The 283,315-nt window shown below is 48.1% G+C and overlaps 9 protein-coding genes and 1 long non-coding RNA gene across 21 annotated transcripts; 3 read left to right on the forward strand and 7 right to left on the reverse strand.

Moving 5' to 3' along the window:
• Positions 1–13,609: 13,609 nt before the first annotated feature.
• HORMAD2 (HORMA domain containing 2) lies at positions 13,610–37,088 on the reverse strand. The gene is made up of 13 exons (XM_008501508.2): positions 36,983–37,088; positions 35,519–35,609; positions 34,665–34,809; positions 33,297–33,360; positions 32,310–32,346; positions 31,038–31,058; positions 30,298–30,324; positions 28,776–28,843; positions 25,650–25,801; positions 24,819–25,072; positions 23,895–24,003; positions 22,705–22,769; positions 13,610–13,714 (listed from the first exon to the last, which is right to left on the reverse strand). The coding sequence occupies exons 2-13, from the start codon at positions 35,567–35,569 to the stop codon at positions 13,610–13,612; spliced, it is 1,098 nt and encodes a 365-aa protein (XP_008499730.1). The 5' UTR covers positions 35,570–35,609; positions 36,983–37,088.
• Positions 37,089–38,492: 1,404 nt separating this feature from the next.
• On the forward strand, positions 38,493–52,706 carry LOC103535457 (acyl-CoA dehydrogenase family member 11-like). Its single transcript, XM_030460709.1, is given in 11 exon segments — positions 38,493–38,727; positions 38,730–38,770; positions 42,442–42,629; positions 43,218–43,317; positions 44,184–44,272; positions 44,274–44,287; positions 45,602–45,735; positions 45,853–46,006; positions 49,509–49,532; positions 51,618–51,887; positions 52,621–52,706. Coding segments are annotated over 11 exon segments (1,335 nt in total).
• Positions 52,707–58,877: 6,171 nt separating this feature from the next.
• Positions 58,878–135,566, reverse strand: MTMR3 (myotubularin related protein 3). 6 transcript variants are annotated; one of them, XM_030460786.1, is made up of 22 exons: positions 135,430–135,566; positions 134,740–134,783; positions 104,595–104,666; positions 100,171–100,248; positions 99,678–99,767; positions 98,320–98,436; positions 92,919–93,001; positions 90,405–90,571; positions 85,890–85,986; positions 84,352–84,465; positions 77,295–77,500; positions 76,927–77,058; positions 75,394–75,505; positions 74,134–74,329; positions 72,509–72,694; positions 70,986–71,156; positions 68,282–68,427; positions 66,166–67,579; positions 63,806–63,916; positions 63,220–63,308; positions 61,746–61,772; positions 58,878–59,520 (listed from the first exon to the last, which is right to left on the reverse strand). In XM_030460786.1, exons 4-22 carry the CDS (start codon positions 100,171–100,173, stop codon positions 59,349–59,351), a joined length of 3,633 nt encoding a protein of 1,210 aa, XP_030316646.1. In that variant the 5' UTR covers positions 100,174–100,248; positions 104,595–104,666; positions 134,740–134,783; positions 135,430–135,566; the 3' UTR covers positions 58,878–59,348. The 6 variants fall into 6 exon arrangements, with proteins under 6 accessions (XP_030316646.1, XP_030316650.1, XP_030316649.1 ...); XM_030460790.1 differs by lacking the exon at positions 63,806–63,916; XM_030460789.1 differs by lacking the exon at positions 61,746–61,772.
• Positions 135,567–135,768: 202 nt separating this feature from the next.
• ASCC2 (activating signal cointegrator 1 complex subunit 2) lies at positions 135,769–169,445 on the forward strand. Of its 7 annotated transcripts, XM_030460611.1 has the most exons (20): positions 135,769–136,283; positions 139,279–139,375; positions 145,349–145,448; positions 146,494–146,652; positions 147,004–147,174; positions 148,845–148,974; positions 150,853–150,920; positions 152,587–152,697; positions 153,607–153,719; positions 155,565–155,639; positions 156,172–156,279; positions 157,821–157,889; positions 158,601–158,675; positions 158,944–159,130; positions 159,680–159,891; positions 161,557–161,676; positions 165,216–165,422; positions 167,064–167,172; positions 167,692–167,768; positions 168,219–169,445. In XM_030460611.1, the coding sequence occupies exons 1-20, from the start codon at positions 136,073–136,075 to the stop codon at positions 168,385–168,387; spliced, it is 2,568 nt and encodes an 855-aa protein (XP_030316471.1). In that variant the 5' UTR covers positions 135,769–136,072; the 3' UTR covers positions 168,388–169,445. The 7 variants fall into 7 exon arrangements, with proteins under 7 accessions (XP_030316471.1, XP_030316474.1, XP_030316472.1 ...); XM_030460614.1 differs by lacking the exons at positions 135,769–136,283; positions 139,279–139,375 and adding an exon at positions 142,511–142,583; XM_030460612.1 differs by lacking the exons at positions 135,769–136,283; positions 139,279–139,375 and adding an exon at positions 142,511–142,633 and having other exon boundaries at positions 168,219–169,444.
• Positions 169,446–170,975: 1,530 nt separating this feature from the next.
• On the reverse strand, positions 170,976–173,087 carry LOC103535450 (cytochrome b-c1 complex subunit 9). The gene is made up of 2 exons (XM_008501504.2): positions 172,908–173,087; positions 170,976–171,227 (listed from the first exon to the last, which is right to left on the reverse strand). The coding sequence occupies exons 1-2, from the start codon at positions 173,043–173,045 to the stop codon at positions 171,183–171,185; spliced, it is 183 nt and encodes a 60-aa protein (XP_008499726.1). The 5' UTR covers positions 173,046–173,087; the 3' UTR covers positions 170,976–171,182.
• A 95-nt stretch (positions 173,088–173,182) lies between these two features.
• ZMAT5 (zinc finger matrin-type 5) lies at positions 173,183–189,486 on the forward strand. Its single transcript, XM_008501503.2, is given in 7 exon segments — positions 173,183–173,269; positions 177,266–177,492; positions 179,083–179,145; positions 179,341–179,421; positions 185,320–185,399; positions 185,401–185,432; positions 189,242–189,486. Coding segments are annotated over 6 exon segments (513 nt in total). The 5' UTR covers positions 173,183–173,269; positions 177,266–177,365; the 3' UTR covers positions 189,372–189,486.
• Positions 189,487–195,416: 5,930 nt separating this feature from the next.
• CABP7 (calcium binding protein 7) lies at positions 195,417–203,295 on the reverse strand. Its single transcript, XM_030460608.1, has 5 exons — positions 203,037–203,295; positions 199,428–199,571; positions 197,829–197,941; positions 197,020–197,173; positions 195,417–195,544 (listed from the first exon to the last, which is right to left on the reverse strand). Exons 1-5 carry the CDS (start codon positions 203,143–203,145, stop codon positions 195,417–195,419), a joined length of 648 nt encoding a protein of 215 aa, XP_030316468.1. The 5' UTR covers positions 203,146–203,295.
• Positions 203,296–209,005: 5,710 nt separating this feature from the next.
• NF2 (neurofibromin 2) lies at positions 209,006–257,640 on the reverse strand. Its single transcript, XM_030460441.1, is given in 17 exon segments — positions 209,006–210,223; positions 219,614–219,773; positions 221,451–221,581; positions 227,188–227,290; positions 228,589–228,806; positions 229,166–229,288; positions 231,545–231,658; positions 233,028–233,102; positions 235,314–235,436; positions 235,438–235,449; positions 235,714–235,789; positions 236,395–236,477; positions 237,270–237,338; positions 242,066–242,149; positions 244,278–244,400; positions 245,957–246,082; positions 257,459–257,640. Coding segments are annotated over 17 exon segments (1,785 nt in total). The 5' UTR covers positions 257,573–257,640; the 3' UTR covers positions 209,006–210,172.
• A 4,051-nt stretch (positions 257,641–261,691) lies between these two features.
• LOC115599231 lies at positions 261,692–266,186 on the reverse strand. The gene is made up of 11 exons (XM_030460710.1): positions 265,988–266,186; positions 265,311–265,460; positions 264,846–265,000; positions 264,623–264,764; positions 264,264–264,503; positions 263,972–264,148; positions 263,518–263,676; positions 263,236–263,337; positions 262,728–262,830; positions 262,110–262,160; positions 261,692–261,879 (listed from the first exon to the last, which is right to left on the reverse strand). Exons 1-11 carry the CDS (start codon positions 266,147–266,149, stop codon positions 261,752–261,754), a joined length of 1,569 nt encoding a protein of 522 aa, XP_030316570.1. The 5' UTR covers positions 266,150–266,186; the 3' UTR covers positions 261,692–261,751.
• Positions 266,187–270,948: 4,762 nt separating this feature from the next.
• On the reverse strand, positions 270,949–272,193 carry LOC115599235. Its single transcript, XR_003988231.1, has 3 exons — positions 272,172–272,193; positions 271,554–271,604; positions 270,949–271,322 (listed from the first exon to the last, which is right to left on the reverse strand). It is a non-coding gene; the product is annotated as an uncharacterized LOC115599235 (long non-coding RNA).
• Between the last annotated feature and the right edge of the window lie 11,122 nt (positions 272,194–283,315).

Genomic DNA, 283,315 nt, shown 5'->3' on the forward strand with positions numbered 1-283,315 from the left:
CCCAGTTGGGGCTGATGGGGAGAGCAGCACAGCCCGACCCCAAGCACAACATCGCACATTCAACTCACAGCCAAGCCCAGGAGGAAACGAACCTCAGCTGAGCCTCTTCACAGCTCCTACCACCGGGCTCTTCCCCAAAAAGGTCTCGGATGAGCAGCAGGAGGGACCTCTCCCATCACCCCGCAGCTGGGGAAGAATGAGTGGAGCTGCACAGCACCACGGGCTCCTGGCTCCCCACCCTGTGCTGGTGGCATCGCTGTCCCAGCGACATCCCTGGGTTCTGTCCCACGTCCCTGGGTCCTGTCCCACATCCCTGGGTCCTGTCCCACATTCCGGGGCCCCGTTTCACACCCGGGTGTGTTTATGTCTCCGCATGTCAGCCCAGCACCTGTGTTTATGTGTGTGTTTCCGTGTGTGTGCGTGTGGCTCTGTGTGTGTGGCGGGGTTTCTGGGTGTGCACGGGTGTCTCTGTGCACCGGGCTCTCAGCTAACCTCTTAGAAAATGAAAACAAGCCTGGAAGCCTGGCAGCTGTTCCCCGAACCCGGCTCCAGAACCGCTTCCAGACAGACAGTAACCACAGGGCTGATGACCGAGCACACACGCTTCCCTTCAGGCCTCCTTAATTGCGCCGTCAGAAATTTGGGAACAAAGGAAATTAAAGACTAATCTGATAGCAATAAATATGTCACGGGAGCAATAAGAGGCAGGCAGCTCCCCGGGTGCCTGGGAACCATCCTCTCCTGACGGTGGTGGGAGAAGGGGTTGGTGGAGCTGCCAGAGCCACGGGCACAGGACCAGGCTTGGCCAGGACTCTGCCAAAAGTTGGGTGGGCATTGGCAGCACCGCTGACCCCGGGAGCGGCCTGGGAGGGCTCCAACACGGATGCAGGCCAGTGATGGCCACGTTGGATTTCTCATGGAAACTTGTGTAGGAACTTGCCAGGTCCCAGGATTTTTTTTTTTTAGGGTTTGGGTTTTTTGTTTTGTTTTGGTTTTTTTTCGCTTGCCTTTGCCCAGATTTTCTCTAACCAGCTCCTCTGATTCCCTCCAGCTGCCTGCACGCGAGTGCTGAGCAAGGAAACGCCTGGAGTGAGCTGGGAGGAGAAGAACTGCTGCTGCTGCTGCTGCTGCTGCTGCTGCTGCTGCTGCCCTGGTGGGCACATGGCCAGGGGCATCCAGCGGCAGGTCACCACTGGGAGCACGTTTGCTTACTGGTAAAGCTAGGGGTACAACAAGGTGTTGGCACAGTGGTGGGAAGCAGGGTTGGTGGCAGCAGGTTTTGAAGGAGGATGAGCAGGATCTCTCTTCTTTTCTGAAGACTTTCAAAAACCCACCTGGATGTGTTCCTGTGTGGCCTGCCTGAGGTAATCCTGCTTTGACACAGGGGTTGGACCTCTAGAGGTCCCTTCCAACCTCTGACATTCTATGATTCCAGGATTTTATGATCTGACAGTGATGGCAGCAGTAGCCAGGAAGCCCTCCTGCCCAGCCACCAGCTCGCAGGATGATTTGAACACTTGGGTCACAGTCCTGACCCACCTGAGATAGGAATACACCTGCCAGAAAGAATGGAAAAGCTGAGCCTGGAACAGGAGTGATGTTAGCCATCAATGGAGGGTGGGATGAGAAACCCTGAGCTTCATCCACAGCACAAGACCTTCAGGGGAGTTCTCCCCATGCCCGTGCTGGGTTTGCTGCCTGCTGAAGGCAGGACAGGGATGTGCAGCATCTCTGAGCTATAGTCCTCAATTCCAGGGACTTTTCTCCCAACTTTTACCTCCTGTCTGTGACGTGCAAGTGGTTTGGTTAAGAGCCACTCTGAGATGTCCAGGGTGAGGGGTTGAATTCAGGCAGCAGAATGGATTTGCTGGTCTAAATTCCTTCTGGTGCCAGAAAGTTTCCTTGGCTTCTTTACAGTGGTGTCCAGGCTATTGTGGGAAAGCACTGAGCACCGATCACCACTTTGCTTCTGCTAAAGGCAGTGTCACAAGGCTTGGAGAGAGAGCCTGGGGAACCAAGTAATTTTTGGCTGAAAAAGCATCTTTTGATAACCACAGGGGAGGAGGGAGCCAGCTGGGCAGAAAACACAGGCAGGGCTGATCCCTTGAAATAGCCAAACTGCAAAAAAAAAAAAACTAAATCAAAAAACCTAACAAAAAACCCTGGGGTAATAACTCCCCCCAGCCAGCACACCCCAGGCCCCACACTCACCGGGATCCATCCCACTCTTATCCCCAAATCCCCTCACTCTCCCGACCCTGCCAGTCGCTTCTTCTGGGGCAATTTCTGCCAAGTTCCTTCAGGGCTGATCGGGGTTAGGGCAGCCAAAGCCTTTTTGCTGATGGGCACGTTGCCGGGGCAGCGCCCGGAGGGCAAAGGCGCTGCTGGAGTTTCCCTTCCCGGGAGGCGGAGGGGAAGGAAATGCGGTCGCCCCTGGGCTGGCGGTGGCCGAACCGCTGCAAGGGGGGGTTGGACTGCAGGCAGCTGCTTCTGCTGCTGGGGAGGCTGCACCTCCAGTCCTGGGGTCATTTCAGGGCTCCTCAGGAGCAGAAGGACATTGAGGGGTTGGAGTGTGTCCAGAGAAGGGAATGGAGCTGGGGAAGGGGCTGGAGCACAAGGAGAAGGTCTGGAGAGCAAGGAGGAGGGGATGGAGAACATGGAGAAGGGGCTGGAGAAGTTGTGAGGAGCAGCTGAGGGAGCTGGGGTGTTGATCCTGGAGCAGAGGAGGCTGAGGGGAGACCTTCTGGCTCTCTGCAACCCCCTGAGAGGAGGCTGCAGCCAGGGGGGTTCGGCTCTGCTCCCAAGGAACAAGGGATGGGACAAGAGAAAACAGCCTCAAGTTGTCCCAGGGGAGGTTTAGGTTGGAGCTTGGGAATGATTTCTCCCTGGAAAGGGTTGTCAGGGCCTGGCTGCCTAGGGCAGGGGTGGAGTCCCCATTCCTGGAGGGGTTTCAAAGCTGTGCACATGCGGTGCTGAGGGACACGGGTTAGTGGTGGCCTTGGCAGTGCTGAGTTAACAGTTGGACTGGATGTTCTTAAAGCTCTTTTTCAACCCAAACGATTCAATGAATTCATGATGGATCCCTCTCTGCTCAAAATGACAAACAGTGTGACCTACCCGAGCTCTGCTCCACAGCAGGATGAATAAGCCTGCCAGCTGCAAGCACAGCCCCACGGGGTCAGCTGCTATGTGCTGGGTGACACCCAGGCCTGCTCACCAGCTGGACCTGGCACAGTTCAATTCCAGACCTTGATGCCTGGTCCAGCACCCAGGATTTTGGTTGAAGCACATCAGAGTCGAGCAGGCAGAGCAACCCTGAGGAGCAGGACAGGAGGGAGACAAGGCGGGAAACCCTGCCCTTGTCTGGAGCTCCAGCACCTTTCTCAGCCCTGAAAAGTTGCTTTTGGGAAAAGCAAAGGATTCTGCCCACCCTTGACATGGGGGCACAACCAAGAGCCCAGATCCATGAAGGTGGCTTCCTCCTGACAGCACTGTCATGGAAGGAAGATAGGAAGATCAAGGCAGCTTCTCCTTTTTTTCCAGATGGGAGAATGCTGAGGAGCTGAGCAGCTTGGGCACCCAGGCTAGGGGAAATCCAAGGTTCACCTCCCACTATGCAAAGCTGTTTGTACATTTATGTCCCCGAGGGAAATGTCTGGCCCAAAAACCCAAGGGCGCAGAGCCACCTCGCTTCCAAAATACCAAGGAAGCCATTCCACCAGCCACAGGGCTGCTCCTGCTCTGCCCCATCACTGGAGCAGGCTGTGGCCCCACAGTCCCACGCAGGCAGTGATTTCCATATTCCCCTTCTTCCCCAGGTGGGGCTCCGAGAAGGAAGTTTCCACCAAGAACAGACTTGCCTTGCTCCCAGCAAAGGGGAATCTGCACCCTGACTTTGCTTAAGAATCTTACTCAGAAGGCATCAAGGCTTCTTTGTAACCTCCTGCCTACCCCTCCTGCAGAGGGGCAGCTGTTGTGGCTGGCCTCCTTCTTCCTCCCAGCCCACGCAGAGGGGTTCAGTTACTTCCAAAGAGCTGCCTGTTCATGTGTTTCCTTAGCAGAGGTATGTTCCTTGGCTGCAGGAACAGCCAAGAGCAGGTGGGCCCCAAGAATGAAGGATGTTTTTCCCTCTTTCTTCAACCTAAGTAGGTCAGAGCAGCCCTCCCAGCATCCTGGAAACAGAAGGCTGGACCTGGGGGAACATGATCCGTCACCTGCCCTCTTCTTTAGGAAATGCTGGTAGATAGGGCACAGAAATCTGTCCCTCAAGTGCAGCACAGCTCTCAAAGCACCTCACTGGAGTGTCACCCCCACGAATTCTCCATGAGTCCATTTTTTCTGCAGAAAACTGACTTTCTGAGGAGTGGGAAAGAAGAAGACCCAAGGTTCCCATGTTTTCACTCCATCTTTTCTTTGCTGTCCTATGCCAAATCATCTTCTTGCCCAGCCTCACGTCCAGCCTGATGATCCTGTCCAAACCATCTGTACTCAGGTGGGGCCGGCCCGTACACACCTCCTGGGAATGCTGTATACACCACAGGATTTAGAGGGATCAACTCTAACCTCCAGGATCACCAAATGCAAAGAAAGTGACTCTTTGCTTCACAAAAGGCTGCAGAAATACTGAAGACAGCAAAATTCTCATCTCATGGCACCAACAGTGATGGCTTAAGCCATTTTTTTTTTTAGATCAAAGGAAGGTGGGAATGGCCAGATCAGACTTAAAGCCCCTGCAGCCAATCTCAGTCTCTGGCAGTAACTCACACCACATGCTCCAGAGGAAGGTGGAAAACCTCCTCAGTGCATGGATGCAAACTAAACCACCACTGCTTGACCTCTCCTCACCCCCCACGAGGACACAGGAGCAAGGCTTTGCTAGGCAAGCCCACCATGGGATGGATGGATGGATGGATGGATGGATGGATGGATGGATGGATGGATGTTCACACCTGCTCATACCAAGACTGATGTTAGTGGGGAAAGGTCCCTTTACCAATAACAGAAAGAGAGATCAAAGACTTCCTTTGGAATGATTCAGAAGAAGAGTCCATCTCTGCTCTGAATCATCCTGGGGAAGAGCTGATCTCTTTTCATTGACCAAATATGGAGTTCAGGGCTGTTGGCCTTCAGTTGGATCCCTCAAACACCTCAAGTTAGGGGGAATACACAACCCAAAAGGGTTTCTGCTTCACTGAAACATCCCTTTACAGGGACCTCCATTAAGATACCTCCCTCAAACACAAAATGGCACCAGAACACACAACCGAGGTGCACACCACACGACAGTGAAATGACATCCACCCAAGAGCTGAGTTCAGCAAAAGCTTCATTTCCCAAAGCCCCGTTTCATGAGGCTCTCCAGTAATATTCCAGATTAACAAAGGAAATCCTGAACAGAAGTCTATGCAGCATCAGAAACTCCAGATAAGCATCTGATGACAGCACCCCTGAAGAGCTCACACACATCACTCTTACGGCAGAGCTGTGTGGCCTCAGGAAAGTCACTTTCTGTTTAAATTAAAGCTTCTCCCTCTTTATAGAGGGAATAAAGATCACAGGATGCCAGGTTGGAATGGACCTCAAGGATCACCTAGTCCAACCCTTCTAATATTATTATTGATGTGAGATGTCCCAGCACCCCATCGAGCTGAGACTTAAAACTTTCCAGAGTGGGGGAATCCACCGCTTCCCCTGGGATGTTCAGCCTCCTTTGAAAAGAACTTTGTGATGAAATAAGTACTGATGGATTAATGGATTTACTGTCAGAAAGCAAAGGAAATACCAATTGCAAGAGTCTGAAAAATCCAAGTCTGCCCACGAGCAGCATTTCCTGCCAGGGTGATGCACACGGGGGTGACTATGACACAAGCACAGCTCTTGTGACGTAACAAGGAGCCCTGGGCACGCTCTGGTGAGCTCACAGCAGGTCTGAACCCCAGCCACAAGGCTTCAGCCTGGCACGGCTTCCCTCAGCTACAAAATACCCGAGTGTCCAGAGGCTGGTGGAGTGATTTCAGAGGCACCCTTGACATCAGCACAGCCACCCCACGCGTTCCCACCGGCCCAGCCGGTGCAGGTCCCTGGAGTTTCACCCACTGTGCTCCAGGAGCAATTATCAAAGCACTTGAGTCATGAGAAGCCTCATTGACCATTGCTGAGTACTTCCTTTGTCCAAGGTGGAAGGATGCCCAGGCAGAAATTTCTGCCTCTCCTATCTAACTCTCTTTCCTTACACAGCAAGCTCTTGTTGCTGGGCTATAGGGAATTTTTGCCCTGGGTTTCTTGACGTGATCTTTTTCAGACAAAAATCCTGACTCATGGAGCTGTGACGTTGACTATACTGCTGTGTAAGGCCTGATACAATGAGATACTTGGCACTGGGCTACTCCTAACCCAGCCAAGGAGAATATATGCATTTTTCAGAACTGAATATTTCTATTTTCTACTTTTAAAGACAGAGGAGGGAAGCCTTAGCAATGCCTTAGTGATGAGGGTCACCCAAACACAGTCGATGGCTCCCACTGGATAGTTAAATAAGTGAAATGGAAAAATAATGGTTTTCCCTTTTCCTTTGCAATCGGTGGCCAAATACGCTGATTCTCTTCCGGCATGAGCAGCTGCCAATTTCAGAGAAGAAAATCTCTTGTAGCCAAGAAGCTCAGCTCTTACATTCTCTCAAACAGCCTGGGAAAAGGAAAGCCAGCCAGCCAATTGGCTACATTATTTTTTCTGAAAATAAGGAGGTAATGGCCCTCTGAAACACCATCGACAAACTTACTCACAAACTGATGTCTCTTTTAAAGCAGAAAGTTGACACATCCACGTCAAATCCTTGCTGGCACTTGGAACTCCTTCACAGAATCACTGTGTGATTTCATAGAACAGAATCATCAAATCGTTTTGGTTGGAAAAGACATTTCAGGTCATGGAGGTCAATTGTTAACTCAGCATTACCAAGGCCACCACCACCCCCTGTCCCTCAGCACCACATCTCCAGGGCTTTGAAACCCCTCCAGGGATGATGGGGACTCCAGCCCTGCCCTGGGCAGCCTGGGCCAGGCCCTGACAACCCTTTCCAGAGAGAAATCATTCCCAAGCTCCAACCTAAACCTCTCCTGGTGCAACTTGAGGCCATTCCCTCTTGTTCGATCACTTGTGACACTTTTCAAGTCACCCAAAGCGTTTAAGCACACAAAGCTTTCCCAAACTTTAAGCAAGCAGCATCCTTGGATGAGCCTATCTGGCCTTACCCAAAATGCATAAAGATACTGAGACCATTTGGCTTTGGTTTTTTTTTTTAATAAATTCCTGCCCGTAGCCTCGGGTTAAGCTCTCTCTGTGCAGAACTTTGAAAATAGAAAGCAAATGTTGTCAGGCAACAGACCTAATTCTTTTTTTTTAACTTTAGTGTCATTCCACTGCATGGGCTGGGAAGCCAGGTAACAGCCAAGCAACCACAAGCCAAAGGAAATATTTGGGTGCGTACAGGCAACTACGCGTTGTCTCCGGGTTGTGCTTACCAAGATCTTCCATATGTCTGAAGTCTGCACTGATTCAGAACCTCTTTCCCATGGAATAATACCAAGATCTTTTGAGGGGAGTTTTGCTATGTGCTGTGCTACAGTCTCCTGTCCCACTTGAAGTTGGGCAGTGCTGAAACCTTCTCCCCTGCCCCCCAGCACCCCAGCTTGGTTTCACCATTCCCACCACCATTCCCCTTGCATCATTAACCAACTCCTGGCCACGGGCTGAGCCAGACCAGGCAAAGATTCTAGCTGGAAACTAAGTCAACAATGAGTGAGTGACTTAAGCTTTTAGGAGAACAGTCAAGGATTGCAGCAGTCATAAGCTACCTGTGCTATCCCTTCCCATCCCTCTGGTTAGAGGATGTGGCTCTGACAACCAAAGCCCTGCTGATGCCTGATCTTGTGGACTATTAGAAGTGATACATGGCAAGTAATTACTTCCAGTGAACATGATGAAGCCTTCAGTAAACGGGGGGATGCTGGGACTGGAGAGCTGTAGCAGAGAACAGTTGGATATGTGTGAGCAGAGCTCAGGTGCTCAAAGGTGGAACAGCAGAGAGAGAAAAAAATAACCTTTTCCTTTTGATGTAAGTAGAGCTCCTTCACCCTGGAAACACTGGTTGTGAATGAAACTGCATCCCACTATGCTGTTTTATTTATTCTGTGGAAGCATCTTGAAGTGTCTGACAAGATCAAAGCCCTGTAATGGCAGCTCCTCAAAGGCTCCTGAGATGTGGTTCCTGCCTCCAAAGGCCAGGACACTCCAGAGGGGGGGAAAACCACTGAATGCCTCCACAGGGGCATGCAGGAGATCTCCCACATCCCAGTGCTGAGCTTCACCCAAAGGGACACGCAGCTTCAGTTTACTGGGTCGGCTGAACTTTCATGAAAAAGCATTCAGGGACAAAAAGCAACTGTCCCTCTGGCTCTCCTGATGACTCCCTGACCCATGGCTGCATCTCTACCACCTGCTCAAGCTGACATTCACGGGTCTGAGGCTGGCAAAGGCTTGGCTAGATTCTAGCCAACTCAAAATGCCACTCTGTTTTCTACAAACACCATTTTCCTGTGTTTTAGACAGTCTTACCCTCTGTTACTGAAAAAAGGTCTGTGTGTGATTCAAGGTCAATTTACTGCACAAAGGACTTGGTTTCCTGTTATCAAGCCCAGACTTTCATCAGAATAAACATCCCCTCTTTGCATGTCCTATAAAGAAATACAAGCAAGATGAACAGAATATATCATGACATACTTGTAAAAGAAGCCAGCACCTGATACTGCCTACCACATCCCTTCCTCCTGCTGGTAGGTGCTTTCTCAGAGCCCTCCAGGGCAGATCTTGGGTACTTTCTTTTGAACAGCATCAATAGGCTGTGAGTCTTCCTGATTTATGCTTAGGGCAATATCTTCTCCATAACAAAGATCTCCTCTTTACTAAGGTGTAAAATGGAGAGCGAAACCAACATCTGGTCAGAGAAGAAAACACCCACACCAAGCTCCTCTAAGTAAATGGGGACAGTTGTATTATTTCTGTTACAACTAGGATCATGTAATCCCTGTGTTCAACCCATGAATATTTTACAGCCAGAGTAACTTGATTCCTATTTTTCTAGCACAGAAATGTCAAACTCTACAGCAAGGTATTTAGAAGACATATTGATTCTGCATTCGAACAGTAGGTCATTGATGTTCCAGGGAAATGCCATACAGGAATGTCTGGCACACAGATTCCCAGGGCGGTGTTTCCTATGGAAAACTCCTGTGAGGCTTTGGAATCTCAGCCTCTGCTGAAGGGAAAGATGTACGTGCCAACCTGACTGAAATGAGCCTTGGAAACTGCTGCTGGAAAATGTGCCAGCTCAGACGCGAATCCCTCTTACTCACCTCGTGATGACAACAAAAACCTGATGAAATTTTACTCACCCATTAACAAAAAACAAAAAAGAAAAGACTTTGCCCAGTGACACACGTGGGTGGGATTCCAGCAGGGTGACATGATGCTTTTGGCACAAGGCTCTTGGCCCCCAGGAATGACAGCCCTGTGGCATGGCTGGCTCCACTGCAGCAGGCCACAACCACAGAGTTCACACCTTCTGACTCAAGAACGCAGAACCTACAAAAATGAGAGTTCTAGCCCAAATCCTGAGGTGGTAATCTCAGCTGATCAGGAAAAGATTTATGGTTAAGAATTATCCTCCTGAAAAATACTAATCACATTTCTAATCACATTTCTAGCAAGGTATATCTGAGGTGTTTCACTGGTATCACTTCAGAAATCCCCTGGAGGTAAGAAGTTATGGGTTGGCTCATTGGGACAGTGCTTCAACATGATTTGTTTATCACCACCATGGACAGAGGTCCCTCCACGCTCCACTGAAATCAGGGGCAAAACTTTTAACTCTCCTCTTCTAAGAATCTCTATTCCTCTTGCTCCTGTCATGTTTCATTTCTGCTCTCCTGCCCAAACCGAAAGCAGCAGCAATCAGATCAGATGGTTTCCTGGATCACACACAGCAGTGGAAATCCCTGAAGAACCCTGGTTTCAGGTGAAAAATGAATGTTGACACCTGTCCATAAGATCACTGTGCAGTAACTGGGGTCCTTTTCTTGTTGAGGACAGAGTATTTAAGGATGTGGTTGAGACGATGTGTTTTCCGTTTGACTTCAGTTTGGTTTTCAGTTTGAAGCAGAGGTACCACTCTTCTTGTTAAACACCAACCCAGAAACCAGGAAGGATTTTTAGCAGCACCACCAACCTGCTTGTGGCTCAGCAGGTTGAGGATATCCACCTTGCATCTCATAAAAACCCTGTGGTCATGAAAAATGAGGAAGGGTTCCCTTTCTTCACTGATTTTCAAAAAAAAAAAAAAAAAAAATTAAAAAAAAGCCCTGTGAAGCATTCACTTTCCCCTTACAGAATGTTCCAAATATCCAGGGTTTTAAAGCAGCTTGTAATCTTAATTACTGTTGGTATCTTTGGGAGATCAAAGGGAGGATGTCTGTGATTCTTTGTATTACTCACTGCTACACTAACACAAAGATCACATATTCATTTATTTTGGTTTAAGAGGTAACAGTCTCCTTTCACTACATGCACATAATTACTGTAAGCATGCAGGGGACTTGCCAAATGATGCATGGGGGAGGAGGAGGATCTTTGAAGAAAATTGTTCAAACGTAATTTAGTTCACTAATTGGCAAGGGACCGTTACTAACGAAATGCTTCTGTTTTATGTCAGTAGTGAATCAGGTTGGTGATGTGTAACACACATGAAGTCAGTTAATGAGTATTACCTAGAAATGCGACCAAAACACAAGAAAAAGGGTTTTTTTTACCTTTAGCTAGCCAAGCAGAATTGCTAATAAATAAAAAGTTACGTGTAAGTGGCATTTGTGATTCCAATCTGCAGTGCAAAGACTTTTCTTAGAATCTGATGGTAACCACAAGTTTGTGGGAAAGAAAAATCAGACGCTTACTGTGGCAGTTCAGCACAAGTTATTTCATTTCTAACCAAGCCTGAAATGAAAATGATTAAAAGCCATTACTGTAAAATAGCTGATTAGAAGCCAGTGTGAACTGAGATAGTGAGTCTCTGGCCATGGCTACAAGACCAAGACACTGGGAAGTCAACTAAACCGTGGATTTACTCAGTGGTGCCTGTGTCTCTTACTCCATGGTAACTCAAGGTAGCTCACTGCACTTTCATCCTGGAACAAGGCACTTCACATCTTCCAGCATCCACCATGCAAGCTGGCATGGCCCTAGGCCTTGTATCCTGCATGCAGGAAAAAGACAAACTTGCTTGAGCAACAAGAATCACAGCTACACTTGACTTTCTCCTACACATGCAACACAACAATATGAGAAAGCTTTGGGTGCTTTGGGAGTGAGTGGGCTGAGGGCAGGTGGAAGCCACATGGTCTAGCAGTGCCAGGGCAGAGCTTTCAGGCCAAGGCAGGTCCTGAGCTGTAGCTGCCCTGTGAAGAAGGCAGACCTGCTGTGGATGTGGAAGCTTGAGAGCAAGAATCATCACAAAACCTGGGCAGAAGGAAGATTTCTGCTTTGCTCTGGCATGTGACCAACTGGCTTAGGAGGCCATGGGTGCAAAAAAGAAAACACGGGGCATAAAGTGAGGAGAAAATGGAGAACGCTCACGTTCTGCAAGTTTTGTGAAATAGGCATCAAGGCACAAAACCTGCAGGGTGAGGGACAGGCAGTGGTCTGTCTGCCTTGGGCCAAGGAAGGACAGCTGTGGTATTAGCACTAGGGCTGCAATGCCTCACCCAGCTACCTGGAGAAGGAGTTGACTGAATATCTCAGGGTGCCGAGCCTCAACGTTATCTCTGCTTCATCAGCCAGTTCTAGACTGGCTTTCAGCTCTTCCAGATGGCCAATCAGAGTAAGAGCACAAGAGAGATGCATCAATGCCCACCTTTTATCCAGCCAAGATCAGTGTTTCAGCAGTAAGGAAGATGTCCAGCCCCAAGCACTGCCACAGCAGAAGACATGACCATAGTAATGGTGATAAGGAACCTGGCATGCCAAGGGCTGGTGGACAAGGTCCTTCAGGCAGACACCACAGACATGACCATCACCCTAGATATGTCCTCACTGCTCTCTGCAGAGCTGCCTGATAAACACCACAGAAGAAACACCTCACATCCCAAACCACGGCTGCTCTGCAAGGCCTGTCCTGAAATACCTTTGCTGCTTATCTGAAATATCAGGGATCATAGAATCATGGAATCATCAGAGTTGGAAGGGACCTTGAGAGATCATTCAGTCCAACTCTCCCACTAAAGCAGGATCACCCAGAGCACATCACCCAGGACTGCATCCAGGGGGGTTTCTAATATCCCCAGAGAAGGGGACTCCACACCCTCCCTGGGCAGCCTGTGCCAGTGCTTTGTCACCCTCAGAGTAACAACTTTTTTTTCTTATGTTTAAATGGAACTCCCTGAGTTCCACCCTGTGCCCATTGCCCCTCGTCCTGTCACAGGGATGCTGTTACACTTCTGGGTGCACCACTCTGTTGACCTCTAGTGATTTTCCCCATCCCTGTAAGATGAGAACACTTCAGATAATCAACATTACATTTGGAAGAGAGTGCACCACATTCCCTTCTTCACTGTTGCACATTTCAGCATTTCTTTTGTACTGTGCACAAGGTATTTGATTTACAAAGGCACTTCCCTGAACATCTTTTTAAAAAGAAAACAATTTTTGTTGCTCCAGTAACAGCCATTAGGTCTTGACAGAGCCCCTGCAAGGCAACCTTCTTGACACAAAGCACCTGTGCTCCAAAGGACAGGGGATTACTTTCTTTTGCTGTTCTCCTTACCTGTATTTGCAACCACGAGGTACCTTTAATAAGGTCAAGTTTTAAACGTGGTGTTTGTCAACACAATTTATATCACCCAACTACCTAATCCCCTTGGCACATGGTGGGTTGCTGGTTCAAGAACAATCTGATAATACAGTCATAGCAACATGACTTGTAACAGCACCAGCAGAAACTGTGTATAGGTTATTTTATCTCTGTATTCAATATAGCTAAAAACCCTTCTTTGGAAAAAAAAAAATCTATGCTCCAGAAGTAGTTGATAGGATAAAGTTAAACACAATTTAGTGAATCATGAGACTTGTCGCTCGCTGGCAGTGAGACCTCATAGAGTTTATCTTGAAATTATTTTAAATTTATATTAAATATTGGTGACATAGTGGCAAAGGATGATCCAGTCACTGAGGAGGAAATTTAGCCCAGGGCTGGGGGGAGGTGAGAGAAAGAGACGGAGACAAAGAAGGACACAGAGACCACACAGATGGAATCACAAATCCTCAACTTTAGAACATCAGACAAGTGGTGTTGGTTGATAATGCCATGACAGTCATGGTGCCTGCTTGCTCGTCATAATCCAAGCTTTGCACTAGACCAATAAACATGGAGAAATATATCCCTGGTATGTGGAAGAGTTAAATACTGTAGATAGTTAAATACTACTAAAGACAGTAAAGCTCTTCACTAGTCAGATGCCAATGCAAACTCACACCTTCCAAAATGTATTGTGTGTCAGAATGAACATCATTTCCTGCCTTCCAGAAGTGGCTTCTCTGGTTCACTGACCTTCCTTTTCTTCTTAGGTCCTGTTACCTCTTCCTGGCTAAAGGCAAGGTTCAGGCAGCTTATCTGTAAGAAACATCAGAACCTGTGATCATTCTCACGGTACAGGCTCCTGCCAGATGAGTCAAGAAATACAAATTCTAAAACTACAATGGGTTTTCCTGGATCCTCCTGGGTTTGTTCAGTGTGATCCTGTTCTCCAGAATAAGCACTTAGGCAAGGAATCAAAACTGGAATACTGGATGGAATTGGGACTGTAAGATTTGTGAAAAGAACAGGTTGAGCTTCAGGGACAGAGAATGATTTTGGTGGCACAAGGAACACAACCCAGCTCCCCAGCACCGACAGAAAACACCAGGAGCAAGGAGACCTTTGAGAAGTGTAATAGCTTATAGGGCACAGACTTTTGCAACAACTTCAGATAATCACAGAAGCATGCAAAAGAAGTGAGGCACATGTCAAATTTGTGGCCACTGGAAAACCCTTTCAGGAGAAGATGTACAATACCTCAGTTTGTACCTCAGGGAAATGCAGCACAAGTTGGTCCATCTCAGACTTCCAAGACTACCTGTGAGCCTGTGAAAAATAACTCAGCAAAGCAAGCTTTTTTCCAAGAGGCTTAACAAAAGACACAAACCTCCCTCAAAAATATTCAGGGGCCTACAAACTGAAAGGCTCAAAACCACAGATAAGTGTCTGTTGGAATATAAATGGGTCAATGGGACAGGCCATTCAGACAGTCCACAGGGAGAAGGACAGCAGCAGCAACAGCTGAAGTGGTGGCTGTGCCAAGTGACAAACTCACTTCTTCTTGTTATCACATGACATATTTGCATTTTTACAATAATAATATGGAGCTGCTGAGAGTAACGTGTGTTGTTGCCCACCCAGAAGGGACAGAGCACACAGTCTGGCAATGTGAACTCTCTTGCTCTCACAGGAACTGAGCTGAAGGGACACACCACAGCACACTGCTCCAACTTGCCCTCCAAAAGAAAGTTCATTGGGGTGAAAATGAGGTGAATGAAGAGGGGAAAGAGGTCTTGCTCCAAAATAGGGGTATCTTCACTCCAGTTTCACCATAAAACATGATAAATACCACAACTGAAGCAGGATAAAAACAAGGAGTTAATAAAGAGCTATTCCAGAAGGCATCCTAGGGAGAAGCACAAGGTCTCCAGATTACAAGATGTGGTCATTATAGAATTCCCCACCCACGTCATCAAGGCTTTCTTTCTATCTGACCTTGGTATGAGGCTTTGGTAATCTCTGCATAGCAATGGTCTTTCTAATGTGTGAAAATAACTCTGCTTATGGATTAACAGCATAATAGTTTGAAACAACCTCACTTTGCCTTTCTATCATCCTTCAAATTGTTTTTCTTCCCCTCTTCCCTCCTCTTCATTATAAGCAACACAATATTGCTTCGTGCAGAAAGTACAATTTCCTTCCCATAAAAACAGAAAGCAAGGACCTGCCAAAGTGGGACAGGCAGGTTCTCCTTCATCCTCCACATAGCTTCCAACACTACTCAAGGTGTATTTGTTTGAGGAAAGAATGATGAGTGGATCTCTGTTACAGCTCCTGCCCTGATATCCAGCTGCTCAAACTGGCACTTCAGGTAGTTATTTACTTTCCTCTCCTTGGCATCATTTTAACCTGTCTGCTTCCTTCTTTTTGAACTGAAGGGCCCAGAGGAGGGAATCACAGCAACCAAAAAACTCTCCAGCTGCAGGGTTTGCACCCTGAGTAAGGCAGCTCTCCTTCCATACTAGCCCAAACCACCAGAGGAGAAATAAACCACTTTTATTTCTCCATTGACGAATGGATCTTCTGCCACACAGGCAACTACTCAGCAAAGTTTTTACCCCTCTGCTACTGCTCCTAAATTCTCTGCATGGCCAGGATGCTTTTGAGGTGGGACAAACAGCCACAACGAGCAGCTGGTCACGAAGAAGCCACTCTCTGATGGGTTTCCTCCCCTTCCCCACAGGCAGCATGCCCACCTAACAGGAATCTGAGATGACAAGAGCAATAACATGTATGCAAGCCATCAAGTGTTCCAGACAAGCACCACCGAGTGAGTAAGATGTCAACTGTGTGAGGTATTTCACCAAAGCCAACATGTCCTGTCCTGCCCCTGCCCTGCTACAAATACATGTAGGAACTCACCCCAAGCCCTACTTCCAGGTCCCATCCTTAACCAAACACTTCTTCTCCAGAAATATTGCTCTGAATCAGATTAAGTCAGAACCTACAGATGTTTATTTGACCTTAACCAGAAAGTAAACCTCTTAACCGGTGTGGTTAAAAGCAGGAAATCCTTCCCTTTGACTAAACATCCAATCAAAGCCCCAGTTGATGAATTCTGATTTTTCCCATGTATGCTTGGCTTGGAATGACTGATGGGAGAGCTTGCACTTGGGTGAATGTTGAGTTCTTGTCTTGCACAACCACTGCAGGCCCTCAGCTTCCTAGTGCCATAAAAGCACCCAGGCCTTTGCATGCTCACCCTGACAGCAGGACAGGTGGGGCAAGCCCCAGCTCAAGTAGCAGAGACAGGACCAGACCTGTGACCTCCTGACTCCGAGTCCAAGGGTAGTTGTGGCTCTAAGTCATGAGCACACAGGGAGTTTGAGTCTCCTGCTTTACACCACTGTACTGTGTGTAAAAAAAAAAAAAATTAAAAAAAAATAAATTTTGCCACAGGATTTTTCTGTCAAAAAATACAGGCAACTTGTGAATCATACAAGTGTTACTAATTTCTGGCATAAAACTAGCAGGACAGCTGCACATTGTCTGGAGAAGATATCAGGCTAAAAATAGATTAGACTTAGATTAAAGCCTTCCCAAGGCAGACTGGTGGAAGAAACAGAACGAGCAGACCACAGCTACGCTGCTATTCTTAGATAGACAAAATCAGGACTTAGTTTTCTGCTCTGCAATTTCCAATCCCCAGCGTCCCCACGTATTCTGGCCAAAAAATCCCAACATAAATTGAAGCAAATTTACAGCTCTTCTGACATGTGTTTTGCTTCCCAAGGCATCCTATGTAGAACAGCTAAAATTGCACAAGAGCACTCGGCTGTGGCCCTCTTTGTCCCTGGCCTGCCCCATGCTGAGGTTTGGCATTTGGCAAGTTTTATGCCCTCAGAAGAGTTCCTTTTGTCAGGGACACAGAGTGTTTAGTTTGGTACCTTGTAGCTATTCTTACAAACTCAGAAGCACATGAATGTTAAAAGAAGTCCAGTTCCATCAAGGGAGCCAGAAGAATATGGACTGAGATACAAGACTTGAGTGCTGAAATAAGACAAAATGATCCTCAGGTGCTGGGGCAATACCCAGAATCTGCAGGGGACTTCTGTTGTCATCAGGAAACTTTAATCAGAGAGAGATGCTGCCTGATGCACCCTGTGATTTCAGCTGCAGGGAACACTGAGGTGACAGCACAGCAACCACTTGCCACTTTCAAAAATTAAGACTCTCTAAACTGATCCCCTAAGACCTGAGGCATCCCTGGTGAATATCTTGGGCTGAAGGAAATAATTCCCACCTACTCACTGACAGTTGCCTGCTCCATGCTCCCCAAGCACAGCAAAAGGTTCACAAGACACGTCATGGTGTCCAGTGAAAGGACAAGAGGAAATGGGACACAAACTGAAGCACAGGAAATTCCATTTAAGGTCAATCTTTTTTTTTTTTTTTAACTAAGAGTGCAAACACTGGCACAAGTGGAGGTTGTGGAATCTCCAGCCTTGGAGATATTCAACACCTGACTGGACAAAGTCCTGAGAAAGATGCTTGGAGGCAGGTAGGTTGGACATGACCAATCTCCACTTGTCCCTGCTGACCTCAGTGATTCTGAGAGGGCAGAGCACTCAACACAGGGCTCAGCACTGGTCTGATATCAGTTTCCAGCAAAGCAATCACACTGACATCAGTGATTTTCATCTGAACAAGTGGAGGAGAATCATGCTGGTTAGCATGAAAGCCAACTTATGCAGGTGGAAGAATGAAAGACACTCACTGTGGTGCTTTGGTGGAAACTTGCCATATTTTTGTCCCCAGGAAGCCATGCCAACACATCACTATCACTAGCCCTCTTCCTTTTCCATAGCTCACTGTTAAAATCTGACATTTAAAGCTTTTTTTTTTTTGCAAACTGGAGATTGCACAGGCCTCCTCTGTCTCTCATGTATCTGGTGGCGTTTAAAGGAGTATTGAAGACATTTGTTCCAGAGTGTTAAAAAAAATCCCCAAAAAGTGGTTTCAAAAATACCTGGTGAAAGAAAAAAATTATCAACCCCTCTCCATCTAAGCTCTTCCAGGGCCCTCAGTCACCCTGCATGTTGCTGTGCTGGCCATTCTGACTGCAGGATCACAATCCCATCCCACCTCCCCAAACTGGAAACCTTCCTCCTGTAAGATGACAGCACTGTCACTGAGGAGGTGAAAAGCAATGGACACTCCTTCTGCCCACTAGGCTGCTCCCCAGCTCAGTCCCTGGGGGGATATTAGATCTGTCCAACCTTGATTTATGCAGCTTTCCCTCAAGAGTCTGGTTGCTCACATGGATGTTATGAACACAAGCAAAGGCAGCCAGCACGGAAGCTCCACGTCTTCCCATCGATGTCCCTGGGGAATGTGAGGGCGCAGGAATTAAATCTCCTGAGATCTGTAGGGTGATGGGCCTCACCTCTGAATGAAGAGAGATCACTAGGAAACTGTTTCCTACACACTAGACGGGGATAACTCATGCAAGGGATGAATGGCCCCAAGATACAGCTAAGGATCTGACGTGAATTGAGAGCAGCCAGGAATTTCCTGACCTCCCTGTCTCACTCCTCCCAGCATGGCCTGAGCTCACAGGAAGGAGAGGCAAGCTCATCTCTCAATCTTTCTGTATTGTTTGGGTCTGCATAGCCTCAGCTGGCTTGGAGGAGAAAATGTTCTGGGAACTTCTCATCAGATACAGCTCTCTTGATAGACAGTTAAGAGATAAACCTTTCTTTTTGTTTTTTTGGTTGTGGTTTTGTGTTTTGTTTTTTTCCTTTTCTGCAAAAGTTCAAGATAATGACATTGCCACAGAAAAATGTTCTCCTATCACTCTGCAAATGGCCAGCTTCACCCTTCAACTGCTTTTTGTCATGGCAGTTTGAAAAGGGGCTTGCCTGGGAAAAATCAGACAACAAAGGTCTTGATCTCCAAGCTGTTCCTCTGCAATCGAATCCACTTGCATTGACCTTCACCTCCAGACAGAAGCTGCCTACAACAGGGATGTTCAGCAAGAGCACAGGAATCTCCATCAGGATGACCATGACCCTGGCACCAACAGGACACTGCTGGCTGGCAAACACAGCAGATCTACCTCACAGTGTGTTATCCAGTCAAGACTGTGCTCACGCTGCTTTCCATCACTGACAGAGTCCCTTGGAGAAGGAAGTCTGGGCCAGGTAGCCAAGTCTTCTGCATGGGAGCAGCAGCTGGAGGCCAGACAGGCTCTCCTCTGAGGTCCAAAGCAGCACTGATTTACAACATTTGGGTCTGAATCCCTCCCTAGACATCTAACCTTCAGACAGCACCAGTTAAGAGAGAGCTGATCCGCATGGCAGGAGGATGCTCAGAGCAGGCAACGCGGTGACCCCTGAGCCAAACTGATCGTGTCCACACAACACCAAGTGTCAACACCCTTCCTCCTGTCCAACAACAGTCTTCCTAGCACAAGCATGGCCAGTCCAGCAGCTTAAGCAGTGTCTGGTGCTAGCTAACAAAGCCAGAAACTTGGGAGGCAGAGGGACTTGTGCTGTGCTGATAGGACCACACCATTTCCAGCTCTGGCACAGGCTCGGTCAGAGGTGATTCAGGGCTCTCTGCAGTGAGACTGCTGTAAGGACCACCCCAGAACTTCAGCCCACAGCTTCCTGATGGGAGATAAAAGCCTGCAGAGGCGTCCACATGGTCAGATTTTACTCAGCATTGAGTTCTGTTTCATTCCAAAGTCATTCTGCCACAACATATTTGCTTCCATGAAGGCGAAGCTTACCAAAATCAACAGGCAGGATGAGAATGTTAAAACGTTGACAAAAGGATAAAGGAGGATGCTCAAGAATTCAAGAAGTTCTCCTAAGTTCAATGCAGGATGCCATTCTCATCAGCAGCTTTCTATAAGCTACATCAATGGGCAACAATTCCCTATTGTACCCAACTCTTCCCAAAAACCTAGAGTGCCAGTGGGAAGTAGCAAGAGGCAGAGAGACAGCAGATGGGGCCAAATCCTTGGCTGATGCAATCAGCAGAAGGCTCCTGCAGCCAGCAGAGGTGAGCTCATTTACATGCTGGTGTCTAACTCTGGATGATTAAGTACAGAGATGCTTTGCTGGGCAAGAGCAATCTCTCATTTCATCCTAAGTATCATCAATCATGAGATTGCAGATAACGAGCCAGGTAAGCACATATAAATTCTCCTCCAAGCTGCAAAGCTCTGTCAGAGATTCTCCATGGCCATTTCCAAAGGGCAGTCACAGCCCTGGCTGGACAGGGAGAGCTGCTTCTCTTCTGGTAGATCTGCATCCTTTGCCTCTCCCATCTTGATGGGATAAAAATAAGCCTTTCATGCTTTCATTCCCAGTCTTCCTGAAGAACTAAAGATCAGGAAGATAATAATTAATAAACTCAGCTCCAGCAGCACCATTTTGATTTTTGATAACCAAGGAACCAGGCAGAACACAGCAGTTCCCTTCAGATGAAGGGCAGTAATGGGCTCGTCCACATTTCCACAAGCAACTTGTGATTGGGGGTCCCACATTTTTCAACTCAGCACTTCTTGAATATCAAATCCTTGTACAGATACCAAATTCTGGGACACTCCAAATTGCTTTAGGTAGTTGTGAAAATCCTGTCCTGAATGCTTAACAGAGAGCACCTTTAAACTCCACTCCTGGAGGTGCTGCTCCATGGACAGCTGAACAGACAACACTGCACTGCCAGCAGAAGGGCAGATCTCCCCCCAGACCTTTTTTGCCTTTTCCTCACCATTCTGCTCCTTTACAGTAGTGCTGGCATGTCAGTGGTCATCCAGTGAGTTTGTCCAAGGAGAGCTGCTTCTGATGGAAACCTAACACTCAAAGTCAAGCACTAGCACTGCAGGCCTAAGGGCTCATGTGTGTCCCCCCCAAAAAGCAGAGCTCCACGTCCCAGGCTAGGCTGTTCCCCAAGGTCTCTTACACACCAAGCTGAATAACCTCCAAAATCCAGAAGACAAGTCACTTTGGAGACCTTCCAGCTCCTTAAAGCAGAGAGCTTCCCCTGAACACACCTGACAGATGGAAAACTTGACTGTCCTGTAATCTAGATAGCAACAAGGTGTTAGCATTCACACTCCAACAGAACTGCTTCTCCCCATCTTACCTACACTTGACCCCGTTAGATAACACCTAACTCAGACTTCCCATCCACCCAAACTTGTCCTCATTCTTTAAGACAAATTTCACTCACCAATTTGGCTTCCTGATACAAGTGGAATACACAATGGTCATTTGTTTTAACCACTTCCCTCAGAAAAGCAGGGAAAGTCCCTCTCATATGGAAAATAGTGTCAAATTTTTATTAGCACTGGATTTACAATGATGATCTGCAGTGTTTAACTTGTGACTTGACTTAGCTTTTCCCTAAACTGACTGAAATATTATCCATCTCCTAAGCTAGGATGGTTTAAAAAAAAGTATCAAAGAATATGAAAAAACCCCCTCTGACGTGTAGAATCTACCAGGCAGTGGGCTTGGGATTATTCCTTTTGAAGTCTCTGGATGCATCTGATGGATAAAGTGACTCTTCCATCTTTCAGCAGCAGTTTCCACCACCTTCAGACACTCTCACTATTGCTGCTGTAGTCTAATGGAATTCAGATGCTGCAGGAGAGAGGTGTCTGCTACTCTGCTTCCAATCCTGACAGACCCAAAAGAATGTCAGAGCATGACTCAGCGTGACAGCCAGGAGTTACAAACAGAAAAGGCTCCTGTTTTCACACAGACAACAGAATAAACAATGAGCAGAAGGAAACTGGAGGATGTGACACCAAATAAAAAATGTGGTTAAAGTTTGAAAAATACCAGCCTAGGCACAAAAGTTCATTTCCTAGATCCAGAGTCAAGGCAAATACTTCACAGATGCCTTTTGAATGACAAGTTAAGTTGTAGTCTCCAGTTGCTGTCTGGGTTAGACACCCCAGGATTCTTTTCAACAGAGGCAGGGAAAATTTTAGTAGCAATTTCCTACTCTCATTTACTTACCCTGCAGAGATTCAGTTGCTGAACACTCAAGCTCACACACAATTTTCACCTGATTTGAATGGGAGAAGGATCAAGTGGCAAGGATGGTGCTAGTCAGAGATTTGCCCTGCCACTGGAAAAACCTCTACACAAGCCTGAGAATTGAAGCTCTAACTCAGGGTTAGCCTGGACAGCCTTCAGGATAGAATTAATTTCATATAAATTTATGTATCTAAAATTACAAGTCTGGTCTCCACATTAGTTCTTTGGGTTGCCCCAACAACTACTGAAAAAGAGATCAGCACCCCCAGGGGATAATTCTTCCTATCCTAGGGAGGTAGCCAAACAAGGGAGAGGATCCAGTAAATACCTGTGACTCACATGTGAGCAGTCAAGAGGAGAGAAAGGAGAGGTGAAGACCATGTTAGGCCACAGACAAACCTACCACAAGGGAAGGCATTTCAGCACCTGAATCCAAAACCACACAAGGTTACTCCAGCCTGGTGGGGACACTGATCCCTTTAGTCTGCATGTGGAATCCACAGGTGCCAAAGCCAGAGAACAGGACCAAATCCTTGTACTGGATGTACATGAAATAAGATGACCACAGAAAGTTTCTTCCTTCGTCTGCTTCCCTGTGCCCCAATACCTTGCAGCCTCTGTGTAGTTTGATACCACACAATAAATCACCAATTTTAGTTAAATCTTGTAGCATCCCAGATGACAAAGTTCTGTGGCAATGAATCCCACCTTGCCTGGTGTCTCTTACAGCCACTAAAATTTGCTCACCTGCTGAGATGCTCTTGAGCAAGGCACCCCACCCATCTCCTTTATTCCTGTTATCTTCTTCCCACCTGCAATCCAAACATCATATTAAAATTAGCTCTGAAGTTAAAACCCTACATTTAGTTTAAAAAAAAAAAATAATCCAGAAGCCTGACTGAACCACTGTAGGAAAATCCCATGCCTGATCTGAAATTGTGTAACCTGTGGCAGTGCCAAAGGCAATTTTTTCCTGGAAACAGATTTCAGAATTGAGTGTCAGTTGAGTGTGCAACACATCAACTTGCAGCAGCTCCTATCATTGAAACTTAAACTATATTTTAACCTGGTTTCCTAAGAAAACAAAACTTATGTCTGCATGTGCTCTACCTGAGAGTGGAGGGGGGATGGTGAAGGAGGGGAGCTCTCCCCTGACTAAGAACCATTGACCTGACTCCAGTAAGATTTGATGGAGGGTCCCCAGGCACTTCAATTTCATGATCACTGGGAACTGCCTAGAGAAGGGAGATCCCATTAGTATCCCCACAGTGGGAAAGGTGAGTTCACCCCTGGTTAATCATCAGAGAATCTGCAGGAGAAAAATCTGAGAAGGTGACTTCCTAGGCAGCCAAACCTCTTCATTCCTCTGCTTGGGGAGCTCAGGAATGCTATTTACCATTTTGTCACTAGATGGTATTGTTTCACAGGCTATATCTGAGAGCCTCAAAGGTCAAACACAGAGGAAGCAGGAGCCAGGTTGACTGAAGTGGTAGAAAAGGCTTTTTTTTCGTTTGTTTTTCTCCCCATGTCTTTTCATGTGTGTTTTCTGATATGGAAGACATGGGCAAAATCAAACTGTAACAGCTAAAGGAAAACTTGGTGAAAAAGCTTTTCACTTTTTTGAAAAAGCTTGGAAAAGCTTTGGTGAAAATGTAGATCAGGTAGGCTGGTACTGATGAGCTGTGCATTTCCTCTGTATTTGAAAAAAACCTGCTGAAATAAAGAGGGGGAAAGATATCAATAAAAATGGAATGTTTCTGTTAACAAACCAAACGTATACAGTAAGCCCCTTATAATAGTTCAGGCTGATCTGACATAAACTGCAAACAGACTGACAAACTCTGTTCACCCATCTGTCAGCAAGTATAAAACCTAAATATTATGCTAGGATACAGTCACAAGCACAAGCTCCTTCAGTTTTGAAACTGGGCACTTACCTGAATCTTGAAGGGAACAAGAAGATTCTTCCATTTTCCAGTCTGGATGGATGTCACTTTTGTCCTGTCCACACTCACTTGAATCTGCTCTGACAGGGAGAGGGTGATTCTGTAAAGCAAAGGATGCTTTGTCTTAAGAGTATAACCCCAAAATTACACCCAGGTTGTAAATCCATGAACCCAGCAATAATAGGGATGAGATTTTCACAGGTCCCCAGTGTCCAGGCCTTCCTTCTCCCAAGGCTCTTTCAAGAGAGAAAATTTCTAAGAAAAGACAGAATTCCAACCTAAATGGCTTCTTCAGGAATTAGTTATGTTGGGGTTTATTCCCTGGCACTCACCACCTAAAATTAAATTGTAAAGTCTGAGCAACCAGTCCGGGCTGTCCCTTTTGGCATTTTAGAGAGGAAATACCAGAGGATGGTTCATTCTGGCCTACCTTGGTGTCTAAGGAAATCATCTGAATTACCTGCTAAGGATGCCTCCTCCTCGTCCTCCACGAGGCACCCAGGGCAGCCTAGAGAATTTAGGCACAACATTCACCTTTTAGGTGGAAAGAATCCCAACCAAAGACCGTGGAGCATGGTTTAGTCCTGAGAAATGCCAAATGGAACAGCAAAACTCTGCATTTTTCTCCATTTTTTTCATGCCTGTGTGTAAGTGTGCATGTGTGTTTGCATGCAGACACATGTGCTGGGTCTCTGCCCACTTCTGGACTCAGGGAGGCAGTGAATATGCTGGAATGAAATTCACTTTACATCTCTGGACTTCCAGTGTCAGCCTTCAACCTGCTGTAGCACTGCTGCCCTACACAAGCTGAAAACCTTCTTCAGCTCAGGTGCTGAGAATATGTTGCTTTTAATGAGAGTTTTGCTAGATACATTCCATTCCTTCAGCAAGAACAGAACAGAGCTGCTTCTATACCTTTGTGCTCCTTTCCTCTTCCTCTTCCTCACAGTCTAACCCTTGATGGCAGATCTCAGTAGGGCCACTCTCCTGGATCAGGTTGCTTTTGACTGCCCTGATTCTTTTCTTTTCAGTGGTCACTCTGACTCTCATGAGGTGGAACCCAGTGGAGACTGACCCTACTCTCAGGTTGACAGGGTCACCATTGAAAAACAGATCACCAGGGCTGCCATCTTCCTTAAAGCCTGGGGGCTGGTAATCTTCAGGAGTTACTACACAGGAAGAAAGAAACCAGTGATGTCTGAGAAATCAAGTTCCATCTATCCTTAATCTACTTTATAAAGAACAAGTGCATATCAGCCTCAAGTAACAACAATTGCTAAAGATATTCCCAGTTTTTTTGTTTGTTTTGGTTTTTGGTTTTGGGGTTTGGGTTTTGGTTTTTTTTTTTCAGGAAGAAGGGAGAGAAACCAAAGGAAAAAATGAGCTGAGCTAATGTTATCAAGGAGCTCCAAGAAAGAATGAATGCTGAGAAAGGATGCTGAGATACTACTAATGTGCTCAGCTTTCTGGAGCAGAACCTGATAATCTCAGGATGCCTGTTCCTAAAAAACAAAACAAAACAAAAAACCAACCAAACCCAAACAAGCAAAACTGTGATGAGAAGGATGCCTCCTTTTCTCACTGCATGGCTGTACTTTTTGCATGGGTATTTGATCCTTTCTTAAACAGCACCTGCCTTCACTGAGTCTCAGAAGGCTTCGCTGTGTTTTACACCACTGTTCACTCTTACCTGTTAACAGCTTCTACCACTTCACCCACTTTACTTTTAGCCTGTGCTCCACCTACCATCACTGTAGTAGAGGAGTTTCATGGTCAGGGAAACGTCATTGGGAAGTGGCCCAAGGTTTTGGAGCAGCAGGTAGAGCCTCCGGACCAGGAGCCTGCTTGCCTGTTTCACATCCTCACCACACACCCCCTTCACTGAGTTCATCTGGTTGCTACAATCAGAAGAAGAATAACAGGTTTGTTTTCCTCAGTCATGAATATTCATGATCTAATTACAAAGACAGCACATCCACTGACTTGAAACCACCACTGACAAAGCTGCAATGCCTTTATGTAATGTCCAGAGAAACGGGGAAGTGAAAGAGACTCCAGGGATGAGGTGGCATCAGCAAAAACTACAGCTCTAAACTCAGAGGAACGGCATTTACATTTGAACAGACTTTGGAGCTGGGGCAATGGACCCCATTATACAAATGTCATGACTCACTTGTTTGAAAATGATTAAATTGGATCAAAGGACCATAAAAAACAAGTGCCTTTCACCTAAACAATTTCAGGAATGAGAGGAATGAGGTGAGAATCCCATAGAAAGCTGATTCGTCACCGGGGCTATTTTCAAGTCCATTTTGCAGTTTGAAGAGAAGTGAATAGCATGTTCTCACTTCAATTTTGTGTAAGAAGAAACGAGCTCAGAATCATATGTTTCAAAAGTGACTAAGGGGCATTCCTCTCACCTTCTTCACCCACCCAAATGTCAGCTGGCTGGCCTGAGCAAGCAGTCTAGACTGAGATAACAAGAGTGGGACAAATCACCCTCTGGAGTTTGTTTCTTTTGACCACTGAGGTAAATGAGTTGGGCAGCTTAGCTCAGCCAGATAACTTTAAATGGTTGAAGATGGACTAGCTGAATCACCACATGATTAAGGAACCTTAACTTACTAAGCTTTCAATGAGAAGGGGTCATAGAAAACTTGTAGCTCCTGCATGGGAACTTTGGGAGCTCACTGGCAGGTGGAGGACACAATATTCAGACTGGATGGTCCCTAACATAATCATCCCAACTTAATTAGCAGGAAATAACCCAAGAGAGCAGAGAGGATCCCAGGGTTCAGTTTGACTGAATAGAAGGAACAGCTTTGGTAAGACTGATTTCCTCTGAACCTTGAAGCTTCTCAGCTCATGAAAACTGCTTGAATTTGTAAGCTATAGTTTGGTAGGGTTCAAACTGCTGGCAGCAAACCTCTGTGCTGAGCACACTGCTGGCAGATCCAATCCTGTGTGGTCATAAATGTATATAAAGGGAGAGGAAAAAAGCTGGGGGAGTAAAGTGAAGGTAGGCATTCTCTTACACATCACCTTTACAAGTGGAAATACTAGGATGTTAGGAAATATTAGGATCTTAGAAAAAAATTCTTTACTGAAAGAGTATTCAAGCACTGGAACAGGCTGCCCAGGGCAATGGTGGAGTCACCATCCCTGGTGGTGTTCAAAAAAACACACAGACATGGCACTTCAGGACAAGGTTAACTGGGCATGGTGGTTGGACTTGATTTCAGAGGTCTTCTCCAACTTGGATGATTCCATCATACTAAGTTTTAGGATTAGGGGAATAGAAAGAGTAAGGGTGAAGAGTACAAGCAAAAAAAGAGATGAGACTTCCATAGGAATGAACAGGTCAAGTTCAATATGGGAGTAATATTGTGGGATTGGATGCAGGAATGTGTCAAAAGGTAGAAGCTGAGGAAATGAACCTCTCTGAAGCACTGGCATCAGTGGTGAGAAATTACTCCTAAAATAAGGCAGAGACCATCCAGGAGAAAGTTTCCCTCAGGATGATGCAGACCCACAGATTCCTCTCTCATGGAATAATGAGCTCAGAATTGGCATACCAATAAAACTTTCAGGTGTCTAGAAGTGGTTTTATCAGGGAGCTGATAGTAAAGCTGACAGAATGACCAATGCCAGGACATCACTTGGGTAAAGAATGCAGGGACAGGCACCATCCTGCAACAGCAGCAGTGTCATGGAGGGAAGAGAGCAGCACCCAGGAATCCCATACCACTGACTCTGAAGCCTCAGAGCAGCAATGAAATTTCAAGAGAGCAGGTACAAACACAGGCAGATTGCTGAGCCCCTCCTTGGACAGCCCGATGGACAGCAAGGGATGCAGAGCTGTATAAGGGGACTGTGGCTAATTCTAGGAATTAATGAGTAAAGGTGGTTTAAAAAAAGCAAAGAGTTATCTATTATATTCGGGATCCCAAAGCTCTCCTGTTTCCCCCAGTGTAGTGAGGACAACCAAGAGCAGCTTCACAGCAGAACCAGAGGATACAGTCACCAGGAGCCAGTATCAGATTTTCCCAATGGAAAATCACTTTGCCACCTCCTACAAATTACATGGATGTGTTCAGAGAAAGAGTGGCTAAAGGCACACTGCAGGAGGAGCAAAAGAGACAGCAGAGCTCTCTTGTTATCCACCTCTCATTAATGGCAGAAGCATTTCTGAAGCAAACTGAAGACCAATTAATTGTTTTTCTTTGATTATAGCCAGCAGCCTTTGATAGTATTCATTTTAAACCACACAGGATTATGGCCTGCTAAACAGTTTTAAAACATCTTACAGAGTAAAGAAAAAAAAAAAAAGCAAAAAGCTGCTGCTTCCTGCCACACATTTTGCATCATCAACTCAGGCATTGTAACTGAAAGTTCTCTCAGGTCACCCACACAAGACTGCTGAAGCAGAACACACACACATGCAAATGCCCAAAGAAAAAAAAAAATCCTGTGTGCAAGATCATGGCAAAAGGGAACAAACCTGAAAAAGCTTCAGCACTTGAAAGCACAAGGGGAAAGTGGAGGAACACTCATTATTAGTTGAGACAGCAGCAAGCTCAACAATGATGCTTGGTTTCTGCATGGCTGGCCTGATTAGACACCCTTCTGTAAATCACCCTTAAATCACCCTTAATGCACTTCTGGTGCACTTGAAGTGCCTGACTGCTTTGTAACAGCCCTGCTCCTCATCAGCTTGGCAGCTCACATCCTGCAGGGTGAATCTCCTCAGCTCCCAGGGTGTTTACAGCTGCTGAGAGACTGGGCCACACTCAACTGATAAGTGCAGTTTCTTTGTGCTTCAAGCAGCCAGTTTGCACAGTGTCATTCTGAGAAGTAACACCAAGCCAGTACCTGCTGATGTCCATCTGGGCCACCTCCTTCTTGTACTTGAATTTGAAGCGATACAGCTCAGTCACTGCCTGGAGATTTAAAAGGAGAGGGGAAAAGAAGAGGCTGGGCTGAGTCAGTGACATGAGCAAAGATGTGTCCTGATCTTAGCAGTGTCCTGATCTTAGCAGTGTCCTGATCTTAGCAGTGTCCCTTCACAACGTGATGTGAAAGCTCAGCATTAATTTGATGACATGATAACAGCTATTACTGCTTCAAGAGGCTTGGGCAATTTTTTTTAACAACCAAACAAGCATTAAATAAAAAAAAAAAATAATCAATAAAAAAAATGTTTACAACTTCCTCCTTCCTCTGGGGGCCTGACTCCCCAGCCTAAATTGCTCATGAGGTAAGGGGGCCAGCCACCCATCACACCTCACCTACCTCCTCCCTTTCTGGAAGGAAAAATTTGAGGCTTCACGGGTGACACAGTGTCACAAGGAAGCCTGGCCCAGAGTTCTGCATGGAGACAAGGGCCTGAAGGGCTCTTCCAACTGGGAAACGTAAACCAGGCTGCATGGGTAAAAAGCCTCTGGATTTCACTGGCCTCAGAGTTTTGTGATAGAAATAAATAAATAATAACAAAAAACGACTAGTGGCTTTTGCACTTAAAAGGAATAAGGATTTGTAAGGATTTGTTCTTATTTTAGAGAAGAAAATAATCAGGAAGAATTTCACCACAAGAGAAGGGCTCTATTGTGGTCCAATTCCATGCCTATAATTCACTTTTCTCAGAGGCAATGAGGTCGATTAGGAGCTGAGCTGAGCCCTTAACTCTGAACCTTCCTTAGCCCAGCCTTGGTACAGCCTAAACTCCTGCCCTCTGCTCAGAAGCTGAGGTGCAATGCAGCAGCACTGTCCTTAGGTGAGCAAAGAGGCTGCAGCTGCACCTTGCTTCTGTGTCCCTCCACACTGCCTGTCCCCACAGCAACACCACAGAGAACAGCAAAAGGGCAAGTGCAACACCTTCATCCCAGGTCCAAAGAGATTCACAACTTCTGTCCTAAACTTCTTCACATTAAAAAAAAAAAAAAAAGAAAAAAAGGAAAAAAAAAAAGGAAAAAAAAAAAAAGGAAGAAAAAAAAAAAAGGAAGGAAAAAAAAAAAGGAAGGAAAAAAAAAAAAAAAGGAAGGAAAAAACCCCCAAACCACCCCACCAGCTTTCTTTTCAATGCTGCTGTTACAAAGATTGTCCAAAAAGATAATTATATTGAACTTCCCATTTCTTCTCTTCAGGAAGGAATAACAAAATTGCCACCATGCCCATTAGCTGCCCTGGATGGGCCCACAGCCTTGTGCCTGGTGGGAGTGTTTGATCACCATCCAGCTCACTGAGCTGTCACTCTTGAGTGAAGGCACAAGAAGAGAAACAGGGTCACCCAGCAGCTATGTCAGGGTAGAATTTAAATCTGCAAGTCCACTCTGAATACAAATCTGCTCACCCATGCCTTCAGCTGCCTCAAAGATTAATTAAGACTCTTCCTTACCTCCGGTTCCTTGGGATTGGTGTAAATCTGTTGTAAGAAAGCACAGTGAGGGCATTCTCCTCTGAGATAACATGAGCCACTGAAAAGTGACTAAACAATGATATTTTCATTTTACAGCAGAAATTGTTGTGTCTTTAGTGTGGGATCAGACAAAGGAATGGTTGAGAAACAGCCTTCCCCTATCAGCAGGCAGCACTTACCACTTCAAAGACAGGTAGAATATAGTCATTTGTTTAACTGTGGAGGAATGAGGTTAATTTCCATTCCAGTCCTCACAGGCAACTATTGATGTCTGAGATTTAACCACTGGGATGATAAACAGAGCAGAGGCACAACACAGCTCCTGGTCTTGCCATGTAACCACCAGTGGGGGGGGTTCTTCAAGGAGCAGGTTCATGAGGAGAACTCTTTTCCAGGGGAAAATGGAGAAGCCACAGCAGCTTCCAAAGGTGGAAGCAAGAGGAAGCAATGATATGAAGCACACAAAAGTGCTTCTAGGTGTTTAAGGATGGCTGTAAGGCTTCAAGAAGTCTGGGATATCAAGGAAAACATTCCCTCACAGGCGAGGAGGTTTGTATTGGCCATATTTAAGAAAGAGTTTTTAACACTGTTAAAAACAGCATTGGTTTTGATTTCCCTTTTTCAGAAAGGCACAAATGGGTTTGACACAACCTTCACTCTGCCTCTTTGAAGCAGGGGGAAGAAAAACACCTTTATTCATTTTGCATTCATTTACTTACTGCGAGGACAGCAACGTGTAACTAAGGAGGGAAAAAACGAAACACAACACAGAATCAAAATCTAACCTTGGAGAGCAAGGAAAAGGAAGACCTTGAAATCAAATTCAGGAAAGGGATCGATACTTTCGACTAGCTGCGAGTTACAGTCCTGGGCATTGCTCACGGCACAGCATCAGCAACACCTAGTGGCCAGTGTGCAGTGTCCCAAAACAACAACAGATGCTCAGCACACTCAGACAGAGCTCCTGGGGACTCTTCCTAAACTATTCCCCAAAGGCTCTGACGATTTAAAATGCTTTTACAAGAGCAGCCATCCCCGCTGAAGACTAATATTTGCCCTCTGCTCTGAAACACCCTTAAGGTATTTAATTTCTCCTATGGCAGGGACTACCGTGGAAAACAACCTTAGAAGATGCCTTACATATCTGTTTCTTCCTTAATCCTTGTCAAATCACAACCGGCTTATGCCTTGCAAAAACAGCAGAGGACTAAACATCTCCTAGAACTGTCAGCAATCAACAAACTGAGTTCACAACACCCTGAATTATCTCGGGCATGCTGACAGTTGCACTGATGTGTCAGAACCCATCTGATATCAGCATGGCAACAAACACCCCCTCAACTGATCTAGATGAGAGCTGGTTTGATGCCCAGAGCTGACAGAAATGACAAGAAGGCTTCTTCCTCTGCAGAGCAGTTTTTCTGTGACAATCAGCCAGGAATATGATGACTTATGAGGTGATTTTGTTCTGGAACCAGTTATATACCTGTCTCAGTTAATTACCTTCCAAAACACCCAAACAGGACTAAGTGCTGAACCCAAGAGGAAAAGCTAAGAGGGTTAGGGAAGATGAGAAGAAGAAAAAGAAATGAAAGAAAGCAGAAGCACAGAAGAACCTCTCTAAAGAAAACAGGCATGGAGATCAAGATCTCAGTTGTGACAGGCAGTGTCTCTATCCAGACTTTAGAGAAGGCAAATGTGGAACACAGAACTCAGGGAAATCCATTCCAGGCTGCAAATCAGTTCACACACTATGAACAGGCAAGCCTGGAGAGGAGCAGCAGGAAATATATGGCCTCAAGGAATAAAGTTCCAAATCTCCCTCCAGGTCAGCCTCCTGCCTCTCAGCTGTGAACGTGTGTTTTGTGCATGCACTAAAGAAAAGTCCAAAGCAGGGAGGAAAAGATAGATTTTCCTTCATTTTATGGAGAAATAGAGAGTCCACTAAAAAAACAAAACAAAACAAAACAAACAAACATGAAAAAACTTACATACTGCCTGTCCAAAGCATGAAAACAACCTTGAATCCTGCCAGGGAAAAAACATGTTAATACTAAGCAGCAATATTTATCTCATGATCTGTAAACACATGCTCATTAGATCCAGTTTAAAGTGCATTTTCTCTGGAATTAGGACAACACAGCTAGCAACATTTTGGGCTTGTAAAGTCCTTTTCAGGTCAACCATCATAGAGGCACTGTCCTCCTTTCTGCATTTGAGCATTGTTTATACTTCTAGGGCCACATCCTGTCAGCCTGGGCCCACTTAAATCCTGACAAAGACAAGGACTGGAGGCCCAGGGCTGGTTCCAAGGGGCTCTCTGCTCTGTTCTGCCTCCCTGGCTGGACCTCTGATGGCTCTTTTCCCAGCAGCCTTGAAACTTCCATCTGAACTTGGTCTGACATGTCTGGTCTTGTAAAAGTTTGTTATCTGATGCCTGGCTTACAGCTACAGACCTTCTCAAAGTAGTAAATACTATTTGAGGTAGCAATGGTTGGATATTTACTCTTTGAGTCAAAGGATGTGCAGCTAGGTATCTCCTTAGCACATCAAAGCCTGACTCTGCCAGCTGGGAACAGGCCAACTCTGAAATACAACCTAAATATCACACAAGGAAGCTGTAAGCTACTTGGACACAAAATATCCATGCAGATAACATACTGTAGGTACTAAAAAAGCAAGCTAAAAACCCCTACAAAAGGGGGAAAGAGCAAACAACAACATCAGTCTTATGCTTTTCTTTCCCCTCTCTCCAGACCATGACCATGACCATGACCTCACCCAACTCTTCAGCAGACCTTGAACTCATGATGCTGGTCAGCGTGGGGCAGCACCCAGGCTGCATGGGCAGGAGCTGCCCTGGCACAGCCCAGAGCACAACTGGGCACAATCTTCTCAAATTCAGGAAGAAGAAGGCAAGGGGTAGAGGTCCTGCTACTCAGCACAATCTTGTCTGAGTTTCACTGTTACTCACTTACCACTTGACTATCTGCAGTGATCCCAGACAGCTTTTATCTTCTCGGAGAATTTTGAGACAGAGGTCTGCAAAACCAGATTTAGCACATAGTTACAATCCTTATCACAGCTGTTGGGCAAACACTGAAACTAAGGCAGTCACCCTCCCTTTTTTGGATAAAATGTTTCATCCGGTGGTCCTTCCTGAGAGGAAATGTTGGGTTTCCACCAGGTGGCCTGACACAAGCTTATTGCTGCCTTTTCAAATGTCAAGACCTTCTTCAGATGCTCTGGGCTCTTCCAGAAGTGCCAGAGTTATGGCTGCATTCTGGAACACCAGCAGCTCCCCTCCTCTTCTCCACTCGTGTCTGTTCCACACTTCCCTAACAACACCTTCACTGCTGCATTCAGACTTCACCAACAGCCCCATGAGGTAAACATCTGTGCTCAAAATCAACTACTACTGTTAAGCTTTTCCACACAGCTTCCTCTAACTGTTTTCAGGCATCCAGAATGGCTGGAGGGAACCTTTCCTGCAAGTGAAGAGGTGAATGAGTAACAGCTTAGGATTCAAGGAGCCCTCAGAGGCAGGAACAGGCCAGATGTTAACATTCCCCACCAACAAGGCAACTGAAAGACCTGACATCAGATTACACAGTGGTTTTTCAGGGTTAGGTGATCAAGAGCCAAGTTGGGATTTCCTGTGCTCTCAACCAAGTCCACCAAGTGCCTGTGACCATGCTTCAGGACAAGTCCCTCAATAAAAATGCAGAAGCAGATCAAAATGTAAGGAGACATTTCACACATCCTGTATGCACATCAAGATACTGATGGCATCACTAATCCTTGTGATCCTATAGACTGTAGAGCCTACAGTTATCAAAGCTATTTTTCTGTCCATGAAGTTCTGATTCCCGAAGCATCTGTGGTTATGTGAAATATTTTTCACTGAAATTCAACAGCAATAAAACAAACCAACAAAATCTACTTTCAGGCTCAAAAGGAGAGCTGAAAATGTGAACCTCATGAACTCAACAATCAAAAATAAAACACATGAATCAGAGTTAATTTTTTGAAAACTCACTGATTTTTAGTCATTCTCCTGACTCTGAGACTTGACTGATGGGGCTGGGAACAACAAGAAATTATTATAAACCCCAAAAAACTTGAACAGAGAAACCACAAGTTGTCAGTAGCTCTAGGCTGCTTTCTGTGCTTTCAGTTTTATCTGCTCCAGAAGCACCATCCAGGCTTGTGAGGACCCATTAGCTCTTTTCCTAATCAACTGAACTCACAGATGATGTGAGCAGCTGGGAGCTCCCCTGTAAAGCAGATTATAGCTGAAACATAGCAAGCAGGAATAAGAATTCAGCACAAATTGGAAGTGTTACCATCTAAATAGCGAGTTCCATAAGAGCTCTCAGGGAACAGCCCCCTCATGTAGGTGATGCAGGACACTGAGATGGCCAGGAGTCTTTTCACCAGCACCACAGACTGGAGCTCCGTGGCAATGTCACTGGGGAACAACACTAATTCCTGAAAAAGAAGGGAAAAAGAAGAAAAAAAAAAAAAAAAAAGCACAGTTTTAGTGTAACATAGGGATTCTATTTAGAAATTACTCTCAGCAGGTGGAAGGTTAGGGTGGTATTAAATGCTTTAAGGATAATTATCAATAGATCTAGCAGGTTTACTCAGCAGCAGACTGTACTGGTTTTTCTTTTTATCACAGCTGCACCAATCACAGTTCCCACCCCCTCCACTGCACCAATGCTGCCACTTACCAGACAACCACCCCTAAAAAAAAAAAAAAAAGTGTAGAGTTTTCTGCCAGTTTAGCTCTACACAGGGTTTTTTTGAGCTCTGACAGCCAGCTGAACCTGTCATGGCTGTAGGCAGCCCTGGTTTTCAGAGTGATTTGAAGGTTGTAAACAGCACAGATCTAGGATTGGAGCTAACATGAGTACTGAACACTGTGTGATTATAAATGAACAGTCTCAGTGGAAAGAACACTAAATTTAGTTCCTCTGTTAGTTTTCTTCCTGCTTGTAAAGCTCTGGGCACACTCCCTGAGTCAAACACATGTCAAAGTCTCATGCTGCACCTTCCTGGACTCACTAAATTGGAAACAATCCAACCAAAAACAGCACAGCCAACAGAAGGTGTTCCTACCTCACCAGGTACAGATATGCCAGGTCCAAAACCAAGAGCTCAGACTGTCAGTACCATCACATTTCAAGTTTTTTACCTTAGTGGGCTTTTTCTTTTGCCTAGTCTGTAAAAGCTGCTGAGTAGCCATCCTCTAATTCACAGCCCTGCCTTCCACTTGTAATTGAAACCTGAAAAAAAAAAAAAAGAAGGTAAGAAACACCTGGAAAATACACAGTCATTGCTGTTTCTCATTGTCCTTCAGCTATGGATGAGATCTGTCAGTTTACTCAGGTCTGAGAGTTCACTGCCAGCCAGGACAGCTAAAACAAGGCAAACCAAGAATGCTTCATGGCACCATCTGAGAGTCTGCAGAACAAGAAAACTCTCTTCAGCAGTACAACGATCAATAGTAGTTGAAATTCAAGGCCACAGCTGTACCTATCCTTCAAAATGCATTTCTCATATTCCAAACCACAAATGTTAATTCATACAGCCATTAAAAAGTGTGAAGGAATGTGAGAGAACTGGAAGTCTGCCAACAGCAGCCAATATTTAAGCAAGGGTAAGGAGGAAGTGCACCAACATCAATCTCAGCCAGAATAAGGGAATGATCCTGCTGAGATACCTTGAAAGAAGGAAAAAAGAAACCAAAACAGAGAGAAGTCCACAGAGTTTCAATGAAGACAGTCTCTGTTAGACAAGCCTGGATTAAAGAGGAGAAATACTCTTTTTCCAAAAGTGGGAAGCTGATTGATAAAGGCAATAATGTGGACACTACACATCTTGCACTCTGGTGTGGTGCTTGATCTTGTGCCTCCTGACATTTTGACTAAAAACTTCCATTAGATGGAATTAACGAGGCAACATTAACTGCTCTGAAAAATGGGAGAGCTCAACATGTAGTTGCTAACAGGGAGACATTAATGAAAGGAAACACCAAGAGGTCCCCAGAGGACCATTGCCTTGTCCACAGCCAGTCAATATTTCTATGAACAATTAAAATCATAGCATAAACACAGTGGATTGAGTTAAATCATGACCTAATGCAGTGTGCAGGCAACTGTTATCACAACAGTCAATCTAATCTTGTTCTGCATTTGAACCTTTACAGCCTTTTTTTCCATGAAAGCCTCATTTCCATTTGTTGGCAGTCACTAAGACATGTTGATTGGAACATGTTGACAGCTTTTATGCTAAATTTAGCACTTTGTTTAGTAATGAGGAGAGATTACAGCTATAAAAGTATATTTGAACAAATATACACCTGCAAAATTTTTAATATGTTGAATATTTTAGGAAAGTATAATTTTTTTTTCCACACTCATGCTTGGTGAAGCACTGTGAACAGGACTGGAATGCAATTAAAGCAAAGGCATTATTCCAACATGAGCCTATTAGCCAAATAAAGCTGTTTTAAGTGAGCCAGAGAAATAAGGAAGCATGTTTTCTACAACATGCTACACCTAGAATCGATGTAGTGTACAAAAGAAACACCACTTAGACTGAGCTGACGTCCCCCGATGTGCTTCTTCCACCCCAGCCCTCCAGCATCATCTCTCACCTTGGCCAAGCTTCTGCTGGCTCCGGGACTGCCAGAGGAAAGAGGGAGGCCTGGCTCTCCTGCTCTGAAGAAACTCTAAATAAAAACAACTAGTAGAAAATTAGTATTTACCGGGAGAAACCAACCTGCTCACCACCAGCCCTGCAGCCCCCTCCCCGGGACCTCACCCACTCACCGCCTCTTACCAGAGCGACACGAGGCCGCTGCAGGCCCTAAAATAGTGGACGCGGCCTCCAAGTGGAGTTCTGAAAGTCTCAAAAGTATGGGGGGGCAGGGGGGTTCTTTCTCCTATTTCTTTTTTTGTTTGTTTGTTTGTTTTTCCTTAGAGTCGTTGTGGCCGCGTCCTTCCCCTCACCCAGCGGTACCCGCCAGAACCTCAGGAGCGATGGGACTGGGGGGGTCCCGGAGGCGCCAGAGCCCTCTGAGACCCCTAAAGGGGCAGAGAGAGGGTCCCTGAGGGACGTGGGGAGGGTCGCTGAGGGACAGAGGAAGGGGCCCTGAGGGGCGAGGAAGATCCTTGAGGGGCGGGGAGAATCCTCGAGTGGCGGGGGGGGTGGTCCCTGAGGGACAGAGGGAGGATCCTTGAGGGGCAGGGGGAGGATCCTTGAGGGGCAGGGGGATTCCTGAGGAGCAGGGGGATTCCTGAGGGGTGGAGGGGATCCCTGAGGAGCAGGGGATTCCTGAGGGTCAGGGGGATTCCTGAGGGTCAGGGAGATCCTCTCAAGGCGCCAGAGCCGCCCGAGCTGCGGGAGCCCATGAAGTGCCGGAGGTCCCTAAGGCGCGGGGGTGTCCCCTGAGGTGCAGCCGCCGCCTCCTCCTCTCCTCCGGGTCCGGGCTCTTCCCGCACCCCCAGCCCCGGCTCCTCCGGGTCAGCACCCCCCCCTTCCCGGTTCAGCATCCCCCTTCCCGGGCCAGCACCCCCCCCTGTCCCGGCCTGCGCCATGGCCGGGCCGGCGGAGAAGGAAAAGGCCGCAAATGAGGCTGAAAACCCTGGGTGTGCCTCAGGGCTGGTGTGAGGGCTGGAGGCAGAGCTGTCCTTGTCTCACCTGTTTAAAATCGCTTTTAAGCAAAACACCGTTAGCAACACACCACCCTGGTGAGGCACAGGTTTCAAAGCCAGGAGGTGCGTTCTTACAAGATTTCTTTTCCTCTCCCACCTCTATCCTGTTACCATTCCAAGCAGTTCAGGGGGTGCTGATGAGAACACACACACACACCCTGTCACCCCAGCTCTAGAAATGTCCATCTGTCTGGTCGGGAAGAACACGGTGTTTTCTGAATCCTTATGTTTTTCTAGGCTATTTCCTGATCTCTTTCCAAAGACCTTTCCCCTAGCTCAGTTGACAACAGCTGCGGCAAAGCTCCTCCTCGAGGGAGGAGAGAAGCCACCATTGATGCTAAAGAATAACTTCACCACATTAAACCAAAAGAGGATGGGTGCTGCTGTCAACCCAGGAAGGCTCTGAGGGTGAGAGTTGTTGGTGGGATACACTCCAGGCTTTGCAGGGTCATGTTTGCCTGTCAGCTGCCTTGGTGGGCTTCCAGCGCTACCTGCAAGCTGTGGAAGTCAGGGCGCTTTCTGCCTCGTGTCTGGGAGATGTGCCAAGCACAGAGTCCTAAAGGAATGGACAGGATGGCAGGACAAGGGCAACAGATCAGCATGCAGGAGAAACAACCATTAGAAGATCTGGAAATACCCCTTGTAAGGAGAGAAACCAGGACCCTCTACCAAGAGCAGCCTTGTTTGTTTTGCTTCGGAGTTACTTGGGAACTCATCTTCCTCCCAAGGTCTGGCATGCATGTTTGTGTCTCTGTGTGTGCAAACTCTAATTCTGGCTAGGTCACTGCTGTGAATTAAATGTTTCTCTAAACCCTTTTGTGCCTTCAGTTGGGGCAATTTATTGACATTTTTTAAAACTTGCTGTCTTTGAATCAGTACAGGGGTCAAAAATACTGCCAAGACATAAACAGAAATAGAAAGGAGCTTGGTGGGCTCTGGTGACCGGCCTGGGTGTTGCAACAGGAGTGTTGTTTGGGGATTGTCAGAGCATTTGTTGTCTGGTCATTCAGAGTAAGAAATTTGAGAGAAGTAGAAAAAAATTGAGGTGCTTCCAAACTCTGCTGCGTGAGTCCACTTCCCTCCCCTGGGTAATGGGAGCTTTTGAGGAAATTCCTTTCTGAGGGAATGGGGTTGTGCTCAGCTGAGGGATGCAAGGGCCTGTTGGGGTTTGCTTGTTCTCAGCACAGGTCATTGGCTTTTCTGGGTAGATTTTCAGCCAGCAAAGGCTCTGAACAGATACAGGGATGCAGAGAGGTGGGATAAGACCCTGAGGTGTTGGTCTCTGTTCCTTGATGTCCAGTCCAGCAGGAACCCCTGGGAAGAGCTGGCTCACCTCACTGTTTGTCCTCCTGTTTGTCCTCTTGTCCTCCTGTTTGCTGTCACCCCAAGGACTGCAGCTGTTTCCCACTTTCAAGGACCAGGTCTGACAGAGCACAGTGGGATCTCTTCCAGTGATTTCTTGCAGCAGAAGCAATGCAATAACCTGTGCAAGACACAGGGTGAGAAGAAGGGCAGAACCTGCCTTTCAGTGACTCTCCTCCTGCCACTGCTTGGTCTCCAGGTCTGTGAGGCCCTGCAGACATAGGGTAGAAAGAGTGTGGTGGCAGTGTTGGGACTTTGCTTGTGTCACAGCCATCCTGAGGACAGAAATGAGGCCTTCTTGCCAGAAGAGAAGATGAGGGAAAGAGGAATGGCTCTTGGCAGCCATGGAGATCCTAATCTGCACCTTTGGAATAAACATGATCTCCCAGAAAATAAAAGCATCAATGGTGTCTTTCACCAAGGCTGAGAATTCCTCTCGACTCCTTCTCCAAAGGGACAAAGTGGCTGCAGAATCTAGCAGAGAATCGGCAGCAGCCCCCTTGACGTTCCTGTGCTCGGTCCCAGCGGGGCAGTGTTGCCTCACAGCTGAAAGGGAGAGCCCAGCCTGCTGCCTGCTTGTCTGCAGCCTCACAGCTGGCTCACAGCTGGCTCTCCTTGCCAGCACCTTCCTCTCCAGGAGAGCTGCATCCCATGAAGCATGGTGTGTCCCACTGATTCCCATTGTCCTCTTCACCTGTGTGCAGTGGTGAACACAGAACTTTTCCTGGAACGGGGAAAAAGATTTCTGGGAGGGTGAGAAGACAGAAGAGAGCACCTGCTTTTTCTGGGCATCAGTGGGGAGAAGTATCTGTTTGATTCACTCTGAAAATATCTCCTTTTATATGAAGGATTGCCTGTCTTCTGCACCCTTAATGTGAAATATTTTGTGCATCTCCAATATATTCATCCCTGGGATGTCAAAGGAGAGATGAGGGGGAAGGAGACCACTCAGCAGATGCTGCTAGGTGGTGGCTTCAGCCCTTACCCTGGTGCTTTCCAGGTGCCCTCTCCACATCCTGGTGGAAATCTGTTGGAGCACCCAGGCTGCTGTGCATTACATTCAGCAGCCTCAAACCCAGGAGCTCTGATTTTGTTCTTTTGCCTTGGAAATAAAACCATTCCCTTCAGCAACAGGGTGGTTTGTAAGGCTCCATGTGGTCAGGGCACAAGCTGACAGCTAGGGTTTGTTTTTAGAACGTGTGGAGGAGTTGGAGGGACTGCTGTGGTTTGAGTTCCCTGCAGTGTGCAGACCAAGAGACCAGGTTTGGGAGACTCACCCTCCTCTGCCCACAAGAAACTGCCAGGTAAACAAGGAGTTCAAACGTTTTTCTGCTTCAGGGATCAGCAAAGTCTGTGAACATTGGATTCTTCACTTCTGTCTCTAAAACAATCTTCAAACTGTTGTCAAGATATGATAAGTGCTGGAGGCATCCACTCATCCCAGCTGAGCTCCATGGGCAGCAAGCAGGAGTGCAGCATGAACCACAGCAGCTGACCAGGCACCATGTATGGCTTTGGTTTGGTGATTTTAACAATTATTTCACCATTCACCAGCAGCATCTTAATGAATTTTTTGTGGACAGGCTGGAGAGGGTCCAGAGAAGAGCCATGAGGATAATCAGAGGACTGCCATACGAGGGGAGGCTGAAAAAATTGGGAATGTTCAGCCCTGAGAAGGCTCAGGGGAGACCTTATTACCATGTTCCAGTGCTTAAAAGGGAGGCTAGAAAGATGGAGACTCCAATTTTCCAAAGGAGTCCCACGGACAAGAGAAGGGGCAATGGGCACAAGTGGCTTCTGGGGAGATTCTGATTGAACACCAGAGGACAATTTTCCCCCTGTGGACAGTCAGACATTGGAATGGTCTCCCATGGGAAGTGGTGGATTCCCCCACTCTGGAAAGTTTGAAGTCTCAGCTCAGTGAGTGCTGGGACATCTCACATCAGCAATTATATCAGAAGGGTTGGAGCAGGTGATCCTTGAGGCCCCTTCCAACCTGCCATTCTAGGATTCTGTGATTTTATAATTGCACCATTTGGGGTACAGCAGCTGTGGCATTCATCACCACAATTGTTATATTGAGGAGGAAATGATCATCACTTAATGGAGGAGAGAACAGCAAAAGAGATTCCTCTGATGAAAGACCAGGTGCTTCAGTGACCCTCATTACAGCCTTGGATATTTTTATACTAATGAGGGTCCAACAGTGCTCGAGGTTGAGCCCCCCTGGCCTAATTTAAATCATCTATAAATCAGGTTTTTTTTAAGTCTAAGCATCTTCACCAGGCTTTGGCCACAGGCAGTGAAGAACACTTGCAGAAAGCAATTTCTGTCACTTTAAAAGAGGTTTCCTTAGGGTTGGAATGAATCACTCCTCCATGGGTGCTGGTTTCCCCCATTAACTCTGGACAGACTTTTCCATCCAAGCCAGCCAAGCTGAAACAAGGGCACATGAATCCTTATCCAGGGCTGTTCAGGAAGCTGGATGCAGGATGGAAATTGGAATCCAGACTGCCTGTGTGCCAGGCTGAAGCTCAAATGATTGCTCTGTCCCTCCTTTTCTAATCTGATAGGCAGGTTAACTGCTGAGCCCAGGGGAAGTTTTCCTGTGCAGCTGAAGGCCTTCTGTTTCTGGCAGCTCTTCCCCTGGCATTCTTCTCCAGCAGTAAATCATGGAGTGGCAGAGGCTGGAAGGACCTCTGGAGAGCATCTCATCCAACCCCCCCCTGCTTCTGTGTCATTCTCAGCCCTGATACAAAAGCTCTTCTGTCTTTTGTGAAATCCGGAGATGCTGCCAAACCCAACTTGGAAAAATATTATTTTGGGGGGGAAAAAAAGTGACAGCTGAGTCCAGCTGTGCCAGCAGAGGCTCAGAGACAAGCTGTCCTGCTGCATGACAGGATGCATAGAAGGGCCAAGTGATGGAAGAGCAGTAGCCCAGCAGGACAATCTCATCAGTTCTCTGCCTTTCCAGCTGGGACCTGGGCTCCTTGCCTTCCAGGGAAGGGGCTGAAGGGCTCTTCTGGTTGTTTTACAGATCCTGGAGGAGGTGAATCAGGATCTGGAGAGATTTGGGAGCTGTCTGCTAACTGAGAGCAAACCTCTGGGCTGGGAGTGTGAGTTGAACCCCCCTGTGGATGCCTGGGGGCAGCAGGTGGATCAGCCTGGAGGAGGATCAGAGATCTCAGCAGAAGAAGGGCTGACTGCTGAGGCCTCCAACTGGAGGTAACTGGGGGAGAATGGGAGTGCCTTGGTGCCTTCCTGGTTGTCCTCAGCAAGGTGCAGGACTGAAATGTGTTGTGTAATGGGTAACAGATGATGCCCAGACAGAAGCACACCTACTGCTGTACTGAACAGCAGTGTCTGTCCACTGTAATGTTCCACATCACCAGTGATCAGCTGTAACTAATGGCCTGCAGTTGATCATAATATTCTTTGGTGTCACCTTCTTGGTTCTGGAGCCTGGCAGTTCCCCTGCTCTGCTCCAGGTTTGCATGCATTCGTTGTAACACAGCCAAAGGGTTGGGATTTTACTTGCAGTTTCATTGGATGTTTCTTATTTTTTCTCAAGTTTCTTAGTTTTAAAAACTGCTCTTCAGGTGCACCAGCTGGCAAGCAATTCCTTGCAGTGGCAGTCTGAGAAACCCCATTGCTCTTCTTCTCTCCTCCTGGCTGAAGCAGTTTTTGCCCTGTCAGAAATGAGCAGTCTGATTCTCACCTCTATTTTGTTCTGCTCTTCCTATTCAAAGTATTTTATCCTCCTGCTGTTGAGCTGCTGCACAACCTGTCTGTCTTCACTCATGTTTTCCTCAGCTGTCTGCATCAGGCTGTCAAACTCTATGGATTTTCAAGCTCCTCTGGAGGTTTCAGCTGTTCACTGGCCATGACTGATGGGGCAGCCAAAGTCACTGAGGTATGAGCTCAGTTGGTCTCCCAGGGCACAGCCCACATCCTGGAAGCACTGGTTAGAGACAGGAGCACTGGCCAAGGATGGAGGAGAGCTGATCTGGCTCTGAGCACGGCCTTCCCTTGCTCTGTGCCTCAGCTGCATCTCCAACTGCCTTTCTCCTTTAATGACAAAGTCTTTGTGCCCAGGATAGCTTTTATATTTACCTACAGTACTCTGTACCTTTGCTGCACATGAGACCCACAGGACTCCAGGTAGCTGGAACAGTGTCCCATGTGGTTTTAGTAGGAGTTATTTTGTTTTCCTCTCCCCTGTGTGGAGTGGCAGTTAAATGTCTTGGTCTTGATCCATCCCTGATGTAAATTAAGCAAAGTAACAGACCTGCCCAATCTGAAGATTTTGTCTCTGCCTCTCAGCAATACCTTTTGCACTATGTAGCTTGCCCTGTAAGGTTCAGAGAAAATCTATCCCTTAAGTAGCTAGCCCTGGGTATTTTAATTCAATAAAAAGAAAGAGAATAAGGCAGTTACCTCTTTCCTGCAGCTCTTTGGGTGCTGGTGACATCCAGCAAACACAAACACGTCCCAGTCCCCTGGCACATGTGCTCCTTTGCAGACTCTCTGTCCAGATGCCAGTGGTGCAGAAGCCCAAGGGGGCAGGGATGCTCAGCACCCCCCTTTGTGACACAGATCTGTGTCACTTCTGTCTGCAGCAGCCAGGCAGGAGCTGGGCACTTTGAGGGACTCTCAGCAGCAGTGCAGATGCACTGTGGTGCAGGAGTGGTTCTCCTGAGCCTAGGGCACCCTGGTGTTAGTTATGTGGTTCATTATGTGTTGTGATCTTCTGAGTTTCTTTTCCCACCCCCAAAATAGTCACTGGGTGTCCCTGGATCTCTGAAAAATGCTTTTGAGCATCTGACAACTCGTGACCCCAAGAAGTTCTGGACCTCTGGGCAGTGGATGAGGCTCTGATGTCAGTGGGTGCTCTGAGGTGGGCAGCAGCCAGAGCTGCAGCTCATGGTGTTAGTGACAACTGAGAAAATGAAGGGTGTGGGGAACTGATAAAGCCAGGTCCTGGTTTAGGAAACTTCAGCAAAAGCCATCCAAATCCTCTGCACATAGCTCTGCTTTTTAACCATCCCAAACATCTCTCCACTGATGCATGCAGTGCACACAGGCAGGTACAGAGCTGTGCTCCTTGCTGAGTTAACAGACTGATATCCAGCACTAAATCTAAACCTTGAGCAAGACAGCCAGACCCATCCCAGCTGGGACTGAGGAAACATTCCTGGCCATCAACTTTTATTCCTTGGCTAGTGTTAGGAACAGTGTGATGGGCCAGGAAACCTTGGAACTTGGCTGCAGAGACAGAAAAGTGGAAGGGGACTCACCTGCATCTGATGAAGCTGCAGCTGGTTTCATGGTGGAAGCAGTGAAAGGGTCAGCAGGATTCCCAGTTCTGTTGCACCTTTGTTTTTCTTGGCTCTGGAATATACCCCATGGTGCAATCTGCTCACAAAGCACTGCCACCTCCAGCTGTCCATCTGCATCCATTGCTTGGGTCACTGGCAGCTAAACAGAGCCCAGGTCACAGAATGACAGAATTGTCACACATGGAAAAGACCTCTAAGATCACCAAGTCCATCCATCGAGCCAGGGAAACTCCCCATGTCCACTGGAGCATGTCCTGAAGTGCCACATCTATGTGATTCTTGAATATCTCCAGGGATGGTGGCTCCACCACCTCCCTGGGCAGCACATTCCAGCACCTGACTACTCTCTCAGTAAGGAAATTCTTCCTGATGTCTGGGTTAAACCTCCCCTGGGGCAGCTTCAGGCCATTTCCTCTGGTCCTACAATTATTTCCAGGAGAGAAGAGAGCAGCACCCACCTCCCTGCAACCTCCTTTCAGGGAGCTGGAGAAAGCAATAAGGTCTCCCTTCAGCCTCCTCTTCTCCAAACTAAAGAATCCCAGTTCCCTCAGGAATCCCCACAGGACTCGTTCTCCAGACCCTCCACCACCTTTGTTGCTCTTCCCTGGACATGATCCATCAGCTCCGGGTCCTTCTGGTTGTGAGGGGCCCAGAGCTGAGCACAGCACTGGAAGTGTTCCCAGCTCCTTCCTAGTGCTTAACTCTGGCAGCATTGCTTATCCAGGGTCACTGAGAGATGAGCAGCTAATCCATACTCCTAGACAGCACGAGGTAACTTCAAAAGAGCTGCTGCTTAAACCAAAATTGATTGATAGAGAAAAAATAATGCCAAAATTATCTTCTCCTCCTTCCCTGCAGCCAACGGAACTGAGACAGTGGCCAGGAAGCAGCCAGATGGCACATATCTTCTCTACGGTTTTAAATCAGCTGCTGATTCTGATGTGGCATTAACCCTGGCCAGGGTAGCAGATGCTGAAGGATGTGTGAAACAGGTCTGTCTGAGGGTGGAACCCAGGAAGGAGCAGGGGAAGGAGCAGGGCCGTTGTTTAGGGTTTTTTTTTTTTTACATCCTTGGCTCTTTGCAATGAAATCCTCTCCCGATGCCCCAGGGTTCTGGTGGGCTGTCCCTGTTCTTCCTGAAGGTTCAAGATGAGGAGGGAAAGCTGAACAACATCCAAATCCAAAGGCTGAAGGACAAGTTGGGCACACAGCAGATGGCCACAGCAGAGCTATGGCTTGAGGGAGCTCCAGCAGAGCTTGTAAGTAAGGTTTCACCTTCCTTGTGGGACCAGGCAGGCTCATGGGGGGGGGCTTGGCAGTGATACTAGCTGGAAAAGTCCCTTTCTTCCACTTCTGTGGCTGGCTGTTCACTCCACAGAACACTGCACCAGCAGGATTGTGAGGGGGACAGAGCTGAAAAGAACTGAGGAAAAGATGGATAAAAACAAACAGAAAATATTTTAGTATTTTAAACTGCTCATTTTCTTAATCCAGGTACATTGACCCTGCTGAGGGACAGCCCCATGTAGTAAGCAGGAACAGGCACTTGCAGCCCAGAAACCAACCAGGTCCCTGGCTGCATCAAAAGAGGCACAGACAGAGGGCAAGGGAGGGGATTCTCCCCCTCTGCTCTGCTCTGCTCTGCTCTGCTCTGCTCTGCTCTGCTCTGCTCTGCTCTGCTCTGTTCTGCTGAGACCCTACCTGGAGTTCTGTGTCCAGTTCTGGAGTCTCCAACACCAGAAGGACACAGAGCTCCTGGAACATGTCCAGAGCAGAGCCACTGAAATGCTCAAATGCCTGTGAAGCCAGGCTGAGGGATTGGGGTTGTTCAGCCTGGAGAAGAGGAGGCTCCCAGGTGAGCTCAGAGCAACCTTCCAATACCTGAAGGGGCTACAAGAAAGCTGGAGGAGGGCTTCTGGTATGGGGGTGTGGTGAGAGGACAAGAGGAAATAATTTAAAACTTGAATAGGGGGGATTTAGGTGAGACATTAGGAAGAAATTCTTCCCTATGAGGGTGGTGAGATGCCGGAACAGGTTGCCCAAGGAAGTTGTGGCTGCCCCCTCCCTCCCTGGAAGTGTTCAAGGCCAGGATGGATGGGGTTTGGAGCAACCTGGTCTGTTGAGAGGTGCCCCTGCTCATGGCAGGAGGTTGGAACTGGTTGAGCTTTCAGGTGATGGCTGTGTTCCTCTCCTCAGTGCAGGTGAGCCCACCTCAGCAGGGTGTTACTTGTTTTTTCTGCTCCTAGCTGGGACAGCCAAAGAATGTGCCCAAACTGAAAGCTTCAGATAAGTATTCTGAGGGCATCTTACAATCCTGCTCTTTAAAAGGCACTTTACAAAAGCAGAAGGGAAAGAGAGCTCATTTGGGGATACTTAGGCACTGCAAGAGAAATGCAGATGATTTCATCTCAGCAGTGGAGAGTTTTGCATCATCAGAGTTCCTCACGACACCATCACCAGCAGTGTATTTTTTATGTGAGAGAGCCACCTTCCTGAATCCACAATAACTGTGAGTTTTGTTTCTTCACTGGAAAAGCACCACAAGGCTGCTGAATACTAAACCTGCACTAGGGCATTACTGCATTAGGACTTCCTATTTTTATTCCCACTGAAAAAAATGGAAAGAGCCAAAGGAAATCTCTTGCTGTCTCTTCAGATTTGCTGTTCTCTGGCTTTACCTACAGGCTGCTCTTTTAAGGGTGCTCAGGTGGTCACAGAGAGTTCACAGCAGCTCAGAATTTCATGAAGGTGATGCTGTTATGTCCTGTAAAGGGAGACAGGAACCAGCCTGACATGCCTGATCCACACATCAGGGGGCATTCTCCCTGGGATTAGATTATTAATCCAGATACAGCAATCCAGATTACATCAGACCAGGTACACTGAGGGAACCCTGGGCCTTTGCTTTCTCCTCCAGACCCTCCAAGAAGGGAAAGTTCTGGGCCCCTGCATTGCCCACAGCACAGACAACTGGACAGGTCCTTCAGAAACATACCAGCCAGAGTCTGCTCCAGCTGGCAAATTCTGTTACACTCCAACCCCTCCCAGCTCAGCTGTATTCTGTACCCAGCACCTCTCTGCCCTCCAGAGATGTGTATCCTCTCAGACAGCTTTTGATAAAGGGAAAAACAAAGATTTGGCTACCAAACAAGAAACCCAAATCTGCTCATGGGCAGGACTGAGCACACCTCCTCTCCTCCAGCTGCTGAACATCTGGGTCCTCAGAGGAGCACTAAAGACCAGGAGTCAGAGCAGGTACCTGCACAGTGTCAGGATTCATTATTAACCAAGCTCATCATTGCTCTGGCACTCCCACAAACCACACTGTGTATGAGACTGGAGGGTGAACACGTGGGCACTGACTTAAAGGGTCTCCAAATTTCAGTAGGTGCCACTTGCATTTGCTGCTGGTGTCACACTGAGGTTGGCTCCTGGAACAGCTGAGCTGGGGGAGCAGCGTTGATGCACTCAGGTTGGATCTATAAGATCACATTCAGCAAATTCAGCCTGGACCTGTTCAGGAATTCAGGAAGCTTTTCCCTTATGCCTTCAGCAGGCACTGCTGAAGGAAAGGCAGTCTGGGATGGATTTCTGCAGAGATCCCCTGCAGCATCCAGCAGGAATGTGCTGAGCTTCTACTCCAGAATCAGGGTTTTACTTCCCAGGTGATAAGCAACCTCTTTTGGGGCTCCAAATCCTTTTGGCCTCTGGGACTCTGACACATTTTGAAACATCTTCCCCATTACCAATTAGTGAGGAAATCATTTAGCCCTTCATAAAGGGATTTTTTTACCACTCCAATCCATTTCCTTTTTACTCCAGCACACAGAACTGGTACAATTGATTTTATGTTTGTCCCTCAAGTTTCATAGCTTGCAGGATATGCGCATGGTGACACAGTCTGCTTTGGAGAAAGCAGCATTTTGTTAGTACAAGCATGGCACTACAGAGAGATTCCCCTGTATCTCAGAATAATTCCCCCTCCCTCCCTGACCCCACTGCCACCTATTTTTGCTTTCATCCTGTGGCAGTTGCCTCTAGTGATGGGACTGTGATCTGGGAGCAGGAATCCAGCATCATAATTATCCTCAGGAAAAGGGAAAGACAGAGAACTTCCTCACCCTTGCAGAATGTGATTATGAGAAGCTGAAATTCTGGGGTTCTTGACACACAAACCACTCTGTGTCCAGAAGGAATCAGTCTGCAAAGTCTCAGGACAACACAGGGTGAGAAGAGCAAATGTGAGAGAGAGTCCTTGGCTCCTGCTCAGCCCTGGTGGGAATTTCAGGTGGATACTGCAAGGGGACAGGCATTTCATGTTACACTAAATTAATTATTAGGTGGAATATGGAGCCAGAGCACTGGGTGTACTTTATGATTCACTTCCAATCTGAAAAGTGACTGCAAAACAGTGCTCTGAGTGACTCTAAAATGAATTGTTTGATGATTGCATTTTAGTCACCGGAGGTTAAATTTGATGCAGTTTGGAAATGCCAGCCCTGCAGAGCTGGGAATCAATGATTTTATGGATCACAAATGACTGTGGAGGGCTGGCACTCGAGCTGTAAATCAGACATACAACCTAAGGCATGTGCTAATGTTTTCAGGGCTTTTACAGACCATAACCACAATTTTAACAGAGCAGGAAATAAACCAAGGTTATTAAAGTGCTACTGCAGGTTTGCTTGAAACATTAATAGGAGACTTGTGCTTCTTTGGTTGTTCTCATGATTGTTCTTGATGTAAAAACCATCTTGTTTGGCAGCTAGTGAGAGCAAATGCATGAGTAGCATCTTAAAATTCCTCCATGAAAACCAAATTAATTGGAAATCTTGGAGCTGCAAAGCTCTTTTGCTCTCTGATGGCTTTAGCCAGGAAAGAAGCATTACAGCCCTCAGGAACTGGAGCAGATCAACATGCAGGAGAGAAAACAGGAGCTGCTTCTGCCTCAGGCAGCATCCCTGGAGCAGCTTTCCAGCCTCAAATGCAGGGGAGGGGGTGGAAAAACCCAGCTTGAGCTTTCAGAAGATTCAATGCTTTCTGGTTAAGAAAAGAGCGAGTGTAATCCGAAACAAACAAACAAATATAGCATAAATTATTGGAGAGCAAAGAGAATACAATGCTTTTTTTTTTTTTTTTTTTCCCCTCAGGTTAAAAATGATTCTTTTATATTCCTGTTATTTTGCCTAAGTCTTTACAAGTGGAGCAGCAAGACCAGAGCTGTTCTACCCCAGCCCTCAGCACACGGTGCCAACAGAAGCGCTCGTGTCGCTTCTGTGCTGGGCCTTGGGACACTCTGGCTTCCACCCAAGCTGCTGGGAACATGTTTGTGCCTTTGGGGTTTTTGATCCTTGTTAGCAACAAGCTCCCAGCTACTTTTAAAAACATCTTATTAGCATTCTGTGGGCTTGGGAAGGTTCCTTGGACTTTATCTTGGCTCTAGACCTAACCGCTTTCATGACGATGTTTTTGTATTTGTACAGCATATGCTGTGTTTGTGTCTTGCTTTGCCCAGAGCACAGAATGGCATCCATTGAGGAGCATGTTTTTCTTGTATTAATAGTCAGAAAATACAGGGTGCTGGTTAGGCAGGAGGTGTCATGCCCAGACCTACTGCAGAAAACAAAACTGGGTTCAGCTTGTGCAGCCCAGAGCCCTGCTGTGCAAATAAGCTGCATTTGCACATACTGGCAAGTGGAACTGCATGATCACTTAAGCACTGAAAGCCTCAAAACTATCAAAAATCAGTTCTGCACAGCAGATCCTTATAGGCTGCAGTTTCATAAATAACCTGCAAATGAGACTAATTAACAGAAAGCATCTCCTACCACCTGCTACGCTCCCTAACTATGTAATGGGTCCTTTTTGCCATCCTGTCCAAGGTAATCCTTTAGTTCTACTGCAGAGAGGCAGGGCTGAGACTTGGCTTTGAATGTTGAGTATTAGAGATATTGAGTGATTATTGAATATTGAGAGGTTTCTGGAGGCTCCTGGCTGAGCCAGACCCCAGTGCCAGCAGGGCCTGGGGCACCCAAACTGTGCTGCACCAAGAGCTGTGGTGCAGGGTCTGAGGTGGGTGATGTGGGTGGGTGAGAGCTGGCTGCTGCTCTACAGGTGCAGCCTTGGGAGGACTGAGATGTCATCCCTGCCTGACAGAGGGCAAGTTCTTCTCCTTCCATCCTTCTTTAGGGGGAGTAAGAGGGGAAAGGCAGGTGAAAGGCCAACATCTGCTGGTCACATCCAGGCAGCCATGGGCATGTCATGGCAAAGGAGCAGCTATTTTAGACTCTCTCAGCTGACTGTCACTTGTGCTTTCCCAAGGTAGTTGTGATGCTGGAGAAAAAGCTGCTTAACCAGAGGGAGCTTCTTGGTTGTGCTTTTGGGCACAGTTAAATGCCTGATGTCACAGAATCACAGAATGATAGGGATTGGAAGGGACCTCAAGAGTCCAGGGCAGGATCACCCAGTGCAGGTCACACAGGAGTGCATCCAGGCGGGTTTGGGATGTCTCCAGAGAAGGACACTCCACCAGAAGAGAGCTACCTGGGTCCTGTCCCACTGACACAACCTGCAGAGAAAAGCTCCTTTCAGTTTGCATTTCATCCAGTGAAATGCACAGACAAGGGAGGTCGCCTACAGCTAGAGACAGGTACAGGTGTGCAAGGCAGAGAGAACTGGAGGTGTGATCAGGTCCCCCCCATACCCAGCTGGAAAAACAGCACAAAACCGGTCCCAAGTGGGTCTGGCTGGCAGGAATTCTCCATCCTCAAGTCAAGGCTGTGAGTTCCCTTTTGGACACATCCCCTTTCCTGCCCTGGCTGCTCCACCTCCTGCAGTGCCCGTCCCAGCCACCTCCATTCCAGCTTTCTGTTAGTCACTGGGGAGTGTGATCAGGGTTTCATCAGCCCCGTTTCCTTGAAGGAGGTAACTACACGGTCATTTTTCCTGCCATTGTTTTCTTTGCAGAAAAAAATGGGATTGGCTTCCAGCCCTGGGAAGTTGGAGGCTGCCGAGGAGCAAACGCTGGGGGCTCTCAGCAGCCTCAATGGTTTCACCCAAGCAGCTGGGTCCAGGCAGGCAGTGACCATGGAGCTGGCAGCAAGAGACTTCTCCTACACCCTAGCAAGGATCTCTGCAGGGATGGGTGAGATACACGATGGATTTCAGAGCAGGAGAGACCTTGGAATCAGTCCTAGATCAGGTGGTTTCACCCCTTCTGGGTAACTCCTTTCTTTTGAAGAAAGCTCCATCCCAACTTTCTTTCCAACTAAAAAGCACTCAGCCTGGCAAAGGCTGTGGAGAAGTAACCACCTCCCTCCTCATGAGCCTTTGCTGATTTGGCTGGAGCCCAGGAACTCATAGAATGATTTGGGTTGGAAGGGACCTCCAAAGCTCACCCAGTCCAACCCCTGCACTCAGCAGGGACACCCTCACCTCCATCAGGGTGCTCCTCAGGCCTCACCTTGAATATCTCCAGGGATGAGGCCTCAACCACCTCCCTGGGCAACCCTTGTTCCACCACCCTGATGGGAAAGAACTTTTCCCTAACATCCAATCTAAATCTCCTCTTCACCAATTTAAAGCCATTGCCCCTCATCCTATCACTCCAGGCCCTTGCACACACTCCCTCTCCAGCCTTCCTGTAGACTCCTTCAAACACTGGAAGGTCACTATTAGGTCTCCCTGGAGCCTTCTCTTCTCCAGGCTGAACACCCCCAGCTCCCTCAGCCTGGCTTTGCAGGAGAGGTGTCCCAGCGCCCTGAGCATTTTTGTGGCCCTCCATCAGATCCATGTCCTCCCTGTGTTGAAGGCTCCAGAGGTGGATGCAATACTCCAGGTTGACTCCAAGACTGATGTCTCCCACTCTTACACAGGAGCCCTTTCAGTTGATCATGCAGCTCAGGCTGATGCCTCCTCTACAGACATCTCAGCTGCTCAGAGGGAAGCAAAACCCCTCCTCTAGCCCAGGTTTCTCTTGCAGTGCTGCAGGCTTTGCTCTGCCTCCCCAAGCCATTCCCATCATCACAGGAACAAACAGCATTTAGGGTTGGTTGCCTTGGGGATCTCCACTCCAGCAGTGATGAGAGGGACCCCAAATTAAAACCATCACTGTCACCATGCCATAGCTGGGACAAACCTTTTGCATTCTTTGTTCAGGAGCTGTGCCTGGTGGCCATAGAGTTCCAGAATGGCAGCTATGAGGTGGAAGAAGTGCTTCTGGACAGGACATTGGTGTATGGGGACAGCCCTGCCTGCTGTGGCAGCCTGTGACCCCCCCAAAGCCACCAGCACCTTCTGCCCCCAGGGAAGAAGCTACAACCCCAAACAATCCCCAAATCCTGATCCACCCAAGTCCCCACTACAGAGGTGGTGGGAACATTCCACCAGGGGCCAGAACAAATCCTGCTGGAGGAACCTCCAGCTGCTCCACCTGCTCCAGCAGCAGCATCACATCCACCCAGCCCTAAGAACCTCTGCAGAGCTGCTGAGGAACCCTCAGAATGCTCCATCTTCACCAAACACTCATCCCCAAAGCCCAGTGCCTTGGCAAACCACAGTGCTGCCCACGCTCACTGCCATCCAGGAGGTCACAGCACCTCTTGTGATGGGCTTTTTTCTACCCTGCAATTAACTTTTCCTAATACATGAGCTATAATTTGCCTAAAAATAAGCCCTGCAAACTGGGAGCCCTGCAGATGCACCAGTACAGAAAACACAAGGGACTGTAAAATTGTCATCATGTAGGAAAATGACAAATTTATTAAGATCTAAATCTTCCCTTGGAGGCTACAGCAGCATAGATGCTGCCCACAAACAAACAAGCACTGAGGTCTAACACTTCATACTGCTGCTAAACAGCTCTCTGCTCTCAGAGGCTTGCATGTTCTAAAGCATTTGATGCCCTTGAAATAATTAATCATGACTTCAGATGGCATTTTAATCCAGACTAAAAAAACCAAACCAAACCAAACCAAACAAAAAAGTACAATCAATTCCATCACCTGTTGTCACTGCAAGGTAAAAGTCATTTAGCAGCAGAACTATGAGAAAACACTTTATGTTAAAGAGTAAAATGAAACCAGCAGCATTTTTAAAAAGGTGAAAATCTGAAGAATATGCTCATTTAAAATCCCAAACTGTAACAATCTGAGCCCTGATGCTGGGTTACAGGGGGGGGAAAGGGAGGAAATGGGAATGTGCTGTTCCTCTGCCCAGAAAAGCTGCACAGCTCTGGGGTGTAGAGAGTGGCACAGACAGCCCTGGCACAGGAAAAGGTCATCACTCTTTCTGTGGCATTGCCTTAGCACTGGGGGGTTCTCTCTTTACCAAAAAACAACTTCCCCCTGCCCTGCTGTCCAGCACCCGGCCCAGGGTGCTGAGCCCCAGGAGAGTGGAAGTTCTGCAGATAAAGACCCTGAGCAAAGGCTGTGCCAGGCAGTGCCAACACAGCTGCCTCATTCAACTTAAGAAGAGACCCAAAATCGCTGGGTTTGCTTTTTAACCAAGAAAAATTAAAAGATTTAACCATGAAGCTGAGCAATGGAATCAAAGGGCTATGGAGAACCTGAGCCTGAAAACACCAACCTCTGACTGCCTCTGGGCACAGCTTCCTCCAGACCTCCCCTGGGTCATTCGGGGACCTATGGAGGGGGCAGCTACAGCCTGGCCAGGACACCCCTGCCCACACTCACCTGGGAAACAGCTCTGCACGGGGCCAGTGCCCTCCACAGCATTCCAACAGCTCAGGACTTCTCCCAGGGTGTGCTCCTGGATCCCTTCCCAGGGGGTTCCCGACACCTTCATAGAATCACAGCACAGTTTGGGTTGGAAGGGACCTTAAAGCTCCCCCAGTGCCACCCCTGCCATGGTCAGGGACACCTCCCACCAGCCCAGGTTGCTCCAAGCCCCATCCAACCTTCAACACTGCCAGGGATGGGGCAGCCACAGCTTCTCTGGGTAACCTATTCCAGTTCCTTACTACCCTCATGGTGAGGAACTTTTTTTCCTAATATCTAACCTAAATCTCCCCTCTTTCACTTTAAAACCATTCCCCCTTGTCCTCTCACTGGTGTCACTCCGGTTCCCCCTGTCACTCTCACTCTCATGCTGGTGAAAGGCCTCACCCCAGCATTCCTGGAGCCCCTTCAGGCACTGGAAGGTGCTCTGAGCATCCCCTGCTCCAGGCTGAGCACCCCCAATCCTCTCAGGCTGTCTTCTCCCCTTCACCCCCCCCAATCCTTTGGTTTTCCATCCTCCAGGCTGCCCCCCCCCCAGCCCTCAGCCTACAATTAAGCTGTGATTAACAACCTGCTGCCCAGCCCTGCCAAACATCTCCAGTGCCACCAGCCCCCAGTACCTGTGCCCCCCCAGGAGTGGCTGGGCTGGCTGCATCCCACCTGAGCTGCAGATGGATCTTTCCCTGCTACCAGGGGGTCCTGGTCCTCAGCCACCGATGCCATTTGGGAGCCTCTCTGAGCCTTACCAGAGGATGGTTCAGGCAGCACTGGGGCTGCACACTGCCAGCCCAGCCCTGCTCATCTGATCCTTCAGCTTTTCCAGAGCTGTAACAATGAGGAGAGGAGAAGGAGAGGACGTTCCTCAGGGAGAAGGGATCACCTGGCAAGGAGGTGCCAAGCAGCATCACCCTGTGCTGCAGAGCCACCAAGACCCCAGAAGTGCAGCCCTTGTGCAAGGCAACAGCTTCCTGCTATGTGGAGGTGAAAAAAATCCTTCAGCTTCCCTCCAACAGTGGCTGAGGGGACACAGAGGTTGTGCTCAGTGTTTGTGGGGAACACCCAAGCAGAGCAGTGGCTGGGCCAGGAGCGGTGCTGTGCACACCACATCTGCACTCCCCCCACTGCAGCCCTCCTCAAGTGTGGAAGGAGCTCAGAAAAATCAAGTTCTGTAGCAGGAAGAGCCTTTCTTGCTCCTGAGGCTCGACGAGCTGCTGACCTCTCCACTGTCTCACACAAGAGTGAGCTTCTCTCTGTGGGTGTGTGTCCCACCTTTATTGGCCCCCTGGTAATAGGGGGGCTGCCCTAACCAGGCACAGGTGGACTCACACCCACTCTTTGGCAACTCGAGGCACCTGGTTTATCTTGTTTCTCTACAAAGTTCTGGTGTATATCTGAAAATCTTCAAATTTTCTGTTCCTCTGCAGGTTTTTAGTAGTGCAAAACATAGATGCTTTGCCTTTCTTTTTATTTTTTTATTTTTTAATTTTTTTTATTCTTGAAGCTGTAAATAGGAGCCCCCAGCTGTGAGCACAGCTCTGCCCCCATTCTGCTGGTTTATTTGATTAAATAAATACCATCAGACTATAAAGCAATCGTGCACCATGTCTGGTGAGAACAGGCCTGGTCCTAAACCCCTCAGTTGCTCAGGGAGTTGCTCAGTCCCTGAGGATTCAGGGCAAATCCTCTCTTGACTTCAAGTAAGAAAAGAAACAACTGAGGGAGAATGAGCTTATGTGAGGGCCAAGGGGCTGGAAGGAGCAAGCAGCCTTAGGAAAAGGAGAATAATCAGACCCTTGTGCAGCAGCCTTCTGCAGGACACACAGCAGTAGAGTTTTCCACCTTCTGGGAAAAGATAAAAAGATAAAGAAGGTATCTTCTTCTAACACTTCTAGGGATTCTGACACTCTAGGGAAGGGAAGCACACTCCTTTCCCCAAGTTTATTGGACTGTTGTATTTAAAACTCTCAAATACTCCAGCAGGATGTTTCTGGGTTTGAGAATATCACAAGAGAAGTTGTAAATTTGTCTGGGCAATGCCCTGTGAAGCTAAATCCCAAGGAGCCAGGGCTCCCCACACCCAGCAATGAGGATAAGGCAGGGAACAAGCACAGCAGAACCAATCTCTGCTCCCTGCCCCACAGCCAGGGCTCAACATCCCCCTCCCAAACACCACTGAGAGGCAGAGGAGCTCCCTGGGCTGCTCCCACCTGTGGGATAAAATCATCCCAGATGCTCCAAGACACAGGTGATGGTTAAGGGGAAAAGGAAAGGCAAGGTGCTGAGGAAGAGGAGATTCTTACACAGCTCCCCTCACTGGGATGGTGGGATCTGGAACTGCCTCTGGATTGTGTGATCCCCCTCCCCAGGACTCTTGCAGCAGGCAAACCAAGCTTAAATTTTTTTCTTCTAAGTTTAGGAACAGTTTGCTGCTCCTCACAAAGACACACAGGGGGAAAGCAGGGAAGCAGAGGCCTTCTGCAGCCTCCTTGATCAAAGGCCTTGGTGTTTCTGCTCAGCCTCAAACAGCTCCTCTACACAGGACAGGGAAGAAAAATTAAAAAGAATAGAAAATGTGTTAGCAAATGCTCCCATGCAAAAGTCTAAACTTTATTCACTTTTATTTATATATTTAACAATTCTAAAGTATTTACTTCTCGCTTTGACAAAAATGAAAAATATAGGAGCACTTTACTCTCTTTAGGAGAGAAGGGTTATATATACAGCTATGGAGAGATACTGGTTCCTCCTTTACATACAAAGAAAAATAATATTAATAAAAAAAGTGCTTCATCGATCAAAAAAAGACTAAGAGCTGCAAGCATTTATTCACACTGTACATCAGAGACCCCAGAAACCCGTATCATAACCTCTTGGCACCTGTCATTAGGAACTGCAGAATCTTAGACTTATTTTTGACTGTCTATGTGCACCACAAACCCACACAATGTTAGTGTGCAGAACTACCCCTGCCCCTACACTCACACCTCTACTCACCCCCTCCATGGAAGAGCCAGAGGCAGGAGCTGGGAGTGATCCTTGTCCTGCTCCAGCTGCCTCTTGGCATGGAACAGCAACACCTGCAGCTCTGCTCCAGCTCATGGCTGCACTGCTTTAGGAACAAACACTTCCAGGTACCCCTCGACCAGAAATCCCATCTTTTTATTTTGCTCTTCCCTCCTGAAAAACTTTTCAAAACCCACACCAGGGGGGATCCCTGGGTGCTCTGTTACAGACTCCCTCCCCTCAGGACACAGGCTGCCACACTAAACCAGCCTCCTGGACATTCATTTTTGTCTTGGGAATCTTCAGCTCAGGCTGCAGCAGGGTAAGGAGCCTTGCAAAGAGTGTGGGAAGGGCAAAGTCACAAATCAAATACCCTGACATCTCTTTTCACCCCCTCACCAGACCTGACAAATAATCAGATTGTTTTCTCTGTGTGATACTCACTTTGGGGGATTGTGACACTCTAGGGAAGGGAAGCACACTCCTTTCCCCAGGTTTCTTGGATTGTTGTATTTAAAACTCTCAAATACTCCAGCAGGATGTTTCTGGGTTTGAGAATATCACAAGAGAAGTTGTAAATTTGTCTGGGCAATGTCCTGTAAAGCAGGATCCATGTTTCTTCCTTGTCCAACTGCACTCAGTAGGCTCTAAAGGGACAAGGACCTGAACACTCCTTTTAACTCCTGTGTTCAAGAAGCTCACACTTCAGTGAGGGGACTTGAAAAGTGACTCAGCTTGGGGCAGGGCAATCTGTGATGTATTGCAGAGCTTTCTAAAAATCCTCAGGCAGGCTTTTCCTATCTGGAATATACTCAATAGAGACTGAAAAAGGAGGAGATAACCCAGGAGTAGGAGAAGCCCCAGTGCACTGCTCAGGGACTGAGTTTGGGGAAGACCCCAGCGTGTCCCAGTTGCTCCTCTGTTGGTTTGGAAAGTCTCTAATATTAAAGTGCCAGTCTGAACAAGAGCTCAGGGGTGTTTGTAAGAACCCAGGGAGTGCACTGCTCCACACTGAGGAACCCACCCTGCAGGTGGGGCAAGGAGAGGACTCAGTCTCCTACTTTCCCCCTCGGGTTTAAATAATGAATTGCATTTACAGAACTTCAGAAAGAGGTGCCAGCAGAACACCCATCTCAGCTGGGCAGTCTGTCCAGCCCCCTCCCACCCAAGCATCACATCACTCAGGCAGTGTCCTCCAGGTGGTCCCAGCCCCCCCTGAGGGCTGACAGCAGAGACAGAGCCACCCTGCATGGACATCCATCACCCATTCCCCCTTCCTGCAGCGAGGGTAACTAAGCCCACTCTAAGAATAGAGAGGGCGAGTGCTCTCTTGGGAAAGAGCTTCCCATTTCTTCTAGCAGCAACAGGTTCCCAAACAGCAGGTTTTTGTTTTTTTTTTTTGTTTGGAAGTAACAGGAGTGATTGAAAGCGCTAGCACTGAGGCTACAGGTATTCACACTGCCTCCACTGATTCCCCCCGCTCTCCTTCCCTCCCATAAAATTGTCTGTCTGCAACAGTTCAAGCAGTTGGGACAGTGAAATCCAAAGGGGAATTCTGGCCCTGGCACCAGCTCCCTTCCCACTTCCACAACCTCCCAGCAAACAAACATATATATATTATTATATATACACACACACGCATAGACACATACACACAGAGAGGACAGAAAGGAAAGGGGGAAGAGCCGGGAAAGGAGAATCCCACAATCCAGCAGTATCCTTCGGCTCTGTCCCGCCCAGCAGTGTTCCACGCCCCAAGCTCCACAGTGCAGGGCTCCTCCCAGCCTCAACCCAGCCAGGAGCCGCCCGGCTGCCGGGGAAGGGTCGGCACAGGGCTGCTCCCCCGCTGCTGCCAGGCCGGGCCTTTAATTGGATGTGGCAGTGATGGGTTTATCCAGTTCGAGATCAAGGCTGGAGCTGCTGGGGTGCAAGCTGCTGTAGCACGATTTGCAGACTCTGCTGGGTTCAAAGAGCTGCTGACTGGGAACGGGCACCTTCTGGTTACAGCAACTGGAGCAGAAGACATTTCCACAATTCCTTGCGTTGGAAACAGAGGAGAAATGGAAAAGAAAAACGTTAGAAGCAGTTTGACAAGGTTACCCGAGTTCTACAACGATGCTGTTGGCAGTGTTGTAATGGGCTCAGCCCTGGAGGCTGCAGTTGTTCCTCAAGTACCAGGAGTCTGCAGACAGCCCTGCACTCGAGCTGAAGCACAGCTTTAGGGAATGGACACCAGAGAGGAGCACAAAGGAAATCAGGGTACAAAATCCATGACATCTTCTGCACAGCTCTGCCTGGTCTCAGACTGGAGGGATCAGTGGCCCTCTGTGACCCAGATGGAAGCTCTTGGCCACATCCTGGGGAGGAGCTGGGCCATGGTGCTGCTCAGCCCTGCCACCCTGGGGACATGGGGCTAAGAGGAGGCACAGCAGGGGCCTTCCCTCTGCGGGGCTGTGGGGTGTGCAGGGCACTGTCCCTGCTCATGGCACAGACCTCATGGGCCTTATAGACAAGTTGGATACTGCAGTCCTGGCAGGAAGGAGGAATCTCTGCTCCTTTACTCTTCTAGAAATGTGTACTGAGAAGTTCCAGCAGAGACATTTCCTTCCGTTCCTTCCAAGTGCACTGCTGGAAAGTTTTAAGCATGGGACAGATGAAAAAAATTAAACTGAGTTCGGGTTGCTTGCCCCGGCGTTCCTGGCAGTCCCACACTTCTGCACAAAGTAAACTGAATCAACAAGGATCATGCAAAGCCAGGAGATGGGCAGCCAGGTATTCCATGCTCAGCAAGGCTGCAGCAGGGTGGGTGTCAGCTCTCAGCTGGGGGAGGCACATGCACCTCGCAGGAGGCAGGGAGAAAACCAACAACTTGAACCTAATTACCTCCTCACAACCCTCTCAGAACTGCTGCTGCTCAAGCCAGGCTGGTGAGCACCACACTGCCCTGTCCTCCAAACCCATCAATCCTGCTCAGGAGTTGAGGAGAGCTCTCCAGGGACCCCCCCAGGCCTGACACCCTTTTCATTAACTCTTTGGCATTTGTGCCACAATTGGTTTGTGCTAGAAAAGATTCCCTGCTGCCAAGAGACTGACACTGAGAATTCTGCCTCCACCCAGCAGCTCTGATTAATCCTTCCTTGCCAAGAGACAGGACTGCCAGATGCTGGTCACTGCTGGGGATGGAGGCAGCAGAGAAATCCCATTTCTCACTTGAATGGGCTGATTTTCTCAGCTCTGCAGAGCAGCTCCCCAGCTCAGAGCTGTGTCCCTGGTGCAGGGAGGCTGACAGTAGCCAAGCCTGACCACAGGCCTTTCCAAATCTTCCTAAGGATCCTGTTAGAAATCACTATCAAATAAAAAAGCAGGAGTAAAAGCAGTCCTGAGAGGTGTTATACAGAAACAACCTGCAGAAAAGCAGCTCTGACATCTTGCTGCTCAAAGCACAGTGATGCAACAGAAGTTCACTGTTGTTGGATGAGGTCAAAAAAGCACCCGAGGAATTAAAATAAGAATCTGTTTGTTGGAGCTCACCAGCTACCTAACATATGCTCAGGGCTTTTTGTTGTTTTATCTTTCTGGGACAGATAATAGTGTTCTGTAACTTTTCCCCCGAGCTTCAGAAAGCTCTGAACAACTCATCCTTTCTATCCTGGTGGTCCTCAGCTTTGCTTGAGATCAAAGAGATGTTAAGAACATGCTGGAAAAGTGATCTCACTCCTTTGAGGAATGGGGACTTCAAATCATGTTGTCAACACCTCCTCTTCTTACTAAATCAAGGATGTTTGTCTCTTTTTTTGGTGCTACTAACCCCCCACCATCTTTGCATCACCTGTGACTGCCACAGTCTTTTCAGTCCTAAAGGAAGTGGAAGGGTTTTTCATCACCACACCACACAGCAGTATTAGAACTGTTTGGCAACAAGTGGGCCTCTCCCAAAGATCAGGAAGAAAGGGAAAACGAATGCATCCAGCTGAAGTTGAGTCTCTCCTCAGTTAGAAGTGACACACAATTTATTGACAGTGTTAGTGTGATACACACCCCAGCTGAAGCTACCAAAAGCCAAGTCCTGAATGCCTTTCTGTGAAGAGAGGACTGTTGATCCCCAGCTGAACACCCAACAGATCGTGCCAGTCACCCACCACTTATTTCTAGTGAGTTCCAGGCAAGTGAAAGACAAAGAGAAGGAAGACACCAAGTTAGTTTGGAGAAGTTACCAAGAAGAGGCAGACAGACAACAGACAGAGGCTGTTGGAAATGCTCACCAGATCTGATCAACACGTTCAATGTCCCTGCAAGGAGGGGAGAGAGAGCTCAGAGGGGAACAGGGAAAAGCAGCAAATAGAGGTGATGAAGCTGGACACTCTTCTCCTGCTCAAGGCTTTACAGTGGGAGGGTTTCAACTCTTCCTCATTCCCAGAGTGGCACTATTGCTGGCTCTCTGAAAATGTGGACTAGGGAAACACTTTGTGTCCTTGTTGATTGCCCACAGGTCCCTACCAGGAATGACCAGAGTGGACGTGGACAACCTGGGCAACCCAGGGCAGACATCTGGAAACTGAAGGAACAAAGACACTACAGAGAAATCTGCAACCAAACTTGAAACTTGGAGTCAATGTGAACTCCTGGGGGGTTGGGCTGTCCTGTGTGTATCCATGTGGTAGGAGTTCTCCAGAGCCCAGCCTGGGAAAGAGGAATGTCCTGCCCACTGTCAGCCATCCCAGGTGGCACACATCCCAACAGACACCACCAGGAAAGGGACAAAGGAAAACACCATTTTCTCTCTTATAAAAGCCTTCAGGTGTGTCCAACTGTATGCTTGGCAATTACATATTTCATCTGAAGCCTTAAGATACAAACACAGTGACATGAAAAATAGAAATCAAAGCCATTCAAGTTCTATTCATTCTTCCCTGGTTTTATCTCCACAAGACTAAAATGGAACAAAATACAAAAAAACAAGAAAGATGTTTCTAATTCTTTACAACTTCAAAAAGCAATGAAGCCTCAAAACTGCCATTTGTTTAAAATGACCCTTGTGATCATTTTCTCATGTCCAGAAATCAGGAATAGGGATTTATTTGAAACAGAACTTAGAAATCTGAAATTCTGTCTTTAACTAGAATGTGATCTAATCAAAAAGCCTGTTCAGCATTAAACCCCTGCTGCCTGCATTATCTGGTGCAGCCTCTGCTGGCAATGTTTGGCTAAAAATAATCCAGAAAACTTTGATTTCAGAGGTGTCCTCAGTCTCTTAAAAGGAGTTTACTCTCTTGCTCTCTTACAAGAGCAGTTTAATGGAAAGGGGAGAATGGTTGCAGAAGGAAAGGAGCAGGTTTACCACTAGGAATGGTAAGAAGATGCTATTCATACAGCTGCATTATTGAATTACTGAATGCTAAGATGACAATCCAGTACTTTTAATTATTGACACCCTCTTAAAAAGCTCAACAGCCATCTGCCTCCAAATCCAGTCTGAGGAAAAAAAGGCAGGATCTGATTAGGCCAGGCTGGAGCAGATGCCAAAATCTGGCTTTTTAAATATATACTCTGCATCAACTGAGGAAACTTCTTCCAAAGCTCCCTGCTCCTTCAGGAGCATTAACAGCCCTACTCTGAAACACTCAGTCTGACATCCATCCCTGAGAAAGGAAAGAAAGAAAAGTCCTTTCCTGCTTTAAGGAGAGGGATCAAGATCATGGCTGCCTGCCCCCCCTCCTCTGTTGATGCCCAGGTTACCTGCAGTGGTGCTTCCTGCTGGCAAGCCAGAATGTACTGTCACAGCCATAGCAGTGTGCAGCAAGGTGGTCTGGGAGCCATCGTGTCACCTGGGAGAAAGACAGAGGGCAAATTCATGACGAACAAATCCATCACATTGGTGTTCACAAAGTCAAAGCAAAGGACCATGAAGTACTTGTGCAAGAGCAAAAATTCAGTGTCTGCAACAACTGAAGACAGGTGACAGAAACCTTCCCTTTGAGAGCACATATACAAAAGTCCCCTCAGTTGAACAGAAATTAAGTCCTGTTTTGGTCTGGTATTTTGCTATGCTTTAGAAGTATGCAGGCCACGAATATTCACCAAGCATGTGTCCACCTAAGGCTCCTTCAGCTAACCATCCCTTCCACAGCTCCTCAGAGAGGTCACACACAGCAGAGGGCACATAGGCACAGGTACTGAGTTTGATAGTACGAGAGACAAGTGAAATGCAAGGAAGAAAGTTGACAAGAAGTGGCCCAAGTGACTAAAGGCCATCAGATAATTTGAATGGTGAATATCCCATCCTAGGGGAAGAATGAGCAATTTACAGGGATTTAGTCTGTACCTCTGTGTCCTGTTTATCCACCTGTTCCCAGCTGGCTTCAGAGAAAATCTCTGTGCTGCAGCGAGACAAGCAGTTCTGATCCAGATTGCTTTCCGAGTCGGGTATAGAAGTCTGTTGGCAAACAAACACAGATGAACAGAACCTTCCCACAGTCCTGCTTCCCTACAAATAAAGACCAGGCAGTGGTGGGGAGGAGCAGAACGGGTTCCTCCTGCTAAGGAAGAGGTGATGACTGCACTGGATAGGGCAATCTGATCACCAGGCACCTCCCAAAGCACAGTGGTGGCAGTATAGGCACACGGTCAAGTGGTTTGTGCAGGGGTGAATTGAAGAAAACCTCAAAAAAACCAGCAAAAAAAAAGTTCCAGCAGGTCAGTTGTTGATCCTCTGACTAGAGGATGAGGTAAGGTAGAATGATTTTGAATCTGTTTTCTGCTGTGTTAGCACAGAGTCTGGCAACACTTTGGGTGAGGAACCAAAAAAGCTGCTGCCTGTGGCTCCAGTTTCATGGCTGGATTTCCTTTCCAAGGTTGTTCCACTGTCAAAATGAATGTTAATACCACCTACAGCCTTTTGTGGGTAAAGATTCTGGAAAATGCAAGCCAAATGACACATGGGAAACTCAGAATTTGAGCTACATATATTCCGTATATAGGAATGATGCTTCCTTAACATAATCTAGCCAGGCAGAGTTGTATTTTAACTGAATTAACTCAGCTAGCCCTTAAACCACATTAAAAATAGTAAGAAATCTTGAGTTAATGTCTTTGTGTGCCTGAAGAATGGGCACCTCTGGAGCTCCAGAAGGAAACCTGCTACCCCTAAGCTGAGGCATAACTAGAAGATAGAAACCAGATTCTTAAAAATGGTGAAGTTTCCTAACAGGCAGCACGCTCTCACATCCAACCCTGCCCTACAGTTTGTGAAGGTTTTTGGCATTAAAAACCAAGGGAGTATAACACATGAAGCCAAAACATCAACTTTCTCCAAGGAATTCAAGCTGAGCTGACCTTGAGCTGGAATGGATGCTCAAGAGGAGCTCTCAGAGCTGTTTCTCTCCAAGGGGAACAGCCAAAAGGAGTATTTTTCACAACAAATGTACCTGGGACTATCCAGCACCTCTGCCACTGCTGAACAATACTAAATTAAAAGCTGAATATCTCCTGTAATTCTTTTTTCTTCTTCAATTTTGCAGGTACATAAAGCACATTCTAATGTGCACATAGGAAAAGGAAATTTTTGATGGGTGTTATGTCAAGCACAGGAATTACAAACCAAGGCTCTGCCCAGTACTCAAACCCACAGGAAGATCCTCTTCATTTCTTTTAACTAATAACAGCAGGCCTTTGAAAAAACAAGTCTGGCAGCAATTCACAGCACTGCTCTGTGCTCAAAAGGCCTCCCCAAAACAGTTTACTTTTGGAATCAGTGCTACTTTCAGCGACAGTACAAAGCCAGTGATTGTACTACTATTGACATTTCATTATTTAAAGGACAAGGAGAAATCAGGTAAAAAACAAGTAGGGGAGAAGCAACTAAAAAACCCACTTTAGAGAAGCACCTAGAAACCTTGCCAGCTATTGAGCTCTTGAACTTGGAATTGCATGTACTTTGTTTCTGGTCTTAAAGTTTCTTTTGCAAGCACAACTATATAAATCATTGAATCACTACAGTAACCAGCAAACTGCATTTGAATCACACCTCAAACTTAAAAGGCTTTAAACACTTCCATGTGAAAGCACAAAATTTAAAAACTCCCAATTTGTTGAGAAAACCCCCTCATTGACAAAAAGCTGTCACAAAAGCTCTTAATTTATTCCAGCTAATGAGCCTTGAGCCAGCCAGCTGTCTGAAAAGGGGCTGGCTGGAACTTCCTGGGTTTGAGTGAACAGAGCAGCCACTGCTGCATCTCTTACCCTGAGCATGCAAAGCACCAGGAGATGAGTCCTGTGCTGCTGTCTCAATAAATGACACATTCATGTCCTTAAAAAAACAGCTTTGCCTGTACAGAAAAACAGTAAAAACAAATGGGCTTTGGAAGGAGGCAATGCAGGGTGTCTGAGTATGTCCAGGCACGTGTGAGCAGGCTGCGAAACACCCATCTTGAAATAAACCTTTGGTACATTTATGGTCAAACTGGAAGACAGTGAAAATATTAGTCAGCTTTAATTGCCACTTGCCTTGTACTCAAGTCGTTTGCCCTCTTCAGAACGACCTTGAGAGTTTTATAAAAGCCTGCACTGCCAAAAAAAAATAATCACTACCCGTTGAAGGAACCAGAGCTGACACTACAGCAAGCTCCAGAAGGTGACTAACTAGCCCACCGTTTCCAGCAGTGGCCCAGCTATCATGTCACTTACCACTTCATCTCCATAGTCACCATTGAGCCGTAAGGAGCTGTTGAGGAACTGACTCTCCAACCTGCTCTTCAGCTCCTGCACTTGCTTCTTCAAGGTCTCCACCTCCTGCTGGTGTCCAGTTTCTATCTGGCGCAGGCGTTGCTGGATAACATCGGTGTAGACAGGCATCCCATCATCATCCAGGTGACTTCTAGCAGGTTGGTCGGGGCTGCTGGCCACCTGCTGCTTCCCCAGGTGACTGAACATCCACTTTTGGTGCAAATTCCTCAAGTGAAACTGTGCAGAAGTACAGCTGGCTGTGGAGACCTGACGGCTCAGAGAGGCTTTGATGCGCCCGTCCTCTCCGTTCACGCAGTGTCCGTTCGTGGTGGGGTATTTCTGGGGGATGCTGAACCCTGCAGGCTTCTCAGCCACCTTGTTCTCAGGCTCCAGCTCTCCATTACACACAACCTCCTCTTTACATTCAGCTAAAGGCAAGGCACAAGGGGAAGGCATCAGGATGTGTGTGGTGCTGCTACCAGAAGTCCTATGTACTTTTGCTCCCGGTTTCTGAAGTTCCAGTGTGCTCTCCCCCTCTAGCCTGTTCTCAGAAAGTTCCTCAGCACTATTGTCTGTCAGGTGAGGCCTATGGCAAGGACTCCTAGGAACAAGCTCTTGCTTTGCTTCATTCTCTGTCAAGGTTTCTGTAGAACTCTCAATATTGGATGTTCTCACCTCACGTGGGATTGTAAGAAGCAACGGCAGGTTGGCCTGTGCTGGGTTGTACAACAGACCCTCTGCTTCTCCTTCAAGTTTGCTCACACCTTCCTCCTCCATGTTCTTCTGAGCATCTCTATTTCCAAAGCTCTCCAAAGGAATAGCCTGCAGTCCTCTCACCTGAGGTAACATCTGGAGAGCATTGCTGAGATCAGTATGCTCATCCTCTTGTCCTTTAAGCTCAGAAGCACCCTGTGAAACTGGATGTGGATTGGGTGCTGGATTGTTCATCACCATTCCTTTATCTGCCTCAGCCTTTTCACAGAGGTCACGGACATACCCGTGGAGATTTTCAGTTCTCTTCTCCTTATCCAGAGCAATCTCATCCCCTTTACCTACGGTCTCAAGGCTACCCCGTAAGTGCTCCTCCAGACCCACATCATCTTTAGTGGCCTCTTGCAAAATGTTCTCCATCTGTCCCTCTGCCACACCAGCTGCAACAGAGAGCTCTGCTCCAACTGGAGCCCTGCCCTGTTTGCTCAGGCTGTCTCCATCAAAGGGATCATCCCCAGGGTTCCCCAGGTTGCTCAGCTCCAGGGACCGCCGGTGCTCCTGCCACTTCTCGTTGAGGCTGGGGTCACTGCTACGTCGATTGGTTGTAGGCACACTGCTGTCACAAGCTGTTGTCAGATTGTCAAATGATCTTGTCTTTGGTAACCTAGAAAGGTACAAACAATCAGAATCTAAAGTCAGGGGATTTTTGGGTTTCTTTTTTTCCCCCTAAATATTTAGCTACTATGGTTTAAAAGCTCCTCCCTTCACCCTCCCCCAATAATTAGATCAGGAACCATCTGCTAACTAATGGACTTCTGGGAAGCATTATCTAGGAGCACATTTTGAAGGAGCACCATCTGTAGTGCAGAGCTGCTTCACTACTTTCTTTTGTTTGCCATCATGAAAATATGTTCAATCAGACTTCAAACGTTCCCAGAATAATCCCTGTACCACAAAGCACAAATGCTTACAGTCTGGTCACACCTCCTAATTAACACGTGCTCAGAATCATTGTACAAAAAACCAAAAACCCAAAAAACAAACAAATAAATAGTTAAACAATTAGAAACAGAAAAAGAACTCAAATTTAAGACAAGCAAATGAAGGCTTATGTCCCACTAAGATACAAGGAATTCTACAAGGCTATGCAATACCCAGAGCTTAATTCTTTTTGCTGATCTTCTCTCTGTTATGCTGTCACCTCTGAAACCAAGCTCCCAAACCAAAACAACAACAGATTGCTTTTGGGTAGGTCATACAGTCCCACAAAGTCCCCTCCCACCACAAGTATTCTCCTCTTTATGTCCCACAATATTCTCTGTTGATCTTACTTTACAGGATGGGATTTTCTGGGCTCTAGGCTCACCTGCCCAGAGGCTGATCTTCAGGGCTAGAGCCTGGAGCAGGGTATGGGGCACAGGTGTCCTCAGCAGGGGTGGAGGGGGAAGAGCAGGGCAGGTAAACAGCACTCCAGAGCATTAAATTCCGTACATGGCACACTGGATACAGCACCTGCAGGAGAGAAGAGGCAACAGTCAGGAACTGCTCACTCCCAGAATGTGTTCAGATCCCATTCTGGTAGTTTACTATCCAGGTTTGCAGCTGGGAGGCTCTGCTGGAACTCCAGATAACTTGGAAGGCCAGCAAGCAGCCATGGCATTTTTATCAGCTGGACTTGGATATATAATTCTTTTCTTTCTGAGACAGAGGAATAACAATGCCAGCTTTCAGCTTCTCGTGAATGAATTACTGCAAAGTGCTGTGGGTGAATCTACACTTTAGTAATGCCCCTGAGAAACTCAAACTGCTGAAGAATTCAGTGGCCCATTGTTAATGCAGAGATTTCCTTGTACTCTGTGTTATACTGTGCCATATGAGAGCTGAACCTCCTCCTGCAAGCTCCAATTCAAAGCTGACTCTGTCTTTAATGGAAGCACTCACATGTTAAAAATTAAGTGTATGCAGAAATACTTTGCTGAAGAGACAGTTTGCTCTTAAGAGGGATTCCGTGACTGGGGAATATGCTTTCTGTTTCAGTTTAAAAACACATCGAGTCACTTTATCAATTTCAGTTTTCCCAAGCAATTCCTCATGGAAAAGCAGGTGATGGCAGAGGAGAGCCAGGTTTTGCTGTCATCGAGCAGAAGGGCTGTTGGTTGCCTTGATCTGGTGGGTGCTGCTCTTAAACAACTACAATTTTACATCAAGAGGCACCTTTTAAACACTGAAGTAAAAACCACAGAAAGATGAACACAGGAAATTACTAAACTCCCACATCCAGATTATCCTAAGGAACTCAGTACACTGCAGTGGAGCAATTACTGAGAACAGAGGCCAAGTTACCGGGACTGCACCCACACTGCAGGACACTGCTCTGAGCCCCTCCTCACCAAACCTGGGGGTATTTCCAGAGAAAATTCAGCTCCATCCACATGTGAGTCACATTTATCTGTAATGCCTCAGATTTTCAGTTCCCATGTCCACTCCTATGCTGACAATGCCAGGTTGCAAAGCCTTGCAGGGCTTTGCCTGTGGCAGGGACAAAGAGGAGCTGCCCACAGGCTGAGTGCAGGCTGCACACCCAGCATCCAGGGGAGACACTCACTGATGTCAATATAGAATTCAGCCTTTTGGAACAAATGTCAGCATAAACTCTTCCTTGCTAAGCCAGTTTTTAATTTTAGTCTAGGCAACAATTAGCAGCCACGCTTACCATGTGCAAAACAATGGCATAGTCATAGAATCATAGAATTGGCTGGGTAGGAAGGGACCTCAGAGATCATCAAGTCCAACCCTTGAACCACCGTTGCGGTTGCTAGACCATGGCACTCAGTGCCACATCCAGGCTCTTTTTAAGTATCTCCAGGGATGGAGAATCCACTGCTTCCCTGGGCAGCCCATTCCAAGGTCTGATCACCCTCTCCATAAAGAAATTCTTTCTAATATCCAACCTAAACCTCCCCTGGCACAACTTGAGACCCTGCCCTCTTGTCTTGTTGAAAGTCGTCTGGCAAAAGAGCCCAACCCCCCCCTGGCTCCAACCTCCTTTCAGGGAGTTGTAGAGAGTGATGAGGTCTCCCCTGAGCCTCCTCTTCTCCAGGCTGAACACCCCCAGCTCCCTCAGCCTCTCCTCATAGGATCTGTGCTCGAGTCCCTTCACCAGCCCAGTTGCCTCCTTTGCACCTGCTCCAGCACCTCAATCTCCTTCCTGAGCTGAGGGGCCCAGAACTGGACACAGGACTTGAGGTGTGGCCTCACCAGGGCTGAATACAGGGGCATTAGTTTGTTTTTTGTTATCTGATACTTTCTATATACAAAAAGGGTTTAAATATTTATAGAAGTCTTTGCTGCCCTCATGGTGATGACTGATTATTTGTTCACATGCCACCACACACCTCAATGCCTTACATGGACTTTTATCAAATACACAAAAACGTAACTGTGAGCCCCTTCCCAGAAGCTTCAGTGAGCTGTAACTATAGAAGAACCACAGTGGAAATGTGAAAGCATTAAGAGAAACAAATATACACTAAATAATCTGAGTTACTTTTTCTGTTTAGATTTAAGATTTAGATTTAATTTAGATTTAATTTAATAATTTAATTTAAGATTAATATAGACACAGTGTCTAGGTCTGTATGCAGTTTTATGACACTCCTCTGACATAGCTTAGTTTTCTAGAAAAGTCTATTTGTCCAAACAGGAATGTTTTCTGTTACAAAAAAAAAAAAAAAAAGGCAAATTTTCAGTTACAGAAAAAACATTTCCAGCCCAGAGAAAGTTCTGAGGTTGCATTTGACATTTCTCAAATATCAGCAGATTTAATGCAAGGCTTGAAATGTCAGAATGAACAGTGTTCAAAGGCAAACAGATCTACGAGGAGAGCTGAGCACATTTTTCTGGGAAATGCCCCTCCCTACCCTGTCATTCACAAGGACAGTGAAGCCAGGAGGATGTTCCCCTCCTCCTCCAAGTGTGGGCATTTCCTTAAGGCACACTCTCTTAGAAGAACATGATACCTGGGAGCCCCTAAAGGGACTCTCCCATGGTGAGGAATGAAGGATACATACAGATTCAGACTGGGAGGAGTAGAGCAGGTTTTTGAAGGCTTTGTTTGCTGCCCGCAGCAAAGACCAGACAGAACAGGTCCGTTCCTGAGTGTGTTTTTCTCCCCTCTCTTTCGCATTGTTGCACAGGAATGTACCAAAGAGGCAAGAGTAGGTGTGCTGCACCAATTTGACCTGCACAGAGCAACAGAAATATTGTCAGATGGCAGAAGACAGCTGCTTCGTGTGAGAATCAACATTCAGGCTTAAGAAGCGACAAATCTTTCCTTCCTAAAGACTGATATAAAAATGTAGCTTGGTTTTGGTTTTTTTTTTTTGCATACTTCCCTCTAAACTAACTGCAAAAGAACCAGCAGAGCACAAGCTTTTCGAATGAGAACTAAAAATCAGAAAAAATAAAGACAAAATATTGATTCATAACCAGGTATAAAAGTCTTGCTGATTCAAACTCATCCCTGTAGGACAGGCAAAGAGAATCACGACACCTGTTACAAAGCATTAATGCAGCACAGAAAGATAAAGAATGGTGGGGAAAAGTGTTAATTCCTGGCCAGTGGCATAAATGCACACAGCACATACATCCTGATCACTATTCACTCCATGCTGTGGTCCCAGTCTGACAAAATAGCTTAATATAAGCTTAACTTCCATTGCATTAATCAGGTGTTTAAATGAAGACAAGTACTTCAATCCTCTAATAAATTAAGGGGTTTACTCAAAAAAGGCCAGACTAGCAAGGGTACAGTCACACACAGCTCCTGTAGATTAGCAGTGTGCTGTGAAGCCAGTTATAACCTTATGTATCTCATTTCACAACTGAGCTAAGCCAGGACTCTACATATACTTGGTTTCATGCCTGAGCTGGCAAGTGGTAATTCAAGTCAACCACAATCACAGGAATGTGCTTTAAATCTCGTTAGATCAGGCACTTCATAAAAACTTTTATTCTTCAGATTACTAGTCCTGCTGTCAGTGACTGCCACTTTCCCAGAGATCTGCTTTCCAGCCTTGAGAATGGATTTTGCCCATCCCAGGCAAATTTCTCATAGGAGAGCTGTCTACTCCAAAAGAAACTCAACACAGCTCGGATCTCCTACATCTGTGCAGCAGCAAAACTGAAGAGCAAGGTAAAGGGAAAGTTTGTTTCTACAGGAGTCTTCAAATCAAAACAAGATCAAAGTAAGGTGCAGTTTTATTGCTAAATATTAGATTTTTTCATATTGTTTGTACCAGAGTTATTTCAGCACCTCTTAGGTGAGACTATTAATGAATATCATTAATTTCTTCCTTTAGAGTTTAAAAGCATTTAAGGATCTTGCTTCACTTTTAGGAGTGAACAGATCTCAGGTCCCATGAAGTATCCAAGTACTTTTGCCTATCTGGGCAGTTCTCCTGTTCTCCTTTCTCAGGCTGCAGTGTATCACAAATAGATGGGAAAAATCCCAAACCCCTGGGGGCTCTTGTAGCACGTTAACACTGGTTTAGAAACAGTCTATAAAACAGCAGTCTCTCGAGCCACAACTCACAAGGAATGCTTCATTAAACTCAAAAGAGCAAGGGAACTGCCTCTGGAGCTGATGGACGCAGTCCAACCACTGTAGGAACACGGGGCAGCGCTCATTCAGGTCATCCGAATTCTCACCATGGCCACAGCGGTCTGCAAACTTGTGGCCAAAATCCAGCCACTCTGTCTCCACTAGCACCTGGAAACCCTGGAGAAATGAAAGCAGAGATGAAAAGTTCTGATTTTGTTTTCATTGGTTGAGGTTTTTTTTAAGGCAGTCTTGAAACTTGCGGGAATTGCTTTATTCCTGTGCCCTCGCTCGTTCCCATTTCTTGGTTCCTTTGCTGCTTTACCTCCTGCCACTGTGTTCTGAAATGCTGCACAATGAAATCAGGACAGGTATGAATTCCCCAGCCTCCAGGAACAAGAAAAGGAATAAGGCAGATTAAGCCCTCAGTGACTGGTGTGGAAGATGCTGATATGAGACCTGCCACAGCCAGGCAAGGGGGGGAATAGGAAATTCAACTTAAAATCCCCTAGATGATGGTAACCAACATTTGGACAGAAGAGGAAAGCTCTCCCTTGGAAATGATGGGCAGATCTGTCTGTCAAAAACCAATCCATCCACAGAGGGGCTGACAGTGTGCTTGCCTGTGTGTTTACCAGATGGGGCAGTCACAAGGTTGAGTAAAGGTCAAGTTGCACAATTTCTTTTGCAAATGAAAGTGGCAAAGAACATGGCCTAGCTGAGCACCTGACTGCAACACCTCATCTTACAGGACCTGAAGCTCATCACTGGTTAGGGAGGTTTTGATTCTTAGTGGAGGGGAAAATTGTAATGCACACATGTATTCCATGGCTGTAATTAGAGGGCAAAAAAAAAAATGGTGATAGTTGAAAAGCTTGAAATGTGACAGTGTTGAAGAATCATTTTCCTGAACATGTCTGATCCTCCCATAGGCAGGTACATTTTATGGTTTCCTCTGCAGCACTGGTGAATGAAGGGACCAGGAGGAACTTCGGTGGACAGAGCATCTTGTTTTGACCTAAAGGACACTGACTTCTAGATTGTAGATAAAAAGGACCTGAGAAGTTTCCACAATTTCATCCAAAGGGCACTGCTAGAGGTCAGTTTCTGATCCTCATGTGTCTGAGGCTTTAAGCAGCAGTTCATAGCACAGTGTTCAGACATATGCTTCTGTTCTAGACAACAAAGGCATCTTGCATGTGGGCTGGCAGATGGAATCCAGCCAGCACATATCACACAATGCTGAAAAGTGATGGGGAAACAAAAATTCAGACTGAAAAAAACAAGAAAATATAACTGAGAGAGAACAATGAAAATGTGAAACATGAAAAAAACATGCAGCTGGGAAATCTGAATAAGAAAAAGGCTTGTATCACTAGTTGGCTGAGAAACTGCAATATGTAGCACTTTGTATGACATAGTCCTAAATATAGGGAAATTACAAACTGTTTACACCTCTGTGTAACTCTGTCTGAAGACTACTGTTGGTAAACTCCTGCTAGCTTTAGTGTCTTTTCTAGTGGAAGAAACTGAAATAATTTCTAAACATAATTTCTAATTACTTTACCAGAAAAAGACCCCAACTTGGTAACACCCTCTTGCACCAACAGTTTACAAACCTCTGTGGTCCTGTAATAAGGATCAAGCAGCAGTTTGGCCAGTGCCACTATCTGGGGGGTTCTGTCCCAGCCATCTGAGCAGTGCACCAGGACTGGTCGCTGGTCTCTGTCCACAGCATGAACTACGAGCAGTGCAGACTTCAGGAGCACAGATAAGTGCTGCAGCCACTTGGTGCTTTCCAGAGCTGATAACCAACTAGGGGAAAACAAGGGAAGACAGTTTTTGCCCTTTTAAAATGCTTGCAGGCTTAGATCTTTGGCTTCATCAGGTCCTTCTTTTTTACAAGCTGTGAGTGTCATTCCTGAATGTTTCATTTATGTCTCGTTAACACTTCCCCAGGTTTGTAGGAAACAGAGTCCTGTAGCTTACCTGCAAACCGTCAGTGTCTGGGATGTGCTTTGCTGCTTAAGAACTGCAAGAAGCTTAAATAACGTTTTCCCAGACAAGAGCACACGTCCCCAGCAAAAGACAATCATTAAAGTCATCATGACTTTCAGCAGCCTCTTATCTCCCATCCTCTGAGCTGAGGATTCAGGTGACCCAACAGACCCAGCACCACTGCTGTATCTCAGGACTGTGCTGTACACCCCTGATAACCCTGAGCCTCAAGGGTGAAATCTGTATCTCAGCTGTTCCCAGGCTTTACAACATGTTCTGTAGGCACCTTAAGAACCTCTGCACTGTGAAGACCTACACAGCCAGGTTAGAAGAGTGGCCATTCTGGATCTACCCTGAAATCAAAGACTCATAACAGTAAAATCAACCCAGGGATGTGGCAGGGGAAACAGGACCAGTACAGCTACAGAAGACCCAACCTAGGAAGCTCCCAAGATGGGCCATCAGGGTAATTATCACACAGCACTGGAAGGCTATGGAATAGGTCTCCTGAAATGACACTATAAACACATGAAGTTAGTGGACGACCTCTAGACACCAAACTGTAAAGATTAAAGAACCAGGAACAGCAGGTAAGCCTAAGTGCCAATACTTAGGTCACCTGAAAGCAGTAACATTCTAGTATCAATAAAGGCTACATATTGATCTCAGATCTCATTTTCTAGGTTCACTTCAATGATAATAAACCAATTATTTCCTCTAGTTCAAATTCAATTAAGATTTTTAAAAATATAACTTAGTGTTACTACACAGGAAATTCAGGGAAAGTCAGCCCACTGAATTTCCACTTACAAATCAGCAGCAAGAGACTGCAGTGGCAGAAACATGTAAGCAAAGGCAGAAAACACCAAATATCCACTTACTTCCCTGGATCTGGCATCTGTGTGCAGAGCAAACGCAGTGACTGAAAGCTCTTCCGGATCGAATGGATGTTTGCCATTCCCATGAACACTACTTCACAGTTTGGATAATATTCTGTAGGGAAACATCAAAAAAGGAGGGAAGGGTTTGTCCTCTGTAAGGACAAACTAGCACTTGGAGTGGGGTAGGTACCCCAGATATGAAAACACAGCACAGCACACCTGGGAGGAGTTAGCAAAGGGTTTGTCTATTTATTCTCAACATTCCCCTTCACGTTACAAAAAGCAGACTACAAACCTATGGGAATAGTGATATTTCTGGGCTTGAGGTGATAGGATGTTTTTACAAAGACTGAGGAACATCCTCCAAGACTGAAGCACAGACAATATTTAACTGATAACTTACGGATGTTCTCAATTTGGGGAACTACTGGATATTTGTATAGATCTTGTACATTCCTTTCCCTAACCACTCAAAGGCTGAAAGGTTAATTCTTTCACTGCTTTATTCTGAGTTTCTGTTGCAATGAAAAAGTGAAAAAGGGAAAAGGACTACATCATAGCAAACTTGGCAAAGCCTGGAGAAAACTTATGCAGCTCAGATTTAGAGACAGTAAAAAACTGGAATTTTTCTACAAAGAATTCAAGAACCAATACATAGGAACAACATTAAGCTTCCTGTATACCCTGCTTTTCTGTTTTGAGACTTTATTCTCTAATGATGAGCTATTTAGTAGTTTTAGAGGTGTTAAATTAAAAAAAAAATCATCTTTTCTTACTGGTGGCTATGTATCCGAGTGCAGCAGCTACTGCAGCAAAGACCAAACCAAGAATACATGGTCAAAAATAGATTTTGTTATCTACAGTTTATCTGTCTGGTGATTTTTCTAGACTCTCCACACATGGAATTTTAACAGGCTGCATTCATAGCCAATAGTGACCATAAAATATCTTGTAGCAGCAACAATTTACAAGTGCCAAAGAACAGAGAAAGCAGTAATTGCAGATGTATTACAAATGCAAGATGAATCAGGATTTCAGTTGCCTTATGATACAAATGCTGAAAAATGTTTCAGCTTTAGAAAAAATGCTGAGAAGTTGCACTGTGCACAACCACTCTCAAATGTCATTATTATCCTCTATCCTCAGTGGATTTTTACAAATTTGCCCAGTTTGGGTTTGTTTTTTTTTTAAACATTAACACACTGAACACCTTTGTCTCTCTGGTTTTTATACCTGACTCAGCAGGGGAACACAAATCAGCATATTCCACACAGTTCAGCATTTACTGAACACTGTTACCAGCTGGTTTTCTGCTTTGAGAAACAGACTTAATTACCAGCTAAACCTGCCCTTTTGAAGGGCTGATTGATAGCTGGAGTGATCCAGAACTTTCATATAGATGAATAGGACTGGCATCCATGCAGTCTGTTCAAAACCCAGTACTGAAGTGTTTCAGGGTGATTCCATGTGAGCAAATCCTTTTTGATTCCCTTCACAGGGAACTTTGAAGACTTGGAAGAAAACCCTGCTCACCTGGGCACTCACAGCCTCCACCTTTGGCTCTGTTGGCCACAGCTGCTGCGTAGGATCGGGCATCCAAGATCAAAAGCTTCTGAGGCTGTATTGCCAAACTCTCTGCTCCTGAAGCATTGGAGATTGAGGAATCTGGGGAGGAGGATATGCAACTGATGAGTAACTGAAAGGATACTTCTGAGACTGCTTAGGACCTGATGTGTGGCTGTAAACACTTCACTCAAGTGTCACAATGCATCTGCATTGACATCCAGAGACTGGAGGACACACAGTGAGACACAAAGGATTGAATCTGTTACAGTACAGGTAAGAGTTAAGCTTTTATGTAAAAGCTCTGCCCTTTCAAGGAAAGGAAGTGACAAACTTACCAAATTCAACATCAGAGAGGTCCCCACCATTGGAGAAATCTCTGGAACAATTTCCATTCATTAGCTTTGTACTGTTGGACCTTGAATCTGAGGCACAGGCTTTGGCAACAGACTGGACAAGGTGTTCATCATCTGCATTCCTCCAGCCCCACCAACTGACCTCAGGCTGCCCACAGCGGGAAATAACTGCCCCATTGCTCTGGTGCCTGAGAGAGGGAAGAATAAAAATAACAGTGGGGTATAAGTGGAAGAATCAGGATGAAAAACACAAGAGATTGAAAAATTAAATGGTGCACTCCAGTATTTTGATTCCTGCCAGGGACCTCTCTCATTCAGCAGTTATCTTCAACCTGTCATTCCATGGCAACGTATTCCATGTGCTTCCCTCCAAAATGCTGACTGTGCCCACACAGTCACTGAAAGGTAAAAGTCAAAGCCAAGGTCAGTAAGAGAAAAAGCATTTTTCTTGCTCAACAAGGTTGCCTGTTGGCCAGTGAAAGCTAGGGAACATTTTGGAACAGCATATGAGGCATTAAAGAGGTATTCAACCCCTGTTGGGCACCTCTTCTGCTGCAATACCACAGTAAATAAGAAAGCTCAAGTTAACTCCTACAATCACATGAATCACAGAATGGTTTTATTTGGAAGGAACCTTTGGAGACCATCCAGTCCCAATGCCCTGCATGGGCAGGGACACTTCTCACCAGCCCAGGTTGCTCCAAGCCCCATCCAACCTTCAACACTGCCAGGGATGGGGCAGCCATAACCTCCCTGGGCACCCTGGGCCAGGGGCTCAGCACTCTGACACTGAAGAGTTTATGCCTAGCCTAGATATACCCTCTTCCAGTTTAAAACCATTTCCCCTTGTCCTATCACTATACATCCCTGTAAAAAGTCCCTCCCCAATTTTCCTGGAGCCCTTTCAGATAACCACAAAATGCTCTAAGGTCTCCTTGGAGCCTTTTCCAGGCTGAACAACCCCCAACTCTCAGCCTGTCTTCATAGGAGAGGTAAAACTCATGCTAATTTTAAAGCTGGAAGACATTAGTAAAAAGACAGGATTCCCTTTTTGATCATTTTTTAAAAGCAAGAGATACCATCAATGAAATCCAAAGAATGTCTCAACTCAGGTAGGAAATACTGTCAGAATGGCATGTTGGTATCTGATGGTAACCCAAATCCTTACATGTGCACAATGGTTCTGTTTCTAGGCACTCCCAGTGAATCCCAGGAGTTGGTCCCTGACCACAGCAGAACCAGCTCTTGAAGCCGACGTGGTTCAGGTATTGCTCCACCTTTTTGTATCCCAGGATGTGAAACATCTGCAGCTCTACTTATTCTGAAGTTTGGTATTAACATCTCTTGGAAAGAACTGGCTCTGCCATCTCCTTTTCAGCTGCTTCTCTATGTGTGGGTTTTCTCCATCCCTCTTCCTGACCCTTACACATAAGCACCAGTGTGGTGGTAATAAAATCCACAAGTACATTTTGCTACAGACACCAGAATAGCAGTGAAAAAAGGAAACACTGTTTTATTAACAAAATATTTTTCTTCTAAAATGAGAGAAATTGCAAGCACTCTGGATACTTGATAAAACTTGAGGACTGGTAAATAGTATACAGAGGTGAAACAATAAAATAATCTCTCAAGATTATTGAAAAATGACCTAACTTGAACACTAAAAAATATATACTTTTTAAAAATGCCTGAAGAGTTATAGTTATTTCCTTAAATTTCACCTGCCTTCTTGTACTAATCTTGACCAGATTTCAAGTAATTAAAACATATCCAACCACTGCCAACACTCCAGGGAAGATTTAAAAGCTCTCCCCTACAACCTATTATCAAAAAGAAGACTGAAACATTATGACTGCAATTTCACTCTATGTTGGCACATCCCAGTGCTGCCAAGAGAAATGTAAATCCCTGTTCACTGAAGTGTTTACATTTGGCATTCATGTTCTCCTTGACCTTCAGCAGCACTGCCCTGAGTTCAGAGGACCTTAGCCCCAGCTCTCAGCATGAAGAGTGGCCCAAGCAGAGAAGAGACACAACTTCACTCAGGTCACACGTCTAGTCAGTGATGGCAAGAAATGGAACACCTAGAAATGTTTGCTCCCTGCCTTGTGTCTCATCTGAAATACTCCACCACCTACCTACATGCTGTTGTTCTCTGTTTAAATGGCCCTCAGCTACATATCCCTTTAAGCCAAGGGACATCTAAGGAATGCCATTCTTGCCCAGGACACCTACCAGAACCCATAAAGGTGCCTCTAGGCAATGCTGTTCTTGCCCAGGAGACCCACCAGAACCCATCTTATCAAGTAAGCACAAGCTAATTCCAGTTCCTGTATGTTACCATGCAACAAGGGATTTTACTTTCTTCCTGCAAACAAACTGTCTATCTCTGCTCCATGCAGTTTGGAGTTCTTTAATTCCCTCTAATAAGGCAAGAGCACAGAATGGTGAGGGACAGACAGGTGAATCTTTAAGCACATTTAAACGCTCCACTTGGACAGCCCTGAACAGGCAGGAAGCCCATCCAAACCTCTAAATCTTCACTTTTTTTCCTTCTCACCACTGTTGTTGGAGGTGTGACAAGCTGGGTTAGGGTTTGTTGCCAGGGCTGTCAAGCCCTTGCCAGGCTCTGAGCAGCTCCACATCTACAGTCACCACGGGCACAGCAGCAGCTGCCTCACAACCCACCTTCCAAACAACCCTCACCTCTGGTGGGGGCTCCTCCCTGCAAAAGCTCCACATCATCAAAGAGGTTGTGAAATCGTATTTTAAGTCTTCTTGATAGCTCTTTTGTAATTGGTGCATATAAAATTCCTTCAGTGAGAGGAAGCAACTGACATGGCATTAGCTGCAGCAAAGACAAGGCACTTCCAGCAGGTGCCAGCCGTCTGCAGGCTGAGGAAATGTTTCTGTTGAAATGAAAAACCTTCCAGGAACAGCTCTATTGATATCAAATTAGTTCAGGGGAAAAAAACCTAAACAAAAGAAAACACTGAAAGGCCACCTATTTCCCTGCTACTCTTGCTCAATTAACAAAAGAAAATAATCCACCCGTATTATGCATGTAAGAAATTGATTCTGAGCACCCAGAGCAACTCATTTATTTTTACAAATGCTCTCCTAGATTTCATTACTACCTGCCTGCAGAATTGTTTTTATAGGTTCATAAGCAGTTATATTTTCATCTTCAGGTTCTTGTCTCCCATTTATACCACAAATACTGAAGAATCATTAGGCCAGAAGTCGAGTTCACTGATAGCTGTGAAGCCCTAATGCTCCTAAGCCTGCACAAATATGCAATGTTTGGATGTCCCAGCAGAAATCAGCAAACAATTCTATTTAGGGTAATGTTGGAGGTCCAAGGAATCCCACTCATTCCAACCAGGCTGGCCACGGGAACAAAAAATAGCTGCCAGTTCAAGTGTGATTCTGAGGTCCCTGGAGACAGAGCTGGGGATAAGAAGGTGTCACGCAGATCTCAGTAATCATAGAATCATAGAATCCTTGGGGTTGGAAGGCACCTCGAAAGATCATCTAGTCCAACCCCCCCTGCCAGAGCAGGGCCACCTAGAGCACTTCGCATAGGAACGTGTCCAGGCGGGTTTTGAATGTCTCCAGTGAAGGAGACTCCACGACCCCCCTGGGCAGCCTGTTCCAGGGCTCTGTCACCCTTACAGGAAAAACATTGTTCCGGATATTCAACTTGAACCTCCTGTGCTCCAATTTACACCCATTACCCCTTGTCCTGTCACTGGTCATCACTGAGAAGAGCCTAACTCCATCTCCCTGACACTCACTCCTTACATATTTGAAAACATTGATGAGGTCACCCCTCAGTCTCCTTTTCTCCAAACTAAAGAGACCCAGCTCCCTCAGCCTTTCCTCAGAAGGGAGATGTTCCACTCCCTTCATCATCTTAGTAGCTCTGCGCTGGACTCTTTCAAGCACTTCCCTGTCCTTCTTGAACTGAGGGGCCCAGAACTGGACACAATACTCCAGGTGCGGCCTCACCAATGCAACCAAAAAAGATTTTAAAAAATTAAACTCTCCACTGTTTGAAGACTTAATTTCCTAACCTGCTGGAGAGACAAAGCACAAGGCAGCCTCTACAGAAATTACCCAGTAAATCACCATTAGAGAACTATAAAGCTTCTCTAAAGCAGTGTACAACTATGATGTACAGTACACCTCTGCACATGCTTGATCTGCTTTGTGTTCAAGCAACCTTTTGATTACAACAATAAATCCACCGAGTTCTTTGTACTTTTAAAGGCAGGGAGACCTAACAAAGGTTTGAAGAGTTCCCTCTGTGGTGTCTCAACTACCAGTACTCTGGTTCAACTGAAGAAAAAAAAACCAAAATCATCTCTGCAATTCATAAATATAATCCAGCAAGCCAGGGTCAGCTACAGAAATACATGCCCATGTTTCTTTCAAACAAAACACAGAATCAGGGCAGAAGCTCAGTATGAGATTTTTCTAAAAATCTCATCATAAACCAGAAGCAACACTCCTGACAGTCAAGGCTCAACCAACCAAGCAGCTTTGAAGACTGTCTCTAACTCCAGCCCATGCATAGTGTCCAGGTCTTGAACACTTTACAAAACAGATGAGAAATTTTTTGCTGCCAAGTGACTGTGTCTCTCTCCCAGTGTTCAGCATCTGAACCAAGTTACAGGATGAATTTTAAAATATTATTACTTAATTCCCCTGAGGTAAAGCAGAAAGAGCAGATTTTTAAAGTGTGATCAATACTGAAACTAGTAGCCCCAAAATCATCTTTAACAGATAAAAAATGCTGAATGAGCTTTTGATCCTTAGTCCTCCTCAAAAGGAAGAAAAAACCCTATTTTTATGGCAATATATATAGAGAGAAAACGACACATGGCTTTCCAATCATACGGATCATCAACCACCAGCTGATGGGAGTTCTATCAGAGCCAGAATGATGAACTGGTTGTCTTGAAAAATCTATTACTAAATGTCAAGATAAGGAAAAAGAAATGAAAAAAGAAACATTCCTCCCCCTGACTGTAAGATAAAAAGGAGAAACTGTGCCATAATCTAGCATACACTCTCAGAAAACTGAATGCCTGGGATTAAACAGTTTCAGTCTGTGAGGTCTTTTGAACATTTCACTCTCTCCCATGAATGCCCTTAAATGCCAGCTGTACCTTTAATGCAAATAGTTATTTCCTTCTCCTCTATATAATATAGTGAGGGAAGAGGGAAGGACTCAATGTCCCTGCACCTGAGGTGCTCCCCAATTATGTGACAGCAGCATAAAAGGCCCAAAGTTGAAAACAAAGCCACATAAGTGAAACTTATTCTCTTTTATACATATATATATTATATAGATATATATATATAACATACATATACATATTACATGTTACATATATATATAATATACACACATACAATAAGACTTTTAGCATTCTTCTGGAAAGCAGTTTTCACAGAGCTGAAGAGAGGATGGAACAATTTCTTAACATTCAAAACCAGACTATGCTAACTCTTTATTATTTGGAAAAAGAAACGGATAAAAGATAGGAGGATTTAAAGATAATTTGTTCTCCTCTCACAGAACTCTTAAGCTAGGTACATAATGTTTTGTGGCCTACTCTTAACCCTTGACCACGTGCTCCTCCAACACAGGCTGTATGAATTTGTCAGCTTGACTGCTCTCTAAATTTAGCTTCCCACTCAGAGAGCAGCTTTTCCTCTCTCTGTTTAGAAGGAATGGGTGGCTAGGCAGACTTAATGGCATTATCAGTATTCATTATCTTTTTAATCCCTTTCTCATCTGATTTTTTGAAGAGATTTTAAACATTTATGGGAGGATGACTCCACCAGGAAGGTATTAAACGACAGGTTCCACAATATTTGCAAGAAACAGATGCTGAAATATACTTCTTATTAAACAGGCTGCAAAAAACCAAACACAATTTTGTTATGAAGAATTGCTGGGCTCAATCTGAAAAAGATACTGTCTAATTAAAACTAAAATACATAGATAGAGCTAACATATACATCCTTCAGTAATTTGAGATATGCATCTCCCTTAAATAATTCTGCATTTGTCCTTGCCTATACTGCAGTCTGAGTATTAACCAGATGAGAATCAGAGAAAAATGAAGGGAGTACCTAGCCAGAGGTGTCATTTAACATTTCTTTAGCTGTGTGATGTCTATTGTTTTCATTTTCAAATTAAAAAAACCCATGAAATCCATCTGAACTGACATGGCTGCCCAAGGAATGACTTGCAGAAGATGTAAATGCTGAATACTCCTACAGTATGACTTTGTAATGAAAAGAGAGATAAACAATTATTCCCACTTATTCTCAGAGTGAACAAGTAATGGTGCCTTAACTCATTTATGCTTGAGAGTGGCCAGTGTGTGCTGCTGCCTCACATACTCTTGCATAGCTATAACCCAACACACAGATAGGTGGGAAATGCAGAGACAAAGATTCCAAGCTAACTGGCCAAACAGGTCAAACTTTGTTGTTAGTTAAATGCAGGTCTGAATGTTTTCCTCATGAAGGGGTTCCCTGTCATCCTTTTTGACAATTAGACACTCAGGCTGGTTTTGTTTTTTTTTCATTTCTGAGGCCCTACACCACTTCTGGGAACCTTTGGAGTGGAAAAGCAGGACCTCACCCTAGACAGAATCCCAGAGTGGATCAGCCTCAGTACCCCTCTGCCAGACAGGGGAGAGAGGATTGTACCTGGATTCACTGCCTCTCCCCAACCTAGTTCTCCAACTCCACCCTTGCAGGTCCTGGGACTTCCCACAGCATCTCTTCACATGTTAGGCATGCAAAAATCTAGCAGCATACAAGCCAGACCTCTTTAAAATATTATTTTAAAACACTTCTAATGTTTTCCTAAAGCCAGGAATATCTGGGGCCCAGAGGAATCCAAACACCTTTCCTTACAAGCCAAGATTCCCAGCTGCAACTTATTTCAGTCTTTATTTGCAAGAACACCCCATTTACAGCCTGGTGAAAGGTGTTCCACCTGCAAGAGCCTCACCTGTACACCACAGCAGGGATACGCTTCCAGGACCGAAAACTTGCCACACTCTCCAGCTCCTTATCTGTGATCCAGGCAGGAACTATGATTTCCTGGGGATAACTCCCACAGAGCCTGTAAGAAAAGTGGTGCAAAGGGTTAAATGTAAGTGATTCAGAGAAGTTACACGCTTCCCAGACTAGCTGTTCATCTCAAAACTGCTGTTTTGTTAATTTTTTTCATTGCATATTCATTAAAACTCCTCCTTGCACGTACAAAAAGCACTCTGAAGATCAAGGGGCAGAAATGCATTTTAGAATTGAAAGATTCAAGTTGGTGTTCTCAGAAAATTGTAAAAAAAATAGGCAATTTTTTAAACTGCTGCTGAAATAAACTGCACAACAGAAGAGAAATCCCATGTCTCTGTGCTACAGAATTAGCCACTTGATTCCTGGGTCACAAAATTCAGCAGCAGAGCCACCCTGGGCTGCTGGATTCAAGACAGAAAACTCATGGAAAAAGTACACTGGCTAATTACCCCTCACTGAAGGCTGGAGCCTGAGTGCACTGGCTTACACTTGACTGGTAAACTGGAACTTTCTTCTGCTTGATGCATCTCCTCCTCCAGAACTTACCTACTAAAGCCACAACTGCCCATGAGGACAGCCAAGCAGTCAGCAGTGACTGCAATATATTGCTATATCACACACCACTTCATCCCCATAAGGATTTCATGCAGGACAGACAGGAACCTGTGTCCAAGACCATTCTATTCAGAAAACCACATCCATCAGCCTGAAAAAAATGCACTTTATCAAGTGCTGTCCACAAGAAGGAAGAGTAGTTTGTGTCACTCTGCTTCCACAGGGCATGGAGAAGTTTTTCTCCTTTTTCTTTAGTATTAAATATGTCAGGGATTTTTTTCTCCCCTAGATTTGTAGAGACAGATATTCCTCTTGCAGCAACACCAGCTGCCAAGTCATTATCCTGCAAAGCCAGAGCAATGAAACATTTCAAAATGTACTCCTGGTTTTGTTCTGGATTGGATTAGGGACCAGCCAGCAGTCTCTGCCCTACCACCTGTGAACAGATGAACACCTTCCCCTGCTCCTCCAGCTAGAGACCACACTTGTTAACCCAAAATGGGCTTTCCCTTATTTTCAGGATCCACAAGATTAACTCCTCCACATCAATTTTTTTAAAAATACAAGTCCTTGACCTAAGTTGGAGAGTAAGACACAACAATTTATTTATTTTTTTTAATTCAGTCAACAACCACTCTTTGCTCAGCCTTCACTTTCTTCCATTGGAATATTTATTCTCTAAGACATCCTCCAGCAGGCACTTCAAAATCTGGTATTCTTAAGCCTACAAAAACTGTAGCAGCTAAGAAAACATAAAAGAATACTTGAAAATCACGTTTTTTCCTATAAAACAAAAAAAAATCATCATTCTTACTAGGAACTGCAGAACTTGAAAAAAATTCCAGTCATCTGCTACAACAAAATTGGTGTTTTGAGATGCCATTTGGCTGTGAATCAGCAACCCACATAACTTACTTGTACTTCTCATTGATGTTGGAAATCCTCCAGGCATTGTTCATATCAAAACCCATCCGCTCCACTTCATTTTTAAACCTTGAAGTTACATGTTCTCCTGGGTATCAAAAGCAGAGAGAGAAAATAAATGCAAAATAAGATTCCTACCTTGCAAAATAGTTGAGGAACCACCACTACACACATACTTCTGAAACACTGAAAAGAGAAAGGAACAGTCCAAAAAAACCATCTCTACTTCATAACCCTGTTTTGAAAACCCAGATCAGAACTCATTTGTGCTCCAAAATCCCACTTCTGGGAATTCATCTAAGAAACAATAACACCTGAACCAAGCACATCAACAAAAGCAATTTATATCCATCAGTCTGAGGGGAAAAAAAGCATAGTAGTTAGAATTTTGTATCAATGAGAAGAATGTGAGAGTTAGTAGTTAGGATTTTCTATCAGCTGATATGGAAAAAGGTAATAACATGGTGTGGGACTTGGGCAGCCTTCATTTAGCATCCAATTTCAGCCACAGGTCTCCTGTAGGAAAGACCTGGAATTTAACCTGCATTTTGTTTTTTCATCTGTAAATGGGACACTAGCCTTCCAGGAGCCAGGTGGACAGAAGATAAAACACATCGAGCGTTTGACTCAAATATCAGTCAAGATCCTCAGAAAATCCTGGATTAAAATACTAAAGGAACTGGAATGAGCTCTCTTTATTTCCTAATTTTTTTTAAAGTATACAAAAATAATAAGAAAATATAAAATGGTAATAAAGAAAAATATTCTGACAAAGTCCAGAGACTTAGAAAGTACTAAATCAACATGTAGAAGAGAATGATGTTCTAAATTTCTGGGTTCACAGAGCTAAGAACTGTGATAAATTTAATGACCATGTGAGCAACACTAGATAAAATTATTCTGAAAGCCTGTCCATTGCTTGTCTCTTTAAATTACTGTATCATTAAATCATGAGGCAAAGCATCACCCAACAGGAGAAAAAAAAATCTGTTAAAAATTACTGCTTTAAGTATCATCTTTCCATTGTGTATTTCAGAAAACCCTTAAAGACTTGTAATACCTCAGATATCTGTAGTTACATATGTATCTCCAAGATGTAAATGTATACGTGTCTCAATCACTTTTTAAGTGACATTACAGAACAATTAGAGGTAAATACAGAGAAATAGCTAAATTAGGAATAGAGATAGCAGCCTAACTACAGGACTTAGTTACTGAAAGGAAAGCTATAATGTTATTTATTCCTACAGTTTACACACTGAAAATGGTATACTGCAAATCTTTACATGCTTTACAGTATGTACCACATGGAAGAGATTTGTTCAATATCTTCATCAACGACTTGGATGAGGGTATAGAATGTACCCTTAGCAAGTTTGCTGATGACACTAAGCTGGGAGGAGTGGCTGACACACCAGAAGGCCGTGCTGCCATTCAGAGAGACTTAGACAGGCTGGAGAGTTGGGCAGGGAGAAACATGATGAAATTCAACAAGGGGAAGTGTAGAGTTTTGCATTTGGGGAAGAACAACACGATGGCCCAGTATAGGTTGGGGGCTGACCTGCTGGAGAGCAGTGTAGGTGAAAGAGACCTGGGGGTCCTGGTTGACAAGAAGATGACCATGAGCCAGCAATGTGCCCTTGTGGCCAAGAAGGCCAATGGCATCCTGGGGTGCATTAGAAAGGGTGTGGTTAGTAGGTCAAGAGAGGTTCTCCTCCCCCTCTATTCTGCATTGGTGAGGCCGCACCTGGAGTATTGTGTCCAGTTCTGGGCCCCTCAGTTCAAGAAGGACAGGGAAGTGCTTGAAAGAGTCCAGCACAGAGCTACTAAGATGATTAAGGGAGTGGAACATCTCCCTTATGAGGAAAGGCTGAGGGAGCTGGGTCTCTTTAGTTTGGAGAAAAGGAGACTGAGGGGTGACCTCATCAATGTTTTCAAATATGTAAGGGGTGAGTGTCAGGGAGATGGAGTTAGGCTCTTCTCAGTGGTGACCAGTGATAGGACAAGGGGTAATGGGTGTAAATTGGAGCACAGGAGGTTCAAGTTGAATATTCGAAAAAATGTTTTTCCTGTAAGGGTGACAGAGCCCTGGAACAGGCTGCCCAGGGGGGTCGTGGAGTCTCCTTCACTGGAGACATTCAAAACCCGCCTGGACACGTTCCTATGCGAAGTGCTCTAGGTGGCCCTGCTCTGGCAGGGGGGGTTGGACTAGATGATCTTTCGAGGTGCCTTCCAACCCCAAGGATTCTATGATTCTATGATTCTAAGAGATCTGCATAATGACATTAATTTTCTTACCCTTTTTGAAGGGTAAAATATGAGAATGACACTGTGTGAAACTGGAGAATAGTCACTCTTCAAGGCACACAGCAGTAAATCTCTGGACCTCACTGAGCTTCATCACTTCCCCCCTTTACATCATGTCACAGGTCCAACAGCACCACAAAAAAGAAAGAGTTGTGCACTTTCTGCAGAAAGCTGCTCTCAGCATCAGACACACTGCAGCTCTGCTTTACCTTCCCCATCACCAGGTCACTCAGACTGGAGCTTGCCCACAAGGTCCCACTGCACAGGAGCTCTGCATGAATGTGATTTATCTCCTTGCTGCCTACTCAAACAGATCATCTGCTCCAGTCCCTGCCTCCCCAGAGCTGCAGCTTTGATCCTGTCAAGTGCAGAGGTGACACTGGGACAACACATCCCAGCCAGACAACAGCCTCTCATGTTCTTCCTTAGCAGAGATTTTAACAATAAAAAAGACAACAAAACCCCCAGCATTTTATTGGAACAGCAGCAAGCTCTGGCAGCACTGAGGACAGACTTCATTATCAGCTGCTGTGAGGAAAGATTTGTGATACATCCATAAGGATTTTTCTGGATAGCAAATGAAAATACTGGAACTATCCCAAATTGATGCTGCATACCATTAGTGGGTTTTAAGAGAAACACATAAAGCTCCATGAAAATGAAATATTCTGTTTGATTTCTCCCTCTTAAATTTTCAGCTGCTGTGTGAGTCATGAAATCACAGATTTTCCCCTGAGAAATGAACCCTCAGTCTTTACATTTTGTCCTGTCCTCCTGAAATGCTGATAGTTTAAGAGGCCTTTTGAGCCACAATGGGCAACATTTCTGAAGCATTCTAATTAGCTCAAAATCAGAAAAAAAGCAAGCTATCCATTTGGTGTCTTGTGCCTTCTGCCTATGAAAACTGATCTTGTAAGCCACAATTCATATCTCCCATTACATACATTCAGATATTTTCTCCCATAAGTTGATACTTGGACAGATGTTGCAGCTACTTGGTATTTTTCTCCATATCTATCAACTACCAGGCTCCTTGCATGTAAAAAAATAAATGTCATGGTATTTGCTTCAATTACATTCCCATAGATTTGTTTCACATATAATTCAGCTCTTAGAAGGAGAATATCTAGCACCAGAAAGAAGCAAGCTACAGGGAAAAGAAAAGTAACTACATTAAAGAAAATTATTTGAAGATATAAAAATTAATAAAGAAACAGTAAATAATAAATAATAAATAAAATTATTTGAAAATAAAGAAAATACATTTACACATCTGTAAGAAAAAACTTGAGTGTTAAAAGTTAAAAGGTAAATGGTGCTTCTTATCCTAACCTTGGGTTAGGTTGAAGCCCACCTGTTTCAGTAAGGAATAGGCAACAAGGTGACTTAGCAAAGACATCTCACATGTCTGCTATCTTCCAGTGCCTGAATTTAGCAAGGAGAGAAAAGACCTGACTTTAAAATTCTGCCCTGAGAAATTTTGGAGGCTTTCTCCAATAAGTGTTAACATTCAGAGTGTAAAGTGCAGGAACAGGAACCAGATCCAAAGAGCACCTCCTCCCACTTGTGTGCTACCTGTTGACTGCTCTTGCTCAGGAGGTAGAGATGAGAGTCTTTGCTCAGCACTAAATTCAGTAGGAAGGACAGAATCACACTGCCAGTGCTCACCAAGTCACCTTTCTCAAATATGAACTGTGAGCCAAGAGAGCCTTGGGCTGGAGAGGGCCTGGAACTCAGATTTCCTTATATTCACACAAATACTATAACCACCTAATCTCTAGCTTTTATTTACTTGTGGGCATCTAAAACCTTCCAGCAAGGATATTTCACTAAAATAGGCCACTGTCTTGCAGCTGTAAATGAACTTCAAAAGCTTTCTTCTCCTTCCCCTCCTGCTTCCCAGCATCTGTGTTGACAACCAATGTCCTGGGTAGCTGCAAAAAGTGTGGGCACAATAAATACAAGCAGTTCTCTATGGAAAGTTGCTACCTATTTATTTTCACTAAGAAGTGTGACAACTTACGTGCAGAAGAAATTCCACCCTGTTCTTTTCCAAGTTTGGTTTGCAACAGCACAGACTGAATTTGTTTAAAACTCTTTTTCTTTCTTTCTTTTTTTTTTTTCCTTGAAAGCTCTGCTTCTCAGCCCAGAGGCAGTTATCAGTGCATCTGGGATGTGTCCCTCAGTGTCTCCACATACCTGGCCGACACAAATCCCCGTGCTGCTCCTTTTCACTGGCATAAACTTCCATACACCAGGCATGATAGGCAAAGGAGAAGAGGTCTTCTATCTTGGAAGGAGGGCGGATGGCATTGTTCAGTCTCTTCAGCCACTCTTGACACTGCTCAAAAGTAGAAAACTGACACCTGGCCCAGAAACAAATATTTCTCTATTAATTTTTGGTAGAAGATGCCAGACCAGAATCTCTGGCAAGTCAACTGTGAAAACATCTGTGAAAGCAAACACCTATTGCTAACTTAGTTCTGCTTCTACAGACATTAATGGATAGTAAAAGGAAACCTTGGGATAAAAGTAAAGAAATGCACACTTGGGAAGGCAAAATAAAAACAGTAAGTAGGAAAGCAATGGTCTGTGATTAAATCTGTGATGGACCCAGCCTGTCAGGAATGAGGGAGGTGTTTATGCACACATTCCCTGAAAAACCAGGGACACAATATTGCTGAGATCAGTCTGCAGCTTTCCCACAAGCTGATACAGGAATCTGTGACAGCACCTTGCTGTCAGGTGGTCTCAGATGGGAACTCAACACCATCACATACATTATCATCTATGCACTGTGCTCCCATCAACAGAACCAAATTTTTCAGCAGACACAGGAGAAATGCCCCTTTGATTGCTCCACTTAATGTGGGATGATGAGGACAAACTCCAGCATCTGAAATCTTATATTATTCCCTATCCCATATGCTGAGGTTCTCTTTCTGGCCTTGGTGGGAAGTCAAACAATGTTTTTGAAACTGAGCTTTGCCTAACATTAGACTGAAAACAACAAGAAGCAAGAATATTCCCTGCACAGGAGAAACTAACCTTCAAAGCAGTGTATTAAAATTCCATTAGCTTGCCTTTTCAAAGAAGATTCTTGGACCCTTTGGAATAAAAGGCTGGAAATAAGTTCAGTGATTTGTTTTGTTCTGACAGATTTCTTCAAGATGTGATGGTTATAAAATATTCATCAAGTATTTACATTCAGCTCAGTCTGTGTTCTATTGCCTTCACTTAGTAACAGCACCTGTGTTCTCTAAGGGCAGGATTTGTTACCCCTACCTCCAAATATCTAAAAGTCAGGCAGTGGAAGGAAAAAGAGATGTTCAACTCATGGCATGTGTCTAACTAGCTGTGAGGAACTGCAGCCTGGAGGTGTTTATTTCCCATCACTGACAATAAAGGAAGCTGAAACCACTACCCTCAATTGGATAACTCCCCATTAAATACCCATACTCAGACAACTACATCTCACCTTAAAGACCCCATTTTATTGCTAAATTCTTTTCAAGCCAGTGTTGCAAGTAAGAAATACTATCTTCACCTGTTATGCAAAACACAAACTACTTTGTTCACAAAAAAGAATATGAACATGATCTAAATCTGGCATCTTAGCCCCACACTTCATGATCTTCCAGTGGCACCAAGTACTGAGGACTTCTTGGAGATGCAGTTTTGAAGGGAAATTCATAAGGAGGGGCATAAATACAAATAATTTGTATTCATTCTACAATTGAAGAGAAATAACAAATTAATGTAGAGAGGAAGGGTGACTTTTTTAAATGTCAAGAGCTACAAGTTAAGAGGAAGTTAAATATTTAATTCAAATTAAACTAAATATTATTTCTAAAGTAAAATCAGTCCTCATCAAAATGCAGCATTTCAAGAAGCAGCTGGCCTGTTAAACATTCTGAGTGCTCAGATATGACTGGGGCTCATTTCATTATACAAAAGGTACTGCCAGCAAACATTTAATCAAAAAGAAATGTTCCTTTCTTGTTAATTAAAGTTTAGAGATCAAAATTAATTTCTGCTGCAGAAAAGTAGGAAATAGGTGTAAGTTCAGGCTCAGTGACTCTTGGGGCAGACTCTGAAGTCTGCTGAAGGACAGGCATAAATAAATAAACACCCCCTTCTCCATGATGCTATCTACTTTGCTGGGTTACAGAGTGCAGTGTATGCCTGGCTTTACCTTATTCCTTCATCTTTTCCAAGAAACTGGATCTTAAGTGGCTTCGAAGCCACTGTATCTTAAGGACAGCTATGGTACCCTCACAGCTGTGAAAAATGCACAGTGGCTGATGCTATCCAGAGTGAATCCAGAGTGAAGTTTTCCCATGGAACAGCACAAGCCCAAACCCCCAAATCTTGCTTAGAGACTTTTTCAAGAAGAGTGCATTTCACTGGTTTTATCAACTTCTTGAAGCAATACATTTTAACTGACTGTAAGGCAGGGGAAATCCAGGGAGACAATTTCAGAATAAAATCAAGCTCAGCCACTTAGGCTGGGACCAAGGTTTGCTGCAATAAGCAAAAATTCTCCCATGCTATAGGCATCTTGCTCCCATCCTCTTCCCAAAAACGCAAAACCAGACAAAAGAAAATCACTTGTGGGAGGACAAGTCCACTAAGAAAAAAAACATTCCCTTGAAGTGTCACAGCTGACTCCAGCCTGTGGAAAGCACAGCTACCCCAATTCAACATTCATACCTTATAACCTTGCAGTCTTTGCAAGTCAAATGAAGCTGAAATATATCACGGCACTCAACGCTTTCTATAAGTTGCAATGGAACCTGCAATTAAAAAGATTATATAGTTTTATTTCAACCAGCACCAACACTGTGATTTCTTTGCATATCTTCAGGATGTACTGAAGGACTATGTGGAGCCTGAAAAGAGAGAGAAAGAAAAAAATAAACAAAACTAAGTATAATTATTTCAACAGCTCTGAAGTCTGGTAGATCAGGAGTTTCAGCTCCATTGCTGGAGTCCAAAACCCAAAGGGATCACATGAACAGAGCCCAGAAAACTGCAGCACTGGGGACAAATGTAAAGGCAGGAAAAGCAGCAGAAACCCACAAGCTCCTCCCTAATGGAATCATCTTTCTCTCTCACAGGTCCAAATTTAGGGAACTTGGGAATATAATTTTAGCTGGTTTGTGTCCGAAATGAATTGCTAAGCAAGATCTCCCTTAACAACTGCTTCAGCCTAGAGACTTGTTATATGGAAATATATAGATTTCCTCTTCAGGATAAAAACATGTGGCCTGTTTAGATTAACACTCATGGTCAAAGCAGCCATATTTAGAGTTACAATGCTGAATCATTCCTTTTTAAAGGTGTAGTTATATGCACTTATGCTTTATGGCACATGTAACTAGTAGAAGCACATGCAAGTACCTTTAAACTTCAGAAGAAACCAAAAGATGAAAATACTAATTTTCATTAGTATTTCTGGACCTTTACCTGAGACAGGCAAATACACATTACTGTCTGAAATGAATGAAAGTTGGTATTCAGCTATCTCACATATAACTAAATTCCAAACACAGAATTTAGCTAACACCTATGATCAACATGAAGTGTAAAATTGCTTGAATTGTTTATTAAATTCTATTGAACATTGCACAAGGTAACACAAAGCCTCAAGTTCCCTCAATATGAAGTCTCTTGGAGAAACACTCAAACATATCTTTGCCATCAGAGAAGTAAAATCCAGCAGGTGAGGTCCTGGTTTAGGGCTTGCAAGATGTGGCTGTAAGATCCTCCTCTACCTCTGCTTTTCCATATAGCTCTGGGCAAGTTCTTGAAGGTCAACTACAATCAAACGATCAAGACAGCTTCTACTCAAGCACACCAAAGCTTCCAAAGTACCTGCTTTTAGTTCAGTGAAGAAAGGAAACTGAACTAAAAGCAGTAGGCAAAGGCAAGAGGTGACTCAGAAATACAAACCACAGAAAAAACTCTCTTTGAGCATGAAGATGTGTCCAGGAGAATGATCAAAACTGTCTCTTGGGAAGGCAGGCACACAGCTCTATCTCCTTGCCACTTCAAAGCTGGAGTCCAGAGTTCCCTTCTGAATCCAAAAGCCCAAATAATACCTCAGAGCACACAATCCCCAGAACATGACAGGCAGGGATTGTCTTAAATCCTTGTCAGAGCACAATAAAGTTGTGCTGGAACCTCCTGAGCTGGAGAAACCACTGCCCATTGTCCCCCCTGACCAGTGAGGGTGGTACAAGTAAGTTACTTTTTGTTCCTTTTGTTGTAACTGGGCCAGAACAGAAAACTCACACACAAGGAGCCTAGACAAGATGCTGTCTGACCCAACAGCCCAGTAGTTTGGGTATTCAAATAAAGAACTGGCATTTTGGTTCCTATATTTCAGTATTATTACTGTTTCAAGCTCTGTGACAGTCTAATATAAACTACAGAAGCAGCAAGCAAAGGGGCACATGAAATGAGGATTCCCTCCTGGGAGGTATGTCCTATTTTCATCCTCAGGATGTCCTGCTGCTAGTTAAATCTTTAACTGCTAAATTGGAATGCTTTTGCCTTACTAGGGACTGAAACAGGACTCAGACTAGAGATTCTTCTTTCTTCCTGACTGGACAGCCTCACATACATCAATAAATTATTTAAATCTCCCCCTGACATGGCACAAACATGGAAAGTAAGGTACCTTTCCCCAGCTAAATGGGTTAAAACTCCAGAAGATTTGCTCTTTCACTCAACTGCTGCTTTGTCTGTTAACATTATTATTTTATTTCCCCCAAACTGTCTCTTACTGCAATTTTTCCTCTGTCAATCTTTATTTAAGCAATTCTTCAGCTTGTTCCCTCCTCCAAGCAGTCTGGTTCTGGCTTCTCATCCTCCTGCCTGCACTCTAATGACATACTAGACTTCTACCTCTGTATTATTTTTAATTTCCTTCTTTGAAAGTCACTCTTTGTTCTATGCCTTTTCAATTTGCCCTCTGCTCGACAGCCATCCTTTTTCCTCTTGACAGTTTACATGCAGCTCACCAACTATTTCCTCAGAACATGCTGGTTTTTCTGCAGGGCAACCTTCATATCAATCTTTTAAATTTTCTGCACTGCTCATAAAAATCTGTCCTCTGATCCTCTCACATTTTCAATCTCCTTTCTGCCCATTATTCTTCCCTCAGTACAACTCTAATATTATCTGCCTTCAGTCCCCATTCTTTCCCACTGATAACCTTCCAATATTCATTGTTCATTGCAGCAAGTCAGCTTGCACCCCCTGCTGCAATCAGCTTGCTCCTGAAACAGCCATCAGTTCTATTTGCAGGCACTTCACCATGGAACAGAACTCAAAATAAAGCAGTGGAGAAGCAATCATTTTTGCTTTCATAAGAATAAACATGGATTGTTATCCAAAACTAACCAGATCCCATCAGAGAGAGTGCCAAAGCATGGTGCTCTTGCAGGATCAGTCTCCTGACTGTCTCCTCTTTAAAATTTTCATTTTAAACAGCTGCAACATTCTACAACTGACATTATTTCTTTTTAAATTCTTTTAAATTCTGGAACAGTCTGTTATTCAACAGCAGTACCAGATATATTTAGAAAACTCTACCTCAGTAGCTAGAAAAAGCACAAGTCATGTTTAGAGTGCTGGAACAACCCACCCCCTGGCCGGGTCCTTATCAGAGGACCACTTCACACCTTCTCACTGTGAGCAGTGAGACTCTGCTTACACCACTTGGCCAGAGCCCCTCCAGGACACCATGCAGCACCCAGGGGCCAGGAGCTGTAATCAGTGCTTCCTTCTCATTTTCCCAGTTCAGAGCCTGAAATAACATCAGGGTTATGACACAAAGTGGTTACTTTGAGCAGCACAAAGAACTGAGGATGTAAGGTCAGCTCAGAAGGCCTTCAAGGACTGTTCTAGGTGGAGAGAATTAAATCTCCCCCGGTGCAATCTTGTTCATATAACCTACAAGAAGTACCTGAAGGAAATTTTGTTTTTAATTACAATTAATTACACATAGGTTTTGTCTTGCAGGCAATCATTTAGTCCCCCTCTGCAATCACAGAGGGAAACTAAATTAATATGCATGCAATGAGAACAATCAGGGCCTGAGAACAAAGCAAGGACTAAGCTCCTTTTCAGCACAGATGAACCACAACTGTGCTACACAGGTAAGGAAGACACCAACTCAACAATTTTTCCAAGCAAGGGAAAAGCTCATAATAAAACCCTCCTAGGCTCCAAGACTAGAAGTCCCCCTCACCTCACCAGCATGACTCTTTAGTGTGTCCAAAATCTACCATTTGGAAAGGCTACAGACACCTTCATAGCTTCATCAACTTCTCCCACAAATGCAATTAGCTTGCAGGGAGAAAAATGGTTGGACAGAAACACTCACCAGCTGCAAAGGCTGAAATTTTCTTAAGGAAAGCCAGTCAATACAGATCAGCCTGGGAACCAAACTTCCCATGTGTTCTGAGAGATCACTGTTGAGTCTGCATTTTTATCCCCTGGATAAACCTAAGTCAACACTTTTGAATGTCATAATCCCTCCAATTTATGCACGGTCTACTGGATCTTTTGTTTTTTGCATTTAAAACACCATGTTCCTATTACTACTGTGATCTAGGAAATTATCCATGGAAAAAAAAAAAGATTTACATGTCTGGCTGTGCTCTGCAGTGTTGCAATGTGAGCATTACCAACTTTTTAATGTGTTTCATTTCAAGCACAGGTGCAGGAAGTGATCCAGCTGCCATTGTGCTACTGACTGAGGGGTCACAAGCATCATTTGGACATCAAATAGCAACCAAAAAGAACAGTGAGGTAAAATCCCAACGATCAGGAATCCATTTTTCACTGGATTCCATTTCCTTCATGCAGCTGCCTTTACTAAGGGGCATGCAGTAGTCCTGCAGAGTGCTTTGTCTGGAGAACACTGAGAATGTTCCACCTACTTCAAGAGGAGATGCCTGTACACAACAGCTGCACATACAGAGATGGGCAATCAATATGTTTTACAAGCACTGTAAGACAGACATTTGCTTAGAGTCCCCTTTCTTACACAGAAGTGCTCCTCTCCACTGAGCTGAGAGGGTCATTAGTGTGGCTAATGCATCAGGATAATTATTTTTACAAAAGTCGTTCAAAATTGTAATACAAGCCCCCAGCTCCTAACATGAATAAACATTGATACTTTTATAAAAGGTTTTACAGGGGTTTCCTGAACAGTATCTAGTGATACAAAACCAATCCAATCAAAAATTACTCAGTGAAGATTCAGTTTAGAAAGTCACCACCCAATCAATAATTGTGATCAACAATAAAGTTACTATTATTCCAAAATTTTACAATTTGAACCTGGTTCCTTATTATTAAACATATGTCTTATCCTTGAAGATATTCTAACTGCTGTCTGCTTCGGATTCCAGTGGAGCTCCCACTGCATTGTTACTGATGGTCATTTATGGTTACAGAAGAATAATCTATATTTTGCTCTACCTTGTGTACTAATTGAATTTTTCTGCTTAATGATGACATATGAAGCAGGACCAACAACCTTGGAGATATCAGCCAAAGTAAGAAAGCAGAATACTGGATACGAAAGGTCAGGGGAGCAAAATGAGCATGGTAGTATTGGCAAACTTGTACAGAATCTTCCCTGAACACAAAGAATACTGCTGAAGGAAACACCAGGTCTTGCTACTGCTCAAAAACTAAACTGATAGTTCTTAAAAATATAACCCCCTCAAGTATCCTAAGGACAGGTATGTTCATGCAGCACATGAATTAGTGGCTTCTTAGTGCTCCAAACAGCACTCGGGAAGCAGACTTTGTATTTCTCTACTGAGTATGCAGGGAGTTAAAGAACAACTAGCTGACAGAGCCAGCTGTAAAGTTGAGTGAAGATCCCTTAGCCAGCTTTTCAGAGGAGCTGAGTCACCTTTCAGTGCCTCAATACATCTGTTCTCCCTGAAAAATGCCACCTGAACATGATAGAGATTTTTCATTACCACAAAACTTAAACAGCAGGGTCACCACACTTTTATCCTAAATTCTCTTGTTTGGATTGAGCTCAGCATACCTATAATCCCACAGAAGCATGAATAACACTTACATTCACAACAGACTCCTTGAATTTGATGTGCAGTCTGTAATTAGAAAGAGCAATGATGGCATCCTCTGCTCGTCCTACATACTCTGTGCTCTCACCATGCAGTTCAATGAAGGGGACCTTCAGAAGAGGAAGAAAAGTCTTTTAGAAACCATTTACCAAAAATGTGCCTCCTCTATGCATACACTCAAGCACACCACCTCCTAAAAGCAAAATGAGGCCTTGCTGAGAACCCAGCCTAGCTATTACTGGTAAGAAGAAAAGCCTTGGGTAAGATGGGTTCAGAGGTTAACTGCAGCTTTAAAAAAAAAAAAATCTTTCCTCATTTTCTCTCCACCTTCCTGAGCAGTGCTTGGTCAGGGAAAAGTGAACTTTTATGAAAAATCTGTGCAAAATATCCTCAACACCTTGGCATGCAGTGTGACTGCCTCCTGATTTATGCCCTCACTCCTTACTTAATGGAGAGTAGCATTTTCCATAATGTTATTAAATTAAGCCTAAAGCAGGTACAATATGCAAGATGAATAACCTGCTATGCTATTGGTCTCCAGTTCACTAAGCAAGCTCAGACAACCAGCTTAGACTGGTTACCTAAATGCTACACAGCTGAAGCCTGGAAAAGCTCTACATTTTGTCATCTCACTGCAAGTAGGAAAATGCACAACACCCTGCTGCTCTATACAGTTAGAAACCTGCAGTCTTATTATGTTGCACATAAAAATTGCCACTGTGAATTAAAATGTGACTTAAGCCCAATGTAGCCGAGCTGGGTGAAAAGTGGAAATGCTCAACTTAATGATCTTGGTTTATATTAACTTAGTTTTAAGCAATTAAAATATTCTATATTTAAATGCAAAAACTGCCTCTTCAGTTGATACAAGTGCCTACCATGGATTAATCACTTGAACTAAATTACTTTCAAAGGAACTTTAAACCAACTTTTATTTAGAAAAAAAAGAAAAAAATCCATTTTGTGCAACATAACATTTTTTTGACTTCTCAAAAAACTACCATGGTAAGAAGTAATGGCATGGGTAAGAAGTAATTCAATAGCTTAGTATTCAAAAAAATAGAATTCTAACTTATGGAATAAAACTTTCCTTATGTTGGTAAAAAGGGATTATTACTAAGTGCCTGAATTCTTACACAAGCAATGACTGTATTTTTCAGACACTCTAAGGAAACTCCTGTAATACAATGCACAAGTTCTCTGTCCTACCAACAGTACCTGAGTATTTAAAAAGAAAATGTGTTTCTGTGCTGAATTGTGAATGAAAATTTGATAAGAAAGGCCAGAGAATACACACAGGTCAACTGGAGACATCATGATCTTCACTGGCAAGGAGCAGCATGGTGATTACCTGAAGATTCTCATCCTCTCGGATCAGCTGCTTCCTGGGAAAAATCTGATTAGCCTGGATGCACTCAAGGCTGTGCTGAGTCTCTTCATCCTGAGAAACAAAGCATTACAGTTAACTTCAGCACTGTCACTTGCTGCCTTCTTCACCACGCAGCAAGCTATCAATGACCATTGAAAAGCTCAAACAGGATGGACTGCTCAGGGAGTTCAGGTATCAGTAACTTACTAAAGTTACTGAAGTTTTAGGCAGACAAAGACAAGCACTCAACTAAATATCATATTAGAAACAGGGTTCCTTCCTGCAGCCTGGTTAATAAAATCTTTTAAAAAAAGATTGACTTATAATAGCATTAGGAAAAAGGCATTAGACTATCCCAGTCTAGCACTACACACTTCAAATTCAACACCCCACATGCAAACATTAATTTTCTAATGTTTTTCTAATTGTAGCCTGTTCTGCTCTGGAACAGACTCTACAAACCCATTTTGCTTACCATGACAGTCCCTGGAGAGGAGGAGAAATCCTCGTCTTTACTCACAATACTTTGAGGCTCTTCTTCACTTATTAAAATCTAGAAAACCAGAAAAATATAATGAAGCTAAACTTGTTTTCTTTTGGCAAATAAATACAAATTAACTTTTAAAGACTGAGGATTCAGCCATTAGAAAATTGCAAGTAAACAGTAATTATGAAAACATGAAATCCATATAAACTAACTCTCCCTGGAGATGAAATTGTTTCAAAATGTGTCTGGCTCCTTCTGTTCATTCTGAAAAAAATCATCTTTGAATACCCATCTGAATGCAGCAATTAGACCAATGTTTAGCTAATGTAAATTAAAACATGTTCATCATTCTAAATCACCCTGAATTTTCTCCTAAGTCACTTGCAGATGGTGATTCACAAATACATAGGTTATAAAACTAAAGGGATCATTGGAATCATTGAGTCTGCTCCCAGCTAACACAGGTTGTTGGATTCTCCTGGAGTAATCTTCTTTCAACTACAGCATGGAAATTAGAATTCCTATAACTACAAAATAAGCCATTTTACCCAGATGACTCATTTTCTATGTCCATGGGTGTATGAAAATATCCATTCTCTTGCACCAACCAAGACCTCCAGGGGACTACACCAGTGACATGCTCTCTCTGCTACCTAGCAAGCCCCCAGCCTTCTATCATCTGCAATTTTGCTGGAAATAAAGAGCACGCAGTCTTGATATTTATGCAACTGATCATCAGTAAACGATGGAAATGAATACAGGAGGTAGAGTTTGATTTTAAGACTTAACTTTTATTCCATTTTTAAATTCAGGGAGGTTTGATTCAGGGAGGATTCAAACAGGTATTTTATGGGTTTTGCAGTCTACAGTACATATCAGTCAAGTTCAGTCAGTTCTCAGTTCGTATGTCTCCTCACCTAAATATATTCCATATTATCCAGGTTGTGGTTGACAGAAAAAAACCCATTTTGAGTCCATCAGCTCACAAACACTGTCCCTGAAGGGCTCACTAGAGCCTGGACAGCATACAGGGCAGTTAAAAAGAGAAAAAGAGACATATTGTGAAACTAAAACATCCCACTGTCTAAAAGTGATCACTGTCCCTAAACCCTCTGCTAAGCAGGCACATGACAATAAACAAAATTACTTTATGTGCCCAGGGTCAGGGAGAAACAAGCTCAGAAGTTGGTTGAGAATGGTTCAAAATGGCACAGCTTGCAGAAGGATGTGTTTGTGTGTGTGTATATTTATATATACATGTATATATTCCTCCTCTTTTAAAAATATATATTTAAAGGGAGGAACTTGCAAGCAGAATCAAGCTAGAGCTGCCACTAAGTCACTAAAAATTAATGCAAAACAACAAATACCCCAATTTTAAATAAGAAAAACAAAAGTTGGAACACTTAGATAGCAGTCTGAACCTATTAACTATCAAAAATAAGGTAAAACAAACCAGCACAGAAATGTCCATACTTACAACAACAATGGAGATTAGGAACATTCTTCTGAGTTACCAAAAACAAAGGAAATCTAGGTACACTATTGACCAATAGCAAGATGGAGACAGATTTTTGTTAATATGGGTTTAAAAGAAGGAGAATTTGTTTCATATTTGTTTCAAAGAAGAGAGTAGAAGAAAGTTGGTTCATTTGTAACCCCTGCTTTAACTGACAAGAACTTCTGAAGAATCACACTAGTTAAACAAGCTAAAAAAAGACTGCAAATTCATCAAGTTTGATCAGAGACCATAAAATTGCAGCCCTTGTATCCAAAACAAGAACTTGTGCTCCACTCCAGCATGATAGAGCATTTTATGTACATTGAATTTGGGTCCACTTATCTTCCCAAACCACCACTGCTCTTGACTTGAAGATAGCAAGAAAGGAAGGGTTCAGCAGTTCTCTCACTTGGGTTCAGCTTCCAACCTTTAGGTCTCACTCTGCTTTTCAGATTGCATGACCCACCAAATTCTCCTTGATCTACAAGATGTAAAAAAATGAGCTTTTTGCTCCTTCATCAGATGTAACATGCTGGCTGGGGCTAAGTAACAGCCTGAGTTGTCCAAGCCACCTCTGTCTGACAGCTGATCCCTGTGGAAAGGGACAGGCTGGATGAATGCTGCGGCTTCTCCTGATCCAATGAAGACTGATGATTCAAGAGAAAATGAGTTGAAAAAGTGTAAGGTTTACACAGATCCCCTCCTCCATCCTTAAAATAATAAGCTTCCACATCCAGCTTGTAGGTCTTCAACCAGTAAGAGGAGAGATTAAGAGTTTTAGGGCACATTTAAATGAACACTTTTGAGGAGGTCACTTTGGTCACTGCCTTTTGCAACCAACCACCTCATCACCTCCACCGATTCTGCTCTTCCAGACGATCAGCCCCTCTTAAAGTTGTTAAGACCAACCATTTCCAGATCAGTTCATTCAGGGAACTTATGTAGAGCTTGAAGAAAGCTTTAAACTTTAATAGTAAGGCCTTCTGAATATAAAAAATACATTATTTCCAAAAAATGCCTCCTACTTCAAGCATAATTATCAAAGAAACACCAACCTAATTGCAAAGATGAGCTTTACTACAAATCTAAGTAGTGCTCAGTATTGCTGATGGAAAGTTTTAGTACAGCAGCCACTGTGCTGCAGCAAAATACTACTTATTTCTTCTACACCCAAGATTGAGTAGATATGTTTACAGTTTGCTATAGCCATCTATATATTAATAAAACCAGTATTAGCTTAGAAAATTAGGTCTCAAAATTTCCTACAGCTGTGCTCCCAAAAACCAGCATAAACCACCAGCAGAGATTATCCAAATTGTTGCAGAATAGGATTCTTATTCTAATTGCTGCATTCAGCTGCAAATCAGCTTTTATAACATAAATGCAAGAAGCTTCCTTTTTTAGGCTGCATTTTGGGAAAGCTGCATGAAAAAAATAGGTGGGTTTGATTTACTCAGGATTATCAGATACATAAACTGTGATGCTGCAAAGAGAAGTGGTACAAGAACTTCTAAAATTGGTTCTAAAAGGTTCACATTGCTTCTAGGTATCCATGAAACATTTCATCAGCTTTAAAAAAAATTCACTTCCCACCATTTCAACTGATCCCACTCCCTCTCATGGTCACTGGACTGAGCACCAGGGAAAGGAAATGCACATCTGGGGCAGGGACCACACTGCTCTGAGCCCACAGACATTGAGTTCAGTCTGAAAAGACACTTGCCATCTGAATTTCTTTGTCACAAAGCTTTCTAATCCATTTCTAATCCAACATTTCTGCATGTTTAGCAACCTCCTCCAGGTCAGCCATGGGAAGAGAAAAAGATTGAGTAGGAAAGGGATTTCTCATCCTCCCTCCAAGAGCAGAGCACAAATATCCTTCCTAGCACTAACTCCACCAAACGCTTCTGCTGAATTATCCCCATGGTAATTAACACCCCAGGGCCCTCCAGAGCACAGCTTGATATAAAATGAGACAAGCACAAGCTGGCTGAAGCGATCTATTCAAATTGACCTATACTTTTTTTTTATAATAGCAGAATTCTTGTTCTGTTTAACTAGAGCTGGCAAATAACTAGATCTTCCATCACAGTAAATATTTCCCAGAAACAAGATGGAAATGTTCAAATACAGCTATTAACTGACCAAGGAAAAAGCACCCTCAAATCCAGGCTCCTGCTTATAAAAAAAAGATGGCATAAACAGTAGATAGCTTACACAGTTTAGTGAAATCTGGGTTTATTATTAGAAATATTTTTTTTGCTCAGGACTGTGGCCAAAAAAGGTTATGTTATCAATTTACTGTGCTGCCCTTTTAACTGGAGTTTAACATATATCAAATTACACCAAAAAAAAAAATCTTATAATTCTACATCCTTATACTCTGCTTGGAAGGATGATTAGTAAAGGTTGCAACCTCAGATTCTTGTTCAATCAGTATGAGAACATCTTAATTACCTTTTGTTTCAGATGTGCCTTCTGATCTAAATTATGTACATAATTAAGACTAGCAATAACCATCTGTTTGCCAGTGATTCTAAACAAAAAGATATATAAAGGATTATTCAACCCTTGACAGAAAGGTTTCCCCTCTTTCCTGGTACTGCATGTAGAATTAACTGAATAGTTTTCAGAAGTATTTACTGGGGAAGTTATTGCTGCTATTGCTAACAGTGTGGATGTTTGCACATGACTCAGGAACAGGAGTAGTATAGACAAAGAATCCTGTTTGAAGATTGGGTACAGCTGGAAATCAGAAGTAATTCTGTAGCTAAAGGATGCAAATTCCAACTCAGTAAAATATTGATATTCATCTAACATATTGGAAAATGAAAATCAAGAGAGTAATCAATTATAACAGAGTTCACCTTCACAGGGAGCTCATCTTACCAAAATAATACAATTAGCTTACCAAAAAATGAGATAAAAGCCCTCTGTCCCAGAAAGTTTCAAATGATACTCTTCCAATACTTCACATCAGCAACTGCAAATAAAAAGACAACACTTTAAAACATGAACCTTCATTTGAAACCAAAAACATTTTCTAAATAGCTAGCAACTTAAACAAGAAAAATCAACTGTTAGCTTGTCTTAATTAAGAAGAAAACTAAAAAGTGCTCCTATGTAAGTCGTAACTACAGAGATCTTAACATGCCCAAAGAGGGAATTCAGTAACTGGAATCTGACAGATACACATGTGCTGGCTAAAGCCTCTTTTCTGGCAAGAACAGTTCAGAATTCTTTGCCACAAAACAATTTTTTAAAAAGCTTCTTCAGTACAGAAGTGGAAAACTACGACTTAGCAATACAAGTTATAGAAGAGCTCTTTAGCAGAAGATCCAAGAGGTACTGATCTTTAAAAGGGTTTAACTTTACATTAAAATTAGCTTTCACCCCCCAAGAAAGCAGAGGAAGACCTCCAGACAGTGGCCACTGCCTAAACATTTCTGGACAAAGCTGCTGCAAAACAAACCCAGGTGACCAGCCAGGCCTTCCAAGCCCCTACCTTTTTATTTCCCAAGTGCTGGGCAGTTATTTCCTCAAAAATAAATTTCAGTATTGTGATGCAAATACCTATCTGTAAAAAAACTATATGGAGAAAACAGATGACTCACTTCATACCTATGCAGTCACTTCAGGAGGTACTCACAGACATCTCCTACAGCATCTGAATGACTGCAGGGACACAGAGTTCTCTGCTAAATTACCCAAGCCCTAAAATTAAAGTTCCAGACTAAAACCAACCATTCCCAAGGCACAGAAGCAGCCAAACTGATGGAATACCACTCCCTTGTATCCACAGGAGCAGATTTGCTCTTCACAATAACTTGGAAGCTATCCCAATTCCATGCTGCATGTGGATGTGCCTGGAAAGTCTGACTTCTCTAAACATATAATCTGCTAGAAATAGTTTGCTTGTACTCTGATGTGCCACAACTGGTGATAATTGTCACATTCTGGTCCACTAAAAAATATAAATCCCTATGCTGTAGTTGTTGTATCCTTTAGTTTATGGCTTATGACAAAAAACCAACAACTTTTGGTTAAAAAAATATGTTTTTAGGATGGATGTAGTGGAAAAAAATAGTTTTAAAACTACCAACTTGTATGCATCAAGCAAAAGAAATTCTACCATTTCATTCAGTGAACATATTTTAAGGGAATCTCACAGATATCTTCAAGTATTTAAAAACCCTGTGACATTGGGATGTCGTGCTGTAACAGAAAACACCCTATGATCAGAGCTGTCCAAAACCTCAGGCAATCATCACAATTCTATAAAACAGGTTCTAAAAGCAACATTTGATTACTTGCAACAGAAGATAACTTTTAAAAATCTCTCTCAACCACCAAGCCAAATGCCAATTCCAATAGCTTTATGGGTTGAGCATTCACTACAGCACATGAAGCAGAAAGGACAGAGTTTCACTTGGAGATACCACACTGAGCATGCAACAAGTTCAACTTTACAGCTGCTTGGTTGTACAAAGTCACCTTTGACTGCAATACTTTGGAAGTTTCATAAATTAAAAAACAAACAACCCAAACTATGAAGGCAGGCTACACAACTCTAGAATAACTCTTCAGAGTTTTCTGGCCACATTCATGCTTTTAAATAAGCAAGATCCACATTCAGGGTAGCAGGAGGTAGAATTATTTTGTGTGGTTTAGGTCCAAGGGAAAAAAAAAAAACCTACACAGAATCTTTTTATTGAATTTAATGAGGTTTGGAAGAAGCCACTGAATCTCAAGAGTTTTGTAGAGAAGTTTTAAAAACAGGGGGAAAATGTTCCAATATAAGCATTAATAATTCCACTTTCTTCCTGCCAGTGTTCAAAAAGGCCTTTGCAAGGCACTCATCAGCATTCCTCTTGCAAGGCTGCTGGGCACAGATAAGCACCTCAAATGTTATCACTTCCTAAGGCAACAGCTTGCACCAAAATAAAAAAAAAAAAATAGCTGACTGTAAGAAGAAACGTGGCTCTGTTTTCTACTGCCATCTCCAAAACAGTAATTACTTAAGAAAGGAGCAACCCAAGTACTGGGGTATTAACTCTTTAATTAATACAGCTAAGTATGGTTTGATTTTTGCTGCCCCTGGGCAGGGTGTTGCAGCTTCTCCTCTGGGTGCTCCCCCCCAGTTCCTTTGCATCACTTCTTGTTTGACCCACCCAGAGGGGATTCAGCACCATGAGAAAAGCAAAAGCTGGAAGATAGAAAAGCAAAGGGGATCATTTCAGTAAAACCTATGAAGTCAAATATGTCTAAACAAAGGAAGTAGCTTTGCACCACTTTTATTAGGCTCTCACATTCTCGCTGTCTTGGCTTAGATTTTCTATAAGCACAGGTGCTGAAGGACAGGGAAGCATGATCCAGTTCTAAATGTGGAGGAAGTCATTCTGCTATGGGGCTCCAGTACTCCAGGAGATGTGAATAAGAACATTTCAACAAAGCTTTTGCTTTGAAGCATCTTCTTAGGTAGGCTGCTGGACTACACAGCCTCCAATCAAAATATACCAGGAGTCTGTGGCAACATTTTTCTTAATGTTTATTTAAATAAAACATTGGCAATCAGCTATGAAAAACACTCTTGAGAAGTTTTAATAAACATGTTAGTTTAATTAGGAGATTGGAAAGTTGTCACTTCAGTTCCTTAGCTGAAAAGCTGTGCCTAGCAAGTACAGAAGAGGTATGATTTGATAAGCATGAAGTGAAATGACAGAAGCATAGCTTTGGAAAAAAAAAATCCAAATTCTCTAGCCACTGACAAAATATCCCTAAAAAACGTAGACAAACAAAACCAAACCAAACTTTCTCCTGGTAACTGACTGTTTGGAAGGTGTGTTATTTTCTTACTTTGCTGAAATAGGGCACTTCTGCATTGGTTATGCCACACTATGTCACAACCTTAGTATTACACAAGCACAGCTTCTGGTGAGAAGTTCTGCAGATCCATTTCCATCTCTCACTTTGCTGTTCCCACACCCCTAGCCCTGCACACACCATTTTATCCCTTTTTCTGGCTTCTTGCTGTTCAGCTGTGGCTCATGCATTGGCTAGAGACTGCTTTCCTCCTCCTCCTTTGTTTTTCTTATTTTCACTTGCTTTCCCCCCAGACTATTTTTACCTTATTCTTAGTGTGCCAAGGAACAGAGTGCTACTATCAGCTACCAACCACCCAGGGTGCTGTGGTTAGCTTGTGGCTGGGCTACAAACCACAGAGGGGATGAGAGCTCTGGGACTGCTGGAACCCATCAGGTTCCCACTTCATAGAAAGCTTAAAACACGTACACAGAGAAGGAATGCTGATCTTCAAGAAGGGATTTTCTTGTTTAGACTGCCCTGGGTCTGCTCTATGATACACTTCCCCAGGTGAAGCTCCATAATTTCCAGGTGGAAAGCAGCTGAATGTGAAGCACATGCTGAATGCACAAAAGAGGAAGCAGAGATCAACAGTCAGACCAAATCCCTCACTTTGCCTTAATGCAGATGAAGTGTCCTCCAGAAGAGCAGTCTGAACTTTTATCCCATCTTCCACTCTTCTTCTGTGAGTGAAGCACAAATGTAATTGTGAGAGCCCAAAGCACCAAAAAAATTTTGCCAGTGTCAGTCACTACATTAAGGGGAGGCAGTTTTATTTCCTGGGGAGCCCTTTAGGAGGCAAGCCTGGGAGTTTCCTTCAGCTTCCCACTCTGAAGAGGCTTTAATCTGGTTTTCAAGCAGTTTGATTAAGCTGATTATCTTTGCATACTAGTTTAAAAAGATCACTTCTCTTATACTCTTGGAAAATTAAATGCAGAAGCAACAGCTCAAAGGTAAACCATAAAAACCCACAGCACCTCAGATAATAAAGAAAGATGAAAATGATGAGAGAGTGCAGTGGGCAAGGCAGTAAAAGCACTGCTGAGACTGGGGCTGTCAAATGCTACTGGTAGTAGAGATCAATTTGAATTTGCATTGAGGAAGGTCCATTTTTCCACAGCTCATGTAAAGAATAAAAAGCAGAAGAGGCATTCTAGTATTAATTACTCCAATAAATAAGAGGGTTTTTAAGGAAAGAGTGTTTCTGAATAAATGATTATATACCAATGTTCTCCTTCACTGCTCTCAAAACAACCATGGTCAAAAGTGCCCAGCAAGTTGAGAGTCAAAATCAAAAGAAAACAGCACTTTCATAAGATTTCAGCTTTTCATTTGGATAAAATCCTGAGATCCAAACATTGCAACAGTTCATACATAAACCAAGATACAATTTACATTTCATAGATCTTCTGATAAACCACTGGAAGCTGAAAGCTCAAATTAAACCACTCTGATTTTTTTTTCCCAGTTACTCTCTCTTTCTCAATTTTATGTGCAATTTTTTTTTTTTTTTTTTTTTTTTTTTTTACAGACAAGTATCACCTACTAAGGACTAAGGAGCTCTGTAAATTGGTCTGACCTGTGGATGGCATCTGGATCCACCCATCAGCTCTAAAAGTTGCACCCAGAATACTGCCCAGGGCCTGAGTTGCTGAAAGCTCAGCAGACTATGTAGGTTCAAAGCTGGGAAGCTGACCAAATATATACCAGGGAGAGTGTGTCCAAAGTCAACCAAAGAGCCACAAAAAGGAGAGCAATATTAAAGGTATGAAACACAAAAAGCAAATGCACAATACCAGACAGCAAAAGTTTCCATTGGAAGTGGCAGAACAGACTATGACGGGAATAATTTGCTCCTCATCCTTGTTTTCCCACTAAGGCCCTCACAGCCTGTTTGCCATAACCCCTCCTCAGTTTCTTCCTTTCTATAAGAGAGGCAACACATAGGGAGAAGGAGCTGTTAATCAAGATCTCAACAGTTTTAAGCATCCTCCAAAGGAACTATTTCCCCTTTCCCACTTCAGTAAAATTGTGCTTAAACTCAGTCCTCTCTATCAACTGGATGAGTACCAGACAGAGGTAGCTGCTGCTCTGGGCTCCCTAGATGTTATTATCCTGACAGGCAATGCAACACTAAAGAGACAAGTAATTAGAAAAAGATTTTTCTGAAAACAGGAAGAACCAAGCAGCAAGTTTGATTTGAAAGCTTCTTTGGAGCTTCAAGTCACACTCTCATGATATTTTTTTTTTCTCCGTGGAACTACTTCAGGACAAAGCAGAGGCAGCTAGTAGCTCCTAAATGTGTAAGCTGACCTCATTCCCACTATATTTTGCCTGGCTTTTAAAACCTCTCTAAGAAAACACCACTCAATGCTTTTGTGATAAGACAACTTTATTGAAAGAGCAAGTACCTGCCATGAATAAATATTTCTTTCTCAAAGCATTAAGTAGGGTAAGTTATTATAAGGTGTCCATAACCTCAACCCCTATGCAGGCCCAGAGCAGCTGACACAGCCAGGAACAGGCAGGACACATAAGTCACTTTTCTGTTCTCAAAGCCTGTAACTAAACATCACTTTTACTAAACACCTTGCACAGTGCAATTATGGACTGCTTAAATTTTAATCCATTCATTGCTAAGCCTCGTTGAAAAAAAACCTGCTCTGTCAAGGAGGCCATTTGGGTAAGATGCATATCCACCTTCCCTGTCTTCATTGAGGAAGATCTCAGAGGCTCAGTCTTCAACAACTTCCCAGGACTACCTTACCAAAGTGGGAAAGCTGATCACTGCATGTGGTAAAATCATGGCACACTCCAAATGCTTTTCTTTTTTACTTGACAAATAAACAAGGTGGCTTTGCTTTGAAAATACTGTTTGCATTCCCTGAAATGTGGTGAGCCCTCAGAAAGGGTACTGCTCCCACACTCCTCCCCAGCAACATGCTCCCTCTTCTTACACCGCCTCTCATATTTCAGACCCCTCACAACTTCATCCAAGATGAAGCTAATCCAGAAAGTCAGCTTATAGTACCAATACCCTACACTAGTGTATGTGTTGTTTGTGTCCAGAGCAGCTGCTGATAGAGCAAGGGCATGGCAGTCAGCATTTACAGAATGAGGCAGCTCTTTTCAGCACCTGCAGAAATGACTTTTTTTTTTTACAGACCTAGTCAGCTCCCTCATCTCAAACTACTTACATACACACTTGTTTCTCAAAGCATTTAGCAGGCCAAGGTGAAATGGCAGATTTTACAGCTCGAGTACCAATTACATCCAAAAAGCCCCCATCTGAATTAGAAATATTAAGCCTACAACTGTACCCTGGGCAACAGGAACAAAAGTTGTGTTCAGGTGTAACACACAGCAGTGATGTTTCTCCAGCAACTGTGGGCTCAGGGATGAAGAACTCATCTCTTCCAACCCACTATGGCAGGGCGTAAATATGTTTGATCACAGCATTAGTAGTACTGCTTCTTTCCACTATAAAATACTAAGTTAATTCAATACAACTGCTGAATTCAGGTATTTCTTCATTAGTACATGCAAAACAATCCTGGTAATACAACTCAATCAACTGATCACATTCAAAGAGCTGCCCTAGGTAGAAAGGCATCTTTAAGCACAAGAAACCCTCTTTATGAGCTGACCACCTAAATTTCACATTTCAGCAGTTAATCAAGAACCCAGGCAAGCATTTCTAGGATTGTAAACAGCTGTTTTCTAGCAAGCAGCCTTGTTTGGGCATCATCCACAAGACTGCCATGGAATCAACACAACCCCCTATTCAATCAGTAAATATTGTAAGGCAGAAGTCAACTTATGACAAGATAAAACCCTGTCTGTTATGCAAGATAAGGAGACCAGCAAAGGCTGGGTAAGGAATCACTAGCAGCTTCAGTGAGCAGAAGGAATTTTCTGCTACCTCCCATTTAGAGAGCAAGCCCCAGTTTAAAGCCAGACAACTGACCATGTTACCTTCCCCTCCATACACCTCCTTCCAGCCCAGAACAAACAACTTCTTGCATCCATCCAGTTCCAGTTTCAACTGCTCCAAACCTTCAGCTCTGTTCCTAGTCAAGGTTTCTAAGAGAGTGGGAGAAGACTCAGACTAGCATTGCCCTTCAACTGGGCACAGCAGGAAGCTCTTAGGCTCCCTGCATGCATTAAGACACACACAGAACTCAGATGCTTTCCCTAATTAAGGAAGCTTCCTATATTTAGACCACAAGGGACAAAAAAATTGGCTTTGCTACCAGCACATTGCCTCTCAGCAACCTGCTACTTCATATCCATCCTTTGGCCAGCTTATTCCATCCACTAAAGCTGGGAGAAAAAGCAGAAGAGCAGATAGCTTTTCTCCTGGAGTCAAGTCGCTTCCCTAGCTTCCAAATATTAGGACAGTTGTTTATTTCCATCTTTTTCCATTCATGGAAAGTCAGATCCTTTCAAAAGCAGGAAATGTAACTGCCAAAATAATTCGTTTCCATTTGCAAGTTGCACTTAAGACCTGGAGATGGGACTATAAAATGTTCTACAAATACATGCAGAAAAAGGACACTGAACCATCTACATATCCAACTACAGTGAGGAGTTCTGAACGGCCAAGACTCTCACGTGAGAGTCTCATGAAATAACAGGGACTGAACCAGAAATTGTGCCTGGCCCTTCTTTGATGAAGGAAGCACGAGGCACAGATCATCATGCAGCTCAAGGTTGCCTAAAGAAATGTGAAGCTAGTCTTAATGTGTTTCCATTTCTGTAACCAGTTTTGAAGATCAATTAACACATTATGAGCATCTCCAGTAAATACAGAGGTCTTCAAACAGAATAGTTAATTTTGTCAAACTGCAAAACTTATTCCTCTAAAAGACAGCTGTGTTTCAGCACCAGTGTGCTCTAGAATGTAAATTTGATTATTTTTTTTAAGCCCAGTAGCCTTCCAGCTATTAACTGAGGTAGTGTGCTTTGCAAGCATCTTGTTCAAATCTTGAACATGTCAAATTCAAGAATAATTATGAGTTCTAAAGTCATGTTTCCAGAAAGCCAGGGAGGATGGGTTCACAGTCATGACAGCTCCCTAAAAATCTTCTCTACATAACACCATCAGTAATACTCAAAGTCCACAGGCTTGTCAGTTTACACTGAAGTTGCAGACATTCAGAGCCAGGAAAAAATTTACTTGGATGACCAGAATATGCTTATTTTAAAAAAACTAAACAGCCAAAGTTAAACATATCTAGGTAGCTCAGAGAGGCACCAAAGTAGGTTTTGTGGTTGTTTTCAAAGCACAAAGTTACATCAAAACACTGAGCTTCAACTGGAGTTGAAAATAAATTCTGCAACAGACTGCAACTCTGCTAGTGAAACAGGTTAGTATTTCCTAGCCACACTGTCTTTCCCTTCTTCCCTCTTATATTTAGAATTAAAAATCCATTAACCTAAGTGTTCAAGCTTCCTCAGGAGGGTATCAGCAGATATTTACCCTGTTTGGAAAAAGGAATTGATCCTATGTGGTAGCTATATCCAGACTGTTTCAATGCCTGGATCAACCAAGGGGACTGAGCTGCTCTTAAGGAACATGAAGATTTAAGTCTTGATTTCTCACCTGATCCTTATATAAACCACATCAAGTTCTGCACAGTTGATTAGTTTATACCAAAAAGTGGTATTACTCCAGTATCCTATTATATACTAAACACATTTTAAAAAAAATAATGACAAATAAGCAAGATAATATCAAGTATCTGTCTGGATAGACAAATACATTCCTACAACAAAAAGGAACACTAACTGTTGTAGTATTCCTACAACATAGAAGCACTTAATCTTCAGTATTTTTGTTTCTAGTGTTGAACTGTTGCAGGAATACATTTGCCTGTACATTCAGACACTTGTGTCCTGATGAACTCTAATGAACTAGCCAGAACACACTTCTCCCCAGATATTTGGTTTATTGTGGCTTCTTTCCTTGTCAGGCAAACCCTGACTTTAATCTTCTCTCACTTACTTTCTCTAGACTAACTTATTTATCTTGGTAGATAACTTAAGAACACTAGCAATACAAAGAACAAAGTAATTTCAGTGTTTATCCTTTGGACAACATTCACTCCTTCCCTGTGTGACTCAACAAAAACCTAGTTTACTACAAAAGCCTTGGCTGGAATTAGGAGACAAATCATCATTTTTAAAAGAAAAAAAAACCAAAAAAGAGTTTGGGCTCTTCAAGTTACCTAAACACACTTCACACACAGCTTCCCATGGGCTGTGGGTGCAGCGAGTGCAGTTCAACAGCTAATTCTGGTACTAACATATCAGGAAGATAATTATCATTTAAAATATGGTTTCATCCCAGACTGAAAAAAAAAATATGGACATCAGTATGTAGGAACTTTAGTTATCCACTTTAATACTGTTTTACATTTGAATTGTGTTCAGGAAGCAAGACAACCTTCCTTTAAAGCAATATAAAAATATTTATCCCCTTTACAGTAAGGTTATGCTATATCCTCTCGAGTTGTATTTTATAAAGACATGCAAGAACATGTGCATATTAAGCCATGAGTTTGCTTAAAGATATGGAAATAGCACAAGTTACACATTAGGAACACAAGTTCTTACCTTTTACTTGCAAAGGTCAAGCTTCAACTAAATGCAGAGAAGTAGCAATTCACAGTAAAAATTAAGATCAAGTAAATTATTCTGTATTCTTCAATCTGAAGTGACCCCTGGTAACCAACTCGGTACCTCAAGCAACTGTACTTACTGAACATCAACTCAGAGATTTCTGTCTAAAACCCTTGAGGATAAAGTTGAATTTGTTTCTATTAAAAAAGTAAATCAGAAAAGTTTTGGCAAAAAAGTAGACACAACATAAAAAAGGAGCAGTAAGAGGTTTAGTATTTGAGTTTTGGCTCCTAATTCACTGCTTTGCTCCTGATGAAATGAAATGGAAAAAAACCCCTGACCTCAACTGGCAGCATCTTGTTTTATGTAAGCAGAATGATGCTGCTGACAACATCTGAACACATAATGAGAAACACAATTTGCTCAGGTACTCGAGGATCTCTTTTAAGATCTTATGTGGTGTCAACTTCCATCTCAGTCCAAACCAAAACAAGGCAGGAATTTTTCATTCCCATAACTATAAAAATAAAAGCTGCCAGAAACTATAAAAGGAAAGCTTGCCATAAGGTCCAGGAGGACTGATCTTGAAAGTTTTCCTTTGGAAAGAGCTCAGATTGACATCAGCCATTTCTGTGCTCTGAACAGTCAACAAGATTCAACATCCAGTTACAAAAAAAGCTTTCTCTGCCTCTTTAAGCCCAAAAAGGAAAACATAAAGAACAAGAATAGATAAATGTGCAAACAATTGAGAACAACTTGGGTTGAATGGAACACCTCAACATCAGTTAGTCCAAGCCTCTACTTGACAGACTTCCAATTAGATCAAGCTGCTCACGGACTTATCCAGCCAAAGTCTGAATATGTCCAAGGTTATTCCTTCTAGACAACCTGTTTCAATATTAAGGTTGGAATCTTAATTAAACCATGTTCAGAAAAATACTCAAAGACAAAGGAAGCCTTCACAATGAGCAAAACCAGAAAACAAGGATAAGATTGTTCAGAATAATAAAGTCTGCCTCACTTTTACTGCAAGACTATTTCAAGTGGTTATGCAGTCGGGGCAACACAAATCTACATGGGAAGGCAAACGCAGAAGCAAATGCTCAGAGGAGAGATGAAAAAGCATTTGCAATTTAGATAAACAACAGCTTGCTGTAGGAACAACCTCAGTATTCAGGTCTTGCATTTCTGAAACAGCTTGCTTAGTTTTGTACATCTAGATTCAAATGCCAAAAAACTGCTCAGACACCTTTCCTGGATGGAAGATTAAATGTTGAGGTAGGAAAGCTTACTTGGCAAGCTTAAATTGATCTGTCAGTCAAGTTCAAAGCTTTAAAGTATGTGTGTTTTAATAAAAGTAATACAATCTGTGTCATTAGATAGGAAATCCAACATCTGCCTCAGTTTCAGATCCAGCTGACAGAAGAGTTTTGGGTCTTCCCTGATGGTAGAGGCTTCCACAATAACCAATGAAACCCATGAAGAAATACTTACAGCTGAACCTCACATTCAGTCTGCACACCTTAAACTTTGGCATGAACTGAAGCTGCTTTTTTTCCAGTTACCATTACCACGTGTACTAAAAACCGTATCTTCCAAGAACCATGTAAGGAACAGGGGCCTGGTTTGGTGGTTTACTGCTTTATATACAACAGCTCAAGTAGTCAGAGCACTGGTGTGCAAACCCTGCTGTAAGGTAAAAGTCCTGACAGGGCAGGCATGTTCTGAGATGGATTTCTGGACCAGAAGTTGTTACAGGTGGTTGCACAATAAAGTAAACAAGGGAGGCAAAGCTGACAGCCTGAGACCTGTGCACTAATGACACAACAGGTATTTTCACTACTCATACACACCACAGAAATCACCTTAGGAAATGCAAGCACTATGACCACCTGTGAAGCTTTAGCTCTGCTTCTTGTGGAATATGTATTGTCCCTAATTCCCTTCCATCCTTTCCTTCCCATACATCCTCACCCTCACTCAGTGAGGACACGACATGGACAATATTCTTTGAACCCAGAACTCTTCATTTTTATTAAACTCTGTGTGTAGAGTTCTGAATCAAGTCAATCTTTCCTACACTGCTCAGTTTATAGCACCTCCTCTGCTCAAGAGCCACAGTTTTCACACTGTCCCATATGGTTAAGTGGCAGTAATGTATTTTTAAAAAGGTTGAAAAACTAAGCACAGGAAGAGTTCAAGGCATCAGAAGGATCATGTAGTTTCAGCACCCAGAACAGATGTTCATAGCTCTTGAAGTGCTCCAGATTTTTACAGTATTCTGCTGGGAAATACAGCTCCACCCCTTGGGGCCCTGAGCTGTGGAGGTAATCGCTCAGGCCTGGAGTTGTTCATTTAACACCAAAACCATAACTCTACACACACCTGTAAAAGTTTACTGGGAACTTATCAGCCAGCACCACAACCCAGGGCAGGGCAGGGACACATCTTGATCTCCAGGATGGCAGCCACCTGACTCACCAGCCCACCACCTCTTGCCAGATAAAGTCACTATTCCCTCACCCAGTGCTTCCACAACCACCAGGTAATTTAAAATCCTATTGGGCCACCTGGAAGTTCTGGATTTCTTCTGACATCCAAAGCTATTGCAGCCTCTCTTTAAAATTATCTCAGTTATTACCTGGGCACTCACAGCACCAGTCAAAAGATCAGACAGCCTGTTAGGCATTTAAATGGCCAATGATCACACCTCCCACAAACAGCTTAATCTGCTTATATTAGTTTATTGGCTCAGCTGCCCAGCACAGATAAATCTCTTTTGGAGAGTGATGAACTCCCTGGTAAGCCTTCAGAATAGAACAGGATTTCCATTTGGTAGGGTAGCTTCATCAACCCCCTCATTTATTAGGAAGCCCAGGTCATCAAGGACTCCCATTAAAGCCAAAATGAATCCATGTACCTCATGCCCATCACCTCCTTTAAAAAGGTCAGACCAAAAGCTAGGGGTGGAGCTGTCCACTTTGAACATAACACAGGTGGAAATCCCGTACCTGATTTGCTAATCTTTCCCCCTTTTAAAGTTTTCTTGCAGAGCAGCATATGGCAGTTTAAGCTAACACAATCCCATACATGAGGGGGATGCATGCCTGCCACTAACACTTAAAGGATGTTCAGAACTTACACGTGCTCAAGCTACATTAATGCTAAAACCAGAAACAAGACAAGGTTCAGCAGGCTCTTGTACTAAATTCTTTTATACAAATTATACAAATTCAGCAGCTTTTCCCTCCATATGCTTTGTTGCAGGTCTCCCAGTTCATTTGCTGGGCTCCCAAACCTGTCTCCAAGCCCCACAACTGGGCTGAACATCACCTTTCTGTACAGCCTCCACACCCAGGAATACTTTCATCTGGCTTTGGGCATAAGTTATTTCACTAACAACTTTTGAAGGAGGATATTTTCTTTAAACCAGCAATGAAAAAGCCATGAAATGAGTTTTGAAGCCAGTACAGATAATACATCACAGGGCACCTGCATCAGCAAGGCATCTCTGCCATGCTTAAACTGCACCTGCCTGAGCTTGAACTCTTGTTTATCTTATCAAAAGGATGTCAGGAGTCTTATGCAAGTTCACCTCTAACATACTTGTTATCCTCTTAGGAGCCACTGAATGTAATGTGAGTTAATGAATAACACAGTAAGAATTATTTCATTATCCCCATGATGAAAGAGAGCCATCTAATTCTTGGATGTGATGTCAGCCTTGAGAACTAGCCAGTGATACTTACCCAGGCTTCTACTGCTCAATCAAGTGCTACACCAGTGGTGTTTGTAGTGAAAGCCTTGCAGACTGCACTGACAGCTCAAGCAAGCTTGCCAGAGCATGAAGCAAAGCTACCGAGAGCAGCCTCAGGAAGAATTAAAGTAGGAAGAGTGAGGAAGCCAAGCCTGTCATTTTGCTCCCACAGGACAGGAGAGGAGGGGGTTTAGCAGAATACATTTAATGCCCAGGCCTGGCACAGGTATGGCAATTGATGCTGTCACAGTGTGTCAGCTCCACATTTTTCTTTTTTCTAACCTCTGCTTTTGGAGTCACAACCCCACTCAAAGTCTCCACCTGTCTCTGGTCCTGCCTAAGCCAACCTGGCTCTAATGCTCCATCAGATACCCATGATACTTCCAGGGGAGTCTGAAGCAAGGCACAGCTCATCAGCAATCCTGTCTTCTGGTATTCGAGGCTACATCACTTTTGGTTCAGGTAATGACTTTCACTACAGAGCCAGATGCCTTATGAATTTAAGCAGATGTTTGCTCCACTGTAAAAAATGCACTCATCCCCTGCTGGAGGTAAATACACCATCATATGGGTAGGGAGGGGGACAACAAACACTTCCTCAGCATATCAAAGTCCTCCTTCAGGTCACCAAGACATCTGTCTGGGAGAAAAAAAAAGAAGCTTTAAATTGCCCAAAGAGCTTGTATGCTTAAAAGACTGACCAATTCTGCCAAGGAAATGATGTTTAGAAAGGTGTTTTACTTATTTCCCAGCCTTGAAAGTCCATCTTCATTGGTATCAGAACAGCTATGCCAGGCAGTGCCCTTCAGATAGTTTGATTCTTGGGATATGTGTTCCTTCCTGTCCAGAACACCGTGGTGCTTCCTTTAAATTATGCAGTCAGGAGCAAGCTCAGAGACAGGAGAGCAGCAGCCATTTGAATAGGTCATACCAACCCATGACAGAAGCTCACAAGTATTACTTAAGTTATTCACCTCTAAAAACTTGGCTGAGGAGAAATAAACCAGTAGCCAAGGCAAGCTAATAACCTGAGTAAGAAGAATAAACAGAAAACCTGGGAAACCAAAGTTAGAAGATGGATTTCTCCTGCAGGTGGAAAACCAGCATTGTCTTCCTGGTGTGTCCTGTCCAAGGAAAGAACCCAACCTCAGCTGTGCCAACAATTTTCTCTACATGCACTGCAGAAACAGAGATGCCTTCTCTTTTGAAGTAGTCAGATTTCCTCAGGACCTGCAGCTAGCAGTCACACAGTAGTGAGTTTGCCCAATGCATCCAAAGGGAAGAATAATTGTATCCTCCTCCAAATCAGACTGAAAGAAACACTATCTTCAAGCCTAGCATGTGCTCTTCTGTCATTCTCACATGAGTGTGCACATATAAGATGTATTAATTTTCAAGTCCTGGCATCACAATCACTCTGTCAAGAATGCAATGCTGAAGTATATTTAGAGTGGTTCTGCTCCTATGATAGGTGGCTTCCATAATGCTGTTAAGGTATCCTGGACTTGAAAATCACCATTGTTCTAGAAGCATCCATCTTAAATTCTTCAATAAGCACTCAAAATACCTGTATTTAAGCTACAAGGCCCATCTCACAGCAGCATCTACAAAAATTAATAGAAAATTTAGCAGCATTCACTATCAAAAGTTGCCTTTGGGAAAGTTTCTATTATGCTAGAGGCTTCTGAACTGGTATGGAAGAGCATTAACACCCAACTACATCTCCCATAAAAGGACACCCGTGTGCAGGCACTGTGCTTGAGCCTTGAAGTCATCATCTCCACACAAGTACTTTGAGGTGCTTCCCCAGTTAGTGCCCACCCACCTACCTGTCGAGCTGTGCCTACAGAGCTGGAAACCAGTGCCTAGAGGGAAGCACAAGGGTCCAGCATGAGGTAAGAAACAAGTTTTTGAGATGGTATGTGATTTAAGAACTTAATGGGCTAGAACTGATGCTCTCATTTGTGGCATCTGACTCGTTCAGTGATAACTGCTTTAAGTTTGATCACATGCTTGCATTCCCTACTGAGTCAGAGCTGTCCTTACACAAGACAAAGTTTTTCAGAGCTCCTGTGGGCTACTGGGAGGCTGTATCTGTCCTGTTTCTGCAGCAGTGCTGGTTAACCAAGGTGTCATGCCAAGAAAACTGCCCAAGCCACCTGCAGCCAAGAGATTAATCTTCACTGGAAGCATCCTTAATGCTATGTTCCACACCAGCTGTATAGAAAAACTGCCCTAGAGCCCTTAAGCAAGGTTCTTTTCACCTAAAATCAGATCTTGCCTCCTTCTAAAAAAGGCCCACATTCTACTCCTCAGTGAACAGTTCTTCCCTATTATCGACTCCCACATCAGGAGCCAGACACATCCTTGATTCAACTGTGTGGTTTGGTGGGAGGACAGGACAGAAATATCCAACTGCAGAGCTCCCTGCTTAAATGCACCTCAACATCATCACAAGAAGGAAGTAAACAATGTCATCCAGACCCTCCAGGGAAGCATCATGAGTTAAAACAACAGTTCTTTGGTGTTCATATGCAGAGAATAAGCCACTCAGACATTCCCCATATTGACAGAACAGTTGTTATCCTCAGCAGCTGTAAAGCTACTTCAATTCTTCCTGCATACCCAAGTTTTTTACTGACATTAAGTAGCTGCCTAAGTGGGAGAGAGTTGTAAAGCCATTCTGTCACCACCATTATTTTCTCAGAGCTTAAAAATTAAATCAAGTATTCCACTACTGGAATTTTCATTACTAGGAAGCTATTCCATGAGGGTTATTGGTTTGTTCTTCCAATATGGCAAAAATCAATTAGTTCAATGCTTTTAGTTAATTATTATTGCTTAACTAAGGTGAATGCAAACAGAAACCTGAAAAGCATGAAACAATCAGCAGGAAACCAAGCTCAATTGCTTAAAGATAAACTGAATACATCATGATTGTTTGTAAATGTCAGGGAAATTCTCACAAGCTCTAATAAGCATGAAAAATTTAAAGCCCTGCTGTTTAGAGCACGTCAGAAAATGACCACAGAAAAATTATACAGTGAGGTAAAGACTGATCTTTTTATTGGATCTAACACTTGGATCAGAATGAAGAATAGTTTGATATTATCTAAAAGAAAGAACTAGAACCTGGATGCAGTATTTCCAGGACATTCTGTCAAACTTTGATTCTCTCAGCAACAAAACATAAATAAGCATGAATGATTCCCTGGAGTCAAAACCCAAGGGACTGTGGTTCTCTAGAGCTTCTTCTGCACAGATCAAAGAGTACCTTCAGCCACACTCATCTCTCATTCACCTGAGAGAAAGGAGATACAGCAGCCAGGATCTGATGGAAGGCAGCAGTAAGATTCAGCCCAAACACAGCCCTATTTTCCACAAGAGCTACCAGTTCCCAGTAAAGTTGCACTGAAAAAGTTGAACTGGGAACCATTCAAATGGGTACTTCAGCTGAAACTGACAGTATATGTTCAAGCTATAGATGAAAGCCTCTGAGCTTAAAAACAGTAGGAGGGACTTCTACAAAACAATGAGCTTCACTCAGCCAGAGCAGCATGCTAAGAAAAGAAGTGAATAGACAACTAGAAAGAGTGATTCAAGTGTCAGTCTTCATGAGACTAGACAGGACAAAGTGCTTTTTGTTTCTGCCTTTGAGATCTTAACAAATCAAAAATAGATTAAATGTGCTAGCAGGCTAGCTTCTACCTCACAGCCTGATACATGATCTCATGGAAGAGATGTGCCAATACTCTGAAGTAACTTACACCAGAGCAAACACAGCAATGCATACATTCTGTTTGCCTTGTAAGAAGTTTAAAGCAAATCATGTCTTTACAGTGTTACAGTAAGCTGACAGGTAATCATTTTGCTTCGTTACAATAAGGCCTCAGAAATAAGAGCCAGAGGTCCTAGCTGTATAGCTATTAAACAACATGAATAACAAAAATGTTAAGTTAGAGCAAGGAGGAATAGCTGCTTGAGCACAGTCACCAGAGCAGGCTGTATTATCTCTAGCAACAGGCTCTGAAATACAGGTATTTGTGGTTGGTACATTTTTCATGTAACCTTGTAAAGTTCACCAGCATCATTTTTTTGCAGCTCACTGACTCAGTTACTGAATAACTTCATACTGAAGTTTCAGTGCACTAGTTCTCATTACTGATCAAATCCATAGCTGCCTTAACACCTCAAAAACCAACAATCCCACTCTTGTGTAACTCCCCAGGATGAAGCACACGTTATCAGTGGGAAGCACACGAACATTTATCAAGTAGCATATCAAATCCGACCACAAATACTCAAATAAACCCAGCAATTCAACTGTTTCAGTTAAAAATTAATAAAATATTTATGAGAAAAAGAAATGCATCTGCTTTCACTTCCTGCATAAATCTTCCATACAACTCCAGCAGCAGCACAGGTACACAACCCAGTGCCAGACAGCAGCTGAGGCAAAGCCTAAGAGAGCTGCAAGTTCTGCAGGGAACAAGTTCAGTTAGACTGAGACACAGAGCAGGTTCAGGAGTTGCATTTTGGAGGGATAATTTGAGACCAGTAACAACTGCAATCTTTTCTGTATTCCTGTTCCAGAGGTTCAGCCAACAGGTATCCAGAGCAACCCCATTACTCTGCACCCATTCCAGACAGCAGCACATGACCAGCACCCAACCTAGTGAAGGCTGTTGTAGGTCAGCAACTTCACTTCAGGGTTGGGAATATTCTACCTGCAGAAGCAAGATAAAGTGCTTCAGAAGCACTTGTTAAATATTTTACTTGCAGTAACCCTGATCTAGAAGCATTGTATTAAAATAAACCCTCCTCTCCAGAGTATATCAGTTCAGTCATGCTGAACACAGCACTGAGAGTGCAAGTTAAAGTCAAGAGATGCAATGGGCTGAAGCAACACTGAAACAAAGGTTAAGTTGCAGATTTCTACCTTGAATCTGTCTGCAAGGAAGGCTGTGTCACTTGGGATACGGAGTTAAAGTACTGGAAGGAAGAGAAGAAAACATTTGAGTTGCTATGAACATACCTCAGCTCCCATTCCACCAGCTTAATATGAGCAACATTTCTGTGAAAATATTACACCAAGCTACCTCAAAATACTAAGAATAGCTGTAATTCAAGCCTACAATTTTACACAAAAATAAAAAACTTGTGCTACTTCTCCCTTTGAAAATTCAGTGAGGCTCAAGAGTATTGCAAACATAACTAGATAAATTAGAAGATTTATTCCTTTGCTTCAGAACCAAAGCTCTAGGAGTCTTACATTCAACCTGCTTCATCACCAATCACTTTAAGATATTCCATACATCCAGTATGTGTTACAGTATTTGTACAGCCTATTTTCTCTATAGAAAACATTCATTAGTAAGGACTTTTCTTTGTTACTCCCCAATTAGAAAGCCTGGAAAACTGAGACCAGATACAGTGCAAGCCACATCAATTCCAAGCTCAAGCTGAAGTTAGATGCTCTTCATTTCAGAGGCACTTTGACAGATCTCCAGAATTTACCAAGCAAAAACTCACCAGCAGACTAAGTCCTAATTTAGTTTAGCACTCTACAAAAAACTGAAGAATGGAAAAGGTGTAATGAGACAGGCCCAGCTGTTTGTTTTCTACAGATCACATTTACTTCTTTCTGCTAAAGGAAGAAGACTTACCTGCCCAATACGTTTGGAGTGACACACACATTGGTATTTAAATCACCCAGATGGAGCCATGTAGGACATAGGTGAATAAGCTGGAGCTAACTATTCAAACAAATGCAGGTTTTAACAGGATAAATTCCTATTCCATACATAGACTTTAAAGGTTGCAAAAACTTTTGTTGAAGGAACAGATCAGCACCTGGCAACGAGTTTTTATAACACAGCAAAACTGCTCTGAATTTCATGTAGAGGCTGAGCTGCCACACAGCACAACCTACGGATCCCCAGCTTCCCAGGCAGGCTCACAGCTCTCTCTTCCATATTCTTACATGCAATATAAACTACATCATTACATAAACTACTACACTACATAAAAACATTGTTTAAACTCGAGTTCTGGTTAAAGTGTTATTTTAAAAATATAATAAAAGTAACAAAGTCATAGCCACAATTTCTGAAAAGTTACAAGTAAAGCACCTCTTCAGAGCTCAGCAGATTCTTGAGACAAGTTTCAATCTATCCTGTTTGTTTCAACATGTACAAACTCGAAGTCAAGTCTTCCAACACCACTCAGCATAGTCACCCAGGGGAGAACACGATGGCAAAACCTGACTAATTGCTACTGAAATACAGGACTGACTGTGTTTTTCTTTTGCAAACATGATGGATGCATAAACACGATGATTGTTTAGTTAGCTACAAATAGTCAAACAGACCTTAATATCAACCCATACAAGGATCCTATTCTTCCTTCTTAATTTTCCATAGTTAAACAGGAGGGTTAAAGTTCTAGAGACCAGGAAAATGATGGATTTTTTTGTTTATTGTTTACTGCTCATTAATTCATGAAAAGTTCAAAAGCTGACCTTTGACAAGCAGTGAAAAAAATCCAGCTGGCTACATCTGCAGCCCCACCACAAATGTTATTCACAGCAACATCTTCAGACTCCTGAGTATCTTTCTAGCAATAAAACCACCCACCAACCCACCTGAACAGATTCAGGTATTCTCTGCACCTGTTACCATGCTCCAAACCCAGTCTGGAAATTCAAACTAGCTCTAGGAATTCTTTAATTGTCTTGGCAAGAGTCAGTATAAAAATTGTGGAGTTAAGGCTCATAAATTAGTTTTTGGAGAGTTTTTATGGCACTGAGCCTGTCTTTAAACCATAAGCTTAATTAGATTCTCCCCATCCTCCCTGCTTGCTTTTAAGATGGTAATTATTGCACAAACTTAAGTCAATTTTTACCCTTTCATGACAAGTCACTTCAGACTGACTGCTTTTGGCAAGGCTTATTTTAACTTATCACTTCTTGCCTTTAGTAAGTGAACTCAGTCTAGCTCAGTAACAAACATAACTGAATCTACAGCATCTTTTTAGAAAAAAAAATTCTCTTAACCAGCAGTCTGCTTGGTCTGGTAGAATTGACACATGGTAGCAAGTGTTTACAATGAGACTAAAACACTGAAATTGTTGGGGGAACCTGAAAAAACACAATAATAGTGGTAAGTATTTAGCAATTGAAAGGAGGCAAAATAAAATTAAGTCATATTGCAATCAGGGGCCTTTGAAATACATTCAAGTATGAGTCTTCACCCTATTAGACCTCTAATTTGTATGCCAAGCAATTTAGGTCTAGGAACAGGTATGGTAGAAGCACTGAAGGAACTGTAGGGCTGGCCAAATACCTCTGTGTGAGCACTCGTAGCTACTGCTCAGTTTTAAAAAGGACAATAGTTTGAAATAGTCATGTTTAGAAAAATACCAGACATGGCACAGCAGCATGCAACTTACACTTCAGTGAGTTGCCAAACTGTTTCCTCCCCAACCAGAACAAATCAAATTGTCTTATGCAAGAGGAAAAGTCTTCATACCTTAGTGGTGAATGAGAGCATGGCAGTGCAAGGAATGATGCAATACACCATTAACTTGAAGAGGACTGCTCTCTGGGTGTGACCCACAGAAAGGACAGGAGCACCTCAACTTGGACCTTATACAAACAACTTATTAAAAACTACTCTTCAGAAAATAAGAGATAGATCTTATTGTTCTTATTACATTGGTCTTACACTCGTCAAATCAAACAAAATCCTTCCATCCTTCGTCCACAGGTTGCATCCTCCCCATGACCACCATACCCACCCAACTCAGACGTCAGTCAGTGCAGTGATAGTAATGAACCCATCCACCCTCCACAGGTTTCAGGGCTGCTTCGTACCCCAAACTGATTACAACAGCAGGCTTGGCATTGCTTTTTCCTCTAAGAACTCCCATCCTTGGACCCTTCCAGGGCTAGGTGACCCCCAGCCTTTCCAGAGTTCCTAGGAAGTGCCTATGTGATCAAAACACTGCAGGAGCTGGAATGACCCAGCAACTGAGAGCTAAACAGCTCTTTACCAGCCTACCAGTCAACACTTGAGAAGCAAAAGATAATTTGCCTGGAGTAATGAGCTAAGTATAGAGCCACCAGGAGTACAGCTCTACAATTATTTTTGCATTTCTTTCAATACAAGTGAAACAGCTTAGGAACAAGAAGGTTTCAGCTGCCAATAGAATCAGTTACAGAAGCTATGCCAAAGCAAAGCAACAGTGACCTGGTGCTTAATGTACAAAATCATGCAAAAGCAGCACCAACAGTTAAGATTCAGCATCTTCTAAATCACTGGAGGTTTTTTTACCATCCTCAGTTCATTACCATGTTTCAGCATTTATGGGAAACCTACTCTTCTTTTAGAAAACCCCAACAATATACTCATCATGTCTAGTCCTCTCACTAGGTCAGTGTTTCACAGTTACCCTCATGAATTATCAGCATTCATCCTGTCATTTAAAAGCTAAAATTCCAGTCTGACATGTGGCAGACATTGCTGTGGTTCCAGCTACTAAAACCTGCAGAACCGAAAGGGGATGGGAAAACAACATGACAGAGACCAAGCATGTTGGTACCACTATGCAGCTATACAAGAAGTTACTATTTTCTGAAATTAGACATGAATGAATATTTATTATTCTCTCACTTGAACAACTGTATATGATTTTTACTTATGCAGCTATATAACCACCAATATCCCATATGCCCCCTACATATTTTGCAAAAAAAGCTATACCACCAGTTTTCCTGCAAGGAAATATCCACACAAATACCTTAATAAATAGTATAAGCACCTGTAGTACACCTGTGTGTTCAGTATACCTATCAGTATACTGAAGCTGTACTACTTTTTATCATGAAATAGCAGTTTTAGACTTTTTCCTCTTCTTAAAAGTCTTAACTGACCAGATACTTCACCTGTGTTTTGCCAGAACACAACCCAGAAACAAAACATTAAACACTTAGACATGGATCTCCAAAACTGAAAATTTCCATGTGGCTTCTCCCTCCATTTCCAATTTACTCATCTGTTATGTACAGGGATGCTCTGGAGCAGTGAAGTACACTAACCAAACACCTCCAAATCATGTGATACTCATGCTTGAGTCTGAAGGGATTAAGAGATTCCAGACCAAAGTAAAAGAAAACAAGCAAGCTATTGTATTCTGAATTAGAAAACAACCATGGCTTGACCATAATCCATTTGCCAAACCTACAGGGAAAGCTTAGCAGCCCTCAAAATATTTACCTTGTCCCATCTTCCTCCTTTTTCCTCAGAGAGTACAGATTTTTCTCCAAGTGCAAAAAGGTGCATTCTTTGGAAGTTACCCAAAGAAAGGTTCACTGAACATAGACAAAGATGATAACTTAATTACAATGGGTATCCAACCAGAATATAATGCCCTGTTCACAGCAAATTCCTGCTACCAGCAATGAGAGAAAATTAAGAATCTGAATTCTCAAATGTACTCATGACTGCTATGTCCACAAATCACCATACAATTAACAAACAGGAATGCTTAATTGTAAAGATGAACATTTGCTTTATAAGGATCAGTCATTAATTTTATGAAAAGCTTAAAAAAAGCATGCAGTGCTTAGATACAAAGTAGTAAAAGGTCTGCAGGCAGAGACAATGAACTTGCAGGTTTACATTAAGTACACTTCACCAGCTTCCATTTATTAAAGGAAAAATAACCAAAATAACCTCAAAATACAATCAGCTTAGACATTTTAGTCAGTTTACTAGGATCAAAAGTTCAACACCTACATTACAGTGGCATATTTGTTCTCAAAAATGAAAAAAGGAAATAGGAACACTCAAATACAACCATAAAATCAAAGCCATCAGCTCACAACACTTAAAAAGGTGTTTCTGCTCTAGCCAGACCGTAGCAAATTTTGATTAAAATGATAGAGCAATCTTCTCACATTACTTTTAAGCAAAGCTGCTCTGTGATACAGATGAGTTTTCTTCTCATTTTGGCTCTTCTGAAAGCCCGAATGCACAGAGAGAACCCACAGAACAGTAAAAGTCAGCCTTGGTAACAGTAGTTCTGAAAGTTAAAGACACTGAAGGCTGAAGGGAAGTAAAACTTAGGTCAGTATTCAGCTCCAACAAGTCCAGAACTAGGTCTGAAAAGATCTCAAAGCAACAAGCAGTATAATTACAAAGAGCAAAGCTTCACAGCATCTCATTTTATCTCGGGTTGAAGTTTCAGTGATAGCTATTACAAGCTTACAGATAGCAATGCAATAAGCAAAGCTTTCACATGTACACATTTAGGTCAATTATGATACAAGAGATGAAATCAGACAGCCACAGCAACTGCTTTCCTCTCTTTCCTCATCTACTTGCAGAGAAAAGGAGTCAGGCTGCTGGTCCCCTCCCAGCTACCAGACAGGAAATTTCAGGGAAACACTTTCCAATAATTCCAAACCTACCTGCAACCACTTCTGTGAGCAGCTTAGGATTTAAACTCATTTTGAAAGCACATAGAGGTAGCCTAAGAGTAACAGAGCTTAATACTACCTCCACTAGTAGACTGGATCATTGTAAGCTGTTCTGTACACCAGAATTGAGTCTTCACTTCAATAGTACTGGAAATTATCTTACCCATGAATATCTACTGTAAGATGTTAAATGCAATAAAACTACACAGTCATAAGTGATTACAGAAGTGAAAATAAATTGTTCCTGATCCCTCCTTATGTCTTCTTTCAATCAGCCTTCAGTTTCACTCACAGCTCTTCAGTACTTTCATCTGCAGTATCTAACAACTAAGTAACTGAAATCAAATTCTAGTAGCCTACCCTTGACCTTGGAGGTGTTAAACCCTCCATGACAGAAATACTCAAGGAAACATTTGATTTTCCCAGCTACTTTCTGAAATCCTGCTACCAACTGTACAGAAATTATAAAAAAAAAAAGCACCCTACTTGCACAGAGCACTCAAACCACACAGAAACTGAGGAGTCATACTTAGAGGACTTGGAAGGCTTGTGATCCACACCACCCCTGGATGCAACATGCCCCACAGGCAAGTCCTGCCTTGGCTCCACTCTCCAAGGGCAGTAAGAAAGCCAATCAGATCCACCTTGCTTTCAGCCTGCACCTCTGAAGTTGCAGGCAGGCATTTCTGTTCCCTCCTCATACAGGTGTTGGAAAGTTTTGCCAGAAGTGGAGAAAGTACTAGAGAAAACAGTTTCATTCTCACAAGATGCAACCTCTTCCCAGTTGATACAGGAGTCAGTTTTCTTTTCCAGGCAAAGCAAAAGAGAAACTGTTTTGAGTTCTTCCTAAAGCTCTGTCCTTTGAGGTGACACTACAACATTAAGGCCCTGACTACAGCCCTGGTTTTGAGTTACAAAGTTGGAGAAGCAAATGAGGCTCACAAAAAGGCAAATTGTTCTAACAGTGTTTCTCTAAGTAGTGACCATACCAGTGCATAAATATCTGGTATTATAAAGAAAAACTACAAAGATTTAATCATAGCAATGCAGCAGTCTCCCTACACAAATTTAACTTGAGTTGAGGGGGGGAAGTGAAGTTGAATGGAAAGTGCATTACTTCCCTCCCACTGACTATAGAAACTAAACCTTGTAGAATGCCAGATCAAAAATATTTAAGACTATTTAAATTTTGTGTACAGGACACCTCACCACACAGACCAGAGATCTCTATTTCAAGCTATTTTGTTTTCAGAAGCTTCAGCTAAAGCATGAGGTACAGCTTTCTACTGGTTTTTCTCAAAGTAAACCTTTCCATGCTCTTCTAACAGGGTAGACTTTGGAAGAAGTCTTATCCATGGGGACAGTGTACTCAGAGCACAGGAGAAGCACAGACAGGTGCAGTTACTTTGACAGTGTTTCCTTAAAAAGTAGGAAGCCAAGATGAAAATGAAAAGCATTTGCTCATTCTTTTTTCCAGTAAAAGATACACAAAGCAGGACCTGAGAGAAAAGGATCATCTGCTAGACACAGCAGCAGTCAGGTGCTATTTCAGTCTCTGAAATTAAAGCAATATAAAAAACCCAGCTGAAGACATCCAATATTCATAAGTATGTTCACCCTTAAGGTCACTAGATGTCTGCAGAACTGGCCCAGCTCAAAAACCCAAGTACTTTGATTTTTACCTTACAGGATCTAATAGATCCACTGATCAGCCCAAACCTTCTCAGGAACCTAATTCAACAGACTGAAAAGCATATTTAATGCTTCCTGTAGCCAAATTAAATGTATTCACAGCTTCTTCTTTCAAAGCTCTCTCAGAAGAGAAAAGAAGACACAGTACTGTAAGAGCATCAACATTCATGTGGCATGAATGCCCAAGAAGCAGAAGAGCTTTCCAGCTCTCCTCTCACAAATGCACACCAGCTACCACCCCAGAGAGCGTGGAGGAGCCCTACCCAGTCCTATGGAAACTGTCACTCCGCAGAAAGCGCAGGAGTGATGGGACTAGGACTGGATGGAGCAGAACACAGCATACAGTTTGAGACCAGTATACACAACAGGAAGGAAGACAGATGTAAAAACAAAGTTCAAGCACCTGGACAAGTCTTTCCTACATAAATATTCACTGTCTGTTAGGCCACACTGTGGAAGCTATGAGGCCAGTGGCAGCCTTGCCATGCAGTCTCAGAAGTTCAAACATTTGCACATTTCCAGTTGCAGCTCCCACTACAAAGAACACACCCCAGTCAGGGTGGCTGTCTGTTCTGACTGCCCCTCCCAACACCCAGCTCTTCCTAAGGAGCCACAGACTAACACCAGGCTTCTGATTTCATGCCAGTTTTGAGCTAATTTTCCATGATAAGCTCAGACTTCACTGCACCAGTTCTGATGCTTCATGGTGACCATGACCATGCTATTCACACCCTGGAGAATAACTTGATGAAGAAAAAAGCTTTCGGTAGATAAGAATCTCAGATGAAAGCCATCAACTGCAGAGTCAACCTCATTTCCACCTTGGCTAGTTCAGTGCATCCCAGTGATCACTGCAAACGACACTGAGATGAGATGAGCAAGGCAAAAGACAACTTGCTTTGCAATCTCCAGGCCTTTGTTTCTTTGATGCTCTGTTCACTTTCAACTAACACTGCTCTAAAAACTTGTATTTTTAGAGTATTTGCAGTGTAGTACTGTTGGTTTAACTTCTCTTAAAAAAAATAATTTAGCACTATGGTTTATCAGCATGTTCCTCAGGATGCATTTCATTACTGGCATGACTGGGCACTTGGGTGAGAGCTTGTCCTCGAGCCATCCCATCAATGCCATTTTACAGCTTTTCACTTCATTCCTTGTAAAGAGAAAAAATAACAGACTAATTTCTCTAAAATTAAGTTCCAATAGAAACTTGTTCAAAGTATTAACTTTTTCAGAAGTAGCAATACTTCAATACAACGGCTTGGACAAGTTTAGCTGCAATATCACTTAAAAGGCCATCCAGCTTCAAAATCTCATGAAATCAAACACTCCCAGAGAAGGACAACAACCACCTATTAAAACAGTCATATTTAGGGGGTTGCTTTTGTTTGTTTGTGGTTCTTTTTTTCCCTTATCAGAGTTTGGAAGGATTCCATCAGATACATCAGAGGAATTATGTCATTAGTTGCTTCACTCATGTATATATATATACACACACACACACTTCAAAAATGTTCAAACCGGATCATACCAAGCTTACTTTGTTGCAACTACTTTTGGTAGCACCCATGAGGGGGCACACATCTCCTAAGTATTCAGCTACCCCTCCCATAAAACATACAGGACGTGCTTCTGTTAACACCTTACCTTGCATTCACATTTACATGTCAAAACCACTGCTGCTTTCTAAACTTCAGATTGAGCTTCCAGTCAGAGAAGCTTCAGAAGATGAAGTAGAGCTATGGATCAGCGACTGTATTTGAAAGTTAAGCTTTTAAAAGCAGTGCTTTCTGATGGCCATCAGAAACTCCCAAAGTAGCTCATCCATTACAATTCCCATTCCAGGAAGCCACCTGCTCTGCTCCTCCTCCCCAGCTCACTCTGCATGGCAGGAAGCTGCAGTTTCACCACACTTCCAGAGGCATATTGCTTGCTAAAGGTGAGCAGAGCACCTCTGGTTCATAGCCCCCCAACACCATCCGGACTCTTCCTAACAGACTAGAAGTGGTAGACACCACTGCTTTCCTCAAACCAATGCCATACTTCCCTGATACCAGAGGCTGCTCCTCCCCTTAGATTTGATCAGCAAAGCTTGGTTGGAGGATTTCCTTTTGGGTTAAAACATTACCTCCCAGAATCACTACTGCCTGCTGGCATCCACCTTCTTTACACCACCACCAGAAAGGATTAAACAGATGAGGGGAAGAACCAGTCTGGGTTACTCAGTCTCTAGCTTACAATTGGATTTCTATGATACCAAGCACATTCTTTCAGTCCTTCTCAGCTCAAAGCAAGGGGATGGAGTATTTGCTGTTCCTGTTATTTATCAACCACATGCTGAAAAATGAGAGTTGCCCCTAAGCGATGCTGCAGTTTGTGCCCTCTACTCATCCCACATGCAGCAGAAACAAGAAGCCAACATGCATGCAAATCAACACTCCCACCTGGAGCCAACAATCCTGCACCCTTGGGGATTAAAGCATCCAAGGTAGCAGCTGTGGTGCATTAGGAATCAAGATCTTCAGTTCTTTACAGGGCACAGCAAGCCTCAGTAAAAAAGTCAGTATTTCAAATTCCTAAACTAGCACTAGCTTCACTTTTAGGTACCTAACACAGGCAACTAAATCACCCAGAAATTTTAAAGCCCCACAAAAGTAGTCATTTTTTAATCAAACCAGTTAATTCACAAAAATTACAGCATCAGTTGAGTGCTAGGTATTGGCCTAAAGCTTTTCTGACAAGCACCAAGAAATTATGGCACCATGATCTAGAAGAGAAATAGAACTGTAAATCACAAAGCTCAATTCTGAGTTAAAACACACATGGGATCTAACAGGCAGATCTTTGTACCACCAGCTACTCAAACTAGCAACAAATGCAGAACAGTTGCACCTTATGGTAGTACTTATTTTGAAAGAAATGTAACTATTAGTTTGATTCAGCCAATTAATGTAACTATGAAACAAGTGTACATTCTAGTATCTGGATGGACTTTTCATTCTCCTTTACAATATGCAATAAGCTCTAATGTACTACCTGGAGTCCCATGCTCTGGAAGACACCACTGGTATCAGGCAGAAGAGTTGTCTCTCATTATATCCAGTTACAGCTCCCAGAAGGAAATTGCTAGAACAGGAACAGCCATCCCATCCCCTTGATTTCTACAAGGGAAAAGATCTCAAACTTTATGCTGGATGATAGTCCATTTCCTCCAGTTCAGTCTGCGGAGACACTTTCTCCTTTGTTACTATAGACTCCCCAGGTTTGTGCCCATTACTCCAGCAATACCTTTCTATAAGTTCCTCCTTTTTATGGGTTAATTGCCAGAAGAGCACTGCACAGCCACATTCCTCCTACTCATGAAAGGCTGACAACACGCTTGTCTCCACCATCCTGGGTTGCATGTAGGTGGAATAAGATCCAAGATAAAATATTGTATCCTCTCTCTTCAGAATCTTGGGCATGCTCCATTTCTATCTCCTCCAGCTGTGAATGGCCAATTTTATTAAAAAAGAATATATATGAGAGCTTACCAAGCTGACCTATTTCACCTGCTTGGTATCGTTTGTGGGTTGTATAGAATATTACCTAAGCAGGCTAACACTGATGTTTTAATAACTGCTAGTGCAGACAGTTACTGTAATGGGTATTAACATAGTAATAGGTGCACATAACACTGCCAGAAAGAGAACCAAGTTAGAGCCTCAATATATAACTCTTACAGTTCAAAGTAGGAAAAGAGCACCTTCTAAAGCAAGTGTTCAAAAAAACCCACCACTGCTCAACAGGACTGCTTCTTCACACTTGCCCCTCCCCAAATTCAAAAGCAGACACACAGGAACACTTGTCACTGAATCCCATGCCCTGCCTTGCCTTATCTGCAGACAGTTTCAACACTTACACTTCACAGTATTTCCTGTACTATGAAAGAAAGCATTTTTTTCTATCTTCCAAAACCACTGCGATCAGTACCAGCTGAAGCCATGCAGCTATCAGATGTCAGCCTCCTCCCCTCAGGCTACCACAAGCACTCCTTCAGAAAACCTCCTTCACCTCCACCAGAAAAAAAAAAAGTTAATTTTCAAACACTACAGCGCATGCTTTAATCACAAAGGAAATGTACCTCAGCTGTTTATCTAAGGCTCAGAGCATTACAGGAACTACAAGAAACCTGCCACAGTTCCTTCAGTCATACCACCATCCCTTCCCAATGGACTCACCTTGGCATTTAAATATGCCTTTATATTCACCATAAAGCCAAGCTGTACCTCTACACTCAGCACTACCTGACATGATTCATTAGACAAACTCTTTTCTTTTACAAGAAAGCCTTATTGCACACGGTTACACGGGCTCATCACACAAAACAAACAAGTGAAGCACACGGGAGAAGAGCACCTATCAGACTTGAAGTCTGCAAGAGCTTCAAGCTCATACCCCGCCTTCCCCCCAGTGAGGAAAGCGTGTGCCAGAAGGAAAGAAACCAGTTTCCTGTACAGAGAAATGAGACAGAACACAAGGTTTCATCTGTTAATATAACAACATCCCCTGAAAGAACAAACATAATAGGGAACAACTACCGTGCAAAAATTTAAACTCCATGCTGGGGGGAACAGGAAGAGGCTAAAACCCACTACTTACCAGGGAAGGGCAACATGTGTTCAGATCCCATCAAAAGAACAGAACTGTTAAGAGAAGGAGAGGGAAAAGGCAAATAAAAAGCCTTAAAAAGACCCAGTCAGAGGGAACAGGCATTTTTGCCACACATACACGAGGACAGTCGAACACGACTGATACCACAGCACAGCAGCATAAGCCCAACACAGGGCCTGCGGTGTGAGGCGATCCCTGCGCTGGGCTGCACGGCCGGCGGGGAACCGACCAGCCACGGTGGACGGGCTGGCACCAGGTAAGGCCCACAGGCTCCGAACAGCAGCAGCAGCAGCAGCCAGGAGGGGAGCCCCCTTACCCCCTCCGCCCCTCAGCCAAGGGACGCGCCGTCTCCAAGCCGCAGGCCCGAGGACGCCGCCGCCCGGGACGGCACCGCTGTCTGCCGGGGAGGAGGCCGCCGCCATCCCCCGCCGCGCTGCGGGGCGAGCGCCTCAACCCGCCGCCTCCCCCATCGCAACGGCCTCGGCCGAGCGGAGCCGAGGAGCAGGCACAGAGGCCCCGCCGCTGCCCCTCACCCCACGGGCCGAGGGGGCGTGCCGGGCCGCGGTCCCGCAGCTGACAGCCCGGCCGCCCTCCTTCCCCCAGGCCCCGGCCCGGCAGGCCGGCCCAGCACCCCGCAAAACGCCGGAACAAACCCGGACACCCCCGCCGGCTCCTTACCGTGGGGCAGGGCATGGCGCGGAGCCCCCCACACCCCTTCCCGGGGCGCGGCCTCCTGCCTGGGCCGGGGTCGCTGGGCTCCGGGCTGCCTCCACCGCCGCTCACAGCCACAACAACATGGCGGCCGCACGGGACGCGGGCACGGCGGGGCCAGGCGCGCGCCCGACACCACCACCGCCTCCTCCTCCCTCCCCCTCCGAGGGGCGGGGCGGGGCGGTTCCCGCTATCCCCTCACCCCGCGCTGAGGGACCAGCAGAGTTACCTCAGGGCTCCCCGGACCCTCCGGGGGCTGTGGGGCAGTGCAGTTACCTCAGGGCTCCCCGGACCCTCCGGGGGCTGGGGGGCAGTGCAGTCACCTCAGGGCTCCCCGGATCCTCGGGGAGGATGGGGGGCAGCGCAATCACCTCAGGGCTCTCGGAATCCTCAGAGGGAATGGGAGCAGCGCAGTCACCTCAGGGCTCGGCTGACCCGAACCCGGGGCCACCCCCAGAACCCAGCAGCTGCTTTCCCGCAGCAGGTTAAAGGTGCCCCTTCTCTGCCCTCTTTCCCTTTCATAACCCTGCCGAGGTTGCTTGATCGTCCGCAGCTGGCTGCGGCCCGGTCCGCGACAACCAAGGGCTCTGCTGGGGGGGGGGGAGGTGCGATGCGGTGGTACAGATGGTGTCTCCGAAGAAGCTTTTGGCTGCCTCAGTTAACCTGTGAGGAAAATCATGGGTTGGGGCAGGCTGGAGTTGGAGCACTGCGAGCCAAGGGTTTCCCACACCGACAGCATCCTCCCTCAGAGAGGTCTGAAGTCATGGGATCCTCCTCAAAAGTCCTGCGAGGCCCACGCATCCCATGGGTGAACACCCTGTGTGAGTATTAAAGCCACTCTTGTGCACAGGACCTCCTGGCTGACGCTCTCATCCTTTGCTTTTGTGACATTCAGCTCAGCTGTAAGAACATGTGTGGCCCTGTGCCATCACTGGAGGCACCGTCCAAGCCACCCTGAGCAGCCTGCAGCTCCTAGAGCATGAGGTAATGGAGAGCAGAGAGCCAATGTGGGGCATGAGAGCCAAAACATACACGGACATTTAGAGACAAGTGATAAAGCAAAAGGGGTATGAGCATTAAGCAACAGAAAGGCACCAGAAAGCTTGAGCAGCAGTATCAGAGGTAGCAGGGTAGAGCTGGCAGGAAACTTTGCTCTTTCCAAAATGAAGCTTTAGCTAAGCCTTGTGCAATTGAGTTCCTTCTCCGCAGCAAGATATATATCTGGGTTTTGTTGCGACTGTGATGGATCATTAATGCTTTCTTTTTATACATATCTTTAATTTACAATAGTGTATGTAGGTCAGGTTGTACTTGTGAGAGATATTTCCACCTGCTCCTCATGTTTGTCTTGATCTGAAACGCTTGCTTGCAAGTAACTATAAAATGCTCTCCTAAGTTACCCACACGGCTCTCCCTTTGAGTCCAAGGCTTGTCATTGTAACAGATGGGCTTCAGGCTGTCAGTAAGTCATGCTTAAGCTAGAAGCAGCATTAATGTTCAGGCAGAACAATACAAAATACTGGATCCCACGTCTTGAAACTCAGATATAAGCCATGCACTGAGTTGTTTTCTAGTTTTGCTCCCTTGGTAAGGGACAGTAAACATTTGAAAGGAAATTAATCAGCTCCTCTAAGGGATTTTTTCCAACAACAAGCCATCATCTGAATGCAAATGTGGTCTGAAAGTCAATATGTACCTTCAGCACAACTCTGGAAGAAATACAGGTAACTGAATGGAAAAACAGGATTCCTGGGCTTGTTTATGCCCAAAAGCAATGAAAAAATGTTCAGCTGGTATAGGTGTATCTGAAAAGGATGTGTGTTGACAGCATTAGGAAGCAGAATATTAATTTTGAAAACTCCCTATTAAATGGTTGCCTTTTGCACTATGCCTGGATGGAGATCGAATGTGACCTACTTCAGGAAGCTGAATCCTGGAGACCCAGGGCTTTTGTACAGCAGAACCTGCTCGTTGTTCCTTCTGGTTTTTAAAGAGGGAGAACTAGCTGGAGTGCCATCCCTCTAACAGAGAAAGCTGTGCGTTTCCAGCTGCTTATTTCACTGGCACAAATAATTTTCTTTGGTATTATCTTCACCAATGTGGGTAAACACATTTTATGGAGACTTTCCATGTCTTGTCTTCCAATCTATTTTTTAATAAATATTAGGTATAAGCCCATATTAAATTACTTTTCCCTCTCTTTATAATGAAGTTTGGGGCAAAGGATAATAGCTAATAAGAATTATTTTATGGAAATGAAAATTCCTGTGCCAAAGGGAGAGTGAGGCCTGTGAGACTCTGATCCCTGAGCTGTCAGGGAACAAAGTGCTCCCAAGCCTACATCTCTGACAGACCTGGAATATATCCTCACTCATCCAGGATGAAGTTTTTTATTTGTCAGGCTGAGGGTGGTAATGAGTTGCCAAAAAGCATGAGCTAGTTTCAAACAGGAGGAAGAAAATCAATCCAGTCATTTAGACACCTGTCCTCAAGAGCATTAAAAGCTTGGAAAAAAAATGTAATGCAAAAAGTAGCTGGGGACAGACAAGTGGAACATAGAGTAAAATGTGACATAGCTTTACTGAAGATAGATTGTATTTGACTAAGCTTATACCTTTGGTAATTGTTTTCTAGACAATGGATGTACAATAGATTTAATCTAACTGAATTTAATAAGGTATTAAAAGACAGACAAGGTAGGACAGTCACTTCAAACATACGCCAGATGTGGGAAGAGAGCAGAGCATGTCTGGGCTCTGGTGCTCTCTAAACAGCACCACTGACTGCCCCTCTCCCAGACAGGGTCCTGGACTACAGGGACCACAGGCTGACCCAGCCAGTCATGTCTTACATTCTTCTGCTCTTGCACAGTACTTTTCAGACAAGCCTTGGGACAAAAGTAGGAGTGAGCTGATGGCATTTGCTGATGGCACAAAGTTGGGAGGCACCATCATTACGCAGGGAATATCTGTATTGCTGGAAGAGCTGGATAACACTGAGTGCTGGCGTATTGAAAATGGGATGAAATTTAATAGTGGAAAGTACCAGGTCATGCACGAGGGAATTACTAATAAGAATCTCTGCTGCAAGCTGGGAGCACATCAGCTGGAAATGACAGAAGAAGAGAAAAATCCACATGTATTTGTTGATCTCGAGAAGACTGCAGACTCCCAGTATGAAAAGCTCTGACAAAAAGCACTTATCAACTCAGATATTTCCAGGAGAAGGGAAAAACGTTGATACCATTACACAAAGCTCTGTTGCAACCTTCTCTGGCACTATGCATGCAGCTCTGGTCACTTTTAATCAAAGGGCACAAAATGTGACTGGAGAAGAATTGCAGACTAAGCCTGAGTTTTTCTTATGTAAGAGCCTTGAAATCATTTGTTTCGCCCAAAATACAGTTGTTGTCTGTGAAACTTTAGGGAGTAAACACTGCAGTAAACACATCCCCCTTAAGAGCCAGAGCGATGTTAATGTAACAGCAAGCAAGTATCCGATGGCCATGAAAAGTCTGGCCTGAAACATGAGAACTCCAGAGCTTCCAACAGCTCAAGTCCCGAGGCTCTGGGTCACCCTTCCCAGAGTTGCCACCAACAGCTGAGAACTGACCATGAAGACCAAACAGGTCTTTACCAAACCTTTCCTACTGGGTGAGACCCAGTCACTGAGTTCCTACTCGGCTTATTATGAAAAGGGGAAACCTGTTCAGGAAAGACATTCAAATGTCACTGGATTTGTTGAGGGAGGGCACATGGGGAGGCTGACAGCATCCTGGATCATCTCAGCCCCATCCTTCTCAACATCTTCCCACAGGGGTCGGATGTTGTGCCCATCCTGTACGTGTGTGGTGTGATCCTGGAGAGCTCTGCAGCTGGCACTGTGAGAAACTGCAAAACCCAACGTGTGTCAGGTACTGTCCTGCCCCCCTTCCCCTCCATACCTTTATTTCACTCCACTCTCTGAATACAAACAGCCCAACCTAGATTTTGTGGGCTGTTTGTGTTATGATCAAAAACTGATGAAACAGTTTAAAATGCCTTAAAAGAAAACAAACACCACACAGAGTCCTGATTCTGTAAAAACAGTCAGATCACTAAATGAGGGGTAGTTTCTCAGGACTCCAAACTGTCTTCTTTGACCATTTTTTTACCCCAAAGCAGCTCTTTTCATCCTTCCTCTTCCATTTTGTTTCTTTTTTCATCTCTTATCTGACTTTGATGTTTTACTCATTTTACTCTCCTTCTTTTTAACAAGTGCCTGAGCAGAACGCTGCTATCTTGAAGATACACCAGCAGTTCTATGTAGGCAGTGTTTGGATGTCTTATTTTATGCCTACTTGTATATTTTTCTTACACTTAAAAGACTAGCAACCCATATTGTTTGCCCAGTGAGAGAAAAATAGGTAAAATGTTCAAAGTATTTTATACTGAACATCTTTGCTTTGGAAAAGTTAACTGAGCTAACCTGAAGCTGTTGCTTCAACAATTCTGCCTGAAAAATGCCTTTAATAATAATAATGCATATGTCTATTTTTCTTCTTTAATTATAAATAATAGTAAAACATATAATTGTTTTTAATTAATGAGCATGCTTAAGCTCCTTCTTCCCAAGTTAGATAGTTATAGTTCTTTACAAGTTACTCTTCTGTTGTATAAAGGGGAACCACAAGGCAGCAAGAAGCTAAGCTGCTGATCAGAGGAGCTGCTTCATAAAATGACATCTTCAGTGATAATTCTGTTATCTTGTAGCAATTTGCTGGTGACCCTCTGAGGACTGCACCCACCCTGGTGCTCAGCCTCAGGGAGGGAGTTCCCACCCACAGGAACTTGCACCACTAAAAACCCTCCCAGGTTGAGCAGCTCCTTGGTTGCACTGGGAGGTGATGGCTGCACCCAGAGCTTCAGAGGGAAAGGGAACTGCTGCTCTGTCCCTCAGCACCCTGCACAACTAAGAAGTATCTCAGGTCATCCCTGATGTCTTTCATGAGTGACCAAAATAAAAAATATCCAGTGATGCTTTTGATGATGAGAAGAGACTTTGAGGAGAAATTGAAAAGAAGATAGTTAATAAATGGCTGTAGGGTCCCTCAGGTCAGTAGTTTAAGGGGAATGAATACCTTTGTCTTTGTGACTCTGAAGAACATGCAGGGAAGAGCTTAAAACTTCCACTAGTCCTTGATAAGCTTATTGAGACAAAATGGAAAAAAGGAAAATGTTGGAGCTGGGTTGAATAATTGCAAACCCCAGGGCTGTACTGATTCATCATTATTACCCTAATTGTATTGCAGCTGCTTAGAAAATATAATGGCCAATTTCCACAACTTTGCAATTTAGTGCTCTGGTTCTTTTTTTTGTTTATTTTATTTTTTTATTTTATTATTATTATTATTATTATTACACTGACATTTCCTCTGTTTGATCTGTTCATAACTCTTTCATTTATTTCTATTCTTCAAATGTATTTGAAAGGGGCTGCTCCAGCATTCTCATCCTCCTCAGGGTGCTTTGTGTGCTGCTGGAAATGAAAAAGCTGCTTCTGTGTCCCCCCAGCAGCTACCTCAGGAGCCTCCTTCCCACCCAAACAGAGCCAAGGAGATTATTGGAGGTGAGGGTAGAAGAGTTGCACCAGATGATCCTTGAGATCCCTTCCAACCTAACATTCCATGATTGGTTTGGATCTGTCAAACTCCCACAGTGCTGCCAGAACAAGGGTGCTCTTCCCAACCCCTGACTTGTGACATCCTCCCCTCCAGGAATCACACTGAAGAAGCATCCTTTTCATAAAAGCTCCTTTTCCCAAGGGTTTTGTCTGGAGAAGTTCCCTGCTGGGGAGCTGACCCAAAGCCTGGTAACTTCAGCTGGTTCTGGGTCAGGATTTTCCAGCAGCCTGCAAGCTGCTTGTGCTGCTCTGCCTTCCCTGTGCAGCAAGGGTTGGCTGTCCCCCTGCCTGCTTGGGGTCAGGAGCTTGTGATAAGGGGAATTCAGAGTTCAGATTTGACTTTTACTGTCATGTTAAAGCTCCTTGAAGTGTTAAAGCTCCTTGGCAGGTCATAAACAGGTGAACAGATGCCCTTTTTTTGGTTGACTTGCTTAATTTCTATTACTTTGCCACACTACTTTGTACAAGTAATGCATATACTTATAATAACCCAACTGGGCTACACACACATAGTCAATATCACCAATGTTTGTGGCAGAGCTTCCAATAGTTCCCAATGTTTTAGGAAAGCAAATAGGTAATGCATAATTGTTAACAAAAAAAAAACCACCTCAGTAAGAGGAAGAGTGCTTTTCAAAACAGCTTCTGGAGAGATCTGAAGCCCCTGGGGTCACTTGGGCTCTTGCCACAGCTGCTCTGGTAGAAGGCTGGAAACGGAGGGCAAATTAACAGATGCATGGGAATCGTGTTCCATTTGCCAGACCTTACCCTCTGCTCAACAACCAGAGCAAACCTTGGATTTGACACCATTACAAGAGTTTTGTTTGGGTCGGTTGTTTTACACATGACGTGGGTGCTGCAGCCCCCAGCCCCAGGGCCTGACTGGTGCAGTGGTTTGAGAAGCAGGAATAAGAAATAATTCATTTGAAAAGGAGTCGTTCGGAAGCTAAGGCGAAAGAATGGAGGAAACGGCAGGTTCCTGTCACGACATTTATCATGCCAATCGATAGTGTCTGCCCAGAGGAGAGAGCAGCAGGGCCTGGCCGGGCTCGCTCCTGAGGGAGGGACCGACAGCCCGGGGGTGAGCCCGCTCCTGCCGTGGGGCTCCGGGCACACAGACCCAGCGGCACACCGACACGACGGGGGTCACGGCCCGACCCTCCCTACAGCTCACTCACACCGACACACAGCCCACGGAGCACCCACACCACGGTCCCAATCCCACACCAGGGTCCCGCTGTGCCCCCATCCCCGCGCTGCTCCCCATAGCAACACCCTTCCTATCGCTACCGAGCCCCGAACCCTCCGAACCCCAGCTCCGGACCCTCAGCCTGGCACCGGCCCTACCTCTGGGCCCCGCCCACACCGGGCACTTCCGTCTCGGTCCCGGAAGCGGCTGCAGGCGGCGGGCCGGGCCGGGCTGGGCCGGTAGCGGTGCAGCGGCGGCTGAGGCTGGGAAGGTGACAGGGCCCGTGTGGGGCATGAGACGGGCAGAGAGCCGGAGCTGGGGGTCAGTAGGGCTGGCGGGGCCCGGGGGCGGGTAACGGGGCTGGAAGGGAGGTCTGGGGCGGTAGGAGAGCGGCTGCGGCCGGACCGGGGACAGGGACTTGCCCGGGGGGTGCAGGGAGTCTGTGGGCAGAGCCCCGGTGGGTGCCCAGCCCGGAAGGCGGGGGGGTGCTGGGTGCAGGACCGCGGCAGGCACTCAGGGGAAGGAGGGAAACTGAGGCTGAAGCATTCCAGGGGCTCCCCGAGCCCCTTCGCGGCACCGGGGGAGCTCCAGCACCTCCCCCGGGTTGTCCTAACATTGCCCCCTGGGTCCCTGAGCGCCTTCCCCCGGGTGTCCAAGGGGCCAGAGCATTGGGGCAGCTGTGGAATCAGGGGCCTGGCAGAAGCCTGGCTTGGTGGGTTCCTTATCAGGGCTCTTTGGTTTTTATGTTGCATACCCGAGGTCACAGAGTAGGGAGAGTTCATCCCAGCACTGTGGTGTAGGGTAGAGCTCTTGGGGTGCACAGGTAAGGTGGTGAGTGGGGCTGGCTCTCTGAGTGGAGGAGATTCCATGCTCAGGTTTGTTCTCTTCTCCAGATGGTTTTATCAGAGGGTGTGGTGGGTTGATACTGGCTGGACACCAGGTACCCACCAAAGCAAGACAAGAATAGGGAGAGCTCACTCACCTGGGGGAAATTAATTTAATTTATTAGGAGTTAAAACAGAAAAGGGTAATGAGAAATAAAAACAAATCCTAAAACTCCTTCCTAAGGGAAGACTCCATAGTCTCTTCCCCTGTTCCAGCATGGGGTTCCTCCCATGGGAGACAGACAGACAGACTTCCCATGAACTTCTCCAACTTGACTCCTTCCCAAGGGCTGCAGTTCTTCAGGAGCTGCATCCTGCCCTGACCCTGCTCCAGCACAGGCTTCCCATGGGGTTACAGCCTCCTTTGGGCATCCACCTGCCCCACCATGGACCTCCATGGGCTGCCAGTGGGTTACCTGCTCCCATCATGGGCTCCCAAGACCCTGCCTCATGGGAATCTGTTCCCATGGCTGGAGCCCCTCCTGCCCCTCCTTCTTCACTGCCCTTGGTGTCTGCAGAGTTGTTGCTCCCCCATTTCCTCTCTCTGCAGTTGCTCTTTGTCTTGTGCAGGTTTTTTTTTCCCCTTTCTTTAATTTGCTGCCCCATATGTGCTCTCGCCCTCACTTGGCTGTGGCTGGTGGAGCTGGAGCCAGCAGGCATTGGTTCTCTTGGCTAAGGTGGGAAATTTCTTGCAGCTTCTTACAGAAGCCCCCACTGTAGTACCCCCCACCCCAGGGGGGTTCTGTCTCCTCAAGGTGTTTTGGATTTGGTCTGGAGGGTTTTGATGCTTGGCAGGCTGCAGGTGAGGCATTTGATGGTTTGGTTTTTTGTTGCAAACATGCTCCTACCTGCAGTTTTCAGAATGGCTCTGGGACCTCTTAAGAGCCAAATTAAATAGATGAGGAGAACTTGAAAGCACTTTGGCTTATTTTGTTGAAAAGTGTGGGTTTTAAAGAAATTTGTTTAGCATAAAAAAGTTGAAAACTCTTTTTCTCTACACTCTGATCCTTAAACCCCCTTGGCATGACAGAATTATATTGTAAGCTGGACAATATATTTGTACTGCTTTGGTGTGGTGCCTTTCAGGGTTGTTTGTTTGGTTTTTTTTTGGGAAAAATCAAACTCTAAAGTGCTGGATGATGCAATTTTTTCCCAAGTCCATAGATGACACATTCTCTGGAACTCAAATAGTTTCTCTTTTACTTGCTGGCTAACCTGTGACCTTGCCCCTGAATTAGTCTTGTTCAGCTGTAGGAACACTGCTCTGGTTTTAATTGTGATTCTACCCAGACAAGAGGAATAGCATCAAATATTCATATAAGGAGACTTATGATCTTGGATCTTAAGAGCATAACTTTTTGGCACCATTTCACATAAATCATTGTACTATGAAACCCAAAGAAATTAAAAACTCTGTTAACGTGCAGCTTTCATTTTTAAAACAAAAAAACCCTGCAGTTTTAATTTCTGAACTTTTTGAACAGTGCACATAGTAGTTTCTTTTGAATCATCCTCAGGCTTGACTTACAGCTTATTTCAGAAAGTTAATTCAGGTATCTCTGAGCTTCAAAATGCTGTCATAGAATAAAATCTGGTTTTTTTGAGCAGGTGGGAAGTTAGCAGGGCACAGGAAGGCTGTGTTTGGTAGGTTCATCCTGTGTGCCTTAGCTGTCTGAGTACTGAGTGATTCTGCCACATTAGCACCAAAAATATCCTTTTACTAAGATGTTGGCAGGATGGCTTTTGATTGCCTCTAAAGTTTATGTCAGGGGATAAACTTCAGGCATTAAAAGTCATTGCCAAAGCAGAGAGTGCAACCCAGCTCCTCAGGAACCAGATTTAAATAACTAGTTCCCATATTAAACAATATCCCCAAATGCTTTTTGGTGTCCTGGAAGATACCTCTGGCCTCTCAGCAGGGAACAGGGATGAAGGTGTTTTACAGCTTTCTTCTGAGGCATGTGCAGCTGGCTCTTGGGTGTTCACTTGGGGTTTTGCATTTGGGTGGTGAATCAATTGCTTTGCATAAATAAATTTACAGGCACTGTCTGTGGTGTGTAACAGTGAGGCTGGAGCCTCTTTTGTTATGCTTTTGCTTGACTGACCTTGTAAAACTCACCCTGTGATGCTTTTGGTTTTCTGTTTGCTGAAGACAGGAACAAGTCATCAGGATGTCAGCATTGCCACTGGATAAACTCCAGCTGACAGAAAAGGATCCCAAGACAGGGAAGCTGAGAACTTTACCAGAACTGGTGAGCTGTGTTTTTCCTAAAATCCAGTTGAGACCTTTAACAAATAATTGTCATATATTTAGGCCTGTGTAAAATTAGTCCTTGGGCCAGGGGATGATGAAGTTTGGTCAGCTCACCAAGCTGGTGAAGAAATTTGTGTTCAGATAGTTGAGAAATTATTTTCAGTGATGGGTAAATGAAAACTTACTGGGTTTAACAGCTGTAATAAATCATATTCCCCCAGAACTCATTATTCTTTCAAGGAACAGCCTGGTGAGCAATGTGAACTTGGCTGCAATAGAGGGGATGCTTTGGGAGCTTTTGCAAACTACGTGAAGTTCAGCTCTGAACTATAGCACTGGGATAAATCTGTCCACTTACTGCATTCCATGAGCTCCTGGCTATGGCTTTATCTCTGTGAAATCAGGAAATTAAATCCACAGATTTCTTCTGTCAGAAAAAAAAGCTGGGAAGAGAGCCTTCTCCTGGGCATGTTGCAAAAGTGGGATGTACTGTTGGTGTTGAGGAGGTTGACCCATGGCACGTGTGTGTGCTGAGGCAGAGCTCAAAGCTGCTGCTCAACATGATTCTCATTCTAGGGTGGCAGTGTTGGGCAGAGCCTGTTCAGTCATCCTCAGGAAGGGCAGTGACATGTTTCTTCTCTGTATATGGTGGTCATGTTGGCTTGGCTTTGTGGAATGTTGTGAAGGAACCAGTTTGGAGGAAAAAGAGTGCAGGCTGTGTTTCACATTCAGCTGCTGCTGTTTGTTTTGGAGGTGTGGAAGGGTTGCTTTGCAGGGCTTGTGGTTAATAGAGTGCAAGGAGCAACATCTAACCTATTAGGAAAGGCTGAAAATATTACTGATAAATGAGAATACAGAGCCACTGATCTGCCTGCTGCCTTGTAAGATTAGAAAATGGGAAGTTACCAGGGAACTGACTGTCAAATGCTATTAAAGTGTAATTTTGTGGTGGTTTCCTAAAATCCAGTGAGCAGTGCACATGGTAACTGGGTGTTCCTGTCACTTGGTCTGTGGTTTTAATGCAGTCTTCTGGCTTTCTGCAGCGCCCAGAAATAAAAGCAGATCGGTGTTTTGTGCTATACAGACCCCCACCCTCTGTCAGAGACCCTGCTTTAGTGGAAGAATTCTTGGAGCGAGCACAATTCATTGCAGATGACCTGAACTGGCTTCTGGCTTTGCCTCATGAGAAATTTTGGTGCCAGGTAATAATTGTTTTGTGGGCACTGGAGAAAAAAAGCATGAACAAACTAGGTGCTTGTAAAAGCCACTGACTTGAAATCATTTCCATATGGATTTGGTTGGGCTCATTATGTCATTTGTCAAGCGTTTTAATTTTAATTACTGCACCTTAACGTGCAAAGAAAGTGGTGCTTCCCTCTAGAATTTTTTCATTGTGGATTTTAAGAGTTTGCTTGTGTTTGATGCACGTGTGAATCCCTTTAGCACTCTTGAACCTTTTTCTTGCTTCTAAAGGGGACTGTGCTGCCCAGGAGCACAGCCTGTGAACGTGTGACATTTCCTCCTTTCCCTTTTCTTGTCTCTCCTCGTGCAAGGTGGTATTTGATGAGACCCTTCAGAAATGTCTGGATTCCTACCTCCACCATGCCCCTCGGAAGTTTGATGCCCTCTGGGATTGCCATCCTGAGGTGAATGACATGCAGAGATGTCTTCACAGGAGAGTCTTCCTGACTTTCCTCAGAATGTCCACTCACAAGGAGTCCAAGGTAAATATTTCTTTGCCTTGCAGGTGTTCTGGGCTATGTAGCTTAGGGAAAAAAAGACAGTTGGAGAAATTAACCATGTTTCTTCCTTGCGTGTCTCAGCTGCATTCCTCTCCCAGGCTGTTTTTATCAGTGTGTTGCTTCAGATGGAGAGGGTAACCACTCAGACCTGAGCTATCTGAGCTATGCAATGATTTCTTAGGAGGGAGATCCAGGCAATCAGCTGAGTAATAGCAGGTCAGCCCTGCTTGCTGGTGTGGTCCATTGTTGGAAGAGGGGGGGGGAAAAGGGCAGGTTGGCTCTGGTGCAGCTGCATGGAGCAGAGGTGCTTCAGCAGCCCCTTGATTGCTCCCTCAGAGCCTCTTCCCCTGTGCTGTGCACTTGTGTTATTTGTGCTAATATTTGTCTCTCCTTGAACTTTCCCCAAGTTTTGGACCCAGGATGAAACTGCTTTAAATGACTTTTCTTAGCTTGTAATTGAAAGATTTGCTTGGCCCTAATTGTGGGAGTGCAGCTCCAATCAGCAGCAGGGGTATTTTCACAAGGCTTTTGGGCAAAGCACCTTGTGTTCTAGCAATTGATTCCTCCATACCCTCATGGGTTCACCATGTGCTCCTTACTGCTGGGGTGATTCTCTTTGATTATCACAATGGGGACATTTGGGACATTTTGAGGGAAAGGTCTTGGAGGGCTGGGACAGGAAAAGGTAGAAGGAATGTTGGAACCTGCAGCTGGCACCACTTCAGCAAAAATATGACACCTCTGTGGTGTCTTTCATCCCAGGAGCTGATTAAATCTTACCATGCCAATGAGGCACACAAGCATTTGAAACCATTTTACTTTATAGCTGTGTAGTTTGAAGAGAGTGAATAGCTTGTTGTCATGCAGGCAGGCAGCAGGAGTTCTAGAAACTGAACCTACCAAGCACAAAGCCCCATCCCTCAGCTTTAGCTGGGGGAATGTGCATACTACCCTTCACTGTGGGGCAGAACATTTGATATCACAGGCAAATTGGTCTTTTGAAAATCCAGAATCACAGTTTAGCTTGCTTCTCAGTGTTAAAAATAACAGAATTTTTGTCATCTAGAATTATAGGAGCAATTCCTTCAGTTCTATGAGTCATGTAGTTTTGACACAGCTGTAGAGCTGCCATCCCTGGGTTTTCTTCCTACTTCTTCACTGATGGAGTCATCCTTGGAGCCTTGATTCTGCTTTTCCAGGATACCAATAACCTCAGGCTGTGATCTTACGTGACTTTTTTCAGCCAGTTCAGCCGTTCCTGTGCCTCACTCCTCATTCCTGCTCCTGAGCTGAGCCCTTTGTGTGTCAGCTCAGCTGTTCATTTGGCCATGGTGTGAGCTGGGAACTGAATGAATTGTTGGTGGCTTTTGGTTTGAACTTTTGGTTCATTTCATGGTGTAGCCTGGGCCTGTAATGAATGCTGGGGGGGCACAGTGGGGTGGCCAGGGGCAGTGACAAGGTGCTGGGACCACGGAGATGGAGGGGTCTGCAGAAGCTGCTGTAAGCACACTTGCTGCTTTCTGTGAAACCCAATCATTCATACAACTTGGACAAATGTTTTGGCAGGTGTCATTCTAACGTTGGAATTCTTGCAGAGCAAGATAGGAATTATCCTGTAAATTACTTTTTTTTTTTTCTTTTTTTCTTTGTAGGATCATTTTATCACTCCCTCTGGCTTTGGAGAAATTATTTACAATAACTTCCTGTTTGACATCCCTAAGATTCTGGATCTTTGTGTGCTTTTTGGAAAAGGAAATGGCCCCCTGCTCCAGAAGATGATTGGTTAGTTAAAGCCAGGGAACAGCTTGTTGCATTTAGGTGTTTGCTTACTGGTATAACTGCAAGTGATGAGTGGGGTTACTACTGTGAAAACTGTTCAGTAGCAACTAGAATTTGGAATTTTTAGGTGAAGTTGTAGGTTGAATTGCTTTTTTCTTGTGAATGTCACTTATGTCAAGGAATGTGTCGTGGCCTGCTGCTTACCTGACCTGAGCTGGTCCTGTGGCATTAGGCATGAGCCAAGGCTCAGATATGCCTTAGCAGTTGTTTCCCATGCCAGTTAAATGTGTCCCCAGCCACTCTTCAGAGGACTGAGAGGGCTCTGTAAAATCCTGCTGGAGAAGAGAAGGGGCAAACAACTCAGTTCCTGGGCAGGGGAGAGGAGGGATAGGAGATGGGATGCAGTCCAGGTACCTGTATGAGTGTTCCCAGAGTTGGGAGCCAAGCAAAAACTGCAATGTGAAATAATCATGGGATTATGGAGTGGGTGAACTTGACCTTTTAATGCAGGCATTGATTTATATAGTGCCTTCCAGCCACAAAGGACTTCAGGGTGTTGCTGAAGCTGGGTTTATCCCTGGATTTCTCTGCATCTGTACAGACTTAGTGGAAAGTGCATGTTAGGTAACTTCTCTAGGATGCTATAGTCTGTGTAATGAAGAGAGGGCATCCTGGTTTAGCTGCTGTATTTATCCTGTGCTCACTTCACAAGGGAGCTGCCTGTGATCTCTGACTGCCTGAGCACAGATGGAAGAGTACCTAACCTTGGATTAAGTGAGCTCTTCTTCCTCAATTCTAACCCACTTGGTCTGCAGTCCATGTAATGAAACATTTTTCCATTCTTTGTAGTTATTTTTGTCCCATTTCCAAGTTGACTAACAGGACAAGCATTAGAGAACATATGACAGCCAAATTTCCAGGCCAGAAAGGCTAAGATAAACATTTGTATTTTTGATTTTTATCCTTTCTCAGTAACTTCCACTCTAAATTCATCTGTCAAGCCTCAGAGGTGGGAAGGAGGCATGACAAGATATAGTTGCCTTTCAGATGTCAATCTTAGATTATAGATTATCTGTGTCTTAAAATATTCTGTGTGTGAAACCTCATTTGAATTATACATATGCTTCAGAGTACAGTGCAGTAACTCTACACACAAGTGACCAATGATTTACTCACCTGATTACTGTCACCATGTAATGGAAGTAAAGGCACGAGCAGTTCTGGGCTGTAATTCATAACTTGATCAACTTGAGCTTCTTCCCAGGGTATGAATTTTTTGGAAGCCTGTTGTAACACTTCCCTGTGCTCTGTCCTTGCTGGAGAACTCATTTTATTTTCATAATCTGAACAGTAATTCACAGGAAAAGAGGCAGCCTCTGTGCTTACTTGGGGAGGATTTATGGTATACCATTACTTAGTGGGGTATTTTCCAAAGGTAATGAAGTCCTAGTAATATAATAGCAGGTATTACTAAAGCCTCATTACCTTCAAGAAATATTCTGCAGAACGTTTTCCAGTGTATGCTGAACTGTTATCAGTAATTAAAAGTCAAACTCCAGTTGTCAAATAAAGGAACCAGGAATGTTTGGTGATAGTATTTGCATTATTCATTGATTCAGCCTCTGGGGTGTGAATCATCTACCATCTCATTTGCTCTGCTCTGATGAGCATGTTCTCATTACCAGTCCTCCAGTTGCTCTGAGGAGTTGATGGATCAGCTTTAGAGGAGCAGACTCTGGGAAGTGAGCTTATGCCCTTGCTCTTAGCTGGGTCTGGAGGGGGTGTCAGGAGCCAGACAAGTACATCTTCTGGTGCCTGTGCACTCATGTGCATGAATGTCTGAACTAATGGGAAATTATGTCCTTCCCCCTGTCTTCTCAGAAAATATCTTCACTCAGCAACCAAGTTACTACAGTGACCTGGATGAAACCCTGCACACTGTCCTCCAGGTACTGCTTCCCTGCTTGGAAATCTGGAAATGGGGCATCATCATTCAGGGCTGAAAGGGAGCAAATGTGGTCATAGGCAGGGAAGATGGAGTTGGCTGTTCTTCCTTTCTCTCTAGTTCATGCTAATGGGTGCCTGGTCTCTTTTGAACCTTTATCCAAAACTATTTATTACTCAATGACTATTTCTTGTCACCTTCCTTCAGCTCCTGGCCACCTCTCCAGTTAATCTCAAGAAGTTTTCATTAGGCTGTTCTACAAGTATTCCTTGTGTCCCCACCTAAGCAGGGGAAGCAGTGAAACTTCAAACAACAAAATGGTGACAGTGAGAGGTAGCTGAGGCTTGACATAATAGAATCGGTTAGTGTGAACACCACAGGGGCTCAGGAGTACATGGAAATCTGTTGGAAGGGTTGCATTGTTGCCATACAAAAAATATCTGGCTCTTCTCCATGTCTCAGCTTTCATTTTTATAAGCAGCTTGTATATTCCTCAGCATTGGTAAGCAGGATTCACTTTTAACCTGAGAGGGAAATCAAGGTATTTCTTGATATACTTGACGTGTTTGTAGCCTGAAAATGTCATCTTTATGACCTCAAAAAGCACACCCATGCACAAAAATAAACAAACCCAGGATACTGTTGCCCCAAGACACCTGTAATGCCACTTGGCTTGTTGAAAGCTCACTTTTTTCTTTCTTGAGCTAAGAAACAGAGCTAAATCTCAGGTGATACCATGTTTAAAAATTGAGTATTTTTAGATATTAATAAAATAGATCAATACTTATCTTACTATATTTTATTATTATATGAATATATTAATAAAAGTATATGAAACATATCTTTATATTCTAGAACAGGATGCAAGACCAGAACTTCAAGTGATTTACCAGGGTGGACAGCAGGGATTCCATTTGGTTTTCATGCTGCATCATGTTGGGGCAGTTTCACTGCAGAACACTGCTTTCCTTACTCTGTGCTTTCCCAGTTACTGCAGTGTATTCAAATGTATGGATGCAACAGCTCAAAGAAAGATGTGTCACTACTGATCCATAAAGTTATTTATTCTCTTACACCATCACTGGAAGGAGTTGATATCTCTGCAGGTTTAGGAGCTTTCCAGGCCCTGTAGAATATTAATATTAACTCCAAGTATGCAACTTTGGTCCCTTGAGCCACCCATTCACATATCTGGGAGGAGGGTTTGACAAATCCTTAAAAGCAACTCATTTGCACCCTAAGTGTGTCCTGCACTAGAATTCATTAGCAATCTGCAGCCTAATTCTGTGGCTTCTCCCCAGATTCTTTCTTTATAATAAAGAGCCAGAAAATCCTCCTCCTCCTCACCTCAGGGCAGAGGGCAGGAAGGTGGTGGTAACTTCCCAGTTGTCCTCCTGCTCCCTTGCAAATGGGGATCCCAGTGCTGAGCTGGGGGCTCAGGGTGTGGCTTAGCTGTGTTCCCTGTCTCAGCACCACCACCACATGCACCTGCACTTCAGTTGCACCTAAATTTTCTAAAATTTCAGTGTGACCTTTGCTGCTGTAACCTGCAAGGGGCTGTTGCAGCTTTTATCTCTACACAGCTCTGTGCTGTGGGGAGATAGGCATAGAAATCTTGTTTCACTGCTTTCCCCTGGCTCTTCTAACACTCTTCTGCTCTCCTGATCTAGGTGTTCAATGACATTCTGACTAAATGTGGCCTGCAGTGTGAAGGAGCTTCTGCTGAGCCCCAGAGATTGGAAGAAAGAGCAAATGTGACTCCAGAGAACATGCCCTGCCAGGTAGAATGCATGCTTCTTGCCCTTGTCTGTTTGTAGTCCTGCAGATAGAACACTGCAGAACCACAGAGGGTCATTCTGTTCCCAAATATTGATGGTTCATGCAGCACATGGTCCCATGTCATTGTTTCACTGCTTGTCATAGGACTTGGTGATAAAGTCTTTCCACCATGGGTTGGTTGCTTTCTTCAGGTGCATTTCAACCATACCCATTGTAGCATGGGTTCTTTTTTAAACCTGGCAACTTTTTTGGCTTAAAAGGAATGTAACAGAGCAGCTGACAGAAGTCTCCATGTAACCCTTACACTGACCAGAGTTGATCTTCTCTTCAGGCATTTGTTTAACATCAGTGGATTTCAACCCTAGTTAATTCAGAGCAGTTTATATTTTTTTGCTGGGTTCTGTGCAAAGACAGGCCCCGTCTCAGTGAGCATGTTCTTCTGCCAAATCTTAGGCATAGAGTCTGGATTTGGGAATTGCAACAGCTGAAAATGCCTTTTGCACTGCAGTGGACCACTGGCACCATCCCTTTTAGTCCTGCATTGGAAGCCCAGTGCTTACAGATAGGTGAGGAGGAATTCTGTATGCAGATATAGAGAGGGCAAAATCACTGCCTCGGGCAGGATCTGATGAAGATTCCCATAATTCTACAGAACCTTTCATGAGAATGAGCAGTTTGGGTTGCATTAGACATGTTCAAAGGGTAGAAATTTTAGTAGAGGCATTGACTCTGCCTCTAGACCCAGTAATATGTGATGTGTGATGCCTTTATGCCTGGTAGCAGATTTTCTTTGTGCAGTCAGGAAAAAGGTTCATGGTCTGAACATGGTGTGTCCCTGTTGGTCAGTTGCACTGTGTTCCCAGGAAAGACTGCTCTGTTTTTTCTCTCAGTAATGGCTCTTTCTTTCTCAGGAGCTGAAGGATATTGTCCTGTTCTTATGTGACACTTCCACAACACTCTGGGCATTTCTTGATGTCTTCCCATTGGCATCCCAGACCTTCAAAAAACATGAGTTTTGCTACAGGTATATCTTGAACTGCAGACAGATCTTCTCTGGGTGAAGTAAAATACTGAATGTGCTACTGTGTCCTTTCCCAGTGCCTTCATCATTAAAAGAGTAGAGAGATTTAATGCAGCTAGAGACTGCTGGGTTCACACTGACAGAAGGAGACTCCCAGTAAACAAATTAATATAGGAACATCTAGAGTCTGTCTCTTATGTGTTCACCTAGATTCACTCTAGATTCTAGGGCCAGGAAACCATGACAGTAAACAGTATATGGTGTGCTTGGGAAAGGGTGGAGAGGGACAAGCAGAAGAGTTCTGGAGAACAAGAGCTTCCTGCTGTCAGACCCAAAGCAAGGGAAGCAGAAAGTCTTAGAAAGCTGGTAAGTCCATCAGGGTCTGAAAATAAACGTTTTTGTTTGATATTATGGCTAAGTTTAATGCTAGTGACTATTACTGAGGTGCCTTGGAGAGGGTGAGAAGCCAGTACTGACACAGCTGGACTCAAAGCTATTCCCAGTCCAACTAGGTCATGGTGGTCACGAGTCAGGGTGGTCTCAAGGACTGGACAGCCAAGTGTGTTGCCACAGAGTCTGCAAGTCCTGGAGTGGCACTTCCACATCTTCCCCCAGGTGTTTTAAGCCCCCAGATCTTAAAAAGTGTTGCTGTAACAGCATTTGTTTAAGACCAGAGTTTATTAATTGTCCTTGTTCTCCCTGTTTCACTTACTTATCAGTGTGAACAAACACCCAGTTGAGATTTGCTTTTGTTCCCAGTCCTGTTGCAAACCTCTGAAGCCCTACAGCTGCCTGTGGTTCATGAACCCCAGGTTGAGTAATGCTGCTCTGGGCTCTGTAGGATTCTGTCCTCTTTGGATGTTGTCCTCCAGTTGGTTATTGAATGAAGAGCAGATTGGTGTCCTGCTGGTGGCTGGTTGAGCTGGTGAGCAGTGCTGCTTCCATGCTTGGTTACTCAGAGGAGGAAAGCCTTTTGCTTTGAATGCTACTGTTGATGTCAGAGATGTGCTAAAATAGCCCTGATCTCTGTGTTGGGGGCCAACAGCAATGTGTTTTCTTGACATCTCAGTATGGACTAATCCCAGGGTTTTGGGAGTGTGGGGAGGGAAAAGTGATGTACATGTCCTCTGTGTGAAACCTCTGAGTCTGAAGCAATCTGCTGGCACTTGCTCATTTCTCTCCCTGCCTCGAAGTATCAGCCACCTTCTGCTGCCTTTGCCTCAAGGATACTTATTTAGCATGTTTGGCTCTTAATAGGGGACATGGAGGTAATGTTCCTAATGGAGCCTTTGCTCATTAGTTCAGCTTGGCATTTGTGCAGGGGGCTGTAAACCAGGATCTGTCACATCCAGCTCCTCAGGAAACAGTACTGGCTGTTATTCAGAGAGGGTGTTACTCCACTTCTCTGTGTCCCCAAAGGAAAGGGTCTGTGTGGGCTGTCTGGCATGTAAAACATGAAACTGGACCAAATCCTTGTTTCCTTCTTGTCCCCTCCCATTGAAACATCCTCTTGAAAACAAGGGGTGTTTTGGGATGGGCTTAAGCAGATGAACTCTTTGCAGATTGCAGATTTGTGTTGGGAATGTTTCTTGGCTGGGGACATTGCTCTGCAGTGATGTGATGATTTCAAATGCATTTCTTTGCCTAGGTCTTTGAAGACCCCTTGTTGGTTTCCTTAGGGTGCTGTCCTTTGTCTATCACAGATTTGCTTGTAACACAGCAAAACAGGGCAATGCTCATGCTGCTAATGAGGAGGATTTAAGGAAATTAACCACTTGGACTGTCTTTTAGCAGATGATTCTTGAACCTTCTGCTGACAGTTAATTGCTTTGTTCCCCCTTTCCACAGATTAGCTTCCTTTTATGAATTGGCAATTCCTGAGCTGGAATCTGCAATTAAGAAGAGGCATTATGAGGATAACAGGTGGGAATGTCTGCAAGGGCTTGTGTTTTCTTTTCAATAAGAGTCTCCCAGGGCTTAGTTAAAAATTCACTTCATGCTGCTCTACCCACCTCTGCAGTGTCTTTCCAGCCTTTTTTTTTTTAATGCTGCTTCAAAGGACTCTGAAGGGATGAATCTGCTAATTCCAAGCTTTCCTGGGCAGTGGGGTGACTGATGTTTTCTTTCACTGCTGCCTGAGAAGAAACTTGATGGGAGATGAATTCAAATTGTAACGAAGTGTGAAAACATGAAGGATGTCTCTATGTATACATTGGTCTCATTTCAAGGAGCAGACTTGCTGTCAGGACAACTTGCAGCTGAGACCAGCTTTGTTTAAGGCACAGATTTTATCTTTATGGGTATGAAATGGCTCTAATCTCTGGTCTTTGCAGCAAACAAATAATTCTGCTAATGAAATCTCCCCTCTGGAGGGATAAACTCTGGAGTCAACTGTGATAAATATTCAGATTTCTTTTGCTGACATCAACAGTGTGTTCTTTTACTCTCTCTCAAGTGTGTATGCTGATTTGTGGAGGAGAATCTCCCATTCCCGGAAGAAGATGATAGAAATTTTTCACATCCTAATAAACCAAGTCTGCCTGCAGCCCATCTTAGAAAGCAGGTATTGGCACTTGGGCCCCATGGTATCAGCCAGTTATTTAATTGCCCTTGCAGGGGAGAGAGTTTTCTTGTTTTCCTGTTTGCTGGAGAAAATGAACAGATCTTGCTATTTGTGTTAGGGTGGTAGCCAAAGACTTTGGCTGAGATCAGGAGTCTGTTGTCCTGCATAGCAAGAATGGCCCAGATGAAGCTAGAGGGTCCAGAATTGGTGTAGTGAGCTGTGTGCTGACTCCATCAAAGTAGGATAAGGCCATGGTCCAACAAGTTTTCTACCTTCAGTTTATGGCTAAGTTGCAAATTCTAATGCTGTGTGTAGACACTTCGACTGAGACACCAGAATAAAAGCAATGCAGGGCTACAGATGACTGAAAACAGCCTAAATATTGGTGCCTTTACCTGATTCTACCCCTTTTTGTGCTCCTCTTACAAAAACGGTGAACTATGAGCTCTGTGAGCAATCTGAGAATGAAGGCAAGTCCTTATTTTAAAACAGAAATCAAGAGAAGTGAAATTACCCCAAGTCATGCTGCATATTGGGGACAGAGCTAAGAACCTGGATCTCAATTGGGAGACCAGGGATGGTCTCTTTGCCTGTAGTCCTTACAGGTTTCATAAATTGCTGGTCTGGGGCTCCTTCTCTGCTTGAAGATTTTCACTGGTTTGATAGGAGGAGAGTTGTCCAAGATCTTCTTGGTTGGTTGGTGGAATTCCTTATGGGAGACATGGATTTGCTTCCTTGACTTCCCTTGTGACCTGGACTAAATCCCCCAATCTGTCTGTGCTAGAAGTCCAGTGTTAAAATAGCAGTAGCAGCTTTGCCTCCCCCTTGCTTACCTGAGCATGGCCTTTCAGCAGTCACAGAATGTTGTAAGTGTAAAGGAGTCAAAGAGTGGAACATGTTCAGATTCCATGGAATTAAGTACTGTATATACTTCAGAGGTAGTAAAGGACAGCTCCAGACACTCATTGCCAGTTGGATGAGAGCTGAGGCTGCTGCAAAAAACATTGTGTCTGGCTTCTAGGGTAATTAATCCCTTTTCCTTAGCACTGATGTTGCTGCAGGAGACATTCTGTCTTGCTGTGAGGCCTGATGCAGCAGCAATGGGAGGTTCAGATGTTAGAAGAGAAAGGTTGCAAGAGGAGTTTGCTTGGTATCTGTTCTTACGTAGGTGAACACTATTTTCTGGGAGGTTCAGGGCTCTATAATAAGCCATGTAATAGGGGTACAATTAAAAAGGCACCACACACCCTTCTCTGCTTATTGCAATGCTGAGGCATCAAACTATGATATGCAAAGTCTGTTAGAAGTCCTGGAATTCCAACTGTGATACAGCTTTAGGTTTAGCTGGCTGAAATGTTTGTTGAAGCCATACAAGAAGCTTGTTTACATTGGACCCTTTCCTCTTGTGAAAGTCAAAGAATGGACTAAAATCTCTTTTCTGAATGTGACCAGCTTGGCTAGTGAGGAAGAGTGTGGTGATTGTGCAGTGTGGCAGAATTACCACTGAGTTTTTCACTCTGTTGTACCAATGTTTTCTGCAGCTGTGAGAACATCCAGCCTTTTGTTGAGGAATTTCTACAGATCTTCACTTCAGTGCTTCAGGAAAGAAGGTGAGTCTGGCTGAAAGAGGCCCAAGGGGAGGGTCAGTTTGCCTTCCTCTTCCATTCTTTACAACAGAATTGCCTGAGACATTGTTATTAGGCATGATGATGCAGTTGGAAGGTAGGAATCATTCTCACTAGTTGGGAGAACTGCTGTGAGAGGATTTCAGACTCAGCAGTACAGCCTTGGTTGTAAAGGAGGGGAGGGTGATGTGTGACACTGGAGAATGTTGTTCTTCACTCTCTTTAATCCAGGCTTACAGAGTGGAGGACAGCAATTTAGCCATTTACCTTGACAAGTTAGGCTGTTATTACTGATCTGTGCTTTTCAGCTGGGGATGCCAAACCAGAAAATTATTAAGTGCCAATGCTAAAGATGCAAAGTGACTAAGTGGCAGAACTGGGAATGTGATCTTGTCCTCTTGCTGCCCTTCTGATCATGCTGAAGTCACAAACCATGTATTTTCTCTGTGCTGTGGCACTGGGTTACAGACCTCAGCATCATGGGGACTGCTGCAGCTGGCTCTGGTGGCTTGGGGGAAAGAGTTCCTGCAGTGTAATGGGGACATAATCAGATCTGGCAACCCCTGCTGGAATTCAATGTGAAGAGTGTCCCTGTCTGAGCAGTGAGGAAGTCAAAGTGGTGTCACAGGGTAGTGTGTGACAGTTCTGGTCATTTCTTTTCAAGTTGAACTATGAAACTTGCACCTGTGCTTTCAGATTTCTTCGTGACTATGATGAGCTGTTCCCTATTGAGGATGATGTCAGTCTGCTTCAGCAAGCATCCTCCACACTGTATCCTTTGCTGTCACCTCAGGGTTTTGCAGACCTGGGAGCTCTTAGATTCCTTCAGACCAGTGGCATTTCCAGTATTGCTGCCTCTGGTTAAGCTCCATGTTGGGCAATGAGTGATGGAAAGTTTTCTCTTAAAAAAAAAAAAAGGGGGGGGGGGGAGAATGCTAATACAGGGAGAGGCTTGGGAGTCACTGAAAAATTACATTGTTGCTTGAAGGTGAGATCTGAATATGTGCATCTTGGAATGTCCTTAATGCTCTCCTCTCAGAGATGAAACCAGGACAGCCTATATCCTCCAAGCAGTGGAAAGTGCATGGGAAGGGGCAGACAGGAAAAAAACTCAAGGCCTTGAAGATCCAACCCTAGCATCAGCATCTCACGGAGCATCAGCAATGGTGGAGAGCACTGCTGAGGACATGGAAGAGCTTGGGGCTCCATATGCATCGGAGGATGAGGTGAGGGGCACTGTGAGTGGGACTGAGTTCTGCTCTTACCTATCCCTACTTGATTTGTCTGTGAAGGGGGAGCTGGTTTGCTCAGGTCTGGGGATTACAGATCACTCTCCTTTATCACCTTTGCTAGATTTCAGTGCAGCCCCATGTGCCTTGTGAAATGAGAGACATAGCTACACCTGAATCACAGCTTTATCTTTGAGCAAATTGCTTCTAACTCCCATTTGGCTTGGGCTTCCTGTTGCCTGGGTTTATTTAAATGCTATGCTGCAGCACTGTAGTTCAGGTGCATAATTTTTAAATGTACAGTTGATGTTGGTGGAGTTCTCCAGAGTGTCCTTGCTGACTCAGAGCCAGACAAAAGCATGCCCAAGTCTGTGTCATAGACCTCGTGTACCATAAACAACTTGGCTGATTTCTTTTCCTTTGACTCCACTCTTTGACTTGTTTTCTTTAAATTGTGAGAACCCAAACTGCTCCTTTCCTAATGTGCCTCCCCCTCAGCTGCTGTCCCTTTCCAGTAACCCCACCAATTCTGCTTGGTGTCCACAGTGTGCTGGTGCTGCTGCCCCCATGGCCAAGGTGTCTGGGGTGGAGCTGGACTCTCTGATCTCTCAAGTGAAAGATCTGCTGCCTGACCTTGGTGAAGGCTTCATCCTGGCCTGCCTGGAAGAATACAATTACAATGCAGAGCAAGTGATCAACAACATTCTAGAAGATAAACTGGTGCCATCCCTGGATAAGCTGGACAGAGCAATGCAAAGGTGTGGGACAGCTTCTGGCATGGCTTTGCCTTTTGTTTTCTCATTTTTGTGTTATTTAACTTAGTCCTGCCCATGCAGGGGGGTTGGAATTAGATGATCTTCAAGGTCCCTTCCAACCCAAACCATCCTATGGTTCTATGAACCTCATGTTTATGGAAGGATAGACACTTGGCAAGCTCGAAGAAGTTGCATGTGCATTTCCTTGTGGCAGATAGCTGCAGTGAGAGCTCCTCATTGCCATCTGCCATGAGCTTTCTGCCTCCTTGTGTCCCTGCAGAACATTCACTGTTCAGCAATTCAGTAGAGCAGGCTCTGGGTCATGATTTGTGATGGGGTAACAAAAATACCTGTTAAACACTCCAACAAGAACCATTAAAATTCCATCACAGGGACACAGGTTTAGCCTGGGCTGGGCAGTGGAACATGTTGCCTTCCAAAGTTATTTTCCTGCTGAGGACAGGGTCATAGGTGTTAAAATCCCAGCTGCTGTGCAGGAAAGGGCATCTTTAACAGAACTAATTCAGCTCAAATTTAGCCTGCAGGGTCAAGTATGGTATTTGAAAGGCTGCTGTTCTATGACTGAAGGAAAGCAGAGAGAGATTGGAATTGGCAATTTAGATCCATTTTTCTCTAGCCTTTGACAACTTTGCCAGGCTTTTGTTGGGTTGTACATGGGCTGTAAGGTTTAGAGCTGGCAGTAGAATTGAGTTGTTTTAGTTTGTCTGCAGCTGCTAGCATGTGTTTGTGCTGTAGCAGCAGTTTCTGAGTGAGTGTCAGGATGTGAATGAGCTATTTGTTCACATTTCATGGAGGAATGGGCAGACTGTCTCATTGTGTTAAAGAAGGAAAGCATCTTTATCAGAAAAATGATGTAAAAATCTTACTTTTGCAACAGTCTCCATGCTCACACAGTCCAATCTGCTGACTTTGGCACAAATAATGTGGGATGGGCTTTTGGAAGGCTTGGTTTGTTTGGTTTTCTTTCCTTCTCTTTCCTGCAAAGCCAGCAGTTACAGAGAATGGGGCTGGATTTTTTTTTTCCTGCCTTTTGCATCTTGAAACAAGGCTGTCAGTTCAATAGCAAATGTGGAATTTTAATCACTACTGGGTTTAGAAGTAAGCACAGCAACGTTTGCAGATGCCCAGCTGAGCTTAACAGCACCAACAAAATGAATGTAAAAATAATGCTCTTCTGACTTACAAGTTGAACAAATGTAAACCTGGAACTTTGAGAAAGAATTAAGGAGGAACCATAGAGAGATAAATGTCCTGAAATCAACAGCAGCAAACTACTGGAATTTTTCCAGCATATAATTCATCATACTTAGTGTTTGGCTTTAGTGAGTCACTGTTTTGAGCCCAGGCAGTCTGTTGAATATTCCATGCTCCTGTACAGTTTTACTTATTTTGAAATGAGGGAAAGAATTTTCTTTTTGCTTTCTGTAAGTTGCTTTAGTTTCCCTTTGGAAACCATGCCTTTTATTTTAGACCAGTGTCCTGCACATGCCATACCCAGCTGTGAAATGGGAGAATAGCACCACGTTGGCATGTTCTGGATAACCTGGACACTGACAAAGAATAAACCAAGCAGCTAGGAAGGAGAGGACTTGGTTTTTCTCAGTTCCCCTTTGGTTTTATTCTTTTTTTTTTTTTTTTTTTTACCAGGCAGCTGAAGCCAGACCCTACTCCTCTGGTCACTTCTCGTTCCAATGTTTTCCAGAATGATGAGTTTGATGTTTTCAGCAGGGATTCAGTAGATATTTCTCGGATCCAAAAAGGCAAGAGGTGAGTATTGTGCCCCCTTGATGAACTCTTGTCTGTCAGGAGGAATCAGTATTGAAGCTGAACATTTATTTCCTGTACAAACCTCCTGCAGGAACTTGTTACCAGGTGGTAAGGCTTATCAAAGATGTTTCCCACCTGTTTCTTCTGCTTCTCTGGGAAAGCCAAATGAAATATTACGAGGGGATTGGTTTCAGATAGTGTTTTTTTCCTAATTAGCTTTTTTCTGGATGCTGCTAGAGTTTGCCCTGCCAAGCTCATTTGTAATGTCAGGCTCTTGCTTCTTGGTCTTAGTGTTCAACCTGTACAGCATGACAGACCTTGAAAAGCAACCATCTCTGTGAGCCTGGGATTAGGGGCTTGGAAATGAGAACAAACAGTGGTTTGGATGAGATCCAAGTGAAACTTCAATATCCATCTACTTCGAATGCTGATAATGCTCAGTAGCTCAGACTACTTGTGTTGTTCCTGATGCTTGCAAACTGCCTGCAGAAGGGCATTTCCTTTGCTTTCTGCCTAGCTGGGTGTCTTGTGCTGTGCCACACTCCATGCAAATTGCTGGTAGGCATTGTCCTGCTGGCTCCCCTTGGTGTCAGCTGTATCTCTGTAACATGCTTGACTTGTTTCAGGTTCTTTTGATGCCCTTTCTCTAAGCAGCCAGGTCTGCTCTTTCTGTTGCTTTGTATTTACACAAGGTAAACACAAATCTGGGAGTTCCTCTGAAAGGTTCTGGTTGCAAAACTGCATCAGATTCTCAGGAGAAACCCACTTGTCCCAAAGTCCAACAGCTTTCCAGCACTCCTGGAGTGCTTGTGTTGGCTCAGGCAAGAGAAGAATTTCTTTCCTTACTGGGCAAGAGAATGACTTTGGAAGTGTCCATAGCCAAGAAATCCCAAGCACAGGGTCTCTCCATTCTCCCCATACTGCTGCCTTGCTCAGAGTGCAGCAGGAGCCCTGTGCACAGGGGTGCTGGGTTGTCTTCCACCTTCCCAAAGTTTTGCAGGTGTGGGTGGCTGCTTGTGGAATAACCCTGCTGGGACCTCCCTCTGCAGATCACTTGCAGAGCTCAGGAAGCTCTAAGTCATCTTTGAGCTGGGTTGTGGGATCCTGTTCCCAGGGCATTGCCCTCATGTCTGTTCTCCAGTGGTCACATCCCTCCTTGAGAGCCCTTCTGTGCCTTCTGCTGGAATGTTATGTGACCTCTTGGGATTATCCTCTTCCTGCTGATCTTCCAGTGTCTCTTGGTCTCCCTCAGGCTGTGTCTCAATTTCAGAACAATTCTTCCCACAATGAGAACACTCTGCAGGATCCCAGACATGTTTTTTGTTTTGAATGGTATTAAAAACCTGGAGGTAACCAGCTGGGATCAGCAATGTCCACCCTGTGCCCAAAGTTACCCATCTCTAAGTCCAAGAACAAAGCTGTAGTACCTTGCTGTCTTGAACTCCATAAATATGAAGAGTAAAAGCAGTAAAAGAGCAACTTCCTCATTAGTCCTTGTTCCACAAGCAAGAATCTCCAAGCATCTGGGTGGCAGGGATTTGAGGGCTGCTTTGGATTTCTATTGCATTAATAAATTTTTTTCCCCCCTTAATCTTTTACTCACCAAATTCTGCTTGTGTTTAGAGTGTTCTAGGCATGATGCCACAATAGTACCTTGAGAGCCAGATTGGGCTGGGCACCCTGTGCTAGCAGCTGGGCAGGCAAGTGTAAGGTGTTTAGGACAGGAAGTGTTAATCAGAGAATCATTAAGGTTGGAAAAGACCTCTAAGATCAAGTCCAACCATCAACCCAATCCCACCATGCCAACTAAACCAAGTCCTGAATGCCACATCCACACATGATTTTGGAACACCTGCAGGGATGGTGACTTCACCACTGCCCTGGACAGCCTGTTCCTAGACTTGACCACTCTTTCAGTAAAGAAATTTTTCCTAATATCCAATCTAATGTGAAGGAGAAAGCCATACCAAGATAAGGAGAAAAACAAACACGAGGAAGTGAACATCCTAGTGCAGATCCTGACAAGTGACCTCACCTCTCCCTGCCTGTCCCCCCATAACTGCTGGCTGAATCTGTCTCTTGAAGTCAGAGCATGTCCTGAACACCCATGGAGGAGTTATCCCCCTGTTTTTCCTGGAATTGGTGCCTGAAACACTTCATTGCAGCTCTTCTTCAGTCATCAGACCAGCTCAACAGGAAACAATTACCAAATACTTAGTCTCATGCTGAATACCAACAGAAGATGTTATCCCAGCCTAGGTATGTGCACACTAACCACATGCTTAGGTAGGGCATTTTGCAGCTAAATGTAGGCATGTAACAAGAGTGAGTCAGGCTAGAGAGGGGAACCACATCTGTCTGTCATCTTCCTTGGGTTTGAGATTCCTAATAAAAATCAGACTGTGTAGATCACTTCCCCACTGCTTGCTGGGGTGTCACATCAGTCTCTATGGCCTTGAGTCACTGACAGCCTGCCTTGGTGGGTTCTTTCTCTGATAATATCCAGATGCCAAATTGACCACTGATGCCTGTTACTCCTAGGCTCTGAGGGCTACAAGATGTCCTGTGAGGACTTGGCAGTGGAATCCCTGGCTGCTTTGCTCTGAGGATATACTTGGCTGGTCTGAAAAATGGGACTTTAGGGACTTTGTGCTTGTGCAGCCTGAGATGCAGTGTCTCAGTGGCTGCTTTTTAATACCTTTGTCAAAATCCTGTTTCTTGGGCTTCCCTTCTTTAACATCATTGTGTGAGTTTACAAAGGTTTACTTGCCTCCTGAATTTTTCTTAAAAATTGTACACGTGCTTTGAGATAGGATGGATCAGATTCACTGGTCTACTCTGGTTTGGGTTTGGTTTGTTTGTTTTTTTTCATTCTTAATTGTGCTTATTCTCATCCTTACTTGCTGCAGTGGTCATTGTTTTGCTCCTCTCCATTTACATTTCTGCTTTGCATCTCACCTTTGTAAGCTGAGGTTCTTCCCTATGGGAACATAACATGTTTGGGCAGCAGTTGCTCTGCTGCAATTCCTCTAGGATCTGCAGCCCTGTGTGCTGTGCAGGGAGCCAAGGATGCTGCAGCACCATGTGAGGAGGGCACTCTGAGCCTTGCAGAGCTGCCAGGATGGAACCTCAGCCCTACAGCTCCCCCCATTCCAGATTCATGGAGCTTCTTATGTTAGTTGGATCTTGGCCATATTTCAGCTTGAGTATGAGTGCATTTGGCCTTCTGTAAAAGCTTCCTTTCTCTCTCAAGTGACAGTGGCAGTCTCCAATTCCTCTTCTTATCTGCTGTGTAATCTTGCTGGGCTTCTTGTTTAAAAATTACTTTGTTCCCAGCCAGGAGTGGTGTTTTTACAGCCTTGTTATAAATCAGAGGGAAAACAAGAAGCAGGTTCAGCAGTGAACGTGGAGCTCCAGGCGAGATCTGTGTCGCTTCGGCTTCTACTTACTTAAAAGGGGGGAGGAAAAAACCAAAAAGTCACTTCTGGAGAAGATCTTACACTGCCTCTGTGTGTCTGCCTCTCTTTTTCCATGCACAGGAGGGAGAAGGACACGACCAGGAGCTTGCTGAATGACAAGCAGCTGGTTGCTGAGCAGAAGGAGCGCTACAGGCAGTACAGCCTGGTTGTGGAGGAGGTTGTGGAGCAGCTCTACCAGGACTATGAGGATGAGTATGATGACACTTATGATGGCAACCAAGTGGGGGCAAATGATGCTGACTCAGATGATGAGCTGATCAGCAGGAGGTAGGTGCTGTGGCTTCAGGCAGTGGGAGGTTAATGGGAATCACCACCAGGAGCTGTTTGGCTCCCACAAACCTTGGGGTTTTGGGCTCTATTCTCAATGATAGAACACCCAGGCTTCAGAACACCCCTTTTGGCTGCTGCTCTTTTCTCTGTAACATGCAAGGAGAGAGATTTGGGTCTCCTGGTGGTGGGGAGCATTGCCATGCACCAGGGTGTTGCAGGCTTCCCCTTGTGGCTGCAAGACTCAGCTAATACAAGAGGACCATTCAGTGTTCCTGTTGACAGAAAGCTGTCCTGCAGCAGGGGGCAGTGGGCTAGCTGGGATAGTGATGGCTGCTTAGCAAAAGAAAGCTTCTAATTTTGGGAAACTATACCTTAGCAATCACCTCTGGCATCTCAGAGTGCTGAGACCTGGAGTTCAGTCCCTGCTGGACCACAGTCATCTCCCCAGTGACTGACAGCCCAGGGATAAGTTGCTTTTAGGAAGCAACAGGTTAGTTTAGAATGGGGGGATTGTAGAATATTCCTTTTAGAAAATAAGAGCCAGAGGTAGAAAGTGTGCTTTAAAAATTGGTTTAACATTTCTGAAAGTGGCCTTTTAAATTCTGATGTATTATGAAGATGTCACCATTTCTAACCTCAAGCCAACATGCATCTTTGGGGTTCCTTTGTTAGTTTTGCCTTTTTTTTTTTTTTTTTCCCCTCCTAAAGCTTGGTGAGGCTCCAATTTAAATCTTTTTTGTGGTTTGCCTGTAGCAGTGTGGCACTCACGTTTTTTCCCCCTATTTCAGGTCTCCACTCCTGGAGAGGCAGTAGAACAATTATTAGTGGCTTTATTAGTGGCTGTTACTGCTGAAAGCTAGATTTTTTTTTTTTTTTCAGTAATAAAAGCTTTTCTGGTTTTACATTTGTTTCTTTGACAGCTGAATCTGAATTCCAATAGCATTTAAGCATGCACACATATATATATTAAAGAAGAGCTATAGGTATGCTGTGAATTCTGCTCCCACCCCCTTAGGCCCTTTGCAGTCTGCGTGCTCAGGGTGATTCATAAAGCTTGATGGATTTCTCCAGGTATTTCCCTCTGTATGAAACTGGGGCACAGCAATGAAACTGGGGCTCTGTGGACAACCCCTGAGCAGTCACAGCAGTTTGAGAGCACAGCACTTTCTGAGCATTCCTGTTTCTGTCCAAGTTGGAGGCTTTGTGCAGTAGATGCTCCTTGGCTGCTGAGTTAAATTGAAGCAAAGCGTGCTTCTTACTCATGCCTTCTGGCTCTGCCTGGATCCTCTCCTCCCAGAGGAAGCAGTTGTTTCCTTGGAGTAATTCCCTGTGAGGTTTCAGGTTCCTCCTGACCTGCTCTTTTTTTTTTTTTTTTAACTGTTATTATTTTCAGTAACAACTTCATAGTGGACATTCCCCAGTGAAGAGCATGCGTTCATTAAGTGCCAATAGTAAATGGGTCATTAGCTACTGAGCCTCTTTTTTTTTTTTTTTCCTTCAGAGAAAGAAGCAAGTCCATGAAATTTGTAGATTCTTATTTTTGAATCAGATGATGCAACCCCAAAAGGATGTGCTGTTCAGTGCAAGGTCTGTGGCTGTCCTGTCTTCATTGCTGACCCTTTGTGTCTTAATTCTCAGGCCATTCACAGTTCCTCAGGTCTTGAGACCTAAGGGACAGGAGGAAGGACAGGAGGAAGAGGATGAAGAAGAGGAGGACGAGGAGGAAGTTGAAAAGGAAAGAACAAAGGTGATACTCAGTTTGTGGTTGGAATTGCATTGAGATTTACCATATGACTTAGCTGCTTCATCCTCCAGAGTGACATGGAGCAGATTTCTTCTTGCAGAGGGTGAAGCTTTAAACAGCTGAGCTGCTTTTCAGCGTGGCTCCTTCTGTGGTCTGCTGGACTCGAAATGTCCACTGAGTACAGCTGATCACTGCTTCCTAGGATGACTGTACTGGAGCAATGACACTTTGAGAGGTTTAATCTCCTTTATTCCATAGGCAGACAATGCCAGCAGAGCACATTGAGGGTCACTAAGGCTCCACTATCACAGTTATACTGAAAATAGTGCTGGAATTGTTGGCAGAGGTACAAAGGGGGAAGAATTCTTTCTGCCAGGTGTTGTGTGCAGAGTCACAGCAATCCTGCTTCCTCAGCCAGGAGAGATCATGAGTCGACTCAGCCCAAGAGGACCACTCCCTGCTCTCCCCTTTTTCCTGGATGCTGGTGAGTTAGCTGAGCTCTGTCCCTCCTTCCCATGGCAGGACCACTTTGTGCAGGACCCAGCTGTGCTGCGGGAAAGAGCTGAAGCCAGGAGGCAGATGCACCTTGTGAGGAAGGGGTGAGTAAGCATCTCCCTCTGCAGGGTGAAACGGTGGCTCTGTTTCCAGCAGGCTGGAATGGTGGAGGGTGTGCCTGTTCCTTAACATTCCTGTATGTAGGGGTCAACACTAGGGTGGTGGGAACTTCCTCCTCCCCAACTTTTACTTGGTTGTTCTGAGCCATCAAACGGGCAGGCATCTTCCTTTATCCTAAGCAGCAGAGCCCTGTGCAAGGTAGGGGTTTGGAGCTTCCCAGAGCTTGAACAGCTCCCACAGGGAGTTGAGGACAGTTTACTCCCTGGCTGTAGCTGACAGGCTCCAGGTGTAGGAACAGCCAGTCCTTGTGTGGCTGACACAGATGCTCGGCCACTGTGGAGCTGGGCTGAGCTCTGGATCCCTCACCCCCCCGTGTTTCTGGGGGTGGGTGGGTGTTGTCTCTTGAGAGTGCTTCTTGTGATGTCCTTTTCCAGGCACAAGCAGGAGAGCTCAGCTGTTGTTGGGAATGTGAAGGGCCACGGGCAGAACCGGGAGACGACACAGGAGCGAAGGAAGAAGGAAGCAAACAAAAGCACAAGAGCCAACCACAACCGGCGGGTCCTGGCTGACAGGAAGAGGAATAAAGGAATGATTCCTTCCTGAAGGACTCCTGGCCCAGGTGTTGCAGCATCCCCAGCCCTCTGCTCTGCAGGCTGTGGTCCTGCTCCCTTCCCTTGGCACTCCTGGACTTGCTGCTGTGGTTCAACACCTCCCACTTCAGCCCACCTAGAGTTGGGTGCCCACGGGAGGGCTGCTCCTCCCTTTAGGAGAAATGTGCCTGTGCCCATCTGCACCACCACGTGTGGGGTGGGCTATGCCAGCCAGGCCTTTCCTTTTTGTACTATTTGTAATTCTGAGAATTTTATTTTCATATTGGCTCCTTCCACCCTCTCCTCACCTCAGGCAGGCTTCCAGCCCACCCAGCAGGCAGAGCAGAGCTGCTCTGGAAGAGCTCTCTCAGCTCCCTGCTCCACTGAACTGCCTTATCCTGAAGTACACCTTGAAGGTTGATAGGAAAGCACTCAGGTTGTTCCTGTTGCTGACCAACACCCAGGAGTTCAGGTGAACAAGCCCTTATCATAAATTTCTGTCCCTTGAGTGAGGCGTGTGAAAACAGAACCTGCAAATAAATGATTTCAGACTTCTAGTTGGTGTTTTAGGCTCTTATGAACCATATTGATCTTTCACTTGGAGGAACCTCAATGAGTCTTTTAGCTGTGCTATATCTGCAGGCAGGGAAATTCACTTCCTGCTTGGTGTTGGTTCAGAGTAGTGAGATCCAGCCACAGCCACTGAGCCTAAAGATGCTGAGAGACTGGGATGAAGGCAGCCTGAGCAAGGTGACAGTCATGTGGCTGTCAGAGTCCCCTGGGAACTGCCACCTCAAAAACCACTTGTCACACTCTGGGAAGCAGAATTGCCCTGATCATCACCTTTGCTGACAGCAAACAGCAGTTTGTAGTTGCTGGAAGGACTTTTCCTTTTGTCAGGCAGTTGTTAACCTGGTGGAGTTGGGACTGTCCCTGCCTCCAGCACAGGGGCTTGGAACCAGGTGGTAACTTCAAGTTCCCTCCCAACCCAACCCATTCTGTGTTCCCTAAGCAGAGAGCTACACCAGTTACCAAATGTACTTTGTAACCTGTTGGTAAGGTGCTCAAAGCCAGGGCAATGGCTGTGCCTAGGGCCAGTCTGCAGCATCTGCTGCTCCCTGTCGCAGTTGCTGTTGCCACCAAGCAGCAGCATGGCTGTGGGGTGTTGTCCCCAGCACAGAGACCAACCTTCAGGTAAACGATTAAGCTGTGCTTGGTTAATTCACTCTGTGTGCCACCTCCCCACCCTTCCCCTCTGTGTTCTGCAGTTCTGCCAAGGTGCCCGTCGCTGTCACCTGCATGCTGCCAGGGTGAGCAGTGGCAGAGCTGCTGCTGGGGACGTGTGGTTGTCACTGTTGAGCAAATGAGGTCCTGAGTGCTCTGAGGGTTTTGCTTCGCAGATCAGCACTGCCCAATCCCCCCTCATGACACAAGAGAGGCAAAGGGAATGCTTATCAGCTCCTGCTGCCACAGGAGATCACCCACTGGGTGCTACTGCTCTTTGGACTAAGAATCACAGAGGGATTTGGGTTGGAAGGGACCTCCAAAGCTCACCCAGTCCAACCCCTGCACTCAGCAGGGACACCCTCACCTCCATCAGGGTGCTCCTCAGGCCTCACCTTGAATATCTCCAGGGATGAGGCCTCAACCACCTCCCTGGGCAACCCTTGTTCCACCACCCTGATGGGAAAGAACTTTAAAGGGCCTTGTTTACTCCCTGCCCCTCTGCTGCCCTGCAGTGTCCCCTCTCCCTAATGCTGTGCTCAGCTTTAGTTCTTGCCTCTGCACATCTCACTCACTTGCTCAGCCTGGGAGGGATCAGCCCAAGAGAGCTGGAACTGTTCTTCTCAAGCACCTCTAGAAAATCACAGCTGGGACTGTGGGTGCTGCACTTCAGTTTTACTCAAAAAAAAAAAAAAAGACAACCCAAAAAACCAAAAACCCAAAACAAACCACAAGCACAATGGTTATTTTTAAGTCCTTTGTGTTCTGAGAATGAACGTTTTATTCCTGCCACCTCTTTGCCAGCCCATTAAAGCTTCTTGCATTAAGCAGTGACTCTCACTTGCTGTGCTGCTAAAATTCCTCCTTTCTCATGAAAATACAGTGAGGGGGGAGGGGGAAGAGAGTGAACAGGGGAAGATCAGGAGTAACTCATCCAGACCTTCCCCTCCTGAATCATTGCCCCAGCAGTGCCTGGCACAGCCCTTCCTCAGGAGGGAAGGTGCCTGGAATGGCCCTGGGGCTGGAAGCTCCTGAGAGTTTCTCCTTCCCCTCTGCCCTTCAGCTGCTGGATGCTGACAGCAGGCAGAGGGGGGAAGGCTCTGGGCAGAGCCAAGGCATAGGGAATGTTGGAGTCACTTTCCTGTGAACAGGACTTGAAGAAAGCAGAGAGCTCCTCATTAGAGAGGCTCTCATTAGGAAGAAGCCCAGGGGAGCACCAGCAAGCAGCTCTAGAAATGCTTTCAAGCCTTTCAAACCATTTTTAGGACACTTGGATTTCTTAGTGTCTTGACTCAAAGGAGTACTTGGGCATTCCCCATCTCCTAGCTAAGGAGAAGTTACAGGAAGGCCAAAGGATCAATCAGGTGAACACAGGAGACACAGACCAAGAAAGTTTTTTTATTTTTACACAGTAGGTTTGAAAACAGCAGTTTGAGTCCATCTTGGTTTCCAGCATATCAGTAGGTGGCTGATATAATCTGGTTCAGGAATTTGTTTCCATTTTCCTAGAGTCAGGTTCAGGAGGCTGAATCCTTCTCTGCAGTGTCCTTTGCCACCCCGGGATGGGTCCTGCTGCTGAGTGTCTCAGTCACTGCTCTCATATTTGTGCTTGATGTGTTTCCACAGTTTCTGGAGGTAGAGCACACAAACCAACCACAAATGGTTAAGATTCCTGAGATTGGACTCGATGATCTCTGAGGTCCCTTCCAACCCAGCCAATTCTATGATTCTATGATTCTATGATTTGGGGGCACAATCAGGAGCAAGGGAAGCACTGGAGACAGGCAGGGCATGTGCTGACCTGTGCTGTTTGGGGTAGGCAATGAAATTGATATGATTTTTTTCATAATTTCCCAATAATTTCATTTTCTGATATTGGTTGAGGAAATACTAACACACACACACACACACAAATAAAATAGTGCTACAATTAATGCTAGAACAAGGAGTTGAGGGGCAAGCTGAAGTTCAGGTGTGAATTTACAGCAGGTTTTAAGAAATGACTGCTGCTAAAAAGGAGGAGCCAAGGTCCCTGGTCTTGCTCTTGCTGTGTTCCCTCAGCTCACTCAGCTCTGCTCAGAGCTCCGTGTGGGATCAGTTTCCAGCTCTTTCCTGACCTGGTTCAGAAGGCCCAAAGAGCAGATGTGGCACCACCAGGGAAGGCTCTGTCCAACATCAGAGCCATGCAGGTAACCTGGAGAGCTGTGAAACTGTGCCCTGAGTGCTCCCAGAGACCCCGGGCACAGGGACAAGGACACTGCAGCACACAGAGGGATTTTTATTTTGGGGGAAGGGGGTCTCTGCCCCCAAGAAACAAGTGACAGGACAAGAGGGAACAGCCCCAAGTTGCCCAGGGAAGGCTTAGATTGGATATTAGGAACCATTTCTCCCTGGAAAGGGCTGGCAGGGCCTGGCTGCCCAGGGCAGTCCCCATCACCCCTGGAGGGGTTTCCAAGCCCTGGAGATGTGGTGCTGAGGGACAGGGGGTGGTGGTGGCTTTGAAGCACAAGGAGCCCTGATCCACCTCTTGATGATCAGAGTGGGTTTGTGGGGTTTTTTTTTCCGTTCTGAATGATTTTGTGATCTCATGTTCACACTCGGGACTCTTCTGTCGTGACACAAACCCTGCAGGTTTAAGCAGCACTCATCTGCCCCTCCAGCTAAAGGGGAAGAAGATTCCAGAATCCAAAGCAAGCTCCAACCTTTCTGCACCCCTTCCAATCCCTCTTCCCCATGGAACTCAGCAAAAGCAAAGAAGGAAAAGTTATCAGAAAAGCTTCAGACCATGCAACTGGGACAAGACCCTGTGTTTCAGGACACACAATTAGCAACCTATTTATAGATACACACATAGTTAAAAAAAACCCAAGCTTTTTTACACGCATCTTAATTGGCTGTAAGATTGGGAAATCAATATTTAAACTGAAGCTCGGTGCTGTGTGTCTTCAAAATCTGCATTTGTAAGCACCCTATTTGCTCCTGCATGCATTCCTCAAGTACACGTTACCCCTCAGTAACCTGATGCTTCAAGACCCGTGAATCACCACGTTCATCGCATCCCTTTTTCTCCCCATTCCCTCATGCCCCCTGGGCATATTTTCAGGCCGCATTCCCAAGGCCACGACCCTCCCCAATCCTCCCGGGAGATCCCCCAGAAGGCTGCGATCTTCCTGGGTTAATCCAGGAAGCCAAATCCCCCTCAGGGGCTCAGGGGAACCGGTGACACCTCAAGGCCTCAAGGCCTACCTGACCTTCAAACCCGGGGATGGAGGGTTTGGAGGGGCTACCCCGCCTTTTTTCCCCTCTTACCCCTTCGTTGAGGTGCTCGAAGAGGGCGTCGGCTCCTTGGTCGAAGGCCCGCTCGAAAACGACGGCCCCCAAGACGATGGTGAGGGCAAAAGTGGAGGTGCGGCGGAACAGGGAGCTATAGACCTGCCGGAGCGCCATCTTGCCTCTGCGTTCTGCGCATGCGCCGAGGGCGATGGCGGGCGGGCGGTGCCTACAACACCCAGAAGCCCCCGCGCCGCCGGCTTCTGGGTGTTGTTTGCGCCGCGGGGGCTTCTGGGAGGTGTAGGCGCGGCCTAGTGCTGAGGTGAGTGCAGTCGAGCGCGGGGGGGATTGGAGCCGAAACCGGAGCTTTAATGTTTGTTAAAAGCCTTCGACGAAATAAGGTGAGTCCCTCCTGGACTTCCTGATGAGCAGGATGGGGCCCTCCGCCCCAACAAGGAGGTTGGGGACATTTGGGGTATTGGGGACAGGCGGGTGACAGGCCTGGGGGGGGGGCTGGGGCTGAGGACACTGGGGACACTGGGGACACTGGGGATCTTGGGGATCTTGGGGATCTGGGGGACAGGGATGGGACAGCCCTGAGGGGCGTTAGGAATGGGGACATGGGGGACAGGAATGTTTCATCCCTGAGGGGCATTGGGGATGGGGACACTGGGGACATTGGGACAGGGATTGTGGGGACATTGGGGATACTGGGGCCAGGGAGGGGACAGCCCTGAGGGGCATTAGGAATGGGGACGTTGGGGACATTCTGGATCTTCGGGACAGGGATGTGACAGCCCTGAGGGACACGGGGACAGGGACATTGGGGGTGTTTGTGGCACTGGGGAGAGGGACATTGGGGACATTTGGGACGCTGGGGATAGGGACCTTGGTGACTTTGGGGACCAGGAGGTTGGTGATGGGGACATTGGGGACATCAGGGAGGAGGACATTGGGGTCAGGGATGTTTCTGGTTTGGCCGTGTGTGGTTTTTCCTCTTCATTTCTTTCTGTTTGGTTCCCTGGAGCTCCTGGGGGATTTTTGGGGTAAGGCAGAGCCTCTCCTTGTGCTGGCAGCTCCTTGGTGGAGTGTGAGCACCTTTGGAAAACTCCATTATTATTTCCCAGAATTTCCTGGGGGGCTGTCTGGGGTTTGTGTCACAGCTGAAGGGCTTGAAGAGTGTCCCTTGGTCACTGCTAAGTCCTGCAGCATTTGTATTGCTCCTACAGAGCTAAGGAGCACGTGGAAAATTGGCAGCTGAGTGTCCTGAGCTCAATGCTTGGATTTAATTCACTTCACAGCTCTCTGGGTACCCAAAGTGGCCAAAACAAGCCACCAAGCTTGGGTGATGGGAAAGTGGGAAATTGAGGTCAAGCCCCCCCCCCAGCAGCAATCCTCAGTGGGGAGAAAAAACTCAGGCAGCTGCCCAGGAGTCACCTTCTTCCCTCTGCCCACATCTTGGGGGTGAAAAGACCCTGGGAGAGTCCAAAATAAATTTGCAGTCAGTCGAGGAGAGTGTTGGGTGTTTGGGCAGCAAGGACAAAAAGGAAAATGTGAGATGTGAGATGTGAGCCTCTGCCTGGAATTTCACCAAACACCTCACCTGGAGGAGGGAGATTCCTGTGAAGGGTCTTGGGACATTCTCACTGCTTATGCTCCAAGAGGCTTCCAGGGGAGGATTTTGGAGTTAATACTTTAAAGCATTGAGCCACAAGACCTGTGGTGGTTTCTTTTTTATGCAGAAACACATTTTTAAGCTGGTCCAAAGCCTGCCTGAGGTTGTGGCTGCACTGTGGGTCCAGAGGGCTGATCACCTGAGCCTAATTGGGGTCTGGAAATGTTCAGAGGAAATGGGCAAGCTGAAGCAGTTCTTTCTGAAGCAGCTCCATTTACTTTATTTCTTAATGACTGGATTTAATTAGCAAACATCCCTGTTTTCAGCTGAATAATGCTCTTTGTTGACTGCTGGAGCCATTGGGGGAGATGGAAATGGGTCAGCAGCAGTTGGGCACGAAGCTCTGGTGCTGCAGATTTGTCAGGATCCAGCCAGGATAATCCTGAATCCTTAAAAAGATGGAGCTAAGTGTTCAGTGCCATCCTTGGAAGAAGTGATCTCTGCAAGGTTCTAGTGCTCCTCTCATTGTTTGTGGGGTTTTTATTTTGTTTTATTCTTTCAATTCTTCCACTTCTCTGGGAATTGTAGGAGAATTTGGGAGCTGGCACCTCCAGGCTATGAGGTGACTGAAAAATCTGCTGGAGTTTGCTTTCTGCCATCCTGGTTGGGGAAGGAGCTGCTGCAATTATTGCTGTCAGGGTGATGAAAGGAAAAGTTTGAAATAGGATTTCAAAGGCTGGCAGCTGCTGGGCTTCTGCAGGCAGAATTCCCAGTGAGATCTCTGGGAACTGGTGTGGGATTCATTTGTTTTTCCCTCGTCAGAGCAGCCTCGTCTGCAGAGCTGGAGAGCAGGAGCTGAAGCAGGGAGCTTTTATCTTCCCAGAAACTTTGGGACAGCATGGCAGAAGGATTTTTCAATCCTTAAATAACTCAGAGCAGAGCCTGCCAGTGGGTACCCAGGGTAGGAGCCTTCCCTCTGGATTCCAGCAGCCCCAGAGATCTGGGATGAGGGGCAATGGTGACTCCACATCCATGGAGTGGGACAACCTCAGAGCTGTCACTCCTCAGCTGACCCAGCAGCTGGGGCTGGGTTTCTGGGTGAAGCAGTTGGCAGTCACCCCAAGGAGAGGTGGCAAGCAAGGAAAAAGACCTTAAAATGAAGAGATTTCAATTTCAGTTGCTTCTCTGAACATTTTAATGGTTTAAAACTTGAAGAGAGGAGCTTTAGGTTGGACATTAAGAAGAAATTGTCTGGGGAAATTGTTTGCCCCCAGAAGCTGTGGCTGCCCCATCCCTGGCCGTGTTGAAGGTTGGATGGGGCTTGGAGCAGCCTGGGCTGGTGGGAGGTGTCCCTGCCCATGGCAAGGGTGGCACTGGGGGGGCTTTGAGGTCCCTTCCCACCCAAATCATTCCATGATTTTACCTTAAGTATGAAGGTTTGCAAGCCAGCTCAAAAAAAAAAAAAAAAAAAAAAAAAAAGATCTTTCCACTGTGTGACAGAGGGGACCATGTTTAATTTATTTTATTTTTATTATTGTTTTACATTTTATTTATTTCAATTATTTTATTTATTGTGTGATGGGAGGCCTGAGAGATTCCCAGGGATTTGGGGATAGAAGCAGCAGCTCTGGGGTAGGGGAAGGGAAGGGAATTGGGCAGAGGTGCTGGGCTGGCTGGCAAGGCTTGGCAGAGCTGCTTTGGCTCAGCATGCTGGGGTCTGAGGGACTGCCTGTTGATGCTGCTCTTCCTCCTGGTTCTGAGGAATCATTAGGGAGGCAGTGATGGATTCTGAGCCAGGTTTATTTACACAATCTGAATTCCTTGTGCTGCTCTGTGCCATTTTTTAAAACGCATTTGGCTATCAAGGTGTCAAAAAACTGGAGAATTGCTGCTGGAGTTTATCTCCCAGCCCATCCATCTCTGGCATTTATCAGGTACCTTTAGATCATTCAGGAGAGAACTTCCAGCTCCTTCAGTGGGTCTGGTGTGCCACCAGCAAGGACAACCAGTGGGGACAGGGCTGCAGGTAACCCCACACCCCGTCTGTCCTGGTGGTTCCAGGCCCAGAGAGCACCCAAATCCTGTCCTTGTTGCTTCTCCGTGCTCCACCACAGAGTCTCCAGATGTGTGATCCAGGTGCTCTAAGCCCCTCTTCCCCATGGGAGGAGAAGAACTGGGCATCTCCACCCTGCTTGGAGTGGCCATGGAGCTGGGTTTCTTTCCTCCAGGCTGTCGTGGCCTTAGTTCTGTGCTGCTGGAAGCTGGGAAGGAGGAGGAGAGCACTCCTTGGTGTACAGGGATGATTGAGTGAACCAAAAAAAGTGGTTTTTTGCTTGCAGTGCAGCTTCCTGCTGGTTTGCCTTCTTTGAGGAGCAGCTGGAATTCTTCCTTACCTTGCAGGGGTGGACATGGGGGATTTTCCATCCTCTTGTGTGGCAGCTTGTGGAGGTTGTGCTCTGGGGTTGAAGCCCAGGTGGAGGCTGTGGCATGGTCCTGTAGCTCCTCCTGTTTGCACTCTGGTTCCTGTGGCACCTTCCCTGGTGCAGGTGGTGGCTGAGAGCTGTTGGCTCTCTGGGGGCTCTGCTTTGCAGGAAGGAGAGTTCTTTTGCAGAGAAATTGTGGCTTTGGGCACTGGAGGTCAGAAGTGCAGATCCAAGCCATGGACACACAACAGCTGCTGCCTTGCCAGTCTCTGGTGGACAAGGATTTACACTGCTGGGTCTCACCTCTTCCTCTGTCTGCCAACCCCAAATGATTTGAGTTTCCTCTCCTTTGGAAGCAGGTCCTGTAAATCCTGGCTCCTCTATCCCCAGAGCAGGGGGGCACCAAGGAGCTGTCTGATGGTTCCCAGGCTGTCCTGATGCTGCTCTGCCAGGAGAGAGATGGGGAAAAGATACTTCTGTGACTACTGTGACAGGTCCTTTCAGGACAACCTTCACAACAGAAAGAAACACCTCAATGGAGTGCAGCATCTCAGGGCTAAGAGGCTCTGGTACGACTTATTCCGAGGTGGGTGCTGCCAACTGTCTGCTGCTGCCTGGCTGGGACTGGGGAGGTGATGGGTGAGTGATGAGGGGGGGGAAATAGCTACAGTAAATCAGCACTGGTGATTTACATCTCAGGTTGTCTGTGCCAGTGAATTGTGGAGTTGAGACTGCTGCTGTCAGGCAGAGGCAGAACCTCTGGGGTGTCTGGGTGTGGGAGGGGGACTTGAGATGAGGTGACAGATAGGGAGGTTGTGTCTGAGGACACTCTCCTGGCATCAGGACCAAACCTGAGATAGAACAAAATGAGTTGCAGCTTCTGAAGGTGAGGGAGGTGCCTTCTGCCAGGCAGAGCTGAGCTGTGAGGAGGGAAGAATATAAATGTGTGTGTGGAGGAAGCTGGAGGGAGCCATCCCCAGGGGTGAAGCACACACAGGGAGGGAGAGGCTGAGGATGTAACCACTGCTGGAGATCCCAGCAGGGTGAAAGGGCTGGGGAGCAGCTCAAAGCACTGATGTGATCGAGCCCCACTGGGCAACGGGGGTGAGGAGGAGAGGTAGGGGCACTGGGGCATTGGCAGAGGGGCTGGAGGTGGTGTCAGGACATGATGGAGGAGAGGCCATGACCTCTGATTGTTTACCAGGACTCTTCTCATTCAGCTCAGTGCTCTGACCCAGCTCACCAGGCAGTTCCCTGTGTCTTAGTGCCAGCCTGAGGAACATAGGGGGAATGTCTGTCCCTCTGTCCCTGTGACAGGGAGCAGAGCTTTGTTTTGGCAGTGGCAAAGGCACAGTTTGGGCTAAACTGCTTATGAAACCGTTGCCTGTATGGTTCCTCAGGACCAGGAGTTGCAGGCAGTGCTTATCTCCTGGGAAGCAAGGTGAGGAAGAGGCTGCAGAGCTCTGGGCAGTTCTTGGATCTTGGAGAGGTTCTGTGTAATGGCCAAAAGTGGAGGACCAAGAGCCCCAGCACAGCTGGATCAGTGCTGGTGAGGAGCATTACCCAGCACTCATCTTCTCACCAGGCTACAACCCTTGGTTTCCCCGTGGTTGACAGAATTCCTCATCCCATCCCTGGTTAGGGGGTCCTTATCCTCTTATCTCTAGACAATGCAAGTGTTTCCTCAGTCTGTGGGAGCTGCTGTAGCTCTGGGGCTCATTTTCCTCAGGATGTCCCTGGGAGATGAAGGACCATTTCAGTGCTGTCCACTGGAGATTGTGTGAGGCCTCACACAGCTTTTTTTTTTTTTTTTTTTTTTTTTTTTTTTTTTTTTTTTTTAATTATTATTATTATTTTTTTTTTTTTTTTTTTTTTTTTGAGAGAGAGAGAGAGCTTTCTGGGTCTGCTTGGTCTTCCTCTGCTGCACACAAGTGCTGCAGAGTCCTTGCTCTTCTGTCACACTGATTTCCCCATGCTGGCATGGGAAGAAACCATGAAACAGAAAGCCACACCAGTGAAAAGCTGAAGCCAGGAGTGCAAACTCTCACTTTACTCGTAGCTTAAGTTCCTGGTTGTCATGTAAAGTGCTCCCCCAGGAGGCAGCTGTCTTGTTTGGAGCCCTGGGGGGTTGCTCTGCATGAGATCTTGACTCTGTCTTCTCCTTTGTCTCCCCCAGATGCTGCTGCTATCCTGCAAGAGGAACAAACCAAGAAACCTTGTCGGAAGTTTCTGCAAACAGGTAAGGTCTTTTGAGGCAGAAATAACTCCCTGAGCTCCAGCAGCTCCTTCAGCAGTCAGCCCCAGGCTGCTCTGGAGTGTCCTGGTGGTGTGGGTTTTGTCTCAGAGGGAGTGAAGGGCTTGGGGAGGTTTGGTGGAGCTGGGGTTTGCATGCACAAGGGAGGGCTCTCAGGGGATGTCATGGCTTTTCTTCCAGGACAGTGTGATTTTGGGTCCAACTGCAGGTTTTCCCACATGACTGAGCAGGATCTGGAGAAGCTGAGTGCCCAGGTGCAAGGTGAGTCCTCCAACCAGAGAATGGCTGGGGAGGGGGGTCTGAGAAGGGGTGGATGGCCTGGATGCTGTGAGCTGAGCCTGGGTGCCTCCTCCTTGCCTCTCAGCAGGTCTGCAGCAAGTGCTGCAGTCCTTCCTGTGCTTTCTGCTCTTCATCTGCTGGCACAGGCACAAGCCTGGACTTGAGCAATGCTGTTACTGCTTAGCAGCAAGCATCTGAAGCAGAGAGGGTGATTTCTGAGCCCTTGGGGTTTCCTTCAGTCAGGGAATAAAAAATGCAAGCAGCAGAGGGCACTGGTACATCACTTCCCCTTGAATTTATGGATTGGATTATCCCACACCCCTCTCCTATTACCAGGGAACTGCTGCTTCCACTCTTGGGAAGAGACAGCCAACTTTTCAGGTGGCTTTGGGTGGAACTGAGGTGTGGGCAGAGGATGACTACCAACTGCTGCCCTACTGTGAGCCCCCAGAGCAGTTGCTTTGCCCAGGGCTGTGGTGGAGTCCCCATCCCTGGAGAAAATGTGTGGATGTAGCATCTGAGGCCATGGTTTAGTTGGCTGTTGGGGCTGGGTTGATGATTGGACTTGATGATCTTGGAGGTCTTTTCCAACCTTAATGATTCCAGAATTCCATGATTCTATGATTTACCAATAGTCTGGGGAAAACAGGCTTAAAGGTTGGAAGTGTGTGTGTATGTGCTTGTCAGGTATGAGACTTGGGGGGTGTGTGTGGTCTGCCTCTTCCTGAATTCCCAGTGTCCTCAGAGCTTTCCCATCTGAACTGGTGGCAGCCAGGAGGTTTTGACAGCTTGGGGTGGTCAGGGGTGTGAGCTGAGAGCCTGGCAGCCCTGGAGCACTCTCACCATGCTGAGCCTTTGAGGGGTGGGATTGGGAGAGGCAGGGCTCAGATTTGAGGAGGCAGGAATAGGATTTGGGGAAGGAAGGGTGGGACTGGGAGAGGCAGGGCTCTGGTGACTCTGGGAGAGCAGGAGGGAGGCACAACAGAGCTTTTCCAGCCCTCACCATTGCTGAGTCAGTCTGCATGTCCCCAAGGTGACTCTGAGGGGACTGAGCAAGGCTGGCAGTCACCCACCTCACCCTGCTCCACTCAGCAGATTTTGGAGCTGTCTCTCTCCTTTTCCCCACTACTAGCCCAGAACTTCTCCCCAACCCTTTTCTGCTGAAGATTTAAGTGCTAGTCTCCCAAGAGGTGACATGGGATGTCAACCTGTGCCATTTCCAGGCAGTGCAGGTTGTTTATTGCCAGGGAGGTGAGTGCTCCTCAGAGCAAAGCTCCAGATAGGCTGGCAAGCTCCCCTCCACCCAGACAGGGTTCTTTGCCAATTACACTTGTTATTGAATATTGATTGGTGTCAAATGGGTCAGGTGTAAGTGGGGAATTGGCTAAGGTGAGAGCTGATTCCTGGGAGCTTACTTGGAAGCCTTGCATTTGTATTACCAAGTCCAACATTTAATTAAGCAATTAGACTGGAAGGAGTGATGGGCAGGGTGCTCTGACACTGCAGGGTTCAGTCCTGCTGGCCTCTCTGGTGCTGCTGCTCCTTGGAAAGCCCCTGTGAGCTGCTGAGCAAGGGGGTTAAGCAGCTCATGGACCTCTAAATGTGATCACTTGATCCCAGAGAGAGCTTTGTGGAGGAAAGAGCTCAGCAGGACTTGGTGGAGAAGAGGGGGCATGGCCGGAAGCTGCTCCAGGGGAGGTTTAGGTTGGATCTCAGAAAGCATTTCCTCACAAAAAGGGTGATCAGACATTGGGATGGAGTGCCCAGGGAAGTGGTGGAGTCACCATCCCTGGAGGTGTTTCAGGAGAGGCTGGAGTGTGTCCAGAGAAGTAGCATGAGGATGCTCAGAGAGCTGGAGCAGCTCTGCTATGGGGACAGACTGGGAGAGTTGGGGTTGTTCGGTCTGGAGAGGAGAAGGCTCCCAGGAGACCTCATTGTGACCTTCCAGTGTCTGAAGGGGCTACAGGAAAGCTGGGGAGGGACTTTTTAGGATGTCAGGGTGTGATAGGACGTGGGGGGATGGATTCAAACTAGAGGAGGGGAGATTCGGATTGGATGTGAGGAAGAAGTTTTTCCCCAGGAGGGTGCTGAGCCCCTGGCCCAGCTTGCCCAGAGAGGTGGTGGAAGCCCCATCCATCCCTGGAAGTTTTTAAGGCCAGGCTGGAGAGGGCTCTGAGCATCCTGAGCTGGTGGGAGGTGTCCTTGCCCATGGCAAGGGGCTTGGACCTGGATGGACTTAAAGGTCCCTTCCAACCCAAAATGTCATGATTCTATGACTGAGCTGGGTGTGGCCACACTGCCTCTGCTGGGGTGGGTCTGGTGGTGGATCCACGGTGCTGCTGAATTCCACTTTCCTCAGCTTTGGGACATGGAAGCAGAGGAGCTGCTGAACCTCTGGCTCCCCTTGTGCAGGGGCAGATGCTTCAGGAAAAGATGTGAAGGAATCCTGTGGTGAGGTGGTGTAGCCCACTAATCCGTGTCCAGCAGCCATGGACAACCACATAAAAGCCCTTTTTGACTGTTTTTAAAACCTGATGGATTTTCTGTGTCATGTAAATATTAAACCTGTGCCTGGATCCCTGGGAAGTGTTTGGTGTTGGTAGCTCTGTGTCAGCGAGCTCCACTTGCTAATGATACAGTTTTATTACAGCCAAAGGAAAACTAATATTGTTCTCAACATTTGGCCTTTTCAGTGCAGGGGATTCACCCTGCTGTTTGTGTGAAGTCTTGTGGATTAGGGAAGAAAATTTCTGGATGATTTCCTGTTCTGTAACAGCTCAGAGAGTGCCCTAGTTTGGTTTCAGCACTTCTGCACCCCACAGAATGCACTCATCAAGGAGCAACAGTTCCCACCTTCAGCAGGGAGGGAAACATCTCTCCAGCTGTTCCTGCATCAAAGCCTTAGCTTTCTACATCTGCTGTATCATTCATCAGCCAGACACTTCCCAGCTGTCATTTTGAGAACAGTCATGTCAGGAAAAGTCACTGTCACATTGCCAGCTTCTTGCTTCCAGTTCCTGGCTTCCCGCTAATCCGCGCCACTTCTGCTGGGGGCTTGGACCCCCCCCCCTCCCCCAGTGACCCTGGTGGGCTCCAGCTTGCCAGGATTGTGAAGAGAGAGAGAGGGAATGGGGTAAGTGAGTGTTTGGAATCCATCTGTGTGGTGGGAAGCAGATGAGTGACCCTGCTGGGCGGGGGTGGCTATGGTCAAGCAGCTGAAGTCGGTGCTGAGCAGGAGGGCTCTGGCAGCTGACTGTGGCTTGCTGGGCTTTGGGGTGGTAACTTGTGAAGCTGCTTGTGTCACAGGGCTTCATCAGCCTCAGCCTGCTGCTCTTTGGGTGCTCTGCAGGAGTTTGGGCTCCCCACATCTCCCTGCCCAAGGAGGGAGCTGAAGGGTGACACATAAATCTCCCTGCTGGGTGCCCCATTTGGTGCTGGTGGTTGCGTCTCACGTGAGATGAAAACTGATGCTAAAAGTTGCACAGGGAGAGAAGATCAATCTGGACTCCTGCTCTGGCATCGTTAGAGGCATTTCATAGCTACAGCCACTCTTTTAATTAGCTGTAATTAGACTTTGAAGCAAACACCCCAGTGAGAAGAAGGGGGAAGCACCTTCACACCTGCTGCAGTCTGGCTGGCTCCACAGCCATGCATGAGGTGTAAGGGCTGGAAGTTGTGTTTCAGAGCTACACCTTGGAATACCTGCTGACATTCAGGGGGTGTTGCCAACCCCACTGTGGTTTTGGTGGTTCCTGGATGGCATGTGTGTGCTTCAGATGAAGTTGAGATGAAAGGTTTGCCTTCTTGATGGGTACACATTGAGGTGGACAGTTGGCCGTACATGCTGCCTGTTCCTCAGCCGGAGGGTTGGAGTGCTTTGGAGCTGTGAGTTGTGGAGCTGTGTGAACAGGGATGTCCCTAATCCAGAGTTCTGGGGCCTCTTTTAGGCCAGTGTGAGCCTGGAGTCATCCCAGTGCAACCAGTGAGCTTTGCTGGGCAGTGAGATGTGGTTGCCTGACTCCATGGGCTTCCACCGGTTCCTGGTTCCTTGAGGTCCCTGCTCTAAACAGGGTTGGTCTGGCAGTTTTAGGTCTGTTATCTGGGGCGTCCAGAGGTGGGATGTGGAGTGGGATCCCACTCTGGAGTGGGATGAAAAAATCTTGATGGTAGGTAGAGGTGATGTTCTTCCTTGCCTCATCATAGCCTCTCAAGCTTGCCCCCTTGCTGAGGTGGGATCTGCCCAGGCACTGAACAGATGGAGAAACCTGAACCAAGGGGAAATAAGGTGACTGTGGTCAAAGTTGCCAGGGAAGTCTAATCTGGGAGTTCAATTCCTACATCCTGAGTCTTCCCAGCCCACCAGACTGAGGTTCCTGCCTCCCCAGTGCCCTCACCTGCTTGACCCTTGGTGGCTCTGCAGGGAGTTTGCTGCCCAGGGACAATCCTGTCTCCAGCCGTGTCCTTATTGCCAGGTTGCAGAGCAGCACCTCGACATCAGACCCACAGCAGGCTGTCTTTGTGGTGGCACTCAGTCCATCCTCACCCCCTAAGCAGCAGCAGCAGCAGCTGAAAAGGCTGGAGATGACAAATTATCCATCTCCGGCTGCTCATTGTGTAGCACATTCCTGCCATCCTTATTAATATTCAACAGGCAGATGAAGAATTGGTTGCCACCACCAGGATGAAGTGATCCTTCACTCTGCCCAAGCAATATTAATTTCACACCCTGTCTGGAAACCTGTAATATTTTCCTTAAACGTGTGACATACGGCAGGGAGGTGTGGAGCGGGCTCCTGGTGGGCACAGCTGCAGGTGTCTGCCACCAGGCTGGGACTGCTGGTGACTTGAGCTCTAAAAAGGATCAAGAACCCCCCTGAGGGTTGTCCCCACAGGGTTTGGTGAGCAGGACAAGGGGGGAACACACGCAGCTGCCTTGGCTGCGTTTTTATTTACAGCAGTATTTGGCTTCCAAGCATCACCTTGGCTTCTCTCAGAGCTCAGAGCATCTCCTTGGCCTGTGCTGCCTGACATGCTCTTGGGGACATGACTGTCTTGTCATGTCAAGGACTCCTGCTCAGCCCTCTTCTCCACTGTCCTGCTTTGGTGGTGACAAAGAGAGAGAGGCAGCTGTGGTCCTCTGCCCACTGAGAGGGACTGGTGATGATGGGCTGTCCCACTGGCTCTGTGTCCTTCTGCAGAGCTGCAGGATGGGGTGCCAGAGGGGTTGAAAGCTTGCAAGGACCTCAGGCTGCTCTGCCTGTTGGTAGACAGCAGAGGTTTCCCACTGGCTTCCTCTCTAGCTCCTAACTTCCATCAGGAAATGCAGGAACTTGTTCCCCTCCCCACGCCATTCTCTGCTCCAGTTCTGCACCTGGGCTGAGCAGGGCATGGGGCTCTGCAGGGGCTGGGGACACATCAGGCACTGTGTGCTTTAAGCAGAGCTGACAGCATCTCTGAAATCCCCTCTCCTGGTTGGGTGTCTGAACCTGGCAGACTTTCTCAGCCTGCCAAGCCCGCATCGATCCAGACAGACATCCCTGTGACGTCCCTGTCACTGCCACCTTGCTGGGCAGAGGTGGCTGAGTCCCTCCTGCCACTTGGAGGGACACAGCTTTGGACATGGCTGAGGGCTCAGGGCCAGCAGAGGGGATGTTTCAGGTGAGGGTGAGGGAGATGTCAGACTCCCTTCTGTTCAGAGCCTGGGCTGGCTTGGAGCTGTCAGCAGTCAGGGAGGCCAAGCATCAGATGGCAGTGGAGGAGGAGGGACCACAGCCTGACTGCTAACTCCCCCCCAGGAGAAACTGTGCAGAGTAATGAGCAGGGTTAATGGAGTGAAAGGACTGCAGTGTCTGATAGCTCTGTCTCTCCTCTCTCAACCAGGGGAGCAGAGATCCAAGGAGCTGAGGCAGGAGGGAGCAGATGTCCCACCTGGCACCATTGAGGACTGGCTGGAGAAGAGAGGCAAAGAGATTGAGCATGGCTCAGAGCAACAGGTACAGTGCCTGGGGAGCAGCCAGGTGAAGGCTGACTGCTGCCTCTGCTGCAGGCTCTGCAGGGGGAGATCCCCTGGGAGGGAGGAGCAGGACAGGAGAAGGCACAGCTTCTCACAAGTCCCAACTCCCCAACCCCCCTAAGCTGCCATTTCCTCCTCATCCTGCCCATGCTGTTCCTCAGCACATGCTGCAGCCATGCAGATGGACCCAGGGAAGGACAGTGCTGCCAGGGTGCTGAGTTACTACTGCCCAGAGTGCTGTGGCAGGCGCTTGGTCACATCTGGTGACAGTTTCCCCATCCCCTGCCTGCCCATCTCTGCCAGTCCCTGCCCATCCCAGCCCATCCCTGCCAGTCCCTGCCAGCCAGAGGGTGGGCTGAGCTCCTCCGCATGGCATTCATTAGGCCTTGGTTGCCTGCTGCTTCCTCACTCACCTGACTGCTGCAGACTTAATTGGATGGCATTTGAGCTAGTGCCAAATCTCTCTTTTGTTCTTTTTCTGTTTGTTCCTGTCCTCTCTCTGCTTGGTCTGGGCAGGAGCTTTTTCCTGGTGCTTGCCTGAACTGGTTGCTGCCTGTTCACTCCGTCCATCACCTTGGCTGCCCTGAGCCATGCAGTGGTGCTCACTGGCAGTTGTCACCTTCCTGCCCCCCAAATGCTTCACTTTGCCCCATCTTGTCCACAAATCCCTTCCCCCTGGGGCAGATGGTCCCTTCCAGAAGTTGGCCATCACCATACCCAGAGCAATTTCCAGCCTTGCAAAACTATTTGCTCCCTGCTGCCTCCAAAGCTACACAAGACCTGGGATTTGTAGGGCTTTCTACCCAGCTTCCCTGCCCTTGTAGGCCCTGAAACCATCTGTTGCAGGAACTAAACACCAATTATTTAAAGTTTCTCTCCCTCTATGCCTGTTCCTGTCATTTCTCTCCTCCCCTCATGCTCTCCAGCCCCAACCTGGCCCTGCTGAGGAACTGTGTGTTTTGTTGTCTGCCAGAGAAGCTGCTGTAGGCAGATCCCTGTGCTCCTGGTGCCTGGGGACTCCCTGTTCCTCCTCAACATGCTTTTAAGGACAAAGAGCTCCCTCTCCCTCCTCCAGCCCTCGGGGTCCCTGCAATGTGGCAGAAGCTCTGGCAGGTGCATTGGGGAATTTGTGGGTTTGGATGATAACCTGCCCAGGGGCTGCCTTGCCTGGCTGCTGCTGTCAAGAAAGACCATTAGTCTGCACAGAACAGGAGGGAAATGCTCTCCAGGGCAGTCAGCTCCAAACTCAGATGCTGGAGACTCAGCTCCTCCTCTGGCAGCAGTGAGTAGGAAGGATTTCAAAACAGGGCTGGAATATGTCCTTGGAAGTGTGATGGGAGATTTTGCTGTGATAACTCCAGGCAGCCCAGGTCCTCTCTCTGCCCTGCTGAGGACTTTCTGGGGGGACACCTGGCAGGTGGAGGTGCTGCCTGGTTCAGTCTCCACATACATCACAGTGCAAAGAAAAGACTGTGCTGGGCTAGTAGTGGCCACGTGGCAACCATTTCTTAACTTGAGCACCATCTTTGAGTGTTACCTCAATTAGCCCCATGGATGGAGAATTACCTGAAATTGCTGCAGCCTCTCTCCCAGCCTGGGCTTCAGGGGCCAATCTTCATTTGGAAGCCTCCACCTGATGAGGATTTTCAATGTCAGGCTGTGATGTTGCTTTCTGGAGAGCTGGGGTGGAGCTGAATGGAGTTTGTGTCCTTCTTTTGGTAGTGGAGCTCTGCCCAGGGTGTGACTGAATTTTAACCTGATTTCCAGAGGAAATGGAGTCTGGCAGTGCACATGAGTGTGTTCTTCTTTCCTAACTGCTGGGGAGCCCACATCCTGATTTCCATCAGAAAGAGGTTGAGGAATCAAAGCTGCTGAGATATCACAGGTGTAATAGAATCACGGAACCCCAGACTGGTTTGGGTGGGAAGGGACCTTAAAGCTCATCCAGTGCCACCCCTGCCATGGGCAGGGACACCTCCCACCAGCCCAGGGTGCTCCAAGCCCCATCCAACCTTCAGCACTGCCAGGGATGGGGCAGCCACAGCTTCCTTGGGCAACCTGGGCAACCAGGGGCTCAGCACCCTCACACCAAACAATTTCTCCCTCCCATCTCCTCTCCATCTCCCCTCTTGCAGCTGGAAACCCTTCCCCCTCATCCTATCCCTCCAGGCCCTTGTCCCAAGTCCCTCCCCAGCTTTCCTGAAGCCCCTTCAGGCACTGGAAGGTGCTCTAAGGTCTCCCCTTCTCTTCTCCAGGCTGAACACCCCCAACTCTCTCCTCCTGGCTCCAGAGCAGAGCTGCTCCAGCCCTCCCAGCAGCTCCAGGGCCTCCTCTGGACTGGGTCCAACACCTCCCTGTCCTTCTGCTGATGGGGACCCCAGAGCTGGACCAGATTTACCCCAGGGGGGTCTCCCCAGGGGGGAGCAGAGGGGGACAATCCCCTCCCTGGCCCTGCTGCTCACACAGTGGGGATGCAGCTCAGGATATGGGGGATTTCTGAGCTACCAGCACACATTGCTCTCTTATGTTGAGCTTCTCCTCACCCAACACCCCCAAGTCCTCCTCCTCAGGGCTGCCTCTCCATCCATTCTCCACCCCACCCTGAGTTTTTTGCTTGGTTTCATGAATATGGACATGGTTAGAGGAGAGGGTTCCCATTAATGCCTTCAGCAGGGCAATATTCTTGACTCTTGCTAGACAGCAGCAAATCTCCAGCTGTAGGAAGACCTTTGATAGCACTCACACCCCATGAGGACCCAGGGAACCCTCCCTGTTGCTCAGTTCTCACAGAGCACGTTGGTACCTAGGCCACCACCCCTCTCCCACCACTGCTGCAGGGCCTGCCCCAGCAAAGAATATTCCTGCCCAAGAGGGGCTTGGCTCCATCCTTGGCTCATCCTCAGCTCAAAAGAGTCCCTGTCAAGGGGCTAAGCTGTAGAGCAGATGACTTTTTTTGGATGTTGGTTGCCTAGAAAAGCTGCACTCAGCCCCTGGGGTTGGCTTTGGGCCACGATGCTTGGAGGGAGGGAGGGGAAGGGAGGGAGGGTGCTGCCTCTCCCCAGCATTATATAAAAGGGTTTGATTGGATTTCTTCTGGCATAACAATTAAAAAGATCCATCAGGGTCGGTGGCAGAGGCCTGAGAAGCTGAAGGCTGCTGTCAGGGTTTGTGCTACAGAACAAATGAGTTTCCTGCACTCAGGGATTAATGGGAAAGGTATGGTTCCCACGAATTGAAACCCAGCCTGGCTAAGCACTTTTCCTGAGCTGGAGACCAGATCCTCCTTGCTTTTGCACTTCCTCACTCGGGGGGGTGTGTGTGTTTGCAGTGGCCTCAGCTTGCAAACTGCAGAGAGAGAGGCAAAGACAAAGTGTTTCCCAGGCTGGGGCTGGAGGAGGCAGCCAGTTCCCCTCTGCTGAAGGGTGCTTCTGTGAAAACACCCCAGCACTTTGGCACTTCCTCTGTTTCTGAGGGGTCCTTGTCCTTTGGGAAGCATCAGACAGCTGGCTTGGGATTCAGGCCGCTGGGGAAGAAACATCTGCTGGTTTGGTTTGTTCTTCTCAGCTGTGCAGATGGAGGAGACCAGCCCCATGCCCGGCACCTTGACCTCTCCTGCCAGCCCTGGGGGGCTCTAAACTCTCCCCCTTTCCTTGGTGCTCCTAACAGGCTGTTGGAATTGGGGGGTGGTGGCTGAATATGCTTCTCGATTACCCCTCCTCTTTTGGGGGCTAGCAGGGGGGCTCAGGGATGCTCAGCTTCTGAAACCTCTTCTTTCTCCCCCCTCTGCAGTGCTCTCCCTGAGAAACCAGCACCCTTCCAGTACCCACCAGGCTGGCCACCAGTGCAGGATCTTCCCCCATCCCTGCAGCCCCCCCCCCCAGGAGGGTGGCCTGTCCCCCCCAATCTGCAGTGGGGCTGAGCTCCCCCCTCCCCCTGGAGTTCTGCTGGAGGTGGACTTCTTCCTCACCTGCTTTAAGAACAGGATGGAATCATTTATATATGTATTTTATATCAATAAAAGCTTTCCTCCCCTCCCTTGCAATCAGTGTATGTTGTGTTCCTCCTCCCCTGGCAGCCTCCCGTGGGTTGAACCAGAGGGGTGGTTGTCTCCCTGGAACTGGAACAGGGATCTGAGCTCCAGCCCACAAAACCTGGGCAGGATCTGTCCCCTTGGACCACTGCTGCTGTCTGCTCTCAGCCCAGCCCTGCCCTACTCCAGGCCAGAAGCTCTAACCTGAAGGCTTTTAACACTGATATTTAATATTTCCTCTGGTGGTTATGACTTATGTTTGTTTCTGTTAAATTCAGCATGCAAAACTGCTGTGGTTCAGGTGCTTAATGAAGAGCTTGGGGAGCTCCTGTAAACCTTCTGTTCCTGCTCCCAGAGAAGCAAGGAGGAAAAAAATACCCTGAGGTTTCTCCTTCTCTAACAAATAAAGCAACCAGTGGGGCAAACCCCTCTGTGGGTCACTCCCTGCTCAGGGAGCTGACTGGGAAGGGGAAGATGGTCCCCTGGGGAGTGCTCAGTGTTACCACAGAGCTACCAGGAGTGTGGGGGATCCCAGCCAGCAGTGTCCTGGGAAAGCAGCTCTCCTGTGGCAGGTCTGTCCAGGATGGCTGCACCTCCTGCCAGTGCATTTCAGGTTTGGCTGCCATGAGGCTGTGGTGGCTCCAGATTCATGAAGAGCTGGGGCAGGAGCCAGTGCCTGCAGCCAAACCTTGCCTGGATGGTGCTGGCTCTGGGGGCAGAGCTCCTGCCTCACAGGTGGTGTGGGCAGATGGATGTGGGGACCCCACATCCCATCCTGGGACAACGGCTGGGACACAAGCATGGATGTGACCACAGAGGGGCTGAGTCCTGCTGCAGCACAGAACCCAGGCGTGCTGGAGCTGGGGTGAGCTTCAAGCCAAACTCCAGGGTGTTTTTATCCTTCCCAGGTGCCCAAGTGGCCAAAGAAGGCCACCAGCATACTGGGGTATGTCAGCACTGGTGTGGCCACCAGGAGCAGGGCAGGGATCATCCCCCTGTACTGGGTGCTGGGGAGGCTGCATCTCCAGTCCTGGGGTCATTTCAGGGCTCCTCAGGAGCAGAAGGACATTGAGGGGTTGGAGTGTGTCCAGAGAAGGGAATGGAGCTGGGGAAGGGTCTGGAGCACAAGGAGAAGGTCTGGAAAGCAAGGAGGAGGGGATGGAGAACATGGAGAAGGGGCTGGAGAAGTTGTGAGGAGCAGCTGAGGGAGCTGGGGTGTTGATCCTGGAGCAGAGGAGGCTGAGGGGAGACCTTCTGGCTCTCTGCAACCCCCTGAGAGGAGGTTGGAGCCAGGGGGTGTCGGGCTCTGCTCCCAAGGAACAAGGGATGGGACAAGAGGAAACAGCCTCAAGTTGTGCCAGGGGAGGTTTAGATTGGAGCTGAGGAGAAACTTCTTCACTGACAGGGTCATGAAACACTGCCTGGGGAGGGGGTTGAATCCCCATCCCTGGAGGGGCTTCAAAGCCCTGGAGATGTGGTGCTGAGGGACAGAGCACGAAGGTGCTGGGCTGGGCAGAGCTGGGTTCATGGTTGGACTTGGGTGATCCTAAAGGTCTTTTCCAGCCAGCAGGATGTGGTGATTCCGGGTGCTGCGCCCTGTGCCTGGGGGTCTGTGGAGAGTGGGGACCCCAGGTCTTGGGCTCAGAGGATGCATCAGCATCAGACCCGTGTCCCATCCTCGCAGGGGTCACCAAGAGCACCCAAGTGGTACCCATCTGGGGGAAAACCTCCTCCCCTGCCCTGCCTGCAGGAGGCCAAAAGGGGGAAGCCCCAAGCCCAGGGTGGGGGTGGGCTCTTTGGGGTGGGAGCTGCGGGGCTGTGCTCTCAGCGGGGCAGGAGCAGCTTTGGCTTTGATCTGCGTCCCCACCGCGCAAAGGGAGAGCCCTGGGGGACCCGGGGTCTCATCGCACCTCCCCCTCCTACCCCCCCTCGCCGCTCCCCTGCCTTCAAAGGGTGACAAAGGGCTTTGGTGCTAGGCTGCGGAGTGGTGGCAGTGGCAGCAGACACTTTCCTAACGAGGCCACCGCTGCGGGCAGAGGCAAAATCAGAGCCCGGGCGCTCCCGGCTCTGCCACCGACGTTTCGAGGACAGCGGCTCAGACCCCAAGCAGCTGAAAAAAACCTTTGGCCGCTCCTCCCTGGGGTTTGAGGACGTATTTCCAGCAGCCCCCGGGTCCCAGCCCTGCTCCAGCTGGTTTTGGAGGGTGGCAGATCCAGATGTTCCTTTCCTCCAACACCCAGGATCGTCGCGGCTCCGAACCCGCTCCCCAGCTCCAACCTGAATTTGGTGGGGACCCAAACCGCTGCCTGAGCCACCAAACCCGCCTGGAAATGACCGTGGGGTGGGGTGGGTGTAGAAGCACAGCCTCGGCCCCTCCTTGGCTCTTCCCAAAGACACGACCTGCTCGTGATGCCCAAACTCCCAGGAAAGCCAAGAGCAGGAATTGGGAGCCCAGCACCCAACAGAGAGGGGCTGGCCAGGAGGGGAATTAAATTTGGGTTTCTCTGCTAAAGCTCCCGCGGTGTCCGCTGTCGGGGGCAGAGCTGAGCGGTGCTCGCAGGGGGCTGTGTGTTCACCGAGGTGCGGAACCCCCGGGGAGCTGCAGGAACCGGGACCTCATAGCTTTTTATGGATGCATCCAGCTTTTTATGTTCATTTCACCGCTATCGGGGAGGGGGACAAGTGAAATGTCGTGTGTCACCACCAGGGCTGGGGAAAGGGCTGATTGCTGAATTTCAGAGCAGGACGGGGCACCCAACTCCTTCCCTGCTCCCACCGCCCAGCTGGTACCAAAGGATGCTCCAGGGATGGGGCTCAGCGTCCCAACAGGTCCCTTGGTGTCAGCGAGGAGCTGTGACGGTAGGAGCCAAAGTGCCTTTTCTAGAGCAAGAAGAGGAGTAATTTATCGGGAAGCTTTTAGGGAAATGAGCAGCTCCTGGGGCCCTGCCAAGGCACTGCCCCCCCCGGGCTCTGCCCCCCGTCCTCTGGCAGCTCTTGCTGGGAGAGGAGGGGGGAGACAGGGAGAGGATGGGGATGGGGAGATGAGGACAAGGGTGAGGACAGGGATGAGGATGGGAATGAATGGAAATTGGGATGGGGATATGAGTGAGGATAGGGCAGGACTGGGGACAGGGATGGATACAGGACAGAGGTGGCAACAGGGGTGGAAACAAGGACAGGAATGGGGACAGGGATGGGGATAGAGATGAGGATAAGGATGGGACAGGGATAAGGAGAGGGAACAGGAATGTATCTGTTCCTGCAGTACCAGAGAGAGCAATAACCTTCACTCCATTCTTCCCTTCCCATCCCAAGCCCTTCCCAGGGCTCTCTCAGCCCTCCAACCCCTCTGTTTTCCCTTTTGCTCTGTCAGGTGGGGACCCACCCAGGGTCCTTCCACCTCCCATCTCCCAGCACCTTCCCTCACCCCCCTGCAGCTCTCACATAGGCAGATTTATTATTTTTTTTTTACCCTTTCCTACCAAGCATTTAATTAAATTACAGAGGAGCAGCCTCGCTGTCTGGCAGCAGCTGCAATGAGCCATCCCCTGCTGCAGCAGAGGTGGGAATGGGGAGAGGGGCTTGGATGCCCAGCTGCTCCCCAAACCCAGAGCTGCCATCTCCAAACCTGCCTGCAGGAAGCTGTGTGTGTCTGTCCCCCTCATCTGCCAGCAAAAATAATTGAGCAGCTTTAAAAAGCTGAGCTTGGGGGATGGGGTTGTTCCTTTTATCTAATTTTATTTTTATCCTATTGTGTTTTCTAGCAAATTAAATTGCCTTTTCCCCCCCCTTTTTTTTTCCCTTTTTCCTTTTTTTTTTTTCTTTTTTTTTTTTTTTTCTTTTTTTTCTTTTTCACCTCCTTATGTTCATTCACAGCATCTATAACAGACTGGGTTAAATATATAGAAATATATATATACATACACACACATCTCCAGGGCCACGTGGCTTCCTTTGGAAATGCCAGTTCATAAAAACCCAAAAACTTTCTGCAGGGAAATGGATGAAATTTCATTACAGGCATGGAGCCTCCCCCTCCGTCCCCTCTCTCTTTGAGAAGCAGCTGAAATTATTTCCTCACCATGGAGCACTTCATATTTTCATTTCTTATGGGGACGTTGGGTTCAATTTGGTTGAGAAATTAGACATGACCCAAAAAAACCCAAAACAAACCCAACCAAAAAAACACACAAAAAAGCCCCAACCCCATACTGATAAACCCCAGTCCCTTCTGGCATCCCAAAAATGGAGTGTTCCCTTTGGGAATTTGCATTTCCCATGGTGAGGGGGCCAGGGGGATGTGTCAAGCAGGGAGGTGAAGCCCTGATGCCCTGGGGATGGGCTCCTCCTGCCCTATTCCCCATGGGAGGGGGCAATTCCTCCCACCCCCCATCATTAAACCCATCAGGCTCAGGGCACTGCGAGATTTCCTCTGGATTTAGTGTTTTAATCAATTTGTCATTAATAATGCAGCACCTGGGGAGGGCAATGCAGGAGGTGGGGCTGGGACACAACCCCCCACAGCACAAGCCATCACCTGGGTGGTTTGTGGCCCCCAGAGTGGGGGGGGGGGGTTGCACCCAGGGCCGAACCCCACCATGGTGTAAATCAGGAGGACCAGGGGTGCTCCTCTACCCATTACCCTTCAGGAAACATTTGCAGCCTGGCTGGGGGGTTCCTGGCTGCCCCCCCTCCCAGAGCCCATCTTCACCAGGAGCCAAATCCTGTGCCCCCCACCTGTGGGAAGGAGCCAGACTCGTGGGATGGGGTGGGGGGCACAGGGAGGGAATGGGAGACATGTGTGTCCCCCAGATCCAGATTTGGGGATGCTCCAGCCCCCCCCAGATGCTGGGGGGGACACAGAACCCCACCCATTGCCCACTTTCCTTGCCAGGAGGATTTGGCCAGAGGCTCAGCAGCACCCAGGGGTGCTCAGCTTCCCCCCCATCCTGTCATCCCCCCCTCACACACATCCCCAGGAACCCCCCCAGGATCCCAGAGTGCTTCAGAAATCCCAATTTTATTTTAGATTGGAAACAACCAACAAGGAGAAAATAAAAAATAAAAATAAAAAAAAAAAGCTTAAAACCAAAACAAAAACCAACCAAAAAGACCTCAACAAACCCAAAAACAAACCCCCCAAATGACTCCAAAGAATGAGAAACGACCCCAAATCCGAACCAGTCCGGTGCCCAGGTGGGTGCTACATACAGGCTGGGGAGGCTCGGGGGGGTGCAGGGGGGTTACCTGGCCCCTGTGGGCTTGGGGTCCCCCCAGCTTTTCCCAGGGGTGGGGGGGATTGGCTCAAAGTGCATCAAGCAGGAGGTCAGCGGCGTTTCCCCCTCCACTTGGGTGGGTGGGGAAACTGAGGCACGGTGCAGGGTGTTTGGGGAGGGGTGTGGAAGGGCAGATGGGGAGGGGAGGGGTTGGGGGTGTGTAGGGGGTGTGAAATCCAGCCCTTGGCAGCCAAGTCCATGCAAAGGCCTCCAGCTCAGCCTGGAAACTGTCTCAGGTGTATTGCTCAGGGGGTTGGGTTTGGATCATAACTATGGAGCTACAGACACGAGGACAGCCGGACCCAAACAGATCCCACACCTTGTGACACACACACACACAATAACCCCCCAGCGTGGGGAGGAGGCAGCACACGGGGCTCCATGCACATTACATGCACTTACTGTTTCGGGCAGGTTGATTTTTGGGGTGGTGGTGCCCATGGGAGGGCAGGGGGGGTCTTTTTCCCCAAATTCCCACCTCCTGCCACCCCATTACCCCAGGATGGGGACACAAGGTCCTGTGTGTATGTCCCACCCCAACCCTTCCTTGGGTTGGTCTCCATCGCAGGGGTTGGGCTGTGATTCCCCTGGGCTGTGTGTATAGAGAGAGAGTTTTTCTGTCCCTGGAGGTGTCTGGGGGGGGTCGGGGGCGTCCCCGCTATTTCATGCCACTGCGCAGGACCTGGTTGGCAGCGATGAGCATCACGCTGATGATGAAGGCGATGGCGAAGGCGCAGATCAGGCTCTTGCGCACGCACGTCTGACGGATCTGCTGGCTGGAACAGGCTGGGGGCAGAGGGGGAGACACGGAATCAGAGGATGTCAGAGCTTGGGAAGGACCTTTGGAGATCACCCAGTCCAACCCCCCTGCCACAGGATCACCCAGGGCAGGGCAAAAAACCAAACACCCCCCTCTCCTGCCTTTGTTCCACTTTATTTTGTGAGCTCACTCCATGCCTTGGTACTTAAAAGGACCATCTGCATCCCAGTGGCAGCTTTTGACAACTGAACTCCAACTCGTTTAGAGGTTCAGGACCTCCTTACTCTGACCTGAGAGGCCCCATCTCACTGCTTGCCACATTTCCTGGCCATCAAACTCAAAACCAAACCCAGGAAGAAAATGAAGAAGAAAAAGAGATGAAGAAAGCTGTTGGGCAGGAGAGCCAGGACAGGCTGGCAGCTCCCCAGCCCAGCGCTAAAGTGACACCTGAAGCCCAAAGACAATTTTGCAAACTGCTCCGAGCTCCTGCAAACCAAACAAAGAGGAGAAAACGGGAGAAAAAAAAACCTGTAGCAAGACAAACCTCTCTTAGGGAACGGCACTTCAAGGTCCAACCAGGTGTTCCAGCAGAGACTCACAAGCAATGCTCTAAGCCTATGGCTCTCAGAGTTGACCAGCCCAGATCGGTGCTGTTGCTCCAAGAGCAACTGGCCTCTCTGCTGACCAGCTTGGGACTGAGCTGAGCTTGTGTCTCAGGCCTCACCTTTTATTGGCCCCCTGGTCCTGCTCATGTGCAGTGGGGGCCTGCCCTAATCAGGCACAGGTGGGCTTGACACAAGCTCATGCCCACTCCCTGGCAATTAGTGGCACCTGGTTGCCTTGTTACACTACAAAAACCCAGCCCAGCACTAAAGTGACACCTGAATCTTCATCAACAACCCCCACCTGACACAGCTCTTCCCATGGGATGTGACCATGTCACCTCCTGGGAGAGCTGCAGGCATCAGGGAATCCAAGAATGTCAGGGGTTGGGACGGACCTCTGGAGCTCATCCCATCCAACCCCCTGCCCCAGCAGGATCCCCCAGGAACACATCCAGGAGGGGTTGGAAAGGCTCCAGAGAAGGAGACTCCACAACCTCTCTGGGCAGCCTGGGCCAGGGCTCCCTCACCCTCCCAGTCAGGAAGTTTCTCCTCAGGTTGAGCTGGAACTTCCCGTGTTCTACCTTCAGCCCAGTATCCCTTGGCCTGTTACTGGGCACCACTGGGAAGAGATTGGCCCCTTCCTCTTGCCCCCCACCCCTCAGATACTGAGGGACATTCCTGAGATCCCCTCTCAGCCTTCTTTTCTCCAGGCTGAACACCCCCAGGGCTCTCAGTCTTCACAGCAGAGGTGCTCAAGCCCCTTCATCACCCTCATAGCTCAGGGAAACCAAGGAAGAGTTCAGAACATCCACCCCCACCCCACGACCCAGGACCATCCCTGTGGTGTCAGGGATGGGAAATTTGGGGATGGCCTTGATGGAAGGCTCAGGACTCACTCTCCACATCGACGGGGCACTCCTCAGCAGTGCCCATGTGGCTCTCCTCCTCTGTCATGATGATGTTCTCGATGTCCTTCATGGAGAGGTGCTCACAGAAGGTCTCGTACAGCAGCCGCTTCAGCTCGTCCACTGTCAGCTTCTGCAGGTCACACTGTGGGAAGGGGGGTGACCACCATGGCCAGGGGGCCCCCAGCACCCTTGGAAGGGGCTCTAGGGATGGGTCCCCCTCTGGTTTTGGTTGGTGTCTGGCCAAGCCCCGGCTGAGTGGTGTTGCTGTCTCCCAGGAAGGGCACCCAGTGGGTGCTCCTGCCATCACCCACCCCTTGCCCAGGCATGGACAGAAAAACCTCAGGCTGGGGTGGCCCTGACCCCAACCCCAGTCCTGGCCCTGACCCCAACCCCAGTCCTGACCCTGACCCCAAACCAAAACTTTTCACCAACCCTAACCTGGAGCCTGAGCTCAACCCCCACCCTAAACCTGACCCTAACCCTGATCCTGAACTGAACCTTTACCCCAGATGACCCCAACCCTTCCACCAACCCTAACCCTGCCCCTGATCCTGACCTGGACCCTAAATCTAGCCCTGACTATCATCCTAATCCTAAACCCCAACCCCAGCTCTGACCCCAACCCTGCTCCTGACCTCGACCCTCACCCTGACCCTGATCTTCTCCCTCACCCCAACTCCAGCCCTGACCCTAATCCTAACCCTGACCCTAACCTCAACCCCAACCCCCCACCCTAAACCTGACCCTCACCCCAAGCCACCCTGGTGCTCGGGGGGGGGCTGGGGGGGGGGCCCTACCTTCCAGAAGACGGCATCGAAGTTGGTGCCATTGAACTTCTCTGGGACACTGGAGTTGGACAGCCTGGGTCCCAGTAACGTCACAAACTCCTCAAAGTCCACCTGCCCATCACCTGGGGGACACAGAGCTGGTTGTCACCCCCTGTGCCCGGGCTTGGGGGACATGTGTGACACCTCTCCCCACTCCGCCCCCTCCCTGAAAGGGTCCCCATGGAGGTGTGTGTTGGTTGGGGACACTCTGCCCGGACTTGGTGCTGCCCAGAGGTAACCCCAAGGGGACCTGCTCCAAACCTTGGTGTTTTCTGGGGTGACCCCACTCCTGAACTAGGCAGTGCTGGGGACACTCTGCTCTGGGGCAGCCTGGGGGGACTCTGATTCTGGGCACAGCACTTGGGATGCTCAGAGAGTCCCCCCATCCCACCCAGAAGTCACCCACAATGGCCCAGAGCACCACCTGAACCTTGCACTTCACCATCCAGGGACCCCCAAGCAGGTTGGGGACCCCCAGTAACAACCAGGACCACATGGTTGGTCAGGAACCCCCAAAACCATGTGGGGACCCTAACACCATCTGGGCACCTCCAGCCAAGTTAGAGGTCCCCATGAGTGGCCAGAATGTCCAACACTGGATGGGATCCCTAGTGCCAGCTGGGACCCCCAACCCCCTGGGAAACCCCTAATGCCTCAGTGCTGCCTAGGGACACCCAAAGCCAACCAGGGACCCCAACATTGAGTGGGGATCTCCAACAAAGCCTGGGGACCCCAACATCAGCTGGGGTCCTCGGTGCCACTTGAGTGCCAACTGGAGACCCCCCAATGTTAGCTGGGGACCTCCAATGCCATCTGGAGACCCTCAAGCCCATCCAGGGTCCCATACACCACCTAGAACCCCAATTCCAGCTGGAACCCCGATGCCTGTTGGGGACCCCCTGCCGTGGCCATGGCCCTGGGGAGCTGGGAAGGGCTGGGGAGCTGCAGGGGGGGTCATATCCTCAGGCTGCAGAGAGTGCTGGTGTTGGGGTTGTCTCCACCCATGGGTAATGAAGAGAGTAGGGGGGGTGGGAAACCCCTGGAAAGGGTTGGGAAGGAGGGGGGAGAAGCCAATAAATTAATGAGCTTTAAGGTCCTGATGAGTGTTGGCGTGACAAGAACAGGACGGGGGGGTGGCAGCAGGGCCTGGAGACTGGTGAGCACTGGGTGCTGAGGACATGACCAGGGGGCAGGTTCTGGAGTTGGGGGCAGGACCTGAACCCAACCACCCTATCCTGAGATGTTTGTTGAGCAGCAGTGACCTTCATGTCCTGGAGTGTTAAATCCTCCCAAAGGATGATGGAGGTGATGGTGGTGGAGATGATGAAGATGATGATGGAGGTGATGATGGAGATGGAGACAATGGAGATGATGGAGATGATGATGATGAAGATGATGAAGATGATGATGGTGATGATGATGATGGAGATGATGACAGAGAGGATGATGATGGATGAGGCACCAGCCAGCAGGGTGGAAAGGGGACAAAGAGGGTGTTTCCCCAAAGCAGGGTGGGGGCACTGGGGGGGGGATCCCCTGGTTGTCCTTGTCCCCATCCCAAGATCCTACCATCCATGTCAAGGCGTTGGATGATGACCTCCAGCTCCACCTCATTGGGCATGTAGCCCAGGGAGCGCATGGCTGTCCCCAGCTCTTGCTTGGAGATGAACCCATTGCCATCCCGGTCAAACACCTTGAAGGCTTCACGGATCTCTGAGGGGACAAGGAGGGGTCAGATCAGACAGCCGCCCCCAACCGCAGACCCCCCCCTGGGACCTTCATCAACCACCAACCCTGTCCTTAGGGAAAACTGAGGCACAGCAGGAAAGGCACCGCCAAGCCTCCTACAGGTAAAAAAAACCCCAACAGCATCCTGCCTCAAAAATGTCCTCTGGTGGGGTGCTGGGGCTTGGGGGAGACCCTCAGGGTGCTGTGGGACCCATCTGGGAGAGCCCCTGTGTTCCTGCACCCTCAGGGCTCTGCACCCAACATGGGGAGAAAGTGGGAGGATTTGGGTCCTCTGCTTCAAAACGAACTCTGGGGAGGGCGGGATGGGGGGGCAGGGAGAGGCTGTGGTGAGCTTGGAGGGAAACAGGGCACAGGGGGCTCTCACCCACCCAAAAAGCCCATCAGCTTCATCCCACCTCCTGCTGTGCTCACAGCTCTGCTCCTTTTGGGGGAGAAACGGGCTGAGAATGTTGGGTTTGGGGGAAAAACCACCCTGGGCTTGGGGACCTCCCTGCCTGGATGGTGGCCCATGGGTGACACTTTCTGAGGGGCTTTGGGGAAGTTTTCACTGATGGGGAAAACTTCTCCACGACCAATGCCCCTGCCTGGGAGGGTGGATGTGCTTCTGGCTCCCCTCAGCACCCCCCAGTTCCCCGTTTGGGGGGGGCTCACCCCAGACTGCTCCTTGACACCCAGCTCAGGGGGGGGGACACACAAGCAAGGACACAGTGGTCAAGCTGGGGTCCCCCAACCAGATCCCCCTAAATCTTTCCAGCCAAGCCCCAGAGCCCCAAAGGAAGGATGGGGAGGGGGGGGGCACAAACACCAAAAAAAATTAGAGGGAGGGTGAGAGCACCGCCCCCACCCCCCAGCAGGGCACCCAGCAGGGTCACCTTGGGGCTGGAACCATCGATCTCACACAGTGGGGATGCAGTGGGGGGCTGGGGGGGGGGGGACCCAAAGGCCCCCCAGGGACCCTGGGTGCTGCAGCAGGCCCAGGTGGGATGCCACAAGGCAGTGAGTGCACACACAGGAACATGGATGCAGAGGGATGCACACGCACACGTAGCAGTGAGCCTGGGCATGCACACACCCTGCAGTGATCCTGTGCTTGTGCACTGGTGCTGTGTTTCTGAATGTAAGCACACAGACACCTTGCAGTGATGAACGTGCACACACACAGAACCTCTGCTTGTGTGTGCACAGACACCTCACACTGATGATATTTCCCTGCATGCACACACACACACACACACAGAACCTCCTTGCAGTGTTGTTGTACCTGTGCATGCATGCACATGAACACCTTGCAGTGAGGTGGTTGTGCATGCACACGTCCCAGCACCTTGCCCCCAGGCTGTTCCTGTGCATGCACACACAGAAACTCCTTGCAGTGATGCTGTGCTTGTGGACACACACAGACCGTGCAGAGATGCTGGATCTGCGTGTGCGCACACACACACACACACAGAGCCACCTTGCAGTGATGCTGTGCTTGTGTGTGCATGCAAACACCTTGCACAGATGCTGGATCCGTGCATGCACACACACACAGACACCTTACAGTGAAGCAGTTGTGCACGCACACACCCCAACAACTCTCACTGATGCTGTTTCTGTGCACGCACACACACGGACACCTTGCAGCGAGGCAGTTGTGTGTGCACATACACAGGCACCTCACAATGATGCTGTTTCTGTGTGCACACACACCCAGAGACACCTTGCAGTGGTGCTGTGGTTGTGTGTACACAAACACCTTGCACTGATGCTGTGCTTGTGTGCACACAAACACCTTGCAGTGGTGCTGTATTTATGCATGCACACACACAGAGCCACCTTGCAGTGATGCTGTGCTTGTGCACGCACACACACAGACACCTTGCAGTGAGGTGGTTGTGTGTGCACACACACACACACACACACACACACACCACAACACAGCCCCAGTGCAGTGTTGCTGGACTGGAGCATGCACACACACTGACCTTGTGCAGCACTGCACTTGTGCACACACACACACCTTGCATCCGTGATATACCGGTGCCTGCACACACATGGACACAGCCAGGCTGTAGCAGCACTGTGCGTGTGCGTGAGTGTGAGCACACTATGCAGTGATGTGCTTGTCCATGCACACACCCCAACACCTCGCACTAGTGCTGTTTCTGTGCGCACACACACACACACCGCACCACCTTGCAGTGACACCCTCTCTGCTTGTGCAGACACCCTGCAGCCACGCTGGACTTGTGTGTGCACCCACATCTCAGCACTTTGCACCCACACCAATGTTGCACGTGGGCACTTGCACAACCAGGCTGGCTGCATGGTGTTGCTGTGCACCCACAGGCAAACAAATGCACACACAGACACACACACAAACACAGACAGACACCCCCACCCCGCTCTCTGCAGCAGCACCAGCACATCCTGTTCTGGATCCCCAGCCAGGCCAGATCCGTGCACGCCCAGGCTGCAGTGGTGCTGCTCGTGTGTGACACATGGACACCCTGCAGCGAGGCTCTGACAGGGCAGGGAAAGCTTCATACACAGGCAGGGGGTGAAGTGGGGCTGTAGGAAGGTGGTGTGAGTGCATGTTCACATCCCTGTACATGCAGCCCCTGCACACACACACACACCTGCAGCTGTGCACATGCACTTGCACACCCATCCCACCCTCCCCAGTGCTCCCAGGCAGGCCCTGAAGCCCCCTCACCCCTCCACAGCCTTGGGGCTCTGTGCCTCAGTTTACCCATAGGGCATCTCCAGGGGTTCCCATCCCCTCCTGAAAGCACAGCGTGGGATCGCCCCGTGCCTCAGTTTCCCCGGTGGTGCTGGGAATAGCCATAGGTGCTGGGGCCAGCAGGTGCTGCCCCTTTTCCACCGCCCCCTCCCCTGACCCTCTCCGGGACACCCACCCCTAGCAGCGTCTGTCCCGCCGCCCCGCCAAACTTTTGGGGTGAAAAAAGCCATTCTGAGACTGGCTCCGCTCATCGCAGGGGTGGGCAGAGCCCCGGAGGGTGCTCCTCCCGGTCAGGAGCTGATGGCACCGGAGGAGGTGGAAGGGGGGGGTCTGCAGTGGCCCCGGTGGGGTGTCCCGGCTGACAGCCCCCCCCCTCCAGCCACTGTCATATTATGACAGCGGGGGGGGGGGGGGGGTTGGCCCCGACACGCCGGGGGTGTCCAGCCCCGAGCCCCCCTCTCGCTGCCTGCTGTCTCATATTGTCACAACGGGGGCCGGGACCCCCACATCATCCCCCAACCCCCCCCCCCCGGTGCTCGTATCTCCCACGCTTTCCTTCCTCCTCCTCCTCCTCCTTCGCTCCATCCATCCGCATCCCGCTCGCCTTGGCAGAGGCAGAGGGGGGGTTCTCACCGCAGCCCCTTCTCTCCCAACCCCCGGGATGTCCCCCTCGACCCTCCCCCCGCACCCCCCATCCCACTCACCCTCCAGCTCATCCTCGGGGATCTCCACCGGGTGCTGCTCGGAGAGGATGTTGGGGACGGTGTAGATCCCCCGGTACATCAAAGCCGCCGTCACTGGGTGGAAAGGCATTTTCGGGGCTCCGCAAAAAAGCCAAAGTTTAAACCCAAATCTCCTCGGAGGGGTAGGAAAGGGGGGATGTGGGGATGCCCCAGCCGGTTACTGGGGTAGGCTAACAAAAAAATAAAAAGAAAACACACCAAGTTCCCTGTGCCCGCCGCCCCCCGCCCGGCACCCACCGGCCAGGGAAGGGGGGGGGGGGTTGGAGGAGGGCCAGGGCGGGAGCTCCCCGGGGCCGGTGGTGGGACGGGGCTGGCGGCGGAGCCCCTCACCGGGGAGTCAGGGCGCTGGGGGGGTCCGGGCCGGAGGAGGTTGGGGGGGACCCTCTTCCCCTGGCACATGCCCTCCCGAAGTGGTAACGGGAGCCGAGAGCATCCAGGCACCGGGTTAAATCCCGGGTGCGGCGGCGGCGACAGCAGCGAAGGGGAGGGCGGGCACGGGACCGTCCATGCTGCTCCGGGGCCCCCCCGGGCTGCTCACAGCCCCTGGGGGGCCGCTGCCCCTGGGCCTCCCTCCCCAGTGGGGCCCGGCATGGCGGGGCCGAGGCCGAGGGCGGCCTCTTCTTCTTCTTCTTCTTCCTCTTCCTCTTCTTCCTCACCACCAAGTGTCCCGGGCAGGGCCGGAGTTCAGCCCCCCCCTGCCGCTGGCTCAGCCCCCGGCGCCGCGCACACGCTCCCCCCACCCCTCCCCCGGCAGCCGGAGCATCCTCGGCCGCGGCCCCGGGGAAGAGGCGGCGGAATCCGAGGAGTAGCGGCGGGGCCGGGCGGGTTTTGAATGGTCCCGCCTGGAAAATGGGGCTGGGGGCGGGGGAGGGGGGGGGAGGAGGGAGGCGGGGGATGTGGTGCCTTCCCCCCTCCCCCCTTTCTTTCCCACCCCTGTGGGGCGGGGAGTTGCGGCAAAGAGGGTGTCACAGCCAGCCGGGGGTCCCGGACAGGATCCTGACCCGGTTGTTCCGGGGGACCCTCGGGGGAACCAGGACGGAGTGGGGGGGACGAGGGGGTCGGGGGTGGAGAACGGCAGCCCCGGTGGCGATGTCGGCGATGGTGGGGCCTTGTGGCAGCTTGGGACGGGGCAGTTGTCATCCCAGGATCCCCTCACATGTCACCCCAGGGCTGCTGTTACCCTGAGGTCCCTGCACCTGGCACCCCGTGCCCGGGCAGTTGCCACCCTGGAGTCCCCAACCTTGGCGGGCCAGGCTGCTGTCACTCCAAAATCCCTGCCTGCAGCATCCCAGGCTGGGGCAGTTCTCACTCCCAGGTACCCAGGGTGCTGGGGGTGGCAGGGCCACCGGGGCAATATCTAGGGGTCGCGGAGGAGAGAAGTGGGGACAGAGGGCTTCACTTCGGGAGTTTTTTGTCCCCCCCCCTACCCCGGTGACATTTTTCACCTTATTTCTCCCTGATTAGTCACAGCTGGGCTTACGCGCCGCGGTGGCTCCCCACTGTGCCATATCCCTGTCACATCCCTGTCCCCACGGCATCCTTCTGCACCCCGCTACCCGGGGCGGGGATATTTGGGACATCATTGCACCCAAGTGCCACCACCTGCCTTGTCCTCCTGGGTAGGGATGGTCCCGGCAGACCCCAGGGTCACAGTGTCCCCTCTGCGTTGGTGGCATCTCCCTGGGCACAGCAGGAGGGGGAGGCTGCCATGGTGGGAGCAGAGGGGTTGGGGACAAAGAAGGGAAACTGTCCCCAGAGCCGTGAGGGAATGGGAAAGGGCAGGAGCTGGGGGGCACCTCGCAGGTGTTTCCCCCACCCCCAAAGACGATCGAGAGTATTGGGGAAACTGAGGCACAGGAAGCTCCAGAGTGCTTCTCACGTTGGGACTGTCACAAGAACCCTTTTAATTTGGGGATGGGGTTCCTGAGTCTTCAACCCCTTCATTACAATGCCCCCCCCTCCCACCCCGCCTCCAAGATCCCACAGCCCCCCGGCTCAGCCCTGACATCACCGCTGCCGGGTGGGCGGGGGCTCCCACGGGAACCCTTCCCCCCAGGTCCCCTCGTCCTCCCCCAGACACCTCCAGCAGCTCTTCCCGTGCAGCCAGGGGTAGATTTTAACCTCCTGGGGTCCCCTTTAAGCCATTTTTTAGCTGGAAAAAAAAAAATCCTTCTCTGGCAGCAGTAAAGCCCCCGCGGCCACGCTGGGGAGGTCAGGGCTGAGAAATCCCAGGGCAGGATCCGTCCCCCCGGGATGTCAGATCATGGGGGTGCTTTTTCCAGATCCACTTAAACTTCATCCTCCATCTGGGCTCGGGATGATGTTGGGGCAGTGGGAGCAGCACCCCATGCGGTGTCTCTGGTGTCTAACACTGCAGTTGAGCCCAGCACCGAGGGAGGGGAAATGCTGATATTAAGAAGGGGATCTGGGGGAGAAAGAAGCCCCCCAAAAGGCAAGGAAATCTAATTGAAAATCTCCTCCTTTTGTTTTTTTCTTTTTTTTTTTTTTTTTTTTTTTCTTAGCAGATCAGTTTGCTCCTCGGTGTTAACCAAGTTGCCCACCGCATTAATTCTCCCTTTGCCCACCAGAGGCCCCAGGCTGGAAACTCATTAATTTCTCACCACCCAAAATCCCGGCAGGAATAATTTTGCACATTTCTGGGCTTTTCCCCACAATTTCCTCCGGGAGATCTCTGGAGCACCCTTCCCTGTGGATGGAGGAGGCAGCCAACACATCCTGGCTCCTGTTGCTTCATCCCTGGGGATGGAGGACGTGAGCATGTAGAGGCACAGGGGGAAAAAATGAGAATAAAACAACAGCTTAATTACATTTGAAGTCTTGTTTGGTTTTTTGCTCATTAGGGATCAGCAGCAGAGCAGCCTTGGAGTTTCCCTTGAGCCTGGTTGGAGCCCCCCACCATGCTCAGCTCTACCATCCTCTTTCTCATGAAGGAGGATGAAGAGGGGATGAAGGCCCCTCCTGTGCTCCAACCTGTGCCATCACCTCTCCTCATCTGCCCCGTGGCTCCTTTGCTTCTGTTCCCAAAGTTGTCTTGGGGTCAGAAGCCCTGAATTAGTTTCCTCAGCTCTCAGCCCATCACCCCATGCAGAGATGATGGGGTGGAGCCAGCAGTGTCCCTAAACCCCTGGATTTCAGCTTAAAAATCCCAGGCACAGCCAGGTGATTTACATGTTTCCCACATGGTCAGAATGTTGCAAAGGTTGCTTTTTTTTCCCTAATTATTTTTTTTTTTCTATTAAAGATTCTAATCCCTAATTCCTATTTTATCAGTGGTTCCTCTTCTCAATTTGCCCTTTATTCCTTAGGGACTCAGGCCAGCAGGTCCCTGTCACCTCTCCCCTCATCTCTTCATCCCTCCATGGGTGGCACCTAATTAGCTGATCCCACAAAAAAGGTGGGAGAATCACCATCCAGGGCTGGCATTTGGCACCTTGGCTCTTGAGAGCTCTTGCTCCCATGTTCACTTCCTGCTGTTGATGTCTTTATTTCTCTCAGGAAGATTGGGAGGAGGAATTCCAAGGGATAAAGGCACAGGGATGGGTTATTTGATCCCTAATTTCCTCTTCTTCTGGTTTATGATCAAGTCACCCTGGCAGTGCTGATGTCCTCCTCACTCCCTGCTGTCCCTCTGCCCAGCTCCTGTGCTGGATCTGCTCCCTGCTCAGATTGTATCCTCAGATTGTATGGGTGATGGGAAGCTCCATTTCTCCAGAGGTTTGCAAGGCTGCTGCCTGCCATGTCCCCCAGTTGAAATTCCCTGTTGTCCTTGTGACGAGGTTTGTTCCCTGGCAGAAATGGGAAGGGGGGTGGATGAGGATGGAGTTGAATGGGATGAGGTGGGAATGAGGTTGGAGACGGGATGGGATAGGGATGGTGATGGAATGTGGATGAGGATGGGATGGGAGTGCCTCACAGGGGTGGGAATGGGAAGGGATGGAGATAGAATGAGACAGGATGGGGTTGGAGATGGAATGGGAACCCCTCAGAAGTATGGGGAAGCTCACAGAGATGGGATCCTCCAGGACAACCCCATGGATAACTCCCCTCAGGACACTACAGTGTCCTTTGGGATATAATGTCATCCATGCCAACTGCAGGGAGGGGACATGAATGGTTTGGGGTGGCCCTTGTGACAATTTAAAGTCACCTGCTGGCACAGGCACCTTGGAGGTGGCAAAGGCATCAATCTCCTGGGGCCACGCTGTCAGCTGGGAGTTCAGTGAGCTGTTTCTTGATGGAAGGAGAGGGATGGTAAAAGATGGAGGTGGATGAAGAGGGATGGAAAAGGATAGAAGGGGGGTGGAGTGGGATGGAGAAGGATAGAGGAGGATGGAGGATGGGGAGGGGTGGAGAGAGATGGAGAAGGAGGGGAGAGATAGAGAGGGATGGAGATGGATGGAGAGGGGTGGAGAAAGGATGGAAAAGGATGGAGAGGGATGAAGAGGGGTGGAGAGGGATAGAGAGGGATGGAGAGGGGTGGAGAAGGATGGAGAGGGGTGGAGAAGGAAGGGAAAGGATGAAGAGGGAGAGAGGATGGAGAGGGGTGGGGAGGTGTGGCTGCAGCCAGTTCCACCTGCCCACTCCTGGATGAGATAACCGGGGTCAGGTTTCTGGAGCTGCTGCCCACCCCGGGATGTGCTGGGATGGATTTTGGAGCAAATTACCCACGGATGGGTGAAAGGCCAGGCAAAGCTCCGGGCAGCTGGTGGGGAGGGAGGACGGGAAAGGCTTTGGGAGCCCAAATTAGTTTGGGTTCCCAAATATAGCTCCGAGGTGGGAGGGGCCAAAGCCCAGGTCCGAGGTGGGGTTTTTTTGTGTTTGGTTTTTGGTTTTTTTTGGTTTTGTTTTTGTTTTGTTTGTTTGGGGTTTTTTGTGGGGTTTTTTTTGTGTGTGTCTGTGTGTTTGGGTTCTTTTGGAGAGTATTTAATGGTTGGAAAGTGAAATAGCGTGGTAGGGACATCTGAGCAATTGGCATGAGCCCTTCCCTAAGCCAAAGGTAACTCTAGCACTGAAGTGCCTGGAGAATCGTTGCCGAAATGAATCACTGCCGAGATGCTGCCTTGGCTGAGCAAAAAATACCCTCTCGATTTCCTTCCCAAGAATCCGTGGCAGGAGGAAGGTGTTGGGAGAAGGACTGGAGAAGCGCCGTCTGATGGGGTTTTCTCCTTGGGCAAAGTCATCTCAAACCAACCCACTCCCCTCTCTGCCGCCGCCTCGGCAGAGATTAATTTAATTTTGCTAAAAAAAAAAAAAAAAAAAAAAAAAGGAAAAAATGAGAAGGAAATTTCCTCTGCAAGTGGAAAGGGGAGGCGAAGGGCGGACAGGAGTGCTGGCACAGGGCTGTGAGGCTGTGGGCAGCAAATGCTCTGAATCTGCAACCCCCTGAGCTGCTGCCCCGCAACCTGGACTGGGAAAAGCCCTTTTGCCTTTGCTTTTGGGCTGAAAAAAGGGAAAAAAGCCCCACCTGTATCCTCCCCGGAATGATGGGAGAAGCTCCTGTGTTGGGTCCTTGCTGATGACACCAACAGGGGTTTGGTGAAGCCCCGCTGGCAGTCCCAGCTCAGGTCCCTGGGTCCCCAAAGGAGAGCTTTTAATTAATCCGTAATTAATAAAAAAAATTTAAAAAGGGTCAAGGCAGCATGTCATTTATTCTGGGCGTGCCGAGAGCAGGCAGCACCAGGCAGAGCCCCAGGGATGGCAAACACGGGGCTCGGCCCCTCCTGGTGGGACATAGGGCAGCCCCGAGGGAGTGGGGAGAGCAGGGACCATGGGAAGTGGGACACCATCCTGCAGGGAATTGCCCCAGGGACCCCAAGGCTGCAAACGTGCTTCCCATGAAAACCTGCCCTGCGGCAGCTTCAGGAGGTTTTTCCCAAAGCAAAACACCAAACGAGTCCCAGCTCCCTCTCTTTGAGTGGGCTGAATTTTTATTAAAACCAAGGAGATAAGGGATTTTTCTCCCCAGTCTGGCGGTGCAGGGGAAGGGGCTGTGCCAGCCCCAGCCCCCAGCTGCTCACGGGGCACCCACCGGGGCAGAGTGGGATTAAATAAAAAGGGTTCAGGACATGCTGAGCCCCAGGGCTGAGCCTCCAGCTCACTCCAGTGGGGCTGGGGGTCAACTAAGGTTGGGGAGGGAGGAAGTGGGGGTCCCAAGTGGAAGCCCGAGGCAGCGTTCCGGGGTGATGGGAAGTTTCCCCCGAGCTCAGGGCAGGATTTGGGATGAAGGCAGGAGGGAAAGGTCAAGATATCCCCGTTGCCCCCATGGCTGTTGCTGGGGGGGGAGTCAGAGCTGTCAGGAAAAGCATGGGTGGAAGGACAGGCAGGAGCAGGCAGCCTCAGGAAGGCACCATCCCCAAGGGGAATGGGAAAAGCTGGGGGGTGTCCCTATGCTTCCTGAGGGGGTGTGGGACCCTAGGCACCCTGCAAAAGCCCCCCCAGCTTCGAGCTGCTTGTGTTTCTCACAGTTTGCAGGGCAATTGCATTTGGTTGGCAGCAGCTGCTCTGCTCCTTATCCCTGCCAGAAAGGAGGAGACCTTCCTCCCCATCTCCCCCCCTCCCCTCCCCGTGTCTCTCCTCCCCAGGGCAGCCGCAGCAGCTCGAATCCCCAGAAGCTGAGGTCCTGCAGGCGCTGGGAGAGCCGGCGAGACGGCTCCTGATTTACAGCACTCCACTGGAACATGCTCTGAGTTCTAATGGAGCTCCGGGCAGCGCCGGAGGGATGGCATCCCTGCTGGGGATCCCTTCAGGGTGCTGTCAGCCTGGGGACACACACACACACACACACACACACACACACACACACACACACACCACCGGGGGAGGGGTCAAAACTACCCGAGGAAAAGAAAAAAAAAAAGAAGAAACCACGGGAAAAATAAAGAAGGGAGGAGGACGAAGGGTCTCTGAGGTGTAGAACATCACAGAGTCCATGGGCAGCTGGGCTGGACGCTGTCGCTGTGGGGAGGCTGGCAGCGGCCAGGGGGGTGGGGGGCCATGCCTGGACCCCCCAGCTCCTTTTGGGACACGGTGGTCCCAGGGGAACTCGGGGCCGGTGGGTAGAGCGCTGTGGTCACTTCCTAGAGCTCCTCGAAGAATGCCACGCGGGACTTGGTGCTCTGGAGAGTGAGCTGGAAGAGAGCAGAGGGGGTGGGTGAAGGTGGGTGGGGGTGACACCCCCCACCTCTTTCCCACATGGCACCCAGGAAGGGATTCACTCCCTGGGAGGGCGCCGGGCTGAGCAGGAGGGAGCTGCTGCCTCAATCCCCTCCTGTCCCCCCCAAATCCCCGGGCAGGCAGGAGCAGGGGTGCCATGCACAGCCCATGGGCAAAGAGCAGGCGGGTGTGTGTGTGTGGGGGTGAGTGATGCCGGCACCTCCTGTCGCCCGGGAAAGGCTGGAGGGGATCCCATCGAGTAAGGAGTGTGGCTGCGGGACACACAGAGCCCAGAGCAGAGGTGCCAATCCCACGGGGTGGGCTGCAGGATGCTCCTGTCCCTCCACACCCAGGGGGTAGGGGGCACGCACTGCAAAGCTGGGAGAGAAACAGCTTCCATCAGCTGAGGAGAGAGGGAGAACCACGCTCATCTCTAAACCCACAGCTTCCCCCAAGCCACCGGGAACGTGTCACAGCCCATCACCAGCTACGGAACACCCTGCCCTGTCCCGGTGTCCAACCCATCCATCCCATCACCCTTCAGGGAATGAGCGTGCATGGTCCCAGCACCCACCACCTTCCCCTTGCCCCGGGATCCGCTCCCTCCATCCCGCAGGAAGATGGAGCTGGAGAGCCCTTCGCTTCCAGGATTCCATCCTCTGAGCCAAAGCTCCGCAGGACTCGGAGACCTGACCCAGTAGAGCTTTTAGCAGCAGTGCTGAGGCTCGCCGCAAAATAACCCCCCCGGGGAGGAGCCGTGAGGCCATTTCCTAAGGGGCCAAACGGGAGACGAAAGAAACATCCTCAGCGAGGTGGAAGAAATCCCAGTATTTACACCCCCCCCCAAAAAAAAAACCCAAAAAAAAAAAAAAAAAAAAAGGAGGGCGGTGGGAGAAGTGCTGTCTCCCGAGCAGCTATTGAATCCCCGACAGCGTTTGCCAAAGCAGCGGGCGGACAGCCCAGGGCTCATTCCCAGGCTGCTTTTGCTGAAGCAGGGATCCTGGGATCACGTTGCAAGGAGTTAAGCCCCGCGACAGAGCTGCCAAGAGCTTTCCCCCCCGCCTCCCTGCCCGCCACGGCCTCTCCTCGGTAATTCCTTCCCAGCTTCTAATACCAGTCGAAAAAAAAACCCAAAACCCAAAACCAAACCAAACCAAAACAAAACAAAAAAACCCCTGTATTGCAGAGGAAATGTCTGCAGGGGCTTTAATGCCCTTTGCTAGCAGCATCTCCTGGGCCAGGGCTGGTTCTCCTCTGCCTGAGCATTCCCACCAGAGCTGGACGGAGGGGGGTACGAGATGGGATGGGGGCTCTGCGTACCTCGGGAAGCTCTTCCCTCTCTTTCAAGGCTGGAGACAGGGATAAAAAAGGAGTGGGCAGCCCCAGCCTGCTCCCAGTCCTACTGGTGGCCCCAACAGGGGCTTTGCTTCGGCTTCCCCACCTGGGAATCTCCTGTGCACGCCTGGCAGGAACACAGGACAGGGAATGGGAGATACAAAGGGTGAGGGACATGGTGTGTGTCCCCCTCAGCAGGGCTGCTGCCTCCCACTGCCAGAGGGCAAGGATGGGGCCCTGGCAGGGAATGGAGGGTGGGAAGGTGGGTGATGGGGTTGGAGAGGGGCAGGTGAGGCTGATCTGAACCCCTCCCTCCATCACAACCCCACGTGGGGCATCTTGGCTCTCCTGTTTCCCCTGGAGAGATCCCGAGAGGTCAGAACCCCCCCCAAGGAGGAACATTCACCTGCCAGCTCTGCACTGGCCACCACCCCTGCTGGAGGGTGAAGAAGACCACCCCACCACCACTTCCCCAGCCCCTGGGGGGCTCCTGGTGCTGCTCCATTACAGCACAGCAAGAGGAAGAGCTGTCCCCCTCCTCCCCCTTCCCCCCCAAATCCCCAGTAATCCCAGTGCTCCAAGAAACGAGAGGAGACAGCGACAGACCTGCGGGGGAAAATGTTTTTCCCCAGGCTAAGCAGGGAGATTCAACTGTTTCCATCCTGCCTTCAGCTCCAAGAAGCTCCCTGTGGTTCTGGGGCACCTCAAAGCCCCATCTGGGGCACCTTTAAGTCCACCTGGGGCAGCAGCTTCTGCACCGAAACCTGCACCTTCTGGAACTGCTCCAGTGCCAGGGAAGCAGGAGGAGGCAAAGCTCCGAGGGCAGCACAGGCACAAGGAGAAGGCAGAGCTGCAGCCCTGCTCTTCCACCAGGAGCTTTCAGCCGTGACCTTCACAGCCTCCCTGAGATGCTCCACGTGGCTTTATTTATATATATACATATATATACTATATATATATATTTAACTTCACCTACACAAGGAAATCAAGGCACAGGAGGAGCAGCCCAGGGAGCAAAGATGGGCTCTGATGAGCTGGGGTGCTGCAGAAAGAGGTGGGTGCTGAATTTCTCAAGGGGGTTATGCCTTTCTGCTCAGTGGCACAAGCAACAGCCAGACTTTTTGCCATGGGAAAGGAGAAGACCCCAGGGATTCCAACCATGGAGCAGCACCTCCACTCCCACCACCCGAGCACCTCCTGAGGCTCTCATCACCCTCTGATTCCTGTAGTGCTCAGGCAGGAGAGTTCCTCCCCACTTACAGAATTCCTCCCTTGATAGAAGTGTTCTTCTGTCCCTGTCCCCAGTAACCTGAAGGGACAGAGAAAAGAGCCACAGGAACAGGACAAGAGCAGAGCTGCCCCCCTTCCCATCTGCAGGAGTTGGGTTATGGCCAAGACCTCTGTCTCCCTCACTTCCAGGAGGATCTCTAGCACTGGGAATAGGGCTGCAGTGGGAATAGGGCTGCTTGGCAGCTCCCAGACAGCTGCCTTCTCACATCAGGCAGGGGCACAAATAAACAGAAAAAGAAACAGGGGACATTTGGATTGTTCTTTTGCTCACTGATGCTCCACCACCAATGCTCTCCTATGCCAGGAGGGAAAACTCCCCCCCCCTTATCTTTTTTACCTTCTTTTATTGTTGATTTTCCCTCTGCTGAGCAATCCCAGGCAGAGTGACTCTCACTCCCAGCCTGATCCTTGTTCCCATCCCAATCCCGCCTCACCCCATCCAGCCCCATGGGGTGGGTGGCAGTGCTGGGGGGAGCCCTGCAGCCAACCCCATCTCCCCTCTCCTTTCAGCTGCAAAACCCACTGAGCCCAGTCAGCTCATGGCAGGGAAATCCCATTCCCTCAGGCAGGGAGCAACTGCTTTTGCTCTTTTCTGCACCAGTGAGGAGGAGAGCATGGCCATGCTCCCCACCATCCCCAGAGGGAAAAGCCCTGAAGTGGCCTCCAGCACCTCCTCCAAGTCCTTTGCGCTGCCTAGCATCCCTCTGCCCGGCCAGGCAGGGAGAATTAAATCTATCTCCCTCTCCCCTAACACGGGGCAGGCCAGGCAGGGTGATTAACAACCGGTTACATTCTCGTCAGTGTGGAGAAAGGGGGGAAAAAATTGATTTACAAGCAGTATTATGATAATCTCCTTCCTGCAGGAGGGAGGGTGGGCTCCATGCTGCACAACCACAGCAGTCGAAGAAAATTTAAAGGGGGAGAGAAAAGAGAGGGAGTGCAATTAAGTGAGCAGAGCTCCAATGAATCAAGATATGAGCCAGGGAAGAGTCCCACTCCCTGCATTCCTGAGCTGGGGGTTCCTCTGAGCTCTGCTACCACTCAGGGCTGCTGGACTGATTGGATCTCAGAAAAAAAAACCCAAAAAACAAATAAAAGCAACCCAATAAGTCCTTGGGAGGTAACTGCTGGGGCAAACCAGACCCAGAGAAATTCCCCCCCAAATCCCACCAACCTTCTCCCATCCTCCCTGGGAGTAAAGCTTCACATGTCTCAGCTGCTGTTTGCTTGTTTCTCCTGCAGCCCAGCCGGGCTGGAGGGGAGGGTGAGCCGTCCTCTTGCCCCCATATGATGCTGGGGATGGGGGATCCTCCATCCCTGCTAACCCATCTCCCCCTCCTTGCACCCAAGAAATCCTCTTTATTCCCCCTCAGGGGGATATCTCCCTCCCCTTGCTCCCCTGAACATCACTCTCCGTCCCTGTCCCCAGCCAGCCAGGTAGACATTTCAATTCCCCCCTTAGACTTCTGAAACCCAAAACCTCCCCAATTTCTCCCTCCCCCTCCTTTCCAGTCCCCACCTCGCCGTTTCTCTTTCACTCCCACGCTGCAGTTTATTCCCTCCTCTCAGCACAACTTTTCCCCCCCGGCCCCTGATGCTTTTGATGAGTGCTTTTTCAAAAGCCTGATGACGATGCTCCAGTTGAAGGCAACGGGCTTTTCAAAAGGCTGCCACAAAAATAACCCACCGGGGTGACGTTTCCTTTTTCCCTCCTTGTAAACAAGGAAAAGGAGGCTGCCGTGTCCCACTTTAGCTGCCGGGGAGTTTTACTTCCCAGCTCCCAGGAAGAAGCGGGGCAAGAAGAAGAGGAACGTGGCCTGGGACAGATGGGGATGTGTGGGCAAAACCCACCTGGGATGTACCTCCCCCTTGGATTATTTGTGCCTAGCAGTGCTCTGCTCCTCGGGTGTCTCCCTGCATCATATCAGGGCTTTTCTCTCTTTTCTCTCCCCTCGCAGGTCTTGCAGGGCTGGGACAGAGGGGTGCAGAGCTCCTGGGAAATCCCTCCCTGGCTGGTGCTGTGCCCGCTCTGCAGCACGGAGCCTTCCCCCTCTCCCCGGGGAGGGGATTGCTCAGCAACACCACGGCAATGCTGCAGTTCTCCACCAGGCTGCCAGCACCACCTCTGGGCCCTGGCTAGGCTGTCACAGTATCCCCCAAGAAAGGCAAGGACCCAACCTGCCTGCAGCTCCACATGGCATCACTTCTCCCAGAGAAGTTGTGCTGCTTCCCTTCCCTCTGCAGGGTGAAGCTTCAGAGGCACAACAACGTCCTCCATCTCCCCATCAGGAAATCATTGGAGCACAGCAGAGGATGTGCTCTTCCTTTCATGGAGAGGTGGTCTACAGGGCCCAGAAAGGGAGAGGTGATGAAGGAAGAACTCAAGAGAGGGCAAAGAGACCCCAAAAGATTTGTTGGAGTCCTCAAGGGACACGTTTCAGTGAGCCTCAGCAGGATGCTAGCCAGCAGAGCTGAAAAACAGGCAGAGAAGCCTCCTGCCCCAGTTGCAGCCTCCTCAAAATCTCTCAGGATGATTAAGCAGCCCCAAGACATTAGATGGTGGCCCAGCAGCTTTGTAGCCATGTCCTGAGAGACTCAGATGGCAGTGCCCATCCCTAAGTCACCAACGTCCTCTGTCCAGACCACAGCCTGTCCCAAGATGCAGGGCATGAAGACATCCCACAGCTCATCCCTTAGTGCCAGGCAGTCAAGGAGCTGCTCATTGCCTCATCCCACAGGGCACGATGCACCAGGATCCACCTCCACTATCCACATCAATTCCCAGGGGCACCAGGAGAAGGATGAGCCAGCCCCAGAGTCCAAGGAAAAGCCAAGAGCTGCTGGGAGAACCCCGAGGGGAAGGCCAAGCCCATCCCTGGAAGGAGCAGGGCACTGCTCAAGGACAAAGCCACTTGTCTGGGAGCAGGCAGTGGAGATTTGCTCCTTGCCTGGATACTTCAAAGGGCTTAAATCACAGTAAATAAGCATGACTGTGCAAGAGGAACTGAAGACTCAACTGTGTTTCAGAGCAGCAGCCTGTCCTGGGAGCTTTCCTACAGTGGAGGGTGCGAGGAAAAAGTGGTTTGGTTTGGTTTGGTTTTTTTTATCATCTCCAATCACAGTGGCAAAGCCTCCCAAAGCCAAGCCAGCTGGAGACAGCAGAGAGCACCACGGAGAAGAGAAATCAGCTTCCAGATGAGGTGCTTGTGCTGTGCCCACAGAGCTCATAAAAGAGGATTAGCATGTTAACCACGTAATTAAACATGAAAAACTTAGCAAGCGTCTTCAAAGGCAGGCAACAAAACCCAGGGGTCACAGCAGAGCTCCTGCTGTGCATCTGATTTAATGGTGGGGGCTCCTCTCAGGCACACAATCTCTCCCTGCTGCTGGATGAGGCTGTTCACAAACTGCCAGGGTTTCATTTCACCTCCTGGTGCCCTGGCCTCAGGTGGATTTTGCCCCAATTTCCCCTGCCACGGACCTGCTCAAGGCCACTCAGGCCAGGACAGGAGGTTTCAACCACAACCAGCCTGCCCCAGAGAGACATCCAACACCTGCCCCAAGATGTCCTTGACCCCTTAAAATTTAGCTGCGTCCTCCCTCTTCCCCAGGGAATGTTTAAAAAGGAAAGAAGTCCGGCTTGGGGACACCCCCAGCCTTCCTGAGGCACCCAGCCAGCACAACACCCTACATGGGAGTGATTTACAGCACTGCCTGAGGTCCTGGAAGAATTGGCCCGTTCAAGAATGGCCCAAACCTCTGCTGATCCCTTCTGGCTTCCAGCCGAGGAGAAATCTGCATCTAAAGCATCCTCCTGCCTCTGCTATAGAGCTCCAGAGGTGCTGGGAAGTCAGCCATCCGGGGTCAGCCATCCGGGCCCAGGCTCTCCAAGCCTCCAAAATAACTTTTAACAAAAACTTTTTTCAAAGGTTTTTACCACCATTGCTCCCTGCCTGTGCCAGCTCTAGGGCTGCCTTGAGCACTGCAAAACTCCCTAAACCTTGAGGGTGTGCAAGAACCACGCCGAGGAAAGAGACAAAAAGCCCCTTCCCCCAGCTCCTCCTCCCCAAGGAGGAGCTGATGCTCCCTGCACAGGGCAAATCCCGGGAGGTAAAGCAGGCTCTGGAAAGCACTGGTGTGGCATTCCCAGAGCAGGAGTCACTGCTGGAGGAGGCAGGGGAGAGAGAGAAGCAGGAGTGGTGTCCTCCCGAGTGACCCACAGCAGTGTCCCTGGAGCATCCTCACCCCTCTGCCCTGCATTCCCCTGCTCATTACCCAGCAGGCAGGAGGTGACAACACCTCCAGCTGCTGCTCCCCTCCAAGCAGGAGCTTCGTGGGTTTTTTCCTTGGTTTGTTTTTTCATTTTTAAGCACGTTCTGACAGTTTTGGCAGCAAAGAGTTGAATGAGGTTTTGTTTGTTTGTTTGTTTTTTTAAAATCCCCAATTTCTCTCCACAGCAAACAAGGGAGAAGGTCCTGATTTACTTCATTAAAGGAATCTTCAAAGGCCACCCTGCACCTCCAACAGCTTCTCAGCCACTGGCAGCACAGCAGAACCAGGAGTGTTTAATTATTTAAGCATCTCTGCCTCCACTCCCCCCTTCCCCCTCCACGCTGCCAACTCAACTTCTGCCAAGAAAGATGTTTCTCAGCACAGAGGATGAGGGGCAGAGAGGAAGACAAGAGAGGCTGTGGGGGGTGAGATCTGGGCAGGGAGTCTGTACCACACACTGCAGGGGTCCATGGTGAGGACAGGGCTGGGTGGCAGTGTCACCAGCACAGCACTCAGTGTGTAAGGAGGGCTGAAGGGGTGGCTGGAGCAGGATGTAGGGCAGGCAAGCTCATGCAGGGGTTAGTATCCCAGCCAGGGGAGCCCATCACCCCAGGCAGAGTACCTTGGAATAACCTACTTGGCAGTCTCAAATGCAGATAGGTCTTCTGCCCTGGGCTTGAGGCTAAACCAGCAAAATAAAATAAAATAAAATAAAAAGAAAAAAAAAGAAAAAACAAAAAAAAGAAAAAACAAAAATAATCCTCTGTCATGGGAGTAAAAGCAGGTTGTTTCTGTAATCTCTACAGCTTGCCCCCAGTGCTGAAGTGCTCAGCAGCTTCCAGGTGAGGCAGAGGGTTGATGCATTTTATATTTTAAGTCCTGTTAAACTGCTCCCACCCCATTTCCACTGCCTTGCCTTTTCTTTTCCCTCTCAATTGCAAAGACAAAAGTTCTTCCAGACCTCCTGGTGGCAGGAACAAAAGCAGCCTGTGATTCTGCTCCATTGTGCTCCACTAATAAGACTTTTATTGAAAAAAAAAAAAAAATTGCTCCTCTGGCCAGAGGTGAAGGAGCCAGGCAGCCCTGGTCCTCTCCTGAAGGGAGAGCCCCAACCTCCAGGTTCAAAGGAGACTGAGTGCCCTGTCCCTGGAAGACAAATGACTGCCCAGCCACTTTCTTTAAGTGAGACAAATGGGACCAGTGGCTCCCTATGCACTCCTCTCTGTCAGAAGGGAAAATTTAGCATTTTCTGTTGAAGCCAAGGGCTCTGAGCACTGAGATGAAACCCAACAAAAAGCCACTGGGAGGAGAAATGCTACAGTGACCAAAGGGTCTGTGAGGATTTCAACATTCCCTGCTCTGGAGGGAGAGAACTCGGGGTTAGCACAAGGGAACAGGGAAGTGAGACCCACCAGATCCAGTGTCCTGCCCCAGTTCAGTGGTGACAAACTCCCAGTCAGGAAAGTCAGCATGAACTGATACTTTCAAATCATTTCAGGTGTTAACTCTCAGCAGGGAGTAGTAAAGAAACACAGATTTTTTTTTTTTTCAAACCTGGAGTTGTTACCACAATCCCCATCTTGTGCCATACAGGTTTTTGGATCCCTCACAAGGAGGGCAGAGAGTCAGATAGGGAAGGACAAAAAGCCCTTGCAGGTGACTGGGACTCAGCCCCACATCCCACTCTGCTGGTTAGGGATGCACCCTCAGCCCCTCCTTACACTGAGCCCAGCTGGAGGAACTGAGCTACTAAGCAAAAAAGGGAAGGACAGGATGTAAAAAATTATGACAGGGCTTTGCTGTGACCTCTCAGGTGTGGCCCTGAGCCAGCAGACCCACACATCCTAACTTTCTGGTGAAGTTCTCCAACTCAACTGTGCTTCCAGAGGAGGCAGGTGGTTCCAGGGACCACAGCAGAGAGAGCAGCTAGCCAAAGGTTTTGCTGTTAGTATCTGAAGCTGCACTATGGGTTACCAGAGAACAGACTAAAAAGAAGAGCAAGAGGTTTTTGGCTTTTTGTACTGAGAGTCTGTAAACTGAGTATTTTTGCCCTTATTATTCACCAGCCAAACACAAGGCTGCTTCCCTGCAATGCTTGTAGGGAATGGCTACAACAGGCAGGGGCTTTTCCTGCCCCTGGGGTCCACAGGGTATCAGATCCCTTCTAACAGCATCCCTGTACAGCTTTTGTTAAGGTTCAGCAAAACATCTGGACCTCCAGACCTCAGGATTCCCTCCCACAGCACTGAAAAGACAAGGTCTGGTGGTGGCAAACAGAAACCAGGAGCCAGCATAAGCTGAAGTTCTCTGCACCCTGGTTCAAAGCTAAGCAGCCGGGGTAGAAAGCCTAGATCAAACAATTTTATTATAACAACTTGTGCAAAAGCTAAAGGAAATGGGAGGGTTACTTTGTTGCTGTTTTTAAAGGATTTCAATCACGAGAGATACAAACTGGAGCCCTCTGATACCTTTTTAATAGTGTTGTGCTTGCTGTTGCCTCTGCTGGTGTTCTCGTTGTGCAATATATCCAGAGCTGTCTCTCTCTCCTTCAGCTTCAGTGCTTCAATTTCTGTCTTCAGCTCGTTCAGCTGCTCCTGCAGGTGTTTGCTCTTCTCCATGTACTCTACCCTAGCACACACAAGAGTCCTGGGTTAGTGCTGGCCAGCTGCACATGGTGACATGATACCATGTCAAGGAGCTGTAGCAGAAAAAAACCCTTATTTTCATCATTTCTAATGTGTAGAACTGACAGCAGCAGACAGTAAACTAACCCAAATGATGAGTTGGTTGTTACTAAAAAGAGGACCCAGACAGCTGACCCAAGAACAAAACTCTAGGTTATGTTACTTAAAAGAAAAATAAAAGCCAAACTGAAGCTGATGGGTGGTATTTATTCACTCCCAGTCTCCAAGTGGAGCTGCACCATGACATAGGTGACCACGACACAGTTTCAGTCTACAGGGCAGTTGTTTCTGCAGTCATTGCCCCTCTGTCTAACCCAGCTCACAAACTCCAAGGGATGAATCCTTCCAGTGAGGAAGGACCCCGAGGTACTGACTTCTCATGTTTTAGAGAGATCTGGCTTGTAAAATGTGTGGGAGCAAGCACTGTGCCCAAAATATCAGCTATCTTTTAGACACACAAAGCTCTCCCAAGGAAATTGCAGCAGGACTTGGCCCCAAGGCTTTGTTTTGAGCCCGGACTAAACCAATGAAGCCTTCCAAGATGAGACAAAAACCACCTCATGCCAGCCTTGTATTTGTGATTGAATACCAAGACCCAGGTTGAAGTACTAACAGGCTGACAAGAACCTTTTCAGAGTGCCAGAATTTCTAGAGGGGTTTATTTCAGCCCCTGAGGGAGGAGAACAGTCCCAGAGAAGTCAGGGAAAGCATGATATTGCTTTCAGAGTTTGGCATAGCCAAGCTCTTCCCACTTCAGAGAGGGGGATGACCTAGTTAGCATCCTGGGTGCAGAACCAGGAATTATCCAGTTATTTTCAGCTGCTATCTTTTCCCTTCTAGCTTTAGAAATTTTAAGTCTCTTTCTCTAGCACAGTGGTCTGTTATTCCATACAAAGGAGAGGGCAGACAGCAGAGGCAAAATAAACCACCCTCTGGGATTCAGGGGTGTCTCATGCCAGCCTCAGGAAGTTTTGGCTGGGATACTTTGGCAGAGCCCTTCTAGCTTTGATCTGCTACCCAATCAATGAACAAAGCATATTATTACTACAGAGATTAAAATCAGATCTGCTTTGATTTCTGCTAAATTTGTAATTTTGAAGGCTAGACTTACACCCTCAGGAAAACACAAGATCAAAGCTTAAGAGTGACATCCAAGCTTGCTTACGCACACTTTTAATACATAAACATGACACAGATTCCAAGAAAAAGGGGTTAAAGCCCTAATGTGGGGCCTCAGCACAGACACCAGCCCTCTTTAAGTTCTCTGGACCCAGCAAGGGCCCCAGCAGGCAGACTGATATTAACTCTTTCTTCCAACAAGGACAATTAAAGCCTAAACAAGAGCTGTGTTAACCATCAGGAGAGGAATTGGCTGGTGCTTAAACGCCCCATTAGGCAGGAGCAGGGACACAATTGTGACACCACATCCTCACCCAGAGACGTCATACAGTCACGTCACACTCTGGGCAGAGCTCCCAAGGACCTGGTAAATGTATTCCTGAAAGACTTCCCTCCTTGTCACCTCCCACCTGTGTGTCTGGAACATCAAAGCCTCACTCAGCCCCAGCATGATTCCTCCCACCACAGCCAAAACACAAACCCCAGCCTGGCCATCACCTACTTCTCCTTCTCAATTTCCATGGAAAGCCTCTTCATGTCTGTGTCTTTGAAGTCAAAGGACAGGCTCTCACTGATGAGGTTGAAGCTTGGCAGGTCAGTGGGCAGTGCTGTTGTGCTCGAGTTCATGGACTGCTGGAGAGGGAGAGAGCACAAATAAATCCCTTTGAGCCACAAAAATGTTCCTCCAGCAACAGTGCTGTGACACAGTGCTATGATCCACACTGATTATAGGATCATAGAATCACAGAAAGTGAGGGGTTGGAAGGGACCTTGAAAGATCATCGAGTCCAACCCCCCTGCCAGAGCAGGGTCACCTCCAGCAGGTCACACAGAACACATCCAGGTGGGCTTTGAATGTCTCCACGTAAGGAAATTCCACAGCCTCCCTGGGCCAGGGCTCTGTTATCCTCACAGTGAAAAAACTCTTCCTAATATTTATATGGAACCACCCATGCTCCAGCTTACAGCCATTGCTCCTTGTCCTATTATTAGTCACCCCTAGAAAAGCTTCAGTCCATCCTCCTGGCTCTCTCCCTTTATGGATTTCTAAACATTAATAAGCTCACCCCTCATTCTCCTCTTCTCCAAGCTGCAGAGCTCCTCAGCTCCCTCAGCCTTTCCTCATCAGGAGATGTTCCAATCCTCCATCATCTTGGTGGCTCTGCACTGGACTCTCTCAAGCAGTTCTTGGTCCTTCTGGAACTGAAGGGCCCAGAACTGGACACAATATTCTAGATGTGGCCTCACCAGGGCAGAGTAGAGGGGGAGAAGAACCTCCCTCGACCCACTGACCATCCCAGGTGCCATTGGCCTTCTTGGCCACCAGGACACATTGTTGGCTTATGGTCATCCTTCCATCCACCAGCACCTCCAGGGCCCTTTCCCCTTCACTGCTCAGTCCCCACCCTGTCCCAGTACCTGGGGTTGTTCTTTCCCAGATGTAAGACTCTTCACTTGCCCTTGTGGGAATACATTCAATTTCTCCCTGCTCAACTCCCCAGCCTGTCCAGGTCCCTCTGAATGGCAGCACAGCCTTCTGGGGTGCCACTCACTCCTCCGAGCTTGGTGTCATCAGCAAACTTGCTGATAGTACACTCTGTTCCCTTGTCCAGGTCATTAATAAACATACTGAAAAGTACTGGTGCCAGTACTGACCCTTGAGGGTGTTTTTTTATCTGTACATTTTTTTTAATGTGTACATTACCCCTGATATAACACAGCCCCACTTGTCTGAACCTGCCTCAATCTGGAGAGCAGGTTATTTCCAGAGCACAGATTCTGAGGCTCTTTTGCAGCCAGTGATTCTTTAAAGCAGAAGATGGCAAACACTCCAAACAGGCTGCAGAAGCAGAACAGCAAACAACCCCAGTTTTCCAAGCACCCTCCCAAAGATCCCTTTGCTCTGTTCCCAATTTTCTCTTCCCTTCAGAGCTGTTGCTCCTCTGGGACCCAGCTCTTTGTGTTAGTTAAAAAGGAGACAACACACCACCTGCTTTCAGAATCTATTGACAAAACTTGGTAAAAAAAAGGTTTTGTCCCTGCTGTGCCACTTAAAACAATGCTGGACAGAAGCTGCCTCTTGGCAGACATCTGGCAGCTATTTAACATTAAATCCTATTTTAAAAGTGCAAGCTCTGAACAGAGGCAAGATGAGACCCTGGATGAGTCCTGCACTGTGCCCCTCAGTCTGAGCAAAGAGCAATGTAACCCTGAGGGTTAACTGAGGATGCAATTTCAGCAAGGTCCACAGAGCTACACCAAGACATTCTTCCTTTTGCAGCAATTTACAGTTCCAAGACCCACTGCTAGGTTGAGTTGGAAATGCAGACATAACGCAGGGAATCACTCATATCATATCTGAGCAAGGACTGGTGACTTTCCTCCTCTGGCAAAGTGCTGTGATATCCCCCAGGGACACCCACTGCCAGGCCCTTTGGATTCCATCCTCCCCTAAAAAAATGACCTTTCTCTCAGTCAAAAATTCTGCCACACCTCTAATAAATGGGCTCATTACCAGCAGAGAAAAAACATCCTGACTGAAATCATCACTCTGCTCTTGCAAGATGTTAGATGAGGCACACGTCAAGGGTGGCACGGTGGCTTCAGCTGGCAGACAGCATGTGTGGCTCTGAGTCACAACTGCTGCCAGCATGCTTAGCCCTCATTTTGGGTACAAGAAATCCAGCCCAGCATCCAAAAGGTCACCCACCTCCCTGCTAGAAGCTCCTTCTTGCTTGAAAAGATTTCTGTAATGAGAACAACCTGCCCAAACCAGACTGGACTGTGGGATGGCAGGAGATGGTGCTGCAGAGACAGCCTGTGCTGGCAGCACACACCAAATGCTGTGGGGTTGGTTCTGGTACCTGCCTCAGTGAACCAGAACCTCAGCTTCAGCTGGTTATTTCTTCCCCTCATTATTTCTCTGGGGGATACTCCAGGGTTTTTTTTTGCAGCTAGATCCACTTGAAAAGAACCACCAGCACCAGGCTGGTGACAGATTCACTCTACACCATAACCTTCCTCTTCCCTCACCACAAACAGCCAGGGTTTGCTCTCCAGCTGGACAAACCTGAAAGGGACAAAATTTCCTCCAGCCTGCAGAGCCCAAGCTGGAATGCAAGAATAAAGGAGGTGGCACCTTGACACTGCACTGCTTGGGCAGGCTGGAGTGTTCCAGGTGAGTTAAGACTCACACCAGAAGGCAAAAGGATTTCTTCCTCCCCTTAGTGATGGCTACAAGCACAAAACACAGCCACAACAATGCTGGAGCAGGAGCTGGGAAGGACAACTGAGTCCCTAAATTGCAGTCTCAAAGGCAACAGGACAGGTCTGCCAAAGCACTTAACAGATTTCAATAGTTGCACCACATTGACATTCTGGTCCCTTCCCTGTAAGGTACACAGGTGTTCACAGAGCCTTTCCCGCATGAGATGCTGCCATGCAGGGGAGCCAGGATCATCAGAACCAGCTTCCTGGCCTTCAAACAACCTTCAGCAGCTTTTTCATACCCAGGTTGTTGGGCTTTGTTATTTAAAAAGAAACAAAAACCCAAAACAAAACAAAAAAACCCAAAGCAAAACCAAAACCACAAAACCCAAACAAGAGCAGTAACAGTAGAGCAGGAATTTCAGTTGCTGCAATCATTAAGTCCAGATGCCAATTTGTTAGGGTTACTACAGCCACCTCCTTGCCTCTCCTCATCAACTGAAAAAATTGGTGGAGAAGTCAGAGCTGCAGCAGTGAGGGAGAAGAAGGAAAGAGCAAAGAACCCTTTCCAAAGCAGGGGTTTCATCTGGAGCAAAGCACTTCCCTGCCCTTTGCAGGTGACAGGGGTGTCACAAGGATGTGGGATAATAAAGGGGACACAGACCTTCTCTCTGAGGTGTTTCCTCACCTGGAACAAACTGTGTAACCCTATTACTGCACAGAAGCAATTCCCTGCTGTTCATAGAAGCAAGCACCCTGCTGATAGCAGTCATCCCTCTGGAGTACAGGAGGAAGCAGAGAACAAGTCCTGTCCTGAGGCTTCCCAGCCAGGAGAACTCCTCCTGTTGCTGTCACAGCCTTTAACTCACTGCTCAAGAATCTGGGCAAGCCCTGCTGCTTCAGGAGGATCAGAGAAGACACAAGATGCCTTTAGTCTTGCCATGAATGGTACCTGAAGGGCAATGAAAGAGGCAGTGTTGCTAAGTCAGTATAGGATGAATTGTTCTCCCAGCCCTGATGGCCTGAGACTCAGATTCACGTTTTCTCTCTCATGCATCACCTTCCCAGTCCCATCACAACAGCAGCTTGGGCTTCAAGGACTAATAAGACACTGAAACAAGCCTGAAAGAACCTGGATGAGAGACTGGAAAGTTACAGGAAAAAAACCCAATAAATTAACTTTCTTGTCTTTTCTGCAACCCATCTATCCACTCCTTCCCTCCTCTCCCCTCAAGGGGAAGTCAGTGCCAGGGGACAACACAGCACAAGCCCTGGGACCAGGGAAAAAACCAAGATCAGAGTTACACCCTCATTAAGGAAGTGAGGAGCTGGAATCCTGCACCATTTGGCAGAGCTGCCACCCTCCTTAGGGCCTCAAGCCTCCCAGCAGCAGCTTTCAGAACTGCTTCATCCCTCAGGCCAGCCTGGGCTCATTCTGGTCTGTGCTCACCCACTGGGTCCCTCCATGTGCTGGCAGGAGAGGGAGGTTGAACCCAACCCAGAGCAGGAAGGGGATCTCCCCACATCCCACTGCTCTGACCCAAACATGCAGGCAGCAGAGTGGGACATGAGATCAGTGTGAGAGGGGGCAGAAGGGACAGAAAGGTGTTGTCACCTGGACATGGGCACAACGCTCACACCTGCCTCTCCTGGACCTTGGAAAAACAGGAGCCCTGTGTAACACAGAGGTCCCAGTGTGACACGGGGCTCCCTGTTGTGACAAGGGGCTCACAGGGTGACACAGGGTTCCTCCCCGGACTCCAACAGGGATGGGAGAAGCAGCTGCTCCACCAGGGACCCTGCCACATAACTGGGGGGGACAAAGGCACATCCCTGCCCCTCCTGGCACCAGCAAGAAGGCCAAGGGGAGGGAGAGGAGGCAGCACCATGTGCCAGGACTAGGGGGTTCTGTGTGGATTGCAGTATGGAAGAGAAGGGCTGGAAAGCTGGGGTGCTGCTCAGCTGAGGATGGGCACAGCAACAGGAGGGAACACGGAGGTGGAAGCGCTGCTCCAGCACTGAATGCAGCAGAGGTTCAGTGAGGACACTCCACCCTGCACACAAGTTAAACCCAGAATTAAAGACCTCATGGATCCCAGAAGCCCTAAACCCACCCCAAAGCTGAGCTATATGGGCACTGAGCCCTCAACTGAGTGTCTCACAGTTGAAGAGCATCTGACTATTCACCATCACTGCCATTCCTAAAGGCTTCTGAACATTTGTTTGCAGGGAACTTCAAAGAATTGGGATGACAAATTATTTCTTCTCAAGTCCTCTTCAATCTGCTTCTCAAAAGTCTCCAGAGGAGGAGGGAGGGAAGAAGCCTGAAATGAAAACTTTAGTACTGGCAGTGTCAGTAAGTGCAAGGTACATCTGCTGAGTCTGTTGCTGAAGCTGGGCAGCTCTTTCCTCCCCCTCCACCCCTCCAGGCAGTTGGGTGCTGCAGGGAGGACAGCACTTGTCTGGGTCTGGAGACCCTGAAGCACAACTGGAGAAGTGGAACTGCCAGAGGGATCAGAGCCAGGGGTCAGTCTGGCTCACCAGATGCTTCAAAGCAAGGTGTGAAATCCTCTTAATGGGCAATTATGGAATAATGTCCCTTTCAGGGAAGTGGGTTTTTTTTCCCAGCACCTAGATACACAGTGGCTCCCAAGAAAATGAATTCACACATTTATCCTGCCCAAAAAGAACAAAGACATCCTCTGCACTCTAAGTATTTAGCCCTGTTTTAAAAGCTATCACTGAACTGGTTCACTCCACACGTGCCAGCACAGCAACAATTGAATTGGTTAAATTGGTTTAAAATTTGCCACCTTCACTTTCAGCAGCAGCTCCCTTGCTCCAGTAGCAAGAAGCAGGGGAGAGAGGACAGAAGAAAAAGAGCTAAGTGACCTCCTGCCTGGACAAAAGAGCTGCTGAGCAATGCAGACAGCTCCTACCCCTCTTCCAAGAGGATGGAGACCTGAAACTCCTCCAGGCTACAGGGTGGGCAGATTTATGGACTGGGAACTACATCCAGAGGTTGCTCTTACTGTGTAGGATGACTTGGTGATCTCCAGAAGCTTCTGCTTTGCTCTCCTCTCAGACTCACGAGCCTCCTGAAGGTCTTGTTTCAGCTGATCAGCCTCCTTTGCCCTGCAAAGGAAAAAGAGCAAATGTCAAATATCAGCCTGAAGGTAAAAGGAGTGAGAAGACTGAGAAGCAGCATTACAGTGAAGCTGCAGAATAGGCAGAGATTTGTCCTGCAACAAGACCTAAACTAAGAAATGGTTTGAACAAGGGAATCTCTGACATGTAGGGTGTTTTAATTAGCACAAAATCCAAGCCAGAGAAAGGCAGCACCAACGTGGGAGCTGCATGAGCATCACCAAGCAAGGCTAAAGGCTGGAGAAGTGTGCCAAGACACCACAACACTGAGAGTCACTTCCAAAGTTAAGCACAGATGTACAGCAGGAGAGGCAGTGACTGACAAGTAAGCCTCTACTAACAATTATTTACTACACTGAAAGGAAAAAGCACCCAAGCTTGCCTACTCACAAGGCTCAACAATGCTAAAAGTAGTATTTACCCCTGAGGCTCAAGGACTCCCCTGCAAGAACACCAAAGGAAGGAAGCTTTCTCTGCTGGGTGGAAACCTGAGTGGAGAATTCACCAGACAGAGAGCAAGGCAAGAAGAGATGGACAAGGGCAGTGTTCAACCAAGCAGAAAGGCTGACAGGGAGTGAGCTCTCACACAGAAGAGTAATCAGTTGGAAGGAAACAAGAATGATCTTTTACTTGCTCACTACCAAATGCACCATGGGACCAGGGCTCTGGTATCAAGAGGATGGAAACAGCAGTTTTAACAAGAAGCAAAGATTCCAGGAGCCAGGGAGACCTCCAGGCTAACCTGAAACAGAGACCTCATGACTGGTATGGAGAACTAAACTGAGAGGGAGCTAGCAGAACAAAGAGAGATCAGCACATGCAGATCTGTCATCCACCAAAGAACTCTCCCCTCCAGTGTCATCCCTGTGGTGAAATTCTTTGGGGAAGGCAGTGAGTGTTTGTAGAAATTACCCAAAAGCAGAGCTGGCTTCTGCAGTCAGGATGTGAGGTGCAGAAGGCAGAGTGCCAAGGACCACGGTACCTTTCACCCCTCTCCCAAAAAAGGCTTCAGGGAAGGATGTCCAGCTCCAATCCAAGGAAAGATTAGGGCCTTCACTGCTCTACCACCACTGTTTCCCACTCAGGGACAGCCCAGCTCTGGGAAAGTGAGATGAGGAGAGAAACCAGCTGAGCCTTGGGGCATTTATTGTCATACATGCACAGGAGGCCGCCAGCTCACTGCAAACCATTGGATGACTAACTCGAGGCATGAGCTGCTCTGTCAGCCAAGTCAAAAGGGGGTTGGAAAGCAAAGCAGAGGCAGCTGCAAGGTTGTACCCTCTGACCTCCTCTCCGACTCCTCTGCCATTTTCAGTGCCAACATCTCTGCCTCCAGCACCTTCTGTTCCATCAGTCTCTTCTCCTCCTCTGTCCGGATGGCCGTGGCTTTGATTCTCTGCATCTCCTGCTCAGCCTCAGCTGCTTTCTGTGCCAGGAGCTTGGCCTCCTCCTCTGTGATCTGAGCCTTCTCAGCCAGCAGGTCTGCTGTCTCTTCAGACCTCATCTGAGAATGAAAGCACATTAAGCCACCAAAGCAGGCTGAATGTCTCCCCAAATATGCTCACTCCCTGCAAAGCAGGGCCCTGGGCTGCTGACTTCCCACATCCCTCCCCTACCATGAATGCTTGCAGACTTCTGCAGCCAAAACCTGAATGTGCCCAGGCTCTGTCCCAAACCCTCCTCCTTTGTGCTCCTGCCACAGCAGGCTAGTGAGATGAAAACATCTCCATCCAGCCCCCTGATCACTGTCCACCCCAGCAGGGCTTTGAGAACAGCCACAGCAGGGTCAGAATGTGCTTCCCAAAATGCTTCAGGAGTTGGAAGAGTTGCAGTGCCTCAGGAAACAACCTCCCAGACACTCACCAGAGCCTCATTGGCCATTGTTGCTTCTTCCTTTAACTGCATCAATCTTCTCTCCAGTTCATCTCTTGTCCTCTCAGCCTCTTCTCTCATTTGCTTCTCTCGGGCCAGGCGCTGCCGTTCCATCTGGGAAAGAGGGAGAGGGAGATGGGCAAGGTGAGGAGAAATGACATGGATCAGAAAGGCTTTCCAAAGGTTGAGAAAAGGTCACCACGTGGGGCGACAGCACAGGGCTGCACTGCCACCTCCACTCTGCTTATCACCCTTAACAGGAGTGACTTCGATGCACCCTGCTCCCCTAAATAGCACCATTCCCAAGAGACTCCCTCTACTCAGGATGTGACCCACAGCACTGCCCCACCAGCCACCTGCAGGTGACCACGTCCCCAGAAAGCACCCTCCCATCCTGACCCATGGGGCAGGCTCACACAGGGGGTGTTCCAAGAGCTCCAGCTACACCTGGAGTTTCTCAGAGCAAGAGTGAGCTTCAGGGCAGTCTGGAGGCATCTTCAAAATATCAAATCCAGACACAGTGCCACGGAGGCATTTGAAGGACATGGATAGCTGCTGCTTTTGGTCAGACATCTAACCCAGCATGCTGGGAAACTTAATTCCACTTATTTATAGAGGTTGCAAAGAGTGTGACCACCCCTATCACTTCCTAGACATGACAAATTCTCTACCTTCAGCTCGGCCTGCAGGAAATAAAAATGCTTTCTGGGGGCTAAAGGTCACAACCACACTGAGACAACCCACCAGAGTCCTGTCACCTCTTCCCAGAAACAGCTGAGAGTGTTGTGCAGACTGAATGTGTCCAACAGCTGCCTCCCTGCTAGCTAAGCACCCACAGGGAGACACCAACACACTGAGCTGCAGCACTCCAGTACAACCAGAGATGGGTGCATTATAAATTTCCAGGCTCCAGCATGGACACACAGCCCTGCCCAGGCCACCCACTGGGTTTAATAAGGGAAAGAAGACACATCTTCCTGCTCCTTGGCCACAACTGTGCTCTGGAAGTGGACGCCCACTGCTGTAACAGCTCTGCTGACTTCAATTAAAGGTTCCCCTCATTAATTATCATGATGCTCCCCATCCCACTCAGGGCTTCCATGAACAAGAATTCTCTGGAACCAGTTAACAACTGGAGATCCTGGGGAGGGAGGAGAAAGCAGGTGAGACAGCCAAGGGCAGCAGAAACCTCAGGACCTTTCCTGTAGAGCAGAAGGGCTCTGGATCTGAGGGGAAGCAAAGAGCTCCTGCTACCCCACAGTGCCCTCTCTGTAGGTTCCTGCTGCTGGGAGAGGAAGGCCCCAAAATCTCAGATTATGAACCCTCCTTCCTGAAGCCACCAGCACTGGAGCACCACGTGGGCTTGATCCACTAATGCCAGCTCCTGACTGAGCAGAGGAATCCCCATGAGAAGCAAGAAGGAGAGGAGCTGTCCTGGTTACCCACATAGTGACCCATATACTGGTTGCCCCCACAGTCAACCATGTCCCGTCCTCTCCTGCCACCCCACAGACTACAAGGAGCAGAACTTCTCCAGGAGGTACCTGCAAGACAAACTACCTCACATCTCCAGGTCAGCTGAGCACCTCAACACCCAGACCAGCACCCACAGGCACCTTTGTGGACATGGAACCCCTTTAACTTAGCAGACCTTTGAGCATAAGACCCTCCAGCGTGCAAGTGGCTGCTTTGGTTTCTTCTGCTACCTAGTGGCCTTATTGCAAAAGAGGACATTTATATTCTAAGCACCAGCCTTCAGATTAGCTGTGTGGGTTTCAGTGAGTAGAGGAGGTCTACGAGCAGAGACAATGATTCATTCAATCCAATTTGCTGATATATGCTCATCGGCTCCATGCTGCTGCCTCCAAAAAGCCCTTCTGTCTGCCTGGGCTGACCTGTTGCAGATAAAGGAGGCCAGCACCCAATTAGCATGCAGGCTGCACCCCCCAGAAATGCTGCCCTGCATTCCATCACCTTGTAATTAGAAAAAAAGAGGCAAAAAGCTACTGCAAAAGCACAGCTCCCCCTCCTAGCCCCTGCTTGAATTACAGGCAACTACCCCAACCTGCTCCAGGTGTCCAGCCAGGCAGGGGAGGTGGAGGCACACATGTAGGACACCAGATCACCTCTTCCCTCCCCTCCTCCTGGTCCTGCTCTCCCAAATGTGGGGGCTGCCAGGCTGCCATCAGCCTGCAGAGCCAAGCTGTGAATTCCTGGCAAGGTGGCAGCAGGCTGCTAACAAGAGATGTTCAGCTGGACCTTCCCTCAAAGCTGCTCCATGTGCTTGATGTCACTCTGGAGGTTGTTCCTGCCCCAGTTCATCTCCATTTCTGCTGTTAGCTCACAGTCCAGTCATGCAACATGTCTCACCTGCTTCCTGGCTTTCTCTTCCCTGGCTTGTGCCTTCATCTGCTGGACCTCCAAGGAGTCTGCCTTCCTCCTCCTCATGAAGAGGTCGTGGTTTCCAATACACAGCTGAAGGATCTATTCCAGTCAAGGGTGAAGAGTGGAGAGAAACAGCTCTACACATGATGACGAGGGCATAATTTGTATTCTTGTCACACCAAACCACTTGAACTGCTTTGATTTGGCACTTGCAAGCACTTCCACCCACTTAACTCAAACCTTGGAAGGTCCTGGACCCACATGAAGGGCAAGGAGATGAGGTACAGCTCAAATCCTGTACCAAACACGAGCTCCTGGGTTGTGCAGAGCTCCTTGGCCCTTTGCAGAGACCAATGGTTTGTTTTCTGGGCAGCCAGCACAGCATGGCTCCACCAAGAGGTACAAAAAGCCCCAACAAGGCATTAGGCCAAATAACAAAACAGTGGCTGCTACAGCTCCAGCCAGTTCCCTGCTCCCCACTGTCCCCTTTCTTTTGGTTCAAGATAAACTTGTACCTTCAACCAACTGCATGTTCAAAGCACTGAGATTCTTTTTTTGGTTTTGTTTAAAAAAGAAGGAAAACCACTTTCCATCTTGGACATATAAATAATGTCAAAATATCAAAGATTTCCTTGGACACCTTCAGATATCTTTGCTGAAGGGTTTGGAGCACCATTGTGGTCTTCTCTGGTACAACGATGGCAATACCAGAGGAGGCTTAGTAAAGGAGAAGGTACACAGAAGAGGGAAAGCTCTACCCAGTTTCTAAACTGTGATTCTTTTCTATGAACCTGAGGGGTGCATAACTGAGGCTTTTGTTGGGAAGTCCCACTTCCCTGCAGCACCTTGGTACAGGACAGTCTGTGATCAGGAGAACAAAGTTCCTCTCTTGTAAGGATAGGAAAAATAACCCCCTCTGCTTTCTGTGGGTCCCTCGTGTGACTTAACATAATGCAGAGCTACAAAAGAACCTGGATCAAAGCTCCTTCAAATACCAAACCCACAACACCAGCTAGGGCTGGTCTCTGGCACAAATGCTGAGGAGAACAACCCAATACAGGCTCTGTCATCCCTGTACAGGGAGAGTGTCCTTAGAGGGAATCAGCTTAGGAAAAAGCCAGGACTGCAGCTATAAGAGAAACACTGCATCACAGGGCAGGATGGGAAAGATCAGCAGGAGAGGAAAGGGGATCTGGAGCAAAGATGGAGTTGACAAAAAACTTTTACTTACAAGGTGCTTCTGCCAGGCAGGTCAGGTGTAACCCAAGAGCTCATAAAGGGAGCAGAAAAACAGGAGAGGTTCTGTGAAGGTGCTTGACTTGAGCTTCCCCCTCTCCAATTCTAGAGGCTGAGACACTAACTGCTACACTAAACCACAGCTCCAGTCAAGCCAGTCCCTCTGAAAAGCCCCAAAAGAACCTGGTCTTGTACTGCTGCAGGCAATAAAAGTGACTGTTGGCAGCCTTACCAGCTTATTCACACGCAGCTTTGACGAATTGAATTTAAAAACATCAATCTTTTTGTCCAATGGCTTAATTGTAAACTGAAAAGGAAAAAAATAAAGAGGGAGAGTTATCAGAGAGCAGTGCATTTAATAAAAAGGCAGCTATAAAAGTCCTTACTGAAAGCTTTGGCTCAGGGGAGGTCAGCTGTGTCAGACAAACAAGGCTGAGAGCTGTCCCTGTGGCTTCTAGCCAAGCAGGAGAAGTAGCATCAATAGCAACTAAGGAGACAACAGCTCCTCCAGTCAGACAAATGCCAGAGCCACAGAAGCAAGGAGAGTGTTGTCCACCTACAGACTGCAGTGCCTGACAGCCCAGTGTCCTCTGCAGAGCACCTTGCAAAGAACAGAGACAGCTCAGCCCCTCCCAGGGCAGGATGCTGCGCTCCTGGCAGAATGAGGAGGTACAGCAGAACCCCCCTGACATTTCTAAAAGAAGGAGCAGCAGCTCAGCTGCCCCATGGACAGGCAGGAGGGTTGCATTAGGAACACAGAAACAGGAGCTGCTGTCCTTCCCAGTGACACCTCTGCTTGCACAGAAGGGATTTTCCCTGCAGTTTGTTCACCAGAATGTGAGGAATGTTCCCATTTCTTCTCCTGGTCTCTCAGCCCTGTCACAAAACTGCTCTGCAATTCAAAGTATTACTCCCCTGCTATTTAGTGACTGTGCCAACCCAACAGCTCTCACCCTGGCTGGGTTTACCCTCTCCCAAAGAGCTTTGCCTTAGAGGGTCTCAGGAGGGCAGAGGTGTCATCACCAGGCTCCAGAGCTTCACCAGGTCAGCCCTAGGACAGACAGAAGTCTCTGACCCAACCCCAGGGAACCTGAAAAGATGGAGTGCTTCACAACACCACAGTTTTAAGAAGAGAGGCACATATTCCACCACTGACCCATGCACTACAAGAATAACTGAGTGAAGAGGCAGCAGTGAAGCAGGCAGTCTCTGTCCATTCAAGAGGGCCTATTTGTCAATCCAGCACTGTTAGGGAAGGGCTCAGCCCAGCTCACTCAGGCAGTGGTCTCTTTTGTCAGTTTAAGAGCCAAACTTTTAAGGCTCTAACACAGGCAGACATGCATGGATGTCCCTGGACTCAGGCTCTGGTAAAACCCTCACCAGTCATTGAAATCAGGAGTAGAAATCTGCTGGGAGAAGGAATTTCAGTGCCACATAAACTGTCAGTCTGCTCTGACAAATTAAAGCCCTCTGTGGTGTCACACCTATTAAACCTGTTTACTATCATGTCAGGGTTATTTGTGATCACCTTATTACACAGATGATTGACCTGATGGAAGGTGGCAGTCCTCTCCCCCAGGAGAAAGCTTGATCACAGCTTGGTGTCCAAGGCCTGGTTAGGGAGGTTTTTAGCCCTCAGATTTAGGAGGCAGTGCCTGATCAGACAGCAGGAAAGCTTCCCAAGCTCTCTGTCTTGCAGAGTTGTGAAGCTCTTTGTTTTTCAGGAGTAAAACAAGATCATGCCAGCATGGCATTACAATAAAACTTCCCAAGACATGTAACAAATGCAGCTGATGAGCAACCTTTAGCTTTTACCCTGATCAATAGCACATTTAGATTAGAAAACAATTTCTAATTAAGAAGTTAATTCTCTTCCTCAACGTGAAGTCAGCTGGTTTCTTTCAACAGCTCTCTCAGATTGAAAATTGAGCTGATCATTTTCCCCTCCATGGCCCATTTCATTGCTCTTCTCAACTAGACCTGGTGGCCAACAATGCAGAAGATTCATATTTATGCTCTGGATTTAATAAACATCTATCCAATAGCTGGTTTAAAATTACTCAACTTTCTAAAAAGATTCCAGCTGTTATGCCAAGCCCAGCAGCCTGAAAACTCAAGATGATGTAATGATATGGCAAGAGGCAAGAGCTCTTCCCACCAGGAACACATCTATACAGTCTATATACACATTAATATATACAGCAGAGATCTCAACTCCTGAACTCTGATGTTAGGGCTAAGAACATCAAAAGCAATTTTGTTTGCTGGAAAAAAAATAACAGAGAAGGTTTGAATATACTCTAAGACCAAACAAAACAGCTCCCAGATGACCTCTTGTATACCCACTCTGGAAGGTTTCAGAAGGGCTTAGAATTAAGTTTTCAATTGGAAGAAGCTAAGCTGCCCTTAGCTAAGCTTATGATAGCAAGCACAGCAGACAGAGAAGCCAAGAGAAATAATTTTAAATTGCAATTGTGCTCTTTACTGCTCTCAGGGGAGAGGGGAGATGCAGCCATACCTCTTTATCACTGTAGGAGATATTCCGGATCTCGTTCCATGGGAAGGAGATTTTAGGGGTTAACCTGTTGTCTGGGTCATAATGTGAAGACCCAAGGCATCAACTCCCAAGGAGCAGTTCAGTGGCCTTTTTTATTCTGCAGGAGGGAAGAAAAGAGCAGAAAATGCTTTTATTGCATTTGGAGGGGCTGACATGAACCCTTGCCAGCTTCACCAACCAGCCCTGAGCAGTGACCCCCCCCCCCCCCCCCCAGCAGGGAGCATCAAGAGAGCTGCCCCAGGGACTGTCCCCACAGCACTGCAGCCACCTCCTGGCTCTGCTGGCTCTCCAAGCTTCTACTCCTCCAGCCTCACAGGAACCCACAAGAGAAAGATTAACATGACCCAGAACCCACACTCACCCTGATTGCAAAATAGTTGACTCCGTACATCTCCAGGTCCTGAGCTATCTTCAGATACTCCATTTCAGCTTCATCTCTGTCAGACACACACAAAGGTCAGTGTGAAAACGTTGGGGAGGATCAGAGAGTGGGGGATGGCTGCTCCTTCTGATCCTAAACACACACAAAGGGCTTTAGAGCCTGGACTGTCTTGATTGCACAGGTCAAGCCTGGCTTTGCTGGCAAGATCAATAAAGCCCAACAGCAAATCCCACCCTGCAGCCTGCCAGCAGCTTCATGGCTGCTGAAGCCACACACAGCACCTCAAGCCTGGCTTTGTCTCCTCTCCCAGTCCCTGAAGCACACAGAAAAATCCCTGGCTGGGCAGCCCCTCTTTCAGATATCTGACAAGAAGCATTTCACTACCCAAGGCAGCAAGACACCTCATCCAGCTGAACCCCCATTCCTTCTCCTGGCCCAAAAGGCCCCAGAGAGATTCCCTTGCTGAACACCGGTCCCAAATTCTCTCAAGTATCCTCTCAGTAAGCAGGTAACATGCAGAGCAAAGCCCTTTGTCCTTCCTGAGGCTGCTGCAGAGCTGAGCTGGATTCACCCTGCAGAGCTCAGCCCAAAGCTCTCAAAGCTCTGGTGACCCTTCAGGCAAGAGGACTGACCCTGAGCCACCACCCAGCACACACTCACCTTGCTCTGCCCCTGTGTTCTGCATACCAGGCTGTTATCCTTTCCTCCCACATCTCTGGAGTCATCTGGTACAGGTTTATCACCTGAGAGAGGTGGGGAGACAAGAGGCCAAGTGACATTGCTGCTCTTGTCACAGTCTTCTTAGCCAGCAAGGGAGCCAGAAACCCCCCAGCCCCAAGGGACCCCACCCCAGCCCCACATCCCACCTTGAGACAGATGGGGAGACCTTAGAGCACCTTCCAGTGCTTGAAGGGGCTCCAGGAAAGCTGAGGAGGGACTTGGGACAAGGGCAGGGAGGGATGGGATGAGGGGGAAGGGTTTCCAGCTGCAAGAGGGGAGACGGAACAGAGATGTTGGGAAGCAATTGTTTGTGTGAGGGTGCTGAGCCCCTGGTTGCCCAGGTTGCCCAAGGAAGCTGTGGCTGCCCCATCCCTGGCAGTGTTGAAGGTTGGATGGGGCTTGGAGCACCCTGGGCTGGTGGGAGGTGTCCCTGACCATGGCAGGGGTGGCACTGGGGGAGCTTTAAGGTCCTATACCACCTAAACCAGTCTGGGATTCTATGATTCCCAGGAGGGCAGGCTCAGCCCTGCACCCTACCATCACCCAACACCCAAGCATTCACCACAGGAAAGCTCTCACCAGAGCACCACAAGGAGACATAGGCAGGATGAAACCAGGAAAAGAAAGTAAACTTTTACTCCTGAGATGGTATTCTCCTTTCTCAATACCTCTTTCTGAACCTTCTGCCTTGGTAAGGAAGTTTAAAGGAAAGCAAAGCAGGGTGCATCTCACAGGCAGTCCCCTGAGACCCTCCCTGTTAGAGAAAAGACCACCAGGCCTGGAAGCCTCCTCCTCTCCTTGGCTGAGCTCCTTACCCGTTTTGGGAGCAGCTCCTCTTGTGCCAAGAAGCCTCGTTTGTGGACATTTGGATCGTAGTCACCATACTGGAAAGAAGCACAAACATTGTGCCCACCCCACATTAAGATCACAGGCAAGTTAAACTCTTCATCCTTCCACACCCACCCCTCAGGAGAACGCAAATGCAGAGTGCTGACACCTGTTAGGTCACAACCTGTTAGAGTGGAGAAAATGTGCTGCTTGGAGAATGTAATATTCTCTTAGTCATTTGATTGCTAATAGAAACCAACAGCCTTCTACAGACACAGCAGAGGTGGAAGCAGAACAAAACTTCCCACCATCAGTTGATGTCGACCATCAGTTGATGTCCACCACCACCAGCTGCACTAGATGATTGCTGCAGGTCCCTTCCAACTGAACAATTCTATTCCCCTCTAACTGCCATGGCCAGAAAATACATCCTGCAATGCAGGGAAAGACTCATTCCATAGCTGAAAGGTCCTTGCTGACCCCCTAGGGACAAGGAGTTCCTGTCCCAAGGACTGAGCGATAGCTGCAATCTGGGCAAGGCAGATGGTGGTTTCTCTGTCACTGCTCAGCCCCCTAATGAACAAAACATCAAAAAAACCCCAGGACTGTGACAGACTCTTCTGAGACAAGTGTCAGCTTTTCTGCCAGAGGGTCCGTTGCTCAACTAGGTCATGGAATCCAATTCAGCTTTGTTCAGTGCATGCTGTAATTAGGAATATTTGTTTCCATTTCCAGCCTTCGGAGCAGTGCATAAAGTGCCTGAGAAACAAACCTGCTTATTAACAGATTGAAAAGCCCAGCGTGCCTGCAGTGCAGGTGAAAATGAATTTACCTCCTGTCCAGCTCAAGAGGGCTGGAAACAGCCAGCAAACAGCACCTCAAATAACCCAGCAAATCCCAGAGAACGGGACGAGGGCTGTGAGGCACGGAGAGGAAATGCAGGAATTGTCATTCAGCTGCCAGACAGGATTTGTGCAGCACCCTCACACCAGGCCTGGCAATGTTTGCAGGGAGACAGCCCTTCCCTCCCTGGTTTTTTCCTTAGGAACCTCAGCTCAGGAAGCACAAAACAGTGATGATTTTTAAACCCAAAACCTGCCCTGGGGGATCCTGCTTCGGCAGGTTGAACTCAGTTATCCCTCACTCCCCCACCCCAGTGGTTGGTACTAAGTCAGGAAGCTTCCATCTCTGGGCTCCTTTCAACACCAGCACCATGGACACCAACACCCAGAGCTCCACAGTCTTCACACGTACACCCTCCCTGCAGCCCAGCCAGCAACGTTTCAGGGACGCCGAGTGGGGACTAAAGAAGCAAATATTGCTCTGGAGCCAATGCAGATGCCATGGAAGCATTCACCAACCCACACTGGCTCTGACTTCAATTCGTGTAACCAAAAACCACCAGGGATTTCATTCAGGAGGGTGCTCAGCAGAGTGTCTGTCTTCCAAGGGCTTGGAAGCAAGTACACATCCCTTGAACCCACATCATAAGAGAACAGCACTGTCAGAAAACTCTGGCACTGACACAGGAAAGAGCTCCAGTAACCTTGGAGAGGCAGAAAATACATCATTTTTAGGTGAGGAAAATAATAGCAAATAGGATTAACGTGATTATTTTCTGTTGTGATCTACCATGGAGATCCAAGGCTAAGTCTGGATTATCTGATTTTTTCACCTGGGGAGGAATATCTCTGTGTCCCAAAGGGGTATTTGTGCTGAGGAGGAATGTGGATGAGAACATTAATTATAAAATCAACAAATGTCTAAAGTCTTGCAGTAGATGTTGGCTCAAATGATTCTGCAAAAGCAATGCTTTTAAAGACCTCTTCAATTTCAGTCATTATTCCAAATCTGTCAGGGAATTTCAGCTCCTGTGAATTGAACTACATGATTAATACTTGTGGTTACACCAAGTTGCCTTTACCTCATTCATACACCGGGCTAAATGGAGACATATTCAGCTTCCAACTATTAACACCAAGTATTGATAGTGAAAAAAAAAGTCCCACAAAAATAAGGGAGCTCTTTGCTAGTGCTACAAGATTTGAAGTGCTGGGAGGGTGACTTGCACTGAAGGGGCAAGCAAAGGAAGAACCTCCTGGCCCTTGCCATTTCTTGCCAGGCCATGGTTTTCAGTTGATTCCACATCCCTCCTGGCTATTTAAAACCTGAACTGCCTCCAGGATCTGGAAGCAGTGTCAGTGGGTTAGAGGGGAAAACACAGAGTAATTCCCTAAATGAATACAAGGATATAGAAATAAATAAAGCTTTTATTTTTATGACCTGTGTGCTTCTTTGGTTATTGCAACAACAGCACAAACCAACCTGGCTGTCACTCAAATGGCTGCAAACACACGGCTATGTCAGGCTATTACTCCTCTAATCATGCAAATCAGCACAGTATTAGTGAAATTACTGGGCTCAGTGGCCACTTCTTGCCAGAAAGGACATCATTATCCTATTTAACTGGAAGGAGGTGACCTGCAGCATCTTTCTTCCTAGGTCCCTACTGAGGACGTGCTTTCAGCTGAGAAAAAAACCCAACCTAGAAGGGGAAACCCTGCCCATGGGATCAGCAAGGAAAAGCCACGGAAAGCACACCAGTGAAGATCAGGACAGGCACCTCACTTCCACCTGTGCACATCTCTGGGCAGAACTGAAGGGTGGGAGAACTGCTCTGACCTCCAGCCCAGCAAGTGCTGAGTGTGCTCCTGAGCACAAGGTCAGCAGCCTACACACTGAAATTGGAGTAACTGTACTAACTTACACCCCTCTCCTGACCCACAGGAGCGGAAGCTGCCAGGGCCAGGAGTTAACTGCACTCAGTATTTACCCAGTGGTTTATTCCTTTTGGTAACAGGAAAAGTTATCCCCTGTGTATCCTCAGCTCAGCAGGTCAGTGGAGGAAAAAAAACAACTAAGTCTTTACTCATAGACTGGAGCAAGAGTGATGAATGTTTCACACAAACAGAAACATTTCTACCAGCAACCTGTCTTGTCCTGGCTGATGAGGCTCTCCAGCAAGACACTGTTCCATCAATATTCTGACTATGAGCACAAAACAGCTTTTTCTAGTGATTTCAAACATTTGTCATCAAAAAACCTCACTGCTGCACAGCACCCAGGGCTGCAGCCAACCACAGAGGCAAAGGGGGATGAGGAAGGTCATGAGGCAACACACCAAAGCCACAGTGGGGACACTGCCTCTGTTCCCAACCAGCCTGGGTCAGCCCCCCTCTTCAGGCAGTGAAGGTGTCACTGAGCAGAGCCACCCAACTTCTGCTCCTCCAGGAGAGGAACAAGACCCAGGACAGGGCTACCTGCCCATGGCTCCTGCTAGCCACAAGCCATGCAGGGAGTCAGAACTGAGCATGACCACAAGGCCACAGCCATAATGGAACTGGGCTGTGAGCAAAGCCCTGCTGCTCCTTTCCCCAAGAAATTATCTTTTCAGCCATAAACTGAGCTAAGTGAGAAGACTCCTGAGCTGAGCAGCAGCAGTAGATGTTCCGTGTTCCACGGGGCTGAAATGCATCCCCTCCTGCATCAGCCTCTCCACTTCTGAGCCCAGGGCTGCTCACTCTGTCCCAGGAGTCCCCCTGCTGTGAGCTGCTGCAAGCTGTCTAAGTCTGCATGCTCCAGCCTGGAAAAGTGCCTTCTCCTAAATAAATCCACAGCAAAACACACTTGACTCTGCCTCCAAAAAGAATTCAACCAGGGAATGAGAGGAACTCAGTGACCACTGACTCCTCCCTGTCTAGTGAGGCCACAAGATCAAATCCAAGCTAAAGGGAGAAGCCAGGAAGATCCCTTTAAACCCTATGCTAACATTTCTGTGGCAAGCTGTAGCCCTCCAAATAAAGCAGTTATCAGGATGACAAGTATTCTGGGAAAGCAGCAGAGCTGGGAGCTCCACAGCTCTTTTGCCTCTGGCTACAGTGGCAAAAACAGGGAAAAGATCCAAAACAGCAGGGGCTTGGGGAATTCACCTGCTCCAGCAGTGAGCCACACTTGAGCAGGCACTGCAAGCTCACAAGCTGGGCACTTGCTAAAGAGGCTCCTGGAAAGAGAAAACAAAAATCTGGCCAGTGTCTAAAGGCAGCCAGGAATCAGCAGTGTGGAGAAAGCAAAATCATCAGTGGAGTCCCCTCAGTTCCCAAGTTTCAACAACTCTCCCTGCCTCGAGTACTGTGTCCAGTTCTGGGCCCCTCAGTTTAAGAAGGATGTAGAGGTCCTGGAACAGGTCCAAAGGAGGGCAACCAGGCTGGTGAAGGGACTCGAGCACAGGCCCTATGAGGAGAGGCTGAGAGAGCTGGGGCTGTTCAGCCTGGAGAAGAGGAGGCTCAGGGGAGACCTCATTGCTGTCTACAACTCCCTGAAAGGAGGCTGTAGCGAGGTGGGAACTGGACTCTTTTCACAGACGACCATCAACAAGACAAGAGGACACAGTCTTAAGTTGTGCCAGGGGAGGTTTAGGTTAGATATTAGAAAGAATTTCTTCACGGAGAGGGTGATCAGGCTATGGAATGGACTGCCCGGTGAGGTGGTAGATTCTCCGTCCCTGGAGACATTTAAAAAAAGACTGGATGTGGCACTCAGTGCCATGGTCTAGCAACTGCTCCGGTGGGTCAAGGGTTGGACTAGATGATCTCTGAGGTCCCTTCCAACCCGGCTAATTCTATGATTCTATGATTCCCCTTCCTTGGGAAGCAGGTATGTGGCAAAGCACCTCTTTTCCCATCACCTAGGATAGCTGCCACACAGAGAACCTCCCTGGGCCTACCTTGGCTTGGACAGCGTAAGAGGCCAGCAGGACAGAAGCTTCAGGAGGACAGTAGATCTTCTCATCCAAAATCTGCTTCTTCACCTGCATGCAGCAGCAAAGGACAAAAACCACACATTTAGTGGGGCAGGATGTAACACCACTGCCACAGGCTGCAGTTTGGTTTAACTTCAGCTGTCAAGCACACACTTAACAATTTTCCTACCACTAATTCCAATTCAGGACCAGGAAGTCTCTGGGGGCTGGGAAGGGCTTAAGTTTTCACAGGCCACCTTTTTCACACAAGTTTGTGAAGAAGAGCTGAATTTCCAGGTGGAAAAATGACAGAACCTTTATGTCATTGCTGAAGGCAAGGGGGTTGAAAAGTCATCCATGTAAACACAGATATCAAACCTCTTAAGGCACCAGCTCTGTGTTGAGATGACACAGAGACACACCACCAAATTAAAAAAAAAGAAGTTTGCAGCTCAGGCTCTGAGCAGGTTGTGCTCTGGGATATCCAGGACTCTGTACAAGGCAGCACCCACCTGTGCTGTAGGCTAATTCCCTCCAACCCCCCAGCAGCACCCACCCACTCTCTGGCAGTTTTTTCAGCAGCAGGCAAAGCCCTGGGCACGCTCCCAGGAGAGCCAATGTGCAGCTCCCAAAAGCCTCAGCTTTGTGTTTCCTGGCTTCTGTGCATTAAAAAATTAAACCTGTCATGTTCAATGTTTTTTGGTTTTGCACACTTAATTTTCCTGAATAAAGTCAGGGGAAAAAAAGCATACTATTTCCTGGGAGACTTAAATGGATTGTCACAGAGATGCAGCAACATCAATTTGACTTTTAAACATGCTTTGAATTCTCAGAGTTTGTTACAACATAATCACAGGAGATATTCTCCTGGATTTAGATAAAAACAGGAGGGCTTGCAAGCTTATGTGTGCTCTGGTTTCCCATGTGCCCAGGTTCCCCTCATCATCAGAAATTCTGGTAGAGAAGTCATGGTCTGCATTTCTAAACCACAGCTTTAAGTGCTTTTCCTCCCTAATTTTCTTCTAAGATGCTAACAGCATTTTCCTCATCAAGGATAAAGCCCATGGCAAATGAGACCCTTAAAAATACCTCTGCAGAGACACAAGTGCACGAGGCCTTGGGAATTAACAGCAGTACTTGGCAATCAGAGGTCCTTCAGCTCTGAAGAACAAAGATGAATTTCGGAAGAGGTGAACCAAGGAAGTCACTTTGCTGGCCAGCTGAAAGGCCAGGGCACACTGAAGCCTGCAATGGTATTTCCAAGAGCATCCAAATCCAGGATGCCACTCCCTTGGTGTAAAAAAGCTCAGGCTGTGAGTCCTCCTGTATTTTTCTAATTTCTTTCTTTTAGAAACTTCAAATTAACAGCCACAGAGCAGCTGCAAGATGCCAGGATGTATCCAGCAGTCTGCCTAGGACTACCCTGCTCCCTGCAACCATAAGAGACACAACCCTTTAGAGGACATAATTTCAGAAAATTGAGCTGGTCTGAAAGGGAGCTCCTGTGCCAGAAGCTCTCTGCTACCAGCACTGCCACAAAAAAGTCAGCTGAGTTCTCAGCACACAGAAGTTTGGCAGCCTACTTTAAATAAAAAATTAAAAAGCCTGAAGGTGTGTTCAACATGGTTCCCAACATCAGGGCATGAGCTCCTGGGGCAGGGGGGACTGTGAGGTCTTCCCCTTCTCCTCTGCTTTTGCCATCAGTCTCCAACAGAGCTGGGCTTCTGGGATCTTCTGCTCCAGTTATATGCAGGATGTTTTGCACAGTGCCTTGCTGGACAGCCAGAACACCAAACAGGTTGGCTGCACTCTGTTCCCCAAGAGGAAATTCCTTAGCTTCCCCTCAGGATACCATCAGGTAACCAAGGCAACCAGCACCCCCCATCCTGTGCCCACACCTCACAGATTCATTTCTATCTCACACCAAGGCCACAAATCACCTCACCACTCCTGACAGCAAGTTTATAAGGTCTGCAAGTCTGGGCATCTGGGACTGCTTCATCCAGACAAACCATCTTTGACCTATTTTAAGAAGTTTTTTTGTTGTTGAAAACAACTCCCTTCGGAGAGGTGGGAACATAATGAGGAGGAGCCATGCTCTGCTGAGCAATTTTCTGACCCTGAAGCCTCACACTGCTGCTCATCCCTAGCTCCTTCTCTCTGGGGCTGGAAAACAGTGTACAGACACAGCTCCTACCTGCAGGAAGAACAAGTGCTGGGTGATTTCCTGGACCAGTTCCTCCTCTGCATTCTCAGGATAAAATTTGGCCAGGAAGTGGAAGGTGACAGGTTCCTCTGTTGGAACATCATGATCCAGAACCTGTAGGAATACAAGAGCCACTCAGTAACTCTTCCCAACTTCTTCAGTGCTCCAGTCCTTGGGAGCGAGACCCAGCTCCCTTCCCTTGGGATCACCACACCTTTTGTCAACCACTTTAGACAACTAGAACAGACAAACCAACCTAAAGAGTTCAGAAACCACAGTTAGAAAGAAAACAACCAAGCATTTCTGACACTTCAAAGGATGCAAGGAAACAAACAGGCACAAACAAAGAGCGTGTGAAATAAGAGGGAGAGGCTGATCTTGACCTGCTGCCAGCACACTGCTTCTTCTCAACCTGGCAGAGCTCTACCCTGCTGTGCCACCAGCAGAACTCCTCCTTGCTCACCTCTACAACCTCCTCCTGGACTTCAAGGTTGATCCTTGCTTCCTTTCTACTATGCTGGCACCAGCCAGGTCAGACTTATATCAGTTTAAATCTTGTGAGACACCCAGACCTCCCTCAGTGTCCCCATGACTGTCTGGTTTTAGTGGCACATCCTCTGGCCACAAACAGAACCACATCTATCACTGTTCCAACCTACCCTGCACCAGGCTTGGGTTCCTCCCTGGTCTCCATCTCCTTTTCACTCCTCTGGTTTCACTCCTCCCCAGCTCTTTGTACAGCTCAACAAGACAAGAAGCCAAGATGCAACTGCACTTTTCACAGACTCCCAGACCAGTTTGGGTGGGAAGGGACCTTAAAGCTCATCCAGTGCCACCCCTGCCAAGGGCAGGGACACCTCCCACCAGCCCAGGGTGCTCTAAGCCCCATCCAACCTTCAACACTGCCAGGGATGGGGCAGCCACAGCTTCCTTGGGCAACCTGGGCAACCAGGGGCTCAGCACCCTCACACCAAACAATTGCTTCCCAACATCTCCTCTCCAGCTCCCCTCTTGCAGCTGGAAACCCTTCCCCCTCATCCCATCCCTCCCTGTCCTTGTCCCAAGTCCCTCCCCAGCTTTCCTGGAGCCCCTTCAGGCACTGGAAGGTGCTCTAAGGTCTCCCCATTGCAGCCTTCTCTTCTCCAGCCTGAACACCCCCAACTCTCTCTTCCTGGCTCCAGAGCAGAGCTGCTCCAGCCCTCCCAGCAGCTCCAGGGCCTCCTCTGGACTGGCTCCAACACCTCCCTGTCCTTCTGCTGATGGGGACCCCAGAGCTGGACCCAGATTGACCCCACGGGCATCTCCCCAGAGCAGAGGGGGACAATCCCATTCCTTGACCTTTCTGGCTAACTGTTTTGCCATTCAGTGGCACAGGAGAGACACTTTTAGGTTTCATTGCCATTATTCACATGCAAGTCCAGCACAGCTGTCTGCAGAATGCTTCAGTTCAGGGATTCAGTATGGAGAGGCTGAAGCTGCCTGTACCTCACAGGGTGCTGGGGTGGGCTCCCCCTGCGAGGTACAGATGCCTTGGGGATGAGATTTAGATGCACTTCACCCAGGGTTGCTTTGCAGTCACACACAACATGACCTTGAGTAATCAGAAAACCCCTCCCCAACATTTTCTTTTGTCATCCCACACCACTTCTCAAGAAGAATTTGGTTCCAACCTTCTTGTCCATTTTGAGCCAAGCCACTGTATCCTTGATAGTATACTGAAGCCCAAAGAACCAGGTTTCTCTGAGTCCCAGGGTCCTGCACACAAGATCAAACAGGTCCTTCCCTTTCCACTTCACCTGCAGGAAAGCAAACAGGAAGCAGAGTTAGATGGATTGCAGAACTTCATCTCCGTTCAAACAAATCCATTCCTTTTCCACCTTAGAGTGCCTTTGGAGCATGGAGAAGGCACCTTCCACACCTAAGGAAAGGTCTTAAAGAAGCATAGGTTACATCCATCTGACCTCACCAGCTGAGCACCACCTCCTCCTTGACCAGGAAACTGAGAGCTGACTTATTTTCTCCACTCCTGCAAACAACACTGTATATAAGCCTCCCCCCTGTCTTCCTCTGACAGCCCACCAACACTCAGCAGAGGACCTGTAGGGTCTGTTGAGGTTCCTTTTGAGCCATAGACTGCTTACAACAGCCTGCTCTAAGCATCCCTTTGTGGCTCTACCAGAGCCCCAGGAAGCCTGGCACGAACTCCAGTATCACCAACAGGAGCTCACAGACAGGGGTGCAACCTGCTCCCCAAAACCCCAAGTGGAACAATCTGTGTATGAAGCACATTTGTCCAGAGCCACTGAAAAAAAAGAGCTCAAAAAAAAAAAAAAAAAAAAAAAAAAAATTATCCCTGAAGTCAGCAGCTCTCCCAGAGCACACTTTGGTAGAGTCAAAGTGTTTTCTTTGCTGAAAATATTGGTTAAAAAAAGCAGCTCAGAAGCAGAGGAAATCAGCCCTGCTCAGTGTCCTTGCACACTTGCAGCCACATCCACATCGTTGCAGAAGTTTGCTCATCACACCAGGAGGTGCTGGGAGGCAGAAAGGTGAAGAGGGACACAAAGCAAATGAATCTGATGTGCCAAAGCCACTCTGCTCTCCCATCTGTGGGGTGGAAACAACTGCTGGACCAAGACATCTGTCCAGTACTCTAAAGCCCTGGGGCCAAAGGTGCTCAGCACATGCTCCTGTCACTATAACTCCATCTTGGTGCCATCAATACCAAGGGGCGGCAGTGCCGGGACAACACAGCGCTCCCGCTGTCACCCACTGCCGCCTCGTGGGCAAAGCTGATGAGGACAAGCTGACTGCCACGCAGCTGGATCTGGTTAAATGAGGATTTCATTTTCTTCTCCCCCTTCCCAGGACACACACACACACAGTCCCAGAACAGAATCACATCGACTCTCTCCTCCAAAAAATCACCACCCCCGGATGGCTCGCTCAGCCTCTCCACGGTTCCCGTCAAGTGCTGTCAGCACCCTGAGGTCAGGAGCCAGGAGGAGGAGGAAGGTTTGCAGTGTTGTAATTATAAACCACTTATTTCACACATTTCCTCAACCTCCAGTCTCTGTGATGAGCTCCAGCTCGGCACAGCCTGGCTCAGACTGCAGCCCTGCCCCTGACTATTATTTTTAAGAGGGAGGTTAACTTGAGGGCTCAGCCAAAAAGCAGCGAGACATCTCAAGAGCTGTTCTGCACCACTCCTCCAGGCACATCAAAACAGGCTGCCAGAAAAGGGCTGGTTCTTCACCAGGATTAAACTGCTTTGCATAAAACATTATCTGTTTGTCTGGGTTTGGTTTTCCCCCCCTTTTCTGCAGAGACCACATTTCAGCCCATTACATACCTAGGTGAGGCTCCTGCTCCCAATGGGAGCTTCTCCTCCCCACCCATCACTCCACATCCCATAGGATATGGAAGCTCCAGCTATGCTGTGGGCTGTAACCCTACCAATTCTACCTCCTTCAGCTCCTCACTGAACCAACCCGTGCCAGAGTTTCACTCTTATTCCCCACCAAATATCCCCCCCAAAACCTTTTCCACTCCATAGCACCAGCTAGAGCAGCCCTGAAACCAAGCTGCCAACTTGTTCCAAAAAAAAAACCAGGAGCCAGCAGGAAAGCAACTGTGTTTTCCAGCAATTGTGTTTTCCTCCCCTCTGCAATTTTGATCTGGTGATGGGGTTATTTGAAGTGATTGCTTCTGCTGCTCCATTTTACACTGCTGCTCTATCACTGCACGTGTAGGTTATGGCACAAATAAGAGATTTCACGTTCCTGCCTGCGTGGTGCTCAGGTCTCCAACCACAGCCTTGCCAAATGTTCTCTGTTAAATTACCTTCATTAAATCCAGAAATGGACTAGCAGCCACCTTGATTTCACCATGCACGAGCTCACTCCATGCCTTGGTACTTAAAAGGACCATCTGCATCCCAGTGGCAGCTTTTGACAACTGAACTCCAACTCGTTTAGAGGTTCAGGACCTCCTTACTCTGCCCTGAGAGGCCCCATCTCACTGCCTGCCACATTTCCTGGCCATCAAACTCAAAACCAAACCCAGGAAGAAAATGAAGAAGAAAAAGAGATGAAGAAAGCTGTTGGGCAGGAGAGCCAGGACAGGCTGGCAGCTCCCCAGCCCAGCGCTAAAGTGACACCTGAAGCCCAAAGACAATTTTGCAAACTGCTCCGAGCTCCTGCAAACCAAACAAAGAGGAGAAAACGGGAGAAAAAAAAACCTGTAGCAAGACGAACCTCTCTTAGGGAACGGCACTTCAAGGTCCAACCAGGTGTTCCAGCAGAGACTCACAAGCAATGCTCTAAGCCTATGGCTCTCAGAGTTGACCAGCCCAGATCGGTGCTGTTGCTGCAAGAGCAACTGGCCTCTCTGCTGACCAGCTTGGGACTGAGCTGAGCTTGTGTCTCAGGCCTCACCTTTTATTGGCCCCCTGGTCCTGCTCATGTGCAGTGGGGGCCCACCCTAATTAGGCACAGGTGGGCTTGACACAAGCTCATGCCCACTCCCTGGCAATTAGGGGCACATGGTTGCCTTGTTACACTACAAAAACCCTCAGACACCCACCAGAGCACGATGCTGGAAGAAAGCTCAACCTCCCCCCCCAAAAATCTTCATCAACAACCCCCACCTGACACAGCTCTTCCCATGGGATGTGACCATGTCACCTCCTGGGAGAGCTGCAGGCATCAGGGAATCCAAGAATGTCAGGGGTTGGGAGGGACCTCTGGAGCTCATCCCATCCAACCTCCTGCTCCAGCAGGATCCCCCAGGGCAGGGCACCCAGGAACACATCCAGGGGGGTTGGAAAGGCTCCAGAGAAGGAGACTCCACAACCTCTCTGGGCAGCCTGGGCCAGGGCTCCCTCACCCTCCCAGTCAGGAAGTTTCTCCTCAGGTTGAGCTGGAATTTCCCGTGTTCTACCTTCAGCCCAGTATCCCTTGGCCTGTTACTGGGCACCACTGGGAAGAGATTGGCCCCTTCCTCTTGCCCTACACCCCTCAGATATTGAGGGACATTCCTGAGATCCCCTCTCAGCCTTCTTTTCTCCAGGCTGAACACCCCCAGGGCTCTCAGTCTTCACAGCAGAGATGCTCAAGTCCCTTCATCCTCCCATCCCTCTCTGGGTTGTTGGAAGATCCCAAACTGAAGGGATCCGTGGACAACCCCTGAACTCTGCTGCTCTGATGTTCTTGCCTCACCATTTATCAGCAAAGCATTTGAAGGAAACAGCACTAAACACCTGAAACGCAGCAGTAGCAGCCAGTGGTAAAATAGAATGTTTCCAGTCTGGGTTATTGGCATCATCTTTTTCTCCAGCAGACACATGGCATTTGGTTTCTATTAACAGGGTTTGCATTATTTATTAACCTGCACCGAGACTCATTTCCAACTAGCAGGCAACTGGATAATTTATTTCAGCTCAGCACCTTTCTGTCAGGCTTCACAAGTGCTCCTTAGCTAATGAGCTGAGAAACCAGGTGTGAAAACCAGCAGGCAGGCTGAGATCCCCACCCAGGGGGTGACAAGTAGGGAGGCCAAGTGCTACCAAAAAAAAGGGCACAAGAGGGTGCAACAGTCCTGACCAGAGAGGGCTGAGCAGGGGGGGAGGGAGAAAAACGATTCCCAAAGCCCCCTGGCACAAGGCTGATGCTTTTCCTCCCACGATGTCAAACTGAATTTCCCCCAGCTTCCTAGAAAAGGGGGGCAAAAAAATTAAAAAGACAACATTTTTTACCATTTAAGATGAAGTTTCCTCCCACCAGAAGCTCCCCTCAGATCACAAGGAGGGGGCCAGCCTCCAGGGATGGCAGGGGGAGACCTGGCCTCCTTGCTGTCACAAAAAGAAACCAGCCCTGGGGTCAGGCTGGGGAATAAGGACACAAATGGGTGACAGGAGACTGAGACAGCACTCACCAGCTTGGCCTAGGCACACTGCTCCCCAGAGCATATGCCTCACCACGACCCCTCCTCACCCTGCCCATGGAAGGAGGCAGGGCACTGGGTTCAAGCATGACCTTGAAGAAGTGATTAATGTCTATAAAATATTTTACTGTACCTTGAATAATACAGAAAATGTTTTTTCAGCTTAATGGATTGTTTTACTAAGTGTTAGCTCTAGGCTAGGGATGTGCAGAGGGTGCAGAGCCCCTCTTGTGACGATGGGAGAGTCTTAGAGACCACCCAGGAAAGGCCCACAGTGCTCAGCCCCCTCCTTGAGATGTTGCTCCCATTTGGAAGAAAGCTTTGCCTTTAGGATGTGACCCCTCTGCACTGAGTAGGGAGGGAGATGGCAGAGGGGAGAGGGCAGGGGCTGAGCAGAACATCCCCCCTCCCAACAACAAATTGGTCAGCTGGATCTGTCCTGCATCCCACCAGGAGATGCACAAACAAAGCACCCCCAGCACTTTCTGACTGGAACAGAGAGAATCTGGAGGCTGCAGACCACATTAAATTCTCCTTCTGGATTCGGATGATAACAGGAATGTGCAGAGAGCCATTTATTGGTATTTAAAGCCCATTTGGAGCAAACGGAGTATGAAACATGTGCTAACCCTTCATTTAAAAAAAAAAATAAACTGATGTCAAATACCTCCAAATTGCCACTTACTGAGCTGCAAGACAAGGGCTGTAAAAGTTATTTTTATTTACTACTGCTACAGGACAACTCAATAATAAGCTTTTAATTAAAATCTATTTCCTTGAACCACCAAGGAGGCCAAAAAAGGCACCCAGGCATGACCAAGCAGCTGGAACAGCCCAGCAGATTTGGTGGGGTCAGCCTGAGCAGAGCACATGCCGAGCGCATGGCTGCAGTGCTGAGCTGAGCAGGAGAGGCAGAATGGACAATGATGTCCCAAAGCCTCACCCCAATTTCACACCAAAGAGTGGTGTGAAATTAAAGCTCCCCCAGTGCCACCCCTGCCATGGGCAGGGACACCTCCCCAGGTTGCTCCAAGCCCCATCCAACCTTCAACACTGCCAGGGATGGGGCAGCCACAGCTCCTGGGGGCAACCTGGGCAACCAGGGGCTCAGCACCCTCACACCAAACAATTTCTCCCTAATATCTAATCTAAATCCCCCCTATTCAAGTTTTAAATAATTTCCCCTTGTCCTCTCATCACACCTCCGTGTCCAAAGCCCTCCTCCAGCTTTCTTGTAGCCCCTTCAGATACTGGAAGGTTGCTCTAAGGTCCCCCTGGAGCCTCTTCTTCTCCAGGCAGAACAACCCAAATCCCTCAGCCTGGCTTTACAGGGGAGTTAGAGAGTCTGAAAAGTTAAAGGATAAAGCAGAGACTCAATGCAAGAGAACCAGAAGGTCCAAGAGGCTGAGAGAAGGATTTCAACCCAAGAGGGGCCTCTGCTCACCCCATGCCAGGGATGCTCAGAGCTGTAAGGTCAGATGGAGCTGTTTCAGTGCCACTGCCAGCAGCACAGCCCTGGAACTCACACAAGTACAGATTGATTTGGGTTGGAAGGGACCTTAAAGATCTTCCAACCCCCCTGCATGGGCAGGGACACCTCCCACTAGAGCAGGTTACTCCAGATCCCCTCCAATCTCTATTTGGTAGGTCTGGGCAGGGTGAGAACCCCAGGGCTGAGCCTTCTGTGGGTGGGAGCTGGTTTTGTTGAAAGGAATATTCCAGAAGCCTGACCTGGTCTTTTGAGCACTGGAAACAGACAGCTTCCCCCAGGAAAAGGCAAGCTGGGCTCTAAAAAGCCAGTACTGCTTCGGAGGGTCAGCTTGGCAATGGTGGGGTTACGTCTGGCTGCAGTACAGCTGACCCCTGTGTGCTGTCAAATGCCTCTCTTCCACTTTTCTTCTCATTTCCTACCCAAGTGGTGCTTCCCAGCTTCAAGGAGATGGTTTTCAGGGCTGCTTCCCTGTTCAAGTAACTTCATTTCAGAAAGCACCTACTTGAAAAGCCACTGCATGTACAAAAGACATAAAAACCCCAACTATTAAATGGCATAAAAACTGGAACAGATCCACCAAGAGAGAAAGATTTCCTGCCCTAAACACCTCCCTTTACTCCCCTCTGCATCACCACAACTCCTCTGGATTAAGCAGAGGCAGGATTGACAGTGGTTCTGAGGGATCTTTGGAGGGCACTGAGTAGCATGGAGTTTTGTCACCAGCTCAGAAGGGACCCTGGGGACCCAGGGAATGTTTCAGATGCACAGTGCAGGCAGGGAAAAGCTGAAGAGGATCTGTGCCCATCACAACTTGCACAGGGCTAAGGGAATGCAGAACCCAACAGCATCAAGCAAGGCAGGGCTGAAAAATTGCCTCCCACCTGGCACTGCTGTGAATTGGCACAACTTCTGACTTGTTTTGTGGCAGAAACCCCTTCAAGACACAAAGTGAGGAAACAGCCCACCCCTCCTGAGTCTTGGCTGGAAACAGAGAGCAGCAGCAAGGCAACAGCTCAGGGCTGGATTGGGGCAGGCAGGCATACTGAGGAACCAGAACATCACCTTGCCAGCTGGTACCCACCTCTCTGCTAAAGATCATCTGGGAGCTGAGGGGGGATTAGTTCTCAAGCTTTTAAAATAGCTACTACTGCCCAGAGTCATCCTTCCCAGGTAAATTCCTGCTGGCTTGCAAAAGCTCAGCAGCATGGAGAGAGGTTACTGCCTCTCCTCTCCCTCTCTCCCTTTCTCCTGTCCCTTCTCCCAGCTGCTGCTCAGCATCTCAGGAGCTTTACAAATCCCCCCCTGGATGCTGGGCAGGGCAGGAGGAAGCTGGGGGTGCTCTGCTCCCTGCTTTCCTTCTCTCTGCTTTTTATTTTAGTGCAGCCATTGGACAGAGCTCCATTTCCCACCCCCATTTCCTGGGACACCACTTCCACAAAAGCTTGCTTGGCCCTGGGATTTTGACTGCCAACATCTTGGCTTGCTGGGCTCCCAGAGGATCAGCTTTTGCAGCTCAGCTGCACAGCTCCCCACATCTGTTGACAAAGAAACTCATGCTTGGCCACACCACTGCTGAAATTGGGTCTCAACTATTTCCAAGCCAACAGAATAAGCTTTACAACCAACCTCATCCAACTGGCCCTGCACCCTGTGGGGCACTGGGCTTAAAATATCCTTTATTGGCTGGACAAGGAGGAACAGCTTCAGCTTCAAGCAGTAACAGGCTGTACTAGCACTCACAGCTTGTCTCTTCTTGCTGCTTGAATGTTTATGGATCACATGTTTGGAGTTTGCTTTTTTAAGTTGGTTGTAAAGCTTTTCTGTTCATTTTTTTTCCTCCAGAATTTTTCACACAGGAGCTGCTTACGGAGGCAGCTGGGCTGCTGCACCTTGGTGAAGCAACCCTGTGGGCTTCAGGCACGATGGAAAAAGGCTAAAGAAAAAAACCCCATCCCCTTCAGAAAGGGTGCTGGGATGTGGAGAGGAGGAGCAGGAGGCAGAGATGGGCAAAACCACCACAAGAGAGCTGCATGGGTCCTCCCATCCAGCCTGAATTTGGTTCCTGGATGTCAAAAACTGCACCTGGAAGCCCAGCCTGAGAGTAGCTGTGGCCATCCTGCTGCAGGGCTGCGCTGAATAAGGTTGTAAGGGAGCTCAGAGCTCATCTCCAACTCCCCTGCCATGGGCAGGGACACCTCTCATCCAACCCAGGATGCTCCAAGCCCCAACCAACCTGAGCTTGAACACCCGCGGGGAGGGGGCAGCCACAGCTCCTCTGGGCAGCCTGTGCCAGGGTCTCACCACCCTCCTACTGAAGAAATTTCTTTCTAAGACCCTGCCTAAATCTCTTCTCCTTCAGTTTAAATCCATTTCCCTCTCTATCATTGGACACTGATGAAAATTCCCTCTGCAGCCTTCCTGTAGGTTTCCTCAGGTACTGGAAGGCAGCTCTGAGGTCCCCCTGGAGTCTTCTCCAGGCTGAACAATCCCAGCTCCTCAGCCTCTCCTCAGAGCAGAGGTGTTCCAACCCCTGGATCATCTTTGTCAGCATTTTTTGTGGAAGACACAGACTGGAAAATCCCAGGAGGTTTGAAGAGGTTCTGCCAGAAACCCTCCCCTGGAGAGGCACCACCAAAACCTGCACCACATCCACTGCTTCAAGGTGGAAGAACCCAGGACAGGCTCCTGGCACCAGGATGCTGATCACACCCTGGAGAACTCCACACCAACACCTAAAACACCTCCTGAGTGGTGACTCCAGCACTGTGTCATCACTGGTGCTGCCCATCAAAGCCTTTCCAAGAGGATTCCTCCAAGCACAGAATCCAAGGGACCCACAGGGGCTCTCTGAGGACCTCCTCAGAAGGGGCAGCAGCCAAGGTTCAACTGGGGGACTGAACTGTGAACTGGGATGAACTGGGAACTAAGCTATGTAAATGTCTCTCCTTCCTCAAGATGCTACCAATTAATTAGGTGCCAGGCTCAAACAAAAAGGTAGACACTCACTTTGTGCCTCCCAGTTCTCCCCAAACAAATTAGAAGCCTTTCAAGTGGAAAACCCAACTGTGATTATTAAAGCTTCATCACTGTGTTAGAAAGATTAAAATTCCATTTCTGTGAATTGCTGTAGGTTGAGGCTCAATTTAGAGGCACCATTAGCAGAGTAAACAGATGCAAATTGGGTTTAATCTCTTCAAATAGAGAGCTGGGAATTTCTAGGGGGCAGCAGGGAAAAAATTAACCCAGCCAACTGAGGTCCCCCTCAGCCACAACAGTGCTGGGGGAGATGAGGAGAAGAGGGAGTGCTGGGAGAGGAGCTGGGGCTCTGCAGGTTGCAACCAGGGACCTTCAGTGCAGCCCTGAGGCCTCAGCCTTCTGTCACCACCTGGAGGTGAGGACATCAGCTCTGCCCCACACCGTGGGGCTGGGGAGTGACAACACAGAGCACACAGCTGGAGAACTCTGGGACAAAGTTTTAAGAAAAAAAAACCAAAAAAAAACAAAAACCCAAATCTAAACCCCAACAGCTCTTCTCTGAATCCCAAGCAGCAAAGTGCTGATTGCTCCAATGCCTTTCCCAGCATCACAACCAATGCCCATCACTACCTCACCAGGTCCCCAGCCTCTGGAAAAGGAAAAAAAGGGTGAAAGCAACCCAGGAAAGCTCAGGAGAAGGCTGGAAGTGCAGGGAGGGTGATGCTGAGGTGTGGCTAAGGCACCAGAACATCTCTGAGCTCCTTCCTCCACCTCCTGGGCTGTTCCTGGTGGGACAACCCTCCCAAAGAAGAGAGCAGACTCCAGGGGTACAAGCAGAGGTGCTGAAGCCTCAGCTCATCTTCTTGGTGAAGCCAGGAGGTGGCCATGGCCAGAAGAGGAGGGACAGCACCAGCAGTGGTTCCCTGGCCAGGGAGCAGTGTGCCCTTCAGCAATGGGCTACCCAAGAGACTTCCCAACAAGCCACCAGCTCCCTGTTCCTGTCCCAGCAGGCTGCCCAGGGCAGTGGTAGAGTCACTATCCCTGGAGGTGCCCCAAAACCACACAGATGTGGCACCTGAGGGGGCACAGTGGGGTTGGTTTGATGATTGGATTTGAGCTCAGAGAGCTCTTTGCCAACCTTGGATAATCCTGGGGTTCAGATCTCTTCTCCAGCCTGGAGGATCCTGGTGTCCAAAGGCAAGGCAGCAGCACCCAGGCCACAAAAACACAACTCAAGAATCACCCAAAGAGCACAGGAGGGTGATTGCCCCTGTGCCTCCTTCAACCTTCAGAGACAAAGAAGTCAGCACTCCACTCAGCACTTGTCAGACCACACCTGGAGAACTGCACCCAGTTTTGGGCCCTGCTCTCCTTAAAGGATGTGGATGGGCTGGAGAGGGTCCAGGGATGAGCCATGAGGATGACCAGAGGACTGGAGCACCTGAGAGACTGAGAAAAGTGGGAATGTTCAGCCTTGGGAAGGCTCAGGGGAGACCTTATTACCATGTCCCAGTGCTTAAAGGGGGCTACAGAGAAGATGGAGACTCCTGATTTATAAGGACTCTCTTGGACAAGACAAGGGGATGGGCACAAGTGGCTCCTGGGGAGATTCCCATTAAACACAAGGACAATTTTTTCCCCCTGAGGACAGTCAGACATTGGAATGGTCTCCCAGGGAAGGGGTGGATTCCCCACCTTGGAAAGTTTGAAGTCTCATCTCAGTGGGTGCTGGGACATCTCAATAACATCAGAAGGGTTGGAGCAGTTGCTCCTTGAGGTCCCTTCCATGCTGACATTCTGGGATTTCATGATTCACCCATCCCCCAGAGTGTGTTTATGCAGGAAGTTTCACCCTCCTTGGGCCACCACTCCTCCTTCCCACCTTAAGAAGCCCACCAAGCCAGTGCACACATGGTGGAAGCTCAAGGGACTCCTGCCTGAAGGAAATCTTTAATCCCTGGGCAAGGCAGAAAGTTCTTCAGAGGTGACAACAGATTGCTCAAGAGCAGGAAAATTTACAATGACAAAAGCCCCTCACTTCCAGGATTCCATCAAGATTCAGATCAGACTAATGAATTATAAGCTATGGAATAAAGAAATCTGAATGGGCAGAGGTGGATGTCTATGTCCATGTGTCCAATCCCTTTGGCTGCGCTGAAAGCGCAGGGACAATAACCCAGACAATAACTCCTCGGGACAGCACCTGCCGGGCGGGGGGAGAAGGTTTGACAATAACCAAGGACCCAAAAGAAAGAAAAAAAGAAACTGTCCAAGAAAAAGCAGAGCAGTGGGAAGCACAGCCCCCAGGAACGACCCTCGGGACCTCCTGAACTCCATCCACGTGGGTTTGCTGAGCGCTTTGGACCGGACCCAGGCTGACACCGGGGATCGGTCCGCACGCAGCTGGACCTCTGACGGTAAACCAACTCTGAATTACACCGAAACCAGCCCGGAGTCAGGCCCTGGGCACAGCAGAAGCCCAGCCAGGGCTCAGCCGAAGGGCCCACCCCCCCGATCCCTCCGGGCAGCCCCGAGGTCGCGGTCCCTCCCAGGGGCAGGGGGGGGTACAGGCCCCAGCCCCACCCACCACGGCACCGGGACCCCTTCCCCGGCTCCCCAGCCGGGCTTATGGACGCTGCCAGCCCCGGGGAAGGCCCGGAGGGGTGGGGAAAGGCGTCGGGGCCGCGGGACTCCCCTCAGCGGGGCCCGGCCCACCTCAGCCGCTACCCTTCCCCGGGAGTCCCAGCCCGGCCCCGGGCGTCACCTCGCAGCTGAACTCCATCTCGGCGTCCATAGTGGCGATGCGGACGGTGAAGGTCTTGGGCTGCTTCCTCTTCAGGGAGCTGAAGCTCATGCGGGAGGCTATGGCTCCGGCCATGGCGGGACGCGCGGCTCAGCGTGGGAACAGCGCCATGGCGGCGGGCAGCCCCGCCACTGCCTACCTGCAGCCCCGCGCAGCGCCCCACACCCCCTCCCCCGAAACCCCATTGGCTCCGACACAGATTAGTCCCGCCTCCAGCGGGCCGCCTGAGCCAATGGAAAGGCTCATAATGGATAAAGAATGATATGATTAGATAAAGGAGACGCCGTTCAAAAGCCAGGGGGCGGGGCGAGGTTGCCTTAGTAGAAGGAAGTGACAGGGGAAGCGGCGCCCTCTGGCGGCCGGCGGGGCGGTGCTCGCTGTGCGCATGGGCAGAAGCGGTCTAGTGGGGCACTAGGACCCGGCAGCGACGGAACCATGTCCGGAGAACAAGGGTGAACCAGCTCAGGCTGCCCGGTTCGGTTCGGAGCAGAGATTGGGAAGAGCGCCCGGGAGGGACAGACACCAGGATCAGGATAACAGAACAGGAGTGGCGCTGCTACAACGGGACTAGGACTAGTATCAGGATAAGGGAACTGGAGCGGTACCGGGACGCAAGGAGTAGCACTGTGATAACGGGACGGAGCAGAACCGCAGCGAGAGGAGAGTAGTCCGGGAAGCGAGCAGCCCCGCCGCCACTCCCCTCAGCTACACCGGATTGCAGACGAGCGGCGCAGAGGAACCCCCGAGCAATGAAGTGCGGCTCTGCTGCCAATCACACGGCGGGTCTTTTTGATTGGCTGTTAGCTCCATGAGACCCCGCCCTCCCTTCCCGCATCCAATGAGATCCCGCTCTGTCAACCGCGAGGTCCACGAGGGGGCGCACTTGTGTGATGACGTAGGTGGTTAACTACGAGGGGGCGTGGCTTAGGTGGAGAGAGAGCCCGTACCACAGCTCCGCCCGCAGTCATAGAATGATAGAATCATAGAATCATAGAATCATAGAATCATAGAATCATAGAATGAGCCGGGTTGGAAGGGACCTCAGAGATCATCTAGTCCAACCCTTGACCCACCGGAGCAGTTGCTAGACCATGGCACTGAGTGCCACATCCAGTCTCTTTTTAAATGTCTCCAGGGACGGAGAATCTACCACCTCACCGGGCAGTCCATTCCATAGCCTGATCACCCTCTCCGTGAAGAAATTCTTTCTAATATCTAACCTAAACCTCCCCTGGCACAACTTAAGACTGTGTCCTCTTGTCTTGTTGAAGGTCGTCTGTGAAAAGAGTCCAGTTCCCACCTCGCTACAGCCTCCTTTCAGGGAGTTGTAGAGAGCAATGAGGTCTCCCCTGAGCCTCCTCTTCTTCAGGCTGAACACCCCCAGCTCTCTCAGCCTCTCCTCATAGGGCCTGTGCTCGAGTCCCTTCACCAGCCTGGTTGCCCTCCTTTGGACCTGTTCAGGACCTCTACATCCTTCTTAAACTGAGGGGCCCAGAACTGGACACAGGACTCGAGGTGTGGCCTCACCAGCGCTGAGCACAGGGGCAGAATCCCTTCCCTGGACCTGCTGGTGACGCTGTTTCTGATACAGGCCAGGATGCCATTGGCCTTCTTGGCCACCTGGGCACACTGCTGGCTCATGTTCAGTTTCTTGTCAATCCAGACTCCCAGGTCCCTTTCTGCCTGGCTGCTCTCCAACCACTCTGTCCCCAGCCTGTAGCGCTGCATGGGGTTGTTGTGGCCAAAGTGCAGGACCCGGCACTTGGCCTTGTTGAACCTCATCCCGTTGGAATCGGCCCAGCTCTCCAGTCTGTCCAGGTCCCTCTGCAGAGCCCTCCTGCCTTCGAGTTGGTCCACGGGCTACGGGGCTGCGTTTCACCGCCAACCTTGAATCTACCAGCCCGAAGCGGCCACTCTCCCACTGTTGCTCAATAGGGCTCCCACAACTCCTAGAAACGGGACTGGCAAACAAATGCAGAGTGACCACTGAAAACTTGGGCTGGCCCTAACCCTCACATGGAACCCTACCCACAGCACCACCAACAGTCAGACTACAGGTTTCCGTTTCACCACCAACCTGGAATCTACCAGCCCGAAGCAGCCATTTGCCCCTATTGCTGAATGGGGTCCCAAAAGTCCAAATGGTCAGGACTGGCAAACAAATGCAAAGAGTGACCACTGAAAACTTTGGCTCATTATCATCTCATTATCATTTTGCTCATTATCATCTCATTTCCATATAAAAACACACCTCCATCCCTCCAGAGCTCCAAGGTGCGACCTGTAACGGGAGGAGCCATTATTGCTCCTGATGCTCGATGAGTCGCTGGTCTCTCCCAGGACTCCAGCCACCACACAGCGCTTCCGGGGTAGAAGTGTAGTGGGTAGAGCCTTTCTTGCTCCAGTGGCTCGATGAGCTGCTGGCCTCTCCATGCCTCGCACCAGAGTGAGCTTGGGTCTGCTCTGTGGGTGTGTGTCCCACCTTTATTGGCCCCCCGGCCTTGCTCATGCCCAATAGGGGCCTGTGCTAATCAGGCACAGGTGGACTCACACCCACTCACTGGCAATTCAAGGCACCTGATTTATCTTGTTTCTCTACATTTCCCCCTTTTTTTTTTTTTTTTTTTTTCTTTTTTCTTAAAGCTTTCCCGGTTTGCCTAGTTTACAGACATTTTAACAAACATACAGGATTTTTCGGGCCCCGCAGGACACTCAGCTAAGAGCATTGAGGGGGCCCCGAGTACAGGATTTTTACAAAAATACACAGACATAGCTTTTATACACAGACATAGCTTTTACAGACATATGGGATTTTCCCGGTTTGCCCTAGTTTACAGACATTTTAACAAACATAGGCAACTGAATGTCAGCCCACAAAGTCTCTACCTTTTATTCTTCTCCCTCCTGTTTCTGCTCTTCTCTTGGTTTCCCTCTGCTCAGGGGCCTCCAAAGAGATTTTCTGGTTCCTCCGTGGGATTCCATCCCTGCTCAGGGGTTCATGGGTTTCATACCCTGGGATTCCATATGGGTTTCTGGTTCCTCCGTGGGATTCCATACCCTAGAATTCCCCCCTCCTGGCTTAAAGACAGAATCCTTATTTTGGCTTCCCTCTGTTCAGGGGTTCCCAATCCAAAGAGCTTGCTGATCATCAGGGAGAATGTTCTTGTCTAGGGCTGATCCTGAGGCCTCGGGGTTTAGCCCATTCCTGGACAATGTCTTAGGGCTGTTCCTGAGGCCTCGGGGTTTACCCCTTCTTGCCTGCTCCTGGGGCTTCTTGTCCAGAGAGCCTGTTGATACAGGGAGAATGTTCTTGTTGCCAGCTCTTCACAAGTTGCTTCTTTATGTTGCCCGCGTTCTCCACCAGATGTAGCGGGAGGAGCCATTATTGCTCCTGATGCTCGATGAGTCGCTGGTCTCTCCCAGGACTCCAGCCACCACACAGCGCTTCCAGGGTAGAAGTGTAGTGGGTAGAGCCTTTCTTGCTCCAGTGGCTCGATGAGCTGCTGGCCTCTCCATGCCTCGCACCAGAGTGAGCTTGGGTCTGCTCTGTGGGTGTGTGTCCACCTTTATTGGCCCCCCGGCCTTGCTCATGCCCAATAGGGGCCTGTGCTAATCAGGCACAGGTGGACTCACACCCACTCACTGGCAATTCGAGGCACCTGATTTATCTTGTTTCTCTACAGCGACCAACCCTCACGGAGCCTGCGCACTGAATTTTCTCTGCTCTACACCTTGAAACACAAAGCAAAAGAACTTTGCAGGGACATCCCTGACCTCGGGGACCATTTGATGGGCTGAGCCTCTCTTGCCCCTCATTGGGACACCTTTGGGTAAGACCTGAACCCTAGTGAATCCCTTTTCCCTTTACCTCTCCAGAATCTTTTCACGTTTGGATGTTTAATTTGGCAATTAATGAGTGGTGATCTCTATTAATCCCCCCCCCCCTCCCTCATCAAGAAAGGAAAGAGAATAAAGGAGAGAGACTTATGGTTTGGAAACTAAACTACACAACTTTAATGAAACAGGAATGATAAAAAGGAAAAAATGACTAACTATATACAATATATACAAATATAGAGGAAAATTGATTCAACTTGATGCTCCCTCTTTTCCCCCACTAAATCTCACATCCTGACCAAGGCTGCAGAGCAGCGCTGGGAAGGTCAAGGATGGATTCCTGGGGTCAGCAGCAGCAGCCAGGAGCTGGAGGCAGCACAGGATTGTTCCCAGGGAAGAGCTGCAGCTCAGCTGGGCTCAGCAGCACCAAGGTCTCTTGGTTCTTCTCCGTTCTGCCTTCACCCTTAGAGTGCTCAGGATGGAAATGGTCTGAGTTGCCAGGCACCTGATGGATGGTGTGCAGTCGTGCTCCAGGGGATAAAGTGCTGTGACCAAAAAAAACCAAAAAATAAGAGAGCCCAAATGACCCCCCGCAGTGTCTGCAGAGCCATCTCCTCCTCCAGCCCCTGACAGCCCCTTTCCCCTCCAGGAGAACGGAGCTGCTGCAGAGCAATGCCCAGTGTGCCCCTGCCATCTTCTCCTGCCCCTGGAGCATTTCTCGTGGCAGCCCCCTGCCCAGGCTCTGTCCCCTGCCCAGGCTCTGTCCCCTGCTCACTGCTCATCATCTCTGACAGCTTCTGCTGGCTTTGGCCCCGTGCAGCAAGCCCTGGGAAAAAAGAAAGAAAGAGAGAAAGAGAGAGAGCATCTTCAGTGTGCTGCTCCCCCCACCCCAACATTGCCCCCAGCCCGGCCGCCTCAGCTGCACAACCCCTGTTGGGAGACTTTTTGGAAGAAAAGGGACATGTGAGCAATCCTGACTATTCAGCTCTAAGCAGAGTGAGCTAAGGAAGGGCCTGGAGGCCCAGCTGCAAAGTTACTGAAAGATCAGCTATGGGCAAAAGATAAGGGAGTTAGCAGCAGAAAAGAAGAATAACAGGATGGGGAAGCATCTCATAGACAACACATGACGAGTTGTATTTAACCCATTAGATAGTGACCTGTGGCGTGTGAAAAATGTGTTGTACCCATCAGAAAAATGCTCGTATGATGTTATCAGCCTGCCTGTGTATAAAAGGGTGACTGCTGCTCTCAATAAAGGGCAATATTTGGATTCTATTGATCTGCCTGTTACCCACTGTCCTCCCGCAAACCTCCTGCCCCTCCCTGGGGCCAGGGCAGCAGTGGGGACTGGGGCCAGGCTGCCAGCAGAGGGTCCGCAAGGGCTGTGGCTCACCGATGAACCTGATGGCCTCCATCCTCAGGGTGTCCTGAGCGTTATCCAGGTACCCCTGGCTCTGATCCAAGTAGTCGTCAGCCCTGGTCCTGTCCTGCAGCAGCTGGAGAGAGGGGGAGGCTATGGGCATGTCCCAGTTCCTCTTCCCAGCCCATTCCCCTCTCCCAGCCAGGAGCCTGTGGGACTGAGGTGGAGAGGGAGCCCCGGGGATGCCGAGTCCCCCGCGGGGTGCAGGGAGGGGAGAGGGGGCTCCATCCCTCCATCCATCCATCCATCCATCCATCCATCCATCCCTCAACCCCTCCATCTCCATCCCTCCATCCCTCCACCCCTCCCATCCATCCTGGAGAGGAGCCCCTGAGGGCTCTCTTCTTGAGGACAGGGAACAAGGATGCTGCTCCTGGCTGTGGGCTCGGGGCTGCAGCAGGGCTGCAGGGGAGGCAGAGTGTCAGAGCCCCCAGTCCAGACTTCTGCCTCCTCCAGCCTGAGGCTTGGGGGTTGTCCTCACCAAGCACTCTCCAATCCTCCACGTCTGCTCTGTTTTCACCAGGTCTTGGAGCTGTTGCCATTTGAGGAGCTCTGCGGCAGCAAGGAGGGCTTGGCTGGAGGCCTGCACAACAGCACAAGTTGGGAGATGGCAGCACGGCCTGGGGAAGGAGGCCTGGCACCCCCTCCTTCTTGTCTGCCTTTATTCCTGCCCTGATCCCACCCCTAGGAACCCATAGGGACATGGTGCCCTGGCCCAAAGAGCTGCGGGGCTCTTCCTGCAGCTCTGCTTTGGATCCTGTACCTCGGCCACACTCCGGGTGTCGTCACTCATGTGAAAAAAGAGTGGGAGCAGCCCCCGTCGCACTCGCTTCTTCATCTGCCTCTTGCACTTCCCCGCCACCTTTTTCAGCAGCTCAGTGAAGAGGCTGATGGAGATCTCCCTCAGCTCGCTAAACAGCTCCTAGGGAGAGGAAGAGCAGGACTTGAGCAAGAGCAGCTCTGCCTATGGGGAGCCCGTTCCCAGGTGGCAGAGCCCACAGGGTTCAGAGAGCAGTTCTCAGGGAGAAGCTGAGCTGGGCTGCAGAACTCAGAAGCCATCAATCCATCCATCCCTCCATCCATCCACCCATCCATCCATCCACCCCTCCATTGCTCCCACAAGAGCCCAGAGGAGAAAGGAGAGGAGCAGCCCCTGCTCCAAGTGCTGCTCCCAGGGATGGGCTTCTCAAGGGCTCAGGCTCCCAGCCCAGCCTTACATTGTCAAAGAGGGGCAGGAGCTTGTCCAGCAGTTCCACAGCCATGGGGATGACCTCCTCCCTCCTCAGTTCCCTCAGCACATTCCTGCAGACTCTCAGGGCCTTCAACTGAACATGCTCATTGCCCTGCTCCAGGACCTCCAGCAAGTCTGGCAGCAGCACCTTCATTTTCCTCACCTGGGTGAGGGAAAAAGCAGTTTCCATTTGGGGAGAAGATCACAAGTGCCTTCTGGAAAGCTCCCCAGGCAAGCCACCAGGCTCCACCCTGGCATGGAGGGATGGATGGATGTACATATGGATGTGTGTACACATGGATGGATGGGTGGATGGATGGTGCTGCCACTGGAGTGCAGCCATTCCCTCCCCTGCCTGCCCTCCGGAATGCCCTGCTCACCATCTCAGGAATCCCGGACAGCGTAGCAATGCCGCTGAGCGCCACGGAGAGCATGTCCTGGCTCTGATGCCTCAGAAACCTCCAGAACTCATAGGTTCTGGCAAAGTGCTCCCCTGGCAAGTAAATGCTGGCCAGAAGCTGAAAGAAACCCAGCAGTGAGGGATGGGCAGAGCTGATGGAGCTCCCCACACCGGGCAGCTCCTGCTTCCCCCCAGCAGCTGAGGACGAGGGCACAGGGGCTCTTTCTGGGAACTCACAGCCAAGCAAGAAGTGTCCTCCATGAGAGTGCAGAAGAGCATCTTCTGCTTCCTCTGCTGGAGCTGCTTGAACAGCTGCACCAAAACCAGATCCACAGCCAGGGGCGTGGATAACATCATCTCCCACATTTCCAGGCCAGAGCTGCAAGCCAAAGCACTCTGTTAGCAGGGCTGCCTCAGATAAAGAGAAGCGAGACCTTTTGGGCACTTTTGGGGCCAGTACCTGTCTCCTGGTGGAGCAGTGTCCAGCAGCAGCCTGACTGCCTCCTCAGGGCACTGCTCAAGCATCCCGAGAAGCAGTGGGCGCACCCACTGCCAGGCTGAGTCCCAGCTCATGAAGTGCAGGGTCTTGTAGAGGGAGCTCATGATCTTTGGCATCTGGAGGGGGGGACACGGGTGAGGATGGAGGGATGGAGGGAGGGAGGGAGGGAGGGAGGGACTGATGGATGGGTGGATGGATGGATGGGTGGGTAGATGGATTGATAGATGGATGGATGGATGGACACATGGATGGACACATGGATGGATGGATGGATGGTGCTGCCAGTGGAGTGCAGCCATTCCCTCAGTTGCCCTTCCCATCCCACTCTGCTGCCTTCTGGTGCCCAAGCCACCCAGGTCTGGGAGGGATGGAGGGAGGAACAAGGGCTTACAGGGCTGAAGGGCAACCCAGGCACAGGCCACTCACATCCACCAGCCAGTGGGAAGACTCTTCTCTGATCCCGGCTACCACGCTTCCAACCAGCTGCTTGTTGTAGATGCTGAAATCTTGCATGCCCTCGATGATTCTGAGGAGGAAATCTGTTCTTTCGGAGAGCTGGAGATATTTTGCAAACATCTTTGGGAGAAAGGGAGAGAGCAAAGACACGTCACTAGGAGTGCCCTGGTGGGGTGGCTTAGCTGGGCTGTACCAGCATGATTTTGAGGATGAAATCTGCTCTTTCTGAGGGCTGGAGATGCTTTGCTAATATCTTTGGGAGGAAAAAGAGAGCACATACATGTCACCCAGAGTGCCCTGACGGGGTGGCTTAGGTGGGAGGTGCCCAGCAGGGATGGTGGCAGCAGTGCCCATGGGAAAGCTGCAGCCCCTGCCCGTAGGAGGATGAAGAAAGAGGACCCCTAGGGTGAGCAAGGAGGTTTGGGGCGATGGGCACAGGGTGCTGCTGGCCCTACAGACACCCAGGGCTTGCTGGTGGCCAGGAGGGCTGGAGCTGCTGCTGCTGGGATGCTGAAGGGCAGCCCTAGCATCATCTCTGCCTGGGGACAGAGAGGCCACGCCAGCTGCCCTGTTTCTGGTGCCACTGCTGACACACTTCCTCTGCTGATGTCCTGGACAAGAGTGCCAGCAAGGGGAAAGGTCATTACCTCGGTAACATTCCTGGCAGTCTCCGAGCAGGACAGGGAAGCAGTCAGGGCTTCCCAGTTCTTCCAGAGCTTCCTGCGGCTCCTGGGCACTGTTGTCACTGAGCAGGGCAGAGACACAGGAGTGGGTGAGATCCAGCAGCTTTGCAGGAAAGCTGAGCACATCCTGACAAGAGCTTGGAATGGCTGAGGAGGAGGGAGGTGATGACCCACGGCCATGATAGGAGGAGGGACTAGAGAGCAGTGCAAGTCAAGGTGGAGCTGCCTGCAGTGTCTGCATGGGAATGCTCCTGGGCTGGGAAAGCCCAAGGCCTCCAGCCCTGAGGCAGCCCCACAATTAAACTATGGCTGGAGACGCCCCAGGGCAGGGGTAGAAGCTCTTCAAGGGAGGGGAGAAAGAGGAGGAGTGGGGCTGCCTCCTCTTTGAAGGAGCAACTCAGCTCCACGGGACCATCAGCAGCCTGGGAGAGAGCGTGGGGCTGAGGAGCAGAGGAGAGGCACTGCTGAGGACATGGTGGTGGCCCCAGCAGGCCCAGGAATGCTCTGTGGCAACACCCAGGAAGACAAGCAGACCCCTGGGGTGATGCTGGTGTGCAGAGGGACGCGGCCCACCACGGCTTCTCTTACATTTTTGGTGCTTTTGTATGAAGAAGGAACAAAGAGCATCCAAAGCCACGGCGCTGGTGTCATCGCTTTCTCCCTTGAAAGACAGGAGGAGGACGAGTTGTCCCAGCAGCTGCCCAAGGTTTGGGATCCAGAAGTCCCTGCTCTTCTTATTTCGAGCAGCCTGGGGGAGGGAGGCAGAAGAGCAAAAGGGTCTCCCAGAGCAGAGAGCTGGGGAGAGCTGCAGCGGTGTGCTGGGAGGGGGAGATGGCCTGGCTGGAGGGTGCCGGGTCCTTACATATGTCCAGGAAGAGTTGGTCAGGAGACAGCTCAGGTACCTGATTCTTCCCACCACCCTCTTACGCACCTCGGGTCTCTCACAGTTGGAGAAGCTGATCAGGAGCTGGGGAGAGAGAAGCCGCTGGTGTGCCCTGGGAGCAGACACCCCCTCCAGCAGAGACAGCACCGCTCCACTCCTGGGCTGGACTCGCTCAGTCCATCAAGGCTCCCTCTGCTCTCCAGCAAAGGCTGGAGTGGGGTTCCTGCCCCTGGGATACCCCACAGGCTTGTGGCCAGGCAGGAGGCAGATGCCACCCTCTCGTGTGCCAGAAAAGCCTGGCAAGCAGCCCCTGGTTACCCCAGGCCGTTGGGCACCCGCCTGCAGTCTGCTCTCTCTGGTTGGCACTGGTGTGAGGACCATCCCTCCATCCATCCCTCCATCCACTCCAGAGAGGACAATCCATCCCTTCCCTCCACCCTGTGCACGTGCCAGACCTGGAATATATTCTGCAGCAGCTGGCTGACTCTAGAGGCAGGACAATTCCGCACCAATGCCTCCAGCAGGGTGTCTATGCCTTTCAGGGTCTGCAAGGAGGACAAAGAGCTGTGGTCTGGTGTCTCCTTCCTTCCTGCTGTCTCTGCCACCCCCAGGAGACTGAGCTGAACTCCCAGAGCCCAGGGAGAGAGCCAGGGACAGACAATCTGCTGCATGCAGAGCAGCCTGTGGCACTGGCTGTGGCCAGGCCCACGGGAAGGGCACACAGGAGGGAATGAGGGTGGGAAAGTCAAGCCCAGACCCTGCCCTGCCTTGCATCTCTGGTCAAATCCCAGCACAGGGTGGCCAGGGAGCAGATCTGAGGGACTGGGAGCTGCTGCAACTAAGCCAGCACCTACCCTGAAGTAGAGACAAGGGCTCAGGTCCCTGATTTTCTCTTCTGGAGGAAGCCAGAAGACACTGGAGAAGCAGGCCTTGAGGAGGCTTTTCTCTTTGCCCTCCAGCACTGTCCCCACTGCGCTGTAAAGAGAGAGGGTCCAGTTGGACGCTGGTGCTGGGAGCAGTGCCTCCAGGCCCTGTGCAGGTGGACAGGGTCCCCCCTCTGTGGCCGAGGTCCCCAGGAGGGATGGACAGGTACCTCAATTTGGCAATGACCAGCATGGAGAGCCGCCGCACTTCTGTCTGCAGTTGGAACAAGGGCTCCTCCTCCAGCACCGCCTGCAGAACACAGAGAGATGGGATCTGGCAGCTGCCCTCACCCAGTGCCACCAGACCTGCACCCTGCCCAATCTCTGTCCTCACAGGGTGCTGGGGCCCTTGCCTCTTCCTTCCACAGCACCCCTCACCTTGATGTTCTCTGCCAGTTTGCACCTGTGGCAGAAGATCTCCAGGCCCTGTGTCAAGCCCAGGGCCTTTGCACTTCCACACAGGGCCCAGATGTAGCTCAGGAACATTGTTGTCTGCTCGGTGTCCTGGCAGGCAGTGGGCAGAGAGACAAACGGGGAGGGTGAGAGGGGACACACACCTCCAGCAGCCTTGCAGCAGGCAGCAGAGGCCCTGTCAGCAGCATCTGGCATGGCCACATCAGAAACGGCTGCAGTTACCTTTTGTGGGATGCTGACAAAGTCCACGATGAAGTCCAGCATTCCCTTTAACTTTTCCTCTTTGTACAGAGCCAACCAGCTGTAATCTGGGAGAGGAGAGGAGAGGAGAGGAGAGGAGAGGAGAGGAGAGGAGAGGAGAGGAGAGGAGAGGAGAGGAGAGGAGAGGAGAGGAGAGGAGAGGAGAGGAGAGGAGAGGAGAGGAGAGGAGAGGAGAGGAGGAGAGATGAAGGGGGCTGTAGAGAGCATGCGGTGGTGGCAGGAGAGAGTTGAGGCAGGAGCTCTGCCCTTCCCCCAGCCCCATGCCTGCTCTCCAGGCCTCTTCTTCCCGTGCATGTCAGGGCTGAAGGGTGCCCAGCAGATGGGCTGCAGATGGGAACCTCCCCCCCTTGCAGTGGGGCAGGAAAGGTCCCCGTCCCCCAGGCTGGATGGCTCCTGCTGCCTCTGCCTGTCAGTGCCTCACTCACCGACCACCAGAGGCTCCACCAGGGTCTCATCACAGGGCTCCGAGGAAATGCTCTCCATCGAAGCCCTGTGCTCCTTCACCATGGGGGGGCTGGGGGATCCCTCTGCCATCCTGTAAGAAACAAGGAAAAGGGTTTGGAGCGGGAAGGGGGAAGTTTGGATCAAACCCCTCAAGGCCAATAGGGAAAGATGTGAGCTGTCCTCGGGGGCTCCTCGCTAGCTTCTCTCCTCTCCCGTCGCTGTCCTGCCGGACAATGAAGACCCCACTGAGCACCCTCAGAGAAGGAGGGTGCCACCAAGTGATGTGACAAAGGACCCCAATATGACCTCTGCCTGTACGGGTCTGGATGTGCCAGATAAGGGCAACACAATAGGTGTACCAGGATTCTATGGTGCTCTGAATGATTCCATGATTCTATGAATGATTCCATAATTCTAATAATCTCTGATTCTCTAAATGTTTCTAAGATTATATGAGTCTATGATTCTGTGAACAATTCTGTAGTGGAAGAAAGCAATCAGACGCCTCTGATTACCGAGAAGTGGGTGTGAGCCGGTATCAAATCCACCTGTGGCCAATTAGGGCAGGCCCCCTATTGAGCATGTGCAAGACCAGGGGGCCAATGAAAGGTGAAACTCACAGCCACAGACTAGCTCACTCCTGAGCACTGTATTACCTTTATTGTGCCACTAGCGCTCATCACCTCCAAGGTGAGGCTCTCTGTGGAGTCTCGAACCCGGGGCTTTCGGCATTGCAGTACCGGGTCTTAACCAGCTGCACCACGAGACCACTGACGGGTCCTGCTAACTGTGTATGAGAACAGATATGAATAATTGTGATTTCCAGTGCTTACCAATGGAACAATTCTGAAAAAAAAATCGTCAAGGTAGGCCTAATACCAGTCTGTCCAGGTCCCTCTGCAGAGCCCTCCTGCCTTCGAGTTGGTCCACGGGCTACGGGGCTGCGTTTCACCGCCAACCTTGAATCTACCAGCCCGAAGCGGCCACTCTCCCACTGTTGCTCAATAGGGCTCCCACAACTCCTAGAAACGGGACTGGCAAACAAATGCAGAGTGACCACTGAAAACTTGGGCTGGCCCTAACCCTCACATGGAACCCTACCCACAGCACCACCAACAGTCAGACTACAGGTTTCCGTTTCACCACCAACCTGGAATCTACCAGCCCGAAGCAGCCATTTGCCCCTATTGCTGAATGGGGTCCCAAAAGTCCAAATGGTCAGGACTGGCAAACAAATGCAAAGAGTGACCACTGAAAACTTTGGCTCATTATCATCTCATTATCATTTTGCTCATTATCATCTCATTTCCATATAAAAACACACCTCCATCCCTCCAGAGCTCCAAGGTGCGACCTGTAACGGGAGGAGCCATTATTGCTCCTGATGCTCGATGAGTCGCTGGTCTCTCCCAGGACTCCAGCCACCACACAGCGCTTCCGGGGTAGAAGTGTAGTGGGTAGAGCCTTTCTTGCTCCAGTGGCTCGATGAGCTGCTGGCCTCTCCATGCCTCGCACCAGAGTGAGCTTGGGTCTGCTCTGTGGGTGTGTGTTCCACCTTTATTGGCCCCCCGGCCTTGCTCATGCCCAATAGGGGCCTGTGCTAATCAGGCACAGGTGGACTCACACCCACTCACTGGCAATTCGAGGCACCTGATTTATCTTGTTTCTCTACAGCGACCAACCCTCACGGAGCCTGCGCACTGAATTTTCTCTGCTCTACACCTTGAAACACAAAGCAAAAGAACTTTGCAGGGACATCCCTGACCTCGGGGACCATTTGATGGGCTGAGCCTCTCTTGCCCCTCATTGGGACACCTTTGGGTAAGACCTGAACCCTAGTGAATCCCTTTTCCCTTTACCTCTCCAGAATCTTTTCACGTTTGGATGTTTAATTTGGCAATTAATGAGTGGTGATCTCTATTAATCCCCCCCCCCCCTCCCTCATCAAGAAAGGAAAGAGAATAAAGGAGAGAGACTTATGGTTTGGAAACTAAACTACACAACTTTAATGAAACAGGAATGATAAAAAGGAAAAAATGACTAACTATATACAATATATACAAATATAGAGGAAAATTGATTCAACTTGATGCTCCCTCTTTTCCCCCACTAAATCTCACATCCTGACCAAGGCTGCAGAGCAGCGCTGGGAAGGTCAAGGCTGGATTCCTGGGGTCAGCAGCAGCAGCCAGGAGCTGGAGGCAGCACAGGATTGTTCCCAGGGAAGAGCTGCAGCTCAGCTGGGCTCAGCAGCACCAAGGTCTCTTGGTTCTTCTCCGTTCTGCCTTCACCCTTAGAGTGCTCAGGATGGAAATGGTCTGAGTTGCCAGGCACCTGATGGATGGTGTGCAGTCGTGCTCCAGGGGATAAAGTGCTGTGACCAAAAAAAAACCAAAAAATAAGAGAGCCCAAATGACCCCCCGCAGTGTCTGCAGAGCCATCTCCTCCTCCAGCCCCTGACAGCCCCTTTCCCCTCCAGGAGAAGGGAGCTGCTGCAGAGCAATGCCCAGTGTGCCCCTGCCATCTTCTCCTGCCCCTGGAGCATTTCTCGTGGCAGCCCCCTGCCCAGGCTCTGTCCCCTGCCCAGGCTCTGTCCCCTGCTCACTGCTCATCATCTCTGACAGCTTCTGCTGGCTTTGGCCCCGTGCAGCAAGCCCTGGGAAAAAAGAAAGAAAGAGAGAAAGAGAGAGAGCATCTTCAGTGTGCTGCTCCCCCCACCCCAGCATTGCCCCCAGCCCGGCCGCCTCAGCTGCACAACCCCTGTTGGGAGACTTTTTGGAAGAAAAGGGACATGTGAGCAATCCTGACTATTCAGCTCTAAGCAGAGTGAGCTAAGGAAGGGCCTGGAGGCCCAGCTGCAAAGTTACTGAAAGATCAGCTATGGGCAAAAGATAAGGGAGTTAGCAGCAGAAAAGAAGAATAACAGGATGGGGAAGCATCTCATAGACAACACATGACGAGTTGTATTTAACCCATTAGATAGTGACCTGTGGCGTGTGAAAAATGTGTTGTACCCATCAGAAAAATGCTCGTATGATGTTATCAGCCTGCCTGTGTATAAAAGGGTGACTGCTGCTCTCAATAAAGGGCAATATTTGGATTCTATTGATCTGCCTGTTACCCACTGTCCTCCCGCAAACCTCCTGCCCCTCCCTGGGGCCAGGGCAGCAGTGGGGACTGGGGCCAGGCTGCCAGCAGAGGGTCCGCAAGGGCTGTGGCTCACCGATGAACCTGATGGCCTCCATCCTCAGGCTGTCCTGAGCGTTATCCAGGTACCCCTGGCTCTGATCCAAGTAGTCGTCAGCCCTGGTCCTGTCCTGCAGCAGCTGGAGAGAGGGGGAGGCTATGGGCATGTCCCAGTTCCTCTTCCCAGCCCATTCCCCTCTCCCAGCCAGGAGCCTGTGGGACTGAGGTGGAGAGGGAGCCCCGGGGATGCCGAGTCCCCCGCGGGGTGCAGGGAGGGGAGAGGGGGCTCCATCCCTCCCTCCATCCATCCATCCATCCCTCAACCCCTCCATCTCCATCCCTCCATCCCTCCACCCCTCCCATCCGTCCTGGAGAGGAGCCCCTGAGGGCTCTCTTCTTGAGGACAGGGAACAAGGATGCTGCTCCTGGCTGCGGGCTCGGGGCTGCAGCAGGGCTGCAGGGGAGGCAGAGTGTCAGAGCCCCCAGTCCAGACTTCTGCCTCCTCCAGCCTGAGGCTTGGGGGTTGTCCTCACCAAGCACTCTCCAATCCTCCACGTCTGCTCTGTTTTCACCAGGTCTTGGAGCTGTTGCCATTTGAGGAGCTCTGCGGCAGCAAGGAGGGCTTGGCTGGAGGCCTGCACAACAGCACAAGTTGGGAGATGGCAGCACGGCCTGGGGAAGGAGGCCTGGCACCCCCTCCTTCTTGTCTGCCTTTATTCCTGCCCTGATCCCACCCCTAGGAACCCATAGGGACATGGTGCCCTGGCCCAAAGAGCTGCGGGGCTCTTCCTGCAGCTCTGCTTTGGATCCTGTACCTCGGCCACACTCCGGGTGTCGTCACTCATGTGAAAAAAGAGTGGGAGCAGCCCCCGTCGCACTCGCTTCTTCATCTGCCTCTTGCACTTCCCCGCCACCTTTTTCAGCAGCTCAGTGAAGAGGCTGATGGAGATCTCCCTCAGCTCGCTAAACAGCTCCTAGGGAGAGGAAGAGCAGGACTTGAGCAAGAGCAGCTCTGCCTATGGGGAGCCCGTTCCCAGGTGGCAGAGCTCACAGGGTTCAGAGAGCAGTTCTCAGGGAGAAGCTGAGCTGGGCTGCAGAACTCAGAAGCCATCAAGCCATCCATCCCTCCATCCATCCATCCATCCATCCATCCACCATCCATCCATCCACCCCTCCACTGCTCCCACAAGAGCCCAGAGGAGAAAGGAGAGGAGCAGCCCCTGCTCCAAGTGCTGCTCCCAGGGATGGGCTTCTCAAGGGCTCAGGCTCCCAGCCCAGCCTTACATTGTCAAAGAGGGGCAGGAGCTTGTCCAGCAGTTCCACAGCCATGGGGATGACCTCCTCCCTCCTCAGTTCCCTCAGCACATTCCTGCAGACTCTCAGGGCCTTCAACTGAACATGCTCATTGCCCTGCTCCAGGACCTCCAGCAAGTCTGGCAGCAGCACCTTCATTTTCCTCACCTGGGTGAGGGAAAAAGCAGTTTCCATTTGGGGAGAAGATCACAAGTGCCTTCTGGAAAGCTCCCCAGGCAAGCCACCAGGCTCCACCCTGGCATGGAGGGATGGATGGATGTACATATGGATGGGTGTACACATGGATGGATGGATGGATGGATGTGGCTGGATGGAGGGAGAGAGGGAGGCAGGAGGGAGGGATGGAGGGAGGGATGGAAGGATGGAGGGATGGATGGGGATGGAGGGAGGGAGGGAAAGAGGGAGGAAAGAAGGGAGAGATGGATGGATGGATGGATGGATGGATGGATGGATGGATGGTGCTGCCACTGGAGTGCAGCCATTCCCTCCCCTGCCTGCCCTCCGGAATGCCCTGCTCACCATCTCAGGAATCCCGGACAGCGTAGCAATGCCGCTGAGCGCCACGGAGAGCATGTCCTGGCTCTGATGCCTCAGAAACCTCCAGAACTCATAGGTTCTGGCAAAGTGCTCCCCTGGCAAGTAAATGCTGGCCAGAAGCTGAAAGAAACCCAGCAGTGAGGGATGGGCAGAGCTGATGGAGCTCCCCACACCGGGCAGCTCCTGCTTCCCCCCAGCAGCTGAGGACGAGGGCACAGGGGCTCTTTCTGGGAACTCACAGCCAAGCAAGAAGTGTCCTCCATGAGAGTGCAGAAGAGCATCTTCTGCTTCCTCTGCTGGAGCTGCTTGAACAGCTGCACCAAAACCAGATCCACAGCCAGGGGCGTGGATAACATCATCTCCCACATTTCCAGGCCAGAGCTGCAAGCCAAAGCACTCTGTTAGCAGGGCTGCCTCAGATAAAGAGAAGCGAGACCTTTTGGGCACTTTTGGGGCCAGTACCTGTCTCCTGGTGGAGCAGTGTCCAGCAGCAGCCTGACTGCCTCCTCAGGGCACTGCTCAAGCATCCCGAGAAGCAGTGGGCGCACCCACTGCCAGGCTGAGTCCCAGCTCATGAAGTGCAGGGTCTTGTAGAGGGAGCTCATGATCTTTGGCATCTGGAGGGGGGGACACGGGTGAGGATGGAGGGATGGAGGGAGGGAGGGAGGGAGGGAGGGACTGATGGATGGGTGGATGGATGGATGGGTGGGTAGATGGATTGATAGATGGATGGATGGATGGATGGATGGTGCTGCCAGTGGAGTGCAGCCATTCCCTCAGTTGCCCTTCCCATCCCACTCTGCTGCCTTCTGGTGCCCAAGCCACCCAGGTCTGGGAGGGATGGAGGGAGGAACAAGGGCTTACAGGGCTGAAGGGCAACCCAGGCACAGGCCACTCACATCCACCAGCCAGTGGGAAGACTCTTCTCTGATCCCGGCTACCACGCTTCCAACCAGCTGCTTGTTGTAGATGCTGAAATCTTGCATGCCCTCGATGATTCTGAGGAGGAAATCTGTTCTTTCGGAGAGCTGGAGATATTTTGCAAACATCTTTGGGAGAAAGGGAGAGAGCAAAGACACGTCACTAGGAGTGCCCTGGTGGGGTGGCTTAGCTGGGCTGTACCAGCATGATTTTGAGGATGAAATCTGCTCTTTCTGAGGGCTGGAGATGCTTTGCTAATATCTTTGGGAGGAAAAAGAGAGCACATACATGTCACCCAGAGTGCCCTGACGGGGTGGCTTAGGTGGGAGGTGCCCAGCAGGGATGGTGGCAGCAGTGCCCATGGGAAAGCTGCAGCCCCTGCCCGTAGGAGGATGAAGAAAGAGGACCCCTAGGGTGAGCAAGGAGGTTTGGGGCGATGGGCACAGGGTGCTGCTGGCCCTACAGACACCCAGGGCTTGCTGGTGGCCAGGAGGGCTGGAGCTGCTGCTGCTGGGATGCTGAAGGGCAGCCCTAGCATCATCTCTGCCTGGGGACAGAGAGGCCACGCCAGCTGCCCTGTTTCTGGTGCCACTGCTGACACACTTCCTCTGCTGATGTCCTGGACAAGAGTGCCAGCAAGGGGAAAGGTCATTACCTCGGTAACATTCCTGGCAGTCTCCGAGCAGGACAGGGAAGCAGTCAGGGCTTCCCAGTTCTTCCAGAGCTTCCTGCGGCTCCTGGGCACTGTTGTCACTGAGCAGGGCAGAGACACAGGAGTGGGTGAGATCCAGCAGCTTTGCAGGAAAGCTGAGCACATCCTGACAAGAGCTTGGAATGGCTGAGGAGGAGGGAGGTGATGACCCACGGCCATGATAGGAGGAGGGACTAGAGAGCAGTGCAAGTCAAGGTGGAGCTGCCTGCAGTGTCTGCATGGGAATGCTCCTGGGCTGGGAAAGCCCAAGGCCTCCAGCCCTGAGGCAGCCCCACAATTAAACTATGGCTGGAGACGCCCCAGGGCAGGGGTAGAAGCTCTTCAAGGGAGGGGAGAAAGAGGAGGAGTGGGGCTGCCTCCTCTTTGAAGGAGCAACTCAGCTCCACGGGACCATCAGCAGCCTGGGAGAGAGCGTGGGGCTGAGGAGCAGAGGAGAGGCACTGCTGAGGACATAGTGGTGGCCCCAGCAGGCCCAGGAATGCTCTGTGGCAACACCCAGGAAGACAAGCAGACCCCTGGGGTGATGCTGGTGTGCAGAGGGACACGGCCCACCACGGCTTCTCTTACATTTTTGGTGCTTTTGTATGAAGAAGGAACAAAGAGCATCCAAAGCCACGGCGCTGGTGTCATCGCTTTCTCCCTTGAAAGACAGGAGGAGGACGAGTTGTCCCAGCAGCTGCCCAAGGTTTGGGATCCAGAAGTCCCTGCTCTTCTTATTTCGAGCAGCCTGGGGGAGGGAGGCAGAAGAGCAAAAGGGTCTCCCAGAGCAGAGAGCTGGGGAGAGCTGCAGCGGTGTGCTGGGAGGGGGAGATGGCCTGGCTGGAGGGTGCCGGGTCCTTACATATGTCCAGGAAGAGTTGGTCAGGAGACAGCTCAGGTACCTGATTCTTCCCACCACCCTCTTACGCACCTCGGGTCTCTCACAGTTGGAGAAGCTGATCAGGAGCTGGGGAGAGAGAAGCCGCTGGTGTGCCCTGGGAGCAGACACCCCCTCCAGCAGAGACAGCACCGCTCCACTCCTGGGCTGGACTCGCTCAGTCCATCAAGGCTCCCTCTGCTCTCCAGCAAAGGCTGGAGTGGGGTTCCTGCCCCTGGGATACCCCACAGGCTTGTGGCCAGGCAGGAGGCAGATGCCACCCTCTCGTGTGCCAGAAAAGCCTGGCAAGCAGCCCCTGGTTACCCCAGGCCGTTGGGCACCTGCCTGCAGCCTGCTCTCTCTGGTTGGCACTGGTGTGAGGACCATCCCTCCATCCATCCCTCCATCCACTCCAGAGAGGACAATCCATCCCTTCCCTCCACCCTGTGCACGTGCCAGACCTGGAATATATTCTGCAGCAGCTGGCTGACTCTAGAGGCAGGACAATTCCGCACCAATGCCTCCAGCAGGGTGTCTATGCCTTTCAGGGTCTGCAAGGAGGACAAAGAGCTGTGGTCTGGTGTCTCCTTCCTTCCTGCTGTCTCTGCCACCCCCAGGAGACTGAGCTGAACTCCCAGAGCCCAGGGAGAGAGCCAGGGACAGACAATCTGCTGCATGCAGAGCAGCCTGTGGCACTGGCTGTGGCCAGGCCCACGGGAAGGGCACACAGGAGGGAATGAGGGTGGGAAAGTCAAGGCCAGACCCTGCCCTGCCTTGCATCTCTGGTCAAATCCCAGCACAGGGTGGCCAGGGAGCAGATCTGAGGGACTGGGAGCTGCTGCAACTAAGCCAGCACCTACCCTGAAGTAGAGACAAGGGCTCAGGTCCCTGATTTTCTCTTCTGGAGGAAGCCAGAAGACACTGGAGAAGCAGGCCTTGAGGAGGCTTTTCTCTTTGCCCTCCAGCACTGTCCCCACTGCGCTGTAAAGAGAGAGGGTCCAGTTGGACGCTGGTGCTGGGAGCAGTGCCTCCAGGCCCTGTGCAGGTGGACAGGGTCCCCCCTCTGTGGCCGAGGTCCCCAGGAGGGATGGACAGGTACCTCAATTTGGCAATGACCAGCATGGAGAGCCGCCGCACTTCTGTCTGCAGTTGGAACAAGGGCTCCTCCTCCAGCACCGCCTGCAGAACACAGAGAGATGGGATCTGGCAGCTGCCCTCACCCAGTGCCACCAGACCTGCACCCTGCCCAATCTCTGTCCTCACAGGGTGCTGGGGCCCTTGCCTCTTCCTTCCACAGCACCCCTCACCTTGATGTTCTCTGCCAGTTTGCACCTGTGGCAGAAGATCTCCAGGCCCTGTGTCAAGCCCAGGGCCTTTGCACTTCCACACAGGGCCCAGATGTAGCTCAGGAACATTGTTATCTGCTCGGTGTCCTGGCAGGCAGTGGGCAGAGAGACAAACGGGGAGGGTGAGAGGGGACACACACCTCCAGCAGCCTTGCAGCAGGCAGCAGAGGCCCTGTCAGCAGCATCTGGCATGGCCACATCAGAAACGGCTGCAGTTACCTTTTGTGGGATGCTGACAAAGTCCACGATGAAGTCCAGCATTCCCTTTAACTTTTCCTCTTTGTACAGAGCCAACCAGCTGTAATCTGGGAGAGGAGAGGAGAGGAGAGGAGAGGAGAGGAGAGGAGAGGAGAGGAGAGGAGAGGAGAGGAGAGGAGAGGAGAGGAGAGGAGAGGAGAGGAGAGGAGAGGAGAGGAGGAGAGATGAAGGGGGCTGTAGAGAGCATGCGGTGGTGGCAGGAGAGAGTTGAGGCAGGAGCTCTGCCCTTCCCCCAGCCCCATGCCTGCTCCCCAGGCCTCTTCTTCCCGTGCATGTCAGGGCTGAAGGGTGCCCAGCAGATGGGCTGCAGATGGGAACCTCCCCCCCTTGCAGTGGGGCAGGAAAGGTCCCTGTCCCCCAGGCTGGATGGCTCCTGCTGCCTCTGCCTGTCAGTGCCTCACTCACCGACCACCAGAGGCTCCACCAGGGTCTCATCACAGGACTCCGAGGAAATGCTCTCCATCGAAGCCCTGTGCTCCTTCACCATGGGGGGGCTGGGGGATCCCTCTGCCATCCTGTAAGAAACAAGGAAAAGGGTTTGGAGCGGGAAGGGGGAAGTTTGGGTCAAACCCCTCAAGGCCAATAGGGAAAGATGTGAGCTGTGCTCGGGGGCTCCTCGCTAGCTCCTCTCCTCTCCCGTCGCTGTCCTGCCGGACAATGAAGACCCCACTGAGCACCCTCAGAGAAGGAGGGTGCCACCAAGTGATGTGACAAAGGACCCCAATATGACCTCTGCCTGTACGGGTCTGGATGTGCCAGATAAGGGCAACACAATAGGTGTACCAGGATTCTATGGTGCTCTGAATGATTCCATGATTCTATGAATGATTCCATAATTCTAATAATCTCTGATTCTCTAAATGTTTCTAAGATTATATGAGTATGATTCTGTGAACAATTCCATGATTCTATGATTCTTTGAATAGTTCTATGAATGATTCTGTGAATGATTCCATGATATTATAATTCTCTGAATGTTTCTATGAATCTGTGATTTTGTGATTGTATAAATCTGTGATTCTGTGATTCTGTGAAGGATTCCATGATTCCACGTTCCTATGATTGTATGAATCTATGAACTTTGCCTTTGCTCTGACCTCCTGGTGCTGCTGCAAGGAGAAACCCAAACTCAGCAGGATGTGGTCCTGCAGAACTTGCTTTTGGTAAGCCTGCTCAGGTAGACATTGGACCAGATGGGCCTCACAGGCCCCTTCCAGCCTCCACCCTCCTGTGTGACTCTGTGCTTTGTTTTTACTCCTGAAGCACCTCAACTCAGACCTGATGCCTGCAGAAAAGGATGCTGGCACTCCTCCCCAAGGATTCCTCATCCTGGGCTGCCTGAGGCAGTGGGGGCAGGCTGTTTGGTGTCGTTAGTGCTGCGACCGAAGCAGCCGTGAACCAGATAATGACAATGGCTGATATAATGGCAAATACTAACCAGCCTATAAATTGCCTGATCCTTCTCTTCCATTGCTATGTAACACTCTTATGAAATGATCTAATCCATTTTCGCGTTTCCACATCCTGCTCAAGTTCACAGGGAGCCACAGTTCAGACCTCCATGGGAATGGTATCACTAAAAAATTCTTCCTTATATCTTCAGGCTGAATACATCTTAAAACTGGCATTCTTAAAAGCTAATTTAAGCTTTTAAGCTTTTTAATTCAAGGTAACTGCTTTTCTCTCTAATAACTAAATTGCCTACATTAGTTATCCTGTATACTTAAGGATGAGTACTACAAATAGCCATAGAGTGACCATACAAATGAAAAAACATGGGAATCTTGCCTTTCTTTCAAGTAAACTGACCCTTAGTTCTGTTTACAAAAGAAAGGCAACGCTGGTCTCCATAGATGTTCTTGTACTGTGCTGCCAGAATGGTTTTGATACATTTACAATATGGCTATAAAATATTCGTTGTTGTTCTACTCGGTAATATTGCCCCTCATGAATGTGTCATAGGGTCCCCAATCTATGATTTCTGTATCTTTCGCAGAATAATTCAGTCTTACTATAATCCTGTGCATAGTTCTCAAGTAATATGTGTGATTACATTCATTTGCTTAACAACTTTAAAATAAGGATAGTGAATTCTATGAGTTAAACTATATTCTTGTCCTTGTAACTCCTGGTCAATCAATGCTAGTGTAATTAGTAATCTTATCAGTCACACGTATATCTAATACGTGTCATCCAATAGTAAACGTGATACAGAATGTGTGATTCTTAGCACTGGTAACTCAGACAGGCCAATTATCTACTCTGTAAGTGACATTATACAAAGTGACATTTCCTCTCAGTTGACTCAGTGTTGGGTGTATCCAGATCCTCCTTGCCCAAGCTGATGACTGGAAAAGATGCATCCCACCATGTCAATGGTCAAAATAGTGGTGGATTCAGCAGATGAGCCCAGCACACATCTTTCTGCCTTTTTCATCTGCTTTGATTGTTGTCAGTAGTAGAGACACTGACCACACTGACCAAATGATCCATGGATTCATCCCTGCTAATTGTTAGGTGGTGATGGCACTCCAATGGTGATAGTGAATCCACTTTTGGTGAAGCCAATATGGTCCTGTAGAGAGAGAGAAACAGAGCTATAACCATGGTCCATGCCAGTAATGGTACTAGACCCAACCATTTATCTGAATGGATGTCCTTATACCACACTTGAAGATGCACTTCAGATGGTTTAGTAGTCTCTCTTTTTTCATTTTGGCGCAAGGTTCATTTTGGCAAGGGTTGGACTCGATGATCTCTGAGGTCCCTTCCAACCCAGCCAATTCTATAATTTTCATTCCCTCCGTTTAAGAAATTGAGTACAAACATTGTCTTTGCTATTTTTTCACGGTGCATTGCATTTGATCTAAATGTGCCTTTTAATTTACCTAGGATAAGCTTCAATGTAAGATGAGACCTTTATGCTATACCTTGCCCAGCATGTGTATGTGTTATGCCAGTATGATGTGTAATTCCCCATTCTTCAAAAAACTCCAAAAGAGCAGCAGGTACGTATGCAGGACCCTTATCAGTTTAAACAACATATGACAGACCCATAAGCAGCAATTGCTTTCAAAAAAATGTAGGTGTGCATCCTTTGCTTTTCCACCTGTGAAATGAGAATAGGTATCTATTGATGCATCAATATTTAAGATGACTGAATTCAGGAATGTGATTAACATCTGATTGCCACACCTCATTACGCTGCAGCCCCCTAGGAACAACTGTCAGCCAAGTGGGAGCTGGCATAAATAATTGACAGCCAGGATATAATTGAACAATTTCTTTGGCTTGTGTTACCGTGATGCTGAATTGTTTCACTAAACGTCTGTAATTATTATGATAGAAATTAAGCATCCGGCATGCTGGTTGCAGTACATTTAGCACTGGCACTACTGCTGCTAATGAGTCTGTGGTGCTGTTACCTTCACTGACGGGTCCTGCTAACTGTGTATGAGAACAGATATGAATAATTGTGATTTCCAGTGCTTACCAATGGAACAATTCTGAAAAAAAAATCGTCAAGGTAGGCCTAATACCTATATGATTAAGGTAGCAAGCATCTATTCTAACTAACATTCCATAAACATACTCATAATCCACTAAAATATTAATACCTATGGCTGAAAGTCATCGGAAGTCTTCTATTGCTGCTCGGAATTCTACGACCTGTGCTGATCCTTCCTGTAGCACATGTGGACCGGCATTGGTCTGAAGCAGAACCATGGCGAATCATCCAGGAATAGAGTAGGAGCTCCCTCTGGTGGTACTGATGATAAAATAGAAGAACGCTGGAGTATTAACTCTTGCAGAGACCACAACAACTTGTGACCCAGCAAGTTGAACTGTACCTCTTCAAGGTAATCTGCTAAGGCAATTGAAAGGACAGTGACAGTTGAATAGCTGTATCACGATCTGTAGCAGGAGGAGCCTTTCTTGCTCCTGGGGCTCGACAAGCTGCTGGCCTCTCCATTATCTCACACAAGAGTGAGCTTCCTCTGTGGGTGTGTGTCCCACCTTTATTGGCCCCCTGGTAATAGGGGGCCTGCCCTAACCAGGCACAGGTGGACTCACACCCACTCTTTGGCAACTCGAGGCACCTGGTTTATCTTGTTTCTCTACAACGATCCTCTTTGTAGTAGGGATATGTATTGCAGCAGCACCTAATGCAAAAATACCTCTAGCACATAAGCACTGGTTTGTAATCAGAAAAATTCCCACAGGGGGAGCAGTAACGGTTCCTGCATTGCCGATTGTCAGCGCTCAGTTCCCCTTCCGAATACTGCCCAGGGAAAGCTGGGGCATTCATAACGTGAGGCAAATCAGTTCTCATTTTCTCTTGGCTATCTCTGTCAGTAACTAAATCAGTCGTTGTAATATTTTCAATGGAAAAGTCACAGGCATGCCTAAATCACCTGAAACTTTTAATTTTTGCATCAGGGTTGAAAACACAGAACTTTTTTTTGGAGACTCGCCATCTCTCCTGAGCATTTCTCCCCCCATTCTGCCTGTGGGCTGCTGCCAAAATATCTTTTGCAGTCACAGTGGCACTGGTAGCTCTTGAAGGGGTGGGGGGCATAGTTACGTCTTGTTTTCAAGATCAATTAACCCTGGATCAAAGGGGTCCTCATCCCTTGAAGAGACAGAGTCCTCTATTGAAAAGCTTCGATGTGAAATGCATCAGTTGTAGCAGGTACCGGTAGCAATAGTAGTACCCATACATATACCCATAGCAATAAATAGCCAGGCCCAGAGAGTGGTGGTGAACGGGGCTGCATCCAGTTGGCGGCCGGTCACTAGTGGTGTCCCCCAGGGATCAGTATTGGGCCCAGTTCTGTTTAATATCTTTATCGACGACTTAGACGAAGGGATTGAGTCCATCATCAGCAAATTCGCAGATGACACCAAGCTGGGAGGAAGTGTGGACCAACTCGAAGGCAGGAGGGCCCTTCAAAGGGACCTGGACAGACTAGAGAGCTGGGCCGATTCCAATGGGATGAGGTTCAACAAGGCCAAGTGCCGGGTCCTGCACTTTGGCCACAACAACCCCATGCAGCGCTACAGGCTGGGGACAGAGTGGCTGGAGAGCAGCCAGGCAGAAAGGGACCTGGGAGTCTGCATTGACAAGAAACTGAACATGAGCCAGCAGTGTGCCCAGGTGGCCAAGAAGGCCAATGGCATCCTGGCCTGTATCAGAAACAGCGTCACCAGCAGGTCCAGGGAGGTGATTCTGCCCC

The sequence above is a fragment of the Calypte anna genome, chromosome 15 (genome assembly GCF_003957555.1).
Source record: "Calypte anna isolate BGI_N300 chromosome 15, bCalAnn1_v1.p, whole genome shotgun sequence".
Taxonomy (NCBI): Eukaryota; Metazoa; Chordata; class Aves; order Apodiformes; family Trochilidae; genus Calypte; species Calypte anna.

Coding starts and splice junctions, on each gene's coding strand:
- HORMAD2 (XM_008501508.2), bottom strand. CDS start 35,569: ATGGCTACTCAGCAGCTTTTACAGACTAGGCAAAAGAAAAAGCCCACT. Junction 24,004..24,818: donor AAGAGGAAAGGAGCACAAAG/GTATAGAAGCAG, acceptor TTTGCTTTACAG/AATCACCCTCTCCCTGTCAG. Junction 22,770..23,894: donor TTGTTCCCTTCAAGATTCAG/GTAAGTGCCCAG, acceptor TTTGGATTGCAG/GTGGGAAGAAGATAACAGGA.
- MTMR3 (XM_030460786.1), bottom strand. Junction 75,506..76,926: donor TGGAGGCTGTGAGTGCCCAG/GTGAGCAGGGTT, acceptor GTTTCCCTACAG/AATATTATCCAAACTGTGAA. Junction 67,580..68,281: donor GAAGATCAGCCTCTGGGCAG/GTGAGCCTAGAG, acceptor GTACCTTTCTAG/GTTACCAAAGACAAGATCAT.
- ASCC2 (XM_030460611.1), top strand. CDS start 136,073: ATGCGGTGGTACAGATGGTGTCTCCGAAGAAGCTTTTGGCTGCCTCAG. Junction 158,676..158,943: donor CAGCAAGCATCCTCCACACT/GTATCCTTTGCT, acceptor CTCTCCTCTCAG/AGATGAAACCAGGACAGCCT. Junction 165,423..167,063: donor GATGAGCTGATCAGCAGGAG/GTAGGTGCTGTG, acceptor CTTAATTCTCAG/GCCATTCACAGTTCCTCAGG.
- LOC103535450 (XM_008501504.2), bottom strand. CDS start 173,045: ATGGCGCTCCGGCAGGTCTATAGCTCCCTGTTCCGCCGCACCTCCACT. Junction 171,228..172,907: donor TCGAGCACCTCAACGAAGGG/GTAAGAGGGGAA, acceptor CTCTACCTCCAG/AAACTGTGGAAACACATCAA.
- CABP7 (XM_030460608.1), bottom strand. CDS start 203,145: ATGCCTTTCCACCCAGTGACGGCGGCTTTGATGTACCGGGGGATCTAC. Junction 197,174..197,828: donor TCGATGCCGTCTTCTGGAAG/GTAGGGCCCCCC, acceptor CCCTTCCCACAG/TGTGACCTGCAGAAGCTGAC. Junction 195,545..197,019: donor GTGCCCCGTCGATGTGGAGA/GTGAGTCCTGAG, acceptor CTCTGCCCCCAG/CCTGTTCCAGCCAGCAGATC.
- LOC115599231 (XM_030460710.1), bottom strand. CDS start 266,149: ATGTGCTCAGCTTTCCTGCAAAGCTGCTGGATCTCACCCACTCCTGTG. Junction 265,001..265,310: donor CTTCCCACTGGCTGGTGGAT/GTGAGTGGCCTG, acceptor CCCCCCCTCCAG/ATGCCAAAGATCATGAGCTC. Junction 264,149..264,263: donor ATGTGTACACACATCCATAT/GTACATCCATCC, acceptor TCCCTCACCCAG/GTGAGGAAAATGAAGGTGCT.